The following is a 246,236-nucleotide window of genomic DNA, read 5'->3' on the forward strand; positions in this document are numbered from 1 at the left end:
TGCCCCGAGGGAGCTGCGAGCATGGCGTGGAAACGCGGCAGCTCCAGAGCAGCCTCTGTGAAAGAAGAGTGACCAGAAGTGACCTCCAGGAGTCACGGAGCAAGGGCCCCGGCCTGGGCCAGCCAGTGCAAGGGCCCGAATTCCAAACTGTCCTCTTCAGCAAGCCGCCTCGCCCCTCAGAGCAGAGCTCCGACCAGGAGGAGGGCACGGGGCTGGCAGCAGGAGGCCAGGTCGTCAGTGCGAAGACAGTGAGCTGAGGAGTCGCCCAGCCTCTCTGAGCATTAGTGTCCCCACTAGTGAGATGAGGGGCTGGCGGAGGTCTCCCTAAGGATGCTGGGAGTCGGGGCTGGCTCTCCTTCTGAAACCTTTAAAGGAGGCTGACCTCACTGACACTTGTGGGATAAGCAGGGTGGTCCTTCTGATCCCATGGGCACAGGTTTACCCACAGAAAAGGAGACACCACCCCAGCACTAGGGGAGAGAGGACTCGCCGGGAGGAGAGAAAGAGGCAGGTAGTCCTGCAAAAAATAATCATATGGAGTCCTGCACCAGTGCATCACACCTCTGTGACCTGGCAGTTCTTCCTGAGGTCTGACCCAACTCCCTCCTGCTGCAACAGATTCTTTCTTCCTGCTCTAGTCTGGCCTCCCAGGTAAGGGAAAACAACTTGCCCGGCCAGTCCCACCCAGTGTGTTGGCAACTCACACCTACCGAGCTGCATCTATGACTTCTCCATTTCAAAAGAATCCTAATAGGAGAGGGCAATTGTCTTTGAAGATCCTTAAGTTTAGAATTTGTTGAAATGTATCAAAGCGAGCTTGAAGGTGCAGGGCCCAGGGGAGAGCCTGGCAGGCCTGGAACAGCTGATAAATGGTCCCCACGTTGAGTTGACCCAGCCACTGCCTCAGCCTCGGTGTCTGATGGGTTTCAATTTTGGTTTCCCCTAAACCAGGCCATTAGATGGAGATGTTTCTGATGGAGGAGTGTGTTTAAACAATAACTGTCTCCCGGCAGGACATTTCGAGGATGAAGAGCTGACTACAAGGGCACGCAGTGGGCCTCAGGCTCTCCGGAGAGTCGTAAGTGACCCTGCGGGCACGGAGGAGCTGAGGAGGCCTGGGGTCAGAGGCCGAAGCCCCCAAGTTAAGAATCCTGGGGTAAGCTGTTCTTACTCTGCCCCCCGGGGGACCCCAGCCCCTCTCTTTTGCATGGACACACTGAGTCTCAAGGGCGCGGTGACTCTGAAATTCCCCCAGCTGGGCTCTGGGACAGGCTGGGACCAGGCGGGTGACCCTCCTGCCACCCCTGAGGGCTAGCAGACGAGGGACCCTGGAATCGGCTCTTCCCTTAAGCTGGTGTGGGAACAACCTCCAGGAATCCTCCCGCAGGAATCCTCCAGAACTTTCTCGAGCCTTCGGCTTGGAGTAACAAGCTGGCTAAAGCCACAAGCCGCTTTTCACTGTTCCAAAACCCAAAAAGTACACAAGCTTGTCCATAAGTTTTCAGCAAACTCATTTGGCAGCAAAAGCTAAGGTGAAAGCGAGTCCCTGTCACTATCCAGCTCCTGGGTGGGGACGCCACTTCGCGGCAAGACGGCCAGCCAGAGCCGTGCATGTGTTTTGGAGAAATGCCCCCGGCCTCCTGAGAGTGTTACATAATATATGATATTTGCACCATATTAGCTTTTTAAATTCCGAAAGGACCTGGCCCTGAGGTCTCTGATGAGGGTTTCCGCACCTGTAATCATCCCCTTTGGACCCAGGACCCTCCAGGGTACGCAGCACAGTCCTACCTACACCCTCCCACCCACGGGGGAAACAGAACGAGGAGAGAAACTGGACGGAGCAGAAAGAGCAGATGCTGAGCACCGCTCCCCCAAACCCAGTGCAGGGGACCAGAGGCGGGGGCCACACGGGGTCTGCAAGGGTTTAGGGGACATTCGGCACCAACCTGCTAGAGGGGCCCTAACACATGCTGCCGGAGCCCCCACAGGAATGGGGGTGTGGGACAGAGGGTGAAAGGCTAGGCTGGGGTCTCTGTCTCCTCCCACCGGCGAGGAGGGCCAAGCCCGGGGAAGGAGAGGACGTCCCCAGGTGGAGGGCCGGGTGGCAGGGCAGGAGCCGCGGGCGGGGCGGGGAAGGGAGAGAAGCGGTCCAAGATCAACCGTCTGCTCTGGAGCTCCCTGGCCTGAAAGATGATGCTCCCCTTCCCTTCCTCAGCCTCAGTTTCCCCACCTACAGGGCTGGATTGGGAGGGGATATGAGGAAGGAAAAGCACAAGAGACGCCAGTGCTGTCTCATGCTCAAGGGTGGCCCAAAAGGGAGGGGCGGCTGAGGGGGGCAGTCAGGGCAGGCCAGGGCCCCCAGAGAGATGTCACTCAGCCCAACAGAGAAGTTGGATTTAGAACAAGTGAGAGCCCAGGGGGCCTGGGGGCCAGGCAGCCAGACCGGGCGCCTGACCCTCCCCGGGCTGAGACTGTGCTAAGCATGCAGTAGGTGCCTAATAAATGTTTGATTGTTAAACAAATGACTGACCCGACCCCTCCGGCCCCCAATCTCCCAGAGAGAACACCTCCTCCGTCTCCTCCTAGATTTCCACTTTCTCCTCTCCTCCTCTACCTCTCTTTTTTCTTAAGACTCAGGATTTTCCAGCTTCTTTACCACGCTGCAATTTAAAACTACTTATCATCCCTCTCCCTCCGCATGTCCGGGGGCTGTCAGCTTTGAGCCAAATGTCATTAGGATGGATGTCACAAGCCGGGATGTCAAAATACAATTAACATTTAAAAGCCCCTCCGCCTGCCCGAGCCTCGTGGCCAGGCTGCTCCTTCCGCTGAGTGGCAGGACTCTGGGCACCAGAGGAACAGCTAGGTGACAGGTGCCAAGAGGGGATGCAGTCCAGCTCGCCATGAGAGGAGGCCTGCAGGAGGCTGAGGGAGGGGACAGGGTGGGGACCAACCTGCCTTGGCTTCGCTGAGCCCACCTGCAGCGCCCTCTCCTTTTCCACGCGCCCCACTGCGCTCCTCCCTGATCCCGACCACATACACTGTCCACCGCACCTGCTGCTCCAATGGGCATGTGTCCCGAGCAGCCCTCTACCCTGAGCCTCAGTGTCCTCAACCGGCAAACGTGGATCATGCTGCTGCCTCCCGCTGGGGGCTGCCCGGGGGATGAAAGGAAAGAACGGGTGAGAAACGCTTTTCATGTGGAAGGGTCCCTGCGACCGAAGCCTCAGATGTGTCTGGTGGCTCTTGTCCTCCAAATGCGTCCCAGACCCTTGGGTAGGGCAAAGGCCACACAGCCTGGCTGGCTGATTGACAGCTGAGCTGAGAATCCCTGCTGCGCGCCCCTGTCAATCCTCCCCCCACACACACTCCATCCCTGCTCCTCCTTAGGAACCTCTGGGACAGAATTGCAAGGAAGCCCCCCGTTTGCTCCCTCCTGAGGGGAACTCAGCCGACAGGACAGAAAGCTGGACAGGACCCCAGGACCTCCCACTAGTGGAACCTCGAGGAGCACAGATACTGCTCCTGCTATCTCCAAGGCTTTCTGGCTTCGCTGCTGAGGGATCAGCAGCACCCCCCACGGAGGGCCAGGGAGGGTGGGCTGACCCAGAAGAAAAGCCAATGGGGGCGGGTGATGGTCAGGTCACGGGGCTGAGGTCACAGTGGCACTGCCCTGCCGCGCCCCCACACCCTCAGTTATCCAGGAAACCTGAGCCCTACACGGGGACTCCGCTCCCTTCTAAGGCAGCAGCATTTATGCAAACACCCCACGCCCTCCTCTTCGCCTCAGCTTTCTCTTGCCTCCTGTACCCACAAAGACCAACCCATCACCCAGACCCCCCAAAGAGGACAAAGCAGTACTGGGGAACAAAAGCCCACACCTGCCAGCTCCCACCCTCGTGGGCTGCATCTTAATGGCATTTGATTGGCTAGGATGAGCTTTTAGTTCTCTCCTGGGACATCAGAAGGAAGAGGGTAGAAAGAATCTTTAATTCATCAAACTGAAATATTAATAGAACTCCAACCAGCTGGAGTGGGGTATGAGGCCCCCACAACTGAAGACACGGGGGAGAGAAAGGAGAAGGCGCGAGAGAGGCCGGGCAGGCAGATGGGGCCTCTCGGCAGGGCTGGGTGTGGTAATGGGTGGCCATACCCAGCCCAGAGGACCCAGGGCTTCCCATCCCACCCCACCCACCCCATGCACCCAGCCATACCTCCAAATCCGCACCTGGGCCTCTCCTCAGCCCTCCCTACCTCAGGAATCTGTACACCCCTTCAGGGTACACGTGAGCAACTGAGGCCCAGAAAGGGGCAGCCACTGGGCCAGGGCTGCACAGCAGTTTCACTGCAGAGCTGTCTGACCTCTATCCCCGGCCCCAACTCTGCATAGCCCCAGCCCTGAGCCCCTATCCCCTGGACCCACGGCTTCTCTAGCCCCAGCCCCCCAGAGGTGCAGGAGTAATGGGGACCTCCAAGGCATTGGCTTGACCCCACCAAGTGTCCCCTGCCTGCTGGCAGAGCCTGAATCACCTTCGCAGGCACAAAGGCCTTTCCCACACACTGCAGAGGTCGTGGCTGATGGCAGAGCCTCTCCCGAGAGCAGAGTGTGAGTGGGGAGAACAGAGACGGAACCTCAGGGACACACAGCAGAACCAGGGGCACGAAAGACCTCACATGCTCCTGGGAGGCCGGGGCAGGCTGTTCAGGACTGTGAGCTGACATGGGCGACCGTGGCCCCGCACTCCTGGTGAACGTGCTCCGTGGGGAAGGCTGGGTTCTTTCTCCAGCTGAGCCTACACCACCTGCATTCAGCCCCAGCTGTGGCACTCACCACTGTGGGGCCATGGAAGGCCACTGGACCTCGCCAGCCTGTTTCCTCACTGGTAAGGAGAGGACAGGACACCACCCAAGCTTGTTCCGATGTCCAGTGAGCTCGTGTATGCTGCTCCTGGCCCGGGTCCTCCATCCCCCCTCCCTCTCCTGCCCGCTCCAGCCCCAGACCGGGGACCCTCCCTCTCACCTCTGTGGCTGAATCACCTCTTGTCACCCAGAAACCCCCTCCCTGACCTCCAAGGCCCAGCTTAACCATCACCCCTGGTCCAGAATGCGGGGGCACCCAATTCACTGGTCTGTCCCCCGACTGGGAGGGCCCATCTTACCCACCACCACCATTTCTTCAGTCCAACTGGTTTACAGCCTGTGGGCAACGAATGTTGCGTGGGTAGGCGGGCGGATGGACACACAGATGGTTGGACGGTCCTGACACGCCGCCTACCGCAGTTCAGAACTCGGACGCGCTTAGGAAACGTGCGACAAAAGGAAGCATCCGGAGAGAAGGGATGAGGCCCCACTTCTCTCTCTCTGCGGCTCCCGCAGAAGGGTGGGGCACTGGCCTCTGCAGCCTCAGGATTAAGGGCCCCACTGCACCCCCGTAAGTCACGGAAACCACCTCTGGGGCGCCCCAGGCCGAGAAGGGGCGAGGAGCCTCCCTCCCCACCAGCCGGGCGGGGAGCCCATCGCGGACCAGCAGCGCCGCCCCGTGGCCGAGCGCCCTCACTACAGGGCGGGTCCGCGCGCATCGGAGTGGCACCCAGGCCCGGGCCCACGCGGCCCGCAGGGCGCGGCGCCTCCCCGCTCCGACGCCCGGAGAGACGCTCGCGGTGAGAAGGTTGTTTTTCACCTGAGCAGATTCCGGGAGGAGGCAGCGGGGGCGGCAGGGGGTCTATTTCAGGGCTGTTTCCCAGCTGGGCCGCCGCCCCCTCGGAGTCGTGCGCGGCGGGCTCACCTGCGCTGCCGGCAGGGAAGGGGTCTCTTTTGATACCGCCCGGATCCAGAGGGACCCGGCTGAACCCCGGACAAGAGGTGGCAGGTGAGGGATGTCCTGGGTCCCGCGGTGGGAGGAAGGCAGAGTAACGGGGTGCGGGGTGCAATGAGGAGGCCGCATGGGGAGCGAGGGGGCGCGCCAGCCCCAGGAAATTGCCCTCTCCAGCCTGCCAAACCAGCTCGGGCCTCTCTCTCCCAAAGTCAACATTTACTGTGCTCCCACTATGTGCCAGGGCCCTGGCTGGCAACCGTACTGCACATTAGAGTCACCTGGGGAGCTTTTAAAACTCCCGATGTCCAGGCGCGCTCCAAACCAATTAAATCAGCATCTGTGGGAGGGCCCAGGCTTCGTCATCCCTGGTGGTGCAACACGCAGCCGCGCCTGAGAGTGGGGTGCCAGGCGTCACAGGCACGGCGTGGACGGGCTCTGTCCTGGGGTGGCCCCTGTCATCCTCACCACAGCCGAGAGGCTGGTCCCAGTCTTAACAGAGAGCCGGGATCGAACCCCCCACCCCGTGCCATGTCTGTGCAAACTACAGCTCCGTACACCTGACGGAGGCTTTCAGTCACACGCATCCTCATTCAGGTCCTGTTTTTACTGACAGCACAGCCGCGACCTCCCAGGGGCCCGAGGACTGGGGACAGAGGGCACAGAGCCGAGAGCAGGGCCTGGCGGCCTCTCCAGGAAAAGAACTGTTTCCAAATTTGGAAGTGCAGATGGCAAGCCGTGTGTGGGTGAGAGAGGTGAGTGTGTGTCACCTCCGGGGGCCGGCCAAGCTCAGGTGCTCGCAGTCACAACGACACTTTTAGACCAAGCAGGGGAGAGGGCTCCCGGGGCCTCTGCCCTGTTCCTGGCCCTTTGAAGCTTAGTGTGGAAACTGCACTAACAGCCGGGTATTATCACGGCCAGTCCCACTTTACAGGTGGAGGGGTGGAGTTCAGAGAGGTGCAGCGGACTGCCCAAGGGCAGCAGAGGAATCTCCAAGTCCTCTCAGTCCCACCTCCAAAATATGTCCTAAATCCGTACAACATGGGCGAAACTCACAGGGTAAGACTGAGCGAAAGCCAGACCGAAGTACACACACAGTGAGATTCTGTGCAATCCCATTCGTGCGCAGCATAAAAGCAGGCAAAGCTAACCTGCAGTGAGGGAAGTCAGAACTCCAGTTACCATTGAGGGGGCGGTGACCAAAAGGGACATGAGGTGGCCTCCTGGGGCTTGAATGTTGTCCTTTATCCGGATGTTAGTGACAGGGGTGTGTTCGTTCTGTGAAAGTGTGTTTCACTCAGTAAAAGTTTCAATAAATACACAGAATTCTGAAGCCACCCAGTTCCCAGGCCTCAGGATGGCTCGAAACGAGGGGAGCAAAGCGCCTCCTCCTCTCTCTCCAGCTCCCATCTGTGACCCGGCTCCATTGGAAACCTGACGTTACAGCTGGGCTCCTTTGGTCACAAGCATCCAGACGAAGAAACAAAACAACAGGAACTGACTCCACAACTCCTGTGTCACTGCCGGTTCACTAAGGGGACCTGAGCTGGCTTCCAGGTTCCTCAGGATTATGGCAGCTGCCAAAATCCAACTCTCTCCACACACCCTCACGAAGCCGTGTGGGGCAGCCAGGAGGATAAAGCCACCCGGCACCCTGCCTTCAGTGTGACCGGGAAACAGAGCCCGGCAGACTTCAGTCTACGGCCACACCGGGACATAAACCTCTGAAAACCACAGAACACGTCTGGACCCCAGGGTACGGGGTCGGGTGGAGACTCTGTGCAAGAGAGGAAAGGACAGCAAGAGCCTGGATGGGGACAAGTAAGATTGCACCCAGAGCGAGAGCCCTGCTCTAGTGGGGAAATCTGAGAACAGGGCTGATGCCTGGGGGTCAGCGCACCGGCTTCTGTGGGAACTGAAAGGAAGGCGTTTGAGAATGTGCAGGGCCAGAGCGGCTGTCCCAAAAAGGCACCGCTTCCTGTTGGGAGGGGTTGACCTGGAAGGGGAAATTGTCTCTGGGAAGCTTGCTGGTGAAGGGAGAGAAGGCAGTAAGCTGTGGGAGCTAAGGATCTTACAGAGACAAGAAGAATCGCCGAGTCAAAAGACACATCAACCCCTCCCCCACAAAAAGCTTCATTTCACTCTACGAATAGACAAAGGTGGTCTCGAACTAAGAAAGCTAGTGAAGCCCCACACCCCTCCCCCATCTGCAAAGGTCTGTTACTGCTGCTCAAGGGAAAGAGAAGTTCTTTCAACACGAACAGGAAAAAGCAGACAGCATCCCTACAAATCTACCTGAAGAAAAAAAATGGAAAATGAGAATCAAAACATTTCAGCTGATAAACATTATCCTCCAGAAAAACACACTAAGCAGAGGAAAACTCGAACACAACACTCTGACCTGAACTAAATATTCTTAAGCAAGCATTTGCAGATATGAAAAACACTTTAAATCAAAAATGTTTTAAAATCAAACAGAAATGGACCAAAAAACAAAAAGCAGGAGACTAGAGTTAATAAAAATCAGGAAAGAGGGGCCAGCCCGATGGCTGAGTGGTTGGGTTCACGTGCTCTGGTTCAGCAGCCTGGGGTTTGCCAGTTTGGATCCTGGGTGCAGACCTGCACACTGCTCATCAGGCTGTGCTGTGGCGGTGTCCCACCTGCAGGAGCTGGAATGATTTCCTACTAGGATGTACATCTATGTACTGGGGCTTTGGGGCAAAAAATAAAAAAGAGGAAGATTGGCAACAGATGTGAGCTCAGGGCCAATCTTCCTCACCAAAAAAAATCAGGAAAGAAATTGAAGAAAAAGTCAAAATCATATCAGAAGTGAAGAGTAAATTGCAAGGTATGCAAGAGAAATTAAATTAAACTGAAAATATAATGAGGCATTCATATCATAAAAGGAATGGAAAAAGCCAAGAGCACAAAAATGAAATCTATAACAAAGGGAAAAAAATGTCAGAGAGGAAAAGATGGTTAAAGAAGATATGCAAAGATGATCCAACACACACATAATTGGAGCACCTGAAGAAGAAAAACAAAACAATAGAAAAGAATAAATATCAAACAAAAGTATAACTCCCCCCCAAAAGAAGAAACTTTCTGAAAATAAACATGATATACATATTGAAAGGGCCCATTAAGTACTTATGCAAGCTGACCTGGAATGGTCAACTCTGAGACAAATCTTAGTAAAACCTGGAGAAAGAAGACACGTACCTTTACCAGGGAGAAAATGGTGGACCCCACCTGAACCAGGTGGTCCAGCTCAGCATCCCCACTGAAGGTACAAATGGCATTATGTGCCCCAGATGTGCAAGTAGGCAACACCATCCAGGTAGTATTCTTACCAAAAATGATTTAACCTGAATCTAATCATGAGGAAACCATCGACAAACATAGATTGTAGGATATTCTGCGAGACAACTGGACTCTTCAAAAATGACGAGTCATGAAAGACAAAATATGTGGGGAGTGCCCTAGGATACTAAAGAATCATGACAACTAAAGGTAGTGTATAACCTTGGTTGGATCCTGGATTTTTAAAAAAGAGTTATAAAGGACATTATTGGGACAAATTTAAATATAGACTGTGTTTTACTTAATATTATTGTGTTGCCATTAAATTTATGGATTGTGGTAGTTTTAAAACATAGCCCCAAATTCTCTGACAGTCCTCCAATCAAGAGATGGGTCTCAGGGGCCAGCCTGTGGCTGAGTGGTTAAGTTCGCGTGCTCCACTTCAGCGGCCTGAGGTTTTGCCAGTTCAGATCCTGGGTGTGGACATGGCACCGCTCATCAGGCCATGTTGAGAAGACGTCCCACATGCCACAACCAGAAGGACCTGCAACTAGAATATACAACTATGTACTGTGGGGCTTTGGGGAGAAGAAGGAGGAAAAAAAAAAAAAAAAGAAGATTGGCAACAGATGTTAGCTCAGGTGCCAATCTTTAAAAAAAGAGATTGGTCTCGTTCCTGTCCCTGACCCTGGGCCCTGTGACTACCTGACCAATAGAATATGGTGGAAGTGATGCCAGCCAGTGTTTGGGACCAGCTGAAGCTGAAGAACCGGGCAGCTTCTGCTTCCTGCCTCTTGGGACCCTGACCCTTGGAACCCAGCCACCATGCTGTGAGGAGGTCCAGACTACCCACAGGTGTCCTGGCCAACAGCCCCAGCTGGAGTCCCAGCCAACAGGCAGTCTCAACCACCAGCCATGGGAATGAGGAAAACTTAGATGGCTCTAGCCCCAGGCACCATCTGATCACAACCATACGAGAGATCCTGACGACAGCCACCCAGCTGAGCCTACTGGACCGTCAGAACCAAGAGAGAGAATACAATAATCATTGCTGTTGCTGTTTTGAGATGGCTCATCGTACAATAGATGCCCAGACACTGTGCTGATAGTACTGTGGTCAAGGAGGAGCACGTCCTTACTCCCAGGAGAATTTGCTAAAGGACTTAGGGATGAAAGGTTACTTGAAAATGATTCAGAAAGAAAAAAATTTTTGAGTATGTCTATGGGACACAAATGTGGCAAAATATTACTAGGTGGTGAATCTAAGTGAAGGGAATAAGAGTGTCCTTGCGCTGTTCTTTCAACTTTGCAACTTTTGACATTTTTTTAAATAAAAAGTGCATGTGGTGGGACGGAGCATTGGAGAACAGAAAGACAACAGAATTTATTGGAAACTCCTGGCTTGTAAAATTGGGAAAGAAAGGGAAAAAACCACAGTTGACTCACCAGGTCTCAGGGAGTTCAGAAAGGAAGGAGGGTCCTCAGGGATCCCCATCTTCGGGGTTCTGCTGTGGGGGCGCTAGGCCCCCACCTGATCTCTTGTGTGTTTCTGCACAAGCGCTAAAGCCCCGGAGAGCATCTGATTGGTCCGGCCGGGTTGAGCGGCCCGCCCTTTGCCTGTCAGTCCTATCAGAGCACAGGGAGGGGGGCAAGTCCCAAAGAAAAGCGGGTGGATGTCACCTGAGGATGAGGGAAGACCCACAGGTGATCTTCCAGCCACATGACCTCCAAGAACTTCTGGGGTGAATTCCTGCCGCTTTCCACATGACCTCTGCTCCTTGGATCCCAGTTTCAAAACCTCTGCAAGGAAGAGATTTATTCTCTTATGCTGGATCCAGTTAGCTTCGGCCAGGGTCAGGGTAATATGATTGGCCCAATCCGGATCAGGCGCCTCCTCCAGAACCGTCAGCTGTGGCCAGGGGTTGGGGTCATATAAGAATGTCGCTGCATGGGCCGCCCCATGGCCGAGTGGTTAAGTTCGCACGTTCCGTTTCGGTGGCCCAGGGTTTTGCTGGTTCGTTCGGATCCTGGCCGCAGACATGGCACCACACGTCAGGCTATGTTGAGGCAGGGTCCTACATGCCACAACTAGAGGGACCCACAACTAGAATATGCAACTATGCACTGGGGGGGATTTGGGGAGAAAAAGCAGAAGGAAAAAAAAAACCAACGTAGCTGCTGTCTATGTCATGGGGGGAATTTCTAGAGAAGGGGGATTCTGAGCAGACATTGCCCACTGTGCAGGGTGAACCCAGGAGACCCCGGGAACTGGGAGGAGAAGCGCCAGGCTCAGAGCAGGGGGAGTGAGGGAAGCTGCCCAGACCTCGGAGAAGCCGGTTGTGGTGGGCACTTTGGGGCTGTCTCGCCTGCCCTGGCCCCACAGCCCTCAGCCCGATGTTTGCGTCCAGGAACGTGGACTACAGACAAAGAGAAACTGCCTCTGGCCGTGCGCCTGGACCTGTAAGTCAGGGGCTGGGATGTCGCTGCCCCGTGGCCTGAGTGGGAAGAAGAATCCGCCCGTCATGGAGGAGGAAGAAGAAATGAGGCCCCTTCCTGAGGCCCAGCTGTGTCTCCGCTCCTAACCACTGCTCCCCTTCGCACCAGCTGAAGGAGCTTCTGCTCCTTCCAGCCCATGGCCTCGAAGGGCAAACCGGGCAGCTGGGAGGAGCGACTCGGCAGGGCTGAAGTCCACGGTGGGCCGCGGGCCGCGGGCAGAGGGCATGCGCCCCATGGTGGCAACATGAAGAGCGTGGGCCTGGGAGCCAGGCCCAGGGACCTAACCGTGAAGCTCGGCCTCGGCCGTCACTTAACCTCTCTGAAAAGTATCCGTCAGGCGGCGATGACAGTCTCTCACTGGGCTGCCGTGAGGGTGGAGGGGAGGCTGAAGGTAACCGTAATCCAGAAGGACTATGGGGGCGGGCCATCTAGCCCACGGGGCGGGAAAGAACCTGAGAGAGGAAGTCGGCGGCCTGAGACCAGGTGACTTGGAGCTCCAGGCCTGCGTGGAGCCTCCTCCTCGTCCCCCGCACCCCTTCCTCCAGCCACACCTGCAAGTGCTGGCAGCCAGGAGACCCTCGCAGAGCAATGGTCAAGTTTGGGGGCTGGGTGTCCAGCTGCAGAAGTGCAGAGGCGTCCCCTACCCCTACGGGGACGGAAGCTGCTCCCACCTCCCCATGAGGGATCTGAGGACAGTGGACGGGACAGCTCTGTCCTCCGCTGGCCCCCCTCCTGGGCCCTGGAGGACTTTGATCCGGAGGTGGGTGCAGCCCCTCTGCCAGCCCTGGCATCGTTTCCACCTCGGCCTCTGACCACCGTTGGCCAGCAGAGGGCGCCCCAACACCCCTTTGGGTCATTTCAATCCCGTCATTTCTCCTTCCCACCCATTCCTTCTGTATAAAGGTGCCAGGACCTGGGGCAGGGCTGAAGGGACGGGGAAGAATAAACTGACCATTTATTGACCTCCTACTGTGTCCCAGGCACTGTGCTAGGCCATTTGCACATTTACACAAATTTCATTTATCCCTCACAACAACCCTTTCAGCTAAATACCCCCATTTACAGGTGGGGAAAACTGAGGCTCAGAAAGTTCTTCAGAAACATTTTCAGGAGGTGTACACAGCTCCTGAAAAGGATCCACCTTCATTCAGTCAACAAACTGGGGGCTTAAATGAAGAGCCTTACAAACGCAGTGGTAAGGGGACCACACGGCTGCTTCCTGACCTGGTGCTCCCAGCCAGGCTGGGCTCAGAGGTGCCAGGGGAGCCGCATCTGTCTCGCTGCCCTGGCCGGGGCTTCCTGCCTCCAGTCCAAGTCCGGGATTTGCTCCTCTGGGTATCCAAGGACCTTTCGCTGTCAGCGGAGGCTGGCCTGGGCCTGAGCCCTACAGAGGAAGAGGGGAAGGAGGTTGGCCTCTGGCCCTGTGCCCAGCTGGTTCAGTCTAGCCGCCCCTGGGATAGGACTTCCTGGGTGGGTCGTTGCCCAGGAGAGCTCCCTCTCTAGCATCAGCAGTTGCCACGCCATGCCCGGCAAGGACAGGGCTCAGCTTCACTCCAGGGGCCACTCACCGCCTGGTTCCTGTGCCGCCATCCACTGAGGGCCCCAAGCTGAGCCAGATGCTCGCGGCACAGACGGGTGCCCTCGGGGAGGCTGCGCTGGTCAGGCTCTCAGCTCAGCAGGGCTCTATCACAGTTTTCCCCGAAATCCAGCCTTCAGCCTCCCCTTCCCATCCCTTCCCATCATCTCGCATGTCCTATGGCTTGTCATGGGCCGGGGACAGGGGCAGGACTCCAGAGGAAGGGGCCTGGGTGTGAAGGAGGGGGAGCAGAGATGAGAGGCTCTGTTGCACTGACCCCTGGCACAATCACCTCCCTGGGGTGTCAGTGTGTCCCTTCTGTGTAGCTGGTGTCCAGGGCCAGGCCTCTCGGGTGCATGGTGGGCTGGCAGGGACCTCACTGGGTCCCTACCTGTTCAGTACCCTGTGCTGGCTTCACCCCTCCCACCACCCCTCAGGGCCCAGCTGGGGTCCACCCCACCACTCGTGTTCCTGAGGGTCCCTTGTTTAGTGGCCAGCCCTCCCAGGTGAGGAGACAAGCAAAATGGCCCTGACCCTCCTGTGAGGTCCACTTGGGATCAGGGGAGACTCTCTCATCCTGGCCCTGCCCGCTGCTGCCCCCACCCCACCCACCCTCTGTCCACTCTTCCCCCTGCTCAGGCGGGCCTGGGGAAGGTCAGCCCAGCCACTGAGGAAGCAGATGTCCAGCCAGGGAATGAAATGCTGGGGGCCCCTTCCCACAGGCACCCCCTCTCTAAGAGTTTAATGCCTAGCGATCCTCCCCATAACTGGCCCTCTCCCCCGGGCCCTTGACTCTAGTGATTTCTATAGATTTCCTAGCTCCTGCTCACACAGACTCAGGTAGGAGTTGGGGTAATAACACTAGCAGATGCGTGCATTGCTTCCTAGGTCCTGGTCACGACTCTCCTTCACCTGTATTGGCTCATTTAATCCTCACAGCAACCCTAGGAGGTGGGCACCTTTTCACGGGGTGGGGGACCTGAGGCTCAGGGAAGTTAGGTGACTTCCCCAGTTACTGGTTCGGTAATGCTCCATCCCTGCTGGCAACTGGCAGGACGGTCAGGAGAAGCGGGACTGGGTCAGCCGCTTGTCAACAGGCCGGAGGGGGTCTGCCGCCCAGGAGTGTCTGCTTTCTCTAGAATGTGAATCCAAACATTTCTTTGTCCCAACTTTGATTCCTAAGTGACAACAGGAAAAGTGTCTTTCAGCACCGTTTTCCACAGTCTGAGATGGCCGGCAGCGGCCGTTTAATCTTTCCTTCTCCGGCTGTCATAATAACATTGACTGTCGACTCTGCATGTTGTGTCTAATCCTTCCAACAGCCCTGCAGAAGACCAATCATTAAGCCCAATCTACAGAAGAGGAAGCTGAGACTCAGAGAAGCTGAATGATTTGTTCAAGACCACACAGCTTGTTGGTAGCAGAACCAGAGGAGAGTACGGGGTGCCTGACTCAGAATCGGAGGGCTGGCTTAAGCCACTGAACCAAAACATATCTTGCCAGTTCAGTGTTGGGCGAGGAGGACACCGGTTGACTGAGGCAGCCCCTCAAACATTAGTTACAGCCCAGTGAGACAGAGGCAGAGGCTGGCACCAGTGTGGGGAGCCCCAAAGCCACTGCCCCATGGTCAGGGCCAGCACAGGCCAGGCTGCGCTTCCTGAGTAGGGTATGTGCCTCACGCCATCAGCAGGATGGACGCTCAGTTCCTCACCCACTCCACGGGGCCCTGCTTCAGCCGAATCCAACACACAGAGATCTCATTTTACAAAAACCAATTCGAGTGAGGCTATTAGCTTCGCCAGAGAAATGAATGCAAGATGTTTTACTAATACATTTTTTATTTTTGAAAAGTATATAGATAATGAAGCATTTGAAAAATACAGAAAACAAAATAATTACCATCCATCACCTCACCATGTAAGAGACAAGAGGGCAAGAGACAGGGGTCCCGGGGAGGAGGCACTGGTTCCACGATCCCACAGACGATACAGGAATAATGAGATCCCCACCCTCTCTCATGCCTTCCGTCATCTCTCAGCACGTTAGCCTCATCCTCTGCAGGCTTTCTCGCCATGCGGGGGAGGCGTGACTGCAGCCTCCCTGAGCTCGCATCCTTACGATGTTGCTCAGAAGAGTTAGAAGCTTCTCTTCCCGCTGGAGTTCAGCCATTCCCAGGGAAGGACTCTGATTGGCCCTCTTGGGTCATGTGACTGTCCCCGTCGTCTGAGGGGACAAGTTCTATGATTGCCAGTCAGGTGATCTGGCTGGGAGATAGACAAGTAGTTCTCCCAAAGAAGGGGCTGCTCTTCTTACCAAGGGATAGATGACTGCTTTATACCACCAGGGGAAAACCGCTCTTAATATTTGGTCTTTGGCAAGCCGCTGAACCCATGCAGGATGGTTTAAGTAGGAAGGGAATTATTAGAGGATATAAGGGGTCTTCTTGCTTCCAGCATTATGGCATCATGGCCGAGGAGAACAACTAAACTCTGAAAAACATATTTATTTGAGATATAACTAACCTGACAAGAGATAAAGGATGTCTCCAAGGATACCCCCTCCTGGACAAGGGACCAGGGCCTGGCCAGCGCTGGGGCAGCAGGCAGCCGGATAAATTTTCCTCTGTTAATGGGAAACTGAGCCTGGAGCCAGTCCAAAATGGGGAAAGAGGGTCTTGGAGTCCCTCATTCAAGGTGAGATGAAGTAACCCCAGATCAGTGGGGCTTCCTGGCAGAAGTAGGGCAGCAAGCACTGTCTGTAGGACTGCCCCCTACATCCCCATCGAGGCCCACACGACTCCTACTGACTTTAAACAATGGACTCACAAAGATCACCAGCACGTGAGGAGGCAAGTTACTGTGTCTGTGAGTCTGCAGAAAAGATGACCTGCAGGTTTAGAGCCCCGAGGACTGGAGACTGGAGGATCTTCAGATACCAAATACAGAACATATATTTGTGAAATACTTAAATAAAAGATTCAGCCACAAAGAAACCACTCATCAAAAGGCAATTAGGGATGAACAGATGGATTTTAAAATGGAACTTAAAGAAATGAAAAATATAATGGTTGAAATTAAAAACCTTATTGAAAGCATATTAGACACAGCTGAAGAGAGAATTAGTGAGCTGAAGCTATAGCCAAAGAAATTACCTGGCAAAATTGCCTTTATAGAAAGGCAAGGAAATAAAGAGTTTGGAAGAGAGCTTAAGAGATGTGGAGGACAGAATAAGATCTAACAAGTATTTATCAAAATCTCAGCGAGGATAGAGAAAAAGGAGGAGATGAAATATGTAAAGAGAGAATGGTTATGAAATCTCCAGAAGTGATGAACAACATAAATCCATAAAGAAAGCACATATTCCAAGCAGCCAAAGATAGAGAAACCCACACCTCAATACCTTGTGGTAAATCACAGCACACCAAAGACAAAGGGATCTCAAACTCAGCCAGAGGAAAAGGACACATGCGCATAGACAGAGAAGTGACAACAGCTGTCAGAGACGGTGGAATAGCATCTTCAAAAGGGGGAAACAAATGTCGGGTTAGAGTTATGTGCCCAGCAAAACCATCTTTCAAGAGCCAGGATGAAATAAAACCATTTATGTATACACAAAAACAGAGTTTACAGTCTGACAGGACTAAGTGCTGCTGAGGATGTGGTGGGCGTGTAACTACAGCATTATCCAGGGAAACTGAAAACACAGCTAACCTATAACCCAGCAATTCCACTCCTGGGTATACACACTGGACTAGAGAAGTGCATGTGTGTACACACACACACACACAGCGGAAATGTGCTGACAGGCCTCCCAGCAGCCTTGCACAGGATCACCTCCCCAGAACCAGCCAGGCCCCCATCAGCAGGGACTAGATAACTAGACTATGGCAGATTCATGTGACAAAATAGAATACAGCAACAAAAATGAGCAACATGCGGCTACATGCAACAACTTAGATGAGCCGTACAAACACAAAGCTAAGAGACACACGAGAATCCGTGCAGTGTGATTCCAGCTGCATGAGTTCAGAAGCAGGCAAAACTAACCTCTGTTATATCGGACGTGTGCACAGGGGGAACCATAAAGAGAACAGGGTCTGATTAACATAAAAGGAGCGTCACTGAGGCACGATGAGAAGGAACCCGTGGGCGTGCTTCTAGTGTACATTTGATGATTATTCTGTCCATTTCTTTCAATATTTAATTTTTAACTGTAATGTACAAATAGAATGTCCATTTTTGTCTTATGCACTTTTCTATCTATGTATTATATTTTATAATTGTTTAAAAGTTCCAAACAAAACAAAGGTGGCAGTGCAGACCACTGTGAGACCTCCACCAAAGAATGTACTTCAGGGGGAAGAAAAATGATCCCAGAGGGGAGTCTGAAATGCAGGAGGAAACGGTGGGAAAATCAAATGGAGAACACGGAGGAACCCAAACAGCCCCTATCATCGAAAGTAACAGTAACAAGGCAGAACTGGAGGGTGCAGACCAAGAAGGACAGAGCACACATACAGAACAAACATCAGTCAGGCAGGAGAGGACAGCAGCGTCAAACGTCCTGAGGTCTCTCCTACATTATTCGAGAAGGAGGCTAACGTTTTGTTTAACTGTACATCCTGTTCAGCTGTGTATGCATTTTTTAATCCCGCTACATACTCTTTACAAAAGACACATCTAAGGCATAAGACACAGAAAGTTTGAAACTAAAAGGATGAAAAAAGATATAGCAGGCAAATTTTAACATTTCCCCTAAAACTTAGCACACCTTTATTAATATCAGACAAGATCAGTTTTAAGATGAAAAACGTTATCAGGGGCCGGCCGAGTGGTTAAGTTTGCATGCTCTGCTTCCATGGCCCAGGGTTTTGTCAGTTCAGATCCTGGGCTCGGACATGGCATCACTCAGCAGGCCATGCTGAGGTGGCGTCCCACATAGCACAACCAGAAGGACCTATAACTAGAATATACAACTATGTACTTTGGGGCTTTGGGGAGAAGAAGAAGAAGAAGAAATTACAAAAGATTGGCAACAGTTGTTAGCTCAGGTGCCAATCTTTAAAAAAAGAAATTATCAGGGATACAGGAAGTCACTACATAATGATAAAAGCCACATTGGTTCAAGACATAATAACTCAAAACACCTAATTAGATAGCTTCCAAAGATATGAAGCAAAAAATGCACAGATCTGCAGAGAGAAATTGAAGAGCCACCATCAGAGCAGAACATTTCGACAGACCTTTTCCAATTATTAACAAATCAAGAAGACAGAAAAGTCAGCAAAGGTACAGAAGATCTGAATAACAAAACTAACAAACTGGACCTGAGGGACGTGTGCAGCAGGAAGCCTGCACAGACAACTGGGGAACAGGCTCAGCCTCAAGCACGCGTGGTATAGTCACCAAAACTGAGCACATGCTAATCATGGAGCAAGTCTCAAGAAATATTAATAATTCACTGTCACGCAGCCAGAGTCTCTGACCACAATGTAATGACATCATTCGTCGTTAACAAAAAAAGGTAAAGACAAATTTTCCATATATTTGAGAATTTAAAACACACTCTTAGAACAAACCAGTTTTAGGAGTTGGGGAAGTGTGTGAGGATATGGACGAAAAAAGACTGGCCGTATGTTCACAGCTGCTGCTCGACCTGGCTGTTAGGACCCAGGGGTTTGTTATACAGTTCCTCTTCTTTTATATATTTAAATTGTTTCCGTAATAAAAAGTTCTTTTAAAAAATACTCCATGGGGCCAGCCCTGTGGCCAAGTGGTTAAGTTCACGTGCTCCGCTTTGGCAGCCCAGGGTCTCGAAGGTTCGAATCCTGGGCGCGGACATGGCACCGCTCGTCAAGCCATGCTGAGGCGGCGTCCCACATGCCACAACTGGAAGGACCCACAACTAAAAATACACAACTATGTACCAGGGGGCTTTGGGAGAAAAGGGAAAAATAAAATCTTTAAAAAAAAAAATACTCCAAAATAACTCACGTCAAATAATTAAAAGCACCAGTTAAACCAGCAAACCTCTGGTGAGACTGACCAAGAGAAAAAGAGAGAGGGAGAGAAGTCACAAACAAACAAGGAGGAATGTGACAATTAGGAAGCTTACTGCCCATGCGGTAGAGATGAACGGATCAGGGAAGTGCGGGCACCTATGGACCCTGGGCGGGGGGCTGGGGGGGGCCGAAGAGCTGAGCATGGAGGCTCAGGTGCCCATGGTCACTCTGCTGACCCTTGGCCTGAGCATCAAAACCTCAGCCACTGACAACCGCATCCCTGAGAGCCAGAGCCCAGCTGACCACTGTCCTCACAGGAAAAGGGGCAACCAGCGCCCTGGGCTCTGCTCCACCAGCAGCCTCTGTGAGTGTGTGACTGGTGGAGCCTGTGCTCTGATTGGCAGGGGGACTAGGAAAGCACATTTCTGCCTTCTTCCGTGGACAGTCAGGCCTCTCCAAACTTAGGGAGTGTGGTCAAAAGATGCTGGCAATGGTTAAGATGGCAATTTTTATGTTATACTTTTTTTACTACAATTTAAAAAGAAATTTTTTAAGATGCTGGAGCAGCCACAAGGCATGTCAAAAGTCTCCTACCGACAGTATTAGAAGGACCCTGGGAAAGGCTGCAAAGAGCCTGAGGTTTTGCCCTACTTGCGAATTAACAAGTTTACCTGCCGCAGTTTCATAGATGTTGGCAGAAGACACAAGACTCCTGGGTCAGAGACAAAGGACTTTGTTACTCAAAGCACAGCAGGGAGCGTGGGTTTTGTATTTGTGTCGTTCCTCTTGCCCCATAGGTCCCATGTGGGTGATGTGACACAGCCCAGGTGGATGCAGAGCACACAGTGGGTCTGCATCACAGCTCAAGAGCCCCAAGCTTAGGGAACGCAAACCCTTTGTACAAAACTACAAGCAAAACTGCCCAGCCTTTGCCCTAGAAGGAGATGGTATTGTAGTGGACAGAAAACAAACCTGCCCCCTGCTCTAGACAGAGACACTCTACTTCCAAGACTGCTTGATGTACAAACATCCCTGAAAGATAGTTCAGAACAAAGGCGTGTGTGTTGTGGAACTCAAGGGCAGGCCAGGCCAGGGCACTGTGAGCAGTGACCACAGGCTCTGTAGTCAAGCCCAGGTCCGCAAGGGACCTCTGAGAGGACCAGGCCCCACAGCATCGGGCCCCTCTCTCATTTTCCTGGAATCAGGGAAACCCCAGATTCTTCCATAAGCCAATGTAATGGGGAGAGAGACAGAGTAACAGCCGCTCTTGGTTTCCTGCCAGCCAGGTAGGTAGTGGCTCCAAGCCAATTTTAAGTTTATTTAGAAAAATACCGAAATGTGACAGTTCTCAGGCCCAGGTGTTTTGGAGACAGTCCTCTCCCTCTCTGAGGCCCCCTCAGTGGCCCACCCATCACCCCTCTCAGCTCCAGCCCCATCCCAAGTCCCTGGCCTAATTCTACCCAAGACAGTACTGGCAGAGTGAGGGGATATTACACATCTTTACCCCATCTCACCCTAAAAGGATTCTAAGTGACCCCCAAAATACAGACAACACAAGACTTTTTAAATCAAATAAGATGCAAAATTAGGGTAAAGTGAAAATAAAGGTAGGAAAGACAAAGAGAAACCAGGAATAAGTTTAGCAGCCACAACATGGCCTTCCTCGTGCAGCCTGTTACTCCAGGTGTCTCTGGATTGGGCTCTGAGTTGCCTGGTGGCCAGGACAAAAAGGGAAGTTACAGCATCAGAGGATCCAAAACATAAATGCAGACACTTGTTCAGAAGGAAGCTGGCTATTTCAGCACTAACATGGGAGAGAGATTTCTCCCCCTGGTCCTCTTCGAGAGCACACCCTGTCACGCAGTAAAAGCGTCCTCAACAGTATCCTTCCCCAGATACGGCCCTACGTCTGCCATGACGCCCCCCCACAGCATCCTTCCTGCAGGACACACACATCCCACACTTCAATTCAATTAGGGAAATTCTAGGGGCGAAAAGCCCCACGGGCTTCTCAGCAGTCTCTCAGAAAGATCAAAAGAGGTCAGATTTGGTGACCAGGGCCTCACCTGCTGACCTGACTTGCTGAGACCTGCGCTGGCCTCATTACTAGAAACTTGTGCCTATGCTGGAGTTCCCTCACTGGCCCCAGTCTAATGACTTGGCCCGCATCCTGTAGCCTCGGCCCAAGGCCTGTCTGGCTTCCCCTCCCACACCTGTGGCAGACATCATTAATCCATTTCAGCACTGGTCCTCAGGCCCGGTCCAGACTCAGATGGAAAGATCACTGTGACGATGTTTGCCATCCAGGTAATCCACAAAAGATATCCAGAACTCTTAGACATCAGAAGAAAAAGATAAACAACCTAAACTAAAACTAAAAAGAAAACTGGGCAAAGGACCTGCACAGGGCATGGCCAATATACAAGAAAAGCTGTCTTGTCTTACTAGTAATTTGGGAAATGCAAATTAAACCAAGAATGCACTACCATTTCACAGCCAACAGACTGGCAAAAATTAACACCTCATGGGAGCGTGTGAAGAGATGGGAGCTGCATAGGTTGCTCGTGGGAGTGTAAATTGGTGTTACCACTTTGGAGAACAATTTGACAATTCTTAGAAAAGCTGAAGATGCATAAACATTATGACCCAGAATTTCTATTTCCAGCTGACAACTGTAGAGAAACCCTTCTGTGTGTGTCCAGGGAGACGCGTTCAAGAAGGTTCTCTGTGGTGTTCATCATAGTCATGAAATATTACAAGCAGCTACTCTTAGCAGGAGGGTAGATAAACTGTTCATCAAAAAATAAAAGATACAAAGAGATTACAACGAGTGGATTCTATTTACATAGATCAGCACTGACAGAGCTCAAAAGCACGTTAACATGAAGCAATTTGCAAAATGATGTGTAACATTATGGTACCATTTGTGTAGAATTTTAGAACACAAAACAATATCATATATTGTTTATGGATATACCTATTTGGTAAAAGCTTTAAAATGTGTGACAATGAAAAAATACTTCAGGGGAGGGAGAAAGAGGGAGGCCAAGGGTGCGCTTTAATTCTTTGACTTTTTTTTTGGTAAATATATATATATATGATCTGAAAAAAAATGAGCCAAAATATTTAAAACGAAATAAACTTGTTGGAGGGTTATAGGTATTTGTTATAGCATTTTCTGTGCTTTTCTATATGCTTCAAGTATTTTAAAATTTGTAATTAAAAGTAAGACAACAAAGAGTGCTATGACCATGCAGTGATGCCAGGCGGGGCAGGGGAGAGGCGAGGAGACGTCACCATTTCCCATCCTGCCTGGAATCCCAGTTTCTCTGACCACTGCCCCTTGTAGCGTCCCAAGGACTCAGACGCCCCCACCCGACCATGGGCCTTGCTGGCACTGCCCGGATCCCTGGAGGTCCCCTGCCCCTGGTTTCCTGCTGGAACAGCTGCCTCCTCGCCCACCCCCCCCCATGTGTACACCTCCTGGATGCACAGCCCAGATGGCCGCCCATCACTCGTCACCCAGGGTCGAGCTGAGGACATGGGATGTAGAGCCAGAAGACCTGGGTTCACACAGTAGTTCTGCACATCTTGGCTGTGTGACCCTGGACAAGTCACTTTACTTCATGTTAAGGATACAGAACAATAGGAAAGAAGGAACCTGGGTCCCTCACGATTGTGGAGCTGACTTGCCAGCCCTGGCCTGCTCACCTCTAGTCTCATTGACACTTGAGAGAAAGAAATTGCATCTTGTCTAAGCCACTATTATCTTAGGGATTCACTGAGATAACATCTGCTCTTCCCAGAATGCCCTGTCCGCCCATCCACCCACCCCCCCCAACATTATCTAAAGCTTTGCTTCTCCAAGTGTGGACCATGGACCAGCAGCATTGACCTCAGCTGGGATCTTGTTAGAGCTGCAGCATCTCAGGCAAGCCTCCAGGGACGCGTGCGCACACTGGAATGGGAGAAGCCCTGCTCTAGGCCTAGGATACAAGAGGGACTTCTGTGTGGCCCTGGGATTGCCAAATCTATAAAACTGGGAAAATCAGTTACTGAGTACCCCTTTGTTCCAAAGTTGTTCCCCGGGCAAACAGGCCTGCTCCAGTCACTCCCACCAGCCCCCCGGAGCCTCCGTGAGAGGACCGTGGGCACAGGGGGAGCTCATGAGCAAAGGGACAGTGTTGTGGCTTCTCCCTTTCAGCACCCCCCACCCCGACTCCGGCCCCCGCGCCTCCCAGGCCAATCAAGGAGGGCTCCAAGGTGGTCTGGGAGGGATGCCTGCAAAAAGGGGAACCCAGCGAGTGTCTCATCCCCTGAATGGGCGGCTCCGTGGCCTCCAAGTGACCTTCCCCCGAACCACTGAACAGTCCATTCCTCCAGGAGGACGTCAGGGGACAAAAGTCTTCTCTCCTAAGGGTGCAGTTATGGTCCCAGACAAGAGAGCGTCACGTATGGAGGTATGTGGGGCAACTTCTGGTTCAAACTGACTCCACTTCAACTACAGAAGGCTGACGGATCGCCTATCAAACACACATCGTCCGTTGGCTTTAACCATTAAAGGGCGCTCTCTGGAGATAAGAACGCAGGCCTCCCCTCCTCGCCCTATTGCTGACGCCCTATCGCTGACACCCACATTAGACCTTTCCCAATGTCAGGGGCATGTCAACCTGCCAATCTGCAGGTGACGACCTCTTTGAAACTTTGATGACTATGTATCCTGGGCGTGTCTAATGTATGTCCTTTGTTCTAAAAAGGCACAAGACTACTGAAAACCATGCTGCTCCAGAACGGAGGTTTCCTGTCTTTGTGGAAACTGCCCTCTGGGGTTATAATCCTCACCCTGGCTCAAGTAAGACTCACCTTCTCTCTCTTATCTGGAGAATGGTTCTTGGTTATTCTGTGTCAACAGCCACCAAGACTGCAATGTCCCAGGGGGCACGACCCTGTCCTGGGGAACGTGCGAGCTTGCCCCAGGGGAGCTACTGGGCTCCCCACTGCCTGGCTCCTGACAGAGGGGTGCCTTCTCCTGTGGCTCCTCCCAACCCCGGCGCCTGTGCAGGGCTCTGCTGGGTTCCTGCATCCACTCATGGGAAACACCCATATCTGCCAAGTGGCAGCAGGCAGGCTGCCCCTTCTCTGCCTGCCCTCCCTCTCCAATTTTTTTCTCCTCCTGCTCAAACTGAGGACCCTTTCAGGAAAGTCCACATCCAAATTGTAGGAAGGAGAGAGCAGAAAAGCCAGATAACAGAAGGGAGGAAATTATTCAATCATAATAGCCAAAAAGTGGAAACAACTCAAATGTCCATCAACTGATGGATGGATAAATAAAATGTGATATAGCCATACAGTGGAATATTATTCAGCCATAAAAAGAAATGAAATATTGACACTGCTACAATATGGATGAACCTTTAAAGGGATTCTGAGCACAATTTCCATTGTGTTGGGGGGCTCCCCACACCACTGTCGAATGGAGTCACTCGTGCTAAGCCCACCGACACTTAATCCCTTTGATTTACTGCAGCGTCAGCCTCTCCCAAAGTGGAATTTTAAACCAATCGGTCTGGAATTTCCCTACCATCCCTCGTGGGGTGATCTGCATAAGACCCCCGCCCTTCACCCTAAGGGAAGGTGACCTGGCCTGAAGCAATCCTTTCTTTCTTTTGCTAATAACTTGCTTGGGCCGCCCAGCTTCTGGCTATAAAAACCTTCCCTTTTGTAGGACTCCCAGCACCCTTTGGATGCTGCCTGTTCATGAATCATTGAACAAAGCCAATTAGATCTTCAGATTTACTCAGCTGAATTTTGTTTCTTAACACCACAAGACAGCAATTCTCCAACACCAGCTGGGTGTCCTACAATTCAACTCAGTTCCGACGCCATCCACTTGGAGACACATCGGATCCCACAGGTCAAGGGCTCGGTCTGCAGACTCCCTCCCCCGCCCTCAGACGCCAGTTGCAAGTCCAGGCTTTTACCTGTGCTTCTGACTGACCAGCCACAGAGGGGAGGCTCCCACAGCCCCCTCCTTAGACTTCAGAGGCCAAAGGAGGTCCAGGTTGTCACCTGTGCTTCTGACCAACCAGCCGTAAATCAGAGGTTCCCACGACCCCCTCCTTGGGATGGATTAATTTGGTAGAGCAGCTCACAGAACTCAGGAAACCTGTTTACTCACTCGGTTACCGGTTTATTGCCAAGGATATTAAAGGATATGAATCAACAGCCAGATGAAGAGATACACAGAGCAGAGAGAGGCATGTGGGAAGGAGCAAGGAGCTTCCATGCCTTCCCCAAGCCGGCCACTCTTCCCACATCTCCACGTGTTCCCCAGCCCAGAAGCCCCCCAAACGCTGTCCTTTTGGGTTTTTATGGAGGCTTCATTACACAGGCATGACTGATTAAATGACGGGCCATTGCTGATGGAACTCAATCTCCAGCCCCTGTCCCCTCCCCAGGGGTTAGGGGGAGGTGGGACTGGAAGTTCCAACCCTCCAATCACAGAGTTGGCTCCACTGGCATCCAGCCCCCATCCTTATTCCAAGTCACCTCATTAACATAACAGAAGACACCCTTATCGCCCTCAACGCTGGGGAAACACCAAGGGTTTTAGGAACACTGGGCCAGAAATGGGGTGGATGAAGTATAAACGTGTATTTTTTATTATAAATCATAGTATCACAACCTTGCAAACACGATAAGTGAAAGAAGCCAGACACAGAAGCCCACATACTGCATGGTCACATTTACATGAAATGTCCAGAATAAACAAATCTATAGAAACAGAAAGTAGATTCATGGTTTCCGGGGCCGAGGGAAACGCAGGGATTGGGAGGGGTGATGACGGAGGTGTGGGGTTTCTTTTTCAGGTAATGAAAATGTCCTGAAATTGATCCTGGTGATGGTTGCACAACTCCATGAATGAACATCTAAAAGCCATTGAACTGTCCACTTTCCATGGGTGAAGTGTATGGTATGCGATTATATCTCAACAAAGCTGTTTGGTTTTGTTTAAAAGCGAGCATTCAACAACATCTCTCTGAGCGAAGGACAAGAGTCTCCAGATTAAAATGGCCCGTCAGGAGCCGACACAACGGATAAAAATAGACCCTCAGCAGAGCCCGTTATCATGAAATTTCCAACACAGGAATTCTACAGGCTTCCAAAGAAGAAAAAAATAGGTCACATTTTTCCTAAAAAGGGCCAGGAACTAGAATGGCTTCCGAATGCTCAACAGCAGCATTTAGAAACAAGACAACGCACCATCGCTTCAACATTCTGAGGGAGTGATTTCCCACCCGGAACTCGACAGCCAGCCAAGCAGCCGTCAAATGTGAGGGCGAGCTGAAGACACTGCGGACCTGCCCTGTCTTGACAGGTTCCCACCCCCACCCCCCCCACCCCCACCCCCACCCCCACCAGCCCTTCTCAGAAAACGAGAGAACGTGTCCCACCAACAGGAAGGAGTGAACCAAGTGTTACTGAACCAAAGCGGGTTCCATCAGTCTCCACCAGAAGTGGTCGTCTCACAAAGGAGGTGTATTTGCAGCAAATAGGAAACTGTGAGCAATCACTTCTACAGTCATGGCGTCCCTTAACAGAGGGAAGCAGGGGCCTTTTATTTCGGATGGGGATGAATATTCAAAAGGGAGAGGTGGGTATTCGCTTGTGCAGACTCTGTTGGAAACGTGCTTCCACATACACTGCAGGTGATGGTAATAAGGCCTCAGCTCCTCCTGGAGAGACCTTAGCGTTAAAAATAAGGCCGAGGGGGCCGGCTCCGTGGCCGAGTGGTTAAGTTCGCGAGCTCTGCTGCGGCAGCCCAGGGTTGGGATCCTGGGCGCGGACATGGCACCGCTCGTCAGGCCACATTGAGGCGGCATCCCACATCCCACAACTAGAAGGACCTGCAACTAAGATATACAACTATGTACTGGGAGGTTTGGGAAATAAAGCAGAAAAAAAAAAAATAAGGCCGAGGTCATATGCACAGCTCTCATGGCGAGGCTTGGTCTGGTTCAGGGTGGTTGGTGACTGCATCTCCTTAACATAACCAAAGGAAAAAAAAAATTTCAAAAAACAGTTATTTGCTTCCAAACCCACCCTTGAGCTCCTTAGAGCAATTATTCGGTGACACAAGGACCATGTGGGGTACAAGAAAGAGGGATCCTCGACAGCAGAGGGGAAAGGACTCTGGGGAGGGTGGAGAACCAAGAGCCTGGGGTTACAGCCAGGCATTGGGCAGAGAGGGCAGCCAGACACGAGAGACGCCTCTGCTGTCTTTTAAAATAAGTAAAATATATAGTCTATACGCCCCTAGATCAAATAGCAAGTGCTGATTGCAGAAAACACGATGTACAAAAAAGGGCGGCCTGGCCCCACTCCCACCTGCTCTCAGTCATTTGATGCTGAGGTTCCCTCGCCCTGCACGCTCGGCCGCCTGGGTCGGTGGGGGCCCTCACGCTTCCACCCTCTCCTGCAAGCCAGGGGTGACCACTGGGAACTGAGCAGCAGAAATCCAGAGGAGCCCGCTCTCCCATGCACGTTCCTGCTCGACACCCAGACGAAGGCCTCGCCACGGGCGCACAGGGGGCCCTGAGTTTTCAGGACTCATTTGCGACCTTACACACCGACTTCTCTAGAGGGGCTCCTGTCTCCTCTCCAAAAAGCTGACGGCAGACTGTGACCAGAGGCTCTGCTCAGTTGACCTCCCTGACAATACAAGACACTTCTCTACAGGTGGACTCGGACTTCTACCCAGTTTCTATACCGACCTCCTTTTTCATTCACTTATGATGCGGGCTTGGTGAACCAAGGAGTCGAGAGAAAAATTTCTTGGACTCTGAAGTTCTGGCAGTAGTGCTCTTTATTCAGAGAACAGCATGGAGTAGCATGGGGACAGGACCCACGGGCACTGAAGAGCTGCAACGGGTTGAGGGTAGGGCTAAATTTATAAGGCATAGGTGTTGATGCAAATGCTCCATAACCAATCTATAAATCACAATTGGGGTGAGTTCCTTATGAGCCAAAGTGAGGATTATAGCCTGGGAAGGCCTTAGAAGGTGTTCCAGACTTCTCTCCTGGGTTTCTTCTTTTGGGTTTCAGCACAGTCTTATATCTTTTTAGAACAAAGAAGATACATTAAACACATCCAGGACACATTTTCAAAGAAGTATTCAGTTGCAAATTAGCAGGTCAATGTGACCCTGATGCAAGGAAAGGGATTAATCCAGGTGTTACCCATAGGGTGTTGTTACCAACAGGGCATAGGAGGGGAGGATGCATGCTCTCTCTCAAGAGAGTCCTCACTTTAATGGAAACGCAGATGTACAATGTATGTTTGATAGGCCCTAAGTCAGGCTGTCTAGTTCAAGCCGAATCAGTTTTGAACTCGAATAGTTACCCCATATACCTCACTATGTGAAAATCTCTTCTTATAGGTATGTGAGTTATTTCTTTACAAGACAAAGGAAAGATCATGCAAAAAAGCTGCTAAAATGGTATCAGTGCAGGTGGGGTCTGGTTATCGGGTGGAATCAGTGCGGATCAGGTCAGGACGTCCTGTGCTTCCCGGAGGATGATCCAGATAGGTATGCAGACCAGGGGGCCTCGGGCTTCTCCCCCTGGGGCAGCCTTGATCCTCATCAATTTATATGTAAATCATTCTGATAAAATTTACCAATTTTTCTTTTGGTTGAGGAAGAAAAAAAAGAGTGGAGAGAAAAGTGTACCCCAAAGGCATGAAGTCACAGAAGCCCGTGTGCAAAGGAGTACCGGTGGTGCTCCTAAAACTGAAAGTTTGGGGCAGGAAGTCAAGCTAGTGAGGCGGCTAGAGGGCTGAGCTGTGGACCCAGCCAAGGGCTGGGACTTCAGCCTGCAGACCGACAGACGCCCACACCCTCTCCAAAAGTCATTCCCGACTGCCCTCTCCCTCTGGCGGGGACTGGAGCAGCCCTGGGCACTGCTGGTGAGGGTCCTGGGCATCCTGGGGAGTCCTGTGAAGCCCAACCTCCGTCGCTGCTGCCCGCCACCCCTGGCTGCCAGGCCTGGTGGTGTCTCAGGGCAATGGTTAGACACTGCATTGCTGACACCTAAGCTGCCTCGGAGCTGGACGCCCCAGAGATGAGCAGGCCTGGCCCAGGAAGCTTGTCTGTTCCACGGTCACACTCGGCGTTCCCGGTCCTGGACAGGAGTCCAGGCCTGGGCTATGTCCCCAGCTCTCTCCATCAGTCCTTAATGATCGGGAGAAAGTGGACAATGGCTCAAGCCATCACCACACCGGCTATCTCGCCTGAGCCATAGATGAACGTCTGAAAACGTTGTGGGATTCAACTCGCGGCAAATAAGAGCCATAATGTGGATACTGGGGTGTTTCTCCCAGAGTCCCACAAAGCGTCCTCACCCCCATCCCTGCCTCCCTGGGCTGAATGCCCCTTAGTCTTCCTTCCCCACTTTTCTGCTCGCCAAAGCCCTCTGGGGGCCCTCAGAGCCTTGGTTTCCCCTCGAAAGACAGGACCAGGCTTGAGGGTTCCTCGCAGCGTCACAGCCCAGGATCCAAATTGTCCCAAACCCAGGCCTCGCGCCCCGCGCCCCGCGCCTGCAGCCCCTTTCCGAGCAGGCGCGGCCACGCCGGCCATGACCAGGAGGTGGCGCCAGGAGACCGCCTGAGACGCCCAAACCCAGAGCCATCCGGGCTACACGTCCCCTCCTCGCTGCCAGTCGCCCCTGTCGCAGCGCAGTCCCGCCTCGGCCCCGCCCGCACCGGGGCCCGAGTTCACGGGGGGTAGGCTGGCGGGCAGCGGCCGGGAAGGGGTGGGGGCGGCGGGGCGGCCCCGGGACGTCCTCGTGGAAGGAGCCTAGGGACCACCTCGGGCCAGGGCGACCTGGAGACTGGACCGCACCAGCACGATCCGGGGCCTGGAGGCGCCCCCATCAGGTGTGCAGCCCACCCTCCCTGCAGGGCCCATGACGGCGAACCTCGCTCCTCCTGGGTTGCCGAAGGGAGGGGGAGGGAAGAACACCGAAGAGAAGGAGAAAGGACACGGCCTCCTGTGCCCAGCGCTGGGCCGGCCTTTGGCAGTATTCCTAACCTTCCCCGGACGCTCCCGTCCCCGGCCATCCTCCCCGGCTGCAGGGATTCCGGGCCTCGCCCAGGCTGCGCGGCTCTCCGTGGTGGGAGCTCACACCTCCCCCCGCCCGCCACCCCAGGCCTCCCCGTCCACACCTGGGCGCTCAGCCCCATGGACTGCAGAGGGCGGACCACGGTCTTCGCCCCCAGTCAGCCCAGGCGCGGCGAGTCTAACTGAAGCCTGAGGAGGCTGGGTCCCAGGACAGCACCCCCGCCAGTCCCACCCCGAACTGGAGTCACCTCCCCTGCACGCTGCACCCCCTGGGCAGAGAAGCAACAGGAGTGGATAGAATAAAGCTGGTTCTGCACTTACAGGCTGTGTCATCTTGAGCTGGTCATCCAACCTTTCTGGCTTTCAGGGTCCTGTCTGTGATTTTTTTTTCTTTTTTTTTGGAGGAAGATTAGCCCTGAGCCAACTGCCGCCAATCCTCCTCTTTTTGCTGAGGAAGACTGGCCCTGAGCTAACATGCGTGCCCATCTTCCTCTACTTTATATGTGGGACGCCTACCACAGCATGGCTTGACAAACGGTGCCATGTCTGCACCGGGGATCTGAACTGGTGAACCCCAGGCCGCCAAAGCGGAACGTGTGCACTTAACTGTTGGGCCACCGGGCTGGCCCTTTTTTCTCTTTTTTCAAGATTGGCACCTGAGCTAACAATTGTTGCCAATATTTTTTTTCTTTCTGCTTTTCCTCCCCACATCCCCTAGTACGTAGTTATATATATATTTTTAGCTGTGGGTCCTTCTAGTTGTGGCATGTGGGACGCCACCTCAGCGTGGCCTGACGAGTGGTGCCATGTCCGCGCCCAGGATCCCAACTGGTAAAACTCTAGGCCGCCTAAGCAAGCATGTGAACTTAAGCACTCGGCCCCGGGGTGGTCACCCTGTCTGTGAAATGAGCGTGCTCATACTGCCTCTGGAGAGTTGCCGTGACCATCAGAAACCACACACACGCAAGAAAATTCCTGCCGGTGTGGTAGGATGCTCAGGAATCCCTGGCTGTTGAATGAGTATTTATTGACTCCTGCTTTGTGCCAGGCCCTCCGGCGGGATGCCTGGGACCCCGGAGATGAATGAGATGTACCCGTGGTCCCATGTAAATGCCTGTCGGGGAAGATGAAATTCACGTTGTCTTCTCGAGATCCCACAGGAGAGGGAGATGTGGTTTGAGCCAAGAGAACCACTCAGGCTTCAAGTAGGGGCGGCGTTTTCCTGACATTGAATGTGGCGGCATTCAAAGATTTGTGACATTTCAGACGAAACGTGCTGCAGATAATGGTGACTTAGCTACCCTTTATTGAGTGCACACTCCACGCCAGGGTCTTCACCTGTATTCATTCAACAAATACATATTGAGGTCTAGTGGGTGACAGGTACTCTGCCGGGAGCTGGGGTACTGCCACGAACAGGACAGTGACCGTCCGCACGGAGCAGACAGGCTAGTGGGGAACTGACGACAAGGAAGTCATGACACAGACACCCTCTAACTGAGGAAAGTTCCTCAAAGGGAACTGTAGGGCGGGTGGGCGAGGGTGGGCTGGGAGCATCTGCCGGATGCAGGCCAACCAGAGGCGGCGGCGGCAGCAACAAATGCTAAAATACCAAGAACCCACTCAAAGTCAGTCTGCTTTTTATTATCACTACGTACCAGCAATTCTAAACAATGTCGTCCCGCTAAAATTCTTTTGTTGGTTTAAGGCCTCAACAATTGTTTCACTTACTGTTGACTTTTAGTAACATATATGTAAGTTTCAAATTAGCACATTTTTATTACTTATCCTTTAAGAAGCAATGTATTCTATTTGGAAATTAACTGAGAGAATTCCCAGTCATTTAGCCACTGCCGACCCTCGGGGACCCACTACCGGTGGTGATGTGGAGGCTCGCTTTGGGGGAAAGCTGGGTCTCAAATCCCTGTTGTACTGTCCTTGGTTTATTGTGGGTTTTTGTGGGGGTTTTTTTGAGGAAGATTAGCCCTGAGCTAACAGCTGCCGCCAATCCTCCTCTTTTTGCTGAGGAAGCCTGGTCCTGAGCTAACATCCGTGCCCATCTTCCTCTACTTTATATGTGGGACGCCTACCACAGCATGGCGTGCCAAGTGGTGCCATGTCTGTACCCGGGATCTGAACTGGCGAACCCCAGGCCGCCAAGAAGCCGAATGTGCAACCTTAACTGCTGTGCCACCGGGGCGGCCCCATGTCCTTGGTTTAAACACTGGGTTTGAAATAAACAGTGGTAGGATAGTTCTGTGTGACCATTTGGAGTTTTTATTTGTTTAAAAATTTTCAACTGGGAAGATATTTGACAGCTGCTAGAATCCATCCCAAAGAAACAGACACGGACTAGAACGGCAGTTTCTGAAACTGATTGTGAAAGGGATTTTTTCTGAATTTCTGCCAAACTTATCCTTATGTTTAAGGATTTCCTTAACAATTTCTCAGTCTATTGCTACATGTGGGGAAAAAACATTTCCAAATTAAAAATTAATAAAAAATATTCTTTGGCCAATTACGATTAAAGATAAATTGACAAATCCACCTAAGCTATTTCTTGAGCATAAATATGAGAAAATTATTTTGATGAAGGCATTGACAATTTGCAGAAGGTGGAAAACAGAAAGTGTAGTGTTATTACTCATTACTGCAATAGCTGTAGATGCACAGTTTTCCCATTTCTCAAAAAATGCATTAATGTAATTAAAAAGTATTAATCCATGACTTTTATTTCTTTTGTAATATTTGTTTTACTTTATTTTTTACTGTGATGATTAGATATCTGAAATTCAGTGAGAGAAGATTTTCGCTCCATTGTTTATTGGCCATCATTACTCTTCATGTCATGATGATTATTGAAAGCAATGTCCAGAGGAGGATATTTTAAAATAACTCTCTGCTCTCGGAATTGAATACTCTAGGTATGCCACTGCAGTCAGGGAAGGCTTCTTGGAGTAAGCAGCCTCGCAGCTGAGGCTTCAAGGGTGAGCAGGAGATGGCCAGGAAAAGAGGGTGGGAAGGGTGCTCCAGGTAGAGGAGAGCATGTGCAAAGGCCCTGAGTCAAGGCAGAGCTTGGTGTGTAGGAGAAACAACGTCAGCACTGTGGGTAGAGCAGAGTAAGCACAGGGAAGGGCCACAGGCTGAGACTCCAGAGGGCAGCAGAGGCCATGTGATTGGGGTGGGATTTGGTTGGACTGTGAGAAAACCAAAAATAAGTTTATTTCTGTTTCTCATAAGAAAGGCCCAAAAGTAGGGCCGGCCCCATGGCCGAGTGGTTAGGTTCGCGCGCTCTGCTTCGGCAGGCAGCCTAGGGTTTCACCAGTTCGAATCCTGGGCATGGACGTGACACCACTCATCAAGCCAGGCTGAGGCGGTGTCCCACATACCACAACTAGAAGGACCCACAACTGAAAAATACACAACTATGTACCAGGGGGCTTTGGGAGAAAAAGGAAAAATAAAATCTTAAAAAAAAAAAAAAAAAAAAGAAAGGCCCAAAAGTAAGCAGGTGATCTAGGGCAGGTGTGTGCATCACAGTGTCAGGGACCAGTCTCCTTCTGTCTTCTTGCTCTGCCAGCCTCAGCACTGGCTGGGCCTCATGGTCCAACATGGCTGCTTGAGTGTCAGCCATCACACCTGCATTCTTGTCAGCAGGAAAGAGGAAGGGACAAAGGAAGTCCCACCCCACCCCCATGTGAGAACACACCACTTCCGCCTGGATCCATCTGACCAGGATTTAGTCATGTGGCCCCACCTAGCTACAAAGAAGGCTGGGAAATGGAGTCCACTTAAGTGGCCTTGTGACCAGCTACAATAAAGGGGTTCTCTTTCTAAAGAAAAAAAAAAAGGATAATGGGGGAGGGGCAACTATCTCTGCCTTGAAAAGAATTTTGGTCTTTATCTGAAAAGCAACGGTGAGTCACTGAAGGTTTTAAGAACAAGAATACTGACGGGGCTGGCCCTGTGGCTGAATGGTTAAGTTCACACACTCTGCTTCCACGGCCCAGGGTTTGCTGGTTCAGATACTGGGTGCAGACCTACATACCCCTCATTGAGCCATGCTGTGGCAGCATCCTACATACAAAGTAGAGGAAGATGGGCACAGATGTCAGCTCAGGGCCCATCTTCCTCATGAAAAAAAAAAAGAATAAGAATAGTGTGATCATGCCTCCACGTTAAGATGGTAAGCAATGGCTGGGCAAGCTGGCGTGGCTTCAGAGAGGCAGGAGGAGGCTCCAGCAGTGATCTGGGCAGGGCGGTATGGAGGTGGAGTGGATGCGGAAGGAGAGATAGAGGCAGGTATCAAAGATGCCAAGACTGCTAGCTGGAGCGCAGACAGCTTCTGAGACTGGCCAGAGTGGAGGAGAAGCAAGTCTGCGGGTGACATCACGAGTTGTATAGGACTTGTGATGTCCGAGAGACCAGTGAAACACCCAGGCAGGGGTGTCAGCAGGCAGCTGGGTACACGCGTCCAGAGCACAGAGAGGGGAGGGGGGGTCACGGTGAGGAGGGATGTTCAGCACCATGGGTCAGCGGAACAGACATGATGCCAGTGAGAGGGCCGGGCTGGGGGCTCCCGCAGGGACGGGGGGGAGAGAAGGTGGGGAAGGAGACAGAAAGGGAGACCGAAGAGCGGAGGGACCGGGGCGAGGAGGACGCTCGGAAGCCCAGGGAACTGAGTGTTTTGAGGAGGAGGCGGCCTCCCCCGACGTGCGCTGACCCTGCGGTGGGAAGACGATGGGAAAACCTGAAGCCAGGAGTCACCCGCCCTGACACCTCCCTCTGTGCGCTCGATTCCTCAGCTGTCAAATGGGTTCAAGGCACCAAGCCTCTTATGCAGACACCGCTGTTGCCTCTCCAGCACCGTTCCTCCTGATCCCCTAACAGAAGCCCGGTGTCGTTGGAGTGACTATGGCAGAGACTGCCAATTGCCCCAATATCCATTCTCCTCCTTCCATAGAAATGGAACTTTCAGCTGAGCACCTGACTGTCTCACTAAAGACTACATTTCCCAGCCTCCTTTGCAGTGATGTGTGGTCATGTGACAACAGTGGTTGGCGTTAAAGGAGAGGAACCCTGAGCTTAGGGAAGCTGAGTCTTTCACAATGGGAACTAAGCAAAGCTGCCCTTTGATCTGGGGGAAAACACCATCGTCTAAGGCTGCTCACCATCCAAACCTCCTCGAGAGATGTGCAGAAGCATGAGAGACCCAAGGAGAATTAACTGTCGCCCAGCATTGCATTAATATTGGATTTCAAATGAGCAGTGGTGTAATTATGGCCGCTGAGACATGAGGATGGATTGTTGGCAGCTTCCAGGAGAGTTCTTCTCTTCTCCTTTCACTGTCCAATGTCATGTCTACACGTGATGCTTGGGGACAAGCAGCTATCTTGTGACCATGAGGAAAAACATGGCTGACCCCTTGGCAATGGCAGAGATGAAGGCTGAAAACAATCTCGGTCCTTGATGATGCCTCTCAATTAACCAGCACTGGAACCACTTCCCCTCTGGCCACCTTGTCACAGGAGAGCAGAATCTTCCTCCTGTCGAAGCCGTTCAAGTGAGGTGTCGGGTGGAGGCCGCCTGCCCCTTGCTCCCGTCCAGCACACCTCTCTCCCTCCTGGAAGTGCTGTGACACCATCTGGTGCAAAAGCCCCAGGCGGATGTGCTTCGCCGCAAGACGGAGCTGGCCTGATCAGGGGGATGGGGTGAAGTAGCTCAGTTAGGGGTTTTCCTCATCCCAAACCGCAGATAATAATAGCACCTTGCCTGCCTAACAGCACAGGGCTGAACAATTGGCTTATCGGGGTCTCTTCCAGCTCTGAGCTCACGCCACCCCAGCACAGCTGCTCCACATTCCATGGGAGCAGGCTCCAGGGAGGGCCCTGCCTTTCTCCTGGGGTAATACATGGGCGAGGGGGACCGGGGAGGCCATCGCCCCTCAGGCTCCATGGGAGCCTCACATTCGCCACTGTGGGAAGCCCCAGCAGGGCCCTGGGGACAGCCCTCAGAGGGGTAAGTTTAGACAAGGTGAGGCTGCACAGCTTCGGGGGCAGGTTACTCCCCAAAGTACCACCAGGGGGTGACTTGGGGGTTGGGGGGGACCTGAGGAGGAGCAAAGCCTGGTGACATGCTCGGTGGTTTCAAGATGGTTTGTCAGATCAGTTCTTCAGGACTAACCGGCTGCTCATCACCCACCCACGGGACACGCAGGTGCAGACGCGAACAGGAGCTTTCTGGAGACGCTGGCTCCTGAGCGGGACATGGTTCTAATGGGGAGGTTTCTGGCACCTTGAACGTGCTGGTGGGGGAGGGTATTTGGGGCAAAGTTCTCAGACCTCAAATCCTCAAATGACCCTCCTCCCAGTCGCATTCAAAAGCAACTATTGAGCAGATAGAGTGTGCGGATGAAAAACACACAACTGCCACCCACGGCTGGCTGGACACCCGGAGGGGCAGGGGTACCACGCGCCCCTCAGCTCAGGCTCACTTCCTCCGGGCAGCCTTCCCGGAGCAGCGCCCTCCTCTCCCCGCTGCCCCCTGCCCCCCCCCCCCCATGCCCTCCCACCTCAGCTGAGCTAGCCACCGCCAGGGCTGCGCCCAGCACGAGGCTGGGCACAAGTGCAAGGAACAAGCACTGAGGGGCACGCAGCGCCCTGGGGTTACAGGAGGGCGGGGCCCTCTGGGAGATCCCACGGGGAAAGAAACAAGCGGAAGGAAGGGCTGGGCGTGGGGATGCCTGTCAGGGGGCGGGAGGGGGTGCGGGAGGCCAGCAGCCAGGCTGGAGAGGGCGGCGGGATTCAGAGCAGGCTTTGAAGGGCCGGCGGTGGGGCTGCAGGCAAGGGGAAGCCCCTGGAGAGTTCTGAGCAGGAAATGAACCATCGTAAAGCTTTATTTGAGCAATTATGATGTGCCAGGCACCAGCTTAGGCGTTTTACATGTACTTCCTCTTTTCACCCTCAGATGACCCTAGAAGATGGATGTTAGCATCGTGTGATGGCTGAGGAGACTGAGGCACCACCACGACCCAGAGGCAAAGCTGGGGGCGACTTGACCCTCAGTGTCTGCTCCTCGCCCACCCAGGGCTAACATCTAAGGAGCGCTCACTGTGGGCCACATGCCTATAGGCAGCATTTCTCTTAGTCATCCCAACTGCCTTTGCTGAGACTTACCAGCATCGGCCACTATGCCACACTTTCTCTCCCCTCCACCCCAAGTAGTGGCATCAATATTACTCAGGTAAAACTTCCAGCACTGGCGGGCACAGGGCAGGCTGTCAGCGCGGGGCGCAGCCAGGGGCGTGAACCTTGCAAGCGGTTCCACCAGCCCCGTCAAGCCTTCTGTGACTGCAGCCTGGCCAGCGTCCTACCAGCTCCCTCATGACAGGCCCCAAGCTAGAACCCCCAGCTCAGCAGCTCCCAGACCCCTGACGCCCGCTCGCTCGAGGAGTTTGGGAGTAATTTCTTGCTTATCAGTAGATACCTAATACCCTCTCCAGTCGGGGTCCTGCCCCTGCTGGCTGTGTGACTGGGGGCATCTGTACCTCTCTGGGCACATCTGTTTTCTCCAACTCAGACCATCCTGCTGAACTCCGTATCGTTGCGATCAGCAGCCCCCATTAAGGTCCCTCGGGCCCGGGACCTTGGCGTGTCCCAGACAAATGTCTCTTAAATCCACTTCCCACTGCGGTTCGGCCCTCGTCTCTCCTTTCAGTTACTGAAACAGCCTCATCGATGATTCTCCCGCCTTGTGTAGCATAAGGCTGCAAATAACAAACCCCAAATACCAGTGGAGTACTCTAGACGGAGGTGTATTTCCCCGTCTTATTCAAGAAGTGCAGAGGCAGTCCCCGGGTGGCAGTGTTCCACGGTGCCGGGAGCCCAGGCGCTCTCGGTCTGCTTGCTCTGCAGCAGGCAGCTTTCATTCCTAAGGTTTCCTCATGGTCTGAAATACTGCTTGTGCACTATGGAAAACAGTGTGGAGATTTCTCAAAAAATTAAAAATAGAAATACCATATGATCCAGCAATCCTACCCCTGGGTATTTATCCAAAGAATGTGAAACCAACAATACACAGGGATCTATGCACCCGTATGTTCACTGCAGCGTTATTCACAATAGCCAGGATGTGGAAGCAACCCAAGTGCCCAGTCACTGCTGACTGGATAAGGAAGATGTGGTATATATATACAATGGAATACTACTCAGCCATAAAAAGACAAAATCATCCCATTTGGATGGATGGACCTGCAGGGTATTAGGTTAAGTGAAATAAGCCAGACAGAGAAAGACAAACACCATATGATTTCGCTCATATGTGGAAGATAAACAAACACATGGATAAAGAGAACAGATTAGTGGTTACCAGAAGGGAAGGGGGGTGGCAAAAATGGTAAAGAGGCACATATATATGGTGATGGATAAAAAACAGACTATTGGGGGGGCCGGCACTCCACTTTGGCAGCCCAGGTTCATGGGTTCAGATCCTGGGCACCAACCTACACCACTCGTCAGCCACACTGTGGCAGCAACCCACATGTAAAAAGTAGAAGATTGGCAAGAGATGTTAGCCCAGGGCTAATCTTCCCCAGCAAAACAAACAAACAAACAAAAAACCAAAACTAGACTATTAGGGGTAAGCACAATGCAGTCTATACAGAAACTGATATATAATAATGTACATCTGAAGTTACACAATGTTATAAACCAGTACGACCTCAATAAAGTAATTTTAAAAAATAGAATAAAATAGCTGCTTATGCTCCAGCCATCACATCCACATTCTAGCCATTAGAAAGGAGTAACCAGAGAAAAAGAAAACATCCCTTCCCTTTAAAAAACTTTTGCTTATTTTCCATTGACCACGTCTAACAAGGGAGACAAGGAAACAGTCTATGTTGAGGGTCACCACGTGCTCAGCTAAAAATACAGAAGTTTAGGAATCAGGAGGAAGGGGAGATCAGGCACGTGGGACAACAAGCATCCTTTGCAGCCCCCTCCATGCTGCTGCCCAGGAACAGGGTTTTATCGTTGCCTTTGTTGGTTTGTTCTCCAGTATAACATAGCAAAGAACGCTGAAGCTCGGAGACAGGTCACAGGGAGATGATGGCTGTGCCAGGAGCAGACCCTGAACCTCAGTCCCTCTCCACTCTGGCCTCCCTCCAAGCGGGTATTATTCCACACTCGGGGAAACGAAACAAACCAACATACAACACAAGAGCCTTCCAGTTGTGACCTAAGTTACAAAAGAAATTGAAAACAAATATCTATAGTTACAGCTTCTGAAATCACAAAGAAGGGTGACCTCATGTTTCAAGAAGGCAAACTCTTTCCTGGTTCAATTCTTGGAATCAGGAAAAATTATTACACTTTCTTTCCTCTTCAGGTTCTGTGCCTGGAACCTATAGGATAGAGGCCATTTTCTTCCCTGTAAATATACAGATTTTACTGTTAGGTGATTGCAGTGAGAAACAAAGATGGAATATGTTTGAGCTGCTTAGTTTTTTAAAGATGACATAACGTGAAAGAAATGGACCGAAATTTAAGGTTTGGCCTTTAGGACATATGCAGAATGTTAACAGTGCTGGGAGGGAGTAAGGGGTCTTCTCCTGCGGGGTTACGTATTTCTGTACCATTTGAACCTTACAATAAGCATGGATTGCACACGTAAGCGAATAAAAGACATTTAAAATAAATAAAATATAGCCTATACTCTCCCTAAATAAAATGATATGTGCTTACTATAGAAAATACAGAAATGTACAAAAAGACAATTTTAATTACTCACAATTTCACCCTTCAGAGAGATCCCCACCGTTAATATTTTGGTATGATGCCTTCGATCTTCTTCATACACATGTACATTTAGATAGACAGATAGATTTTAAAATCAAACTTAGGGTCATTCTGGATATCGTCTTTTCCAAAACTTTATTATGAACAACTTCAGACAGCAAAGCTGAATCCCTAAATCCCCCATCGACAGTATACGATACTTGCTTTATCATACAGCTACCCAACTGGAGACGGTTGTTTTCTTTTCATTATCATACAGTAATGGCGATCTCTTTTGGCATGCAGTTCCATGAATTTTACACGTATTGACGCACGATCAGGATTCAGAACAGGTCCACCATCCCCCTCAGCTCCATCGTGCCAGCACTGGAAGGCACACCTCCCCCGACCCCTACACCCTGGGAACACTGATCTGTTCTCATGGCCACTGGTTTTGTCTTTTCTAGAATGTCATATAAATTGGGCCACGCAGGAGGTAACCTTTGGAGGCTGGCTTCTTCCACCCACGTCGCTGTGCGCCTCCCGAGCGCGTGCCTTCTGACTACTGAGGAGTAAGGCGTCCGTGGTACAGCTGCCCCACAGCCCGCTTACCCGCTCACCCAGGTTTGGGGGATTGTGAACAGAGGCACCGTCAGCATTCCTGCACAGCTGTTTGTGGGGATGCAAGTTTTCCTTTCTCTGGGGTGAGCATCTAGGAGTGGGCTTGCTGCGTCCCTGTGACTTTAGTTTGCACCTGCCCCGAGGCTAACGATGGCTAGCGTCTCTGCTGGTGCTTATCTGCCACCTGTATATCCCCTTGGGTGGTGTCTGTTCAACTCCTGCCCGTTTTAAAATTGGTTGGTCGTTTTCTTACTGTTGAGTTTTAAGAGTTTTTTTTATGTATTCTGGGAACAGGTCTGTTGTCAAATATGTGATTTGTATGTAATGTCTCTCAGCCCATAACTTGTCTTTTCATTCTCTTAACATCGTCTTTCACAGAGCAAGAGGTTTTGATTTTGAAAAAGTCCAATGTATCAATTTTTTCTTTCATGGATCCTAGTTTTAGCGTCCTGTTTAATAACTCTTTGACTCACCCCAGGTCGTGAAGATTTTCTCCCATGCTCTCTTCTAGACCTTTTATAGTTTCAGGTTTTACACTTAGGTCTATGATTCATTTTGAGTTAATTTCAGTACAACGTGTGAGGTTTAGGACAAGGTTCATGTTTTTTGCACAGAGGTGCCAGCTGTTCCAGCACCATTGGCTCGAAAGACTATCCTTTCTCCGTTGAATCGCTTCTGCTCCTTTGTCAAAATCAATTGGCCACATTTGCGTGCGTCTATTTCTGGACTCCATTCTGTTCCTTGATCTGAGTCCCTTCCTCTGACAGTGCCACACTCTGATGACTGGTCCAAATCCTGTTGTTTTAGGTCCTAAACTCAGATCACATAATTCCTCCAACTTTATTCTTCTTTTTCAAAATTGTTTTAGCTGTTCTAGTTTCTTTGCCTTTCCATATAAATTCTAGATCAGCTTGTCTATAGCTACAAAAACTCCTGCTGGGATTTGATTGGAATTATGTTAAATCTATAGATCAGTTTTATGGGTTGAACTGTGTCCCCAAAAAGATATGTTTTAGTCCTAACCTGCGCCCAATACTAGACCTCAGAACGTGACTTTATTTGGAAATAGGCCCATCGTAGATGGACTTAGTTAGGATGAGGTCAGAGTGGAGTAGGGTGGGTCCTTAACCCAACATGACCCAGGTCCCTCTCACAGAAGAGACACAGACACTCAGGGAGAATGCCACGTGACGACGGCACCAAGGCAGACATGGAGGTGCTGCAGCACAAGCCAGGGGACACCAAGGACTGTCTGCTGGCCACCAGAAGCCAGAAGAGGCGGGAAGGAGCCTCCCCTAGAGGCTTCGGAGGGAGCGCGGCCCCGCTGACACCCTGATTTCCGACCTCTGGCCTCCAGAACCAGGAGACGACACGGTTTGAGGTACTTGGTTACCGCAGCCCCAGGTAACTAACACAGTGAGTTTGGGGAGAAATGACATCATTTCGATGCTGAGTCTTCCAACCCAGGAACATGGTAGGTTTGTCCATTTATTTAGATCTTTGATTTCATTCATCAACATTTTGTTTTCAGCATAGACATTCTGTGAATGTTTTGTTAGATTTATACCCAAGTATCTCTCTTCTTTCTTTCTGGAGCTATTATAAATAGTACTGTTTTTTTAATTTGTCTCCCACTGTTCATTGCTAGCATATAGACAGACGACTGATGTCTGTGTCTTAATCTCGTACCTCGTGGCCACAATGGACTCAGTCATTACGTCTCAGAGTGATAGGAGTCCTTAGCCTTTCTGATGCCATTTACTCTCTTTGAAAAAAACAAGTTAATCACTACAAAACATTCCATGATACTCCACTCTTAATTTATTTTACCCATTCCCTTCCATCGGACATTTACGTTTCGTTTTATTATTATCACTATTATTATTAAGGATGGAAATGAGTTTCAGATTCTGGGACGTAAATCTCTCACCCCTTTTCTCATTATGTCAGAGGAGCGATTCCTAGAAATGGGATTAGCAGGTCAAAGGGCTGAGCCCTCCTAAGGACTACACGTGGCTCAGCGGCTTTCCAGAAAGGTCAGTCCAGCTCATTCCTGAGAGCCGCAGGCGAGAGCACTCAGGGCGCTGAGACGGTGACAGCGCTGGGCACCATCATTTTAAAGCTCTTTACCATGTGATAGGAGAAAACCAGTGTCTCCCTTGCATTTTAAAGCAATCCTTTCTAAAATGCCCACCTGTCTCACCCCTGCTCCAAACCTCCCCTGGCTCCCTATCACCTTCAGAATAAAGTCCATGCCCCTGGCGGGCAGCCGGGCACCCCAATACCAGCTCCGGTTTACTCCCTTCACTCTCAAATTCCACTGCTTCCTTTCCCCTACCCCGTACCAGGCCCTACAGCATGGCCGGTTATTTCTGAAACCCACCACAAGAGCTCCTTCCTATCCAAGGCTCTGCCCATGCTGTCTACACTGCCTGGAATGCAGGATGCTCACCCTGCCTGCCCCTCCTCAAGGGACCCAAAGGGGTACCTAGGAAGGGGTGAGAGTGGCAGATCTGGAGCTAGACTGACGGTGTTCCAGCCCAGCTCTGCTGTGTGGCCGTGGGAAAGTTACTCAACCCCTCTGCGCCTCCGTTACCACAACTGTAAAATGGCAATAAGGATAGCAGCCACCTGATAGGGTTGTCGTGAGGATTAAATGAATTAAGAAGCATATGTTAAAGTATATATGAACTGTGTCTGGCAGTCGGGAAATATTAACACATTTTAGCTACTATTGTTATTATTGTCATTCACAGCTGCCCCTCTGACCTGGCCTGTCACACGGAGGAAACAGCCCCCTCACTGCTCTTATTCCATAGTGATGCTGCTTAAATGCCCAAGCCTCATGTTTCTCATCTCAGAGAGGCAAATAACCCCACACCTGCTTCACGTGAGGACTTAAAGAGCTAAGAGGTCCCCAAGTGCTCCTCAGTGTTGGCATCACTCCCTGAGGGTCACCATCTCCGCACCCCCACCCCGGAAGGCAGGAGCTGGACGGTGACCAGTGCTGTGCTGACCCGACAGGGCCCCGGGGAAAATGCACCCCAACCCGGAGCTTCAAGAGGCACTGATGTAAGGGTTCGCTACAGCCGGGCCGGCAGGTGAAGGGGATCAGAGGGGGGTGGTGTGGCACCAGCATGGGCCGGAAGTCATGGTGACCCCCGGGGCAGACAGGGCAAGGGGCAGATGCTGTGTTTGCGAAGCTGCAGTCATGGCGGGACAGGAGGGGCCAAAGCAGGGGAACGAGTACCCCGGCTCCTCTTCTTCCCCCAGAGCTCCTGTAAGTGGGTGCTGCCCAACGGCCACCCGCTGGCCACGGGGCCCAGGGACAAAGGCCAAGCGGTCAACCTCCCAGACACAGAGCCGGCCAGAGCAGGGAAGGGGGCAGGGGCGGATGAAGGGAGAAAAGCAAAGCCCCGGGGACAGGATTACTCTCCTCCACCTTCACCTCCTATTTTGCAGATGAGAAGATTGAGGCCCAGAGACATGAAGTAATTTGCCCGCTGTCACAGAGCTGGTAAGGTGGGGCTGGGAGAGGAGAGCGAGGCTCGGAGGCGGTGGTCCCTCAGCCCAGCCTCCCAGGACAGGCGGCCAGCGCCCAGGTGTTGGCAGGGCTCGGGCGGTGGCGCGCGCACACGCTCCTGTCTCCCTCCTCTCCCCTCCCTTCCTCTCACTTGTCACTCGTCCGATCCTCTCACCTTCCGTCTGCCTCCCGTGAAGGCTCTGGCTCCTCGTCTCTGTGTCCTTCTCCACTTGTTCTCCTCCCGTTTTCTCAGCCCTCCCGTCCCCCGCTCCCGGTCTCTCCGTTCCCGTTTCTCAGCCTTTCCTAAGGCCGGCGCCGACTTCTCCTTCCCCCTGGACTTGAGTGTCTCTGCAACTCTCCTCCAGACTCTACCCCGAGCCTCCCCTACTGTCCCTGCAGCCCTGCCCCGCCGGCTGCCCCGCGCTCTGGCCCTCGGCCCCCACCTCCGCCCCGGGCACCTCGTCCGTGCGCGCCCCGCCTCCTGTCGCCGGCCTGTCCCCCCGCCCCTGCGGCAGGCGCGGCGGCAGGGCAGGGGGCGGGGAGCGCGGGGCTGGCGCGGCGCCCGGCCTGAGTCACACGCATGAGGCAGCGTGAGTCAGGCGCGGAGGGAAGTCCCTACGGAAGGGGCTTTCGGAGCCGCAATCGAATCGCAGGGAAAGAGAAAGTGTTCGGGACGCTCCTTTGACACACTGACCTTGTGTGAGCCCAAGCCGGACACACACCCCTCACCCCACCCGCGGACAACAACACGCACACCCCCGGCCCCGGGGCGGAGGGCCCCCCGGGCCGGCTCCCAGGTGCGCTCCCGCAGGGTGGGCGCACAGGACTCCGGCTGCCGAGGGCGGGGCGGGGCGGGGCTGCGCCAGGGACCGGCTTCCAGGGTCCCAGCGGCTCAGACAGTCTGTTCCCTGCGCCTCCACAGGGCGGTCCCTCTCCCAGCTTCCAGGTGCCCCAGCCAGCATCGCTCACCTGCAGCCAGACCCCAGACCCATTTCCCAACACAAGGTGGGGGCAAGGTGCCAAAGACCCCTCGGGGGTCGACCAGGTCACCCTGTGGAGCCCTGTGGGGTGGTAGAAGGAGCTGGGCAACTTGCAGTCCTACAAGGATGAGAGATCCCCTCACTCGGGCTCTCCTCCTGACCCTCCGAGACTGGCCTGGAATCAGATTGGCTCCATTCAAACAAATATTTATCAAACACCTATAATAAAACCCAGCGCTGGGCCCTGACAACCGGGGACACCACCGAGGACAAAACAGGACAGTGAACAAAATATGTCGACTCCTGCCCTCCAAGAGGGGACGGGGGGGGGGGGGCGGGGGCAGGATGAACGATAAATAATAAATAAGCAAATTATCTAGATCAGCACCGTCCAATAGAAACAGAGCGGGAGGCGCACATGGTAATAGTGGATTTTCTGGTAGCCATGTTAAAATGGTAAGAAGCAGCACATGAAATTAAATTTAATAACATAGTTTATTTAATCCACTATACCCAAATATTATCAGTTCAACGTGTAACCAACATAGAAAAAATCAGTATTTCTACATTATTTTTTGGACTACGCCTTGGAAATCCAGCGAGGACTTTAGACTTCCAGCACATTTCAAGGCAGACCCGCCATATCTCAAGTGCGCCGTTGCCACCTGTGCCTAGTGGCAACGGTAATCGGTAATCGGCAGTAGAGTCTAGATGTCAGATAAGGGCTATGGAATAAAAAAAAGTGGAGCGGGTAGGGGGTGGGGAGGGCCAGGTGGGGGCGGGGCAGGATTCAGCGCAGACACACCTGCAGATGTGCTGCATCCAGGCTCTGCCGCTGGCCTTGGCAAGACACCTGACCTTGCTGAGCCCCAGTTTCCTCATCTATGAAATGGGGACATGATGCCTCCTGTGCGGACGGCAGACATGCCCACTCATTAAATGTTATTTTTGTCCCCTCCTCCTCCAGCTGTCTGCAGCAGCGGCCAGGGCACAGCCTCGCAATCTCAGACTCATGTCGCCTCCACCCCGGACACTTGGTGGCCCCCCAAGGGCAGCCTAGCCCCCACCCCACCCCCAGGCCCTCCATCTTTTGTCCAATTCCACCCCTTGCCACAGCAAGATACTTAATCTCTTTGGACCTCAGTTTCACCTACTGTGTGATGAATACTTCGAGCTCTTGGGAGCAAGGCATTGTAGACTTCTAGGGGATCAAGCCACCGTCTTAAGCGGGACCCGGGCCAATGACAGGGTGGGGGGGGGGGGGCACCAGGGACCAACCTCACCCTAACAGGGAAGGTGAATTCCCTCTTTGGGAACTAGAAGAAGGATTTCTGCCGTGGAAGCCATCCTGCCCTCAAAGCCCCCTCCCGACAAGGGCAAAAATGCCAGAAGAAGGGATGCGTAGGAACTGTGGAGCAGCCAGCCGAGGTGGAGCAGCCAGGGCCCCAGTCAAGGGGCGGCCGTGGGAGGGGTTCTGGGTCACCTTTACACACCCCACCTCCGGGGCAGGGAGGCCAGCAGGCCCACAAACCCAAGGGGAGTTCGCGGATCAACAATCAGCCCCTTCCTGGCGGCTCCACCCAGACCCCAGCGAGGCTGGAAGTGGGGGATGGGAGCAGGCCCCAAAGTGTCCACACAAAGGAAGCAGCAGGGTCTGGGATGAGATGAAGACCCGCCCTCACCCCACCCCACCCTCGCGGCCTGGGAACTGGCAGGGCACCCTGGATGGTGACCCAGAAACCTGGCTGTCGGCAGCTCCCGCCTGGCACTGCCCACATCGAGCTCCCTGGCTTCCCACGGGAGTCCATGGCAGCTGTCTGCAGGGTAAGCTGGGGTTTCCGCTGCTCACCGGCTCACCCCTCGACCCCTAGAGACCCACCTAGACTCTGCAAGGCTGCCCAGGTCCCAGGAGCTGTATTGCCCGCCATCCAGACCTCAGAGATAAGGCAGGGGTGGGAGAGGGAGGGGGTGTCCAAGCCGGGAGTTGCCGTCAGACTGACACGGCCAACCCCCGAGGGCCGCTCAGGTACTCCAGTCCCAAGGGCCACGGACCCCTAGTGGCTGGGTTCCTGGAAAGCAAGTGGGAAGACAAGCAGCCCCGCTCAACTCCCAGGGAGGACTGGCCTTGGAAGACACAGGCCCCCAGGATGGACGGGCTGGGGAAGGCCTGGAGGCTGGGTGCGCAGGGAGCGAGGAGGTCTGAGCCAGGCTGGTGGGGCCGAGCGCGCGGGCCCCTCCCGCCGCCGTCTCCTCCTAGCCGGATTCCAGCCCAGCAGGCTCGCCCTGCTCGCCGGCCTCCCTCCTCTGCTCTCCCGCCAGTGGCTACCTCCCCTCCCCCACTCCGCTCCTCTCCCCTCCCCCAGCCACCCACTCCCACCGCCCCTCCCCCAGCCCCTTTCGCTCTCATTCATCCATCCATTCACCAAACTTTCGCTGGGCGCCAAGGCCCCCTTAGGCCGCGGTGCGAGGCTCGCGGGGGTGGACAAGAACAAAACAAAGCCCTGGAGGATTCCGACAAATCCCCAGCCTGGTGCTGGCTCCTCCCCGCACCCAGCCCACCTCCCCCTCAGCCAGGCCCCCGCCCTCCGACCTCCACCCTGCTCTCTTTTCCGTCTCCACACTCCGGCCCAGGGCCGGTCGGGCTGTGAGTCTAGCCCCGCGTCCCACGTGCCTGGGGGATCAGGCAGGCAGCACCCCCTCCTGCCCACTCCCAGTCTGGAGACCCCAGGGCCACACCCTCAGCCCTAAGAAAAGTGCAGGGTGCGAGTTCAGGGTGGGCTGGAGGGGACAGCACTGTGACCCTGGACACATCTCAATCAGAGCAGCGGCCGTCCCCCTGCAGAGGCAGAAGGGACCAGCGGGGACTCACCCACCCCAGACTCCGGGTAGGAGGGAGCCCCCCGCAGCTAATTGTGGAGGACAGTCACTTTTGAAGGCTCCAAGGGTCACTGTTCCTCTGCCCAGCAGAGGACACAGTCCCACTTGGAAAGCAGTTAAGGAAGAGAGACGAGAGAAACAGAAGTCAAGGACTGCGAGAATCTCCTGCAGCCCCGGGGCCTGTTCCCAAACGAGTGTGACCTGGGCGGGCACAGGTGGCTGAAGCCACACGACTTGAGTCCCCAAGTCCTACAGCTGGTTAATGAACTGTCATGGACATCCAATCTCCATGGGCATGTGGCCTGGGGAGATCAAGCCAGCCCAGGGCCTCAAACCAGACTCCAGAGCACAGCCCAGCCCCCAGGGGACGGGGACACAGGCCCTAGCACTTGTTCCCCGGGCTCACATGATGGAACCTTCCTGGGCTTCACAGCTTCAAAGCGCGTGTATTTCCAGCCATTCCTGAGTGGGAGGAGGTGGCAGTTTGGGGGCTACCTGCAGAGCCTGTTACACTGGACATTGTTAGAGTTTCTTAGACCAAAGGGAAACTGTTTGGTCCCATGCAGAGCGTGAATCTTACCCTTGCCTAAAGCACTCTGCTGAGCTGCAGCCACTGACCAGTTACCAGCCAGGCCACCCCAGCCCCAGGACCATGATGGTGACTGTCAGGTGGCTGCCATCTCCTGATGACTGAATCTGAGACCAAGGGAAACACACTGTTGCCCTTGATTGGTGGCCAACTATAAAATCTAAAGGTCATGCCCACAGGAAATGAGTTCGTGTGCCGATTGCATGACGACGATGGCACAGTGATCGTAACCTAGTGAGACAGAAGACACGGGTCTCTGAGGTGCAGAAGCCCGGTCTCACTCTGGCTGGGCCACTCTGTCACTCCCGTGACGATCTGCTGGGTTCTTTGCCCTTTTCTCTGCCTCCAAGTTTGGGGACAGATCCCCAACCCAATCCCCTGTGGTGTGGCCTTTGCCAACAGAAATCCCTTTAGCTAATCATTCTTCATTCAACACATTTTTTTTTGAGCTTGAAAACTGCTCAGCCCCGGGGACACCCCAGTGAACATCACAGATGAAATCTGGCCTTCAAGTGGGGAGAACTGGACAGAACTCACAATACGTATCACTTTTATGGATAATAGTTCAAAGGAAAAGTTAATTATATAATATGTTAGAAATTGATAAGTTATAGGGAAAAAAAGCCTGGTAAAGTGGATGAGGGACTGCAGGGGGAGATGTGCAATTTTAAATAGTGTGGACGGATAATACTGAACACAGACCTGAGGGCAGTGAGAGGGCAAGCCCTGAGGATGTCTAGGGGAATGGCATGTCAGGCAATGGGAATGGCAAGTGCAAAGGCCCTGGGGTGAGCTTATGCCTGGCAGGTCTGGGGAACATCCAGGAGGCTGGTGGGGTTGAAGCAGAACAATAGGTAGGAGGTGAGGTGGGGGGGCAGATTGCAGGGCCTTGTGGACCTTTGTGGGGACTCAGTTTTTACTCTATGTGAGATGGGAGCTCCTGGAAGATTTTGAGCAGAGGAGGGACACGCCTTATGTTTTAGGTGGAGAGAGATTTAATGTCGGGAATTAGGTGCTTATAAAACCATTGGAAGAGCTGGAGGAGCTGGGCCTCCTGGAACAACACGGCTGAACTGCCTGCCTCTGCCCTGATTGGGGTGGGGGAGAATCAAGAGGCCCCACCTGAATGGCTGAGCGCTGATTCAGGGGCCGGAGGCCCCTCTGCCATCATCCCTGCCTCTTGACCTTCACAAACTCAGAAAGCTGGTGACTGGATGCTGGAGGTGCTATAGAAACCCCCCCGCGTCTCCACAGCCTGCAGCAATATTTCTCTCCCCTTGCTGCCTCCCTCCACATTTCACTCTTCTTTGGTGGGACCTAATTCACACCCGAAACTGCAGGTTCAAAGGAGCGTGGAGAATGGTGCTGAATGCCAGCCCACCAAGTCTGTTACACCCCCAGCCCAGCCCCACGTCCCATGCCCTGCTCCTCCCACCCCTGCTCCCAGGGCCTCCTGGATTGCCCTGCCCACAACCTGGGCACTGCCCTGTGCTCCCCGGGCCCCCATCCCAAGCAGGTACACACTGGCAAAATTCCCATGTACTTGTCTGTCCCCCCACCCTACCCAAAGTACGCCCCTTGAGGGCAGGGAATGTAGCTACCTAGTTGAAGGCCACATCCCCAGTCCTATGTGGGTGCCTGGAGGGATCCATACGGCCAGGCTGGGAGAAGGCAGCAAGCCCACCCACCCTGGGAACAGAAGCAGCAGAGAGAAAGAGGCCGACTGCCAAGCTACTTAACCTTCCTGAGCCTCAGTTTTAACACCCGTAAAATGGGAGCAATAGCACTACTGGCCTGGTAGGGCTGTAGAGGGATCTGCAAGCACGAGTGCATTTAGTACGTGCTCCTCGACTGCCCCTTTTTCTTAGGTTTCTCTGAAGTTGGAGAGGAGCTGCGCTTTCCTAGGTTCAAGCCCTGAAGGAGGAGACTGATAAAGTCCATGGCGTGCTGGGGCCCTGCAGGGCGGGGGGCTGGCTCAGGGCAGGGGGGCAGAGAGGCGCCTGCCTCTTGGGCCCTCCTAGTCATTGGAGAGTTTTTCCCTCGAAAGTTGGAAGCAGGAGAGGCCCTCCCACTCTAGGCCTGCCAGGCTTCCTGGCAGCAGAGCTTGTGGTCAGCAGGGCCTGGAGGCCTGATCCTGCCAGATGACCAGATGTACTAGTAGCTGGGTGACTCTCCAGGAGAGTGGTCAAACACTGTGCACCAGGGTGACCCCAGATCCGGCTTGCCTGGGCCGATCCAGGTTGATTTGGTCCTGGGTCAATCCCAGTTGGAATGGGCCAGGTCAGGTTTATGCCCATTGTCTGGTCATGACTACTAGCTCTTAAGTCTGCTTGTCTGTAATTGCTGGGCACACATATCCCGCGATCCCGGAATTCCTCTCCTAGGCGGGTCCCCAACAGAAATTTGCACATCTACTCACCAAGACGTATTCTATAACATTCACAGCAGCATTATTTGTAACAGCCCCAAACCAGAAATTACCCAAATGCCCTTTAACAGAATGGACATATAAACTGTGGTACATTCACACCATGTAACACGGTCTGCAGCCACACGCAGTAACGTGGATGAATCTCAGACAGAACGTTGAGCAAAGGAAACTGACCCAGGAGAGTACGTAAGGTATGATCCCATCCACACAGCGCACATGGAAGGTGAAGCCAACGGATGCTATTAGAGGTTGGGATGGGGGCTATCCTAGGGGGGCTGGAAATGTTCTATTTCTTGATCTCGGTGCTGGTGACACAAGGGGGGGTTCACTTTATGAAAACATATTGAGCTGAACACAGGATTTGTGCATTTTCTCTATGTACAGTTTTCATCAGTAAAAGGTTTACTTTAAAAGTATCCTGGTTTGGGCAATAGGGTAGACAATTCCCGTTCCTCTTCTCCCCGCCTCCTCTCATCTGTCTTCCACGTTGGGCTAGACAAACAGAACATCGTCACAGCTTATCACCGTGTCTTTACGAAAACCTCGACTAGCCCGGCCGCTACGCTAAACGGAACCACTCACACTGATCTTTCCCCCTACTCTTCTAAGAGCTGCGGCTGACTCAGGAGCAAGAGGTAAACTGATCAGCAAATACGCTGGCTGCAGAGACCCGGTGAGACGTGAATCCCCAGGGAATGCTAAGGGAGCCCCCCCCCCACAACATGTGCATTTCCGAGCCGCCACTGGAAGATCCAGGGGAAGATCGTCAGGCTCCTCTCCTCCACTTAGCCCAAGGCAGGGGACGAACTAACACACGTCAGGAAGCGTCTCAACAGCCCGGGTGAGAACGAGCTTAACCTTCAGCCGTCATGAAAAATAAAGTTGACCAGAACTCCCCATTTTCTGGACATTCCTGTTGGGTTCATTGAAGTTCACTGGGTTGTCCTGGTGGAAACTGTGTAACCTGATTCTGACGCTAAGAAAATGCTTCCCCTGGGGAAGACTGGTTCTGATATGACCAATTCCCCTGGGACCCCTCAGGCCTTGTCCAACCTGGTTGATGTCCCAGGCCTAATATGGCCCCCTCTCCCTGCCTGCTCCCCATGACCCCTCAACCAGCCATCCCAGACCCAAATCCCATCCAGGCTTGCTCAAGCCCGTCTCCCCCAGGACACCTCCCTGCCTACCCGGGGCTCCCATCCTTTCCTCCTATAGCACCTACTAAGTCTGTCTAAGCGCCTGGCCCCCTAGTCTGTTTCAAGAGGACAGGCAACTTTGCTTTGTTCAGATTGTACCGGAAAAACGTGGACCAGTTCTTGGTACATAGTAGGCCCTCAATAAACACTGGATGAATGAATGAGTGCTTCCTGCCTCCTGGCATCTCCAGGATTGTTACTCAGCTTGCTCTGGTGTGTTCCTGGTTCTCATTCCTCAAGACGTGAAATTCGCGGGGGCCAGGGCTCCGTCCTCATTCATCTTTTTTATCCCTACCACTCACTCTTCTGCTTAACAGATACTTATTGAAAGAGGGAAGAAAGGAGAGGAAGTAAATTCCGGGCATTTGCAATCCAGAAGGCTCGGAGCTTGGGGTCAGTGGCCAGGGTTATTTGGATTTCAAGGGTGTGGGTAATCCTGGAGAGGAACAAGCTACTATATTTGCCTACAAATTTATTTATACCTGCCTCCTTCCAGAGAGGGGTTGAGGTGGTTTACAAAAATACACATAATACAAGGTAAAAAACAAGTTGGTGAGGAAATCAGGACGAGGGGAAAATAAGTAGGAAAAACAAGATCAAGTCGGCTTGTTAGAAGTGGGCCAGAAAGTTGGCCAAGTTTTCCCACAGCCCACTCGAGGCGGAAGTCCCTCTCCCTTCTCTACCTCCGTCTCAGGGACCACCACATGCCACCCAAGGACAGGGAGCGCCGCCCCCAGGTTAGCTGCGTCCTTCTAGGCCCCTCCCCACGCCTCCCCAGAGCCCGGGCCTAGCAGCCTAGGCGGCCTTGGGGAGGGCTGTGTCTAGGGGCGCGCAGCTGGAGGACCATCCTTGGTCCAGACGTGGGGACCCCGGTTGCTGGCACAGGCCTGTGACCTGAGCCGGGTAGGTTAAGAGATGAAGGGTCGTTCTTCCACTCAACGCCGCAAAGGTTCTCCAGCCGGCAACTCAATGCCCTCCAGCCAACTCCACTCGAGGCCTACTAAGCGCGCGCTCGGGGCGCAGGGCGGGAAGATGGAGGGCGGCGCGCCAGCCCTCCCGCCCCACCCCCACCCCAGCCCTAGACAAAGGGGCACGCCGCCCCTCCCCCAGCCGCTCCCTCGCGTCCTCCCTGCGCCCTCCTCTCCCCTCGGGCCGCCCTTCGGTGACTTCCTCTCCCCTGCAGGGACAGCCTGGGGACTTCTCGGGAACTGTGCTTCACCTGGGCGCCGGGCGGGGAGCCAGCGCGCGGAGGGCGGCCTCCCGGCCCACCCCGAGCCCGGCCGGGCCCAGGCCCGCGCCCTCCTCTCGGAGCCCGCTCTCGGCCCCGGCGCCCTCCCGCCCGGCGCCCCGCCCCCACCCGGCCGAGCACGTGCTGCCCCCGGCCCGGAGCGCCAGCCCGCTGCCCCGGGTGGGGGCTGGGCCCACTCCCGGCTCTGCTCCCCACCCCCACCGGAAACATTCCTGAAACATTCCTGAAACTAGGAGGCCCGGCCCCGCTGGTTCCCCACCCCGCCTCCACTCTAGGCGCTGGGCTTTCCTGGCGGCCCCCCTCCACCGCCTGCTCGCCCCCCGAGGAGGGGGCTGGGCCGGGGCCTCGGCTGACCGGGAAGGAAGAAGGGGAGCAAAGAAAAACATGAGTCACAGCCGTGTGTCACTGGGCCGCATTGCAATTCCCTGCATCACGGGAGGTGTGGAAGGCCGCCTCAGGGACCTGGGGCGGGGAGGTGCGCCCGAGAAGGCCCCGGCCCGGCCTGCAGGGCGCGCCTCCGCCAGCGCCCTTTCCTCTCCCACCGCCCGCCCCGCCATCTTCCCACCGGGGCGTCCCACTCGGTCGTGCACTAAGTCGTCGTTGGGCCCGGCCGGGCGGGGACGGCGTGTGGAGACCCAGTCCCTGCCCTCAAAGTGCTTCCAGGCGACCACTGGCTCCCGCTTTCTTATTTGGAAAGTCACAGCAGAGGGGGCCAGGGCACAAAGTGGGACCGCGTGTCTCCAGAATCCCATCCAGGTCACCTGAATGAAGGAGGCCTCCCTCCGGTCTACCTGCAAGCGAAAACAGTCGTCTGTTCGCTTGAACTCTGCACCTTGATTATGGTTCACTCGCAGCCATTAATGAATCAAAACTCTGGGTTTCACAAGTTTCACAAGACCTGTATTTCACCAGTCAGCCACACGCAGGCTGGCACTGAAAGGCACATGCTGACACCTGTCCGCCCAGGGGACACCTACGAGCCGCGGATCTGGGCGCAGGGGGCGGCGGGTAGGCCGCGGGATTCTCCAACACGCGCCTCTCTCGGCACCCCTTCCCGGTCGCGCGGACCCCCGCGGGCCCGAGCGACCCCGCACATCCACGCGCCCGCGGGCGCCCGGCCCACACGCCCGGAAGGGCCCTCGAGGTGGTTCTCCCGGGGACCCCCCGTTCCAGGCAGGAAAGACGCCCTCCCTCCGCCGAAGGCTCCTTGGCGATCCCTCCGGGCACCCTCCCACTTCTCCCGGCCCGGGACGCTGAGGAGTGGGCCGCTGCCTCGGTTCCCAGCCCAGCCTCCCGCGCGCCCGCCCCCAGGCGCCGAGCACCGTGCGGCCCTCCGCGCAGTCAGCACCCACCCGCGCGGCGGCGGCGGCTGGCGGGCGGCCGCCCTTTTAAATCCCCGGGCTCATTTGCATGGCCCCGCCCCCCCTCGGTGACACGGCTGGCGCGGGCGGGCCCGTCCCCCCTGCCCCTGGGTCGCTCTTTTTAAGCTCCCCTGAGCCGGGGCTGCGCTCCTCTAATTGGGACTCCGAGCCCGGGCTATTTCTGGCGCTGGCGCGGCTCCAAGAAGGCGTGAGTTCGCGGCCCCTCCGGTGGCTCCTTTTTTTTTCATATCTATCATTTAATTAAATTATTTATTTATTGAGGCCGCGCACGGGCCGTGCCTAGCTTCCTGCCCCTCGCCATCCTTCGCGGGAGGGGGGATATTTTTGTCCCCCCCGCCTGGATGTGACATATAAATACCCCGCGGGGGCCTGGGCGGCGAGCACGCGGCGGCGGCGATCTCTGAGCGCCTCTGCTTTCTCTCCCGGTTTCAGATCCGCATTTGCTACCAGCGGCGGCGGCGGCGGAGCCAGGCCGGTCCTCAGCGCCCAGCACCGTCGCTCCCGGCAGCCCGGAGCGCGCACCGCAGGCCGGCGGCCGAGCTCGCGGTGAGTCGTCCCCGGGGCCCGCGGCGGCGGCGGCGGTGGGGGGCGCCCGCGCCCCCGCCTGCACGCCGCCCCTCCTGCAAGCCGCCCGGGGCTGCAGCGCGCGCCTCCGGCTTTATTCCCAGGCCGGGGCTGCGCGAGCCGCCGGCGGGGGAGGGCCGCGCGGCGCGGGGGCGGGCGGCGGGGCCCGGCGGCGCGGGGAGGGCGCCCGCACCCCTTCCCCCGCGCCGCGGGCGCCCTGCGGGGGGCGGGGACCCGGGCCGGGCGCGCGGTGGGGGAGGGGGCGCGCGGCTGCGGCGAGCGCGAGTTGTGCACCCGGCGGAGCCCGGTGCACCTCGCGCGGCCGCTGCTCCGTCCGAGCCCGAGCCCGGGCCCTGGGCGTGGGGGGCGGGGAGAGGAGCGGGCTGCGGCGCCGCGGGGGAGTGGGGGGCCGGGCGCCCCTCGCAGCCTGGGGAAGTTCGAGAAGTGAGGGGGATGGGCAGGAACCCCGCAATTCAGTTCCACTCCCGTTTGGCGGTTGTCCCGGTGGCCCCCCGCCCCTAAGGCCGAGTCGCCGGCCTGGGTTTGGGGCTTCACCCCGACCCCACCTCTGGCCCGGCCCGCGCCTCTCCAGCCCCCAGGGCCGGGCCTGCCCTCCGCCCCCACAAACTGGTTTCTCAGCTTTGCTGGGCTCTGTTGGTACTAGTCCCTTTGACTCCCCGTTTCAGTTTTTTTTTCTGGGGCTTTATTTTGCGGGGAGGGCGCGGAGGGAGGTGGCTTTCTTCCTCTCACCCGCGCCCGCGCGCGCCTGGTTTCCTGCCCCAAGGCGGGCTTGGGTGCCCCCTCTGGCAGGAAGTGGGGCCGGGTGCACCCGCGTGGCGGTGCATGCGGTCGGGGTGCACCGGTTTCCCGCGCCTGCAAGAGCGGCCTGCGCCCCTCCCCCCGCGCGCTCCGGCCCCTAGTCCCGCCGGCCAACCTGCAACGGCCGGGTGCAGACTCTTGCAGAGTCACCGTGAGGCCGGGTCTGTAGCGGGGGGTGACAAGGACTTTAACCAGCCTCCAGTCGGGTAAGGAAAGTGGCGGGCTAGAAGGGTCGCTAAGAACCCACTCCATCCTGCTCGCCAACTTGCTGTGTGACCTTGGGCAATTCAGCAGGCCTCTCTGGGCTACTTTTTTTTTGGAAAACAAGGGAACCTCGTGATAATTTCATAGGGTCATTCCTGAGATACCCTAAGCGTTCGTGGAGCACACGTTTCATCCACGGTATATGGAGGGGACAAGCTTGAGGCCCAAAAGGGCTTATTACAAACTGAAGGATTGAGATTGGGCCCTAAATGTGGCTTTGCCAAGCCAGGCCTCTGATGTTCGGAAACAGGTGGAAGGAGACACACATTTGTTGGTCTCACCAGAGAGGGCCTCGGGCCTTCATTCAGGCCATGGAGGCCTGGATCCCAGGGGTGGGTAAGTGGATTAAAGGGTCCCCAGCAGCAAGAAATGGGAGGAAGCAACAGATGAAGCAAGAGCTTCCAGGGAGACCCACCGGGATTCCCAGGCAGGCCAGGCCCAGGCTCTCTGGGATTAGGGGCTGGCATCCACCCACTGGAGCCCCTCCGTGAGGGCCCTCCGGCAGACCTCCTGAGGTTAGCACTCATTTGGCTGATGAATTTTGATGTTTAGTTTGAAGGGGGGCCTGTGGTGTAATGTAAGATTCTAATCACTGCCTGTAATTACAGAGCAGGCCAGGCCACTACTGACGAGCGAGATAAACCACCAACCACCCTGTTTAAAAGCGTCTGAAATATTATCAAACAGAATAATTACCAGACCAGGTCCTCCAGTCGGGAGCGTGCCATCCCAATGCTCCAGGACGGGGCCTCGGGCCCTCTGGACGTCACAAGTCGACAAAAATGTTTTCTCCTCTGGTTGAGTTAAAGTTGGGAATTGTCTGAAAATCTGAAAAGGGAAAGAAAAGTCGTTTTCAAATGCTGTAGTTCGCGTTTTGAGGGAAGATTTCCCGTCGCTTAGACATTCGTAGCTCTTCTCCGGTTTGGTCCCTGCGCCCCTCGGGAGAGGTCGTAGAGGCGGGTGCCTTACCGTTACCCCCGTTTTCCAGATTGAGGTGCTTTCGGAAGCAGGGCCACATGGGCCCACCCTTTGCCAAGGGCAGCCAGGAGTTGGGTCCCAGGGAGGTGTGGAGCCGGAGGTCTCCCAGGTCGTGTCTCTCTGTAACTTGGGGGTGATAACTGAGAGGACCCTCACTGTGGGATGGTGATGTGCGGGGACCCTCACTGCCCTTTTTAAGCCTCTAGAAGAAGCTCCCAGGTACAGGGTGCAGGTGCTCCTGCAGCAGGAGCTTTTTACGTATGTCCAAAGTTAACGGGGTTGATTAAACTCGAACAGGCGTCTAAGAAAAGGAAGGTGCTAGAAAAGGACCAAGAAGCTTTTAGGATCCGCACTGGCAGGGCACCAGGGGGCCAGGTGGCATGTGTCGGAAGGGTCCATCTCAGTTGGAGAAATCCTTGGCCCTCCTGTAAGCAGGCTTCAGAGAGAGAGATCTCATCTGACTTCAGGTGGGTGGGGTAGGGATGAGGGGAAAGGAGACCCACCTGTCGGCTTTGGGTCCCTTGTCCTCCCCCAACCTCACCCACTGTATTCAACCATCTTCCCCCCTCTCAAATTGTCCCCAGCTTGGAACCCCAGGCTTGACCCCAGGAGAGAGCAGGGGAGACCTGGTGGGGTGGGGACCAGCCCTGGCTGTGGGATAGGTTGGCCCTTGTAGCGTTTGGCCCCGAGGCCTGGATCTGGGCAGGTAGGTGGTACTGTTGGCGAGGTCCGCCTGGGGCTTGATGCCCATGGTGCCAGGTGTCTAGGGCTCATTCTCTACCTTTCCTCTCTTGTTCCCTGTGAGCTACTCGGGCTTGGTTTTCTCTTAAAGAGAAAGGGAAGCTGGTCAGAGGGAGAGGGCCCTGGCAGTGTGAGGACCCCCACCTTGTCCCCACCTTTGCCCAGGGCGGCCTCACCCACAGAGCCACATCTGAGCTGGCTGTGCTTCTTGGGCCTGGGCCCTGTGGAGGTGGCAGGACAACAAAGAGCCCTTCTGAACAGGAGATAAGGAGCTGATTAGGGCCAACGGCCCAGCCCCACCCTGTGGCAGCATGCTGGGGCTGGGCCGACCCTCCCCAATCCCAGGCAGGGTGGGATCCTGGCTAGCCCTGGGAATAGGCAGTTTCTTGCAGAGCAGGAGCGTGAGGGTGGAGGGTGGCCGAAAGCAAGACATTTTGTTTAAAACAGCTTTTCTTCCCTCGCAGCATCCCAGCCGTCGCTCCTCCACCTGCTCCGGAGAGAAGGGAAGATGAGCGAGTCGAGCTCGAAGTCCAGCCAGCCCTTGGCCTCCAAGCAGGAAAAGGACGGCACTGAGAAGCGAGGGCGGGGCAGGCCGCGCAAGCAGCCTCCGGTGAGTCCCGGGACAGCGCTGGTAGGGAGTCAGGTGGGTGTCCAAACCTTTGCCTCGGTTTACCCCTTTGCACTAGGGAGGTGCCAGCATCTCAGCAGGTGAAAATAGGAGTGGACGGATGCAGAATCTTTCCTATCTATATGTATGTGACTGCCCCCCCTCATCCCCCATCACATGCTCTGTGCACCCTACACATGCAACCCGGGTCAGAGCCTCTTGAGACCCCAGGAGAGAAGTGGGGGCATGCAGGAAGTCCAAGCCAGAAGTGACCCAATGGTCACGTAGGCCAGTGCTTACACTGTAAACCACCAACCCTTTATTTCCAGTCCATCAGGGACCAGTGTGTTTATAAAACACAGTAATGATGAGTTATAGGAACATGAAAATACATATACATGGAAGTCTGGGGTTTTTAGTCATTAGACTCGTTGCGCATATTATTGTTCTGTCAATTCATTATAAGCGGCTTTAAATACTCATTGTCAATTTCTGTACTTCCGCATCCCAGGCCAGTAACCTGTTCATGGGCTTCACATTGAGTGGCCCCAGACTGGGCTTTGCCCCTAGCTCTATAAAAGGAAACCAAGGGGCCAGCCCAGTGGTGCAGTGGTTAAGTGCGCATGTTCCGCTTCGGTGGCCCAGGGTTCACTGGTTCGGATCCCGGGTGCAGACATGGCACTGCTTGTCAAGCCATGCTGTGGTAGGCGTCCCACATAAAAAGTAGAGGAAAATGGACACAGATGTTAGCTCAGGGCCAGTCTTCCTCAGCAAAAAAGAGGAGGATTGGCGGCAGATGTTAGCTCAGAGCTAATCTTTCTCAAGAAAAAAGAAAAAGAGGAAACCAAAGCCCAAGAAGTCGAAAATGTTAGGGAGTTGGTGGCAGAGTGACCCTCAGAACCCTGGTACTGTCCGCCCCCCCAAGGTCCCATGGGGTTAGAAGGCCAGCTTGGCACTGAGGGGCACCCTAGGGAGCATGACCAGTCAGGCTGTGGGGGCCACCTGTCATGTGGTGGAGATCTTGGATTCTCAGAGAGGGGGCAGCTGTCCCCCGAGCAAGGGGCAGCTGTTGGTGAAGCCCAGTTACTTTCCTTTCCTGGGCAAGAAGAGGGGAGGAAAGGAACTGAGATGGATGCATCCGGCCTCGGGCTTCCCCATCTGGAAGGTGGAGACAGTGGGCTGCACTGACTCCTCAGGAGACGTGAGGCAGGAGTGTGGACGTGTGTAGTGGAACTCATCTGCCTCTTTCAGAGCCCACAGTGTGTGTGGGGCAAACTCATCCTCTTAGTCTGGTTCCCTTGTCATCATCCCTGGCCCCCACGCCTGCCGCCTGTTTGTTAGCTGGGGTCAGTGGGGGAGTCAGAGCAGGGGTGTTGGGTTACTGGACCATAGTCATAAACAGCCTGTGGGCAGCCATCCTGGGACACCATAGCTGACGCGCCTTTATGCGCAGCTTCTGTGTATTATGCAGCAGCTTTTTAGTCTGTCTCCTGCGTACTAACATTTCAGCAGCAACCACAGCAGGGATCTCTGGGGTTCCGAGATTCCCGGCGTAATTCCTTCTCCCTGGGAGGCAGTCTGGAGGGAGTCTGCGGGTAGAAGCTGGAGGCTCCCTCTGGTGGGGACGATCCGTGCCCCTCTTGTGCATCCCCTGCCGTCTCTGGCACGTGTCATCTGAGAGGGTGGGCAGTGATCATCAGTGATCACGTCCAAGTCCAGAGCCTGGCACTGGACTTGGACGTTCTTCATTTAGTTTTCATGACGCACTGCGCTAAGTCTTGTCACCATTTACAGATGAGGAAACTGAGGCCCAAGCATTGACTGTATTGCCCAGGATCTTAGAGCTAGTCAGTGGCAGAGCTGGGACATGGGCAGAGCTGTCCGTTTTTCTGCCCCGATGCTGCCTTTCCCAGGGGTCTTCTGGCCTCTTGTCATTTTGTCACAGGGAAGCGAGGGGGTGGGCATTGCAAACTACGGTCAAACCGAGAACTTGACTCCACAGGCTTGCCGCCGTGGTTCCTATGATGGCTTGATAGAACTGCTGGGGTGGGGCAGAGGGCTGTTTTCTGAACGGGGTGGGACAGGTGGCATGTGTCCCTGACTGCCCTATCTTTGCAGAAGGAGCCCAGCGAAGTGCCAACACCTAAGAGACCTCGGGGCCGACCGAAGGGGAGCAAAAACAAGGGCGCTGCTAAGACCCGGGTGAGGCTTGAGGTGGGGCCGCCCCTGGTGGGCGGAGAGGGAGGAGGACCCTCCCCACAGCCTCAGTGTGGGCAGGTCTGGGAAGGGCTGGCTCGTCCTGATTCTGCACCCCCTTCCCTGCCATAGTGGTGGTGATGGGTCTTTGCTAATTGGGGAAAGCAGGGTGATGAATGACGCCTCACTTGGGGGGCCTTGGTCCTGCCTGGGACAATGGGGAAATCAAGTCAGAAGTCCTGCAGCTTTCCTGGCCTGTAGAAGGGTGAGTTGGGAAGAGTGAAGAGGCAGCTCCACCAGCTCTTGGACTGAGAATGTTCCATCCCGGGGTCCCCTGGATCCCGAGAGTGGGGATAAGCAGGGAGGACCAGATTCACAGTGGCATCAGCCTTTCAGAGAAGTTGTTTTGTTTTTTATTTTATTTTTTTCTAAGACACGACTCATATCCTCTGAGTCATGGGTGGAGGAGGGAGTGGGGGGCGTGTGTGTATGTTGGGGGGGGCAGTGTGGCTGGCCAGTCATCACCAGCTGGACTCGGGTGGGCCTGCCTGGGTGAGAGTCCCGGGCCGCCCAGAGCGGAGGCAGGTGGTGCTGCCCCTCCCTGGTCTCCTCACCATCCGGGGCACTGGTCATGGGGTGAGCACTCTCGGGGACATTTTTGACTTAGTGGATCTTTTCTCTGACCATCTAGAAAACCACCACAACTCCAGGGAGGAAACCAAGGGGCAGACCCAAAAAACTGGTAGGTTGAAGGGGCGGGTGTTAAGAATGGGCGATGCCTGATCCTGCACGGCCGCCGTGGAAAGACCGCTCTCCCTGACCTGCAGGGCCAGGAAGGGAGGGCATCCCGCTTTACCCAGGCCAGAAGGGGAAGGGGTTGGCCCAGGGCTTTTCAAGGGCTGTGTCCATGAGAAGTGAGGGGTCCCAGATACAAACCAGACCAGACCCCCTGCCCTGCCCTAGTTGGGGGGGCAGTGTCCCTGCCTCTAATCCCTCTGCTTCTAGAACAGACTCAGAACTTTAGGGGGAGCTTGGAAGTCATCTAGTCTGCTCCCCGTTATAGCCATGAAAGGAGGCCACACGGGAAGGGGTGAGGTTTGTCCTGACCATGATGCAGGGGAGGGAGGAAGAGCAGTGACAGAGCTCAGCGCTCGGGGTCATCGCCGGGTGGGAGTTGAGGTGCGGCCCCCCGTGGAGGCCCCTCACAGGGAGGCACCATCCATCTCCCAGCCCCAGATAGCTGGTAGTGGAAGTGGGCAGGCTGAGTCAGGAGGCTGCCTCTAGGGGGTGCATGCTGCAGTGGGGCTCCCTGACCTCCCTGGGGTGCTCATTCCTCGAGCTGAGCCACCACAGGGGTGAGGGGGGTTAGGGGGTGCTGGCTGGGCCCCAGGAGTGAGTAACAGGAAACAAGTTGTTTTGGAGTTTGTGCCTGGCACGGGGGCCGCAGGCCCGTGTGGTGTCCCGACATTCCCGCCCAGTGAGTGAGCCCCGGCGGCACACACTTCCCCTTCCTCCCCACCCTGGCCTGGGGTCAGCCCGCGGCCGGGCCACTGCACAGCCCAAGAGCTGCCCCTGTGGGCAAGGCCACTCGGTTCCCTTGCACCCACGAGGCAGGGCTCATGCATCCTCCAGCCGCCCCTTCCCTTCCCATTTCCTCTCCTGGCCACCTCCTCCCCTCCCCGGAGAGCCAGTCACACCCTCACTTCCTCGAGCTCAGTGCTGCACGGGGTTCAGCCCCGGTCCCCCCCACCGTGGGACCAGGGGCCAAGGGGGCCTGGCTCTGTGTGAGCAGCATGTGTGTGGTTTTTTTCCCTCCCTTTAAATTCTTCCTTTTTTATGAATGAAACTGGGCCGCGGAGGCTGCTGAGTCACCCACACACTCAGCCCTGACTCATCCCCCTTCTGGAGAGCTGGGGAGTGCGGGGAGGGGTGGGGGCGAGCCTGGCCCATGCCCCCTCCCCCCGACTCTGGGGGTGGAGGGGGAGGGGGCCAGGCCTGGCACTCCTGCTGACAGCCCTGCCCACCTCTCAGGAGAAAGAGGAAGAGGAGGGCATCTCGCAGGAGTCCTCAGAGGAGGAGCAGTGACCGCGCCGAGGAGCAGTTTCCTTCTGGGACTGGACAGCTCCGCTCCGCTCCCACGGCCCCCACCCCTTTCCCCAGGCCCACGCGTCACCACCCACCTGCGCCCTCGCCATCACACTACACAGCACACCAGCCGCTGCGGGGCCCCCGTGGCCCGAGTGGGGAGCAGTTTTCCTTTGGTCTCAGTTCCCAACAACCCCATCTCCCACACGCACACACTTGCCCTCCTGGACAAAGCTGACTTCCCACTTAGCTGCACCCTGCACCTGCTGCGTCCCCACTCCCTAAGCAGGGGGACATTGCTGACTGGGCTCTTGGTTTGGGGGTTCCCTTCTGCTCCCCCACTCTTCCTCTGGCTTCCCATTAAGGGGCCTGGGAGGGCTCCCCTGGCCTTAAAAGGGGCCCAAGCCCCATCTCATTCTGACATGCTCCGCCCCGCTGTAGTGGCAGCAGCAGGTGCGGCCTATGGAGAGGGGTGCTTGGCCCCAAGATGTCCCCAGCCAACCTGTGTCTCATGGAGAGCAGCTCACACCCACTTTTCTTCCTTCCCATCTTGCCTAGTGCCTGCACTAGGTTGGGCAGCCCCCTCTAGGGCACAGGAAGGAAGGCAGGAGGGGTTTGAGCTCCCCGTCCCCTCTAAACAGGCTCCAGCCCCCTTGCCGTCACCCTGGAATCTATTGCAGTGATGGAGATGCAGTCCCCTGTTAGCCAGGTGAGGTCCACAAAGTCCAGGTTCCCTGGGGCAGCCACCTAAGGTAGGCTGGAGCCACTCCCCAACCCTATCTGCGTCCACTCTATGCCTGTTTCACCTTTCCTCACATGGGGCGCTAATAACAAGGAGCTAGCCTTGCCCACTCCCACCCTTCTGCTCCTCCCCACCCCCCAAGGTTCTGGTTCCATCTTTCCTCTGTTCACAAACTACCTCTGGACAGTTGTGTTGTTTTTTGTTCAATGTTGTATCTTAGACATCCGTCATTGCTGCTGCTACCAGCGCCAAATGTTCATCCTCATTGCCTCCTCCTGTTCTGCCCACGTTCCCCTCCTCCAAGATGCTCTGAGGGGAAGGGGCCTGGGCAAAGCAGGCTGGGTTACGACTACCCCAGTCCCAGGGAAGGTGGGGCCCTGCCCCAGGATGCTGTGGCAGCGTGCTGACTGTGAGGGTGTGGGGGCCAGCCACCTCCCCCCTGTTCTGTCGGGGGAGGAGGCAGCCATCATCTGTCCCAGCCTGGGGCCCCCCTCTGGTTTCCTATTTGCAGTTACTTGAATAAAAAAATATCCTTTTCTGGACTGGAGTCTTCTCTGTGGTGGGTGGCTGGGGTAGGTGAGGGTGGGAACCAGGGATCAAGTGGGTGGGGGCGGCTCTGGAGGCGGGTGGGAGAGAGCAATGGAGCCAGCTCCAGGGAGGGCAACTTCAGCCCCTCTCGAAGAAAGGAGCCACACCCCTAGCCACAAAACATTTTATTTACAAAATATATATACTGAATACTATACATCAGGCCCTGCCATCATGGGAACAATGCCAAAGCCAAGTCGGGGAGGGCTAGAGAAAGGTGCCCACGGAAAGGGCAAAGCTCTGTTTCCTGCCACCCTTCCACCCCAGAAGGAAAAAGTTCCCATTATCCCTGGGAGTGGGTGGGAGTCCACAAAGGACTGAAGGCCCAGTGGAGAGAGGTGATGGAGGCTGGTGCTCTGCAGGGGCTTAGGAAATAGGTGCTGCTGGGCACAGCCGGGAGGAGGAATGGAGACCCAGTACCCAACGGGGGAGCTGGGGGAGGGCAAGTGGGAGGGGGAAGCAGCATACCACAGGGCCCTGGACACTCCAGGACCCCACGGTTCTGAAGATCAGGGCAAGGGGGTCGGGTCATGTCTTGACATCCAGCAAGGGCATCCGCTTGTGCTGGTAGCCACTCTGCCAGCCGTGTACCACCTGTGTGGGAGGAGACCACAGGACTGGGCTCTGGGCCCTGGCAGCCTTGTAGGAGGCAGCCCACTAGCCATGGCCCAGGTTCCAGGGGTGAGGACAGAGCAGACCCCCCTCTGGTGATGCTCACCTTGGGGTCTCCCACATCAGAGAGCAGCTCCTGCTCAGCCTCATGTAGCTCCTCAGCAGGGTCATAGCTGTACATGGGGAGCAGGTGATGGCGAAGCCGGTCCACCCTGGGGAGCAGGGGAGGGGGCTCAGCCCAGGGGGCCCACTCCCTTCTTCAAACACCTGACTAACTGTCTCCACCCCCAGCAAGGGCACGTCCAGTGGGTGCCTTTCAAGACACAATAGGGCTCTAAGAATACATGCCCCATTCTACAAGGGGCCTCTCACCAGTGGGTAAGCTGAGTCGGGGCAGGAAAACCTAACAATGGGGTGTGGGGAATTTGGGGCTTGTATCAGGATGGCTGAGGGCATCTGACATGTACACAGAGAACTCAGATCCTATGGGAAGAAATCTAAGCAGGATGGAGGGGAGGTAGCAGTGGGGACAGGGACACTCACCGCTTTTTCTTCTGGACATACATTACCTGTAATAGAGACAGCACTGTGGAGGCTGCTGAGCCCAGCACGGCCCACAAGGGAGAGGGACCCACCTCCAAACCCTCCACTCCCGTTAACAGCAGGACAACTGTGATGCTGTGTGCAGGCTGGACCAGGCCCACCCCCCCAGCCCTGCCTTAGCAAAGGTGTGGGCGTATATGTGTGTAACATGGGGGCTCCTTACCACAGCCACCACCACCCCGACCAAGGTGATGAGGAAGAAAGGCCCCAGCACATAGCCCACCATGGAGTCACTGTTGGCCTGGGGGGCATTGGGAACTGTGGTGTTCCTCATGACATCGGCAGCATGGGCAGAGGTGCCTCGGGAGGGCGCCTCCACTGGGCTCCCTGGGGAGGAGGAAGGGAGGTTGTCAGTTTCACCCAGGGTGATGGCCAGGCTCTGGATCCCTCCCAAGAGCTGGCGATACATGAAAACTTAGGTCAGGTACTGGGACAAGGGGTCCTCCAGGTCAACCCTTGCTAGGCTTAACCCTCCAATGACTCTCAGCAAATACTGGTGTAAAGGGCACCAAGGGGAGGCCCAGACCCAGGGCCTGAGACCTGCCCAGCTCCTATCCCCAAACCAGGGTGGGGCCTGGCTCAGGTGCTGGCCAAACATTTGCAGATCTCAACTCCTGGGGAAAGGTTAGATGTAGGTTCCCAGCTCCTGCCAGCACCTATGCAGTGGAGCAAGATGGGGAGATAAGGTAAAAACACGAGGTCTTGCACTGTGGCGTAGGGAAGGCCTAGGAGCATTTGCAGGAGCCAGCCTCAGTCTGGTCCAATAGCCACACTTCAAGCTATAGGCCCCATGCCCTCCTTGTCCCTGGTGTCACTCCAGACCTATAGCCTAGACATCCTCTACTCCATTGGTCTCATGTGCCAGGGTGGGCACAAGTGGGCAGAGCTGGACTGCATCTGCGAGGTGATGTCACCTCCCTCTGGTCCCCACCCTGGGCTCGGCCCAGGTCCCTCCCCTCTTGGCCTGGGCTGATAGGCGGAGGTGGAGAGGATCAGCTCCCACCGACAGAGGCAAGGAGACTGTCCATGGCCGGCTGCACGAAGATGCCCCAAGAGCCCGGTTCGCCTGGGTCTCCATCGGAGGGCAAGGTATGAGCTACCTGTCCCGGTGTCCGTGGGGACACTGGGCTTGCCCAGTTGCATGCACATCGTCCCATGGTCGAGGGGACATGCCGAGGTGGGGAGGGTGTCAGGTCGCTCCTTGGATGAGGACCAGCAATAGGCGAGCGGGAGGTGGTTCCTGAGCGCTGGGAGGCTCAGGCCGAAGGAGAGGTATTTGTGGGGAGCGCAGAGGGGCCCGGGCATCCTGGAATCCCGGCACCCACAGGCGTGGACCCGCGCCGGCGCTCTGCAGCCCCTCCAACCCGGCCATGCCTTACCTCCCGCCGCTGCAGCTCGGACAGTAACGCCCTCGGTTGGCTCCCGGGCCCCGGAAGAGCCGGCAGGCGCGTGATCAAAGGACCCGGGGAAATGGGCGGGGCTTCAGCCGAGGGGCGCAGCCAATCCGGTGGCGGAAGGCAGCCGGCCCGGAGACTTCTGGAGCGGCCAATCCGGAGGCGGGGGATGGGCGGTGCGACGGCGGGCACGGCCGGGCTGCAGGGCCCACCCCGCGGCGGCAGGGGGCAGCCGAGGGCCACGCAGCGGGGGGAGGAGGCGCGAGCGGGGCGGGGCTTCCCGGCGGTCCCCGGGCGGCCCGGCGGAGCGCCGGCGCGGGGACTCGGCGTGCGGCTCGCTCGGCGCTCGGCCCTCGGCCGGGGCGGGGAGGGGCCGGGCCGCGCTCGAACGGGCAGAGCGGGCGGGCGGCGACTGCGGCGCGTCCCTTCGCGGCAGGCCCTGCCCGGGAGCCCAGCGCCCCGGCGGCGTCCGTGGAGCCCTCCCAGCGCCCAGCTCGGCCCCGGGCTGAGCTCGCCCCCGCGCAGCCCCGGACCGCGGCCCGCACTGCCCTCTCTGCGCCCGTCCTCGCGTCCGTACGGCAGGCTGTGGGGATCCGACGGGGACGCAGCAAGGGGCCTAGCGCACAGCGTGCCCCGCGGGCTCAGTTCCCCGCCAGCCTCTTCCCGGTTTTCGGGGGCACTGACGGAGCGGGGGTCAAGGCCCTCTGGGTCACGGGTAACTGGCTAAGTAGATACGCTTGGGTCGAAACCTCCGTGGATCGATAGTGTGTCACATTTACTGGAGAAATCTGAATAAGACTGGTGGACTTTACCAATGTCATTGTCCTGGCTGTGATATTATACTATAGAAGTATAGTATACTTCCAGAGAAGGCTGGATGCGGGCAATCTGGCGCAGTGATCCACCTGGGAGCCAGAAGGCAGGCGGGGACTCTGGCCTCTTGCCTCTAGACACCACCATCCGTGTGGTGGGGAATCAGAGAGCGGGAAAGGAAGGAGAGAAACGCCTGGGTCTGGAGGCTCCAAGGCAGATTTCCTGGTGTCCTAAGGCTTTTAAGTCTAGAGAGTAGGGAGCCCCCCCATCCCAGGCTTGTGTCAGTGCTGGGGCAGAGGGAGGAGGCCACCCCCCAGGCAGGGCCCTCCGCATCTCACAAGAAAGTGGGGGTCAAGGACAGGTTTTAGAACCCAGGCCTCCTTGGCTGCCCACACACCCAACCTTTGTCCCCATCCTCAGGGCTTCCAACCACATACCTTGAGGGCCCTCTAGAAGCAGGCCTAGTGGTCACAGCGGCCAGGCCAGTGTATGGAAAGGGCTGAGGTCTCAGGGTCGGAGACTCAGCATGGTTTTGCTTCCCATATTCCCAGGTCAGAACACCATTCTGAGCTAGGCAGGGCAGGTGTGGCAATCCCAATTTACAAACCAGTAAGCTGAGGCCCAGAGCAGTGTGATGACTTCCCAAGGCCCTTAGTGTGATCAGCAAGGGTAAGGCAGAATGGGATGACAGGTGGGCCTCGTCCTGGACAGCTCTGTGCTGGCAAGTGCTTCAGGGCTGCATTTGTGGCCTGGATTGTTCCTATGATGAGGCTTCAGATCCCATGAGGGTACCCTCAAGCCTAGCCAGGGAACACTCCAGCCCTCCCTGTCCTCTTCATGCAGCTGCCACGTCAGGAATGGGAGGGATAGGGTAGGGCTGAGGTTGCTCAGTGCCACCCTGACAACTTTTTAAAATTTTTGTTGAGGAAGCTTGGTCCTGAGCTAACATCTGTGCCCATCTTCCTCTACACATGAGATGCTGCCACAGCATGGCTTGATGAGCAGTGTGTAGGTCCCCACCTGGGATCCGAACTGTGAACCATGGGCTGCCAAAGCACAGCATGCAAACTTAACCACTACGCCACGAGACTGGCCCCTGATCAACTTTTGACTCTCCCCTTATCCAAACCACTATGGTTAGTGCCTGGGCTTATGTATCCACTCCCACTAATGCCTCAATGATCCTTGTGACCTCCCTGCTCCAGACTCACCGAACAAATCATAAAAGCAAGACCTGAAAAGATCAAATTGTTGATGAGTAATTTAAATGCATTCCACAACAAAGCTCAAGAAGGTTTATAGGAATGCAAAAATATCCAGCCCCCAACAAGGTAACATTCATAATGTGTAGCATCCATTAAAAAATGGATCCATAAGAAATACTCAGGCATGCAAAAAGGCAGGAAAACAATCTATAATGAGAATGTTCAATCAATAGAAACTGACCCAAAACTGACACAGATGTTAGACCTAAGGAGGACAGTGAAACAGTTATTAAACTGTATTCCATATGTTCAAAAAGTTAAGGAGAGACAAGGAAGATATAAAAAAGACCTGAGCTGAATTTCTAAAAATGAAAACTACTATAATGTCTGAGATGAAAAATACACTGGATGAGATTAATGGCAGATCAGTTATTGCAGAAGAAGAGATAGTGAACATGAAGACACAACAATAGAAACTGTCCAAAATGAAACACAGAAAAAAGAATCTAGAAAAATTAGAAAAAAAAAATTAAAAGAGCATCAGTGCGCTGTGGGCCAATTTCAAGCAGCCTAATATATGGGCAATTAGAGGCCCAGGAGCACAGGAGAGAAAGAGGGGACAAAGATATTGGAAGAAATAATGGCCAAAAGCTTTCCAAACTCAGTGAGGACTATCAACCCACAGATCGAGAAAGCACAACAAATTCTAAGCACAAGAAACATGAAGAAAACTGTACCAAGGCACGTCATATTCAAATTGCTCAAAATTAGTGCTAAAGAGAAAAATCTGTAAAAATGTTATATCCAGAGGAACAAAATTAAGAATGACATCAGATTTTCACCCAAAACAATCCAAGTGAGAACACAGTGAAGCAACATCTTTAAAGGACTGAAAGAAAAAAGCTTCCAATCTAGAATATCAGGCAAAAATATCTTTCAAAAACAAAGGTGAAATAAAGACAACTTCAGATAAACAAAAACTGGAAGAATTCATCACTAGCTGACCTTCACTCCAAGCAATGTTAAAGGAAGTTCTGCAGGCAAGAAGAAAATGGTACCAAGTAACAGTATAGACCTGCCCCAAGGAATGAAGACCTCTGGTTATGGTTAACTACAGGAGTAAACATATAAATTTTTTTATTACTTAAATCTTTTAAAAAGGTAACTGTTAAGAAAATGATAATGTATTGTAGAGTTTGTGCAGCCAGAACATTTACCAAGATAGACCATATTCTGGGTCATAAAACAAGTCTCAAGTTTCAAAGGATTCAAGTTAACATATATGAAAGTAAAATATATTACATCAATAGCATAAAAGCAGGACAAGAAATGGAAATACGTTATTGTAATGTTCAGACATGCATGAGGTTGTATAATATCACTTAAAGGTGGACTCTGGCAAGTTAAAGATGTATACTGTACACCCTAAAGCAACTAATAAAATAGCAGAGTTATACTTAATATGCCAACAAAAGAGATCAAATGGAATAAAACATACTCAAGTAATCCAGAAGGTGGCAGAAAAAGAGGAGACAAGAACAGATGAGACAACTAGAAAACAAATAGGATGATAAACTGAAACCTAACTATACCAGTAATCACATTAAAGGTAAATGGTCTAAACAACTCAATTGAAAAGCAGAGATTGTCAGAATGGATAAAAAAGCAAGACCCAATTATATGCTTCTCACAAGAAATGTACTTTTTTTTTTTGGATGAAGTTTAGCCCAGAGCTAACATCTGCTGCCAATCCTCCTCTTTTGCTGAGGAAGACTGGCCCTGAGCTAACATCATGCCCATCTTCCTCTACTTTATATGTGGGATGCCTACCACAGCATGGCTTGCCGAGCAGTGCTATGTCTGCACCCAGGATCCAAACTGGCGAACCCCGGGCTGCCAAAGCAGAACATGCACACTTCACTGCTGTGCCACTGGGCCGGCCCCCAAGAAATGTACTTTGTATATAGAGACTCAAATAGGGTAAAAGCAAAAAGGTAGAAAAAGATGCACCATGTTTATGCTAGCCAAAAGAAAGTTGGGAGGGCTATAATATCAGACAAAGTTGATTTCAGAGCAGAGAATATTACCAGGGATAAAAAAGGTCAGTTCATAATGACAAAGGGGTTAATTAATCAAGGACATAAAAATCCTAAATGGTCATATGTCCAATAAGAGAGCTTCAAAATATTTAAAACAAAAACTGATAGAACCGTAAGGAAAAACAATCGCAATTATAGTCAGAGATTTCACTACTACTCTCTCAGTAATTGATAAAACAAGTAGACAAATAATCAGTAGGATATAGTAGATTTGAACAACGCTATCAATCAACTTGACCTGATTGACATTTATAGAATACTCCCCCTAACAATAGTAGGATACATATTCTCAAGTGCACACAGGGGGGCCAGCCTGGTGGCGCAGCAGTTAAGTTTGCACGTTCCACTTTGGTGGCCTGGGGTTTGCTGGTTTTGATCTCTGGTGTGGACCTATGCACTGCTTGTCAAGCCATGCTGTGGCAGGCATCCCACATAGAAAGCAGAGGAAGGGGCCAGCCCAGAGGTGCAGTGGTTAAGTTCTCATGTTCCACTTCCGCAGCCCAGGGTTCGCTGATTCAGATCCCGGGTGTGGACATGGCAGTGCTTGGCAAGCCATGCTGTGGCAGGCGTCCCACATATAAAGTAGAGGAAGATGGGCATGGATGTTAGGTCAGGGCCAGTCTTCCTCAGCAGAAAGAGGAGGATTGGCAGCAGATGTTAGCTCAGGGCTAATCTTCCTCAAAAAAAAAGAAAGAAAGAAAGAAAGAAAAAGCAGAGGAAGATGGGCACAGATGTTACCTTAGGGCCAGTCTTCCTCCAAAAAAAAAAAAAAAACCCTAGTTTAAGTGCACACAGAACATTTATCAAAACAGAGCATATTCTGGGCCTTTAAACAAGTCTCAATAAATTAAAAATAATTCAAGTCATACAAAGTATGTTCTCTGATCACAATGGTTATATTAGAAATCAATAATAGAAAGACCCTTGGAAAATCCCCAAATATTTGGAAACTGAATAACAAACCTCTGGATCAAATAACTAGAAGATATTTTGAACTGAATAAAAATGAAAACACAACATATCAGAATTTGGGGACACCTCTAAAACAGAGAGAGAAATTTATAGCATTAAATGCTTATTTCAAAAAAAGAAAGATCTCAAGTCAATGACCTCAGCTGCCACCTGAAACCAAAGTATGCAGAAGAAAGGAAATAACAAAGATCAATGCAGAAATCCATGAAATACAAAACAGAAAAATCAATGAAACCAAAATCTGCTTCTTAAAACGATCAAGAAAATCGATAAACCTCTAGCCAGATTGATCAGGAAAAAAGAGAGAAAATACAAATCACCAATATCAGGAATGAGAGCGGTAAAATCACAACAGATTCTGCAGATTAAAAAAAATGAAGAAGAAAGAACTATTGGGAACAACTTTATGCCAATAAATTCAACAGCTTAGTTGAAATGGAGAATACATGGAAAGACCCAAATTCCCAAAGTGCACTTAAGAAGAAGTAGGTAAATTTATAACTATCTGGGTTGAATTGATACCATCTTAGCTTCAACAGCATTCAGTAATTCCTCCTATCCAATTTCATACCCCACTTATGTTACTGTTACATATTCATCTTTCTACAGTGTGTATATTTACATAGATTTATAATTAGTTTTATGCATCTGCCTTTTAAGTCATATAAGAAACAAAAAAGAGGAGTGACATACCACAATACAGTAATACTAGTTTTATATTTACCCTGTAGTTATCTGTACCAGTGATCTTTACGTCTTCATATGGCTTTGAGTTATTATCTAGTGCCTTTTTGTTTCAGTCTGAAGGACTCCTTTTAGCATTTCTTGCCGGGCATGTCTATTAGCAACAAATTCCATTAGGTTTTGTCTGTCTGGGAATGTCTTAACTTCTTCATTTTGAAGGACAGTTTTTCTGGATAAAGAATTCTTGATTGACAATTTTTTTCCCCCATCAGTACTTTAAAGATATCATCTGGGGCTGGCCCGGTGGCGCAGCGGTCAAGTTCACGTGTTCTGCTTCTCGGCTGCCTGGGGTTCGCCGGTTTGGATCTCGGATGCGGACATGGCACCGCTTGGCAAGCCATGCTGTGGTAGGCATCCCACATATAAAGTAGAGGAAGATGGGCACGGATGTTAGCTCAGGGCCAGCCTTCCTCAGCAAAAAGAGGAGGACTGGCAGCAGTTAGCTCAGGGCTAATCTTCCTCAAAAACAAAAAGATATCATCCTACTGATTTCTGATGGTAAATCAGCTGTACCTTAGGATGTTAACTATAATTCCCATGGTAACTACTAACAAAACAATTAGGAAATATACAGAAAAGGAAATGAAGAGGAAATCAAAATGGTACACTAGAAAAAAAAATCAAAAACAAAGGAAGGCAGTATTGGAAGGATTAAGGAACAAAAAAGACATGACATATAGAAAATAACACTATGGCAGAAATCCTTCAGTATCAGTAATCATTTTAAATGTAAATGGATTAAACTCACCAATTAAAAGACAGAGATTGATGATGGTGCACAACATTATGAATATACTTAAAGCCACTGAATTGTATATTTAAAAATAGTTAAAATGGTAAATTTTATGTATATTTTACCACACACAAAAAAAGACAGATTGGTAGAATGGATTTAAAAATGATCTCACAGGACTTAAATAGACATTTCTCCAAGAAGATATACAAATGGCCAGTAAGTACATGAAAAGATGTTCAACATCACTAATCATTAGGCTAATGCAAATCAAAACCATAATGAGATACCACTTCACACACATTAGGATGGCTATTATTTAAATAAAACAGAAAATAACAAATGTTGGTGAAGATATAGAGAAATTGGAATTCTCGTCTACTGCTGGTGGGAATATAAAATGGTACAGCCACTACAGAAAACAGTAGGCTGGTTCCCCCAAAAAATTAAGAATAGAATTACCATATGACCCAGCAATTCCAGTTCTGGGTATATGCCCCAAAGAACTGAAAGCAGGGGTTCAGACAGATATTTGTACACTCATGTTCACAGCAGCATTCTTCACAACAGCCAAAAAGTGGAAACAACCTGAGTGCCCATCAACAGATAAACGGATAAACAAAATATGCTATATACCTACAATGGAATATTATTCAGCCTTAAAAGGAATGAAATTTTGATACGTCTACGACATGGATGAGCCTTGAAGACATTATGCTAAGTGAAATACAGGCATGCCTTATCTTAGTGCACTTGGCAGATAACTGAGTTTTCTACAAGACCCTCCACCAGCACACAGATTATGACTTGCTGAAGGCTCAGGTGATGGTTAGTATTTTTTAGCAATGAAGTATTTTTTAATTAAGGTATGTGCATTGTTTTTTCAGACATAATGCTATTGTACACTTAATAGACTACAATATAATATCAACTTTTTTTGAGGTAACATTGGTTTATAACATTATATAAATTTTAGGTGTACATTATTACATTTCGATTTCTTTTTAGACTACATCATGTTCACTACCCAAAGACTAACTACCATCCGTCACTGTACACATAAACAGTTTTTACAGGCACTGGGAAACCAAAACATTTGTGTGACTTGCTTTATCGCACTATTTGCTTTATTGCGGTGGTCTGGAACTGAACCTGTAACATCTCCTCGGTATGCCTGTAAACCAGTCACAAAAGGACAAATGCGGTGTGATGTCACTTACATGAGGTGCCTAGAGTGGTGACATCCACAGAGACAGAAAGTTGGATGGTAGTTGCCAAGGCATGGGGAGAAGTGAGGGGTTACTGTTTAATGGGTATGGAGTTTCAGTTTGGGAAAATGAAAAAGGTTCTGGAGATGGATGGTGGTGATGGTTGGACAACAGTGTAGTTAATGCCATTGAACTGTACACTTAAAAATGGTTAAAAATGTGAGAAAAAATCCAAATATATGCTGCTTGCAATATACCCATTTTAGACCCAAAGACACAAGTAAGTTGAAAGTGAAAGGATGGAAAAAGATATTCCACACAAAAAGTAACTAAAAGAGAGCTTGCGTGGCTATACTAATATCAGACAAACTAGATTTTCAGTAAAAAACTGTTATAAGAGATAAAGAAGGACATTTTATATTGATAAAAGGGTCGATTCATGAAGAAGCTATAACAATTATATATGCACCAACAGGGTACCAAAACATGTGGAGCAGACGCTGACAGAACTGGAGGGAGAGACACACGGTTCTACAGGAATAGCTGCAGACTCCACACGCCACTGTCAGTAATGGACACAACACCCTATCCAGAAGACCGATAAGGAAAGAAGAGCGCTGGAAAACGCTACAAACGAACTAGACCCAGACACACACAACACTCCTCCCAACGACAGAATAGACATTGTTCCTAAGTACACAGGGAACATTCCCCAGGACAGACCATATGCTAGCCACAAAAGAAATCTTAATAAATTAAAAAACCTCTCAACAAAGAAAAGCCCAGGAACAGATGGCTTCACTGGTGAATTCTATGAAACATCTAAAGGAGAGTTAACACAAGTCCTCCTCAAACCATTCCAAAAAATTGAAGAGGAAGGAACACTTCCGAACTCATCCCAGCTCAGTATTGCCCTGATACCAAAGCCAGACAAAGACACAAAAGAAAAGAGAATTACAGGTCAATGTCTCTTATTAATATAGATGTTAGGTCATAAAAGAATTCTCCATAAATTTAAATTTAAAAAGGATTGAAATCATACAAAGTATCTTCTCTGACCACATGGAACAAAGCTAGAAATCAATAACAGAAAGAAAACTGGAAAATTAGCAAATATGCAGAAAGTAACACTCTAAAAAACCAATGGGTCAAAGAAGAAACCACTAGGGAAATTAGAAAATATATATATATATATTTTTTTTTTTTTTGAGGAAGATTAGCCCTGAGCTAACATCTGCTGCCAATCCTCCTCTTTCTGCTGAGGAAGACTGGCCCTGAGCTAACATCTGTGCCCATCATCCTCTACTTTATATGTGGGACGCCTGCCACAGCACGGCTTGCCAAGTGGTGACATGTCCGCGCCTGGGATCTGAACTGGGAACCCCAGGCTGCTGATGCAGAACATGTGCACTTAACCGCTGTGCCACCGGGCCAGCCCCAGAAAATACTGAGACAAAGGAACACATACCAAAATTTAAGGGATGTAGTAAAAGCAGTACTCAGAATGAAATTTATAACTGTAAATGCCTACATGAAAATAGAAGATCTCAAATCAACAACCTAACTTTACACCTTAAGGAACTAGAAGAAGAAGAGCAAACTATACCTAAAGCCAGCAGAAAGGCAGGACATAATAAAGATTAGGGCACAGGTAAATGAAATAGAGAATTAAAAAACAAAACAGAACAGTAAAAATCAACGAAACCAAAAGTTGGTTCTTTGAAAAGAACAAAATTGACAAAACTTTAGTTAGATTGACTAAAAAAATTAAAGAGGCAAATAACTAAAATCAGAAATGAAAGTGGAAACATTACTCCTGACTTAATGGAAATTAAAAAGATTATAAAAGAATGCTATGAACAATTGTATGCCAACAAGATAATCTGGATGAAACAGACAAATTCCTAAAAAAACACCAATTATCAAAATGGGCTTAAGAAGAAATAGAAACTCTCAACAGACCTATAATAAGTAAGGAGATTGAATCAGTAAACAAAAACCTCCCAAGAAAGCAAGTAAATGCCCATCAAATGATGATTGGATAAAGAAGATGTGGTGTATATATACAACGGAATACTACTCAGCCATAAAAAATGACAAAATCGTCCCATTCACAACAACATGGATGGACCTTGAGGATATTATGTTAAGCGAAATAAGCCAGACAGAGAAAGACAAACACTAGGATTTCACTCATATGTGGAAGATAAACTAACACATGGACAAAGAGAACTGTTCAGTGGTTACCAGAGGAAGGGGGGTGGGGGTGGGCACAAAGGGTGAAGGGGCACAGCTATATGGAGACTGACAAAAATAATGTACAACTGAAATTTCACAATGTTGTAAACTATCATAACCTCAATAAAAAGTAAATAAATCAAAAGTTTTTTTTAAAACCTCCCAACAAAGAAAACTCCAGGACTAGATGGCTTCACCAGCCAGTTCTACCAAATATTTGAAGAATTAACATCAATCCTATTCCAACTATTCCAAAAAACAAGAGGAAGGGAACACTTTCTAACATGCCAGAGAAAGATTCTGTAAGAAAACTAATATTCCTTATGAATACAGATACAAAAATCCTCAATAAAATACTAGGAAACCAAATCCAATCGCACATCAAAAAGGATTATGCACCAGGACCAAATGGGATTTATCCTAGGAATGCAAGGGCGTTCCAACATAGGAAAATCAATGTCATATACCACATCAATAGGACAAAGGAAAACAACCAGACAGTCATTTCAATAGATGCAGAAAAACACCTGACAAAAATTCAACACTCTTTCATGATAAAAACAACTCAGCAAACTAAAACTAGAAGGATAGGCTTTTCAGCAAATGGTGCTGGAACAACTGGACGTCTACATGCAAAAATTATCAACTTGAATCCATACCTTGCAACATATATAAAATTTATGATGTATGATTCTATTTATACAAAGCTCTAGAAAATGCAACAAACCTATAGTAACAGAAAGTAGACTGGTGTTTGCTTGGGGATGGAGGTGTGAGGGTCAGGAGAGAGCGATCCCAAAGAAGCACAAAAAACCTTTCGGGGGTGATGGATAGGTCCATTACCCAGGTTGTGACAGTTTCACATGAACACGTATGTCAAGGCTTGTCGAACTGTACACTTTAAATATGTGCAGCTTATTGTATGTCAATTATATCTCAATAAAGCTGTTTTAAAAAATGTGGTGAATAAAGAATGCCTTAAAAAAATAATGGAGCAAATTAAATTTTAAAAAAATAATAATGGAGCACCTAGGGAGTGCTTAGTGCATATTTATTTTATAAATGAGTTAATGGAGTTAATGACAGGTGAGTCAATGGGCCAATGCCCAGGGATTGGGAAGGGGTGACACACTAAGAAAGAGGATCCAAGACTGCAGCAGAATCTTCTTGGCCACCATCATGTTGCCCGGGCTCACCCTTGCCAGGCTGCCCCAAAGTGCCCTGACCCCACTACTCACTACTCTTGTGGCTTCAAGTAAGTCACCCAACATGGTGGCATCTCAGAGTCCCGAACTCCACAATGTAACTAATAATATCCACCTCATAAATAAGATGATTGTTGACTGAAAGAAACAACATATATGGGATAAATATTAGATCCATAATAAAGGGACTATTTCTGATTGCAAAAACACATTACTATCAAAAGTTGGAAAATATACAAAATGACAAAGAAGAAAATTAAATTACTCATAATCCCAGCTTCAGAGGGTGCTTCCTTCCAGGTTTTTCCTTCCACAGGCTCACGTGTTTTCTGAAGCTCCTTGGCATTCTGCACGCAGCCAGTCTTCCCGCCTCCAGCCTTGACTCCAGCCGTCCTTCTCACTCCCAGAAGCCCACTGTTCCCTTTCAGGAGAGCAGCGCAGGGGCCAGTCCAGGAGGGAGGAGTCCAGGGGAAGCTTTTAAGGAGATACTGGCCAGTGGAGCCGGGTCTGCCTTGGCCCCCACGCCAAACTGGGATAAAGGTCAGCCGGGTTGAGGCAGTGGGGGACCCCACAGTCCCCACCCCTGCTGTTGTGACATCACTGGCGGTCTGAAGAGGTGGGCCATGGAGCCCAGGGCCATCAAGGATTCCAGCAGCAGGGCCCCTCCCCGTCCCTGCCTCCGCCAGCCCTGCGCCTGCCGTGATGGTGCCCAGGTTCCTCTCTGGTGCTCCCACCCCAGGCCCCCTAACTGCAGGGGTCCCCCTCCACACAGGTGATTTCTCTATAACTAACAGGAGGTTCACCCTCCTTCCAAAGCCAGGCAGGGCCATGCTGGCAGGTGCGGGCGCCATGTTGGGCCTGCATATCCAGAGGGCATAAGTGAGGAGGGTCCTGAGGGAAGGGGTGGTCAGAGGGAACTCCTGACGGGCCAGCCCCCGACAGCACCAGAGGCCTGCCTGGCAAGGGATTTGCTTCCCTCTAGCTGTCCCTCACCCTCCGAACCTGTTCCACACCCAGCCCGTTTTTCTGTTGTCCTGCAGTCTCCTCCAGGCTTCAGCTCCCTCCACAACGAGGTGGGGATCAAAGTACCTGCCGCTCAGGGGAAATGTGAAGGTCAGGGGCCTGCCCTCTGGCCCTGTACAGGCAGTAGGTGTTCAAGGAATTGTCTCAACTGATGGGAGAGTACTTTGTAAAGTGGAAAGCACCAGTTAAATATGACCTGTTATCACTGGTCCGCTCCAATCTCTCACATCACGTACCCCCAGGTAGAACCAATTCCCCTCGACTCCACCCCGAAACTGCAAATCTCAGGACTGCCCCTTCCTTCTGCAGTCTCAGCCCCAATCTTCCCTTGCCCGCAGGAAGTGACCAGCCTGCCAGCAGCTCCTGCTCTAGGCCTGGGAAGGCTCACAGGATTCTGGGCCGAAAGATAAGGGGAGTAGCAGGAACTAGGGGTTTCCTCTTCCTGAAAAAACATCTTCCCCTCTAACCCCCAGACTCGAGGCAGGAAGAAAAGGCCAGGGCAGGGGCCTCAGAGGAGAGGCTTCTGTCGGGTTTCTTCTGATTGGTCACTGCCGTGCTGGCTGCACATTACCCTCACCCCAAAGGGAAGAGACTCTACTATGGCGCTCCCCTGTCCCTCCTACTCCAAGCTTCTCCCTCCCCAGATCCCTGAGGACGGCTCTGCATTTGTTTGCAGGTTTGGGGGAAAGTGAAGGGGTGTGTGTGGGGGGGGGGTGAAGAGGACAGGACACTGGGCATACATGTCTTGTGCTGTGGATATTCCCAAAATGCCATTTGGCTCTTTGTTTCCTCCAACCTCCATTTCCTAGGTAACTGCTCTGAACCACTTAGCTGGATACCAAGAACAGAGATACTGGGGCATGTACAGCAGTAACAGAGCCCTGCCTAGGGGAGAGGACCTCTCTCTTTCCCAAAAGGAGGGCGCAGCAGCACATGCGAATTGTGAAGCAGTGCGATGGCGTGTGACGCATCTGGAGAACTGCAAAAAGTTCTCTGGGGCGAGGGGAAAAGAAGGGCAAGGCAGGCGGCAAAAAATGAGTCTGCAGAAGTGCGCAGGGGCCAACTCACAAAAGATAATGGGTACTAATCTAAGGAGCTGGAACTTTACTCTGAAAGCTATGGGTAGGTGGAGAACCAGAAGTGTTGCCAGGGACACCGTGGGGGACGGGGGTCAGTGAAGTCAGATGAGAAGACAAGTGCCTTTGCACTTGTCAAGGTGGCAGTCCCCAGCCACTGATGGGAGCACTGGAGGCTCAGGGAAGGGAAGGCATGAACCTGTGGCAACCCCACGGTAAGTACATGGTGTTCTCTGGGCAGGCTCAGCTCTTGTATAGGAGAGGATAGGAATGGATGGGCGAATTCAGGGTTGGGATTCTGTAGAAAGACTGCAGGGCAAAGCTATCAGGTCAAGAAAGATTGAGTACATAATGGCGAACAAGTGTGTGATGAAGTGATGGGCACGAGGTTAGACCTGGCACTGGCTGGCTGAGTTTGGTGGCCAGAGCAGGATAAGCATTTTTAAAAAGATATTTTCATGTTAACATGGACAGAGGAGCTGGCTATTTACAGTACGGCTAGAGATCTGTATTCTTCGCTTAGGGTTCCAAACTAGAACACTGGTGAAAAGGAAGTCACTTCCTCTGCCTCCCCTGCAACCCTTCTTATGAGGTGTTTGGGGAGCAGATGCAAATCCAGCCTCCATTCACCACCTCCCTGTCTTCAGTTTCTGCTTTGTGGGGTCCATCTTACCCTCTAAAGTGACCAGGAGAGAGAAGTACCAAGCAGGTGAGAGGGCAGGTTCTGGCATCAGACCCCTCAGGTTTGCCTACAGTTCTTCCATTTATTACCCGTGTAACCTTGGAGATATTACTTATCTTCTGTATTTTCTTCTAAAAGTTTTGTGACTCATTTTGCACATTTGTGAATTTATTTTCATGTATGGTGTGAGGTAGGGATCTAATTTTATCCCTTTCCATTTGGCTAGTCAATTGTCCCAATGCTATTTACCCCACCCTTTCTCCATTCAGATGCACATTTCCTCTGGCTCTTACCGTATTCCCACATACCATAGGTCTACTTCTTGGTCCCCGTTCTATTCAATTTCCTAATTTATTTCTATCTATCTGTTCTCATTTATTACATTGTTTTAGTTACTACATCTTTATGGTAAGGCTTGATACTGATAGAACACAGGACTTCCCTCGTAGTCCTGTGTTTTTCAAAATAGCCTTAGACATCTTTGGCACTTTAGCCTATGATTTTTAGAATTAGTTTGTCCAGTTCCTTTAAAAAGTAGCTTGTTTCCTTAAGCCTCCAGTTCTTTCACCATACAATGGTGATGATCACAGGTCCTATGCATCACAGGACTGCAAAGACTAAATGTAAGCAATGAACACTCTGTCCGGAGTTAAGGCCTCGAACACGAGGGGCAGTCAGTAGATAGTAGTATCATCTTCCCCAAATGCCCAACCTGATGCAGTCATTGCTCTGTTTTAAAATCTTTGTCGGCTTCCCAGTCATGCAGAGTAAAGTTCGAACAGCCTGCCAAGCCACCTGACCCCAGCTGACCTTTCCCGTGGCACCTCCTGCTTCTCCCTCCTCCCTGCTCACCATCACTATCACGTTCCAGCCCCAGTAAACTCGCTGTTACCGGAGCACAGCGCCCTGCCTTGCACATGCTGTCCCCTTGGCCGAGAATTCCTTCCTCCTCATGAATCCTCTCAGATGATGGCTCCTCTGGGAAGGAGTTTGTCACTCCCTCGGCCTTCTTTTATTCCATTTGTCACTTTGCGTTGTGATTATTTGTATCTGCCGTGACTTATTTGTCTTATTTAGTGAATTTAGCACAGCTCTTGGCATTTCCCAAACAGGTGTCACTCACAGTCACCATTTAATGAGCACACACCAACTTTGGCATTGCATACACTCCTTCACCTATTTAACGCTCACAATCACTCCACAAAGTCGACTTCTTCCTCACTGAACAGGAGGGAACACGGATGGTAACTTCTCCTAGATCACGGAGCTCGCCAACAGCTGAGCTGAGACCTGAACACCGGTCTAATTCCAGCGCTCACACCTTCTCTTGTAGTAGGCAGCCTTGTGACGAATGACTGAATCCTTCACTCCATCCCACCTTTCCATGGTCCTCCTGCCCAAGGTGTCTCCAACATCGTCCCCTCTCATGCCACCCCCCAATGGCTTACCTCCCAAGCTGTCATCTCTCCCGTTTCATGCCATCTGTCACCCAAGCAGACGCCTTTGTGAGGACTGCATGTCCTGGGTTTAGCATGTTGCTGGTATTCAGGACACAGAACATGGAGCCTCATGGCTTCATCCTCAGATTCTGAGATGTTAGCTGGGTATCACAAGACCAAGGAGATAAAATAAACCTTCCACACCCCAAATGTGTCCAGACGTGAAACCAGAAAGCAAACAAGTCCATGGTTTATAACACCAGGTTTTCTGGGCATGATTATCAGGTCTCCGGAGAGGATGGAAGCCAGCCTGACTGGGGGATGAGCAGGAACTCTGCCAACTCAATCTGGCTTGGATGGTCAGAGCTGCCACCCAGTGTAACAAAGGGCAAAGGAAGTGCCATGCACATTGTCCCCGGTGCTGGTTTCAGCAATGTCAGAGCTACACTGACGTCCTTTGGGCTAATTTCCCCTCATCACCTGTGCTCAAAGGGTGGGGCGCCTCTTCAGATTTCTCTCTCTTGCCACAAATCCTGCAGGCTATTGGGACACTGGGCTGCAGCAAGATAATACCAGAGTTTGCATCTACCCTCTGAGAATAAAGATCAACACACAGTAAATGTGATGGTGACGGGCCCCCTGTGGAATGGCCCACCACAATCTGACATGGTGAGTGGGGAGTTCTGGAACCCCCGATCCCAATTAGAGGCAGCCATTTGGTGGTTTCCAGACTATATCATTTGCATCAGCATTCATAAGCTCATAGCCTCATTACGCACAGCACACTACATCTGACAAAAGGAAGGATCCTTTGATAGGGAAAGGAGGGGTGATCATCATAAAATGGACAAAGGAGGCCTGCAGAATCACAATTTTAGGGAGAAAGGTTGCTTTGATCAGCTGATAGGGCATGTGCCCTGTGGGAATGAAGTCATCAGGCTATTATTGTTCAGTAACCAACTTTCTGCCTATTTTTGGCTATCTACACTGACAGATGGTGCATTAACCAGGTAACTTGGTTTGACATTTATCATTATATAGACGAGCCAACTGTCATCCAGGCACTTGTGAGTTAGGTCTGTGCGAGTCTCATCCTGGTAGTGACTCCCTGGGTACACTGACCACAAAACTTGGCCAGTGGTGATGCCACCAGAGTCCCGGAGAGGCCGGACTGACTCAATGGAGGGACACGTTTATGTGATTGTGATATGCTGTTTATTCTCGCTTCTATATCCCTCTCTTCATCCCCAGATCCACTCCCTGGGTCTGTATGGCTTCACATACAGTATCACAAGCTTCCAGACCGCTTCTCTCCAACCTCCCTGCTGCCTCCTCGTCGAACACAGCTGATGTTACACAACTGCACTGTTCCAGAATGCTTCACAGGGATGAAGCCAAACTCCTTGGCCTGGCTTTTGTGGTCTTGCATAATTGGGCCTCTATATGCTTTATTTTTCATTACAGGTCAAATGCTCTTCATCTTCAGGCTTGGGGTACACAGCTCACTTAAGGTGGCTCTCTCACTGATGACACTCTGCCTCCGAGTCCTGCACCTACATGTCTTCAGAAAGTGGCTCCAGCCCTTTCTGACTCCTGCTGCCCTGCAGGAAAGCAACTTCTTGCTGTGCTTCCCTGCTGTCTTGATGCGGCTCAAGTGCTGGCAAGAGGGAAAAACACGCTCATTCTCGCTGCCTGCCACGGGCCTCCCCACTTCATTCCTCACTTGAATTCCCAGAACAGCAAATATTCCATGGGGCCACCTGTGACTTCTGGGGCAACTCCCAAGAACCCAGCAGAGTGGGGGTTAGGTCAAAAGAAGACTGATGTGAAAGACTCAAAGAAAACCTCTAGAAAGAAGAGACCAGACACTAAGCAGGGATGTGTGTGAAATACTGGTTTTTATTGGTTGGCACAAGATTACAACCTACAATTCCAATGCCTTTCCCTCCCACACAGCTCACATGGAAGGAAGCTGATTAACACAGAGAAAGGGACAGCACGCTCACAGGTTGAAGCATTTGTTCTTTCACAAAAAGGAGTGGGGTACGGGGGTGGGGAATTTTAGGGGTAGTACCAAAGCTCCATCTAGACTACAGGGAAGGAGTTTGTCTGTCCTCTGTTGCTGGCACCACATAAGGGGACACTTTAGTAAAGAAGGGGAATGATTATGTGTGGTTGGCCTGCTACGAAACAGGGGATGTGGGACTTACATCTGTTGTGCATGTGCCTCATACTCGAATCTGGGGCTGGACCTGGTTCCCCCTTCTTTTCAGCCCTCTTCCACAACTCGACTGTACCCGTGGGAAAGAGAAGCGTGAAGGAAGCCCAAGAACATCCTCCTTGAGAAAAAACAGGAAAACTCAGTTTCCTCCCGCCTTCTCTGGACCAAATTCCATTCCCCTCAGCTCCTAAGAGCACTTTGAAGTCTTCCTTATGAGAGCTATGAAGACAGTGGGGAAGAGGCCAGGCCTAGACGTGGGCAGGTGGCTCCAAGTGGGCAGGAAGGAAAACTTGATTTTCCATGCAATATCAAGCAAGGCTGCTTTGGAAACAAAAAATGGAAAACAAGACCATGCACGGATGGGTTGGAAGCTCCTAAGTCCTGGAGCACAGGATTGAGGGAAAGGGTGCTAGTACTCCAAACCCATTTCATAACCCAGCACCAGGTCCCAAGAAGTGAAAGGACATAAACAATCCCTTCTCCCATACAAGCGCCACTCCTTGGATCCCCCAGTTTTATTGAGCTCCTTCAGCTGGCCAAGCTCTCCAAGGATGTGAGTACTCAGCCCGTTGGTTGTTCTACTTTCTACCCTTCCTACAAATATGAAGCGCACTGCCTAAAGAGGTGACACATAAGCCCTCACTCTGTAGAACGGTCACCAAGGCACTAGGTGACCTAATGATGGGAAGACTAAGTTGTTTGTTTTTCTGAGTGGTCCTAATGGAAAGGGACAGCAGCAGAGTTCTGGGGGGGAACAGAACATCCTTTGAGCCTATGTGATCCCCAGGGGACTGGTCCTGGGCGCGTGGGTCCCTGGCTCCGTCTCAGTTCTGGAGACATTACTAGACTTGACCATTTCACCCTCAGCTAAAATGTATGAGCACTAGGGGGGAGGGATAAAGACTTCTGTCCTTTGGAAAAAGTTAAACTGAATGCATCTTGGCCACTTTGCCTCAATCCAGGGGGTTCCCTGGAATTCCCTGTTGAACTTGGCCAAAGGGAGACTGCATCTGGGCGACACACTTGGGATGGGGAGGAGGCACATCTAGTTTATCTGCTTCACAACTGGAATCGTAGCCGGGATTTTAACCTGCTGTTGATGATGGTGAATGAGTAGAGTGGAGGTGATCATATGAAGAAGCCCTGTAAATAAACCTTACGCTGTTTGGAGACCATATCTTGCAGGTGAGCAGACTGAGCTGGGGCCTCACTACCTCCTCAGAGCCCATCCCCTACCAAGGTCACTGGCTGGGAGAGGAGACAGGGTCCTTGAAATACAGGATGGCCTGGCCAGAGCACATATGAAGATGCTACGGATGGACTTCCACTTCCTTTCTCTGAAAGACTTGAGCAAGCCAGAGACACTTGCTTCACTTTCACAACAGCTCCCAACATCCTCAAATGCTCCTGACTTCCTTAAGCACATGGCAAACTGCTAGCTATCTTTTTCAGACAGACGCACTAACTGAAATTTTACTTATTCTAACTACCAACCTTTTCTTTGATTATAAACCAGTTTGAAGGTTTTCAGACCATGAAACAATAAAAACAGACCTGACATTTACAAAACTGCACCATATACTGTATTTCTTTTACAACAGAGAGGACCAATTATTTTTCTACTAAATGCAACACTATGCTGCGGGGCCCTGGACTCACTCATGCATCTGCGCCCTGAGCAACACAGCTCTGTCCACCCCCAGGTGGAAGTGAAAGGGTGAGGTTCTCAGAGGCCAAACAAAACACCTGAAGCATATTAGATTTTGGAGGGGAGAGTCCCCTTGGAATCTGAGCAAAAACGCTCAGAGTCATGTGGGAAGAGGCTACGGGGCAAGTCTGCGTCTGTGCGCTGTGGCTCAGATGCCTGCTGTTCCCTTCGGAAGCCCTTCATGTTCTCGGGAGAAACCAAGCTGCCTGCTCACTGAGCAAAAGCACTCTGAGTCCTCCCCTCATTTTAACACTTTGGAAGCTCTCCAAGACCCCACTTCAGATCCGCTCCCTGTGCAGGCTCTATGTGGAGCAGACCCATCCTTTCTGGCTCCCAGGTGTCTCAATAATCAGCTTCTACCTTCCCTGGCGTAAGTCCTATCTGTTATGCTGCCGGAATTGAGTAATCAAAACTAGACGTCTTCTTTAGTTCATTTATCAGTGACACATTTTCTCTACAACAAATAGAGGTTAAAGACCCAGGTTTAACCCTGAGCAGCTTCTTTTTCGAGGGGACAATAAAGAAGCGGAGCAGGCTCCAGGGATCTGCTGCTGCTTTAGGTTCACATTTGCATTTCGGCACAAACGCGCTCAGAAAGACAGGCTGTCGTCAGGACTGCTTCCCATAGGGATTTACGGGCAATCTTACCGGCAAAACGCCCTCCTGAAGGTGAGCCACAGCACCCACACTACAGAGAGGGGAGCACCCGCTCCAGGCCCAGCAGCAGGAGTAGGGCATCTTGCTTTTTTCCTAATGAGTTACAAAGACTTAAGGTTTGGATCCAAATGCCTCAAGCCCAGATGAGCAATTTACTGTACTCCTGAGACGTTCTCTGAAGGGACACCCACAGATAACATCCACAAATGGGAAGCAACATAGTAGGTAATTGTTCCAGAACCAGAATTTCTGTTCCCTGACCCAATGACTAATAGAATCTTCACACCTGGCCTGGTTGCGGTGGGGGTGGAAGGCTGGGTAGCACATCAAAATGGTGATGAGCCTGGAAAATGACAATGCTGCTGTTTCTGTCTACTTTAAAGCCTGCCTCCAGGGTTTAAATGCCTTTTTTGGTGTTCTAGTTGCCCCTGTTCGGGGCTAAGAACTAGGAATGTAAACCACAAGAAACCTAGAGTAATTAATTAAACAACTGATTACTAGGGGAACAGAAGCAATGACTCCACCTTTTAGATGTTAATCTTCTTAGTCCAAAAGCACTTTTTTCTTCAGCAGAGTCCCTCCTGGTATGCTGAATTCTGAGTTAACACGGCTCCCTTCGAGCTCCCCTGGCCAGGTGGATAGTCTCATTTTCTAAGACAAGCTCAAGCTTACCAAATCATCACTATAAACAACGCTTTAGGGGAGAGATATGCCTTTTTTCCTTAGAAAGCTGCATATTGCAGAGACGCACAAAATCATGTGACTGCTGGCCTCCGCTCAAGGAGCGTGTCCAAAGCAACACCAAATGGGATTCTTTCTCTTTTTATTTATTAATTTTTAGGGGGACTAGGAGGACAAACTACTTGATTAACCTGAAGATGAGAGGTATCAGTTTCTCAGTTGTCCTGATTAGGCTTCTCACACCCCTGAAACGTTAGCAGCTAATGCAAAAATGTGGTCAAAATGTGAAGCTGCCCTTTGAGAGGCAGGAGTGGAAGGCTGCTGGCCTCCAAAGGAGAGTCTGCCTAAAATCTCTCGGTTCCCAGGACCTGTGGTGACCTCAAGTCAACCTGATGCATGGACAATAGTATCTTTTATGGATTGTAGACAATGCCTCCCAATTTACAATTTACCTGGAAACGCCAATGGCTCACTGATTTAGGAGATACCTAAAGTGGCATGGAAAACACAGCTCTGCTGGACAGTGAGGTCCCCGGCTGCAAGGTTCAGCCCAGAGCGCAGAGGCTATAGCGTGCTTTCCCACCTCCTCCAAGTGAGGCAGGTGTCCTGATGGAGCAAGGTCGAAGCCACTATCGTCGACAGCTTCATGGGAAGCCTCCCACGACCTTGGGGAAAGCGGTTCCACCCCAGCAGGGCTCAGAAGAAATGACGGCCACCTCAACTGGGCAGTGCGGACTGCACAGCCTCCAGCCTGACCTCTTTTAGGGTCTCCAAGAATAAGAACTAGAAGAGCCACTTGCATTGTTTAATCACCATTAAAGAACCTCCTCTCCCCAGTGCTGCTTGAGTGAACTGTCCTGCATGTCTCCTATTTTTTGTAAAGATGTGGATTATTTTCTGAAATGCAGATGGGACCAGGAGGAAGCTATATTATCAATTATAGCTAATCCTCATTTTCTCAAAGCAAAACTTCATCCCCTGTGGAGATTTCTCCAGATATTTCTTCGAATTCTACATCTACTCTCAACTAGGAGAGGCTTAGAGAACACTTCAGAAATATTAAAAATCACACAGTTGTGGTAAAAATCACATTGTGGTTATTAAATCCTTTTCGTGAACTAAAAAAATGTGGCTCAGACTAAGCTGTTTTTTAAAAAGATCAAGTAAGGAGACCAACACAGGCATTAATACAGCACGTGGAAATGACAAACATGTAAAGTACAGCGTGTGAAACGCACAGCCAGGTCCAGCAGAAGACCGATGGCTCCTCTGATTACAGAGGCTGAGAAGGAGCCTCCAGCACACACCGCACCGGAGAAGAGACAGAGGGAGGAGGAGGAGAAGAACGGTTCTGAGGGGAACTTTTTTTCTTCTAAAAACAAAAGGTGACTTTTTTTCTTCTAAGCAATTCTAAGAGACTTTACATGGGCTGACTCCTAACATCAACACAGAAAACACTCCTTCACCATGAAGGAACTTGACTATGTGGCAACACGTTTACAAAAATGCTGCAAAACACTCCCAGAGGGCGGTGACCCGCCCTGCTCCCCAGAGGCTGCGAGAAGCAAGGCCTCAAGCGCCTCGCTGTTCCACACGCTGCACCACGCAATGCAGAGGGCGGAAATCCTGCAGCGAAGCCACCTCTAGGCCTTCCGAGACCTCAGAGGGAGTGACACTCCCACTCTCTGATCCCTCCAGATGGCCCCAGCTCAGACTCAGCAGCGAGGGAGCCCTCTCCATGCAGGGCAGATGGGGCAGCAGACACTTGTAAAAACAGCACAGTCAATTCACTGACTTTTCCATCCTGTTATGTTTGCTATGAGAAAAACCAAGACTCCTGTTCACGGGCTGCACTGTTCTGGAAGGATACAAAAAATCTAACACGGCTGACTCCTGGTAGCCCTTCTCTCTCTGTCTTACATACATACACGCACACACACACACACAGAAAAAGTTCTGGTCCAAAAAGATGGCATAACCTCACTGGTATTTGCCCAACGGCTGCATTTAAACAACCATTTAAAATTCAGTTTGCAAACTAAAAACAAATTTTAATTTAAAAAATCCATTGCCGTCTTTCTCTATCCTGAGTATGGCAGACTCCGATGGATGCTCCAGTAATAACCAGAATCTAGGATGTGCAAATTCACTGTGAGCACAAGACTTTCTATCTGCCCTGACCCCCAGGAAGCTGTTTCTGTGAAGCCTGAAAAAGGTGAGTACTTGCAGCATCCATGGCAAATCAGTGTCAATGCAATATGCTGCAAGTAGGGTGATTTTTGTGCTTTCTTTTGCTTCTCCTTGCTTTCTCTGAGGAGATATAAAGTAACTGCAACTAAGTAACCTATCACAGAAGGGCTGTGCCTACACATCAGTCAGGACGCCTGTGGTGCGTATGGTGCCAGGGAGGGAAAAACACCAGTCTTGCTCATCAGAATCCCAGTGCGACAGAAAGCAGCACCAGTCTCAACAATGCTGGTGCTGGACAAAGCCTCCTTTTATCAGTGAGGAAAGCATCAGCACGGGCTCTCCAGTTAACTACATTAATAGGATCCCTTCATGTCACTGAAAAAGACTTCTTGGCACAGTTCACTTTCCTGACCCAAAGACGCCAACAACAATCCCAACTGGACTTTGCAGGGTAGTGTACTGTTACACCAGCCCACTAAAAACATCTTCAGATCATTAAAAAAATGCACAAATTACCATTAACACTAAAGTTCCTTTTTTAGGAGTACTGATTGCTTTCCTGCAAAGCACTTTCAACCTGTATCATAAAAGTAGAATTTATTTGGAAGAATATGTTTTTAGGATTCCACTCAGTGCTTAGTTGAATTTATTTTATTTTCTCCTTTTTTTATTCCAACAGAACCTTAAAATGCTCTAAATCAGGCGACAAGCAGCAGTATGTTCATTGTTAAGTAGGACATATGAAGAGTGAGTTGGCATTTATGCTCAAGTCCCATGGTGCTGTCTCCATCCATCGGGACCCTTCCTTGGGGAAAGAATTCCTTTCCCAGAGGTAGGACGGTATCCTAAGGAAACTGCCAGCACTGCTTTTTGGTTCTGCATTTCAAGACTGGGAGAGAGGATGCAAACCAAGAGAAGCTAGCAAGACTTAAGGTTCACCAACTGACGTCCCTAAAGACGCAGAACACTGAATCCTACGGGCCCACTAGATACATACATTTCTTGTAGTGGGAGGGAAGAGCAAAAGCTTTCAAAGTTTGAATATTTATTAGAATTTTTAAATAAAGAGAACTACGAATCTAATTTCACATCTTGGCTAGGTTTGACAAAGGAGATGCCACTAAGAGCATAGCAACAAACTCCTGTCCCAAGCCAGGGATTGATCAGTGTCCCCCCTCCCAGTCCCATCCTTTGATCTCAAGACCCTTTGCTGCTTACTTCCAAACTGAACAACACAATTGGTAAATGAAGCCAGCATGAAACCTGTTATCAAAAACCAAAACACAGCTTGCAGGGAGCCAATGCATTATGTAGCTGTTCTGGGAAATATTACGCCTTCTCCCACACCACTTCTCAGCAGAAGATGGACCTTTCACATCCCAGTGGGAGACAAATTTAATATTTTCCGGCATGCTCCACGGTGCAATTACAAGTGCTGTAATGTTACAAAGACAAGCAAACACCTGAATCTTCCTCCTGTGTACTTTTCAGAAACTTACACATGGTTACCCATCATGGGGACAGGATTGTACAGCTGCACTTGCCAAGTACATTGGATGCTTCAGAGCACAAGGACAATATCCAGTTCAGCACGGTGTAAGGCATGTATGCACAAGGAGAGAGGCTGCTGTCGGCGTTAAGTATAGCATTATGGAAAAAAATCCAAACCAGCAGGATAGAAACAGTGCTCGATGCTCCAGTTTTTTAGACAGCAATCCCAAGAATCCAGTTCAACCTCCTATTGTCGACATGTAGGGAGGAATTCAATTTCTATCATTGTTTCTCCGGATCTGAGTTGCGGCCATTTGTTCCTGGCTTGGTAATAAAAAAGAACACAGGTATCTTTCTTGGCATGGAAACACAGCCATGACAAGGGAAGGCCATGAGTCCTGGGAGCACTGTGAAGGCAGCTAGACTCTTCCCGTACTCTACGGAACTACAGTTAATGACTCGGGAGAAGAGAGGGGACAGGGACACTTACCTAGCCACTAGCATCACAAACAAAAAGCAATTACAAGGCTCTCCATTTCAGAAACACCCCAAATTTAAACAACAAAACAAAACCTTGAAAAATTAAAAGTTAAATTCCTCTTCTAAAAGTCACTTATTTGCATATTATATGCCCAGTATATAATGTGTAGATAAATGCATCCTGCAGCGGAAGTGACCAACCTACTGAACTCAACAGCACATTGTAGGACAAATTCTTGAAAGGTTTCATCTCATATTGGTATCTTTTAATTAAAAAAAATTAAAAATCAAAGAAAAATGACTGGCCAGGGCTGGGATGAGACAAACAGGAACACTCCAGAATCCCAGGCAGAGGGAAGGCTCTTTGCATCTCTTTAGAGAACTGGAGGGATGTGAAAACGGAGGGACAGATCATGCACAGAAGGTCTTACAAATTACAGCCCAACCCCCACCCCCTTAATAAAAAGAAGAAAAAGCCCCATCACGTAACACCAAACAGCAACATTATCAGTAACCCTTTCTCTGCCACCCGCCATGCCTTGTCTGAAAGAGGAGGCCCGTGAGGAGAGGTGAGAAGAGCGAGGGGAGAGGGAGGGTCTCTGTTCAGTCAGTCTCCGACCTCCGTCTCTTACAGGACGTCCGCAGTCATCTGATGCCCGGCATGGAGCTCTGAGCAGACACCGCGTACGCGGGGGCCACGACCGGGGTGCCGTTGTTGGCCGAGTAGCCTTGCCTCAACGTTTCGAAATACGAGGCCTGCACGGGTTTGTGATACCGCAGCACCTGGATGGCGTCTTCTATCTTAAACCATTCCCTCTTCCTGCCTGTGGAGGCAGAGAGGAAAAGAAATTAGGACAAAGAGAAGCAACGAAAGGCTTCTCACCTTATAACTTTCAAGAAAACGTACAAGAAAACATGAAAGCAATGGTTATCAACATTTTAAAAACCTGTTATAAATATATTTTTCCTTATTTTCTTCTCTTACAAGAGTAATGCAAGCACACTTTATATGCTTAAATACTACACAAATGCCTAGTGCAGAAAATAGATAAGAAATCTGAAAACCGAAGAGCTTATCATAACTGTGTGAGACCTGCCTCTGTCAAGAGAGAACCATTGCTAGCAGCATCCCCTTGCACCCCGGGCTCCGGGCCTTCCTCGGCTTGAGCGAGCACCTGAAGCCCGGCCAGCACCCCCATCTCCTGCAGAAATCAACATGAGCTCCAGCTCCCAGAGTCACCAGGAGAGCTGACTTGTAATCATTTATTTATTTAAAAGAATTTTTATAAGAGTTGTATATCTACATAATAGAAAATATTTTTTTAAAAAGAGGAAGAAAAAATAATCTCAACACAATCATTATTATCTTTTCAGTCTATTTGCTTAATTTTTTTCAAATGCATGTTTTTAAATCCTGTGTTACTTCTTCTCTTATAAAAAATAAAAGATCACTGCTTAAAATTGGGAAAACAGAGGAAAGTATAAAGAATACAATAATTACCCATCATCTTATCAAACAGAAATGACCATCCTAAACATCTTGGCGCATTTGCTTTTCTTTCATCATATTTGAAAAAGACACTGTATTTGAACAACTATGAATGGGATCATGCTTTAAGGTGCTCCAAATCCTGAGAGGCTCTGACAGTGTTGTGGTTAGGAATATGGATGCTGAAGCTAATACGCTGGGCTCCAATTACATCACTAGTTTTAATGAGCTGTGCAGCTTTGGGTAGGTTACTGAACCTCTCTGTGCCCTACTTTCCTCATTTATAAAACAGAGAAAATAAATAGTGCCTACTCACAAGTCTGGTGTGAAGATTAATATGTATTAGAACAACACCTGGCACATAGTATGTGCTATAAAAGTTTGCTTTTTAAATTATTACTATTACAGTTATTGCTTCTTTTTTTACTTCACACTGTTAAGCATTCTTCTGTTATAAAAAATACGACATTTAATGGCTGCATTACATCATGACATCTAGCATGGAGGTAGTGTCATTCATTTAACCATTTCCCTGTCACTCAATACTCTGTGAAATTTTAGTTATTATAAATAATGCTACAATTTAAAAAACCCTTTATCTCTGTTTTTTTGTTTTTTGTTTTTTTAATCCCCAGGGAAAGATCCCTAGAACTGAGATTATAAGAATAAAACATTAGGGGCTGGCCCTGTGGCCGAGTGGTTAAGTTCGCGTGCTCTGCTGCAGGTGGCCCAGTGTTTCGTCGGTTCGAATCCTGGGCGCGGACATGGCACTGCTCATCAAACCACGCTGAGGCAGCATCCCACATGCCCCAACTAGAAGGACCCACAACAAAGAATATACAACTGTGTACCGGGGGGCTTTGGGGAGAAAAAGGAAAAAAACATAAAAATAAAAAAAAAAAGAATAAAACATTTGAATTCTAAAGGGCTCGTGGTATACGTTGCCACACTGCTTTCCAGAAAGGCCAGGCCAACCCCCAGTCCTGCCTGTGTCGCAGTGTCAGTGTCACCACACCCTGCCAGCACCGTGACTTTTATCACTGCCAATTCTTTAGGTGAGAACCAGTACCTCATTTTTGTTTTCATTTCAAACTCCTATTTTAATGTAGCTCTAATTAGAGTATATATAATTCTACACCCTGCTTTTTTCACTCACCAACACTGTATCATAAGCACTTTCCCATGACATAGAGTTTTCCTAAGTGTGTGTTTCAGAGCTGTCTAACATTCCATCAGACCAATGCACCTTACATCACTCAACATTCACGGAGTTGTACATTTAAGACCCAATTTTTTCATCTGAAAAGGGTACGTCTGAAAGATGGCTCATAGGCTGATTCTCCATATTTTAGACCATTTCATTCGGGTCAATTCTCAGAAGTGGGAGGACAAGATGAAAGGCTTGTTTGGACATTAGTAGAGCAAAGGTACCTTAAAAATTAACATCACAGTGTGTGACTCCCGCCCGATAGTGCTGAGGACAGGGCCACGCCACACTCATCTGTCTCCTCTTGAGGCCCCAGCACTGGCTGTCAAGGAGCCTATTTTTTTTTAAATTTTTTTCCTTCTTCTCCCCAAAGCCCCCTGGTACATAGTTGTATATTCTTAGTTGTGGGTCCTTCTAGTTGTGGCATGTGGGATGCCGCCTCAGCGTGGCCTGATGAGTGGTGCCATGTCCGCACCCAGGACTCGAACCGACGAAACCCTGGGCCGCCTGCAGCGGAGCGCGCGAACTTAACCTATCGGCCACGGGGCCAGCCCCCCTGCAGCCTATTTTTAATGAACCCCACTGAACCTATTTACTTAAGCATGTTGCATTCTCACCAGACACAAAGCCATTCAAAGTTGAAGGGCTATGGAAATACTCAGATCAGCAGTGTGAGGCGCATGGTGGTGAAGCACATACTAACAAAGGGAAAGGTTTTGGCAGGTCAACTTTATCCGTTTGCCAATTTATAACAAATTAAATGAATATTACACTTTTATAGAATATACCTTCCTTCAGAGGTAAAAAATTAAACCATGAACCAACCATTAAATTACCTCAGTCCTTAATTCAAAAGACATATACATAATAGCGATCTGAGAGGTTCCTGAGGAGAAAGCTGGGTGTGCATGAAGGGAAACAGGGATAAAACTGGAGACCACTCCCCCTCCCTCCATCTCCTCCCCCACCAAACCAACAGTTTTCTCCAACAATCTAAGTGTCCCAGGGAACAACCAAGGTCCTGTTCTCTCCCTGGGGTTCCCGGGGCCATCCGTTTGGACCCAGAGACCGAGTATACATCAAGGTCTTCAGAAGGAAAACACACGCTGTCACCTCGCTGGGCAGGACCTTATGAAGTCCTACTAACCAACTACACTGCCACCAAAATAAAGATCGGCGGGCCTGGCACTGTGGAGGCCTTGCTCAGTATCTGCTGAGAAGGACTCACTTTGATTGTAAAAACAACATTTTTGCAGGCCATGTTTCTATTTGTTGACCACAAACCCATCTTCAGCTCCTTTTTTGTTTTTTAAAGATTGGCACCTGAGCTAACAACCGTTGCCAATCTTCTTCCTCTTCTTTTTTTTCTCCTTTCTGCTTTTTCTCCCCAAATCCCCCAGTACATAGTTATATATTTTAGCTGAGGGTCCTTCTAGTTGTGGCATGTGGGATGCCACCTCAACGTGGCCTGACAAGCGGTGCCATGTCCACACCCAGGATCCAAACCAGTGAAACCCTGGGCCGCCACAGCAGAGCGCATGCACTTAACCACTTGGCCATGGGGCCGGCCCCTCAGCTCCCTTTTAAACATTTCAAAATACTAACTTTCACAAGTTCAAAAATGAACATGCTTGTTCTATTAAACATATCTTTCCATTATTTCTTCTCTTCCTCAGGCTCTTGCCTCTGGCTCTGGGTAATGACCTGTGGTGTGGCAAGAGCTGGCTGTGAGGAGCTCTGGGAGGCTATCTGGACACAACTTACCAATGTTAACCGAGTCTTCCCAGTCTTCCAGCACTTCCGTGACAATGAGCACGTAGACATACGTTCTGTGCTTCCTCTCCTGGTTCTGAAGGGCAAAGAGAGGACAGAGGAAGAGGTTTTCCTTAGAGAGCTGAGAGGACTTAAATGAAACACACTCTTCTGTGTATGTCCAGAGAGCTCAGACACAGGATTCCTTTTCTCTTATCATCCTAAAATCATACACAGAATAGGGCCAAATGGCCTATTTAAAACACGTCACACTTGAACTTGAGGGTGCACTCTTTGGCTAGGCTTCTAAAGCCAAGGCTTTCACTCTCTTTTTCCTTCCCCTTGCCCTAAGTGCAACTTCACAGGCATACTGAGAGGCAGGTTCGTGACCTCTCGAGAAAATGGAACCAAGTATTTAACTAGCTAGAACACCAGCAAGAGAAGAGACTGTGGATGGGTGGGAGCCCCATCAGCGCAAGCAGCTGACTACCTCACACACCTCCCCTTTTCCCTGACCCTGCTCATCTCTATGCCCCGATTCCTCACTTCCTTCCACCTTCCTCCAAATCTCTACCCCAGCCTATTTCCCTGTTTCTCCTTCCTTTGCTACAGCTACTCATCTTCTATTTTTCCTCTGTCTTCTCTACACTTATCTACACAACCCCCGCCCCACCTCTAGGGAGGAGAGGAAGAGCAGTAGGATGAGATAAACAATACTTACAAATAATTCTAGTTGTTTGGAGGAGACTATGGGATTAAAAAAGAAAGCATGCTATTCTCTGCTGGTGCTGCTTTGTTTTGGAAACTCAGTGAAACAAAGGTGGCATTTTCCCTAGATTAAGACTGCAATGGACTGAATGTTTATGGCCTGCCCCCAAACTCATATGTTGAAACTCTAACCCCAGTAATAACACCAGCAGGTGGGGCCTTTGGGAGGTGATTAGGTCATGAGGGCAGACCCTCATGAATGGGATTAGTGCCCTTCTAAAAGAGACCCTGGAGGGCAACCTTCCCTCTTCTGCCGCATGCGAACAGAGAGAGAACAGTTCTCTACAAACCAGGAAGCAGGTCTCCCCAGATACTGAATCTGCGGGCACCTTGCTCTTGGACCTCCTAGTCTCTAGAAGCGTGAGAAATCAGTTTCTATTGTTTATAAGCCACCCAGTATATGACATTTTGTTATATCGGCCTAAATAGACTAAGACGAATACATAAGAGGTTATAAACATGATATCAACTGCACCAAAGATTTTTTAAAGACTTACCTCAAAAATTCCAACTAATCTTCCCAATGTCCCTTTTACTCCAGCCTGAAAAGTGAAAAAGGAAAATTAACACATTGATATTGTTTATATTGCTGGTCTCATTCTGAATCTTCTTGAGCAGTTCGTAAAATAGAAATAAAACCAAGAGGACAGAGCTCAGGTGGACTCCTGGTCTGTGGCAGTCATGCCAGCGTTTCCTGTGTCGTCACAGACGGACAGCAGCAGGGTACGCTCTAGGGAGGGGCATCCCTCTCAGCCCCTCCCAGTCTCTCTCCCCACTGCAAAGCTGGCCAAACAGAGCAAGATAACCAAGACCACACGGAAGATGTTTTGAGGTATTAATTACTTCATTTATTCATTCATTCAACAAACACATCAAATGCCTAATATGAGCCAGATAACAGTGCAGATGACAGAGGTATAGTGACGAATAGGCTAGAACACAAGGTCCATGAGAGCCAGGCCAGACCCTCATCTGACTTGTTCTTGGCTGTCTGTACACAGTATGCCCAGCACAAAGCTCTGGACCCTGTAAGAGCTCAGGAATATATAAAGCAACAAAAACATAAACCTGGCAATTCTGCTGGTGACAAGAATTATGACAGAAATGCACAGAGCAATGAGATCGGCAGAGAGTGATGGGAAGGGGGGCAACTTCCTACAGTGGTTGGCCCCTTGGTATTTTTTTAGATCTATGACATTCTGATGCGTTATATGTGAATTTTTCAGTCTATTCCAATTTACTAATTTTCTTTTCAATTGTATCTGGGCTAGAGTTATCCCATCTCTGGTCCATTTTTTTATTTGATATTTTTCATTTCTTTACATGGCTAGCAGTTTCCATCATGTACACCTTTGTTTTCATGAAATTTTCTTCTCTTAAAATAGAAGTTATTCCTTTATTTAGTTGTGAACATCCTGAACATATTTCAGTTCTTTGTCAGGACATGCTATAAAATTCACTTCATCTGAAGTCAAGTCCTATTCCAGTCGGTGAAGGGCTCAGCTGTGAGGCTGCTTTCACCTGGCTCTACAGAGCCAGGTCTCACAGTGATAGCTCAGGGCTCCCGCTCCAAGGTAATGTGGGGAGCACTACAGGCAGAGCCATGGAATCAGAGGGTGGCTTGGCTCCATCCTCTCTTATGCTCTGCATCTGTGTCCTCTCCCTTCGTAGGCCCATATCTTTCTAAAGTCTCAGCTGCTGGTGTCCTTTCCACTGGTCACCTGGGCTCCCCCTTACTCCAAGGGATCCAGCCACCGGCCGCCCGACCAGGCAGGCTGCAGCTTTCCCACGCTCTTCTGCAATTCTGCTGCTTCTGATCTGTGGAGGCATCCACCTTGCTTTTAAGCCAGGCTATGTCTTTTTAGCTTTTGCTTTTTATATTTTATATCCGTCTCTGCTAGGAGCAAAGTGGGTGAGAGGTGAGGGAAAGATTTCCCTGGAAATGCCTAGGGAATGTAGTACCCTGTTTTCTATTACTACTGCTATGTTATTTGTATGATAAATTAAAAATTAAGGCAAAAATACTTTCTAAACACAGTGGGTGCCCAATAAGTTTGTACAAACAAAAATTTTAAATAAGCACTCTAAAAGTTCGTAACAGATATTTAATAATAGAAACAACAGAAGCCAATTTAAAGGCCTCGACTCCTGGGTGAGCTATATTTTGAAATTAATTTCTGCTAATTATCTGCCCAGGAATTCTTTTCCTTTCTCTTCCCAACATGCCTGTTTCTTTGCCCATCCATTCTTTTCCCCACGTGGCTTTTGGTCTACTTGAATGGAAATGTCTACCTTTTCTTCTTTAAATTGCTTTTCTACATTTTAGAAATAACTGTACTCCACAGCCAGCTAAGACTAGATCGACTGTACCTCATGAATTACGCAATGAAACTGCCTGAACAAGTGGGACGAGCTGGCAGGCCAGTCCGGGCTGGAAAGCCAACTCTGTACTCTGGATCCCAGACAGCCCCAAAAGGCTCAGATCAACTCCTGAGATGTGTCACCTGTGTTCCTGCCACAGGTCTCCACTGACAGGGCCTGGGAGTAAAGCTGTTGGGCTTAGGGGGAGCGGGGGCCCAGCGGGGAAGAAGGAAAGATTCCTAGAGGTTCACAGAGGCCATCATTCAGTCATATTTCTCTTCTGCAAAGTGGAGAAAGAGTTCTCTTTAGCAGTTACTGTCCAGTTTATTTAATTTTCTTAAAGAAATCAAATGTTAAGAAAAGGAAACGATCTCCAAATTTTAAAGGCATAAACCAACTTAATCTTATGACAACTCAATATATTTAAAACTTTTGTTTAATTATAATAATTTCTGCATTCAACAGCAACATATATATCTATGATCTACTCTGTATCAGAGGCAACTGGGAAAAATATAAAAGCATCTTCCTCTAAGAAACAGATGCATTCTTACAATGTCTCATGTAAATCAAACAATGCTGCCATCTGTACGCTGAAATTTCAGCGACGTTTATTTTCTCTTCTAATTAATCTTCAAGTTGTAAACACTAGTAAGTTTTATTTGTCCCTCAGTGCTTCTTTCAAGTTTTATACTAACACTTAGGGGATCTATTAGACCAACGACTCTACGGTACAAAGACAAAGAAGTACTCCTCTGTTTACCAGTTTTAACCGGGACTTGGCAGTCTTCTTGGAGCAGGCGCCGCTCTAGTGAGGACGGCGGCTGCAGCTCCTCCAGGCCGCAGATACAGAGAAAGATTCCTCCCAGGCAAGAGCCCTCCAAGACAGAGTGAACAGTTTACTTTTTCACAGTTTTCCACAGTCCAACTTTCATCTCCTTGCTCTCTCTCAAACGCTGCCACAGGCAACTGAAGAGTTATTTTTATCTCTCACATGATTCTGGCACACAGGTCAGGGTAGGTGTCAGGGTCACAGCTGACAGACACTTGGCTCAGACATTTGGGGATAAGATTTGATTCCAGATACATGTAAGTTTGGTCCAGTCAGGGTGCTGGTATGGATCTGTTTTTCTCAAAATCATTATGAAAGCAGCTACAATTTCAATCTACATGTCAAAAGCCCCAAATCCAGAGAGGGAGTCTTTATTTAAAAGCCTATCTTAGCTAGTAGTAAGAATTGCAAATAAAGTATCTGCTGCCCTTCATTATTCAACCATACGCAGGTGAACACTTCCTCGCACTTCAAAGTATGTAACACCAATTCTACTTAAGGTCTAGCTAACAAAAATAACCTCAGCCATTGCCTACTTTTTAAAAAGAAAGAGCACAAACGTCTTTTTTCCTTTTGGGGTATTGTACTGAGATTGGAACTATTTATCTGGAAAGGGCTGGCCCAATCAGGGAGACCGTGCTGATCGCATCTCTCCTCTGGCAGTTTCTCCGAGTGTGCATGCAAGGCTTAGGCAGAGGCACTAACGTGAAGGGGCCTTTGAGCCTGCCCCTAAAACGGTCTCCCATCACAAAGAACCCCGGCTTTACTGTCTAGTTCTGACACCAACTTTTCACTCTAAGGTAGACATTTTGGCAGACGTCGACGGCTGTCTAGCCTACAGGCTTTCCCCCTTCCTCCTTGCTGCCAGTAAGACTCAGATTCTGTCCAGGTGACAGCTATGGCACACGGAGTCCCACAGGGACTCTGCACCCCTCTGCAGGGATGGGTTCAGGGCTGCTGTGTGTGACCCAGTTCTGGGTCAATGGCTTCTGAGAGGATGTCTCTCACGGGCTTCTGGGGAAGATCTCCCACCATGATAAAAAGAGCTACACAAAAAGAAACCCCACACCTCCTTGCTTGGGACCTGAAACTTAGGGCTGCTACAGTCATCTTGTGATCCTAAGGGGAAGGCCAAGAAAACCAACGAGAAGCTGAATCAAAGTCTGACACTGCTGAGCTGCTGAAGCAACATGGTCGTGGCCAAGCTCTGGACTCGAGAAAAATCACAGGTGCCGTTGAAGCCACTTTTACTCAGGTATTCTGGTACTTGTATCTAAAAGCTCCCTGGTACTTCCCTTGATTTAAAAGGCAGCTCTCTGAGGAAGACTGAGTATCCCCAAACAAAACTTCTAAACAGTCAAGAGAGCTGTAGCACCAAAGCTTCCTCTACGAAGGCAGTAAGCCCAGACCCAAAGGAGCTCAGCAGAGCAACTCTGAGTGTCTGTACGAGGAACCCAAACAAACATCTGTGGTCTTCAATGCACGTGACTTCCTGGCACCCGCCAAACTCAGCAATTACAGAAGGAAAGAATCACAGTGAAAAGACAGACGGAAGTGGATGGGAAGCCAGCGTAAGTCCAGTGAAATCCCATCCCAGGGTTTTTTGTTTTGTTTTTTAAATGGAACATTTCAAACAACAAAAAAATAAAGAAATAATAAACATTTAGGTCGCCACTAGCCAGCTCTGTCAAATTGTAATGTACAATTTTGTCTTTTTTTAAAGAAGTAAAACTACTGGTGTAACTGAAGCCTCTTGTGTACTCCCCTCCCCTGCCAGAGGGAACTACCCACCTGAACTGGGGTTTATCATTCTCTTGCGTGTTTTTACACTTTTATTACTTAGGTATATATCCACCAGTAACAGCAGATAGTATTTTCTGCATGTTGCTCTACCCGATTAAAAAAAAGGATTACACCTTCTGCAATTTATTTTCCCTCAATACCATGTTTCTGAGTTTTGGCTATACTGATACATGGAGTTCTAGTTAATTTATCTTAATTTGTTGAACAATAATCTATTTTAGGAATTTACCACAATTAATTAATCCATTCACTATAGACATTTAGCTGAGCTACTATAAAAAATACTGCAAAAAAAACACACAAACCTCTCTTGCAGATATCCTTATTACGTACCAAGTGTAGGAGTTTCTCTAAGATCTATACTAAAAGTCAAATTTCTGAATCACAGGGTAAAAGTATCTCCAATTTTCCCACACATGTATTATCAAGCTGCTCTGTGCAGTAGATCAGCTGTAGAAATTGTGGCAATTCTCCTCCTTTCTCCCTATCCACGTCCTTTGAAATGTAATTTTACAGCTTTTCCTACCAAGAGATGGAATCTATTTACCCACCACTGTCGTAGGCCAGCCTTGTGATTTGTTTTCGCCAACAGAATGCAGATGGATGGTATGCCGGTTCCAAGCCTAGGCCTCAAGAGGCCTCAGTTTCCGCATGTCCTCTTGGAACTCTGCCACTGCCATGTGAGCTAGTCTCCTAAAGGGGGAAGACCAGTCTCGGTGGAGCCTATCACAAAGCCATCTACAGCCAGCTACCCTCCAAATGTGAGAAAGCCCAGCCCAGACCAGTGGAGCTGCCTACTCAACTCCGAGTAGGCTGCAGACCTCGGAGTACACCAGATGCTGACCCATGGGCTTGTGAGCAATAAGCATACCTACTATTTTAAGCCACTGAGTTTTGGGATAGTTTGTTATACGGTAATAACTAAGTGATATACTCTCCAAGTACACAAGCAGGGTATAAATTCCCCTCATTCTCGTTCCTCTTTAATATTTGGTGTTTGTTGTCAGTCTTTTTTATTTTGGGTCAATATAATAAATGTGAAATTATACTACGTAATTTTTAAATTGAAATTGTGCACTTTTTCCAATGTTTAATGGACATGCAGATTACTTCTTCTGGGAATTCATACTCTTTATCCATTTTTATTTGATCATTGCCCATCTTAACCGTCAGAAATTATTTATATCTTCTTAATACTCATCCTCTGTGGGTAAATATTTTCTCCCAATTTGGCATTTGTCTTTTATCTCTGTTTTTGACGTCCTCTGCTAAACATGTTTTATCAGACGTTGCTGATTTTACTCAACTTTTCCTTTTGTGTGTATAATATCTTTTTAAGAAACATATCCCTATCTCAATGGCGTAAAGTTAGTCACATATTTTTTCTAATAGTTCGAGAGTTTTATACTATGATCCACCAAAATAAATTTGGGAATTTGTTCCCAAATAGCCAATGGTCTAGAGACTACAGAACAGACTCATGGATATTACTCTGTTTTACTAATCTAGTTGTTAATTTACGTACTAATATCACGTGGTTGTAACTAGTACCGCTTTATCTTAATACCTGGAAAAGTAGTCCCCTTCTCTGTTCTCTTTCAAAAATTTTAAAGCCATTTTTGTACCTTTATTCTTTCACAAAAATTTCAAAAATCAGTTTTTCAGATCTCTTGAAAAATCCTTTTGGGATGTTTATTTTTATTATTGAATTTTTTGATTAATTTGAGAAAAACTCACATCTCTACAATATTTAGTCTTCTCATTCAAGAATACACTATTTTGGGGTCGGCCCAGCGGCATAGTGGTTAAGTTCGCATGCTCTGCTTCTGTGGCCTGGGGTTCACAGGTTTGGATCCCGGGCATGAACAGAAACACTGCTGGTCAAGCCACGCTGTGGCGGCGTCCCACATACACAAAAATAGAGGAAGACTAGCACAGGTGTTAGCTCAGAGACCTCAAGCTAAAACAGGAGGACTGGCAACAGATGTTATCTCAGGGTCAATTTTCCTCACCAAAAAAAGAAAACTATATCACTCTATTTACTCAGGTCTTTTTTGATTCCTTCAACAACGTTTCATTGTTTTTATTGTAAAGAGCCTACACTCTTAGTCCATAGCAAGGCATTTTACTTTCAGCATAGTTTTGCTGCTGTTGTGAATGGTATATATATATTTAAAAGTTACATATTTTCTCATTGATTACTGCTGGCTTAAAGAAACGTTGCTGGTTTCCGCATATGAATCTTATGTCTTGCATCCTTTCTAAATGCTCTTCCTACTTCTACTAGTTTCTGTTGTGTTCCTTTGTTTTTTAGGCTAATAATCATACTATTTGCAAATAACCACAATTTTGCTTCGTCCTTTTGAGTCTTTATAATTTGTATTTGTTTTTGTCTTACTGCAGTGGCCAGGATCCCAGTTCAATATTAAATGGCAGCATGATAGCAAACATAATTATTTTTTTCCTGTCTGCCTTGGGAATGCTTTGAAAATTTCAAAAATATGGTGTTTATAGGTTTTATTAGACATTCTATCAGGCTAAGGAATTTCCCTTTATTTTTAGTTTGCTAACAGTTTCTAAGATGAACAGGTATTGAAGTTTAATAAATAATTTTTCTTCATTTACTGAGATGAAAATGTTTTCTATTTTAATCTCTTAATGAAGTAAATCACATAAACGTATTTTCTAAGAGTGAATTATCCTTGTATTCTCAGGATAATCCAACTGTATGATATTTTGAAAAAGCATTACCTTCTATTTGCTCTTATTTTACTAGGATTTTTGTATCCATGCTCATAAGTGAGAATTTATTGTTCTTTTCTACTTTTAATTATCAACATCAGGGTCAGCAAACTACGGCCCACTAGCCAAATCTGTCCTGCCACTGGTTTTTGTAAATCAAGTTTTACTAGAACATAGCCACATTCATTTATTTAAGTATCGTCTATGGGCACATTCACGTTACAACAGCAGAGCTGAATATGGGTGAGAGGTGCCATATGGTTTCTAAAGTCTAAAATATTTATTATCTGGCCCTTTATAGAAAAGGTTTGTGGATCAAGATTATACCAGCCTTCCAAGAGGTGTGTAGTTAACCCTCTCTGGAACAGTTCTTTAAGATAACAATATACGTTTTGGGGTAAAATTCATCTAGTCTGATCTTAGCATTTTTTGTTGGAGAGAGGGGTGAGTACCACTTAGTTTCTATGAGGATTAATGATCCATGTATAGGTTTTCTAACTTTTTTTTTAAAGATTTTATTTTTTCCTTTTTCTCCCCAAAGTCCCCCGCTACATAGTTGTGTATTTTCAGTTGTGGGTCCTTCTAGTTGTGGCAGGTGGGATGCCACCTCAGCATGGCCTGATGAGCGGTGCCATGTCGGTGCCCAGGATCCGAACCGGCAAAACCCTGGGCCGCCGAAGCGGAGAGTGCAAACCTAACCACTGGGCCAGGGGGCCGGCCCCGCTAACTTTTTTTAAGTAAGTTGCAGTAGTTTTTTACTAGAAAACTTTTAGCAAAGTTCTCAGACTTTTTTGTCTGTAGTGTTTCATAGCATCCTCTTAATTTAAAAGTCTCTAGACAAATAAAAATAACCCACTTTTGGTTCTATTGATCATTTCTATTTTTCCCCATTAATTTCAGTCCTCTCGCCTTGTTATTTCCATCCTTTTACTTTCTTTGGGCACATCCTGTTATTTTTTCTAGCTTCTTGAATTGATCGCTCAGTTTATTGAATGTCTACTTTGCTTTCTAACAAAAGCACCTAAGGCTCAAAGAACTGAACGAGTGGCATCCCAAAGGTCAAGACATGGAGTGTTCCCTTTAATTGTTTAGGTATATTTGCTTAGTAATCTTGATTGTGATTTGTGCTTTAACTCAAGGATTATTTAGAACATTTTTTTCTGTTTCCAAATATATGTTTCTCTCTCTGGTCAAGCTGGCTCTATTGTTGATTTCTAATTTTACTGCATTGTGTCAGGGTATAAAGTCTATATTATTGATGCTCTGGGAATTTTGTGTGTGTGTGTGTGTGTGTGGGAGGAAGATTGGCCCTGACCTAACATCTGTTGCTAATCTTCCTCTTTTTATTTTCTTTTTTTCTCTCCCCAAAGCCCCAGCACACAGCTGTACATCCCAGTTCTAGGTCATTCCAGTTCCCCTATGTGGGCCGCCGCCACAGCATGGCCAGATGAATGGTGTGTATGTCCGTGCCCAGAATCCGAACCAGCCAACCCTAGGTTGCCGAAGCAGAGTGCATGAAATTAACCACGAGGCCACAGGGCCGGCCCGCTGGGATTTTTAATACTTCTTTTATGGCTTAATATATGGTTAGTTTTTATAATTCTTCCAAGTGTGCTTGAAAAACTTAGGTATTCTTTGTTTGGTGCAAGTTTATATCTCAATATACCTATTTGATCAACCTTGCTAATGGTGTTACTCAATCCTTCTATTTTTCTTACTGTTTACCACTTTTCTATCAGTTTCTAAATGAGACGTTTTGAAGTCTTCAATATGTCTGTAGCTTTGTCATGTTTTCCCCATAACCCTGTTAATTTCGCTTTATGTAGATGAAGAGTTTGCTGGGTGCACACGACTTCAAGACTGCTTATATGTCTCAGCAGACTGTTCTTTTTATCAATATTAAATCTCTCTTGTTCCTTTTAAATGTTTTTCACCTAAATTCTATTTTGTCTGATATTACAATTACTATCCCGGTTTTCTTTTGGTTAGTATTTGTCTGATAGATCTTTTTCCATCCCTTCATTCTTAGTCATTCAGTATCACTGTGTTTGAAAACAACATATGACAAGTTTTATTTCCTTTTTAATCCAAGTACGTGTCTATTAATTAGTAAGTTTAACTAAGTGTAATCAAATTACATTTACTGTGAGTTAGCCTGGAAACTTAGCTCTTTACAGAGCCCCATGGGGTCCCTTCAAGACGAGTTGGAATCAGAGCCCTTAAATTTACTCTCTGGTAGCAAGCTCTCTGCTAGACAGTCTGCATTTGTAAGTTCACTGAATGAAGAGGAGGCTGTTAAGTGGCACCTCAGCCAGATAAGTCAGACCTGCCCAGGTGCAGCGGCTGTGGGCAGATTAAAGCGTGTGGAGTCTCCAGAGTCCAGGGCCGCACTGAGCATTTACGGAAGCCACCGCGAACCGTACTGGAGTCAATGAAAGTAAGCTGTGGCCATACTTCCTAATGACTAAAAACCCTTTCCTGGAATGTGGAGCTGGACGGGAAAGCAAACACAACTGTTTTGGAAGAGTCATCTGGACTCAATTCCTTCAGCAGAAGGCGACTGGCGCCTGTCCCAGTAATTCAGTCTCTGTTCACGGTTCCAACACAAACCAGCTCAAATACAGTACTATATTCTCTAACAGGGCAGATCCTAATCTCTACACTAAGCCACTGAATTAACTATTCATCAATGGGTAGTATTCAGTTATGTGTGATAATGTAGACAGATAAACTGAGTAAAAAGATATCTTTTCTTTTATTTCAGTTTTTTTGAAAAAAAATGGTTGAAAGAAAATTTAGGAGTAGTTATTTGCAGTAAAAGAGTTAATCTTTCAATCTGGTTCTCTCAGTAACTAAAATAATTAATAAACAATAAATAAAAAAGCTGCTAGTGTTTAAGATAAATCATACATAAAGATGACTAAATTTGCAAAAACGTAACCTACCTGGAATGTTTTTGAGGGGGGATATATCTATCGAAAGCAAGATATCTCTGCTTAGTATCTTAGACAATTACCTTAGAGAAACAAAACTATTTATAGCAGTATTACTTCAGAGTCAAAGGAAAAGAGAGAAGATATAATTAAAAAAAAAAAATTTAACTAGGAGCCAGTCCGGTGGTGCAGCGGTTAGTTCGCACGTTCCTCTTCTTGGCGGCCCGGGGTTTGGCAGTTCGGATCCTGTATGCGGACACAGCACTGCTTGACAAAAAGCCATGCTGTGGTAGGCATCTCACATATAAAGTAGAGGAAGATGGGCATGGATGTTAACTCAGGGCCAGTCTTCCTCAGCAAAAAGAGGAGGATTGGCAGTAGTTAGCTCAGGGATAATCTTCCTCAAAAAAAAAAAAAAAATTAACTAAAAAAGTATAGTAGTCGACTAAACATATTATCTCTCCTTCTTCCTGAGACCAAATTAAAATGGAAGAAGAGCAGTAAGACTGGAAAGTGGCTATCGGAAGAAAGGAGATTTCAAATCAATTCCAAGAAGATGCAAAGTGATAAATGAAGGCTGAAAGATGCAGAAAAGCAAGAGGCCAGCTCTGCTCCAGACTCTGGAGATGCTGCAGGACAGGATACGGCAGGAACACAGAGAGTGCAAGTGAGATGGGTCCTGAAAGCCAAAGGGCTAACTAAATACCAACAGCTATCCCCACGTGTGGAGAACGGCCGGAGCCAGGCGCGTATCAGCCAGACAACCCTGAGGGCGCTAATCAAAATACAAAGACTGGGAAGAACTACTACAGCTGATACATCTAGGAGTACCCCCAGAATAAAGTCCTCCTATGGGGCACTCTTTGAGAAAGCCCCAGGCACAACAGCTCCACTTCCCTCCAGTCACTCCAGACACCTAGCCATTTACACAGAGCTCCCAGTCGGTGCCCCCACCACCTCAACCCTCACTGTGACAGCACAACCACAGACCACGAGACATCCAAGGAAAGTCACCAAAAGGAAAGAAAGGTCAAAATAAGCAAATGAAAACTGGTTCTAGTTGAAAGAAAAATTCAAGGAACAGAATAAAACTTGGAGAAATTAGTTATTATTCTTAAAAAAAATTTGAGAAGCTGTGGCATCCTAAACAAGAACAAAATGCATATAAAAGCAACCAAGAATGAAAAATGGTATCTTAGAACTTAAAAATATGATTGCTGAAATAAAACATTCATTAGGAGGGTTAGAAGTCAATGAAACTTCCCAAAATATATAACAGAAAACAAAAAGATAAAAAATATGACCAGAGATATACGGATGGCCAATAGGCACATGAAAAGATGCTCATCATCACTGATCATCAGGGAAATGCAAATCAAAACTCACTAAGATACCACCTCACACCCATTAGAATGGCAAAAATAACCCAAACAAAAAGTAACAAGTGTTGGAGAGGTTGTGGAGAAAAAGGAACCCTCATACACTGCTGGTGGGAATGCAAACTGGTGCAGCCACTATGGGAAACAGTATGGAGATTTCTCAAAAAAATAAAAATAGAAATACCATATGAGCCAGCTATACCACTACTGGGTATCTATCCAAAGAACTTGAAGTCGGCAACTCCAAAAGTCCCATGCACCCCTATGTTCATTGCAGCATCATTTACAATAGCCAAGACGTGGAAGCAACCCAAGAGCCCATCAACTGATGACTGGATAAAGAAGATAAGGTATATATGTGTGTGTGTCCACACACACACACACACACACACACACACACACACAGGAATACTATTCAGCCATAAAAAAGGATAAAATCCTCCCATTCACAACAACATGGATGGACCTTGAGGGTATCATGTTAAGTGAAATAAGCCAGACAGAGAAAGACAATCTCTGTATGAGTCCAGTCATAGGTGGAAGCTAAACAAATAGAGAAAGAGAACAGATTAGTGGCTACCAGGGGAAACGGGGGGTGGGGGGTGGGCGCAAAGGGTGAAGTGGTACACCTACAACATGACAGACAAACAATAATGTACAACTAAAATTTCACAAGATTGTAAACTATCATAATCTCAATGAAAAGTTAAAAAAACAAAAATGACCAGAAAAGATTAAGAGTAAAGGTTGAGGGGCTAGCTCAGTGGCGCAGCAGTTAAGTGCGTATATTCCACTTCCGTGGCCCGGGTTTTGCCCGTTCAGATCCTGGGTGCAGACATGGTACCGCTTGGCGAGCCATGCTGTAGTAGGCGTCCCACATATAAAGTAGAGGAAGATGGGCACGTACGTTAGCTCAGGGCCAGTCTTCCTCACAAAAAAAAGCATAAAAAAATAAAGAGAAAAGTTTTCATGTGTTTACACAGGGGTAAAAATATTTGATACCAGACTTTTCCTCTATAATACCAAATGCTTGAAGTCAAGAGTCCTGAGGAAAAGAATTATTGTTTAAGGAGTCTATAATTAAGCAAACCACTCACACATGAAGAAAAACATTTTTTCAAACATGTAATTACTCTCTGTACTTAAAAATAATTCTCAGTATACTACAGTCCACCAATAATGAATGAGAAAAAAAGGCACATAAGAAAAGGGAATACATGGCAGGGTAGGGGGGGAAGAAAGGAAAAATAGCTGTGATCAGTGAAAGCAGTAAAAATTACTGGCCTTAAATTTAAATAATTACTGTTGATATGGTTGTTATCAATATAACAAATGATACATTTTTGTATTTTCAAGAATAATATCTCAATAACTATAATCTATACCTAAAGTTACAAATTTAAACAAAATGAGAGTTGGGCAGTAAGGGGATACTAGTTTTTACGCAATCCCAATACAAAAACTCCAGCAAGTCTTTGCAGATATCAACAAACTGATTCTAAAGTTCATAAGGAGGGGCAAAACATCCAGAAGAGTCAACTCTATATTGAAGGAAAAGAACAAAGTCAGGGGACTGTCACTACCCAACTTCCAGACTTACAATAAAGCTACAGCAGAGCTGGCCCACTGGTGTAGTGGTTAAGATCACATGTTCCACCTTGATGATGCAGAGCTTGCCGGTTCAGATCCCAGGCGTGGACCTACACACTGCTCATCAAGCCATGCTGTGGCAGCTTCCCACATACAAAATAGAGGACAATTGGGACAGGTGTTAGCTCAGTGACAATCTTCCTCAAGCAAAAAGAGGAAGATTGGCAACAGATGTTAACTCAGGGCCAATCTTCCTCCTCCTCAAAAAAAAAAAAGGTACAGTAAACTAGATGGTATAATTTTGACAAAAGAGATAAATGTATCAAAGGAACAGAACAGAGAACCCAGAAATATACCTTCCTAAATAAAGTCAACTAATCTTTGACAAAGGAGAAAAGGCAATACAGTGAAGAAAATATAGTCTTTTCAACAAAACGGTGCTGCAACTGGACATCTACATGCAAAACAATAAATTTAGACACAGGTCTTAGACCCTTCACAAAAAATTAACTCAAAATGGATCACAGACCTAAACGTAAAAGATAAAACTACAAAAGTCCTAGAAGAAAACACAGGAGAAAACCTAGATGACCTTGGGTATACTGATGATTTCTTAAATAAAATACCAAAAGCACAGTCCCTGAAAGACAGAATTAATAAGCTAGACTTCACTAAAATTAAAAACTTCTGCTCTGAGAAAGACAGTATCAAGAGAATGAGAAGACAAGCTGTAGACTGGGAGGAAATATTTGTAAAACACATATCTGATAAAAGACTGTTACCCAAAATATACAAAGAACTCTCAAAAGTCAACAATAAGAAAATGACCAACCTGATGAACAAACACGTAAAACACCTGCACAGACATGTCCCCAAAGAAGACAAACAGGTGGCAAATAAGCAAACGTACAGCTGCTCAACCTCATACAACTGCAAATTAAAACAATGAGACACCACTACACACCTATTAGAACGGTCAAAATCCAGAACACTGACAACAACAAATGCTGACGAGGATGTGGAGCAGCAGGAACTCTCACTCATTGCTGGTGGGAATGCAAAATGGTCCAGCCACTCTGGAAGACAGTTTGGAGGTTTCCTACAAAACTAAACATACTCTTACCATAAAATCCAGCAATTGTGCTCCTTGGTATTTATCTCATGGAGTTGAAAACTTATGTCCACACAAAAACCTGCACACGAACATTTACAGCAGCTTTATTCATAACTGCCAAAATTTGGAAGCAACCAAGGTGTCCTTCAGTAGGTCAATGGATAAATAAACTGTGGTACATCCAGACAATGGAATATTATTCAGTGCTAAAAAGAAATGAGCTATCAAGCCATGAAAAGACATGGAAGAAACTTAAATGCATATTACTAAGTGAAAGAAGACCATCAGTAAAAAGATCAGTGGTTGCCAGGAGTTGGGGGGAGAGAGGGATGAACAGGCAGCTGGGAAACTATACTGCATGATATTGTAATGGTGGGTACATGTCATTACACATTTGTGAAAACCCATACAACACCACAAGTGAACTCCAATATGATCTATGGAGTTTGGGTGATAATGATGTGTCAATGTAGGATCATCAATTGTAACAAATGTACCACCAGGTGGGGTATGTCGACGGCAGGGATGTTGTACATGTGTGGAGTTGGGGGGTATATGGGACCTCTGTACTTTCCGCTCAAATCTGCTGTGAACCTAAAAGGGCTTTAAAAAAAAATCTATTAAAAAGAGAAGGTAAAGGTAACCACAAGTAGTAAAGAAAGAGTATACGTAACTTCCATGTTACTAGAGAAAATAAAGGAAGAACGATCAATTTAGTAAAATGTAGACTAGTCACAAGAAAAGCAAATAAGATAGAATAACACAGTATAATAAAAAATGGCAGGAATGAGTTTTCAGAAAGTTATAATAAATATTAATAAAGCTAGATTTCATTATTCTAAGTTCAAAGACTTTCAGACTGAGTGAAAAACAAAGTACAGTCACAAATGACACATCTAAAACAAGATGACACAGAAAGGCAGGAAAAGAAATGGCTGAGCAATTACACCCCAGGCAAACGGCCACCCCTCAGCACTCTTTAAAAAGCAGAGGAGGGGTCAGCCCTGGCGGCCTGGTGGTTACGTTAGGCATGCTCCACTTGGGCTGCCCAGCTTCAGTTTCCCAGCGCAGACCTACACCACTCATCTGCCAGTGGCCAGGCTGTGGCAGTGGCTCACATACAGAAAGAGGAAGATTGGCAACCAATGTGAGCTCACATGAATCTTCCCCAGCAAAAAACAAAGCAGGAGAGGCTAAAATTCAAAGTGAAAAGAATAAATAGGACAAAGAAAGTAATTCTATGCTGACAGAGTATGATCTATTTGGTATGATCCATAATGGAAGTAAAATAATCATAATTATTTACATGCTGAATTATATAAACAAAGAAAAATACAAAGCAAAATGTATTAGAAATATAAGGAGAAACAGACAAAAATCACAATTACAAAGAAAGGTAACATCTCAGAATTTGCTGAAATCAACAAAATAAGTTTATATACTATATAGGAAGGGAACAATAAAAAGTCTGTATGTACGAACAAGACTATATAATTTTTGAATGTTTATAAAATCTGATAATATACTTGGCAAGAAAGATTTTTTTAAAATAAATTCCCCAAGAGAATTTTATAAACCACGTTCCATCATTCTCATCATAATTAATTACTGAATCATCTGAGACTGCAGTTTTGATTTTTTTTCAGACCCAAGACTCATTTAAAGGTGTTTACCATTTCCCAAATTAAATCTGGCAATCAGAAGAACGAGATAGAATTTTCCATCTCTCAAACTGGCTAAGATCAAAAAGAAAAACGCCTTGCAAATATGTAGGAGATACTGGCATCTTCGTGAAGATGGGCTGTAAAAAGGTACTCTTCCTAAGAGAGCAACTGGATAATTAAACACAAAACTTAAACATGTTAGCCCAATAATTCTGCCTTAAAAAAGTAATCCTGGGGCTGGCCCCGTGGCCGAGTGGTTAAGTTCGCGCGCTCCGCTGCAGGCGGCCCAGTGTTTCGTCGGTTCGAATCCTGGGCGCGGACATGGCACTGCTCGTCAGACCACGCTGAGGCAGCGTCCCACATGCCACAACTAGAGGAACCCACAACGAAGAATACACAACTATGTACCGGGGGGCTTTGGGGAGAAAAAGGAAAAAATAAAATCTTTAAAAAAAAAAAAAAAAAGTAATCCTAAAGAAATAACTGAGCAAGTACAAAAGAAAAGAAAAAAATCAAGAGATCACAGACATCCTTTTCAATTTTGTCTACAATAATGAAAAATTAGGATCAAACCAAAATGTTCAACAAAAAATCAACAAACAAACTATAGCACATTCATATATAGAGTATTATGAAGTCTTTCAAAATAATCACTTGCACGTACGACTATTATCACAAAAGAATGTCCACAATATAATCAGCAGGTGAAATGGCTAAATACTAGTATTATTTTTAAATATATATACACATTTATGGATGTATGTATATGAAATAACCAAAATATTAACAAAGGTTATCTTTAGCTGATGGGAATATAAATGATTTTTTGTCGTTGTGTATTAGTTATTTCTTAAGGTTTCATTAATAGATACAGATTATGTGATAAAGCAAGTACAGAAAAGTGCTAATGGCGGTGGGGATATGCGTGTTTACAATAAAATTATTTCAATGTGGCAGTGAGTTTGAAAATTTTTATAATAAAATATTGGAAAAAATTTCAATCATGAAAATTAAAAAAATAATAATTTTAGAATCTAAAAATAAGGTACACTCCTTCCCCCTTCAATATTTCTGAGACTTCACAAAATATGCTACAGAAGACTCTGCAAGGTGGTAGTGGTAGTACTTTTTTTTTTATTTTTATTTTTTTGAGGAAGACTGGCCCTGAGCTAATGTCCGTGCCCATCTTCCTCTACTTTATAGTGGGATGCCTGCCACAGCATGGCTTGACAAGCGGTGCCATGTCCGCACCCAGGATCCAAACTGGCAAACCCCCGGGCTGCTGAAGCAGAACATGTGAACTTAAACGCTGTGCCACTGGGCCAGCCCCAGCATTTTTTTTTTTAATTATATGAGCATTAAAAAAAAGCAACAAAGAAAAATTAAATTAACCCAATGCCAAAACTATAAATCAAGTTTCTTTCCTAACTACATATTTAAAATAACCGAAAATGCTCATACAGTTTATTACCCTTATTAGAATCCTCCTGATGAGGCGGGGTGAGAGGGGGGCAGATTAGAGCCCAGGGCTTTTGGAGACACTCCTGAGTGGTCAAGTCATGCTCTGCTGTGTAAGGGCAAACTACTCATCTTTTCTAGTAATAATAATAATTTATTATTATTCATATTTTTTATTATATTTATTAGTATTTATTATACTTATTAATTATTAGTAAGTATTTGAGTTCTTACTAAATGTCTACCTATGAAGTAAGTATTATCACGGCTCCTACGTTCAAGACAAGAAAGCCAATGCTCAGAGATGCTAAATAATTTGCCAAGACCATGCAGTTAAGCAGCAGCACCAGGATCTGAACGTAGGTGTGTGATTCCAAAACCTGTGCAACTACCAAATGTATTTAACGCCGTCCTCATCTCTGCTGAGAGAATAAATCAGGACACCTTCCGGAGGGCAGGCAAGCTTATATAAATGGAAACAAATTATTTTTTGAATTTGCAATTACTGAAGGAGTATTACATAAATCTGCCTGCTAGACTATCTGAGAATCTGAAAACTCGGTAGGAAGGACCAGCTTTAAAAACGAGGACAGAGGGAGGGCAACAAGAGCTTAAGAAAAGCTGGTCTAGCAGTCTTAAGTGAGTCTCATGTTCTTTACCTGACAGGTCCCTCAATTTTCTTAACAATAATCTAGATTTCATTTTAAAGGCAGAACTGGCAATTTCAGTTTCAAATGATAAAAAAATTCAATTTTTCTAAATATTACTGTAAAGGTGATCTTGTTCTTTCTGAAACATTTAATACTGCACGTATTCAATTCACTCAACAGAGATGAACGGTTTATTTGAAAGCAGCAAGAAACTATAATTACATTTCTCACTTTCAATCTGCTGCTTAATGGCATCATGCGTTTTTTATTGTAGCCATTCTAATCGGTGTGTAGTGGTTATCTCATTGGATGACATGAAAGGTAATTCTTTTACAATTAAACATTATAGGGGCCAGCCTCGTGGTGCAGCGGTTAAGTTAGCACGTTTCACTTCAGCAGCCCAGGGTTCACCGGTTTGGATCCCGGCTACAGACCAACACACTGCTAATCAAGCTATGCTGTGGTAGGCATCCCAAATATAAAAAAAATAGAGGAAGATGGGCACGACGTTAGCTCAGGCCCAGTCTTCCTCAGCAAAAAGAGGAGGACTGGTGGCAGATATTAGCTCAGGACTAATCTTCCTCACAAAAAATAAAAATAAACATTTAATTACTCATTTAGATAACATATAAGAGTTAGTATCTTTTATAAATATGTATTCAAAAGAAAAAAAATGAAGGCTTGAATGGTATAAATGTTTAGCTCTGCTTAATCAAAAGTGCAGATTTAAAGCAGATAGCCTCTTGATGTCCCTTTCAACAATGTGATTCTATGACCCTATAAAAATAAATTCCACTTAACATCATAGTCCCTATATAGACAGGCACACTTCCCCAAGCTTCTCAAGTCAAAAGCTCTTCACAGTGATGTCCTCATTCAGTCCTGCACCCAGAACTTTGCTGGTCACACAGCCATAAACAGTCGATCGTCTTTCTTTCAGCTCTCATAAATCTCAGTGAAAGCATGACAAGGAGCAGCTCTTGGTTGTAAATGATACTCCTCCCTTCTTTACCTCACTCTCCATTCTAAAAACCCACTTCAAAAGCTTAGCTCTTTTGAGTGTTTTTAGGGCCTACTTTGAAACCAAAACCATATCTGTTCTAGGGCCTGACACGGAGCCCTACCACGACTCAACTGACAGAGCAGGCTGTTCAGACGGCGCCCAGGCTGCCCGCTTATGCCCTCAAGTCACTCCTCAACGCCAAAAGGGAGTAAGGAGGAACAAAATCAAGCCAAATGAAATGAACATTGTAGTGGCATTCAAGGAATCTTCTAACAAGTGCCACCTCATGTGAAGGACAGGACGGGTTAGTATGGAAACGATCCAAATGAGCAAAAATGGCAGGTGGATAGATGAAAAAAGGTATTTCATTTGGCACAGAAGTAAATGTGTGGACCTGCTACTTAGAGTATAAACACATTATAACTGTTTTTTGAGACTGTTAATTTCCCATCCTCAATACCACGGCATTTCTTTTTTTTTTTTTTTTTAAAGATTTTATTTTTTTCCTTTTTCTCCCCAAAGCCCCCTGGTACATAGTTGTATATTCTTTGTTGTGGATCCTTCTAGTTGTGGTATGTGGGACGCTGCCTCAGCGTGGTTTGGTGAGCAGTGCCATGTCCGCGCCCAGGATTCGAACCAACGAAACACTGGGCCGCTTGCAGCGGAACGCGCGAACTTAACCACTCGGCCACGGGGCCAGCCCCAATACCACGGCATTTCTTCAGCAATAAAAGGTAATTTTATATAAACTACTAGGAAAACCCAGCAGGACGGAGTCTCTCTCCTCCAGCTTCAATGTCTAAGACTGTGTCAAAACCATGGTGATTCAGGCAGAGGGAAGAGCAAATAGCAAGGCCCTGAGGGGTAAAGGCCTGGTGTTAGAGGAACAGCAAGGAGGCTACCAGTATGGGCGGAGCACAGGGAGCAAGAGAGAGGAGTACGAGATGAGGTCCCGGAGGGAGCCAGATGATAGGCCATTCTTAGGGCTTCAGGTTAGAAAGCCTTTGAGGGACATGATCTGACCTGGTTTCTTTTAGCAGGATCATTTTGCCTGCTGTGTTGAAAATAGACTGAAGGGGGTATGAGGGCAAAGGGGAGCAGAGGAATCAAGGTGAGAGGTGATGGTGGCTTGGACCAAGGTGGCAGTGACAGAGATGGCAAGCAGGGGCTGGATTCTGGACACATGTATTTTGAAGGTAGAGCCAACAAGATTGGCTGATCAACCAGATATTGGCTATGAGGAAAAAAAAGAAATCAAAGATAAGTCCTAGTTTTTTGGGTTAAGCAACTGAAAGGATGGAACTGCCATTTATTACGATGGGGAAGACTGCTGAAGGAGCAGGTTTGGGAGAAGACAGTGGAATCACAGGTTTAGTTTTATACATACTAAGTTTCAGATGCCTATTGACATCCAAATGGAAATATCAAGTAGGCAGGTTAAGTAAAGTTGCAGTTGGGGATAAATGGGTCATCCATACATCCATCCTTCTACCTACCCACCTACTAATCCAACCCAACCAACTACTGTATTTAAAGCCTGGAGACTGGATGAGATCACCAGGAGTAGATGACAGACAGACAAGGAAAGAAAAAACAAAGGACTGAACTCTACGACATTCAACCTTCAGGGAGGAATCAGCAAAGACAACTCAGGTGCAGAAGAAAAATCAGGAAAAGTGTGGAGTCATGGAAGCCTAGCAGAAAAAGTTACTCAAGCTTTTTCCCCAACAGTATTCTGCTCCTAGCCTTTGACTCTTCCAGCTGACGCCCCAGATATCATGGACAAGCCATCCCTGCTGTACCTTGTCTGAATTCATGTCTCACAGAAAACATGAGATAACAAGATTATTCTTATTCTAGGTTTTGTTAAGCAGCAATAAACAAATAACACAATTTCTAAATTCCTAATTCTCAGCATCACCAACAAAGAGTTCACATAAATATATCCAACAGCAATATGTTTTAGTTCTCAAGCTGATTAGCACATTCGATACTGCTTGATGGATTACTTCCACTCATACTCTTTTAAAGATTAATCTAGTCGTCTGGAACATAGTAAACTGTCTCAATGGTCTCCGTGTGAACATCTCTTTCCCAACTAACCTTACCTTCACCAATCATTTTCATTTAAAGAAAAAAAATTCTAGGAATAGCAAGGTCAGGTCTCAAAGCTAAAAGTAAACTTGCATCAAAAGCAAAAACAAACCCAAAAATCTTAACTGAAGCTTTGCCATCTGCCCCCAGAGAGGGCTTCGCTTTCATTTCCTTGGACCGAAGGAGAAGACAACACAGGACAGAATTTCAGCAATTCTAGTCTTAACCTTTCTGAGCTCAAATACATCCCTTTAGAATCCCTTGGGGGATTGTGGCTATCCAATTAAGTACTTTAAACACTAACTGTTACAACTGCTTCATCGCTCGGCATTTCTGCCCAGGCTCTGGAAAAAATGATGGGGTTGTAAAAAACTAAAAAAATTTAGATAAAGCAAAATTTCCCGTAAGCTTCCTTCTAGTCCCACTTCCCTCCCCAGAGGTAATCGCTCTACTCAGTTGAGTGTTTTCCTTTTCAGACTCCATTCTAACTATTTTTATATATACAAGAACACATACAAATACGTTGTAGGACATTTTACACAAATCAATCATACCCACCATTTCATTTAGCTAAATGTCATAGAGGACTCTCCACACTGGGATATATAGATCTCCTTTATCACTGTTAACCGCTAGATGATAAAACATAATAAAATGTGCCATAAATTATATAATTATTCTCCTATTGATAGACACTTCAATTGTTTCTAGTGTTTGCTATCACATATAAAGCTGTGATGAACCTCTTGTACATGCTTCTGTGTGCCCATGAATAAGCATTTCTCTACAGGTACTTAGAAGTGAAAATGGTGGGCTCAGATATAAACCAAGAGGCACAGGATGGTTATAAGATTTGGTCAAGGTCTCCAAGCCTGTGGTGAGAGAGGAGGGAGAAGGGCTGAGATAAGAGAAAATGGAGCAAAGAGAAAAGTTAGGAAACCCCTGCCTTCTCTTTTTTATTTTATATCTTTTACGAACTTTCCAGCTCACGTTCTTTTTTTTTTTTTTTAAAGGATTTACCCCTGGGCTAACAACTGTTGCCAATCTTTTTTTTTTTTAAAGGATTTACCCCTGGGCTAACAACTGTTGCCAATCTTTTTTTTCTTTTTTTCTGCTTTATCTCCCCAAACCAACCCGTACACAGTTGTATATCTTAGTTGCAGGTCCTTCTCGTTGTGGGACGTGGGACGCCACCTCAACGTGGCCTGACGAGCCGTGCCACGTCCACACCCAGGACCCGAACCCTGGGCCGCCGCAGCAGAGCGCGCAAACTTAACCGCTCGGCCACGGAGCCAGCCCTCCAGCTCACGTACACGTTTAACATTTCAGGAGACAGTTGAGAAGCCTACAGTCAAGTAGGAAGGCTGCCAGACAAAAACAGAGGAAATACACCAAAATACTACTAGTGGAGAGTATGAAAAACTTAAATTTGTTCTTTTTACTTTTCTGTTTTTCAAAATATCCACCTTAAATAAGAATACACAGGGAAAACATACTTGAAACTTACATTACAATGGGATGGTGGAAAAAGCACCTATATATCAGCCTGGAAAGTCACAGAAGCTTCCATAAAATGTAATGACTGAGCTGAAAACTCATAAAGTGTGCCCAGGTAGCAAGGGGACAGAGCAGGCTTTCTCACGGGAGGGAACCACAAGCATTATGTGGCATGTCCTGAAATGGAAAGCAGTTGGAATGACCAGTATACGGTGTCCAAGACAGCAAAGACATTTTTAAGGCCCTTAATACATGCTGCTTCCTTCATCATCATTGATAAAATTCATTTTTTAAATCTTAGCTAACTTGAAAGGAGCAATCAGCTTATTTTAATTGGCATTCATCTGATGACTATGTAAGATGGAATACAAATTTTTTTCACTGATCACTTCCTTTCCACTTAGAACTGGGCAAGTCCAGGGAAGAAAAACCATCACTATCTTTCCCTCTCTGTTCCATGAGTTGCAAGTCACAGGGCAGTACTACACTCTCACCAACGCTCCCAGGTCCTAGACCCTCCTCAGCTGTGAACTCCTCCAGCAGGCTGTGAACGCCCTCCACCACCATGCTGTACTCACGACCTATTCTTTCCCTCCACTCCACCTGCCATGTTCAGGACACCAGCTCCAACCCTAACTGAGCCTACAGCAGGAGCCGGACAAATAGTTACCAATTAAGCATGAGTAACTAGGCAACTAGGATCTGGGGGACAAAAGGAACTCTCAGAACATTCAAAATAGTCTCTCCACAAGCATGACTGCCCCCAGGGGCACCCTGAAAATGAGAGTGTTTTTGGTTGTCATGATAACTGGAGAGCACGTGGCACTTAGGAGAAGGAACTAAGAGTGCTAGATATTCTGCAAAAGGATGATCTTACCTACGAACTGTCTCGAGTAACTTTTTAAAATCCTGCTACACATTTGTGTGGGTGGGAAACCTGATTTTAACTATCTGAGCCTAGAATTCAACTCCTTTCTAATCTATGAACATTAATACAGGAGACTGTTTATACAAAAATAAAATACATAAATATATAAAAACATATGAATAAATCTATGTATTTATTACAGAAAGGAGATGTCGAGTCTGACAAGGTTGAGAATGACTCTGATCTAAGCAATCATTTGCAAATGTAGGCAGAGAGGTACAGAACGGTTAACTGTGCACACAAGAGTCTGCCATATAATGTCTACATCCTCACTGACCCACACAATAAAGGGCACCTACAGGCCAAAAACCCACACGGAAGCAATACAATCCTCCTGTCCAGATCTTAGGTTATATTTCCTAACCTGTTTTACTATTTCTCTGCCTGAAAGTGGCCCTCAAACAGGGTAAAGAAGAGGTGTATTAGGTATGCTGGACCTAATGTAAATCAAATTCTTATCCAGGTTTACAAACAAAAGTGATACCCTCTTGCTGATGCCAATTGCTTGCTCTTTAATATCGTCTTGTCATTTATCACCAATTCAAACCAATGCAGACCCAATCCTTAAATAATCCAAATTAGCACCAAGGGCCGTTCCATTCTATTCTTGCCATTACCCCTCCCTAAAATCAACAGGTTGGCTTAAAAAGTTTAGAATCCATTCTCAGGCTCTATAATGCTTCTCCTGATAATATCAATGATGCAAATATATTGATATTATTTATAATATGATAAAACAAATAATGTTATTAGAAACCAATAACAATATTATTAAAATAATGCTATTACAAACCAGTATGTTAAGAATAAAGGAAATGAGATACAAATGTAAAAGAAGTTAAAAAACCTTGTAATGCTAAATCTGAAATGGAAACATGAACATGAAATCATGATTTTTCTTTCTTAATATGCCTTCTATTGCTGTCCACTAAAAGGGCCTAGGAGTAACGACATCCTAGGAGAAGGGAGCACATTTACCACCCTAATCTTGGTTTCTAAATAATATTCTCCACTAAAAGGGAATTCTGATGAAGAAAGAGCTGACAAGAGATCTGGGACAGAAATATTCAAGGTGAACCAGTAATATCTTATTGCATTACAGATAAAGGAAGCACTCAAACAATGAAAAGGGTCAAGTGAAAAGAACACAGGAGGGTGCTTGAAAGGCTGCAACAGTGGCCAAATTTGGGACAATTAAAGCAAAGGGAATAAAGACTGTAACTGATTGTAATACAGTCATGCATCACTTAATGATGGGGATATGTTCTGAGAAATGCGTCACTAGGCAACTCTGTCGTTGTGCAAACACCATAGAGTGCCCTTACACAAACCTAGATGGTATAGCCTACAGCGCACCTAGGCTATACGGTACTAATCCCACAGGACCACCATCGCATATGCACTCTGCTGTCGGCCAAAATGTTGCTATGCTGAGCATGACTGTACACTGAAAAAAAAATCGAAATTCCTAAGTCCAGAGGAGTATTTAAAATAAGAAAAAGAGAGAGGGAAAGGGGGAAGGAGGAAGAGAGCTTTCCTTTACAGAAGAATTTCAGCTAATAAGAAGCAGCATTAGAGAATCACTGTTCTGCATCTCTACTGTAATATCTCACTTGGTAAGGACCATTAGTAGATGCTCAAACTGTTAACTGAAAGACTGTTGGGAGACAGGATATTCATACAGTGCAGAACAAGTGCTCAACAGATTACTTTCCAATTTTGCTGCACAGGGAGAAATGTACTTCTATCATGGAGACATCTGTCAGTTGTTACCTGACCAAATATTTTATCACTAATGGCAAGGCAATCTGACACTATGGGCCTCCTGACGTTAAGTATCAGGAAGCACACGGCATCACCTATGCAGTAACCTGTTGGAAACGTCCATCCTAAATCTAATCAAGCCTCTAGACCTGTGCTGTTCAATATGGTGGCCATTATCCACATGTAGCTAATGAGCACTTGAAATGTGGCTAGTGTGACTAAACAACTAAATTTTAAATTTTGCTTAATTTTAATTAATAGTCATATATGGCTAGTGGCTACCACGCTGGACGGTGCAGATATAGAACACTTCCACCACTTCAGAAAGTTCTCAAGGCCAGCACTGCTCTAGACTAAGTTGCTGGAAACACATGGGATAAGCAAACGAGGTAGAGGACACCAAGAAGAATCAATCAAACAAAACCCGAATGTGAGGCATTCTATTAGACCACTACCCTGCACTTTTAAAAAGTCAGCATCATGAGGAGTGGAGGTGTGGAATGGCTGGGATTATGGTTCTATGATAAAATAGCTGGAAAAGACATACAACCAACTATAACATAAGAACCTAGATTACGTCCTGATGAGGAAACAAACAGATGTAATAGATATTTCATGATAATTGGGAACATTTGAATATGGAGAGAATATTAAATGATACTATGGAAGTATGAATTTTCTCAGGTGTAACAATGGTACATGGTTATCTAGGGGACTGGCCTTATTCTAAAGAGCTACGTGCTAAAGAACAGAATTGAGAGGTCACGTGTTGTGAAATCTACAATTTATTTTCAAATGGCATAGCCAAAAACAAAAGCAAGGACAGAAATATACAGAGATAAAGAAAACATGCAAAAAGTCAACAGATATTATACCTAGAAGAAGGTATACAGTGCTTATTTTACTATTTTTAAATTTTTCTTATATGTTTGAAAATTTTCATGATTACAAAGTTGGGGAAAAAATAACCAGCTATGGAATTATGCTAATATACCATCGTCTTTCTGCTTTCTGGCTTTTCATTCTGCCAGGAACACATATCACCTTCATAATCAGAAAAATGGAGAGCTATAGTAGTCCCCAGCCTAATCAAGTAATCAAACTGGCTACAGTTACAGCATCACGAAGTGCTAAAAGGAGCACTTAAAAGCCCTCAGAGTAAGGGGCCGGCCCGGCAGCACAGTGGTTGGGGTCATGTGCTCGACGTCGGCGGTCCAGGGTTCACAGGTTTGGATCCTAGGCACAGACCTACAGACCACTCATCAAGCCATGCTGTGGTGGCATCCCACATAACATAGAGGAAGATGGGCACAGATGTAGCGCAGCCACAATCTTCCTTAAGCAAAAAGAGGAAGACTGGCAACAGATGTTAGGTCAGGGCCAATCTTCAAAAAGAAAAAAGCCCTCAGAATAAGAGCCCTGTTCAGATTATACTGTTTCTATTTTGTTAAAAATTTTTACAAACCAGTCTAATGGAAATTCCTAGTCAAAAGCACCATATATTAAAACTAAAATGGTCACTAACACAAATAGCTAATAACATTTTCAATACCACTGTTCATAAAGCCAAGAATATCTATTAAGTATTTCTGCAAAAGCCAAAATGACAGTCACAAAAAATTCTCAATCATTTTAAAGTTGACCCTAGAAGCAATCATGGAAGTAACCATTTACCATTTCGTAACAGCCTTGGAGCAGAGAGGCACCCTCCTCTGAAAGAAGAGAGAGGCCTCCCTGCTCTGGGGCCAGAGTTGAATTACACTCTCGGCCACGTGAGCACAGAGCAAAACTGAGCACAGGGATTATCACAACGCCCCTCAGCCAGGCCCTTTACTGGAGGCGCTGTCCGTGCCAAGGTCTCCTTTCATCCCTGAACTGTAACTGAGAGGAAGGGCCCTTTCTAAATTCTCAGCTGTCAGAAACCAGAGATTCAACACGGATTTACTGCAGGGCCTGTGCCAGAGACCTGCGGGCTTCACTCTGTCCTGTAACATAAAACAGCCTCACACCAGCTTCCGCACTAAAACATAAACATGGTGTATGTTTTCTCTGTTCATTCCATGTATTCAAAATTATTTTTTCTAAGGCAAAGCTCAAGTTCTTTTGCTATATTTTTGTGCAGATGCTTTTCTAGGAGGGCAGAATAAAGACGCTTCCACACTCAAAAATGTATGTCTGTGTTAGATGAACAAAGGCTTTCCTGAAAATTTTTATCACTGAGCACATTCCCCACTAAACTCTTTAAAAAGAATAAATTATCAGGATAAAATCATTACATATAATGTATTAAGAGACAAGATGATTCTTACATTTTATAATGCTATGACCAAAGGAGCTAAAAACATCTATCTTCTTACTAAGTAAAAATAAAGACATGGTACTACTAACGAAAGCACAACTTATCTTACGGAAAATGGTGTCCATCATATCGTTGTACTGCATAGTTCCTTCCTCAAGATCTTGAATACAGTTGACACATAATAAAGTATTTACGCCCATTTTCTGCACAACTTTTCATTTTGAAAAATTTCAAACATACAGAAAAATATTTGCTTACCTTTGTACCTATTTTTAAGATTAATATAATGTGTATACAGCCATACATCTATGTTATTACTAATAATTTATATTTGTGTGTTCTAAAATTCCTGAAGAATTAAGCAATGGAAATTCAGAGAATACTATCTAAATAAAACCTGCTTTTCAACAAACAAATGAGGTTGATTTGTGATCTCTCTCTTGATTTACAATAATTTACATCTGGATGTATTTTCTCATATTAACATTTCCATTACACAGTGAAATATTCCCAAGGTTAAAAAACCTTTATTTGCTTTCACTTATCATTTAGGAGACTAAAAAAATAAAACTATCTTCTCCTGAAAGGTTGGAGCTTATCAGTTTATAGTTCAAAACAAAGTAAAAGTCTGGAACGCAGCTCATTCACCTAATGAAGAACACATCTTTTGAGGGCCACTAGAGTGGCCTAGTGGTTAAGTCTGGCATGCTCCACTTTGGCAGTCTGGGTTTGGTTCCCGGGTGCAGACCTACACCACTCGTCAGTGGCCACACTGTGTCAGCGGCTCACATACAATAAGAGGAAGATTGACAACAGACGTTAGCTCAGGGTGAATCTGCCTCCGCAAAAAATTTTAAAAAAAGAACATATCTTGGGGCTGGCCCCATGGCTGAGTGGTTAAGTCTGTGCGCTCCGCTGCAGGTGGCCCAGTGTTTCATTGGTTTGAATCCTGGGCACGGACATGGCACTGCTCATCAAACCACGCTGAGGCAGCGTCCCACATGCTACACCTAGAAGGACCCACAACGAAGAATATACAACTATGTACTGGGGGGCTTTGGGGAGAAAAAGGAAAAAATAAAATCTTTAAAAAAAAAAGGAAAATAATGTTTTTCATTATGAGCCTTTTAGTACCACTATTGTTGTTTTTTCAATCTATATCCACGTATTATTTTAACATTTTGAAAACAACTTTTTTTTTTTAAGGGAAAGATTTGCCCTGAGCTAACGTCTGTTGCCAATCTCCTTCTTTTTTTTTCCCCCCTCCCTAAAGCCCCCAGTGCACGGTTGTTTATTCCAGTTGTAAGTCATTCTAGTTCTTCTACGTGGGCTGCTGCCACAGCATGGCAAGTGACACACGGGTGGCGTGGTTCCGTGATGGGGAAACAAACCCGGGCCACCAAAGCGGTGAGTACTGAATTTTAACCACTAGGCCACTGGGGCTGGCTCACAAAACAACTTTTTAAAATTAGTTGCTTACATTGAAAGATGAGATGATCTCACATGATAATCCAGCTTTCAAGCTTCTCTTGAAACATCAGAGCCACACTGGGTCTTAAGTGTCACATGACAACTACAGGCTGGGCCTGAGCAGGGGCCATCTTCCGACTGAGGCAGGCTCTCCCCACGCTGTCAGAGCTACACCCACTCTCAACTGCCTGCCTCCTTCCCTATGAGCTTATGAGCTGGAGACCATTACTTCTCCCTCTTTTACTTATCATGTTGAAATGACTGAAAATATTCTTAATATATTCTGATATATATTTTGTGATTAAAGTTATGGATTTTTAAGAAATCGTGTTATCTCCCTAATAAATCCTGTGATACCTCATCCCCACCATCCATCCACAACTGTTCAGGCCGGGCCAAAAAGTTAAAAAGAAAATACAACACAGTCATACAGAGCCTTCACTTTTTTCTCCATTCCAAATAGAGGCAAACACTTATGAGTTTAAAAAAAAAAAGCTGACAAAATAGTATCTCGAATTATTCCCAAGTAGTCACAGGCTTTTTAAATGTTCTATCTGTATATAATAACTGACATGAAAAATGGCTTCCCTGTTAGAGACAGTTCTGAGATACCCTATGGAGCCTTCTGGTTGCTGTGATACATACATAAGAAAGTACAACAATTTTTTTTGTAGAGACAGGGAAAATACTGAACAGGAATTGGGATAAGAAGATACAGATTTTAAAATAAAGTTCACTATGGCATTTTCCATGTTCTTATCTGAAATACAAATGAGTTCAAGAAGGGTTTATAATTGATAGGATGACAAAAGATTAGTAAGGCTAGAGATATCACGAAGCAGTTCTGAACCCTTGAGGCAACCATAATCTTTGATTCTGTATTAAGGCATCTAGAAGTTCAAAAAGTTTTCTTAAATGAAGGTGAATTAAGTCAAACATGCTATGAAATTTTTACTTTACGTATCAAACACTTGAGGAAGGGCAGCAAGGTCCAGAAAAGTCTGAGGAAACATCACTAAGCTGAGGAAATTTACAACATGGTCAGTTTATATGGCAAAGCAACAGGTGGTAAAAGCCAGAAGAGTAGCAGAGACGTGTGCTATTAGGACACAAGTGCAGAAGTCAGAGAAGAAACTACCCTTTTTTTAGGTAGGCCTATATCACAGGCTGACTACCAGGCTATCTTCAAATACTTTACAGTTTATAGGCCAAAACTGGTTCCATGGATATGGGCCTTGCCCAGAGGCGAAGCAGCAGATAAAAGGACCTGGCATTGGGCCACACATTCTCAATCATCATCACTGACTACATTTCTCTAATGGTATGTGAAATGACTAAAAGAAACCTCAACCAAATTGGAGTAGGGAAGGTCTGTGGGGGAGCCCTCATGCCCTATCATACATTGTTAACTACTCCAAACAGGAAGAGACACAAAGCCTGCATTTCTGACAGAAAGTACAACTACTTTACTACCGAAGGAAGATTTCTCTCTCAGCCTGGCAACAGCCCAGCCAATGAGAAATGCCACAGCTCAGCCAATGAGAAGCCACCGCCACCCTCAACTGTGACTTTCTTTCAATGGACTTATATTTAACATAGTCCCTCCTACTCCCCCACTTTCTCTCTATAAAAACAAGCCCCTTCCTATGTCTCTCTGGATCCGCCTCTGGTTTGCCACAGCATGCACATCCTGAATTGCTATTCTTTTGGATATTCCCAAATAAACTCATTTTACGGGTAAAATAACTGGTGAATTTGCTTTTTAAGTTGACATATATGGTGTCGGAAGTGGGATTTGGAGATCGTGACCCACGAGAGATGGTGACCCCCAGAACTGAGCAAGGTCCCACACTGAGGCCCTGTGTGGGAATTCCGGGCTCCGCTCCCTCTGCATTCCGAGCTCTCTGACTTTACTCAGGATCAGGAGAGGCTCTGCCCTCTCAGGGGAGGGACTGTCCTCCCGGGTCATGGCTCTGTCCTTGGGTTCGAGGCATCGTCCCTGGTGAGTACTCAGCTGTTTTCTGAAGGCAGCACAGTTCCTTTAGGGGGTCAGGCTTGCTGAGAATCCAGGAGTTTTTCTTTGCTTTTCAGATTCCTTTTGCAATCAAGCCTGGGAATCCAGCAAGTTTCTTTTGTTTTTAGATTCCTTTGGGGATCAGGGCTAGGACTCTAGCAACTTTCCTGGGTTTTCAGGAAATTTCAGAAATGGGATCCCAGTCATCTAAATGTTCTGAGGGAAACCCTCCTTCAGGGACCCTGGCTGGATTTATGTTTAAGAACTATGAGCCCCCTACACGCACGTTTTCAACTCAGTGGACCAAACTGACTTTCAATCTCCCTAAACTTGCTTCTCTTAAAACCAAATTGGAAGACCACGGCTATAAAATTAAGCAAAATGAATGGTATATCTCTGTTCCCTGGTACCTGGAGGCTTCTGAACACACACAAAACACTAAAATTGCCTCACAAGATACTGTGTCTAAATTAGCCAACACACCTAAAAAACCGAGGGAGAGCAAAACGGCCTCTGAAGCCTCATGTCCCCTTCTCCTTCCTTGTCTCAGGCACCATCTTGCTTGTCTTCTCAGACTCCGCTCCAGCAGCCATCTTGTGCTCAGGCTCTGCCCCACCACCATCTTCCTCTCTCCCCCTCTGCAAAAACCTGCCCCTTTAAAATCAGACCCTCTGAGGATTCAAATGCTAAACCCTTAATTACCAAGTTAATTGTAGCAAACAAACAACTAGAAGGAAAAAAAAATTTAAATAGCACCCTAGACTTTTGATACTAGACAAAACGACCCCAAAAACAGCTCTAAAAAGACCCTTACGGAATGCAAATTTTAAAATTTTTAGTAAAAGACTTTGGCCATCTGAACAAGTAACCATAAGTTAGTCTATCTGCCAGAAATACGACTTGGATCCAACCATTCTTTTGAGTTTTGTGCCTGAGACATGGTTAAAACTTTAAAACAAAATTATAAGGTCTTCGCTTGCATCTGTTTGTATGTTACATGAGTCTTTATATACGTGCATTGTAGATATGTGGTACATTTCTACCTCCAGATGGTACTGCTAAAATTGATTTATAAATAGTTCTATTTACTTGGCTTAAAAATAAACAAGCACTGGGGGCCGGCCCCATGGCCAAGTGGTTAAGTTTGCGAGCTCGGCTTTGGTGGCCCGGGGTTTCACCGGTTCAGATCCTGGGGGCAGACATGGTACCACTCATCAGGCCATGCTGTTTCCTAAAAATTCAAATTCTAAATGAAATCTTTTTGACCTGTATGTAACTTTGAGATTTTCTGAGGGACCTGGAACATCTCAAAAGATTTGTTCCTGGGGCCCGCCCGGTGGCCGAGTGGTTAAGTTTGCGTGCTCTGCTTCGGTGGCCTGGGGTTTCGCTGGTTCAGATCCTGGGTGCAGACATGGCACCACTCGTCAGACCATGCTGAGGCAGTGTCATGCCACATGCCACATACTACAACTAGAAGGACCCACAACTAAAATATACAACTATGTACTGGGGGTATTTGGGGAGAAAAAGCAGGAAAAACAGAAAAAAAAAAGATTGGCAACAGTTCTTAGCTCAGGTGCCAATCGTTAATTAAAAAAAAAAAAGATTTGTTCCTGGGCGTGGACCTACACCACTTATTGCAAGAGTAATGGGATTTGCAAATGGTGGAAATCTCTCAGATTGCAAGGGATTGGGAATCGTGGACATTTTCCCAATCCAGCAATCAGAGAGATTTCCACCATTTGTAATGTTTTGAGAGTAAAATAACTTGCAAATGGTGGAAATCTTTCTGATTGCTGGATTTGCCATCAGAAACCTCAATCTGTCCAAGATAGTGATGACCCCTCAGTTCACTCTATAAGTAATTTCCCTGGGATTCTAGATGCTGTTATTTGCCTAAATTGCTCTGCTGGCCCATTTTACTGAGTCAGAATGCCAAGCCTGCCTAAATTTGTCCCTTGCTTTAATTTAACCCAACTTTGGAATAGGGAAACAAAATCTTTTGAATATTTGTATGAAAAATTTTGTGGGACCATTAATGTAAGTCAAATCATCTGTATGATTCTTAACATGTTCGTGTATTTAGGCAACCTCTCGGTATGTAACAACACAGTATCTGAGCCTTGGTTATATAATGCTAACGTCTCTATGTTGATGAACGAGTCTGCAGATGATACAACTAATGCAGGAGCCTTATGTACACCCCCTGGTTACAGCTTCATGTGGGGAAGTTTTGGTAATAGCCTTTATGCCTGGGCAACTCATAGCCTTGAAGCTGGAGAATGCAAGGACAGTGTGTCCTTGCCATATTCACTGTCCGGCATAATCAGAGACCTCTTATTGGTCTCTCCCATTGAATCTCCATAGTTGCTCTAAATGAGAACTCCCAGGAGGTGTATGTGATGGAGGTGGGTTTGCCTCCATGGGAAGAGCTTTCTTCCCATCAATCAGACTGAGTGCCAATGAACAAATGATCAGGAATCTCTCCCTGCACTAGAAGAGTTGGCCAACTCCATATCCAAAGCAAGTTCAGCTCAGCAACAACAGCTTAACTCACTGGCCAAGATAGTTGTGGATAATTATATAGCCCTTGATTATCTATTCACTGGGCAAGGAGGTCTCTATGTGGTGGTAAACACCTCCTGTTGCACATGGATAAATGCCTCTGGGGAAGCAGAAACCCAAGTACATAGATTAGAGAGCAAACACACTGGCTGTAACAAATTTCACCTGACAATCCACTGCCTTTTGATTTGTTCAGCTGGCTACTTTCAAGTCTCGGCTCCTGGTTTAGAACCATCCTGCAAACTGGGATTATAGTATTGCTCTTAATCTTACTCTATAATTACTGTAAAGTTCTGTACCTATTGCCTGCTGAACCTCTGTAAAACTGACGTGCCCAATAAGGTGATGCTGGCCCAGCACTTTGAGATGATCTCTAACGCCTACAACCTTGGCAAAATATAGACTTTAGATGGGAAATGCCTGAGAGTTCTCCCTCTAACCTTCCTTGTTACTCAAATGCAGCCTAAATGGTTTCCAACCACTATGTACTTTCCCTCCAATGGGACACAATAACCAGGAAAGGTCCTTCCTGGCACCGAGGGACAAGACCACAACGTGCAGAGAACCTGACTGTTGATCAGCAATGCTTTTGGAGAAAGATCTTGATCAAAAGGGTAAATGTGAAATGAATAAAAAAAACTTCAATCAAATTGGAGTTGGGAAGGACTGTAGGGGGAGCTCTCAAGCCCTGTCATACATCTCAATTACTCCAAACAGGAAGAGACGCTTGCATCTCTCACAGGAAGTACAACTACTTTACTACTGAAGGAAGCTCCTCTCCTGACCTGGCAACAGCCCAGCCAATGAGAAACGCCACAGCTCAGCCAATGAGAAGCTGTCATTACCCTGAACTGTTCCTTTCCTCCAATGCACTTTGGTTTAGAACGGCCCCACCCTGCTCCCTCTAGGAGGCCCTTCCTACCCCCTACTCTATAAAAGCAAGCCCCTCCCTTGTCTCTCTGGATGGGCCCATGGCGCCATAGCAGGCAAATCCCAAATTGCAATTCTTTTGGCTATTCCCAAATAAACTCGTTTTGAGAGTAAAATAACTGGTAAATTTGCTTTTTAAGTTGACAGGCAGAATGAACGGCATCCTTGAAGAGAGCACAGTTGAAGGTATGCATATCATTTTCTCCTTCTGTTTCTGTTTTCAGATGTTCTGTATCTGTGTGATAACGCTCTTGGTTTGGCTGAGGTGAGAATGGGTAAAAGAAATGGAAAAGTAACAGATGAACAGAAAACAAAACAGTTTCAGATCTAGCTTCTCTCCCTTTTCCCTGTCAGCCAACAGTTTTACCTTTCCCATTGAATGAGCATGAAAGAATAGCTCTGAAAACTACACAAAAAGGTACTTTTCTTTTTTATTACAGAGAGTCACATGGTTGGCTCACACCAGCCTTTGCTGCCAGGGGTAGAGATGCACTGTTTCAAGGCCCCTGGGAGAAAGCCCCATCCCTCTAACTCTTTGAAGAGTCACTATAATAGGATTTTGACTATAAGCAGCTGAAAAATGGAGGCCAGTTTCCAAGAAGAAATATTTTAGCCCTTTAAATATGACTTCTAATATTTCAAGTACTACAGATTTCCGTTTCTGAAATTCAGTCAATATGCTGAAATTTTCAAGCTGGGTTGAACAAAGTTTCAGAACAGGCTGAGTTTAATGGTACCTAGCCCTGATAATGCCAAGATAAACTACTTAAAAATGTCATTCCATTCATGTTTATATAGAAAACTTTTCTTCTAACAAAATAAATACATGTTCAAGAAAGCGTCATAATCTATAAGCTAAACCAAAGACAGCCGCTGTGAACACTTGGTGGATAGTCTTTGAGGGAGCGCAGCATTAGCAGTGTGGATGCTGAGACCAAACATTCTGGGTTCAAATCTCACCTTGAGCGCTTGAGTACATTTAGCTGGGCACAATTTGTTTGCACAAATTACTTAATCTCACTGAACCTCAGTTTTTTCTCACCTGTAAAATGTAGATTATAACAGTTCCTATTATACTTATATATTACACTATATATAGTATATTACTATATATTACTATATATATTACTATATATAATATATTACTTATATTATACTATATATAGTAAGTAATAAACGAGGCAACATACACAAAACACTTAGAACAGAGCTCGGCAAATGTAAGCATACAAGCAGTCCTACACAAATAGACACATATTTCTTTCCCACTAAACGGTTTCATATCACAAATACTATTTCATAGCCTGCTTTGATCACTTAGGAACATGTTACAAACATTCTCCTGTGTTAGTAAATGTCTGTTTACAACATACACAGGACTCTGAGTAAAGCTGCTGCAGGCGGTACTTCAACACAGGATGCCTATGTGCTTTTTTACAGCACGTTGCTTCGCCACTCTGAGCACAGCTAGAGGAATAAGAAATCAGCAACTGATGCGAAGGTAAGGCAGGCATCTTCAAAACGGCCAGAAGCTAATAATGTGGCCTGGCAGCCCCGCCCAAAGGTCCTAACTAGGCAAAACCAAGCAGCTCCTCTCTCTTGGGAAGGCTGACTGTGTGATACACACAGAGAGCCAACAGACTGGTGAGTGGTACACAAGGGAGGAAAAACCTAAAACGAAAAGTGGTAAGTAGAAGCCAAGAGGCTGAGAAAAGACTAGAAAGGTGGCTCCTCCACGGTGGCAGAGGGGCTGGGCCACTGGTGCAGTGACTGGGCTCCTTGAGCTACACTGCATTTCCACTTGTGTTCCACCTACCGTCAGCAAGGCCTGCCTGTGTACTGTGACCCAGTTCTGCACAGCCTCGCTGGGCGACTGCTGCAACACTGTCATATTCTTCCTCATTTAACCGAGCGACCTATAGGTATATCTACTCCTAACAACCTGAAAGGGCCTACCTCAACTGCATTTACATGGCTGTTCTAGAGGTCACATCAGTAACTGCGGCACTTATTTTGTCAAGCAGTTGCTGTGTTAAGCACTGGGGATTCAACAGTGAGCAAGAAAGAATGGTACTTCACAGCGTGTAAAGTCTAGCACAGAAGACAAACAAGAAGTATTAATAAAGCATGATAAATACCATGATGCTAGAAGTACAGACTACATGGACACAAACAGGAAGAACGACGAATCCACAGGGCAAAATCACGAAGACTACATGGATAAAGTCACCTTCTGCTTTAAGCACAAAGTGAGCCAGGTGTGCCAGATAGTGCAGACTGCTCACCCAGTACTCATTCCCACCCATACGGACTCCACGACCACGAGCCTTGTAAAGTTACAGAGTCTTCACAGAGCAACAGGAGACTGATCAGTGTTTCCTATCAGGCCACCCAAGAGTCCTAGCCTCATTTAACAGGAAAGGCTGATTTCTTTGGTGGGTAAGCATCTTTCAAGCCTAGAAATATTTAGAATGAAAGACAAAAATGTTTAAGAGAATCAAAATCATAGTATAAGTATTTCTATGTTAAGAAGGAGACCAGGAGGGCCGGCCTGGTGGCGCAGTGGTTAAGTGTGCAACATTCCGTTTCGGCGGCCCGGGGTTCACCGGTTTGGACATGGCACCGCTTGGCACGCCATGCTGTGGTAGGCGTCCCACATATAAAGTAGAGGAAGATGGGCACAGAATGTTAGCTCAGGGCCAGTCTTCCTCAGCAAAAAGAGGATTGGTGGCAGATGTTGGCTCAGGGCTAATTTTCCTCAAAAAAAAAAAAAAAGAAGGAGACTAGACAGATTTTATGATTTTATAATGTTTAAAAGAATTTGGTCTATTAGACCGTAACCTCAATTTTGAAAGTATGATTGAAAAATTTATTTCTGACTTGTGATTTTAAGTTGAAAAATCTCAGTAAGTTTACATATACTATGGAAATATTTAAAGAATCTAAGACCCACCGTATTTGTAGGTTTAAACACTGAGATTCACAGGACTTTTTTGCTGAAGAGTTTCATAAGGTTTTATTTTGTTTATTCAGATGACTGAAATACTTTAAAAAGCAATCAAATATATTAAATGTATAAATGTAATTTGAAACATCTGAAAGTCTTCAATCAACTGGTCTAGGTATTATCCAAAAGCCCCTTAAAAGTGACTAGTAAAATCCTCTATGCTTATAAATAAGGTAATCAGATCTTTACGCATTATGAAAGAACTACGTTTTTAAATGTGTACTTTAAAAAAGTCGTAACATTTTGAAAACTAAATAAACCTCTGAATAGTGATTTCTGCTTACAAAAGCTACCCCTTCAAGGGCAACAAAAAATATCCACCTACATCCCCTCTGATTCCAAGTATCATTCTCTGTTGAATGGACGTGGAATTGGAAAAACCACCCCATCCATTTTATTTTCATGGAAGCCACTGAAATGTTTGTTTTTGTAACAACACATTTCTCTAATTTTTATTGTTTGTACAAATGTTTGATTTATTTTGTACCTTTCCTAAAGTTCCAAGCAGTTCAGACATTTCTCTATCCTCTCAATAATGCTGGAATAAAGTACAGGGTATGGTATGACTCTCCTTTGACTGGAGGGGGAAAAAATTTGCTGAAAGTCAGGCAGGATTCGTCAGGGCTAAGAACGGCAGGCAGGGTTTAATTTCAAGCTCGGAATTCCTCCCAAGACAAGAGGCAGGTAAGATACTGATCCTCTAAGGAATATGGTTTAATTATCCGTGCTGCAACCTTCACCTTCTTGTGTCACAAGCACCTTAATCCTATTTCATTCTATTCTCTGTTTCATCTACTGAAGGATGGTATGGAACTTCCGGGAAACAAAAGGGTAAGAAAGATCCCTATATCCTTTCCTACTCCTTGGCTGCATTTCCTACTGCAATCATCTAGTTTTCTACATGTTAGTTGCACTTGTATAACTCAGGGACAAATCAACCATAAGGCTCAAAAACAAAGCAACAATAGTAACAACAACTAATACAAGCTTTCCTGAGACAGAAGCCGAATGGAAATGTGCTCTACAAAGGCAGAGCTGGCAGATTCCCCTCACAACTCCTAAGACCAAGAAGCAAGTTTTGCACAAGGTCTCTGAACTTTTTCCTTTCTCCCTTCTAGAACCATCACTCTTATTTCAGGTCTTCCAACAACCTGCCTGAATCTACAACTGCCATGGTAACTCTGTCAAACGTCACTTTCGCCTTACGTGCCTTAGAACCTACAGGAGTCAACTGGATTTCAATCACAATTATGTAGCTGAGGTCCACCAACTGGCCGCACCACACTTACTTGAATAGTCAAACCTTGGGGATCCTCCTGAAAGAACTCTGATAATTTCCACGTAGTATTTCTTCAGGACTTTTACTGTTCTATCTGTCAGAGAAGCATGCAGCAATTACTTTCTGTTCACCTAGCTGTGCCCTAGGCACAGGAAGGGAGGGTTTAAAATAGGAACTGTAACCACTGTCCTCAGAGATTACAATCGAGTTATGGATACGAGATACATGATAAAATGAGAGTGACACGAGCCAATGTAAGTCTGTAGGAATTCAGAGCGAGGAAAGAGCTCCTTGAGTATTCCCAGGGTAAGATTAGTCTAAGAGGACTTCAGCCAGGGCGGACCCAAAAGAAATGTAGAATTTAGACTTGTTCTAAGTGCTATTTTGTATGTCCTTAGAACCAGTCCCCTCTGAAACAAGGAAATGGATCTAAAGAGCCCTCGGTAGCCAGGGCAGGTAAATAGGGGTGATAAAATGAGACAACCTAAGCAGAGCAGTGAATGATGTCGCCACAAAAGGCTATAGAGAAACACTAGCTCCTGCCTCCTCGTTTTGAACTGCAGTCTCTTTCTCAGCTTCCCCAAACAAACTAACCTCTCGCAGTAAGGAAACTAAGGGTCCAAGACTTTACTTCTTTTAAGTGTTTATTCTAGAGTATCTAGTTAGATATATTGTCATGTGTCACTTAATGATGGGGATGCGTTCTGAGAAAAGTGTTGTTGGGCAATGCTGTCGTGCAAACACGAGAGAGTGTACTTACACAAACCTAGGTGGTATAACCTACTAGACACCTAGGCTATATGATACTAATCTTAGGGGACCACCATTGTATATGTGGTCTGTTGTTGACCGAAATGTCATTATGTGGTGCATGACTGTACTGGGTATGACCAAGGAACTGAACACATATACGTTGAATATCATGTGACTGAATAAAAAAGAAGACACTATTATCTCTCAGGTTGCACCATTAACAGCTTCTGACTAAGAGAATTGTTGCTTTAGCCACTGTTCTACGGCCAGGACCCAGGAAGCACAGGAATACAAGGGCTGTCTCCTCCTCATCCACAGGTTAACGAGAACGGGCCATTTATACCAATACTGCCTGTTCCTCTTATTTCTTAGGGCCAATGAACTTTCTGATACTTGATCTTCTGCCACAGGTAACAGAGGCAATGTTGAAAGAGATCCATGGGAAGTCACAAAGGACTGTCCAGTATATTGAAATACAGTCACTACCATGATCCCTCTCTCTACAGAGAGAGTCTGATCAACATCACCACGTCACAATCTGATCACCCCTTTAATCAAGGAGACACATGGTAACTGTTAAATGCCTTCCTTCTCTGATCACGAGTGAGTACATTTATTCAGTGAGAGGTGATAAGTACTACACAGACATGACAGGTTCGTGGTTACGAGATACGTCCATGCCCTTTCTCTCAGTGCGTACCTCCTCGCAGACTTCACGGACTGCTGCCACACTCGGCTCCTCCTCGGGCTCCATGCCTCCTCCAGGGACAATCCATCGGTCTGGATGGCGACTACTGCTCACAAGTAGCACCTGAAAGTCACAGAGGTCACAGGGGCAGTTAAAAACTCAAAAAGACACCTTCATACAAATTCAGAGTTTAAACAAAGTAAAAGTGCCTATGACCCATTCTTTGTTTACATCTCTCCAAATCACTTCATGTAAGGTAGATGTTGTTTCCATTTGAAAAGCAGACAACCTGCCTAGTAAGAGCAGAAGGGCATCTGAACCAGTGGCCATGACCTCTACCCTCCCCTCAGACTCTCAGTCACTTGTCCTATCTACCTTCTCTTTCGTTCCTTTCTCTAAAGCCCTGTGAACACAGAGCTGACAGGGACTTAAAAAAAGATTGTCAACGGTGAGCCTGTGAGCGCTGTGAAGGCTGACCAGAAGGAAAGAAGTCCTTAGCCCTGGTTGGCACCATAGTCCCAGCACTTTCCCTCCGAGGTTCTCACTCCTGTTTGTCCCAGTTCCTGCTCCATCAGATGGCCACTGGCCAATATAACACACTACCCTACACTCAAAGTGTACAATGAGAACCTAACCCTCTCACCTACAGGAGAAGTAGAAAAACTTCTTTTCATCACGCTTTCAGCCAAGATAAAACTGGAATGTTTTTACTAGAAAGTTTGATTAATGAAAAAACCCCCACCACACACAAAATGATATAGAACACAGTTTACTAATTTGAATTTAATCAGTATTCTAGTCATGGTTGAAATAAAATTTAGACTTTTCCTAGTTCCTTTTCCTTATCCCTCTCTAGGACAGATGCTAAAAACAAAGTTAGCTGGACTCACTATTTGGAGGTAGAGTTGGGTTGGCATTATTTACAAAACTAAAGGAATCCTCAACTGTTCCCTGAACCATCACTTTCTGATGATGTCTTCCTATTCCAAACCGTGTTCCCCATCCCATCCAACCCCCACCCCCGCACTTAACTCCTACTCTGCAGTCATCCTTGTTGCTGAAAGAAAATGCTACTTCCTCTTGAGCCGTTACAGAAGCCACCAGTGACTCCCTGGCACCTACTTTCCAGTCACCTCCTCTCTCCCTTGAGGCCTCTGCAACTGGCTAGCTACAAGCCCTCGGAAATTCTACCTTCTTCTTCATCCTTAATCCCTTTTTTCTGTCATGAGAGATTCTCCTGATGCTCCTCTACAAACTCTGTGATCTGCAGACTCAGAGGGGACCACGGAGTTACATGAAGGAAATCCATGAATCCATATGCAGTCACCATTATACAGCCCATGGACCGAGAAAATAATGCCTTATGCTTACAAGCACTTTTTAAAAATGTATCTAAGTTCTGGTTTGATTAATACAATGCAGGGTAATTTAAAATAATATAAAATCCACAGTAGTTTTTGGTTGGTGTGTATACATGTTTAATCAAGGGACATTCAAAGTACAATGCGAAGGTTCCATAAAATTTTGCTTTTAAGTAAGAGTCTTCACTGGACACCTACTTCATATACAAAAATTAACTCAAAATGGGCCAACAACCTAAATGTAAGAGGTAAAACTATAAAATGGGGGTAAATCTTTATGACCTTGGATTTGGCAAGATATGCCAAATTCTTAGACATGACACCAAAAGCATGAGCAACAAAAGAAAAAATAGATAAATTGCACTTCATCAAAATGAAAAACTTCTGCATATCAAAGAACATTATCAGGAATGAGAGGGGCTGGCCCCGTGGCCGAGTGCTTAAGTTTGCACGCTCCGCTTTGACGGTCAGGGGGTTCGCTGGTTCGGATCCTGGGCGCTGACATGACACTGCTCATTAGGCCATGCTGAGGTGGTGTCCCACATGCCACAACTAGAAGGACCTACAACTAGAATATGCAACTATGTACTGGGGGGATTCACGGGGGCGGGAAATGAGAAAAGGTGACCTGTAGAGTGGGAGAAAATATTTGCAAAGCATATATCTGATAAGGGTCTGATATCCAAAACACATAAAGAACTCTTACAACTCAACAAAAAGACAAACAGACTTTCTTCAATTTCTTCAGAGAAGATATACAAATAACCAACGAGCACATGAAAAGATGCTCAACATCATTAGTCACTAGGGAAATGCAAAGTAAAACCACCATGAGATACCACTTTACACTCACTAGAATGGCTATAATTTAAAAAACAACAAGTACTGACAAGGATGTAGAGCAATTGGGACCCTCACACATTGTTAGTAGGAACGTAAAATAATTCCGGCACTGTGGAAAACAGGTTGGTGGTTTGAGACTTTTCCTCAAAAAGTTAAACATAAAATTACCCTAAGATCTAGCAATTCCACTCCCAGGCATATACCCCAAAGAACTGAAAACATGTACTCAAACACACATAAACGTTCATAGCAGCAGTATTCACAATGGCCAAAAAGCAGAAACAACTAAAACGTCCATAAATGGATGAATGGATAAACAAAATGTGGCACATCCATACACAATATTCACCCATGAAAAGAAATACATGCTACACAGTGGATGAACTTTGAAAACATTATATTAAGTGAAAGTCTCAAAAAGTCACAATCTGTATGATTCCATGTATATGAAATATGCAGAATAGGTAAATCCATAGAGACAGAAAGCAAACCGGTAGTTGCCAATAACTGAGGGAAGAGAAGGGAAGAAGGGGGAGTAACTGCTTAATGGATACAGGGTTTTATTTTGGAATGATGAAAGTGTTCTGAAACCAAATAGAAATGGTAGTCAGTTGCTAAATGCCACTGACTTGTTCACTTGAAAATGGTTAATGTTTTGTTATATGAACTTCACCTCAATAAAATAAAACTAGTTTTAGGATCACAGTGATTTTTTAAAAGCTAAAAGAGTCAGTGCCACTACTTTCTTCTTCAGAGTCTACACTCCAGGAAAGCCACCTTCCAGAAGGTTATCCTTAGTTTTATAATATTAAATTATAAAGCTAAAATAATATACTATTTCCATAAAAGAAAAAGGAGATCATTGCCATACCCATTCTCCTCGATAACTGTGGCCAATCTTACATTTTAAAAAATTCCTTATCAAAAGAAAAATAAACCCAAATATAATCATGTTTGTTAATTCAAGTTAAAAAGTTAAAAAAAAAAAAAACTCCTCCAAAGCCAAACACTCTAGATAATGGCATTTAAGTCATCTATCTAATCTTCAAGGAAGATTCAAGAAGAAAAAGTAGAAAAGGGGGTTAATCCTTCACTGATTTGTTATATAAATAACAACACGTAGTCTTTCTTCCTAGAGTTCTCCCACTTCCGGGCAGTGTTCACCAGCCATTCTAAACCTAAGCATTCACTTCAAAGGCTGACTAGGGCCATCTAATTAGTTATGGTCTACATGAAAGATCTTTACAGGGACATTTTAAAACTAAAGCAAAGCAAAGGAAATCTCTAACATAAAGTATAATTTAATGTCTAAATTTCAATCAGTGTGAAATATTATTTAGTAAATCTTGTGTTACTGCTTTGCACATTCAAAGCCTAACTATACGAGGTCAGACTATACGTAATACTGAGGCTGGAGAAAGCAAACCTCATTATTTGCAGTCACACGTCAAAGCAAACCCCATTACCAGTAAACAGTTCTTCTCGGTAAGTTTCCTTGACAACCCATCAAACATTTATTGAAAAAAAACAAAATAAACTATTCCTTACTTTAGCCAGAGGCTTCACTCCTTCCTACTTGATAAAACAGTAAGTGGTGTTCTGGTCAGCAAATTCTTATTCTGAAACTTGATTTTTAAATACAAAATTATCTAAAAAAATTAAATGGCAAAGCTCCTAAAAGATCCTGAAAACAACACACTAAGAAAAAAAATAGAATTTATCATTTATTCAACAAACATTAAGCATTATCATGAACCGGGAACAGGAGAGGCAGAGATGAAAACCTCTGCAATTTTGAGGCAGATCAGAGTGGGGGATTGGCCGGTCAGGAAACAGACCTGTTACGCAGCTCTTGTCATCGAGAGAGATGACATCAGTGCAGAGATGGAACACACCCACCCATATATGAGCTCTTGGATTCATGATACGAGTGGCCCTGCAAGGACAACTTGTTATCCACATGGACACAGAGGAAAATCATTATATTGATTAGGGACACGTTCATAGCAAAAGAATAAATAAATGTACAGAAATTATAAACTTCATGGGAGGAGATTTACATAAAGGGCTTCAGGGGACCAGTAACGTTTTATTTCTTAGGAGTTTTTTATTGCTTTAATATTGTTTAATACAAATTTTCCAAAGAATATAATAGAAAGCCACAGTCTCTGCCCTAAAGAAACTGAGTATCTACCTGGCGGAGTAATAACACAGGGTGAGGAGTGCTTTAGTTGAGGCATGCATGGGATACCACAATGACACTGAAAAGAGACACCTAACCCAGGCTGGGGGGAGGCGGTAGAGGGACGGCAAGGGAAGGTTTCTTAAAGGAAGAGACCTAGGTGAATCCAAGCTCAAGAAGGACTCTTTTCAACAAAGAATCATCAGAAGCCTACTGTGTGCTTTTGTGCTTGGGACACAAAAGCAAGGTAGACACAGCCTCAGCTCTTAAGAAATTTAAAGTCCAGTGAATGAGACCAACAACCAGACAGGTGACTGATTACATTTCAGTGACTGTGCCAGAGACCATAATGCTCGCTAGATGACCACGCCTACAGTATCAATCCCCTCTTCCTGTTAGGTGGGCCCACTTGACTAGGTGTGGCTAATGAAATGTGAGCAGAAGGGACACGTGTCACTTCTGGGCTGAGGCAGGGAGAAGTCTATCCAGTCCCTCTCTTCCTCTGTCATAGGGCCCAAGGACGTGCGGACTTCCAGCTGATAGAGCTACAAGCCTGGGCCCCTGAACGGAAGAGAGTTCCAGCATGGAACAGAGCCTCTGAAAACCCATGACTGATAGGCATCGTAACAGAGAATACAACTCTGCTGTGCTAAAACAACGAGACTTCAGGGTAAACTTGTAACTGCACATAACCTAGTCTATCCTGGTTAACGGTGTGAGAGGTCAGTGAAATGTCTAAGGATCTGTTCAGTTGACTGCCTCACCTCCAATCCCTAAGCAGAGTCTGACCCATATAAGTGGCCAATAAATGTCTGATGAGCAGATGAAAGAATGGACCAATGACCGACTGAACAAACAACTGCTTTAAAAAGGAATGCGGAGAGCACAGAGAAGGGGTTACTTAGCAAGGCTGAACAAAAAGGCAGGGGTCCAATTATAAACAGTTTGGATTGAAATGTGAAGGCAGGGGGTAAGTCACTGAAGTTATGTAAGCAAAGCAATGACATAACCCAATTTGGATTTTAGAAAGGTCACCTTGACTTGGGCTGGAGATAGACAAGCCTGGTAACAGAATAGGTTTCTGTAGTTAATTCAGGTGGAGAAAGAATGAGGACAGAAGTGGGAGTTGGAAGGAGATGACAGATTTCCAGATATACAGAAGGAAGAATCCACAGGACCAGCTGACTGACAGAATGTAGGCTGGGTCAATGGTAGAGCTGCCCTCCAAGGGGAATGTGGAAGGGTCAGTGGAAGAGGGAACCACAGGGAAGTTTCCTCTAAATATCTAAATTTGAAAGTTCAGTGAGAAGTCTAATGAATATTTCTAGTGGACAACCATATTAATGTGGGACAAAGAGCTGAGAAACAGTGGTCTCAGACTCTTCCAGCCAGGATGAGACTAACACAAGGGAAAATACGTGCATTTGTAAAGCTCTAGCTAGATGAGCTGTTCCCATTCCCCCTAACCACCCTGCACTCCCTTTCGCGTTGGGCAAATTTCCATTTGCACTGCCAAGAGTATAGTGGGGGTAGATATATTCCAGGTATCCCAGGTTAAAGTTTTGGAAATATTTTCCTTAAAAATTCGATTATCGGGGCCGGCCCTATGGCCAAGTGGTTAAGTTTGCGCACTCCGCTTGGGCAGCCCAGGGTTCAGATCCTGGGCACGGACATGGCACTGCTCATTAGGCCCTGTTGAGGCGGCGTCCCACATGCCACAATTAGAAGGACCCACAACTAAAATATACAACTATGTAATGGGGGCATTTGGGGAGAAAAAAGCAGGGGGAAAAAAATAGATTATCTATTAAAAATAGATAATCATGAAATTATCCTGAATAGCAAGCTATATTTCTTAGATACATTACTAATTTCCAGAAAATTGCATGCAGTAATACATCTAACATGATCTCATTTCCACCAATGCAATGTCCTCAGCATTCAACAGCCCCTCAGCACAGCCATTACTGCCAGAGAGTTCTGCTGGTACCCCAGATGGCACGAGGGCTGCACCCTATCAAATCTAAGATATGCCCTGCAAACTGCTTCTACAGACAAGCCCTTTCTAACCGTTTATGCGTCCTTTCTCAAAAATAAGGCTAATAGTGAATAATTATCTGCACTTGCTTGGATCTCAAATAAAAGAAGTTTACTGCATTTTACACAATGTTTTTGAAGAACAGCTGCCAGAAGTTTTTGTGCACAATGAGCCAATAAAATGTTTAAAAGATGAGTAAAGCTGAGTATGAGGTGAAATAACTTGTTCAAATTACATCAATAAACTATCACAAGGCCAAGCATTAGCAGTTTCCGTCTGTGGAGTTTTAAAACCATTCTACTCTTTAGATTTTTTTTTCCTACACAGGAGCTTGAAATACTACTAATAGGAGGCACAAGTAGACATAAACAGTCAGTTTACAAAATGCCTTATAAACATTCCTTCATTTATCTAGCTAATCAGGTTGTTTATTTAACAAAAGAGGAAATTCCCTGCCTGGTACAAAGAAATAAAATACTATGCTGTGAAGAGATATTCTGACAGTTTTTACTTTGGAAGCAACAAGGTATTTTAAGAAACGTAAGAAAAGGTAGTCACAGACACAAACTGCTATACACAGATATCATTCTTAAGTATGTGTAATACCAGACTTCTAAGTGAGAATGTCCTGTTCCGCCTTTTCCAAATTAACGTCTAAATGTTAAGAAAACCACACACAGAACTTTCTATTGCCTGGTATTCAATGATGTTTTTTATTTCTAAAAAGAAAACTAAAGAAATCAGTAAACCTGGCCATATTTCCAGGTTATATAAAAATAAAAACAAAGACTGAAAGTTGCTGAATTACACTGTTTGAACAGTTGTTTCTGTAAACCTCAACCCCCTCCCACAACTCTTGTAAATAAACACTGAAAGAAAACAGACTAATGCAGGGGGGGGGGATAAATAACAACAGCAGGTGACGTTTATTCAGTGCCCATTTTGTGCCAGGTGCTGGCATTTTACATATTCTATTTTTAATACACCGTCTCTAATTTTCAAATAACCACGCAAGCCAGGTATCATGGAATTCTCCTCATTATAGTGATGAGGAAACTGAGCCTTAGATGATTTGGTGATATGGCAAAGGGCACCAAAAGGGTCAGCACTGAGCCAGGATCCAAACCATGGTCTATACGCCACACTCTGACCACCAGGCCACTGAGAGCCTGTTATACCACGATATAGCTAATCTTCCATGAAAAACCCTCTGAAAACTTAACTGCCACTGGATAAAAGCCTCAACATGGTTTTCTCCAGGCCAATATAGGGAAAGGAAAAGATGGAGCAGGCATTTTAATCTAATCCTTGATTCCCATCACTTTTCAATATTCTCTTCCACGAGCAGAGGCTATTATTTATTACATCTTTCCCAGGCAGAGGTGTCTTCTACACGGAGGGGGACTATGCACTCCTCTATATTATACAACTTTTTTACACCTTCTTTTCTGAAAATGTTTCTTAATACACATAAAAAATGACTAATTCTCAATATGAAGCTCCATTATTTTTCACACTTGTTTAGAAACTACCACGTTTCAAGTAACTCCTTCTTAAGCATGTACTCCACAAACAGTTGCTGTCCAGTCATTATTCGCTTAGAAATGAACTAAGGCATGAGGGGGTAAAGGGCAGAGATGTACGAGTATACATAAAGCTTATCCTTGAACAGCCCACCCTCTAATGCAGGATGGGCAAACTGTGGCCCATGGGCCAAATCCAGCCTACCACTTGTTTCTGTGTGACCCATGACCTAAGAATGGTCTTTACATTTTCAAAAGGCTGAAAAAAATCAAAAGAAGAATATTTTGTGGTATGTAAATTTATATGAAATTCAAATTCCAGCGTCAAATAATAAAGTTTATTGGAACCCAGCTATGCTCATTCACCTACCTATAGTCTGTGGCTGCTTTCAAGCTACAATGGCAAAGTTGAGTAGTCCTGACAGAGACCACATGGCCCACACAGCCAAAAATATTTACTATCAGGTCCTTTACAGAAACATCTAATGAAGGGCCCAAGTCACAACATCATGTTGATAAACGGCTATTACGGAGGAAAAAAGATTGAGAGGGTCCCAGAACACTTCTCAAGAGGAAGCTTTGAGCAGCGCCTAGAGGAGGAATTTACTGAGCCCAGAAAGAAGAGGGGTTCCAGGCAAGAGGCAAACTGCAAAGGCACAGATACAGGAAACAGTATACATACAGTCATGCGCCGCATAACGTTTTGGTCAATGACAGACCACATATATGATGGTGGTCCCAAAAGATTAGTACTATACAGCCTAGGTGTGTAGTAGGCTACACCATCTAGTTTGTGTACGCACACTATATGATGTTTGCACAACGATGAAATGCCTAAAAAGATGCATTTCAGAACGTATCCCTATTGTTAAGCGATGCGTGACTGTATTAAACCAAGTGAACGCTGAGAAATTCAAGTAGTTTGATGTGGTGTAGGGTGCATGATGGGAAGGAGGAAGAGGGCAACAAAGGAGGGACCAGCATAAGAAGTTCACACACAAGTGCACCAAAGAGTTACGGCAACTGGGAATCCTCCTTGGGTTTTAAGGAGAAAAATGGCAACCTCACTTGTGTTTGAGAAGCCTGAATCTGGAGGCTGAGTGATGGGCTGGGAGGTGGGACTGAGAGGTCAGTCAGAGAGGATAAGGGAGATGGAAATAATTGGCATCCCAGGAAACAGGGAGCACCAAGTGGATTCAAGTCATATTTAGGAGACAGCAATGACAGGAACTGGCCATTAATCAGAAAGGAGGGTGCCGCAAGATGGATGTAGAGGCTAAGGCTTCCTACTGGGGTCAATAGGTGGACAGAGATACCCATTTCTCAAGAAAGAGAAATACAGGAGGGGAGCAGGTAAGAAAGAAAAAAAACAGTTTGGGGTACCTATAGGAAAAGTTAGGCTTCCAACAGTCTCTGTATATAATGGGAACTTCAAAACCTCAATTTAAATGTCCATTGGAAAGCATTCACCCAAGAAACAATGGTTTCCTCTGTACAGTACAATTGGCGGCACTGAGGAGGGGGAGGCATTTACTTTAAAACCTTGTGTACAGCTTGAATATTTCAGAACAAGCATTTAAGACTTTTATAATTGGTCAAGAAGAATACCAAGCATTATTGCCTAGGAAATTTCTGAAAGCCAAACGGAGTGAATGAAATATTTAGAACATTCAAGTTTCTTGAGGTCATTAAAACAAACAAAGCCACAGCAACAGCATTCCTGACATCTATAAACTGCATTATTTTCCCACACACACTCTTAGAACTATACGAACACATTGTTAAAAGACAGGTATTGCATCCCCAAAGCGGCATCAACCTATCAATCACATTTCACTCTAATTTCCGATGCCAGAGTTTAAACCCCAGTGTCTACTTGCTACAGGAGGACAATCGGGAGACGTGGGCCACGGGTCTGCCTCTTCTATCAACCCACCAAACGGGTGCAGAAAGAAATTCTCTTCTCTGGATTTCAGCTTTCTCAGTTTTAAAACGACGTGGTCCAAATAACCTCTAAAACCCTTCCAGCACTAACATTCTAGTGTTCTAAAATTACACAGGTGTATGTCTTTAGACCTGGGATCCCTAATACACTCTTTTTTCAGAATCTGTTTTCAGTAGCACTCACTGCACATGTTGAAAAGGCACAAAAGGTCACAAAGCGAAAGGCAGGCCTTCTCGCCTACCTCTGTCCCCACAGGCGAAGGATTCTTACGAAAACTTTTTGAGCTATTCCAGCACATACACTATAGTCATTTCTTCTTTTCTTTCCTGCTAACCCAAATAGTACTCTATCAGACACACTGTTCTACTTTACTTTTTCACTTAAATTGTGGAGGTCATTTCCTCACTACATACAAAAGAGCGTCTTCTTTTTTTGTTTTAAGTGACCACGTGGTATATTTAAAACTTTATTTTAAAAAATTCCAAACATACACAAAAGTAGACAGAAAATACAATGAATCTCCAAGTATTCATTGCTCAGCTTCAATAATTATTAACGTTTTGCCTATCATGTTTTATTTACTTTTACCCCACTCTCAGAGTATTTTAAAGCAAATCCCAGCCATCAATATGTTGTACCACTAAATACTTCAGTTATGAATCACTAAAAGATAAGGACCTAAAAAAAATATACCACAATGTCATGATTACACCTAGCAAAATTAACAATTTCTTATAATCATTTAATAAACAGGCCATATTGCAATTCCTCCAATTGCTTCAAAAATGTTACTTTACAATTGGTTTATTTAAATGAAGATCCACACCAGGTCCAAAACTGCATTTGGTCGATAAGCTTTAGTCCAGAACAGTTCCCTCTCCTGGCTCTTTGTTTTCAAGCTAGTTATTTAGCGAAGAAAACAGACCACTCATCCTGTAGGATTTCCCACAGTCCTGCATTTGCTAATGGCTTTCCTTATGGTAATATTCAACTTGCTCCTCTATCCCCCATATCCTCATGTCCCCAAGTCATCAGATTTGGAAACCTGCTCAGGTTTGGATTTGGTGTTCTGGCAAGAAAACTTTACTGAAGGTACTCCATACTGCCTATAGCATCGCACTGTGAGACACACAAGATCAGACAGCACCTTCAGTGATGAGAAGACGAAACTGTGGTGTCAAGTGCTGTCACACGATCTGTCATGGACACATTACAGAGCTCACCATCAGCCTTTCATTTAGTGGTTCTAGCATCTATTAATGAGAGCCATCTATAGCCATGATTTCCTTACGTCTCTTCTGTATTTATTAATTAGCTGGAATTCTACAAAGAAGAAACTTCCCTCATTGACAGTTTGATTATCCTAATATAGGAAAGGCAAGGTAAATGCTTAACTTTTTCCTCCTTATTTACTAATTTTCAGAATAATAAGAGTGTGCCCAAGCAACCTCCAAATATTTTTGTTATTGTTCTATCAGTAACTAGTAGATTTTTATATTTCATGTGTTTTAGTCAACTGCAGTCATTCATCTTTTGATGCTCCCATCTTTAACTAGTCAGAGCCACTTCAGGTTGGCTCCTGTCTCCCTTTTTCTCCAGCACTTCATTATAAAAATTTTCAAACATAAAGCTAAGTTGAAAGAATTGTACAGTAACCACCCATATGCTTACCACCTACATTCTACCAGTAACGTTTTACAAATCTTGTCTACTTCTCATATCTTTTTGGTATAAATCTTTAATCTTGGGTAGTTTTTTTGCTTTTTGTTTGTAAGACATCTCAGGCTCATCTTAAGCATTTCCTGCCCCAGACCTGAACTCAGCAGTCTCTCTAAGAGTCCTGGCCCCTTTACTGGGAAATGATATTTAGAGCCTCAATTTAGCTTCTGGATGCTATTGGGTTGCCATGGCTTCTAAGGCTTTCCAACGACAGATAAGAAATATATTATTAGAAAGAAGACAATAAAAATTAAAATGTAAATATCACAATAAAGTGAGGTACGTGAATCTTTGGATTTCCCAGTGCATATGAAAGTTATGTTGATACCAGACTGTGGTCTATTAAGTGTGTAATAGCATTGTGTCTACAACAACAATGCACATGCCTTAATTAAAAAGTACTTTATTGCCTAAAAATGCTAACCATCATCTGAGCGTTCAGTGAGTTGTAATCTCTTTGTTGGTGGAGGGTCTTGTAAAAAATGCAATATCTGCAATGCACAATAAAGCAAAACGCAATAAAACGAGGTATGCTTATAAGTATCTCTGAGTTGTCCTATAATTTAATAGTTTCAAATTAACAACACTATTAACCATAAAACTACAGTTTAAGATTTCTTTGTAGTTCTCCTTAGCCTAAGGATAGATCCCACTAGAGATGTTCAATCAAAATACTGTTTTGAAGTCACATGAAACATTTACTTTCTGTATGATTATGCCACTAGCTTGATATACAGTCAAATTCATTTTTTCCTATTTGTTTTTCATTTTTAGGAACTGTGTTTTGCTGTGACTGAAGTATAATTCATGTACATTGGAATGTATAGCTCATCAGGGTAGAGTTCAATGAGTCTGACTACTGCACATACCTGAACCCACACCCCTATAAAGATACATGTTTCCATCTCCAGAAAGTTCCCTGTGCCTCTTTCCCGTCAGTGCCCCCAACCCAGAGGCAATCACTGCTGTAATTTATACCATCGTAGATTAGTTTTTCTGGTTCTGGATCTCCATATAAATCAAATCATACAGTAACCACTGGGGATTTTACTGTACAGATGTTCCATAATTTATTTAACCAGCCCTCTTGATAGACATTTTGGGTAACTCCAATTTCTGCTATTAAAACAATGCTAGAGGGGCTGGCCTGGTAGCATAGTAGTTAAGTTCACATGCTCCACTTTGGTGGCCTGGGGTTTGCAAGTTCAGATCCCAGGTGCAGACCTACACACCACTCATCAAGTAATGCTGTGGCAGCGTCTCATATACAAAATAGAGGAAGATTGGCACAGATGTTAGCTAAGTGACAATCTTCCTCAAGCAAAAAGAGAAAGATTGGCAACAGATGTTAGCTGAGGGCCAATCTTCCTCACCAAAAAAATAAAATGCCATAATAAATAGCTGTATACATGAACCATTGCCCACATGTGAATATATCAAGAGTTCATACACTTATTCACTCACTCATTCATTCAACTAATATTCACTGAATACCTACTCCAAGTCAATCACTGTTCTAGGCACTGCAGATACAGCAATTAGCAAAACAAAAACCCTGCTGTTGTGGAATGCATAATCTAATGGGAGAAGACAAAGAATAAACAAAAATAATATTAGCTGGTCATAAGTCCTAATAAGAAAAACAAGGTGGAATAAGGAAGAAGAAATTAAGAGAGTACTCTTTCAGACAGGGAGGTCAGTGAAGGTCTCTTCTAAGAGGTGATACCTGAGCACAGACCTGATAGCAGTGAGGAAACAAGCTTTGGCTCTCTAGGGAAAGGGCACCTCAGGCAAAGGTACTCTCAGGAGCAAAGGTCCTGCCCTGAGGCAACAAGGTACTTAACGTCAAACTAAGGAGGTCAGAGTGGCTGAGCAGAATTAGCAAGGGAGAGAGTGGAAGGAGGGGAGCAGGTCATAGAGGGCTTCACAGAACAAGTTAGGGAGGTAAGGACTCAGGGTCTTAACCCAAGTGAAGAAGAACACCCTCTGAGAAGAACACCTAAAAACATTTTAATAGAGTCACTGGGTGCAGGGTAAAGAACAGGCTGCAAGGTGGTACAAGGATGGAAATAAGAGACCAATTAGGAGGATCTGTGTTAGTCCAAGGAGAGAAGTGAAGATGGTTTAGACTAAAGGGGTAACTGGGAGCAGTGAGAAGTAATAACATCTTGACTCTATTCCCAAAGGTAGAGCCAATATAATTCCTGACGTGGGTTATGAGAAAAAGAAGTCAAGGATGACTCCAGTTCCTTGGCTTGAGCAAATGAACGAGAAGGGGAGATGCAGGTTTGGAGGGTAATACCAGTTCAGGTTTACATGTGTTAAGTCTAAGATGCCTATCCAATACCAAATGGAGAGATGAGTCTGCAGTTCAGCAAAGAGGTCAGAGCTGGAGATCAACATTTGGCAGCATGTGGAATGTGGGGCCAGATGAGATTGCTTACAGAAGTCTGGAACACTCCTGGCCTGAGCCCTAGAACTCTTCAGTGTTTTGAAGGATCCAACAAAGGAGTCAGAGAAGGAACAAACAGTTAAGAGAAAAAGAAAACCAAACACAGGGGATGCAAGAAGCCAAGCAAAGTGTTTGAAAGAGGAGGAAATGATCAACTGAGTTAAAATGCTACTAAGAGGTCAGGTAAGATGAGGACTGAGAAATGACCACTGGATTTGGCAACATAAAGGTCATATGTATCATGATAAAGGTGGTTTCTTTATAAAACCTAAGATAAGAAGTGCCATGTCAAATACAGACATATTTGTAATTTTAATAAATATTGACAGTTTGCCTTCCATAGCGGTTGTACCAGTTTATATATCAGTAGTGTATGAGACTGTTCCCACACATCCTTGTCAACATGTGGTATTATCCAACTTTTTGATATTGGCCAATCTGACAGGTGAAATATGGCATCTCCTTTTAGTTTCAATTTGCATTTCTCTTATTACAAGAGAGCATCTTTCACATATTTAAGAACTACCTATATTTCCTTTTCATATCCTTTGCCCATTTTTCTATTGGGCTGTCTTTTTTTTTTTTTACTGATTCAGAGAAATTCTTTATACATTAAGTAAATTAGCCTGGTAATTGCTGATTTGACTTTATGATGATTTTGCTATTTTTATAAAATCAACTGTATAATCAAATGCTTTTTCTGAATCTAGTGATATGATGATACGGTTTTCTTTTTTAGTCTATTAATGTGGTGAATTACATTGACTGATTTTCAAAGGTTAATTCAGCCTTGCATTTCTGGAATAAACCCAGTCAATATATTATTCTTTTCATATATTGCTGGATTCAAGTTGTTAATATTTAGTTAAGGATTTGGGTGACTATGTTCAAGAACATAATGGTTCAGAGCTTTCTTTTCTTGTAATGTCTGGTCTTGGTATCAAGGTATTGCCAATCTCATAAAATAGGCTGGCAAGTGTTACCTCCTCTTATTTTCTAGAAGAGTTAGTGTGAACTCACAGTATTTCTTTCTTAAGTATGTGTCAGAATTTACCAGTGAAGCCATCTGGGCCTGGAGCTTTCTTTGTGGGAAAGTTTTTTTGGGTTTTTTAGATCCTTTTTTTTTTTTTGTGAAGAAGATTATCCCTGAGTTAACATCTGTGCCAATCTTCCTCCATTTTGTTTTTGGTTTTTAAAGGATGATGGTTTTTTATTTATGCATTTTTAAGGTTTTTTAAAAATTTTTTTCCTTCTTCTCCCAAAGTCCCCTAGTACATAGTTGTGTATTTTTTAGTTGTGGGTCCTTCTAGTTGTGGCATGTGGGACGCCGCCTCAGCGTGCTTTGATGAGTGGTGTCATGTCCGCGCCCAGGATTCAAAGTGGCGAAACCCTGGGCCGCCAAAGCAGAGTGTGCGAAGTCAATCACTCAGCCAGGGGGCCAGCCCCTCTTCCTCTATTTTGTATGTGGTATGCCGCCAAAGCATGGCTTAATGAGTGCCCAGGATCCGAACCTGCGAACCCCGGGCCACTGAAGCAGAGCACACGAACTTAACCACTGCACCACCAGGTCAGCCCCTGTTGGAAAGTTTTTAACTACAAATTCAATTTCTCTTACAGATACAGGTTTATCTATTTCTCCTTGAGCGAGCTTTGGTAGTAAGTAGCTTTCAAGAAATTTGTCCATTTCATTTAAAGTACTGATTTGATTGTCTTAAAATTGTTCATAATATTCCCTTATTACCCTTTTAATATCTCTAGAATCCATACTGAATCTTTCTGTGGAATACTGTACTTTCATTCCTGATATGGCCGATTTCATGACTAAGGAAGGAAATGTACAAGATAAATCTGAAACACCTTGTTATACCAGATATTGAGGAAGCTGTCAAAAACCTCTAGGGTTAGGGGCCAGCCCGGTGGGGCAGCGGTTAAGTTTGCACACTCTGCTTCAGCAGCCCGGGGTTTGCCAGTTCGGATCCTGGGCACGGACCTATGCACTGCTTATCAAGCCACACTGTGGCAGGTATCCCACATATAAAGTAGAGGAAGAGGGGGATGGATGTCAGCTCAGGGCCAATTTTCTTCAGCAAAAAGAGGAGGATTGGCAGCAGATGTTGGTTCTGAGCTAATCTTCCTCAAAAAAAAAAAAAAAAACACCCTCTAGGGCTATATCCAAAGGACTCAGGAGTCAACTTGAAGAGGCTCCTACTGGTCAAAAATAGGCCAATAAGGGGACCAGTCCCACGGCCGAGTGGTGCAGTTCACGCGCTCCGCTTTGGCAGCCCAGGGTTTCACCAGTTTGAATCCTGGGCACTGACATGGCACCACTGATCAAGCCATGCTGAGGTGGTGTCCCACATAACACAACCACAAGGACCTACAACTAGAATATACAACTATGTACTGGGGGGCTTTGGGGAGAAGAAGAAGAAGAAAAAAGAAGACTGGCAACAGATGTTTGCTCAGGTGCCAATCTTCGAAAAAATAAAAATAAAAATAAATTTTAAAAAACAGGCCAATAAGAATAACTGCAATGGACTGAAACATCAAGTATGAAACAACAAGTAAATGGCTGGTATTCTTCCCTCAATTTGCCATTATTCTCCAAATTAATGAGTTGGTTCAACAGCATCCTTCAGTGGTTACCAGTTTTGTTTTCTTTTAAATAATTAATATGAACTCATGAATTGAAACATTCTTGATATACATTAACATTAATTTGGAGAAGGATAAATTGAAAGGAAAATATCAGTCATTTATCTCGTCTTTCCTATACGAACTTTTTAAGGTATCATTATGATATTGTGGGTTTTTTTTTAAAAGAGATTGTTCTCTTTTAGAAATACTTACTAAAATTTACGGATGAGGGGCCAGCCCGGTGGCACAGCGGTTAAGTGTGCACGGTCTGCTTCTCAGCGGCCCAGGGTTCGCGGTTCGGATCCCAGGTACGGACATGGCACCACTTGGCAAAAGCCATGCTGTGGTAGGCGTCCCACGTATAAAATAGAAGAGGATGGGTATGGATGTTAGCTCAGGGCCAGTCTTCCTCAGCAAAAAGAGGAGGATTGGCAGTAGTTAGCTCAGGGCTAATTTTCCTCAAAAAAAAAAATTATGGATGAAATTATAGATCTCTAAGATTTGATCCAAGATAATACAGGAGGAGTGGGCAGGGATATACATGAAACAAAACTGGCCAGGAGTTGGTTAACAGTTGAGGCTTAGTGAGGGGTATATCTGAGTTGTTCATTATACTATCTAATCTACCTTTCTACAGGTTTGAACTTTTCCATAATAAAAAGTTTTCTTAATGTCTTGGTTATTCTTAGCCCTTTGTACTTCCATACATATTTTGGAATGAGTTTTCTTTTTTTTTTTAAATCTGCTTGGATTTTGATTAGTAATGCAAAACTAATAGATTAATTTGGGGAAAATGGTAATGTCTTCTAACCCATTAACAAGGTGTAGCTTTCCACTTATGAACGTCCTTCAAGTCTTTTCTTTCATGACTTGAATTAGATAGCATAATTAGAAGGTCCTGCCCCAGTCCAAGACTGTAACAAAATCATCTCATGCTTTCTTCTAGCAATTTATGGTTTTGTTTTTTAAATGTATATACTTCCTATGTACAATGGAAATTATCCTCGTATAAACATGAGGAAAGACACTAACTTAATCTTTTTCTAGATGATCTGCCAGTTGTTCCTATATGTACTGAGGTCTATTTCTGGACCATCTATTCTGTTCTACTGATTCACTTGCCTATTCGTGATCCAGTTTCCTGGCATTCTATTTTGAGTACCATAGCTTGGCAACATGGTTTTACTGGACTAGAAATAACCACTCCCATCCTTCATTCTTCTTTTTCAGAATTTTACTGGCTATTCCTCCATGTTTTCTTATCCATTTGAACTTCAGAAATTGCTTGAAACAACTTATAATTTCTATAAGGATCAGGTTAAATTTATAGATTACCAGTAAGAATCGGCATCCTATGATGTTGCACCTTCCTACCTAAGAACATAGTATGCTTTTCCATTTATTAAAGTCCTTTCAGTAACATTTTTAAAGATTTTATTTTTCCTTTTTCTCCCCAAAGCCCCCTGGTACATAGTTGTATATATATATATATTTTTTAGTTGTGGGTCCTTCTAGTTGTGGCATTCAGGATGCCGCCTCAGCATGGCTTGATGAGCGGTGCCATGTCCACGCCCAGGATCCGAACCCGCGAAACCCTGGGCCCCCGAAGCGGAGCCTGTCAACTTAACTACTCGGCCACCAGGTCAGCCCCTCAGTAACATTTTTAAAGATTTCTTTGCACAGATCTTGCCCATTTCTTCATTTTATTCTTTTTTGTTACTGTTATAATGGTCACCTAACTCTATTTTATTGCTTATTGTTTCAAAGAAGTCAGACTACATTTTTATAGGTTACCATTAAAATAATATTAATTCTACAAGTAAACGCAATCAAGTGATTAAGAGGAAATTATTTTTAAAAGTAAAGAAGAAACTTTTACCTTACACCAATGTACTGTAAACTCCGATGGTTTACATCACGGCTACAGCCACTCAGCTACAGACATAGCAGATGCACAGGAAGGCCAGAGGGCAGCAGGCAAGGGGGGCAGGTCACCGACAACTGTTCTTTTGCAATTCTGATTGCATATGTGTGAATTCCAGCATTTCATTCTTACAACACTGAGAACAGGGCCCGGCCCCATGGCTGAGTGGTTAAAATTCCGCCCCACTCTGCTGCAGTGGCTCGCGTTCGCGGGTTCGGATCCCCGGCATGGACCTACTCCACTCACCAGCCACGTTGAGGAGATGTCACACATACAGAGGAGGATTGGCACAGATGTTAGCTCAGGGCAAATCTTCCTCAAGCAAAAAAAGAGGAGGATTGGGAGTGGGTGTTAGCTCAGGGCGTAGCTTCCTCAGGGAAAAGAAAAAAGAACAAGAGAGCCAAACACAATGGTGCACCAGGAATAAACTAAATATTTAACTATAGAGGAGAAAATTAGGATGGAAGATAATTTTTATAGGGAAAATACTTTTATGTAATTTCAAGTACTATATTTCACAAATTTTTGTGTTGCTAACTGAATTACACTTAACTGTCAAACTGTTTTATTTTACTACAAATTACATTTTATTTACTCTATTTAGGAAGTATCACTACAAATCACAGAAAAAACTAGGTAGCAACTGCATTAAGTAAGACTGAGAATTCTCGGCTAAGAGTTCTTCACTTGAAGACAATCCATTGCTCTAAGGCTCTGAACAAAAAGAAGTAAACGTAGAAGGAGAGGGTTCATTACAGACCAAGACGTTTTAATTATTCCAACTCTATAGAAAATTACTATAAATAAATCTTACATAATCACACATCTATTACAGGGGTCACAGTAAACTGACACTGGTTATCCATGGGGAAGGAAGCTGGATAACTGCGGGGACAAGTATGGCAGAGAGAATTTTCACTGTATCCCACTGTGTCTTTTGAATTCTGAGCCACGTAAATGTACTGCCTATTCAAAATTAAATTTAATCTTAAGAGCCCATTAAACATCATAAAATGACCAAGTGAGAACAATTGTGAATCTTCTACAAACTACATTTTAAGACTTTGTCATTATACCACTCAAATTTCCTACATATGAGAATTTGCTCTATAAATTCATCTTAAATCGTAATGTAAGGAAAAGTCTATTTCTAGACTAACTTATACGTGTTCTTTTATCGGTCACTAAAATGTCATTAGTCCTATCACATTTTCTTCTCCCTTTTTAGTTAACCTGTAAGAGAGCTGGATTTAGTGAACAACCGCTCAATCTTGGAACATCTCTACTACCGATCTTTTTAAATTTTCAGCTGATCTATTTCATATATTTTTAATGCAAGCTCTCATAAATCCCTTTCTTAGGGTAAATAAAATCAAAATCATACATTATTCTTGACTTTCCTTTTTTCAACCATTAAGAGGCCAAAGCAAAAATTATTGTGCCCTACTCTGGAAAAGCGTCATTCCTGAAAATTAATTTGGCCACATTTTTGTAGTGCCTCTAAAACTTTTCCTTTAACAATTTGATCTTAAATTTGTCTCTCAATTGTACCTCGAAGCATTTAGAGAATGAAATAGCCTCATAACACCCACCCAATGAAATATGTAGAAAACAAGGCCTTTTTATCCATGAAATTATAATGAATTATAAGTTCCCGTTTAATAACAAACCACTCTAAAAGGAAAATTTTTAAGAAAATATTTTTTAAAAATTACTGTAATCTTAAGACTAGCTTTTTAAAAAAATTGATGGGGCCAGCCCCGTGGCCGAGAGATTAAGTTCACAGACTCCGCTTCAGTGGCCTGGGGTTTTGCTGGTTTGGATCCTGGGCGCAGACGTGGCACCGCTCGTCAGGCCATGCTGAGGCGGCGTCCCACAGAGCACAAGCAGTGGCACTCACAACTAGAACATACAGCTATGTACTGGGGGAGTTTTGGGGAGAAGAAGAAGAAAAAAGAAGACTGGCAACAGATGTTAGCTCAGTTGTGATCTTTAAGAAAAAAACTGAGGTGAAATATATATAAATTAACTATTCAGTGGCATTTAGTACATTCAACATGTTGTGAAACCAGCACCTCTAGTTCTAAAACACTTTTATCAGCCCAAAATAAAACCTCATACCCATTAAGCAGTTACTCCTCATGTCGGACCCCAGACCCTCAGCCCCTGGTAACTATCAACCCGCTTTCTACATGGACGGACTTCCCTATTTTGTATATTTCATATAAATGGAATCACACAACATGTGACCAAAAGGTCTGGCCTCTTTCCCTCGGCTGGTTTCTGAGGTTCATCTACATGGTAGCATGTACCAGCACTTCATTCCTTTATGGCTAATAACAGCCCTCTGTATGTATACACTACAATTTGTTTATTGATTCGCTGATAAGACATTTGGCTGTTTCTACCTTTGGCTATTGTGAATAGTGCTGGCCGTTTGTGTGCAAATATTTGTTTGAGTATCTGTTTTCACTTCTTTTGGGTAAATACCTACCAGGAAAATTGCCAGGTCAAACATAATTCTATGTTGAACTTTTTGAGGAACCAACAAACTTTTTCCCCAGCGACTGACCCATTTTACATTCTCACCAGCAATACACAAAATATCCAATTTCTCCACATCCTCAGAAACATTTGCTGTTTTCCATTTTTTTTTATTATAGCCATCTTAGCAGGTGTAGAGTGTTAAAACTAGTTTTAAGAATGTCCTAATAATTCCATAAATTCTGAAGGAAGGTAGAATGCCTGATGAGCAAGAACGGGAAATATTAAACTCCTATTTCCTCCTCCTCCTTCCCTACCCTCAACCCCCAGAAAAACACAAATAACTACACTTTTTCTCCCAGAAAGTAAGTAAAACTGTATTGGACATCAAGAGAATAAGAAGATAAGCCACAGACTGGGAGAAAACATTTGCAAAAGACATATCTGATAATCAGAGGACTGTTATCCAAAATACACAAAGAACTCTTAAAACTCACATAAAGGGGTCGGCCCCATGGCTGAGTGGTTAGATTCATGTGCTCTGCTTCGGCAGTCCAGGGTATCGCTGGTTTGGATCCTGGGCGCAGACATGGCACCACTCATCAAGCCATGCTGAGGTGGCGTCCCACATGCCACAACTAGAAGTACCCATGACTAAAATATGCAACTATTTACTGGGGGGCCTTTGGGGAGAAAGAAAAAAAAAAAAGATTGGCAACAGATGTTAGCTCAGGTGCCAATGTTTAAAGAAAAAAAAAACTCACAATAAGAAAATGGTCAATTTGATTTAAAAAATGGGTAAATGGGGCCAGCCCGGTGGCGCTGTGGTTAAGTTCACTGGCTCCTTTTTGGCAGCTGGGGTTTGCCAGTTAGGATCCCAGGCATGGACCTATACACCGCTCATCAAGCCATGCTGTGGCAGTGTCCCACATACGAAAATGGAGGAAAACTGGCACAGATGTTAGCTCAGGGACAATCTTTCTCAAGCAAAAAGAGGAAGACTGGCAACAGATGTTAGTTCAGGGCCAATCTTCCTCACCAAAGGAAAAAAAAAAGGTAAAAGACCTGAAGAGACATCTCATCAAGGAAGATATACAGATGGCAAATAAGCATATTAAAAGATGCTCAATCTCATGTCATTAGGAAATTAACTGCAAATTAAAACAACGAGATAGCAATACACATCTATTAGGATGGCCAAAATCTAGAACACTGACAATACCACAACAGGAACTCTCACTCATTGCTGGTGGGAATGCAAAATGGTACAGGTACCTTGGAAGACAGTTTGGCAGTTTTTTACAAACTAAACATACTCTTACCATACAATTCAGCAACCACGCTCCTTTATATTTACCCAAAAGAGCTGAAAAACTTATGTCCACACAAAAACCTGTACACAAACATTTACAGTAGCTTTATTCGCGACTACCAAAAACTTGAAGCAATGAAGGTGTGCTTCAGTAGGTCAATGGATAAACTGTAGTTTATCCAGACAACTGGAATATTATTCAGTGCTAGAAAGAACTGAGCTATCAAGCCATGAAAAGACATGCAGGACCCTCAAATGCATATTACTAAGTGAAAGAAGCCCATCTGAAAAGGCCACATACTGCATGCTTCCAACTAGATAACATTCTGGAAAGGGCAGAACTATGGCGACACTAAAAAGATCAGTGGTTGCCAGGGGTTGGGGGAGGGAGGGATGAACAGGCAGAGCAGACAATTCTTAGGGCAGTGAAATCATTCTGTATGATGCTATAATGGTGGATTACACGTTTGTCAAAATCCACGGAATATACAACAACAAGAGTGAACCCTAATAGAAACTATGGACTTTGGGTGACAATGACGTGTCAGTGTAGACTCACTGACTGTAACACACGTGCCACTCTGGTGGGGGAAGCTGACAGTGTGGAAGGTTGTAAACGTGGGGGGCAGAGGGTATACGGGCACTCTGTACTTTCCACTCAATTTTGCTTGAACCTAAAACTGCTCTAAAAAGAATAAAGTCTACTAAAAAAAGTATTAAAAATTGTTTTTAAAGTATGGGATATATTTTTAAATGCTATTGCTGGATTACTTTAAAGGATCAATTAAGGCTCAATGTAAGCTCAAAGACTTATTAGTAACAGTTGTAATTAATATTTCCATAACAACTTAGAATGTCCCAAGTCCTATGCACGTAAATACAATCTAACTTAATTCTCACAATAACCCTAGGAATTAGATGATGTTAGTGGACATATTTCTATTTTACACTTGAAGAAACTGGGAGTTTGGGCTGGCCCCATGGCCGAGTGGTTAATTTCACGCGCTCCGCTTCAGCAGTCCAGGGTTTCACGGGTTTGGATCCTGGGTGTGGACACAGCATCGCTCATCAGGCCATGCTGAGGCAGCATCCCACACACCACAGCTAGAAGGACCCACAACTAAAATATACAACTATGTACTGGGGGGATTTGGGGAGAAAAAACAGAAAAAAAAAAAAAGAGGAAAATTGGCAACAGTTGCTAGCTCAGGCGCCAATCTTTAAAAAAAAAAAAAAAGGAAAGAAAGAAACTGGGACTTAAAAAGGGTAACTCGGGCTGGCCAGTGGTGTAGTGGTTGAGTTTGCACGCTCCACTTCGGCCGCCCGAGGTTTGCTGGTTCAGATCCCAGGTGTGGCCCTAGCACCACTCATCAAGGCACGCTACGGCAGCATCCCACATAAAATAGAGGAAGACTGCGACAGATGTTAGCTCAGCAACAATCTTCTTCACCAAAAAAAAAAGGGGGGCAGAGGGGGGTTACTCAGACCTGACTCTAAAACCATGTTCTTCCCACCACACTCCTGACTCCATTCGCCTGCAGTAGCACTACCCACCACTAGCAACCATGAGATTCCTGGGAGTCCGCATCTGAATGAAGAGCAAACTACACTTGTCGTAGCCTTAGTTCTACAGCACGTGGCTTAAATTTGCAAAGTGTGCTCAATGTATACAGTAACGATTAATCACAACACTCAAACCAGCAAGAATATCATCTTCCTCTCCACTTTTTTGGAGAACCAAAAGCTGGCAGATGTTTATAGCCGGTTTATGAACTGTGAAGCTGTGTTACATGCTATGCATTCATACATGAACGCATTACATTCATTTGGTTCTAAGCCAGGAGAGCCTGGGGGTCCTCCAGATCCACATAACCGCCTCAAGAAGGATAATGGGTTACTTGGATCCCTTTGCAAGTGAACAAGTACTAGCATTTCGTCACTTCCACTAGAGGAAGGTAGTTATGCAAAACAGATTAGCAAAAGTGGTAAATAACCAAAGGGAAATAAAAACAGAAAGAGCAAAATTAACTCCTTATCCACCAGCAGCATTGAAAAATAACTAAATTTTTACACTGGTCCATTAAAAGGAGTGAGGGAAGCAGGCCTGTCATTTAAAGGTAAGAAGCAAACTCAGCAACTGTGAGAGATTAGGGAGTCTTGGCAATGGGAAAAGAGGGCCCAAAATAGAATTAACCACAGCTAGGTGAGAGTTCTGATCAGCACATATTTTTAGTAACTGCGCATTCATAACTTTCACATGTCCAGTTCAAAATTAGTCTATCAGTCTCTTCAAATGCCAGAAAACTTACCCTACCACCACAATCGTCCTCACAATGGAAATAATCACACAATGGAAGCCCAGCACTGAAAACCCACCTCGACAGGTATGGTTTTCACTCTCACCACTCACTCACCTTCGCTCACCCTGCCCCGCTGCCTCCAATGAAGAGGAACTTCCTCTGCGCCCCAAGTTTGACTTGTGGGTGAGCATGATGATGGGGCAGCCTAAGGGAAGGAAGAAGAGAGATGCGGCCGAGACTCCTGCTGGTTTCCCAGTATCGGCTACCTAACCAGACTGAGCCAAGCTCTCAAAGGAAGACTAAACTTGACCACAACTTGTTTCAGGTCACAAATTTCTCTACTGGTATTTTCCACTGCTGTCAAATTATCATATTACAAAGGCTGTTTTCATCTACCTCTGTTGGACATGAAGAATCGAGAAACACGTTTTAGATGATTTTAAGAAGTCAGAAAACAAGACTAGCTTAGGAAGTAGTAACAGTTCTTAAGTTATCCTTATTGTCAACTATTGCAAATATAACTGAATTTAAAAGAACTTACCAAGGTTTTGCTCTCATCTAGAAGCTCAGCCCCTTTGCACCCTAGCCCTGAAAAACTCCTGCAGCATTTCCCATATTTCCAACAGCTGTTCAATCTGTTGTTCCCCTTTTGTAGAAGCTTTTTAAAAAAATAAGTACTCATATTTTAAAATACTTTTACTAATAATAATTTCTAAATAAACTACTGACAGTTTCTAAAGCTAAACAACATGAAATCAATATGTAAATCCTACCCATTCTCTGAGGCTCAACACAAATGATTACTGTGTCACAACCTATAAAAGACCATTAGTTGAATACAGGATACAGAAGAAATCCTAGTATAAGATTATAAATTTACAAGCAACATAAATATAATTCTGCCTTTTTTCAAAATGATATCTACCAGATCTGCAAGTCACAATCAACTGATCAAAATCACTGTATATAACATGAATAAGTCCTCATACTTCACAAGCTAATGGCAAAAGAAAAAATATATCATACCTTCATCTTGACTTTTTATTAGTGGGAATTAAAGGTTACTCACACCTTCAGTGTTATTTACTGAAAGCATATTTGCAAAAAGCATTCTGAAATCTCATCTTTCATCATTTAGAAACAAAATTATTCTAAAAATATGAAATAAACCAGTAGTTTTAAAAAATTCACAGGTAATGCCAAACATCATATCAAGTAAGCAACTTTTGCCTATTTCGTAAACCGTAATGCATAGTTACATTTCAATATGTATTTTAATATGCATTAGGTACCAAACAATTTGTCGACAAATCACACTTTTCTTATGTATTTATTTTAAACTAAATTAAACAATGTGAATTATCTGGTAAATGAAGAAAAGGTAAGAAAACATTTATATATTGATATTCATTTACTCATTCAGAAAATATTTCTTGGGAATGTATACGTGTCAGATTCTTGTCTAGGCACTGGGGCTACACTGGTGAGCCAGACAGAGGAGACTGCTGCTCTCGTGGAGTCAGTGTTAAGGAGGGGGAGTCAGAGAACAGGTAAATAAGGTAATATCAGACAGTGTCAGGTACTAGGAAGAAACTAAAAGAGCTGACGCGACAGTGTGTGACTTGGAGAGCTACATCCAAGAGAGCCAGGAAAGGCCTCTCTGAGAAAAACCCACAGACTGATCTAAAGTGAGCCGTCTTCTACTTAAAATTGTCTATCATACGCCACCTCAGAATAGTGAAAAGATTTTTTAAAATTCCTACAGAAGATTACAGCTAGCCATGAGCTGAGCCGGTGTTTAGAGGGTCTTCTTAGGAACCCTACACAGTACCAAGCAGGTAGCTGGCAGAGATGCCAAGGATGGGAGACAGATGCTGACCTCTTCCTGGAGTGACTAACACACAGCCTGTGTTAAGATACAGAACACTCATAATCTTGGCGACAAATCCGAGATTATCTAGAGGCAGTTCATTATAAGTCTAGTACCTAAAAGATTAAAAAGAAAAGAAATAGTTAAACAAAGCCCTGAAATATATTATTTAGAAAGTGTTACATTTTTTTCTGGTTTATTCTTAAGAATTGGTGACTCCTCAAAGAATATGGCAAGTATTACGCAAAGTCCAAACAGATTATTCATAGACTCTTCTGACAACTTGCACCTGCCCTAATGGATAAGCTTGGTTTTGCTGCCTTCTTGGCACCATTCTACAACATATCTCCAGAATGTTCTTTAAACCCAAATATGACCATATCCTTTGCTCCAGAGAAGGGTTAAGAGAGCACAGTTCAAATTCAGCTTAGTTCTTTGGCTTCAGTACGAGAAGCCATGTTGTCATGTAATCTGGAGAAAGGCACAGAACTAGAAGTTAGAGGGGGAGATAAAATGGTGAAACTGATTCCCTTTTTTCTTTCTGTGCCCAGTCTTGACATTGCGGCACCACCAACATCCTTTAAGTTCAGGATCCTTTAACCATCCTAGGCTCAACTCAGAAACCTAGGGATCACCAGAGCCACGGTGCCCCTCTCCTTCACCCCTCATATCCAACCTGTCAGCAGGTCCGAGGGCTCTGTACATCCCTGAAATCTGCCCGCTTCTCTCTGCTCCACTGCCACTAAGCTGACTCACGGTACTTACTTGACAACACTACAATAAACTGACTAACTGCTCTGCCAATATACGATGTATGTGCTCACCCCCTCAATCTGTTCTCTATTCTGCAGCCCAAACTATCTTTCAAAACAAAAATCTGATCAAATTTCCTATCCAGCCTTGCTTTTATTAAAACTCTTCAAATGAGGCCTCCCATTACTTTCAAAATCACAACTATAATGATACGGGTGAAAACATAAATGGAGCAGGATTGATCCAGTACTGATTGAAGCTGGATTAGAAGTACATTGAGCTTAGTGCACTAGTCTTTCTTCTGGGTATGTTTGAAATTTTCCACAATAAAATGTTAAAAAATAAGTAGCAATCAAAACACAAAGACCCAATGCCAAAGACCATGGCTGCCAAGGACCTCCGTGGTCTGGCCCCATCGACCTCACCTCATGCTTGTGCTCTACACCTCCAATCCCACTGGCCTAATTTTGGTTCTTCAAATGCACTACACTCCTTGCTACAGAGTATTTGCACATGCTGTTCCCTCAATTTAGAATGCTCTTCCCAATGCCTAGTTAATTCCTACTCCTCCTTCAGAGACCAGGGCAGTCTTTCCTAAGACACCCCTGCCTATCATGCCTATCATGTCTATATCAAGGTTTTGTCAAATGCACTCACTGGTTGAAGTTCTCTTCCTGGACAATGTCACCTCAGTTAGTGATCAAACATTTCTGAGTGTGATTAACTGTAAACTTCATAAGAGCAGAGACCATAAATTTGCTTATCAGTGAATACCAAGCAGCTAGCATAGGACCTGGCAGAAAGCCTGTGCTTTAAGAGTAGTTGCTGAATGATCTACTACTATTTAAGACTATCAATGTAACTGCTTTCAAATTTTTATAACAAAACATACTCTAAACTTTTAAAAAATTATTTGCTATTTTGGTCTCAGTTTCCCTCAAGTTGCTACAGAGAAATCATTCTTATTTATTCCCTTTGGAGAGTCTCTCCTGAGAGATACTGGAGTCCTCAACATTCCTGTGATGGAAGTATCATGATTACCAACCAAAAATAACTACACAAATCCACACCCTGGTCTCTTTTCACTCTTCTTTATATTTGCTTCTCCTCCGCCCTCCCCCTAATCAACATGAAAGGACTAGAAGACACTTGGGGATAAATTCCTTGCCCGACCCCAGGAACCTTCCTTCAGCTCCTGCTCCAGATGGCTGGCACGCAGATTTCTATCAGGGCTGCTTCAGCAGAGGCCCCAGGACTTGGCTCCACTCTGCTTTCCTTGTGATCACTACTAACCTTCCTTCCGCAATATGGTCCAGGCATCAGCACAGTGCCATTTAATTTGTATCATGTGGTAAACTGACATTAAAAGGGCTTATCCTTTCATTTTATCAAAACTTCTGGGTGATACGCAGAAAGCAGAAGAGATCAGAAATTAAATCTGATTTAATTTTCGTTATTTTATCATGTTAACATTCAGTGTAACAATTCATGTAAATAGAGAGTGACATCTCGACATTAATCCGAATACTTCTTAGAACTACAGTGCTGTGAGACCCTAAGAAACAAACGGCCAGCCAGGAAACCAAATTTATCAGAATATCTTTTAAACAAAAACCTGCATGAAGCATCTGGCACAAGCTTCAATTAATTCAGACATCATTAATCCAAATTTATAATTGAGGAGCTGAGTAAAAATTTAACTTTTATTCTATCTATGACCTGCTAATAAGTAAATCAATAGTAGAGTCCAAAAAATTTAAATACCCTCAAGCACTTGTTCATATGAAAATAATCCATGTTAACTACAAATCATTCTAGTCGGTTAAAGCCAGATGGTTAGTATCTTCACTAGGAAATATTCTAATGCTAAGTATATATGTATCTATTAATCAAGAAAGCTCCATAACATGGAGTTCAGACTAACAACTGGCATTATTACTGGCAAATAACTTTGAATTAAGAAGGTCCTACTATACTTTTATATCATATTTTTAAACATAAAACTGACCTGTAACACCAGAGCAGGAGAGTAAGAAAACCTTAAAATTCCTTTTTAAGCATTTGGGGAAACCACTTTTCATAAATTTTAAGTAATTACTAAAATTATAAGAATAAGACTATCTATTCAAAAGCTGAATAAGGGCATTGCAAGATCTTTATGTATTTTTAGAAGCTTTTTTGCCAAGTTCAGTAAAAAGGTTTAACAGCAATGATCTTCTAATGAGAGTTCCTAAGACTGCTTTATCATTTGCTAATTATAAAACCAGGACTAAAGGGCAAATCTTCTGAAAACTAGATCATTCTCACCTGCAGGAAAGGCTGCATTTCAACAGCAGACACACGGAGCCTATCTTTAAGGAAGGACTTGACAGCCAATTACAGTGTTTATCTGCTGATTGTCACTAGTGTCAGATGTTGCCCTCATATTTAATTCCTCCTGGTGTCATCAGTCCCATTCTGGTCTTCACTGGAGGTTGAGCAAGCTGGTTATGTATACCAGACCACTTACTAAGTAATCCCTCTTCTGTTTTTCTCTTTAAGAAGTGTGTCTTATTCTTTACAGAATTAGAACAAAGAATCCTAAAATTCATATGGGGCAACAAAAGACCCCGAATTGCTAAAGCAATCCTGAGAAAAAAGAACAAAACGGGAGGCATCACAATCCCTGACTTCAAAACATACTACAAAGCTACAGTAATCAAAACAGCATGGTACTGGTACAAAAACAGGTGCACAGATCAATGGAACAGAATTGAAAGCCCAGAAATAAAACCACACATCTATGGACAGCTTATCTTTGACAAAGGAGCTGAGGGCATACAATGGAGAAAAGAAAGTCTTTTCAACAAATGGTGCTGGGAAAACTGGAAAGCCACATGTAGAAGAATGAAAATTGACCATTCTTTTTCACCATTCACCAAAATAAACTCAAAATGGATTAAAGACCTAAAGGTGAGACCTGAAACCATAAGGCTTCTGGAAAAAACGTAGGCAGTACACTCTTTGACATCAGTATTAAAAGGATCTTTTCGGACACCATGCCTTCTCAGAGAAGGGAAACAACAGAAAGAATAAACAAATGGGACTTCATCAGATTAAAGAGCTTTTTCAAGGCAAATGAAAACAGGATTGAAACAAAAAAACAACCCACTAACTGGGAAAAAATATTTGCAAGTCATATATCTGACAAAGGCTTAATATCCTTAATATATAAAGAACTCTCGCAACTCAACCACAAAACATCAAACAACCCAATCAAAAAATGGGCTGGAGACATGAACAGACATTTCTCCAAAGAAGATATACTGATGGCCAATAGGCTCATGAAAAGATGCTCATCATCGCTGATCATCAGGGAAATGCAAATCAAAACTACACTAAGATATCACCTTACACCCGTTAGAATGACAAAAATATCTAAAACTAATAGTAACAAATGTTGGAGAGGTTGCGGAGAAAAAGGAACCCTCATACACTGCTGGTGGGAATGCAAACTGGTGCAGCCACTATGGAAAACAGTATGGAGATTCCTCAAAAAACTAAAAATAGAACTACCATACGATCCAGCCATCCCACTACTGGGTATTTATCCAAAGAGCCTGAAGTCAGCAACCCCAAAAGTCCTGTGCACCCCAGTGTTTATTGCAGCACTGTTTACAATAGCCAAGACGTGGAAGCAATCTAAGTGCCCATCAACAGATGAATGGATAAAGAAGATGTGGTACATATATACAATGGAATACTACTCAGCTCAAAACAGAACAAAATCATTCCATTTGCAATAACATGGATGGACCTTGAGAGAATTATGTTAAGTGAAATAAGCCAGCGAGAGAAAGATAATCTCTGTATGACTCCACTCATATGAGGAATTTAAAACTATGGACCAAGAACAGTTTAGTGGATACCAGGGGAAAGGTGGGGTGGGGGGTGGGCACAAAGGGTGAAGTGGTGCACCTACAACATGACTGACAAACATTAATGTACAATTGAAATTTCACAAGATTGTAACCTATCAATAACTCAATAAAAAAAAAACCTGAGGGAAAAAAAAAAAAAAAGTGTGTCTTTATCTGGTTGCTACTAGGAGAAGACCTGAAGTATCAGCCTGTATTGCCAATTCATAGTACGCATGCCTCCTACACGGCACCGACCAAATGTTTAAGTGAGCCGTTCAGTGCGTCTACGCCAGCCTCAACTATCAGGGCCCTTGAGAAGGTTGTTCATGTCTATCTTCCACAGAACTAACTTTCATTCGGTCCAGAAGTTGATGTGTCACGTTCACTGCACAATGTGCCTGCCAATCTCTTAGAACGTGTACAGACTTTTTCATCAGTCTTTACTTCTTTATCGGTCAGCATATTGCCTCCAGATGGAATTAGGTAACCACTTCCAGTTGTTCCATACTCCCATAGAAAAGCTTTACCTGTACACATGATTTTTCTGGTAAAGTCTGAGCTTTAATCCCAGCCATCTTCAAGATTATCGTCAGTCCACAATACAACGCCAATTCTGCAGAATGGTCTGTAATCTTCCTGTGCACAACCAAGGCAATTATCATTATCAAGAAGCTCCTAGGTCATTGATCGAGGATGCAAAAGAAACATGGTAAGGGTACTAAAACTCAATTTACAGAAATGTAAGAGTTGTAACATGCAGGGAAACAAGTGCAACACTCCTGGCTGATGATCCTGATCACTTCAGCAGGAGCAGGCAGCTCTTTCCTAGCACAGTCACTGTGCTACCAATAAGAGGTGACCACCAACCAAGACAAGTTCCACAAATTCTGCACTTTGCCACACAGCAAGAAACTCTCTCCACGTAAGAGAGAGAAAAGGGCTGATAACTTACACGTAGTCTATTCAAACTCACACATGAAATAATACCCGTCTACAGCATCACTTACAAATACAAAAGTCACAATGATATATAAATATGACAAGCTAAGGATCAAGAGCAAACAAAGAACTATAAAAGCATGGATGATGCAGGGTTGGTTTTTGTTTGCTTGTTTTGTTTTGTTGCTTCTCCTAAAGTTAACTGTTTAAAGATAAAGTATAATGTGACTATTAAAACAAGGAAAATTCTAAGGTGAAACTTGACTGTGAAAACTAATCACTGAAGCACATATAAGACATCACACCCTAATCAGGCAGGACACTTAAAAATATTCCTTGATATGAAAGGTAAGAAGTAAGAAATTTAAATAAACTTAAAAGATAAATAAGTATATCTCATTTAGTGAGAACCTGGAACCAAAATGGAAGCTCTGTAATGGTTAATCCTAGAGTTCACTTGAGATAACCAGACATGAAACTCACAAGGAGGTGAACTTGTTGTTATATTCCATTACCCTAGACTGTCCCTTTTGCAGCTTCTTCACCATTTCATGGCTATATTTGATGTTGCATATTGCCCCACCCTCACTCTCTCGGTTTTTGTTTTGCTGAGAATATAGAAGCAATCTAAAAAGGATATGCACATGCTTCCATCTCCACATCCACCTACCTACCTGCATCCATGCCCCTATATCCTGCTTCTCCTCCTGGTACTATGGAGGCACTATCTGTGCTCCAAGTGAAAACCAACCCCTCCATTTGTGCATGAGATCATCTCTCTGCCCTACTCTCTTTTGCATCATAACATTTTACCTCTCCACCAGATCAGATCATTTCCATTAGCATAAAACATGCCGTAATTTCTCCCTTCTTAAGAAAAAATAAAACAAACAAAACTCTCTCTTGACTCCACATCACTGCCATCTATTGCTCCCCTTTATAGCAAGATTATTTAATAAAATTGTCTATATAATTACTGATTTATATTCTTCTTTTCCCATTCTCTCATGAACATACCTCAAATAGAATTTTTTCAGGTCACCTCTTATTCAGGTTGCCAATTACGTTCCTGCTTCTAAATCCAATGGTCAACCCTCAGTCTTCATCCCACTTGCCCCATCAGCAGCACCTGTCATGGTGACATTCACTCTGAGTTGAATCAATCTTCCTCTGGCTTCCAGAACACACACTCTTCTGGTTGTGTTGCTCCCTTGCTTACCGCTCTTATCTCCCCGGGCTATAATCATGCAGTGCTGCAGGGCTTGGTCCTCAAGCTGTCTTCTCTTCCACACCTACACTCACTCTCTTTGTGATTTTGTCCAGGCCTTTGGCTTAAAATACCACTGATAGGCTGACAACGTCCAAATTTATATCTCCAGCCCATACGTCTCCCCTGAATACCAATTTCTAATCTTCTCATCCCAAACCAGCTCCTTCAGTAGTTGTCTCCATCTCAGGAAACGACAGCTCCACCCTTCCAGTTACTCTGATCAAAAACTTTAGGGTCATCCTTGACCCACTCACATTTCACACCCAACCAACCAAAAAATCCCGCCTCTAAATATAAGCCAATTGTGACCTCATCCCACTGCCACTGGCACCCTCCTGATCTAAACAACCTTCAGTCCTCACTGCGACTGAAGCAGCAGCTCCCTCACTGGCCCCCTGTCCCGTCCGGGCCCTTCGCCCACCGTTTCTTCTCAACACAGAGGCAAGGGAGACCTCTTTTAACCTTAGTTGGACCACATGCCTCCCCTGTTCAAAACCCTCCAATGACTCCCCATTTCACTCCAGATCCAAGCCTCATGGTTTAAGCCAAAGTCTTCAAAAAGACCTTGACTAAATGAGATTACAGCTTGTAAAGCTCCTAACACAGAGCCTGGCACAAAAACTGACTAATGACAATGCCCTTCCTCCCACCAGTTTCACATCAGGCTGCAGTCAGAATCACTTAGAGCAGCAATTCTCTGAGACTCCCGGGGGCCACAGGCCACTGAGGAGTCAAAACTATTTTCATATTAACACTAAGATGTTATCTGCCTTTTCCACTCTTATTCTCTCATGTGTGTACAGTGGAGTTTTCCAGAAGTTACATGACAAGCAATGATGCTATCTATCTGACAATAAACAGAATGTGTTACCTAGAATTTTCTAAGATAACAGGTTTAGGATACAAGCATGTTTTTCAGCTATCACCATTTACATCTGCTATAATGCCTGTAACCTGAATACTGTCCAACATATAATTAATGTCAAATTCTGAAGCTTTGCTTATACCTACACAAAAACACAAACAGTACATTTTGGTGTCTTGTTTCGCAATAATATTTTTTAAATTTTTTAACTTTTCTAAATTTTTAAATTTTACCTACAATTTTTATTTTAATATTTTATGACTTTAACAACATTTTATTCTAAAATAAAAGAAAGAGTGTCTATAACTTTTTTATATTTAAGGATGGATCATTTCCTTATAAAAGGATGACTAGAAGACTTGATTTCTCAATCCACAACTACACCATCCATGTCTAAAGATGCTGAAAACGAAACTAACTATATCAGTGAGTCGTCCGATTCAGGAAAGAGAGGAGTTTACTCCAAGGAAACTAAATGAAACTATAAATAAACAAACGTATGATGGAAGCTCTTACCCTTATAGATGTTAATAATTTACTTCATTGTGTCTTATGCCACATTTTCTAACATTATTATTATTACTTTTTTTTTAGATTTTATTTTATTTTTTCCTTTTTCTCCCCAAAGCCCCCTGGTACACAGTTGTATATTCTTCGTTGTGGGTCCTTCTAGTTGTGGCATGTGGGACGCTGCCTCAGCGTGGTTTGATGAGCAGTGCCATGTCTGCGCCCAGGATTCGCAACAACGAAATACTGGGCTGCCTGCAGCAGAGCGTGCGAACTTAACCACTCGGCCACGGGGCCAGCCCCTCTAACATTATTGAGGTACCATTCTGAGACTAATCACTCAAAGTTTAAAAGGAAAAAAAAAAAACTAAGTATTTTATACACCAAGATCAAATGGGATTTATTCCAGGGATGCAAGGATAATTCAATACCCATGAATCAACCAATGTGATATACCACATTAACAAAATGAAGGATAAAAATCATATGATCATCTCAATAGATGCAGAAAAAAGCATCTGACAAAATTCAACATCCATTCACGAAAAAACTCTTAACAAAGTGAGTATAGAGGGAATGTACCTCAACATAATAAAGGCCATATATGAGAAGCCCACAGCTAACATCATACTCAAAGGTGCAAAACTGAAAGCTTTCCCTCTAAGATCAGGAACAAGACAAGGACACCCACTCTCACCACTTTTATTCAGCATAGCACTGGAAGTCCTAGCTAGAGCAATTAGGCAAGAAAAAGAAATAAAAGGCACCCAAATCAGAAAGGAAGAAGTAAAACTCAATATTTGTAGATGACATAATCTCATATACAGAAAACCCTAAAGACTCCACCAAAGTTAGAACTGATAAATAAATTTAGTAAAGCTGCAGGATACAAAATCAAAATAGAAAAATCAGTTGCATTTCTATACACTACCAATGAACTATCAGAAAGAGAAATTAAGAAAACAATCCCATTGGGGCTGGCCCCGTGGCCGAGTGGTTAAGTTCGTGCGCTCCGCTGCAGGCGGCCCAGTGTTTCGTTGGTTCAAATCCTGGGTGCGGACATGGCACTGCTCATCAAACCACGCTGAGGCAGCGTCCCACATGCCACAACTAGAAGGACCCACAACGAAGACTACACAACTATGTACTAGGGGGCTTTGGGGAGAAAAAGGAAAAAAATAAAATCTTTAAAAAAAAAAAAAGAAAACAATCCCATTTACAATTGCACCAAAAAGAATAAAATATCTAGGAATAATTTTAACTAAGGAGGTGAAATATGTGTACATTGAAAACTGTAAGACACTGATGAAAGAAACTGAAGAAGACACAACTAAATGGAAAGATATTCCATGCTCATGGACTGAAAGAATTAATACTGTTAAAATGTCCATACTATCCAAAGCAATCTATAGATTCAATGCAATCTCTACCAAAATTCCAAGGACATGTTTCACAGAAATTTTTTTAAAATCCTAAAATTTGTATGGAACCACAAAAGACCCCAAATAACCAAAGCAATCTTGAGAAAGAAGAACAAAGCTGGAGGCATCACGCTTCCCGATTTCAAACTATATTACAAAGCTACAGTAATCAAAACAGTATGATAGCGGCATCAAAAGAGACATACAGATCAACAGGACAGAAAGAGAGCCCAGAAATAAACCCAGGCATTTATGATCAATTAATTTACAACAAAGGAGCCAAGAATATACAATGGGGAAAGGACAGTCTCTTCAATAAACAGTGCTGTGAAAACTGGACACTCACATGCAAAAGAATGAAACTGGACCCCTACCATGCATAAAAATCAACTCAAAATGGATTAAAGACTTGACCATAAGACCTGAAACCAAAAAACTCCTAGAAGAAACCATAGGGGGTAAGCTCCTTGACATCAATCTTGGCAATGATTTTTCAGATTTGACACCAAAAGCAAAGGCAAGAAAAGCAAAAATAAACAAATAGGACTACATCAAACTAAAAAGCTCTGCCACAGCAAAGAAAACCATCAACAAAATGAAAAGGCAAGCTACTGAATGGGAGAAAATATTTGCAAATCGTGTATCTGATAAGGGGTACTATCTAAAATACATAAAGAACTCATACAACTCAAGAGCAAAAAGCAAACAACCTGATTATAAAATGGGCAGAGGAACTAGATAAACATTTTTTTCAAAGATGACATACAAATGGCCAACAAGTACATGAAAGGTGCTCAACGTTATTAATCATCAGGGAAATGCAAATCAAAACCACAATGAGATATCAGCTCAGACTTATTAGAATGGCTGTCATTAAAATGATAAGAGACTGCCTGGCCCCATGGCCGAGTGGTTAAAGTTCAGTGTGCTCTGATTCAGGGGCCCAGATTCATGGGTATGGATCCTGGGGTGGACCTACTCCACTCATCAGCAATGCTGTGGAGGTATCTCACATACAAAGTAGAGGAAGAATGGCACAGATGTTAGCTCAGAGCTAATTTTCCTCAAGACAAAAAAAAAAGAGGAAGCTTGGCAATGGATGTTAGCTCATGGTTAATCTTCCTCACCAAAACAAAACAAAACAAAACAAAAAGGCCAGAGATAAGAGTCAGATGTGGAGAAAAGGGAACCCTTATGCACTGCTGGTGGGAATGTAAATTGGTGCAGCCACTAAGGAAAAGAGTATGGAGGTTCACCAAAAAACTAAAAATAGGGCCATCCCTGATGGCCTCGTGGTTCAAGTTCAGCACTCACCACTTCGGCAGCTGGGGTTCACTTCCCAGTCACGGAACCAAACCACTTGTCTGTCAGCTGCTATGCTGTGGTGGCAGATTACACAGAAGAACTAGAACCACTTACAACTAGGATATACAACCACACACTGGGGCTTTGGGGAGGGAAAAACAAAAAGAAAACTAGAACCACCATATGATCCAGCAATCCCACTTCTGGGTATATATCCAAAGGAAACAAATTCACTATCCTTTTTTTTTTGCAGGGAAAGATTCACCCTGAGCTAACATCTGTTGCTCTTTTGTTTTTGTCTTCCCCAAAGCCCCAGTACACAGTTGTATATTCCAGTTGTGAGCCCTTATACTTCTGCTATGTGAGCCACTGCCATGGCATGGCTACTGACAGACATGTGGTGTGGTTCCACGCCCAGGAACCAAACCCAGGCCACCAAAGTGGGATATACTGAACTTTAACCACTAGGCCATCAGGGCTGGCTCCAAAATCACTATCTTGAAGAGATATCTGCACACCTATGTCCACTGCAGCATTATTTACAATATCCAAGACATGACAACAACCTAAGTGTCCACTGACTAATGAATAGATAAAGAAGACATGGTATATACTTACAACAGAATATTATTCAGCCATAAAAAAGGAAACTCTGCCATTTGCAACAACATGGATGGAGCTTGAGAACTGAGAGCATTATGCTACATGAAAAAAGTCAGATAGAGAAAGACAAATACTCTGTGATCTCACTTATATGTGGAGTCTAAAAAAACCGAACTCATAGAAACAGAACAGACTGGTGGTTGCCAGAGGGGGGCAGTGCAGTGGGAGATAGGGAGAGAACATGGTCAAAAGGTACAAACAACCAGTTATAAGACAAATAAGTTCTGGTAAGGTACAGCATGGTGGCTATAGTTAACAATACTGTACTGTGCTGTATATGTGAAAGTCGCTAAGAGAGTAAATCTTAAAAGTTCTCATCACAAGAAAAAAAACTGTAACTATGTTACAGTGGAGAAACCAGACAGAATCCATCTTAACCAAGCAATCAAGGTTAATATCACCAGTAATAAGACACACTGACATCATGTAACCTCTGATATGATGCACAAAGGTACACCACTTCTGTGATACTACTACTAAAAATGCATGACCTTGATCTAATCATGAAAAACCATCAGACCCAAATCTGTGTGAGGCTCCATTTCCTTCAGATACTTCAAAACAACATATCACAAAACAGTGAATGCAGAAGCAGAATGAAAACCCAGCTATCTTCAATTAATCCAGACAGATTTGTAAAACATGTAAAATACCAGCACTCTGTTCACTAAATCTCACACGTGCTTCTTATTAATGAGTACTGGGGGAAGGGGTGTAAATGGAGGGGGGTCATTCTTTAAGACGGGTGGTTGTTACACATTTTTTAAAAAGTGTACTTTGTGAGACTGGAGAAAGATAAACCACTAATTACTGTGATTGCTACCACTATCTTCCTTTGTGATTTAACAATGTCATTTACAACAAGAAAGGAACACTTCAGTGAATCCTTTCCTCGACTCAATAGGCGTGTAGCCATTAAAAATGCATATGCAGATATGACTACTTCACTCCTGGACTATGACTTTCAGTGGGACCTGGAAGTTTTTCAGAGAACTTCCATCAGCTCAGACTTAGATAAGTCTGAGAAACTGTGTGGGAAAATGACCTTTCCTTAACTTGAAGCTACATTTAAAAACTCAGGGTCTGGACCAAAAGAATATCAGGTTGGAGTCGAGATGATAGAGATGGTGAGAGTAACGACTGACTCCCAAAATGGCTTCACTGAAGAGAAGGCATTTTAAGATTAAAGAAAGATCTTGTCAGAAGATCCCAGAAAAGTTCCAATTTTCATTAGCAGTTAATAAAGTTATTCACGCAGATGTGTATACAACAGAACACTGCTCTTTTTTTAATTTTATTTGTACTTTCTGGCCTGGGATATGGGTTTTAAATGGACATTGTCTGTACCAGCTTCATTAAAATAAACAAAATATTCGTTAAAAAAATACATGCAGAGCTCAGATTAGGAAAAAAATGTTTATTATACATGAAAAGTCAGATTATAAAATTGCATATAAATCAATCACAATGTTGTAAAAACTAAAAACGATAATGATTACAGAATTTCCTCCACGTTCAGAGGATGAATGGTATTTATCCTCACAAGTGTCGGCCTATTATGTACAGACCACCATGCAGGCACCACAGAGGATAAACTATGCGCAGGAGAAACAGATTAGAATTCCAGTACTTTATAATCTAGTGGGCTTAAAAGAGGAGATGTCTTCCAAATTTGCTACAGCGAGCATGAAATATCTTTATAATGGAAGAAAGACTAATAAAACTGCCTTCCCAAATATTTGATTTTGGGGGCCGGCCCAGTAGCGCAGTGGTTAAGTTTGCACGTTCTGCTTCTCGGCGGCCTGGGGTTCACCAGATCAGATCCCGGGGATGGACGTGGCACCGCTTGGCAAAAGCCATGCTGTGGTAGGCATGCCACATATAAAGTAGAGGAAGATGGGCATGGATGTTAGCTCAGGGCCGGTCTTCCTCAGCAAAAAGAGGAGGATTGGCAGTAGTTAGCACAGGGCTAATCTTCCTCAAAAAAAAAAATTTTGACTTTGGCATTCAAAATTTGACAAAAATATCCATGTTTCTGACAAATTCAGCTTCTTCCCACAACGCACATGTGCTGGCTCTGGGAAGCGTGATCAGCTGCAGCTCACGGTGACAATACGCAATAAATACTGCTGAAGTTGGTATAGATTACGCTTCTATAATTGTATCATGGCCTTTCATTCCACCTGCTTTGTTTTGTTTTGTTTTAATGCTGCTGCTGGGAGTCAGTTTTAGCAATATATTTTTATTCAAATTTCTCCCATTCCACTTAACTCCTTTTTGGATCTGTCAGAAGAAATTCATGTTCTTTCGGCCTTTGTGCACATTTTTTTTACCAGAAATATCACAACAGATGGACATGAACACCCTTTTGGTTTCAGCTCCCTTATCTCACTGAAGCGCCTGGGTGGATCATGTCTAAGGTTACTTTCAGGTTTACAAACTTAAAGATTCTACAGCCTCGGGTATTCCTTCCTTCCACAAAGCGCTTTCACCGTGAACTCACACGGCTCCATTTACTGCACTAAATTCTTTCTTTCCCAGTTCCTATATTTTTGGCTCACATGCCATGCCGAAGTCTATCTTGGCGCAGCTGTGTTAGGCTGTTATGATCAGAATCTGATTTTTTTAATGCCTGCACAATCTGTATAAATGTAGCAGCAGCAAAGTTCCACTCAGGCTTCAACACTCAGATTTACTCCTTTCCCACTGTTTCCAACTTCCCAGTTCAGCATTAGTTACTCCTCTGTTCCTAAAGCATTCTGGACACAGTTCTCTCACAACACTTATCTCACTACATCATAATTATCTGTTGACCACCGTGACTTCTTCAGCAGTTCCTGTCTTAGTAACAATGGCTACAATTCCTGGCTGCTCAATATGTACCCAGGAGACACTTTATCTATCTTCCCTCATTCAAGTTTCATAGTAACTTCATGAATTAGGTACTATTTATTCCCATTTTACAGATGAAAAAACTGACTCTCAGCGGCCGGCCCCCTGGCCCAGCAGTAAAGTTCAGCGTGCTCTGCTTTGGCAGCCCAGTTCAGTTCCCAGGCACGGACCTAGACCACTCGTCAGCAGCCGTGGTGTGGCAGTGACCCACAAACAAAACAGAGGAAGATTGGCAACAGATGTTAGCTCAGGGTGAATCTTCCTCAGGAAAAAAACTGACTCTTAGCTTCCCATTCCCCTGACCTTATATTATGCTCCTGAATCTGCCCCCAACCTTGGAACCATCTCCACTGTTCCATTTCCCCTCTCCAGTTTCCACACGCAAAGGGATAAGGAAATATACAAACTTAAACATTATAAATTCTATCCTCTCTTTGAGCCGATTCTAAAACTGTCTCTCCTGCCCATAGTTTATCCTCCATGGTGCTGTATTTACACTAGGCCCACAATTGCTTGTGAGCATACATACCATTCACCTCCAACCTTACAAAACTATCATTTCAACTGCAACCATATCACAGCAACTCTGCCAGACTTTTCCTTGCTTCTCAAACTCCTATCACCAGCCCAGTTCCAGTAAACACACCTTACTTCTCCTTCTCAGAAGGATTTGAGTTTTCTCAAATTCACATCAATATAATTCAGGCTCCAGGTTTTCTTCTTTTATCCACCCTCCAATCTCAGAAGAAAATGCTCTTCTTTCCTGAAAGCTGTCCTAACTAACCCGAAGCCACAGGTCCATCTGACCATTCTATTGGGACTGCTTTCTAAAGTCATCATTCAGTCCATTGCTTCACCCCATCTTCATCACATTTGACTGCTCTAGGTCTGACGCTATCACCCACCACTCCTCTGTGAAATGTTCTTCTCCCTCAGCGTGTGTGAACTGCCTCTCAGACCACCACGGTGCCCCGAACTCAGGCCCTGCCCTCAGCTTCTCTCATTGTGTATTTTCTCTCATGCTGACTTTCCATTCTCCCTATCTAGGTCCCTGACACTCAACTCTCCACCTCTAGTCCCAAGTCATCAGTTCACTTCAGTTTATGACTTCAAATTCGAAAGGACAAAAACCAAAGTCTTATCTTCTCTCCAAAACCAAACTCACTTCTAAATTTCCATTTTTCCTGTCACCCAGGATCAAAATTTCAAATTTTGACCACAACCTTTTCATCCTTAACACACCATCTGTCACCAAATCTGTCCACTCTTTCGATTGCAACACCTCTTAATTCACTCCTTCACTCCATTCCCCTGCTGCCATGGCTCTCAATTCTAGGACAGAGTAACATTCTCCCAACCGTTCCTTCTGGTGAAAAGCCCATCAAGTTTATCCTGCATTCCACTCTCAAACAAGCCTTTCCACAACAACCGTTTGAGGACAATCATGGTTCCCCACTGTGGGATCAAACCCAAACTCCTCATCTTCTGAAGTCGGGTTCTATAGCCCCCTGCCCCTCCCTTCCAGCAACCCCCATCTCTTCCCCTGCCACACCACTAGCCCAACTCAGGCTCATGTGCTCCCAGAGTCTCTGGCATGCAACAAGCTCACTCCCAGCCTCAACCATGCTGGGTCCCCTTCTCCTGACACACTCTTTCCCCTCCTTCCTATCTATCTAAACTCTATCCATTTCTTAAATCCTAAGGTTGACTATTTCAGTATTTTGCCTCCAACATAAAGTCCTTCCAAAGCACAGTCTCTCTACAATTTTTCTAATTGCTCTTTAAAAATCATCAGAGTACTTAGAATAGTGCTTTGTATAAAGTAAGGACTAAATAAATGCTTGTTAACCAAGATATGACTTGGAGACTACAAGATGTATATTTTAAGAAGCATCCTACAGTTTTCATAAACTTGCATTTTCAAAATTCATTTTTTTATCTCATCCTTGACACCCACAAGTTTTAAAATATTAAAAATTCACACATTCTCAAATATTCTTTAGGACAATTCTAAAAAGAGAAACTATAAGCATCAAGGGTGGGGAGGGTATGACCATGCTGGTAAGCATTTCATAAAAATATCAGAGATCAGGTCAAGGTTAGTCACATTTGCTCTAATTTGACTGGATTATTTTTGGCCATTTAAAATCAATTTTAAAAACTTCAGCATGAAGAAATTTTTACCACAAAAAGAATGAAAAATGTTAAAGCCTGCTCCACAAATAAAATGAAAAGGCTCTTCCACAAAAATCAATAAGTAAACAAGGGGCTGGCCCCGTGGGTGAGTGGTTAAGTTCACGCGCTCTGCTGCAGGTGGCCCAGGGTTTCGTCAGTTAGAATCCTGGGCGTGGACATGGCACTGCTCATCTAGCCACGCTGAGGTGGCATCCCACATGCCACAACTAGAGGCACCCACAACTAAGAATATACAGCTATGTACCGGGGGGCTTTGAGGAGAAAAAGGAAAAAAAAATTTTTTTTAATCTTTAAAAAAATAAATAAATAAACAAAAATTCTAACTCAACACACGTACATTTTTTCTGGTGCAATGGATTAGCAAAGAGGTGACCTTAAAAACTACCCAGGGGGTTTACTAGACAGGGTTCTTGGGTTGCAAGCACGAGAAACATGTCTGGCCATCTGTAGCCAAAAGAAATGTACTGAAGAAATATCAAAGGCTCAGAAACTGGAGGGGCAGGGACCAGAGGGCCAGGCTTGGAAGACGGGCCTATACCACAGGCACTCCAGGGCTGGCAGCAAAAGCCAAAGCCTGGATCTACAATGTGAACATCTGGTCAGCCCACAGCCACTGCCCTCCCCTCCCCCTCCACCCAGCCTCCACAGGACCCAGACTCAAGCACTGAGCAGACAACCAGTGGAGCCTGAGTCCTGCATCCACACAGGCCCACCACAGAAGGGAGCAAGGAGCACACTGGCCCATTCAGTTTCTAGGGTGCTGGGTGGGCCCTTCCTCCTCTCTGACAGGCTTCCTCAAAAAGGAGAGAGGAATGATCTGAGGGAGGAGTTGGCGAGAGACCCTAGAAATAATAAACACTTACACCTTTCCCCACAGACACACCCACTTTCAAAGTTATTCATAGAATGACTCTAGAAATATTCTACGCTGATTTTCTGCCAGAAAAAAATCAGTCATTCAGTACACTCCAAATCCCTACACCACAGAAGTCTTCTCCAGAGGCTCCAGGGTGGAGGCTGCTGCCTCAGCTGCCCCGGCCTCCTCTGCCCAGTCTGACACAGCTTAGCCTCCCTCAAACCGCGTGACCAAGTTCTCCGCCAAGTCCTTCCCAGCCACACGCCTTATCAACCCAAGAAGAATGCATCTCCCCTCTTCTTTCCCCACAGCACTGCATTTCTAGTTTAAAAAAAAAAGTTGTATTATAAAAGCAATCCACAGGGATTATTTTAAAAATATAAAATACAAGTTGTTAAAATAAATCCGTTCTCTTTTATGCACTTAAAATAATTTCTTAGACATGTAATAAAGTACTAATTTTTAATTGTACATAGTATTAATATCAAGAGATAAAAAGTTCAGTTTTGAAGGATGTTCCTGGTTCCAGCGGCAGCTCCAAGGTTCGAAACTGAGAAGGTTCTCTGCTGAGCTTCTTGTGTTCAAGTCCTCGGGCATGGGGAGGGGAAGCATCTTTACTCCTCTCTCAGACACTGGCTGTGTTGGACCCTCTTAATTTCTTTCTCCCAGCACAGATGGAGAGGGCAGAGAGGGGAGGCAAACAGAGGACAGGAGCTTTTTTCATCCAGAGAAAGGCTTCTCTTTCCCTTTTTTCCTGCCAGAGTTGGGCACCTGCCTAATCAAAAGTAGGCACTCCATAAACAATGAGCTGAGGCAAGAAGGAAAGATGGTGGACCACTTAGAGTGCCATGCTCCTGTGAACAGGGCCCACCATCACCAAGCACTCTGCCCTGTCTGGTACCTCTCCTAACACTAAAACTGTCATAACAGATGAACCAGAGAACCACTGAACTACTTTATTTTAAGATCTCCTACTTTAAACATGGTATTACAATGGCTGCCTTAGTCCTCTATCTCCATTGCCAGACTGTACGCTACATGAAGGCAGGGGCTGTGTCTGCCTTGTTCACTGGAATGCAGCACGGTGACTACTGCTCAGGAGCACAAGTTGAATTCACTAACAAATGCAAACAACTTGGGCTCAGAAAGTCCTATAACCTGCTTCTTCCCACAATTTTCTGTAAGTCCAAGTTGCAATGAAGCTAGAAATGGCCTTGTCTTAGCTTTATATTTATATAGCTGACACTGAAAATTAACTTGTGCCAGGCACTGGATTAAGTGATTAAGTGATTTCACCTCATCCTCCAACAATACAATCAAATAGGAAGGTACTATTATTGTTCCAAGTGAGAAAATGAGGTATAGAGATGTAAGGTAATTTGCTCAAGATCACCAGACGAGTGAGTGTGGGAGCCAGGGCTCCCACCCAGGTCTGTCTGACTCCAGGGCCCCAGCTCTTAACCACTACAGACATCAAAACTCAAATGCCACACTTTCGGGCCTGGGCAGGGGGCATAAGTATATGAAGTCAGTCAGACTACTCTGACATAGACACATCATGTTTCCAAAGGAAAGAGGTAGGAATATTTTCATCTCCACAAAGAAATATGGGCTCTCCCATGTTTCTTGAAACATGCAGTCCTCTTTATCTTCCATCTTCCCACTTTTGACAGAAATTTACAAGGACACAAGAAATATTTGACCTTCCTCTTAACTCTCCCTTAAAAAAGAAGGAACACCTCAGCCGCCACAATAAACGGCAGCTGACACTGGGCCTCGGGATCCTGGAGACTGCAGGGACTGGTAGGGGCTGTGGCCACCTGAAGAGTGGCAGTGCAAAGAGCAGCCACCACTCAGCTCTGGTTACAGTCATCACATAGGAATGCTGGCCCAGCGCTGCCGCATCTTCTGATCTTTCAAGAAACCTAAAGACCAGACTTGTTACTTGAAAATTTTCAATATTAAAATGTTGGCAACTAATTTTCAAAAATCTGTAATCATCTTGCTGCCCAAATACACCCATGAGCCATCAGTCTGTGGTCCTCTCAACACGCTGGGACAAACGGGCTTCCAAAGGTTATAAAGCAGGCCTCTGACTTTCCATGGCCCATCTGGCCCAACGTCCTCCACCTGGAATATTCTTTGTCAACTACCCTAATGCAACCAACACCCCCAGGTGTGGCCCCGTGTGCTCCATAAACTTGTCCCTGACACTCCAGCTCCTCTTCAGAGACTCCAGATTCCTATAAACATCCTCACCATCACTTCTCTAATTATTTTACATTTACACTCTAAACTGCATCTTGCCAGCAGTTTAAAGCTCCTAAAGAGCTCAGAGTCTGTATTCAACACCTCTTAAATTCCTCGGTTTGAAGCATTCTTTATAGATATTACAATTAGTTTTGTAATTAAAAAAAAATCCTTTCTGAAAGAAAAATCTCTTGTAGTTCCTGGGCAGAAGGATGATCCCAAGCTAGCTCCTTATTAAATAGTTGATGAACCTATGAAAGTACCAGAGAAATACAACTGTCACATACAGAAACTCTCTGGATTATTTTTCTAATTCATTTTACCAATAAAATCTAAAAGTCTCATATTATTATTAAAGGCAGCCTACCCAAACTGCAAACCCTCCCGGAAAGAAATCAGCCCTGCAGAGATACGTGTAAAAGCCCTGAGTCGGGGTTCAGCACATTCAGCAAATGATGACTGAATATAAGTCTAGACACCAAGTCATTTCTGCAATAGGAACAAAATGAAAACATTAAATACTTGACAAATTCCAATTATCTAAAATATATCAGTTCAAGTTACTCACACAAAAAAAGCATTTTATAAAAACACACAACTTCTCTTAAAGCATATTTTATTAGGATTCCTAAATAGTCAAAGAAAAATGACTATCCTTTCTCCCTTTAATAGAAGCAGAAGCACTGTATGTCTGAGTTCACATCCTTTTCTGTTCATCACAGCTAAGCTGCTCTTATAAAGCACATGAGAAAAGTGTTAAATAACTGACTCAGAGAAAAGATTTTCCAGGCAGCTCTTTAAAAGGACTTTACTGTTTAATGAACAAAGAGATCGACTAACTGTAAACAAAGAAAGTCTATTTAAGGGATCATTTCTTTTTTTGTTTATAATACTCTTGTCTTCTCTTTACAATAGTCTGTTTCTACTTGCTTTAGATTTAAACTTTTATTCTTTCTATAATGCTTTTTTTTAACATGGAGTAGAAATTCATTCTCTTTATTTCCTTTTGGAAGTGCTCACAAAATACACCAACATAAGATAATGCTTTATGACACTCAAGTTATTAATTCCCCATTTTGAAAACGACTTAAAAAGCATCTTAAACTAAGAATTTTTTAAGTATATTTGGATAAAGCACACAAAAAAGCATGATCTTATCTTACCTATTTAGATACATAACCAGATTTGCAGAAACAGTCCACTTTTAGTTAAATGAACTAAGAAAGCAGCAGCAGCACACAAAATTTAAATGATGAAATGTCAAAAAAAAAAGGGCTGGCCCCGTGGGCGAGTGGTTGGGTTGGCGCACTCCGCTTCAGCGGCCCGGGATGTCGCCGGTTCAGATCCTGGAAAGAGACCTAGCACTGCTCATCAAGCCACACTGAGGCGGCATCCCACACAGCAGAACCAGCAGGACCACAACTACAGCTATGTACTGGTGGGCTTTGGGAGAAGAAGAAGACAAAAAAAGGTCACAAAAAGAAAAAAACCACTCATGTTTGCTTTGCAAATACTTTTGGTGCTCACATTTGAATATGAGTGAATCATGCTAGTAATTTTTTTCTATTTCCAATTAAACAAGGAGGTTGCCCTGTGGTGCTCTCTTCCTTTCATGTTTTCCCATACCCAGCTCTGAGCAGACATTTTGGGGGACTGGTGGGAAGGGAGAGAAAAGAACTTTAAGATATGGTCTATGAGAAAGAAAAATCTCAGATTTCTTCCTTTTTGACTAGGAAGAACCCAGTTCTTCCCTACTGTGCTTCTTTCCTGTGAGTCTCCTTTACTACCATCACAGAACACTTCTAACATTTCCAGTCATCCAATGTGTGGGAGCCTTTCCTACACCAAGCAAGTCTCTGAGACACCAGGTGAGTGTGCTATATTTTCAATCCAGGCAGACAGTGTCAGATCCCACAGGTTAAAGGCTCAGTCCCACAGGACTGCCAGCACCCACTTCAGATGCCAGTCGCAAGCCTAGGTTGTCACCTGTGCTGACCAATCGGCTACAGTTTGGAGGTTACAACAACCCCCTCCTTGGGTTCGATTAATTTGCTAGAGCAGCTCACGAACTCAGGGAAACACTTACTTATGTTTACCAGTTTATTAAAGGATATGATAAAGGAGAGAGATGAAGAGAGACACAGGGCAAGGTCTAGGAGGGCCCCAAGTACAGGAGCTTCTGTCCTCATGGAGCTGGGATGTGCCACCCTCCCGGTGTGGATGCGCTCGCCCATCTGGAAGCTCTCGAACCCTGTACTACTGGAATTTTTATGGAGGCCTCATCATGTAGGCACGATCAATCATTAACTCATTTTCAGCCTTTCTCCTTTCCCAAGAGAACGAGAGGTGGGGCTGAAAATTCCAAGCTTCTAACCACGGCTTGGTCTTTCCAGTGACCAGCGCTCATCTAAGAGCCATCCAGGAGCCCACCAGAGTCACCTCATTAGAACAAAAAACATTCCTATCACCCAGGAAGCTACAAAGGTTTCAGGAGTCCTGTGTCAGGAACAGAGGTCAAAGACTAATGTTAGAACAAGAGATGCTCCTAGTGTCCTAGTGTTCTTTTCACTTAGGAAATTACAAGGGTTAAAAGGAGCTCTGTGCCAGGAACCATGGACAGAGATCAATATATATTTTCTATTATCTCAGAGTCTGTCTCAGGAGGAGCTGAAAAGCCACAATTCCACTCAGAATTCCACCTGCTCCCCGCTCCACAGGTGGAGACGAAGGCATGTGGCTAAAGCGAACAGCTTCCTACCAGGTTTAGGCTCATACATAATCTTGAGGAGGAAGATAAAAGGTTGACTCTGAGTAGTCTAAACAATGAGAGTTTAGAAACCAGCAAAACCAGTGTGACCCAGGCAAGTGCGGAGCTGCTTTTCAGGGGCTTGGAGGCCAGTCAGGCAAGTATTTTCTATACCATAGCACTCTCCTGACACACACACAGCCACTGCCAACACATCTGCAGCCTCACAAGAACTCATCCTACACACCACCCCCCACTCCGTTCCCAGCAGTTCCCCAGTCTACAAGGATCCCGGGCACTTGAGGAACCAAATCTCAATAAAACTAGGTATTGTGAGTGGTGAAAAACCACAGGTACTCAAGTGGCCTGGGTTCAAACACATTTCTAGGAAAAACTGGCAAACCTTGGTGCTATTAAACAAAAAGTGTCCCCCAATCTTTCATTTGCAATATGCCACAGAACTAACTTTTATAAGCTCACTACCTGACTGACTGGTGTGCACCAGCCTGCTACAGACACGCACACAATCTCTGAAAGAAGAATCTAGGATGAGGAACTGGGTGGCTAGAGAAGACGTGTGGGAAGGAGATTTACCTTTCAGTCCATATCCCTTGCACTTTTTGAATTTTGTAGTGTACGCATATATTACCTATTCAAAGTCATCTTTCCGACTAAACTACCCTAAGAAGAGTGTAAAGAAACTTTACGGTTTTCTTTGGGTCCTTTCAGACTTCTCTCTTTAAAAGATACAGTACTTTTTTTATCTCCACTTGTACATTACTTAAACAAAGCTTTTTCTAGTAAACTCCCACTATCCTATTCACTTCTACTCCTCACATTCAAAGAAAAGAAGATGGTTTCATGGGATGTTACCAGTTTGTTTGCAGGTTTACTGTAAGTGGCAGAGGCAGGACAGAGTAAGGGAGAACCAGGGAAAGTGGAAGGGTAACAGGGCCCCACAGGATCTGTTCCCTCCCACCTCTCCTACATCTCCCACCACTCTGCCTGACACTGGCCTCCAGCCACACTGGCCTGCTTCCTGATTTTCCTCCTTGCCAAGCTCATTCCCCACCGGGGCCTCTAATTGCTCTTCCCTCTGCCTTGCCATTCAAGATGACCCAATCAAAATCTGCCAAACTCCCCCTATTCTGAGTCACATCACATACTTATTTCCTGCCCAGCACCCACGGCCACTTAAAATCATCAAGCTCACTGATATTTTGGTTCATTTACTGTCTTCCTGCATTTATGTCATGCGCTTCCAAGAGGGAGGGCTTCCACTCTGCCTAGTTCATCAGTGGGTCCCCAGAACAAGGCATGGTCTGAAAGTAGGCACTCAATAAAAGTTTGTACAACGAATGAGTAAATGAATGGACAAATAGAAGAGTAAACATTTTTCTCTATTCAAAGGGTTAGGAAGCAAAGGCTTCAGGAAGGCTGGGAGAAAGACTGTGGACATCCTTGAGCAGCTTCCATATTATTTTAGGGCAGAAATTCTCAAATTGGATTCAAGAAAGTTTCTTGGGTATTAAGAGGATTTTACTCAGAAAGCTGACTTCAGGTATGTATGTTCTATTACTAAATTTTAAGTTTGAGGACTTTATTTCCAAATTCAATTCCTTATTCTTCTTTTATCCACATATTATCTTTTTTGCCTAGGATGGTTCCTTTGTTCTGTTTCACATGTTAACCACCATATATCAAACACTTCAAGACTCGGCACCCACAAACTTGACATCAAGTTTCTTTCACTTTGACCTAGATAGAGAACAAAATGATGACAGGAAGATTTTATGACCATCTCTATCAACTTCATCTTCAACTTAACTATTCTAATATTAACTAAACTTTAACATCCAGAGTTGACATACATTGTTGGCTATGAACCTCTATCAACAAGCCATTAAAACAGTATCTACTACTTGACTGTAGCTTGTTGGTGTATTATTTACTTATTAAGAAAAGGTTCCAGGCTATCAGCAAAGTGAAACTCCTTCACTGGGGTTGGGGATCAGTACATTACAGCAACACCCAACACCAATCCTGCCAGATGGCACAGACTGTCTAGCTCAACATCTGAAAGAAATTCTAAGTCTCCTAGCATGGGATGATCCAATAAGATTCAGAAAAGATTTACAAGCAAATACACATACACTCCCATTGGGCTGATACTCACGGTTATCAGACACCCTGTCACTAAGACACTGGAAAAAAGGGAAGAGCTAGGAGACTTCTCTGAAACATATTTATCAACACATTATTGTAGACACTAAGATTCAGCATATTTTGGCCACTTTCAGTTCCTCCACTAGACTGCAAGCTTCTTGAAAGCAGGAACTACGTGTTCATTCATTCATTCACACAGGCAACAAGTTATATTGAGCATCTACTACATTCTAAGCACTGAAGGGATAAAAGAGACAAAAAACTCCTATCCTATTCCTATTCATCAGACAAATGAATACATAATGTCTGCTGGTGATTTGTGCTGCCAAGAAAAAAAGCGTAAGAGACCCACAGTGACAATGGACTGGTGTTATTTTACATAGGAAGATCATTACAGAACTGTCTGATGGGGTGAAAATTAAGCAGACCTGAAGTGAGAGAGCAAGCCACATAGATAATATGGGGAGAAACAGCACAGAGGCCAGTGTGGCTGGAAAAGAAGGATGAGTAAGAGGGAGGGTGGTAAGAGATGAGGTCAGAGCCATGGCAGGGGACCAGACCATCCAGAGCCTTGGAGATCCTGGTTAAGACTCCGGATTTACTGAGTGAGAACACTCACTGGAGCAGAGAGGTGACATGAGCTGACTTCCGTGTTTGAAGAACCACTCGAGTGGCTGTGGTAGAGAAGACGGGAGGAGTAAGGGCAGAAGCAGAGACCAGTCAGGAAGATACAGGAACAGTCCAGGCAAGAGGCAATAATGGGTTAGGCTAGAATAGCACAGCAGCGGTGGAAGAGATAAGGTTATTCAGGATTTGCTGTCAGATTAGATGTGGGCATGAGAAAGGGAGAAGTCAAGGATGACTCCAGGGTTTTTAACCTGAGCAACTGATAGTATGGAGACTTCATCTACTGAAAGAGGGATGACCGCAGGAGAAGCAGGTTCCTGTGGCTATGGTTTTTTGGTGGATGGAATCAAGAACTCAGTGTGGCCATTTTAAGTTTGAGATGCCTATCAGATATCCAAATGGAAATACTGAGTAGATTGCAGGATAGTCAAGTCTTGATTTCAGGAGGGAGGTCAGAGCTAAAAATAGACATTTGAGAATAATCAGTACAAATATGGTATTTAAAGATAGGACTGGAAGAGATCACCCACATATATGAGTGTGTGTTTGGGGATGAGGGAAGTGGGTTCAAAAACTGTGCCTTGTGCACTGCAATGAAAAGTAGTCAGGAAAATGAAGAGGAATACAACAATATCAAGAAGGAGCAACCAGAAATGGAGGGAAGAACCGGAGATGCCCTACAGCAAAGCGAAGAAAGTGTTTCAAGAAGAGAGGAAGAATCAGGTAACACAAGGACTGCGAACAAGCCACTGGATTTGGTAACTTGTAGGTTATCTTGAAAAGTGGCTTCAGCAGAATCATAGAAAAGAGTGCCTAACGGGAATGAATTCAAGAGAGAACAAGTGGAGACAGTGAGTACAGAAAAGTTTTGCTGTGAAAGGGAAGAGAAAAATGGGATGGTAGCCGGAGTGAATATGGGGTCAAAGGGAGCATTTTTTTCAAGATAGGAAATACTACAGCCTATCTGCCCTGGAAATGATAAAGTACAGAAGAAAAGGTGATGAAGCGGAAAAGATGGGAAAACTATAGGAGAGAAGATGCTGAGTAGGCAGGAGGCGATGGGCACAAGTGCACAGCAGGCAGAGGGGCTGGCTTTAGAAAGGACCACAGTTTTATGATCTGTGTATTCCCAGGGTCTTGCACAGAGACTACCCATAGTAGGGCTCTCAAAAAACATGTGCTGTAGGAATGAATTAACAAATGTATTGTTGAACAAGGGCCCTTCCTTTTTGTACTAGGCTATGAAGAAAAATACAGATTGCTTCACACACAGTGGATATGCAACATTATATTTATTAAGAAATGAGAATCACCCAAATGCAAACAAGATTGGGGCAAGGAATGGAAAAGAAGAATGGAGACTGCAGTAGGATTTCAGACCAGAATTCACACCTCGGCAAGTCGGTAGAAAAGGAGGTAATAAGAGAAATGTCTAAACAACTAAACCGTATTATCAGGCAGGCACAAGGGAAAGCACACAAAAAAGCCTCCAGGGAAGATTTAAAGAAATGAGGAGCAGAAACGTCCAGTCAGAAGACTGGATCAATGCACCATCATGATCCCACAGCAATCTAAGACTGGACAGTGACCAAGATATGCTACAAAAGGACTCCCAACCAGCCTGGGATCTACTGGAAGCCCTTCGTCAGTTATCACCTCTGGGACTGCCAGCTGTGCCTTACTCCCCTCTCTAGGGCCTGGGGAACAGTGTCATCTGCAGTGAGGTCCTTCTACCTGCTCCTCTGGGGAATTTTTACATGACAAACACTCAGGCCACCAGAGTCTCTGCCCACTGAGGATCTTCAGTGCCAATCATCTCCCCATCCAACCTAGTGAGCTCAAGGATCTGAGAAAAGGAGAAGCAGCAGCCCCTTGCCAAGACATGCAGGGCTTCTGACGGAAAAGCTCAACAAATAAACCTAACGCCCTGAAGACAGTTTGTCCTTTCTTTTTAAAAACAGTTGTAATGCACAAGGAAATCTAACTGAGATGATCCTATCAGTACTCATTTTTTTCCTGGAGTAAAAACAGACCCTTTAGGAGCAGCTTTAACTTTCCCAGGCACAGTGATGTCAGCTGGTGTATAGTCTGTAACACTGGCCTTTCTAAGAGAGTATTTCACTCTGCTAGATACTTCAACTGTCTAAAAATGCCTGTGTTACACTCCCCGACCCCACTCCAAGGAGGGTACACAGAGTACAAGCTGGCCCACTCCCAGTGTCTCTCACTTCCTGTCATCACCGAGGCTCCAAGAAAGGAAAGGAGGTGGGGAAGAGGGAAAAATCTCACTGGAAGTGCTTTAGGAGGACCAATGCAGAATAAAATAAAGAGGAATGTCATATTACCCAATCCAGTACAATAAAATCTTATTCAAGAAATAAGTTTCAATCTTCTATATTGTTTATAATAAAATATTATCAGAAGATATAGTAGATTAAAATATAAATGTATATTTATTGGCTAATCTTTGTTTATAGGTCCAAGATATCATCTTTTGTCTTTTTTTTTGGCTGAGGAAGACTGGCCCTGAGCTATCATCTGTGCCAATCTTGCTCTATGTTACATGTGGCCTGCCACCACAGCATGACCACTGATGAGTGGTGTAGGTCCATGCCTGGGAACTGAATCCAGGCCACCGAAGCAGAGCACACTGAACTTAACTACTAGGCCAGGAGCCAGCCCCTAAGATCTTGTCTTGAGTGTGGATCTATTGTTGAACTGCAAGTTATCCTTCTTTCATATACCACATCCATGCATGACCTATGTTTTCCAATTCTAGTTTCTATAAAGAAAAACAAAAACCTAAACACATTCATGAAGTAATCTATATGTAAAGTCCTTCTAGACTTCTAAGACTCCCTCCCATTTTTTTCAGTTTGCTTATCCATATAATTGAGCATTCATTTCTTTTAGTGATTTGAAATTATCGAGTTATTCCAAAGCATTTGAAGTACTTCTCACAAAACCATTCATTTTGAACTCAAATTTCACTGGCTTATGTCATATTTAATTACACTGCATAATTACAATCACAAGTCCAATGAACATAAACAGATACAGGAATAAATACAACTGACTCTTTGTAAGCACACGATTGGCTGGGAAGCCACATGGTCTGGGGTATATCAGACCCAGTGGCTCACAGAGTAACAGCAAGCACTCAGTGCTCCAAGTTGGTCAAAGCGGAGGTTGGGTAAGAGACTGTCCATGTACATCAGGGTCAAAGCACAGTAATAAATATGTTAGTTACCACGAACGCCCAAACCTAAAGATTTTAATTTATCAAACTGTCAGGAACAACTAGAAAAACTTGTAAGTGGGGGGATTTTCCTACTGTCAGTTCTTATTTATCAACAGGAAAAGCAGTCAGAGGTTTGAAGGAAAGGGGACTCATTTTCATCCTGCTGTTGTGTCTGTTTGTTCTTCCAACTCTCCCACTAGACTCTAAGCTCCTGCACGTCTGTCTCCTTCGTAACTGTACCACAGAACCTGACACTCCGTGAGCGCTCAACAAACGCTCTCAGTAAACTTGCTGAATGTGTTCACACATCCTAACCTGGATCGGTATTTCAGCTGGTATCACTGCTGGCCTATAAATAAAATTCTCTGGAGCTGAAAAAATGGAATGTTAGAAGGTCTGCTTCATGGTCTATTATCTGCTAATATTTTCCATCTCTTTTTCTTTACACTGTATGCATGTTTCTTGACACTGGTTAATTAAATTCATAAATCAGGGCCCTACTTATACCTACATTACTATTGTTTTAATGCTAATAATATTATGTTAACTATTCTATCTTGATTAAAGCTATTAGTGTCCATTAAAAAATAAAATTGGGTTGACTGTCCTATTGTGTTTGAATTTCACATTCCCACAATGTTTTGTAGTTAATACTTCCAGTTTCTGGCACTTCTATTGAGAACGTAAAAGTTCTGCTGGAACTAACAAATTACTTCCCTTCCAACCCAATTATATAATCTGAAACTTGAACAGCACCCTAGAGATTATTTTGTGGTCCAAAATCCCTTCCAATTAAGGGAGCCCATCGAAAACTACTCAACTTTTTTGGACTGGGAGGGACGCTTATCTTTAAATCCCACATTACAGAGTGCTGCTGAACTGCGCAAGTCTAAAATGAGTCCACCTCATTCATTTTCTTGTTCTTCCTAGGCTTTGGCTGTAACATCCACTGAATCTGTAATTAAAGATTTGCATGAATCTTCTGCTCATTAACCAATGTTCAAAGAGAAACTCAGTAGAGGAAACTCCATGATCAGTCAAAGGTTTTAACATCAATGCTTTAACATCAGGACATAAAGCTTTAACAGAAAACGGAAAATCAAGTCTTGGTTAGTTTGCTTATGATCTATAAAGGGTTTCCAATTGATCCAAAATACTCACATGTTCTCAATTTCTGGCATGATATTTTTTAACAAATAAAGTCTTGCATCATTAATACAACTAAATTATACATCCTTCTACTTATAATTGGGGTGCTCACAGACTTAACCATAGTACTGTGCAAGACATGTTATTATGCTAATTAGCTTTCCCTCCAGTTAACAGCCTGTGATCCCATCTGATTTCCCATAGTATGATACGATAATGACGAGAACAAAGCCTCCGGAGCAGAAAACACTACCAATAATTTTACTTTACCCAAAAATGTATTCCAAAACAGTACATAATTTACAGCATGATCCTGCTTAGTACCCCCATTACAATGCATCTGCTTTGGGGATTTTCACAATATATGCTACGACACAAAGCATACACTCCCAGATCCCATTTCCTTCTGTCTTGCTGAAAGGGAACACACACGATCCCTCAACAGCACAATTAGTGCTTTATTAACTAATTTTTTTCAGGCAATAATTTAAATTCCCACTTCCTCCTAAACATCTCTGGACAGCAACTCCTGGCAATCCATCTGTCTCTTTCATCACAGCTTCTTTTCACAACTAACGGGTCAAGTTCCTTTCCCCCATTTCAACACGATGCACTGTACTTGCAGCCCTGCCACCACAGCCCAGTGCTGAATGCCGGCACAGAACATATTGAATTTCACTGCCCTTCATTGTTTTCAGTTTAACTGCCATTTTACCATCATGCACACGAGAAAAACGCGTTCCCACAGGCATCTTACGAATTCCCAAAGCAGCTATTCTTTGTGGATTTACAAAACATGTGCCTTCTCTGAATTCCTTTTATCACCACAGAAACGGCTTTGGGAAGCCGAGATTTTTTTTTTTTTTTTTTTTTTGAAGTACCCTATGCAAAGAGAAACTGATTCTAAGCATTCCTATTCCGCTAGCAAATTTAATCCTAAGGGCCTTCCTATAGGGCAGTGGGGGAATGTCAGGGCAAAAATCTTCAACACTGCTTTCAGCCTTCCCAATTAAAACGAACATTTTTCAGCCCACAAAGATTATCTTATCAAACGTCCTTCCTTCTCAGGCTACACTTAAGTGCTATCCAGCAGCCTGTGAAATAAACAGCCGGCTTTGGTTTTTGCACGACGCCCTAAATCTCCCGAAGACACCCCCCCGCTCGGGCTCACGGACACACAGAAGCCGGCGGCAGACCCCAAAACTGCCAATGAAGCGGACGGTTTTCGGCCACAAAAGGCCGCCCCGCGCCTCGTGCACCGCGGCCTCTGCACACATGTGCGGAGCTGCCCTTCCCGGGCCAAGGCTGCAGGCCCGGACCGAAGCCACACACTCGTCCCCACCCACCGCCTTCCACCCGCGGCCACCCTCCCCGTGACAGGCGGCCGCCTCGGAAGCGCCCCGGCCGCAGGCGGGCGTCCCCTCGGCCCGGCGGGCGCGCACGGCCACGCTCACCCCACTTCCCCTCCACCCGCCGTCCCTCTCCTCTTCCCCTTGTTCGCCCCAAGGAATTCCGTCGGAACTCCACTCGGGCCGAGCGGGCGGCCCTGCCCGCCGCCCGGGCACACCCTCCGCCGGCGGCCGCGCCCCCCGCGCCTCGGGGCGGCCGCGGCGACCCCCGGTCCGGCTGGCCCGCCACCTCACCTCCTCCTCGCTCTCGCTGCGGAAACACAGGCACGCGGCCCGCTTCTTGTAGCCGTCGCCGTCATAGGTGCGGGTCTGGTTCGACTTGAGCTTCATCATCCTCCGCGCCCGGGTGGGGGTGCGGTGCGGGTCGCGGGAGGCGAGGGTGGGGAGCCCGCTCCAGACGGCCGCGCGCGCGCGCGCCCCCGGCTCGGCCAAGGGAAGCAGGGAGGAGGAGCCGCTTCTCCGCTACACGGCCCCGCCGCTGGCCCGCCACGGCCGCCTCATTCCCCCCGGCCCAGGCCCCGCGCCGCCGCCGCCGTCACGGCCGCCGTCGCCGCCGCCGCCACGGCCGCCGCCCCCTCTGCCGCCGCCACCCCCGACGACGACCGCGCCGCCATCTTGGGCGCGCTGCGTCAGCGGCGTAAGGCCGCGCCGGCCTGCGGGGCGACGGCCCGCTCGCAGCGCAGCCCGCGTCTGGGAATCGCGCCCTCCCAGTCCGCGCGGCGTAAACGAGCGTCTGGAAGGGAGAGGGCTGCGCGGCTCGAGGCGGCCGCTACGCCGGCAGCGTAGGGGTGGGGACCCTGGGGGCTCGCGCGGAGGAAGCCGGGGAGAAAGGGGCGCGGGCGCTGGGTCGCCCTGCTCGGGTGAGGAGCAACCCGGGCGGAGACTCGGCTATCCAGCCCCGCAACTCGGTGCTGGGGGAAGCGAGGACTTGCCCAAGGTCACGCCGCGAGTCCGCGGCCGAAGATGACCCAAGGTCAGGCCGCCCGGGCCTTGGTCCTGCCTGTCTATCGCGGAGAGGGGCAGGAGTAGAGTCTGGAAGAAGAAGTGGGATGCAATTAAACGCAACGGGGAGTGCAACCTGAGATGCCTGGGACTAGGCAGTGCACGGGAACGGGGCGGGGGAGGAGAAGGTGCGCATTGCATTGACATCCAGAAACTCGAAGTCTTAGGGGCTTGTAGTCCATTAGAAAGAGCAGATGTTTATCCTGCAATCTTTTATTGGTGCAAAAAAGCAAATGCTTCCTCTTAAGGTAAACAAGAGGGCCAGAAAGGAAGATGTATACTGTACGTATGTACACACATAAAGCAAATCGTAAAGCATCGTCGTTTCCGGCAATAAACGAGGATTATATATTGTGGATGTCAAACAGATTCTCCAGGGAAAGATATACAGCCAGATGCCCCGGAGCAACGAAGAATAGAGTATGACCTGTGAATGTTCTCGGAATCCCAGACCAAACCTAGTACCATGCCGATGCCCTGAACATGCTGGAAATCCTGTGCAGGATTTGCCTGTGAATTGATGATTACCCTTTTTGAATTTGCTTGTATTTAGCGTAGTCAAAGAGCTCAGGATTTGAAACCAAACAAACCTAGGTTGGAATCTCAATTACATCATTGCTTTACCATTGTAAAATAGAGATGATAAACCAATTTGGCGCCTGGCACATAGTAGTCACTCCATACATTGCAGCTAATATTATTGACATGTCGCTCAACCCTTGCCACATAAGGTGTGGAATTTCAGTTAATTCTGGTCAGTTTTCATGCAACAGAATTGCCAAAATCTTTGTCATTTTGGTTGTCTTTCTAGCTTTCTCCTTTGCTGTTAGGTCTCTAATTTAAAAGAAAGGAAGAAAAAAACAAAAGTTCTCATTGTAGAAATACGGTAACATGCGCAGTCAAAAATTTGAAAAATACAGAGGGCGTTAAAAACCTAAACCATGGATATTTTTGAGCACATTCCGTAGAGATCTGTAACTTGCTTTTTTCCTGATCTTTACCCCATGTTGCTTTTTTTTAAATACCATTTCTAGTTACTACCTAATAGTCCATCATAGGGATGTACCATCAATCATTTTACCGTTTCCCCATTGTTTCATTAGAACAGCAGGGAACGTCCCTTTACAGAAATCCTTGTCCCTATCTCAGAGAGTTCCTCACGATAAATTCCCAGAGGCAGATCGAGGAGGTAGCAACATGTTTATGGCTCTTGCTGTCTGTTGCCAAAGCCTTCCCAGAAAAGTTGTATGAGCACAATCATACCAGCAGCTGGGCAGCTACACTGTACTATGCGCCACTTAAGGTTGAGAGCAGAATTGCAAATGGAATTCCAGGTTTCAGTACACCAGAGTAAAGATGATAAGCAAGTTAGATTGTAAACTCCTGGAGGGCAGGCATTGTCTTTACCTTCCTATCTCCGCCTCCTGGCACAAGGCCTTGTCCAGATAAGAGCTCAGTAAATGTTGATTGAATAGAGGAATGGGGGTTTTTCTGTTGGTTTCTAATTCCTTCCCCAGCTTTTTCTTTTTTTAAAGATTTTATTTTTCCTTTTTCTCCCCAAAGCCTCCCAGTACATAGTTGTGTATTTTTAGTTGTGGCATGTGGGATGCCGCCTCAACATGGCCTGACGAGCGGTGCCATGTCCGCACCCAGGATCTGAACCAGGGAAACCCTGGGCCGCCGAAGCAGAGCGCTGGAACTTAACCACTCGGCCACAGGGCTGGCCCTCTCCTTCCCTGTCTTTAATGGGCCTGTTTAGCTGCAAGAGCCCACAAGATCACTTCCAGATCCCTTGCCTTGGTAGTAATAATTACTTTTTCTTTGTTCAGAAAACATTAACCGAGGGATCCATCTACTTCTGGAAGACAATGGGTAATACTAGGTTTAAATTCATTAAAAAATTCTACTTATTAACATATTATTCCAGTTAAATACTTCTCTGAAAGTCCTATAAGAAAAAACTAATATGTAAAATGTTGCCTGTTACCTTATGAGCACATTAAAAACTAAGGTATCTCTTCAGTTGCCTAGAAACCCAGGAGTCATTGTTGATATAGCTCTTACTTTGCGTCCAATTAATAATAAACGTCATTGCTAATGCCTTCTTGACATCCTCAACCGCAGCCCCTTCCCTCCTTGCTCTCTGCCATTACCTCATTAGGATTCTCCCTCTTGCCTGAACCGTGGTCTTCTTGGCTCCCATCCAGTCCCCTTCAGCTCCGTCCACCCACTGCAGCAAGAGGATCCTTCCCAGGTGTAGATCTGAATGAGTCATGGCCTTGATTGGAGCCCTACAGTTGCTCCTCAGTGCTTTAAAGATAGAATCCAAATTGTACCAGGAGATACAAGACCCTGCAGGAGATGGCCCAGGCTGACCTTCCCCTGTAATGCAGTCGTTCTGAACTACCTATAGTTTCTTGAACCTCTAGAAACCTTCCAAGTCTTTGAACATGCTTCCCTACTGTCTGGAGGGCTCTTCTTCCAAGACCTTCACACACTACCGTTGTCCCTCCCCTCCCAGCCAGAGAGAAGCCAAATTCTATTTATCCTCCAAAACTCAGATTAAAAGTCACTTCCTCCTGGCAGCCCTCCCTAACTGCCTCCATGCCTCCAACTGGCCTGGGTTTGTCCTGCCTTATCACATTATTTGTCACATAGTGGCATTGTTTTCTTGCCAATCTCACATTTCAGACTTCTTGAAAGCAGCATCTGTGTTTCACTTCTCCTTGCTTATTTCACTCAGCAGTTATCCCAGAGCCTGGCATAGAACACATCTCACGAACACATTTGTTAATGCAAGAACAGCTGTTGCCCTTTCAGAACCTGATCTTTAGTATAGAGCTCAAGCACTTGCTCAGTATGGAATGAGAGTCACTTATCTATAGGAACACCCCATGTGACACACCCAAAATCTGTCTTCTGAATGTAGATCACACAGCATTCTCCTGATCCCACATTTTAGACATCATCTATAGTAACTTTTTAAGGCCAATCCTGGATGAAATGACAAATAAAATAGAGGAAATTGGTTTTCACAAGTCCCTTACTCCACCCTGTTCCGTTAAGATGCCCCTCACTCCTCCCGCCTCCCCAGGACTGCCTTGTCCATCCTGTCAAGTCTCCCAGGAGCACCTTCTTTTCCTGATCTTTGCTTTTGCATTAGTTACCTATTGCTGCATAACAAATCTTCCCCAAGCTCAGTGGCTTAAAACATGAATCATTCGTTATTTCTCATGGCTTCTGTCCGGTAAGCATCCTGGAGTGGCTTCGCTGAGCAGCGCTGGCCTGGTCTCTCATAAGGCTGCAGTCGGGTGTTGGCCGGGGCTGCAGCCAGTGGAAAGCTCGACCAGAGCCAAAGATCCACCTCGAAGGCAGCTCCCTTGCATGGCTGAGAGGTGGAAAGGGTCTCCATGCCTTTCCATGTGGACTTCTCCATGGGGCTACTTGAGCATCCTTACGACATGGTGGCTGGATTCCTCCTGGGGTGAGTGATACAAAGTTCCAAGACTGAGCTGCGATGGCTTTTGTGACCTAGCCTCAAAAGTCACACTTTGTCACTTCCACAGCTTTCTGTTGATCATATAGATTAGCCTGACTCAACACGGGAGGGGGTTACACAAAGGCATGAATACGTGGAGGCAAGGATCATTGGGGGCCATATTCAAAGCTGCCTACCACACCTCTCATAAAAGTTACCTGGTCCATAGTTCATTCATTTATTGGCCATATATCCCAGGCAGTGTACTTAACAGAGGGGAAGGAGATAATTCTTGAGAAGGGGCTACCCTTCCATAGGTGATAGTGGGTGTTAATAGATTTAAGTCAAATAAATTAATCCCAACAAATATGTCATTCTGCTAAAAGTGTCCAATTTTCCAAAAGCCCTGTGGGGTAAAGCACTTACAAATATATTTCAAGTCCCAGGCAGGCAAGAGGGGAAATTTATTAATAGGGCTGGGAAATTGAACAAGCTTACTCATCCGTTTTCTGGGGGTCGGTCACAAGTTTTTGCCCATGCCTCCCATCTATTTTGATGCCACTATATGGTTGTTTGCTACTATATAGCCCTTCTCACCTGACCAAGTTTTTTTTTCCTTTCTGCTTCAAAAATGGAATACCATCAGAGATAAAGACATTTAAAGAAAACCCAACAATTATAAATAGATAAGCACCTAGTAACAGCCTCAAAATACATGAAGTAAAAACAGAACTAAAGGGAGAAACGCACACTCCATAGTCTTAGATGAAGATTACATGACTGCTCTCTCAGTAAATGATAGAATGACTCAATAAAAAGGCAGGAGGTATGTCAAAGATCAGAACAACATTATCAACCGTTTCGACCTCATTGCTATTTATAGAGCACTACAGCCAAGGAGTGTAGAATACACATTTGTTTAAAGTATACTTGGAACATTCACCAAGATGGATCATATGCTTGGTCATAAAACCAGCCTCAATAAATTTTAAAAGATTGAAATCTTACAGAATATGTTCTTGGAAAAAAGGACTTAAATTGGAACAGAAAAATAAGATATCAAGAAAAGCCCTAAATATTTGTAAATTAAACAGTCTATTTCTAAATAACCTGTGAAACAAAGAGGAAATCACAAAGGAAATTATAAAATATTTCTAACTGAACAATACCAAAATTTGTGGGGTTCACAGGGCCAGACCTGTGGCTGAGTGCGTAAGTTCACGCGCTCTGCTTCGTTGGCCTGGGGTTCTCCGGTTCAGATCCTGGGCGTGGACCTACGCTGCTTGTTAGGCCATGCTGTGGCAGCATCCCAAATAGAGAAGCTAGAATGACTTACAACTAGGATATGCAACTATATTCTGGGGCTTTGGAGAGGGAAAAAAAAAAGGAAGATTGACAACAGATGTTAGCTCAGGTCCAATCTTCCTGAAAAAAAAAATTCACGGGATTCAACTAAAGCAGTGCTTAGAAGGAAATATATACCTTTAAATGCTTATATTAGGAAGGCAAAAAACTTAAAATCAATTATCTAAGTTTCCACTTTAAGAAGCTAAGCAAGCAAATTAAACCCAAATTAAGTAGAAGAAAGAAAGTAATAAAGAAAAGAAATCAGTGAAATAGAAAACAAACAATAGAGAAAGTTAACAAAGGCCAAAAGTTGGTTCTTTGAAAAGATGAATAAAATTCATAAATCATGAGCAAGACAGATTAAGGATAAAAGAGAGGAAAAAACAAATTACCAGCATCAGCAATGAAAAAGGGAATCTCACTACAGATCCCACAGACATCAAAAGAGTAATAAGGGAATATTATGAAAAACTTTATGCCAATAAATTCAACAACTTTAAGTGAAATTAACAAATTACTAGAAAAATAATTTACAAAAAACAACAAAATAGGGGCCAGCCCAGTCGCGCAGTGGTTAAGTTAGTGCACTCTGCTTTGGCAAGCCAGGGTTCGCTGGTTTGAACCCCTCGGGTGTGGACCTATGCACTGCTTATCAAGCCATGGTGTGGGAGGCATCCCACATATAAAATAGAGGAAGACGGGCATAGATGCTAGCTCGGGGCCTATCCTCCTCAAAAAGGGGAGGATTGGCAGCAAATGTCAGCTCAGGGCTAATCTTCCTAAAAAAAAAAATTAAAATTCTTGGGGCCAGCCCCAGTGGCGCAGCAGTTAAGTTCACTCATTCCACTTTGGCGGCCCAGGGTTCACCGATTCAGATCCCAGGTGTGGACCTACGCACTGCTTGTCAAGCCATGCTGTGGTAGGCGTCCCACATATAAAGGAGAGGAAGATGGGCACAGATGTTAGCTCAGGGCCAGTCTTCCTCAGCAAAAAAGAGGAGGATTGGCAGTAGTTAGCTCAGGGCTAATCTTCCTCAAAATAAATAAATAAATAAATAAAATAGAAAATTGGACTAGCCTTATCTATTCAACAAACTGAATTTGTTAAAAACCCTTTTGCAACTTTTGTTAATAATAATGTATTGATATTGGTTGTGACAAATGTCCCATATCAATGTAAGATGTTAACAATAAGGGAAACTGGATGTGAGGTATCTAGGAACTCTGTAATCTTCATAACTTTTCTGTAAACCTAAAACTATTCTAAAATAAAAAGTCTAGGGCCAGCCCAGTGGTGCAGCGGTTAAGTGCACACGTTCCGCTTCGGCGGCCCAGGGTTTGCCGGTTCAGATCCTGGGTGCAGACATGGCACCGCTTGGCAAGCCATGCTGTGGTAGGCATCCCACATATAAAGTAGAGGAAGATGGGCACGGATGTTAGCTCAGGGCCAGGCTTCCTCAGAAAAAGGAGGAGGATTGGCGGCAGATGTTAGCTCAGGACTAGTCTTCCTCAAAAAAAAATGAAAAGATAAAAAGTCTATTTAAAAAAAATAGCCTTCTTACAAAGAAAACCCTAGTGCCAGGTGGTATCATTGGTGAAATATATCAAATATCCAAGGAAGAAGTAATACAAATCCTATGCAACCTTTCAGAAAATAAAGGGGGAACTAATACTTCCCAACTTGTATTATGAGGCCAGTATAACCCTGATTCCAAAATCCAGTAGAGACATTACAAGAAAAAAGAGTTCTAGAGCTATATTGCTCATGAATATAGACACACACACGCACGAAAATCCTAGACAAAATATCAGTAACTAGAATCTAGCTATATAGACAGTGAAACATATCATGAGCAGAGAAGTTTAGTACAAGGCTGCAAGGTTAGCTTAACTTTACAAAAATCAATCAATGACATAAACCTCATGAACAGAGTAAAGGAGAACAACTATATGATCATCTTGATCTGGGAAAAATATTTCATAAAAAATGTTTAATAGAGGCTGGCCCCGTGGCCAAGTGGTTAAGTTCGTGCGCTCCGCTGCAGGTGGCCCAGGGTTTCTCTGGTTCGGATCCTGGGTGCGGACATGGCACCTCTCGTCAAGCCACGTTGAGGCAGCGTCCCACATACCACAACTAGAAGGACCCACAGCTGTAATATACAACTATGTACTGGGGGGATTTGGGGAGAAAAAGCAGAAAAGAAAAGAAGAAGATTGGCAACAGTTGTTAGCTCAGGTGCCAATCTTTAAAGAAAAAAAAATGTTTAATAAAATCATTCTTTCCTAATAAAAACTATCAGCAAACCAGAAACAGAAGTGAACTTTTTCAACCTGATAAAGGACATCTATGAACAACAGCTAACATCATACTTAATGGTAAAAGATTAAATACTTCCCCACTAAGATCAGGAACAACACAAGAACATCTGCTCCCACCGCTACTAGTGAATATTGTATTAGAGACCTTAGCTAGTGAATGAGGCATGAAAAATAAATACAAGGCAGAAGACTGGAAAAGAAGTAAAATCATCACTATTCATAGACAACATGATTGCGTATGTAGAAAAATCCAAAGGTAGCCACCCCAATATACTAGCATTAATAAGTGAAATGATCAGGGTAGGCCCTGTGCCTAGTGGTTAAGTTCAGCATGTTCTGCTTCAGTGGCCTGGGTTCGGCACTCGGCAGCAGCCCTGCCGTGGTAGTGACCCACATACAAAATAGAGAAAGATTGGCACACATGTTAGCTCAGGGCAAATCTTCCTCAGCAAAAAATAATAATAATAATAGGTGAAATTATCAAGATAAAAGGAATCAAGGTCCATACATAAAAATCAGGTATATTTGTATAACAAGCAACAAACAGTTGGAAAATGAAGTTTAAAACAAAATAGCATTTATAATAGTATCAAAAAATGTCAAATATCTACAAATAAACCTAACGAAAATTGTGTAAGATCTGTATACTGAAAACTACAAAATATTGCTGAGAGAAATTAAAGAAGACCTAAATAAAATGGAGAGAGATACCATGTCATGGATTAGGAAACTCAGTATTGAAAAGAATCTATTCTACCTAAGTTGATATATAGTTTCAATGTAATTCCTATAAAATGTCATCAGGTTATTTGAAAGTAGGCATAGCGATTCTAAAATATAAATGGAAATGAAAAGGGTATAGAATAACCAAAAATATCTTGAAAAAAATAGAATTAGAGGATTTACATTACCTAATTTCAATACTTACTGTAAATGACAGTTATCAGGACAGTGGAATAATGGTGTAAAGACAGACTAACAAATCAATGGGAGAGAATAGAGAACTGAGAAATAGACCAACACTTATATGATTACTTGATTTTCAACAAAGACGCAGAGCAGGGGCTGACCCCGTGGCCTAGTGGTTAAGTTCCCACATTCTGCTTCAGCAGCCAGGGTTCGCCAGTTCAGATCCCGGGTGCAGAAAGGCACCGCTTGGCAAGCCATGCTGTGGTAGGCGTCCCACGTATAAAGTGGAGGAAGATGGGCATGGGTGTGAGCTCAGGGCCAGTCTTCCTCAGCAGAAAGAGGAGGATTGGCAGTAGTTAGCTCAGGGCTAATCATCCTCAAAAAATAAATAAATAAATAAAAACAAAACAAAACAAAATAATAATAATAAAAAAGACAAACAACTCAATTTAAAAATGGGCTAAGTAGTTGAAAAGATTCTCACAAAGAAAAATACACAAATGGCCAATGATCACAAGAAAAAGTGCTGAACATCACTGGTAACCAGTGAAGTGCAAATGAAAACCACAGTGAGGTGCCGCTACGTCTATTTTAAATTTGCATGAGTATGCTTTGCGTCTTCATAACTTCTCATTTTATACATCTCTATAGGAATGGCTAAAATTAAAAAGAGGGACAGCATCAAGTGTTGGTGAGGATGTTGAGTAACTGGAACTCTCACACATCACCGTTGAGAGTACAAAATAGCACACACACTTTGGAGAACTGCTTAGCAATGTCTCACAAAGTCAAACATATGTCTACCTAATAAGAGTCAAACATATGTCTACCTTTTTCCCCTGTGTGGTAGGGAGAATAGTGGCCCCCAAAGATGGCCACATCCTCCTCACCAGAACCTGTGAATTCATGACCTTCCATGGGCCAAGGGACTTGGCAGATGTAACTTAAGGATCTCAGGGGATATTATCCTGTGTTATCTGGGTGGGCCCAATGTAATCATAAGGGTCCTTAGAAGGAAAGAGGGTGACAGGGGAGTCAGAGACAGAGATGTGACGACAGAAGTAGAGGTCAGAGCGAAAGATTTAAAGATGCTACCCTGCTGGCTTTAAGAAAGAGGAAGGGGACATGGAATGCAGGTGGCTTCTAGAAGCCGGAAAAGGCAAGAAAAGAGCTTCTCCCCAAAGCTGCCAGAGGAACGCAGCCCTGCTGACCCATTTTGGACTTCTGGCCACCAGAACTGTGAGATAACTAATTTGTGTTGTTTTAGGCCACTAAGTGTGTGATAATTTCTTACAGCAGCCGTAGGACACTAACACACCTGGCAAGAATGAAAATATACATCCACAAAAAGACTCGTCCCAAACACTCACAGAAGCTTTGACCACAATAGCCGAACAACGCCGACGTCCACAGATGTCCGTGCCGTGTCCAAACAGCACAGGGTGACATGTCCTGTATCTTGTTAGGGGTGTCAACGCCCTCCAGCCCAAGACCAAGAGCATATCTTTGGTTGAACAAAGTTGAGTTTTTTGCTCGTTGCAATGAGGGGAACACAGACCATGGAGAAACATAGGGGGGTCTCAGGAAGAAGGTGTTAAGAATGGCTTGTGGGCCGGCCCCATGGTGTAGTAGGTAAACTTGGCACGCTCTGCTTCGGTGGCCTGGGGTCGCGGGTTCGGATTCCAAGCGCAGACATATACCTCTTGTCAAGCCATGCTGTGGCAGTGACCCACGTACAAGATAGAGGAAGACTGGCAATAGATGTTAGAGCAGGGCGAATCTTCCTCACCAAAAAAAAAAAAAAAAAAAAAAAAAAACCAAAAGAGTGACTTGTTACAGGATTGGAGCTTGTGTGAGGTGATGCTGGGGAGGTTTTAAGGAAGCAGGGCTTTGCTCTGGACTGGATGCTGTCAGGAAGCTGGGTAATTCTGTGATTGGGTATCTCAAAAATCTTCCCCAGCAGGAGGTTGGAATGAGCACGGCTGAAGTTCAAACTGGTAGAGAAGCGCAGCCACTCATTTTAGCTAGGAAAGGGGGATATTTTACATTCTAGGGGTTTGCACAGTTAACTTGTTTTTGTCTGTGCTTAGACAGGATTATTCAATGGTCTTGATTTTGTGTCTACTTTATGAGAGTCACAAAGTGACCTTGTCTGATATTGATGTTTGATGACATTACTTATGTCCAAGAGGAGAATGATATGGCCTCACTGTGAGCACCAGGCCAACTTCAAACACACCAACGCCTACCTATAAGGGTCAGGCCAGTTCCTGGATGTCAGGGGCTGCTTTTCTCTTTCTCAGGGGTGTGAGTTACATGATTGTATCCCTTTGTCAAAAGGGTGGAGTTAAGATTTGTATATTTCAATGTCAATTTTACCTAAAAATGCCTGTTAAAAAAAAATAAAAATGTATAAACAAACTGTGGTACGTCCACTCAATGGAATACTACTCAGCAATAAAAAGGAACAAACTACTGATACACACATGGATGAATCTTGAAACATTATGCTGAGCAAAAGAAGCCTTGTAGGGGCTGGCCCCATGGCCAAATGGTTAAGTTCACACACTCTGCTTTGGCAGCCCTGGGTTTGCCAGTTCGGATCCTGGGCGTGGACATACACACTGCTCATCAGGCCAGCTGTGGCAGCATCCCACGTAGAAGAACTAGAATGACCTACAACTAAGAAATACAACTATGTACCGGGGCTTTGGGGAGGGAAAAAAAAGGAAGATTGGCAACAGATGTTAGCTCAGGGCCAATCTTCCTCACCAAAAAGCATACTTTAAAAGAAAAAAAAGAAGGGGGCTGGCCCCGTGGCCGAGTGGTTAAGTTCGCGTGCTCCGCTGCAGGTGACCCAGTGTTCCGTTGGTTCGAATCCTGGGTGCGGACATGGCACTGCTCATCAAACCACGCTGAGGCAGCGTCCCACATGCCACAACTAGAAGGACTGACAACAAAGAATATACAACTATGTTCCGGCGGGGCTTTGGGGAGAAAAAGGAAAAAATAAAATCTTTAAAAAAAAAAAAAGAAAAAAAAGAAGCCTGCATGAGGCTTCATACAAGAGGACATATGTATGGTTCTGTTTATTTAATATTCCAGAAAAGGATAAATTATAGAGACCAAGAGTAGTGGTTGCCAGGGTGTTGACCACAAAGGGCCAGCACAGGGGACCTATTTAGGATGATGGAAATGTTCCATAGCTTCGCTGTGGCAGTGTGGTCACTGTGCAGACCCAAATTCAGTCTACTATTTCTGCAGTGGGGTTCAAGTATTTGCCAGACAGCCAGTACTTCTGGCCACTTCTCTCTCTCTCTTTGACCTCTACCTCCCTCGTCACGTGTCTTTCTCTGACTCTCCTGTCTCCCTTTTCACTTATAAGGACCCCTGTGGTTACATTGGACCCACGCAGATAACATGACTATACAGGATACATGACTATATCTGTATATCAAAACTCAGAACTGTACCCCTAAAAAGGGTGAATTTTACTGCATGTAAATTATACCTCAATAAACCTGACTTTAAAAAAATAATTGAGTTGGGGTGAGAGGGGAGTGGGTGTACAGATTGGTGTAACAAGAGAGGCAGAATAGACCTGTAGGTCAGGGTGGGCATGTGGTGGTTTACTATACTCATGTTTATTTTATATACATTTGAAATTTTTCATAATAAAAAGCTTTTTTTAAACTTGAATGGAAGGGGAGGGAAATCTCTGTGTGATGGAGGCAGATGCCACAGAGCCTGTTGACCGTTCGTCCCCCGGGTACACTTATTGCACATTAATGAACTGATGCCCCCAGATTCTCAAACTGACCTCCTGTTTTTCACGCACTTAAATAAATTAGAACTATTGGCTTTGACATTTCTTGCTGGTACTCTTTGGAATTTTTTAATGCCATTCAATTCTTACCTTTTGCAAATTCTGCTCTGTTTTAAAGTCTCCTTATTCCCTCAGCTTGGGTATCCTCTCCCATTTAATATTTATTTATTTTTAAAGATGCCCTTTTCCTCACAATGGTCTCTTTGATATGTCAGTAAACCATGCAGGGCTTATTTTTCAAGTGGCTGTTCTTTTGGACTTGCGCCATGCATTTATCACGGGCTTCCAATAAAGCACTTTTAAATAGAAATGGGCTCCAGGCTTTCTATGGGCTGTAACTTTTTAAACAATTCCTTTCATTTCTCCCCCTTAATGCCCTCATTCTGTCCTAGTTTCCTTTTCTAAAACTGAGCAATCAAATGATGGATTACCCCCCTCCCTTTCCCGTTAGCAGGCTGAATGTGTATTGTGGTCACTGTTGACTGAGCGGTTTACCCATGACCACTCAGTGCCCCAGGGTGGTCACTCTGCAGACCCAAACTGAGTCTACTGTTTCCTGCAGTGGGGCTTCAAATCTCTGTTTAGCACCAGCACTCCTGGTTGTGTCAATCTTCACCTTTCTATTGTGAATCGGCTCCCAATCACCTACAGGATAAAATCCAAACTCTTCACACCTATTGGAATGACTAACTAAAAAGACTGAGCAGACCAAGCATAGGTGAAGATGAGAAGCGACTGAAATCCATACACCGCTGGTGGGAAATGTAAAATGGTATAGCCACCGGAAAACAACTCCTCAAAATGTTACCCATAGAGTGAACCGATGACCCACCAACTCCATTCCTAAGTAGGTACCCAAACTTGTACCTCAATGTTCATAGCAGCATTCGTCACAACAGCGCAAAGCTGGAAACAACCCAGATACCTACCAACAGGTAAATGGATTAAAAAACTGTAGTATATCCATACAATGGGATACTACCTAGCAATAAAAGGATTGATTATTATTGATACATGCAACAACACTGATGAATCTCAAAACAATGACGTGAAGTAAAAGAAGCCAGTTCGAACGTTTGCTTCTCAGCAGCCCAGGGTTCTCCGGTTCGGATCCCGGGTGCGGACATGGCAAGCCATGCTGTGGTAGGCATCCCACATATAAAGTAGAGGAAGATGGATATGGAGGTTAGCTCAGGGCCAGTCTTCCTTAGCAAAACGGCAAAACGAGGAGGATGGGCAGTAGTTAGCTTGGGGCTAATCTTCCTCAAAAAAAAAAAAAAAAAGAAGCCAGACTGTAAAAGAGTGCATACTGTATAATTTTATAAAACTTTAGAAAATGCAAAGTAATCTATATGACAAAAAGCAGACGAGTGTTTGCCTGGAGATGGGGGTCAGGGATTATGAACTAACAGAAGGAAACTTTTGGAGTGATGGATATGTTCATTATCTTGATTTCATGGGCATATACATATGTAAAACAAAATTATCAGATTGTACACTTTAAATATATGCACTTTATTATATGTCAATTATACATCAATAAAGCTGAAAAAATACATAAAAGAATGAAAATAATACAAACTCCTAGACTTGGCCAAGGAAACCCAGCCTTCTCCAATTACTCCACGGGCACCACCTGGGCCAGCCACCATTATTGTCTCATGCTATTTTAGTCCAAACTATAAGAGTTTGGTCCATACTGTTGCTCTTTAGTCCATACTGTAAGACTCAGAGAAGACCCAGTGGCCTTCCCCTGGATAATACGTGCTCTCCTCCTCCCCACAAGCCACCAATAAAACTCCAGCCACAGCCACTAGGCCACTTAGTGTATGTTTCTAGGTCTGCCTTCCCTAAGTCGGGCAGAACCTCCGTGGTAAGGATGTGTCTGGGTCACTTTTGCATTCCCAGCTTAGGCCTGCAGAGATTTTTTTTTTCACAAGTGTTCTTTCCCATAAGGAGACAGCATCTCAGAGACAACTCCTTAGGGACATCATTCTTGCAGCTAACAATGACAAAGGAGCTGCTGCATGTGAAGCACTGAACTAGGCCCCCAGAGTGAGGCTGAGTGTCAGGGAGGAAACGGACAATGGTCCAAGGACGCAGCCTGCTGGAGCTGAGAGATGCTGCGGGCACTGAAGGAGGCACACCTAACCTGACTTTGACATAGGGTGGGTTCTGTCAGGACAGGCTTCTCAGGGGTGACATGTAATATGAATAATGAAGAATGAGTAAGAGCCCCGAGTGGGTGGGGGTGGGAGAGTTTCACAGAATGCTGCATGCAAAAAAGCCTGAAGCTGAGAACGAGTGTGAGCTAGTTCAGCTGGATTCTGGAACTTGGAGCCTCGTTTTGGTAGGCAGATGTGAAGCTGTGATGGATCTGTTAGGCCACGCAAGGTGTCTGGCACTCGTGTAGATTCTAGAAGACTCTAGAAGGCAACACAGAGCTTTTGAAGGATTTCAAGCTGGGGAATACCTTGTTCACATTTGTGATTCAGAGAAATAACCTTGGCTGGGCCTGGGGAGTGTTTGAAAGCAGGGCGAAGCTAGAGGCAGGGAATCTGCTAGGAGGGGATTGCATTGGTTCTGGGGAAGTCAAGCGCTGCCTGAGGCAAGGTGGAGGAGGCAGGGCTGAGGCCCATCCTGAGAAGGATCTGTTATACTTCCGCCCCAACCCCTACCCCAGTCACCTCCTTGCCAGCAGACCACCAGATTCTTTCCATAGCATCCTAAGATCGAGTTCTTATCCTGAAAGCCTAACCAAAGAAGGCCGTCTCTTGCCCGGGTCCCTGATCCCTCCTGAGAGCCCAAAGTGCTTTACACTCCTTGGAAACGTAGGCAAACCTTGTCCCAGGACAGAGAGTGATTAAACCAGGGTCACCCTCCTCTGTAGGCTTTGAAACAATTGTCCCAATTAATGCTATCAGCCAGACGCCTGTCTCCCATCTCATTCCTCCCAGGTCTAAGAAGTGAAAGGACTGCTGAATCCATTCTCAGGGCTCAGCATTAAAGCAGAAGTGGTAGGAGCCCACCTCCCCTCATTGCTGTGGGGCTGCTACTGGCTGCCTCCCCCAACCATGGAGAACGGCCTGCGCACAGGTGGGCCTCCGTCCTTTGGTTCTCCCTTAGCAGGCCTGGCTTCTGGACACAGGGGGAGGGATGGGGAATTCCTAGCCATGACGGACCCACACCGCCCTCCTGGAGGCCCATGCCAGGCACTGGTGTAAGGATGTTCTAGTCCTCACGTCTTCAGGGCTAGAGGATGTATCCTCAAAAATGACTTTGTCTCCCACAGTCTAACATAGGCATATGGTAGCTGCTTCCTAAAGGTCTGTTGACTAAATGAATCAAAGAAGTAGGGCTTCAAAAGAGTCAGAGACTTAAAGCTGCTATTGGCACTGCCTTTAAGGGGACTATATTTTTCAGGGAAAGGGGATTTGGGTCCATATTGAAAAGTTTGTGTTAAATCAAGAAAATCTATCTTCCGCTGTCAACTTCCAAAACCCCTTTAAAAATCCTTTGGAGCCTTTTTCGGTGATAGTAGTGGTGGTGGGGATTAGCTGGTGAGCCATGCATCTCTGGAAACCAACCCTGGAACATGGGCCAAAACTTCTCCACAGCTTTTGCCCAGTGACGGATGTGCCCATGCAGATGCCCAGGTGGGCCTCTGCTTGCCCCTTGCAACTCACCCTCCCCAAGTGACCTTCTCTTGTAATAGCATTCATTTTTCCTAGCTTTACTCAAAAAACCCTTAATTTTGGACATCAGTTTCACAACCTCACACCATCTGACATACAAAACCTCTTCAAGAGGCCCTGACTGGTCTCACCCCTCCCCTGCTCCACAAACCCACCTCTGGGTCACTTCAGCCTTCACCCACCTCCCCACCCTGCACTTCCTTAGACTTCAGCCTAGACATAACAACCTACTGGTGACACAGCATTGGCATTAGAGTCCTCAATCTACAGCTTTGGTTTTATTTTCCTAACTAGACAGGAGGTCCTTGAATGCAAATTCCAAGCCTTTTGTTTCCCAAAGCATTTAGCAATGATCCCTGAGCAGCTAATCAATGATTATTGATTGGCAGGGGCCAATCTACCAAGGTGGGTGCAGGGGGTTGCCAGCTAGCAAGAGCCACCTCCATCTGCATGTTTTTATCCACAGGCCCCGACTCTACATTGTAGATTGCTCAGATTTTCCCAGAGACCACGGGTGATCTGGAAGAATACATTCTGGAAGTAATTTAAATCACGAGGGAAAGGGTTGGCAGAGCTCTAGCTGAAAAGCGATGTTTTCGGGCCAGAAAATCACCAAGGCTGTAGAGGAAACCCATCCGCTCCCTCGCTGGCCTTGGTAGGAAACAGAAAGGCCGGGAGCTCCTAACATTTCACAGTGGAATCCAGGTTAAACAATCACAAGGCGTGTGAACACGGGCAAACCACTTGACATCACTCGAGCCAGCAGAAAAATTGGAAACAAAGCAACCTTTGGCAAGGCAGCCAAGACTGCACTGAAACAGCTTCCCCAAACACTGCCTCTTTCTGCCAAAGCAAGCTTCTACTTATTCGTGGTTCAGAATGCAGCTCACCTCCCAGAACGAAGCTTCAGCGCACACTCGGAGCTGCTGTCGGCTGCCACCCTGTGGTCTAAATGACAACTGCCTGTTGGGACTGGAATAGGTGGTTCCCAGCATAAAACCACCTGTATAGTTTTGGATTTTGACCAGTTAGCAACCTCACTTGGCTAAAATTATTATCCATCTCCATACAATGCTTGGCCCATAGTACCCCACAAATATGACTCCCAAGTCCCTGTAGCCTGTAAGATCCACTTCTATTAATTACCATTTGGGTGCTGAAAAACCTTAGCTTGATGTGCCCGCCGAGTTGCTGGTTGGTGCAAAGCTGTACCTCAAAAGCTTTGACCCTGCTTACAAGTGCGTATTTGCTGCGGCCGAGAGTCATGGTTTCACCTGCAAGCCAAAGTCGGTGTCTCAGCTGGCAAACCCGCCTGCAGGCTTGTGCCCGAGCTCTCACCGGGCTGCACCTTCAAGGGCCCCTGGGCCAGGTGAGTGGTGACTGCAGTGCAAGACCACAGAAATGGTCCCACCAAACCCCGCTGGAACCTATACCATGGTGGCACTTGGCCCCACCAAGGGCAAACTCTCCACACTGCTCTTGTCCATTTACTCCTGTCATATGCTGGGTCATCACTTAGGCTCCAGGAAAACTAGACAATGTGTTTTCCCTTTTCAAGGCTCCAGTTGTCCAGTATTTATTCCGATTATGGAAAGACAAAAACCCCAGCGGTCATCAGATGGCTGGGCAGTCCCTTTTAGACGTTTTTGAGAATTTTTAACTGCTTATTTTCTCCCTTGATTCTTGTAAGCCCTGAGCCTTGAAGGTTGAGCATAGTATTCCAGGACCAGCAAAACAGCAACTTTCCCTCCGTCCAGTGCTGAGCCAACATGGTTGGTCTGAGGAAGACGCCCAGCTTTCCGACCACCTCCCAGAAGGGTAACCACACAGGACATGATGCTGCCGGGAGGCGTCTGCTGGAGCAAAGAGCACCCAGTACTGCAGCTCTAACAAATGATGTCACCCTGGATAAGGACAACTCTCAAAACCAATCCAGTCTTGCCCCACTTACATTCTGATCCTTATACCACTCCTGTTCAGGACACAAATGCAAACAAAACAGGGCGCACAAGATTAATTTCTTCTAGCTACAAGTTTATTCAACACAAAGCAATCTCCAACTTTACTGAGGTGGCTGACCACGTCCACGACCAAATCCGCCTCTCTGCAAGAGAAAGCACAGGACGTCAGTATTAGTGGGACATAGACTGCAGGCCTCATTATCACTAAAGATGTCCCCAAATGTATGGGCTCGGAGAATCCAGGCCATAAATCCCAGCCCTGCCTCTGATTGGCTGTGGGCCACATTCACCGCCTAGGCCGTTTCCTCATTTGTAGAATGGGAATCTGGATACCCACTCAAGACTGTGTTCCTATATACACACACGATAGCGCCTAGCACATGACAGGATCTTGTGCCCGCCACACACACCTCCTTTTCACAAATGAGGCCTTACACAACTGTGTGCTGTGAAGATCTGCCAGTGGCCAGCTGTTGCCCCGATAGTGATGTGCCAGCCCCTGTGCCGGGCACTTAACCAAGTAACTAATCTCACGATTACCTAGAGGTGACCACAATCATCCTCGGTATTTACAGATGAGACTGCGGCACAGACGGGAACCTGCCCGAGACCACGCCATCTGGAGGATTGGATTCCGCACCATCTTGGCTCTAGAGCACTCAATCTCCAGTGTTCGATTCCCAACCTCAAGTTTAGGTTCATGAAACTAATCATGCGGGTTATGACCATCATTAATAAAATGCAAAGCAGCACTACTCCACAGTACTGATCTGAGACTCATTTCAGTAATTTATACATTTATGTTTGCATACTGTGCCTTAATGTAAAAACTTATTCGGAACCTGTGGTTTGGGGGGGGGGGAGGAGGATGAAGAGCAGGGCCCACCACACTACACTGCATGCCTAGACCTTGCAGAGTCACACGGCTGAGGCCAGAACAATGACTACTTATGGAGAGCGAAGGGGGGGGAGGGTGCAGGCAGGCAATACTCACAAACTGGAATTCAGTTGCTGACCCAGCCCCGGCCTCAGCTTTCTTGTCAGCACCAGCTAGAAGGAGAAACACCAATTTAGATTCATCATATGATCGGATCTACGGCAGGACAAGGGAAAACAAGTCACCTGCCTCAATCTTGCAGGAAAAGCCACATCAGCAAATGTACCCCATGAAGTACAAGTAAATTACACTCAGCAGTGGGAAACACCTTCTGAGCCACCTTCGCTGTGCCCCCCACCCCGCTTGGGCAGCGTTCCTTAAGTCATCCCTCAAAACCCACAACCCAAACTATCACCTCCTTCAGGAAGGCTGCCCTGACCACAAAGCCTGGATTACATGCCCTTCCTATATGGCTCCAGAGGACACTCACATCCCACCACGTGCTTCAGATTGGCACCTAGCTTCAGAGGGAGCTCAATAAAGGAAAAACTGAAAGGTCAAAGAATTGAGGACCCACAGAAGCAAACAAGATGAAGGATCTAGTACAGCCCTGTCTTGTTTGGCAGCCACTAGCCCAGACTGAGATGTGTGCAAAATACTTATCACATTTGAAGAATCAAGAAAATGCAAAATATCTCATTAACATTCACACAGATATGTTAAAATAACATTTTTAAGTACATTAGGTTAAAAGATTAATATCCACATAAACTATTTCCATTTGCTTTAAGTGTGGCCACTAGAAAATTTTACGGTTCACGTGGCGGCAGGACCAACAGTGAGTATGGTTTCAGTAAACCTTGTTCAAATTGGGGCCTCCCCTCGGCCCACTGCAGATCACACCCACCAGAGGCTTCCACCTGCTCACGCCCTGCCCTTCTGACTACCAAGCCACCGTGGCTTCCCCACCTCTGTACCTTTATTCATGACCATCTCTCGTCTGAAATGCTCACCTCCCCTCAATTTGGGGACCCCTGGAGCAGAGGGGAGGACCTCCTCTGGAGGACCATTCCCTGACTGATGCCCCACGTGGTATGACTTCTCATAAGAACAGCCACTAACTTTCTCTGAACCGAGAGCCTGTTTGCTGGAGGAATTCATTCTTACTACTATCTGGTAAGGTATTCAGGTCAAGTGCCCACTTCTATCTCATCTATGAATAATCAGGAACCAGAAGAGGGAGGCAAGAGAGCTAGAAGGTGGTAAAAATTCTGTTTTAACCTTGTTTTTGCATGACAATTAACTTCTTCTGCACCAAAGACAGAGTGACTCTTTAAAAACAAGTTGAATCCTATCACTCGTCAGCAAAAACACTACCAACGGCCCCCTGTCATACTCAAGAGTAAACCCCAGGTCCTACCACGGCCCACAGAGCTACGAGAGCTGCACACCCTTCTGACAGTCCTGCTGTCTTCCATTTAGACAAACCAGGTACCTTCCCAGCAGAACCTCTGCCTGGAATGCTCTCCCCCAACACAGCCACTGGCTGGAGCCCCCTCCCCTCCTTCAGGTGTTCGCTTCAATCTCACTTCCGCCAAGAATTTCCCTGAAAACTGCAACACCTCCCACCCCGCCCTTTATTCTCCCCTATAGATCCACACCGTTGTATACTTGTTTCTGCTTAGCCTCTCTCCTCCCACTAAAATGGAAGTTCAATGAAAGGGCCTCTTGTCTGTGACACACGCTACTGGCTACCCGGCTTCTAGAACAGTGCCTGGCACACCACAGGCACTCAATATATATTTGTTGAATGAAGAAACATCTACTGTTCCAAATCAATGCAAACACCTGCTATTTAAGAACAAGATTTTGCACTATTTCTTGCAATGAGCAAGCACAAATTAATCTGAGTGGCCCTGCCCTTAAGAAGCTTACAACACAGGAACAAAACCAGGAAAAAAGAAACGCATGCTGCTTTCCTGAAAGTTTTCGGTTTTGCTCTAGTTAAAGGTCTTCAACTAGTCTTCTGTGCCCCGGCTCAGAGAGCTTTCCTCCTAACCCCATCCACCAAACGCCTGCATGAGGCAAGAAGCACAAAGGACTCCAGCTGGAGATGATCTCGAGCGAAAGCCAGGTTCTTTCCTGGTCACCTCGGCACCTTCAAGGGCTGAGGCCCGGCAAGGGGGGATGGAAATCCTGAGATTCCACCCCAACACCCCAATACAGGTGGCGCGTTACTCACGGGGCACAGCGCTTCGTCTGTAGGTGTCTCTGTCGGCTTCCCCTCGTGTGAGTCTTGCGGGTCGCTCTCCCTCCAGACCTACAGGAATTAAACCACACTGTGAACACAGGGCAATGCAGGAACTCTGTTCCCTACAGGCAGAGAAAACTGGGATCACTCTTATTCTCACTGGGCAACAACTCAGTTATGCTGGGTTAATGGGGACAGGAACTCTTACACCCAGAACTGTCAGCTATAAACTTGTCACCATTGACTTCTTGGCTTCTCAAATGCCTAGGAAAACTTTTATTTTAATTAAAGTGCTATATATCTGCAAAAGGATTGCTTTCTTCTATTTCCTAAAAATGCCTATTTTCCAATTACTTGGCAAATTAAGAAATCCAGCCATTCCTACAAACATCTGAATAGCCCAAATTGTGAAGGTGACTCATCTCTGAAGTGGAAAACTTCCTGTGCAAATGGGAAAGGAGGCATCATAAGCTGAAAGTCCCGCCTCCAATAGTAAGTATATAAACACAGGCCACCAAGCATCCTTTAGCTCCCACTGGGCTTCTCCACATACCTCACTAAGCTGTGGTATATATATTAAGACACAGATTTTTAAAATTTGCCTTAAAAACGTTCTCATAAACACTGGACATTTAATCTAGTATTCTCTCTACAGTTACCCTGAAACTTACCTACAGTCCATAGGATTAGACTACAGACTTACTTTTTTTCTTTTTGAGAAAGATTAGCCCCGAACTAACATCGTGCCCATCTTCCTCTACTTTATATGTGGGACGCCTGCCACAGCACGGCTTGACAAGCGGTGTCATAGTCCGCACCTGGGATCTGAACCAGCGAACCCTGGGCTGCCGAAGTGGAACGTGCGCACTTAACCAGTGCGCCACTGGGCTAACCCCAGACTTTTTTTTCTTTAAAGTAGGAGGAGTAAGACTTAACCTGTAGTGAGAGGCTAAAACAGATGTCAGTCCCTACCTAGGCCAACTAAATCAGCACCCCTGGGGGCACAGACAGACAACGGTATTTCCCCCAAGTCATCCCAAGACAGGGTGGGGAACATCAGCTCTAAAGATCCGCAATCCTACCTGACCGCCAGAACCCACTGGGGAGCTTTCATAAAAACTAGATTCCTGAGCTCCCCAAAGTCTCTGCCCAGGGCAACTTGGACAGTCTGACGATCCTGCTTTTAGGAATGTCTGCACCTCATCACCAAGCCCACAAGCCGCTCCCCCTACAGAGTTCCTGTGACAAGCGTTTTCAGAACCCAAGGCAAGGGAACCACAACCTTGACAAAACGCAACTGGAGCCAGAAACCACCACCAGTCGGAAGATAACTCCCCACCCGCAGAAGCGTATCCTTTCAGACCACGGTCACTCATACACGCGTTCTCCCCTATTTGACTTCTGATTGTTTTTGCTCCCGTCACCCAGAAACTGTAAAACCCTTCATTTCCTTTACACGTGGTAAACAGCTTTGCTCTGGACTTCTTGGGGACAAGCACCTCCTCACTCTCCTGGAAAACAGTTACTCAGTGCTCCACCACAGGCATCTGGCCACAGACTAATACTCTGTGTTTAACACCATCTCCCAGGATGGCCTGAAGACCTGAGTCCAGACCCATGCCAGGGGACAAACGTTCCAGGACTTGACTCAAGGTCCCACATGCCAAGAGTCCCTCGGAAGCTGACATCGATGGTGTACTATAAGACCACCTCTGGCCCACACACAAACAAAAACCCACCCTTTCACGTATGCCCCTCCCCGCCGAAGAGCAGCTTTGGGGCAGGCCCTCGGAGGCATTTATCCCGGCCCCCTACCTTTGGGCCGTGGCCTGCCGGTCTCAGGACGGCTCCGGCGCAGGGTGGCAGGCACGATCTCAGGGGGCAGGTGGAGGTAATCCCGGAGATACTGGATACCCTCGTTGGTAAGGTACCAGTAGAAATGTCTCCAAGCAAACTGTTCCTTCACGTAGCCTCGGGATTTGAGAGACTGCAAGACAGATAACCAGCGTTAAGATGAAACCAGAGGCTTGAAGCTGGAAACGCAGTGCAGAGAGAAGCTGAACTGTGGAGGAGACACGTTCCACAGTGTGTCTACCTCACGGCCCTTCCAGGCAGCACGCAGCTCTGGCTGTCCTGAACTCTCCTCGGCCTCTGCCTTGACCATCAGGGGCAAACCCCTGCAACCGCACCCCATGCCAGTAGGCCCCCGGCTACCTGCATGGCCTTCATGACGTGAAGATTGGGCACGTTCTTGTCTGCCAGCTCGGGGTGTTTGGGCATGTGGACATCCTTCTTGGCCACCATCACTCCCTCCTTGAAAAGGAGTTCATAAATGGCAATCCGGTTCTTCTTGGGCATCAACATCTGCAAGGAGGAAGCGAGCACCAAGAGCACATCTGAGTAATGTGGCCAGGGTCCCCAACCAAATGCACGACCCCAAAGCCACTGCACGGAATCACTGTCCAACGGGTTAAAATCTCAAACACACCGCAGGCAGCGTGCAGGAAGGAGGAATCCAGACTCGTGCCAAACTGAAGCCCTCCAGCGACCAGCTCCCTCCTCCACCCCCCCGGACAGACAACACTTAGGACGAGAAAAAAGTGGCCAGGACACAAACACAACGCGGGTGGGGGTACATGTCGCTCCGGACTTTCGCCCCCACCACCACCAAGGTGTCATGGGACGCAGACACCGCATTCTCGGAGCATTTGGGGGCCAGCGACAACTGCACCCACCGCGGACGGCGCAGCTCTACTTCCAGGCGCGCAGGCAGGGCCCGGAGGCGGGAAGTCTTCGATGCACGACGGGCCGCTGACCCCAAACCAAAGGGCCGAGGCGAGGAGGCGGCCCGGGGGGAGGCGTGCTGCCCCGAAGGGCGAGCGTGCAAGCGGGGCGCAGCCTTCCCGCCGCGACGCAAGAGCTTCATGCTCCCTCCTCCGCCCTCCGGGCGCCGATCTTTGCCTACCAGCGCCCCACGACGCCCCGAAGCGCGCCCCCGGCCCCCCTCACTGCTCAGAAATGGGCGCACGGGGAGCGAGGGGGCGGCCCCCCGACCCTAACCCCGGGAGGTGCGCTGAGTACGGCCGCGGCACGGCCAGGATGGGGCCCGATGGCACCCGGGCACCCGAGGAACTCACCTCGGCAGCTGCTGCGTCCGGAGCCGGAGCTGGAAAGGAAGGGGCATGCGCGGCGCCGCGTCTCTTCCGGGCTGGCGTGCCCCGCCCCCCGCCAGGACCCGCGCCGCCGGGGGTGGCCTCGGCGGTGCCTGCAGGACGGCCGGCTGCGGGCGGCCGCGGGCCTGGACTGGCTTGTGGACGCGCGCGTGTGGAAACCGCCGCTGGAGGCTCGGAGGCCGCGTGCTCTGTTAACAGATGGTCACTTTTGTGCTTGCGTGTCCTTTTAGAAACACGCTACTTCTTTATTTTCTTTTTTTCCTGCTGATACTTAATAAAACAATAAAGACAGCATCCTGTCAACCGAAGATAATTACTATTAAGATTTTGCCATGTATTCTTCCGAACTCATATTAGGCAAGCAAATACATTTTTTAACAAAAATGAGACGGTTTGTCTATATGTTATGTATGCTGTGTTTGGTCACCTGTTTTTTCTGCTTACCAATAGTCATTAATCTCTTTTCGTGTTAATACCTTCAGCTGTAATGACTACGTAGTCGTCCACTGGTGGATAGTTTAACAGTCCATGATTGGGTATGCATTTTAAAAATCCTTCACTATTATAAGTAACAATGCCACACACACCTCTGCACCCTTACCCAATATTTTCCTTAGGATAAATTCCTGCTAGTGTAATTGTTGAGTAACAAAGCACACATTTTTCGGTTTTTGACACATGCTGCGTGGACCTCTAGGAAGGCGTTATCAATTACATTCTTCTTCTTCTTCTTCTTCTTCTTCTTTTTTTTTTTTTTTTGCTGAGGAAGATTAGCCCGAAGCTAACATCTGTGCCAATATTTCTGTATTTTATTTTTGGCTGACAATTGGTGTATGTCCACACCCAGGATCCAAACCCAAGAACCCAGGCCACAGAAGTGGAACATGTGAACTTAGCAACTGAGCCACAGCCGGGCCCCCTCCATTACGTCCTAGTCAGCAGTTATTAATGAGGTTCACTTCTCAATGAACCCTGCTGCTATTGGATAATATCATTCTTATTAATTTTTGTCAGTCTGATATGAAATATTAATCTCATTGCTCTTTTAATATGCTTTTCTTGATTACTTCTTTGGTTAAATAGTTTTCTTTTGAGGCATTTGTGTTCCTTCTTTCATAAGTTGTTCATTTCTATTACCTATTTTCCTATTGAGTTTTTTCTTTTGATTTCAGATCACTCTTTACATATTAAAGCTGTTAAATCTTTGTTGCATATTTTTCAAGAATTTCCTCCAGTTTTTCATTTGTGTTGATTTTCATGGTATTTTAAAGTAGAAGTTTCATGTTCCTTTAAATTCAAATCTTTATGGTTTCAAATGTCGGTACAACGCTTAAAAAGTCACTCCACTCAAGAGAACATACAGACAAAATAATAATGACTACAATAATAAAAGAATAAAAACAGAATCCCATCAACCAAAGATGATTACTATTAAGATTTTGGCATAAATTCTTCCAAACTCAAGATTATAAAATCTCAAGATTATAAAAATATTCACCTACAGTTTCTTCAAGTATTTTTGTGATTTCATTGTTTAAGTATTCATCAGTTTTGCAGGATGGAAAGAGTTTGGAGATTGGTTTCACAACAATGTGCTTTACTTAACACTGCTGAACTGTGCACTTAAAAAAATGGTTAAGAGAGTAAATTTTATGTTGTGTATATTACCACAATTAAAAAAAATAAGTATTCATAGCATGTTTACAGAAATTTTTTTTAACAAGAAGCTTGAGCATATGGACAAGGAACAATATAATGCAAGGACTGGTCAAGCAGATTTGAAAAAATGCAATAAAACTTTTAGAAAGGAAAGCTAAAATGATTGAAATTTAAAACAGAAAAAGAATGAGCAATAGATTTGACACACTTGAAGAGAAAAATCAGTGAAATGGAACAAAGAAGTGAAAACAATTTTTTCCGATGCAGTCCAGAGATTAAAAGGAATGGAATATTTGAAAGCGAGGATGAGAGGTATGTGGGATAGAGTGAAAGGGTCTAATGTATGTCTAGGTGAAGGCTCATAAGGAAATAAGAGAACGCGGGAAAGAGAGAGTGTCAGAATATTTTCCAGAATTATTGGAAGACGGAGCACTTCAGATTCATTGAGCTCATCAGATCCCAGGTTGGATAAATAAAAACAGATCCATACCTAAACGTTTCGTAACGAAGTTGCAGAACATCAGAGAAAGAGAAGATCTTAAAAGCAGCCAGCAGGAACAGAGGGGTGTGGCTGCTCGCTTCCCAGCAGCGACCCTGGAATGCAGTCTGCTGAAATGTGGTCTCCCAGGTCTCTCCTCTTACAAGAGCTAGAGAGATTCTGCGGCAACATCAGACCATGTCACTCCCTGCTTAAAACCCTCCAATGACTCCCCAGGTCACTTACTAAAATATTCAGTCTTTATGTGATTTAATTTTTTATGTTTAAATCTTTCATCCTCTTGGAATGTTTTCTGATGTAAAATGTTTCCCTCCAAAGCGTTAGCTGGTATCTTAACGTCATTTCCTCAATAAGCTATGCTTCTGTTTATCTAAAATACCACTGTGTTGTTTATGAGAGATGAATTCAATTTTAGATTTTGTTGCATTTGTGCCTGTGAGACACACCGGTGAAGATACCCAGGATAATTTTAAAGAGCTCAGAATCTGTCCTGTAGGAGAAAGCGGGGTTAGACTGGTAGGGGAATCATCTAAGACCCTGTGAGGATCTGAGATCACCTAGAGAGAGTGTGGAGTGGGGAGAGGATGAGGAGGGCGTCACGGCACTTCCCAGCTCTCCCCTGGGTAGTATTCCCCTGGGTGTGCCATCCCTGGACAGAGCCTTCTTATGGGCAGGGACCAAGCCTCTCTCCTCTCTCAGTGTCCTCTCCCGCAGTTAGTGCAACGTCTCACGAGTGTTAGGTACACTTCATAAATGTTTCAGGAATAGACAGCAACCTGAGGGAGAGCAGAGGAGATTAGAGGTTATTGTGTAAGGAACGAGGGCGAATAGTAATACCCTCTGACACTGCAGAAGACTTCTCAGATGACAGTGCATCCTTGAGTTCACTGAATTCCATTCAGCAGCTAGGCACTGAGCACCGGGCGCTGGGCCAGGCGGTTGGGCAAGAGCCGGGGCAGGAACACACAGGGATCCCGTGCCAAGCAACAAATACCTCTATTATGTGTTGGGAGCTATGGAGAAAATGATCAGGGTGCGGTGACAGAGAGTAATGCAGAGCGAGGAGGTGACATTTCAGCTCAGACCTTCGGAGGAGTCAGGCTTGGGTTGAGAACAGGCTGAGGAACAATGCCTATGAAAGACCCCATTGCAGAGGAGCGCCTGAACTGAACGGCAGTCCCGTGGCCAGAACGCGGTGAACAAGGCAGACAGGAGCAGGCACCCGGCCTCGGGGAGGAGCGAGGGTTTATTCAGAGTGCAGGGAAAAGCCTCAGAAAGGTTTCCTGCAGCGGTGACAGGATCAGGTGTGTGTTTCAAAGAGATTACCTCTATAAAGACCAACCCCGTTTTTACTGCTCCCACCTTGGATCACACACGTGATATAGGTGTATCACCTGCCACGTAACAAGGACACAAAAAAACTTCAAAAAAAAAACAAACAACAAAGACCGAGGCTTAGGGAAATAGGTGTTTCTTGCCCAAGGTTACAGGTGTAAGAAGTGGTGGGCCTGGACTCTGCAGAGCCGAAGGCTTCCCGCTGCGATGGGGTCTTCCTGCTGGGGCCAAGGGCAGGGGCAGGGGGCCAGAACCCGGAATCCAGAGCCGTGAGAGGAGGGGCTCTGCTCTCCCCAGTTTGGACTCATCCCTGCTGCTCCTTAGAATCTCTTGGGAGGCTTTTAAAAACCCATTGGCCCAGGCCACACCCAGATGGATTAAGTCAGACCGTGGGGGTGGGACCCAGGCGTTAGCATCTTACTTTTCAATTTTTCTTGATGTGTAATATACATACAGTAAAGTGCACAAATCTGAAGGTTGCAACTCAGTGTATTCTTACGGGTGGGTGTGTAAATCATGTTAACAACCATCCAGATCAAAAGAGAGAGTGTGACCATTACCCCTGAAGCGTCCCTTTCCAGTCAACGCCCCCACCCCCACCCCCAAGTACACACTATTCTGACTAATGTCCCTACAGTGTGTATTTGTTTGTGTCTGCCTACCCGCCCCCTCCGTCATTAGGTCTGTGAGAATCCATGTCCTAGGCATCGGTGGTTGGTTATTTTCTGTTGCTGAGTGGCACTCCATTGTAGAGACGTATCACAATTTATCCATTTACCAGTTGATGGACATCTAAGCTGTTTCCAGTGTCTGGCCATCATAGATAAAGCTGCTAAGAATGTTCTTTTGCATTCTGGTGCGCACAGCACCACACGGGCAGCCGCAGTTTCTAAAGCAGCCAAGGTTGAGAATCGCTCGCTCAGGAATCTGTAAACTCCTGAGGGCTACTGCTAAAGATGGAAGTTGGGGGGCAGGTCCCAGGGACCCCGGGAGTCCCCTCAGGTTGGAAATGAGTAAACTATGGCTTGTAAAGATCTTCTAGTGGCAACTCCTTTCCGTTTGAAGTTCCAGAACCTTTAGTAAAATTTCTGGGTCGCAGCAAGAATGGAGGGAGACGTGGGGAGCAGCGCCCCCATGCCCAGCACGGTGGCCTCTGTTTCTGAGGCTCTGGGGACAGGGTGGAGGGCACCATTTCACGGCCCGGGTATGGTGATGCACTGGTGGTCCCAACAGTAAAGCAGACGTCCTCACCTTTTCCCGCATCTGCTTTGCCACACCTAGAATAGCTTTCTAATCCGGCAGCGTGTTACCTCCTCCCACTCCTGAAGAATCCTCCTCGAAACAGCCATCTGTGCTGCGAATTTTCATTTATAGCCCCCATGGCATTTATGAGTTTGTGCTATGTAGGTAGATGGCTGCTGATACGTTCCTGGACACACACACACACTCACGCACACACGAGTCACCCACATCTGGCGCCGTGGGGCTGACGGTGTGATTTCTCCTCTAAATGGAGCCTGACTGTCCCTCTACCGGGGCAAACCACCCCGTGGACAACCTCTCCCTCAGTGACTGCCACCTCTTTCTCTATCGTTATTTGGGGCGGCTCCTCTGAACTCACCTGCCTGGAGCTGCCGTAATTATTTTCCTGAATTATTTGATAATGACCAATGTTGAGGCAAAAACAGCAGACAAAGTTCACGGAATGCCACATGTGTGTACCTGTTGGATCTGTTGCCTCGTGCCCCTGCTCTTGGTGATGCTGCAGCCATGATCCACGTCGCTGTCAAGGTCTGGTTCATCCATGGTCACTGTAAACCTCTGAGTGTTTCTCATACTCCCTTGTTTTCTTTTTAACTGCCTCACTACGTGTTTGAGTACCCATTTTATGGTTGGAAAAACTGAGGCATGGGAAGGTTTGGAATGTCATCTCCACGAGGGCAGGGATTTCTGCCTGTAATGCTTGCGGCCAGGGCCCCAGCAGCCTGGGACAGTGCCTGGCACACGGGAGGGGCTCAGTAAAGATTTCTTAAGGAATGAATGCAGTGTGTGGTGTGTTTTGGTTTTGAAACTCCTACCTCAGTATCCTCTTCCTCAGCACAGACCACCAGGATGAGCAAGGTAGCCATACCCTCTTCGGGGAGTTTCTGCCCGCACCCCCCGTGGGAGCCTCCCTTTACCCCTGCAGTTGAGAGCACAGATGCGGGAGGTACCCAGCCTGCTGCGAACCTCTGCTCTGCCACTTTGTAGCTGTGCGGCCAGGGGCCAATCTCTTAGCTTATTGCTTCGGTTCTTTTTAAGACTTGGTTTCCTCATCTCTTTACTGGAAATAACAACAATACCAACCTTGTGGCGTTGTGAAGAAAAGATCAAAAGAGTTCATACAAGTGACGCATTTGGAGCTGTGCCTTGCACGTGGCAAGTGCTTGAGAACTGTTAGTTATTAGCATTAGTTAAAAAATTTTTTTTCTTGAGGAAGATTGTCCCTGAGCTAACATCTGTGCCAATCTTCCTCTGTTTCGTATGTGGGATGCCACCGCAGAATGGCCAGTGGTGTAAGTCCACACCTGGGATCGAAAGTTGTGAACCTGGGCCGTTGAAGGGGAGCACACTGAACTTAACTCCTAGGCCATGAGGCTGGCCCCTACTTTAAATTTTTTTAGTTTATTTTTTACCATTTCATTATAAAGTAGAATCAGACACAGGAAACTACAGAAAATAAAGGTATGGCTTAGTAAATTTTTATAAGGCAAATGCCCTTGTAACCACACCTGTGTCAAGAACTAGAACTTCTAGGTGCCTCGTCTGCCCCTACCAGAAGCCCCTCCTTGCCCCATCCCGGGTGTGGCTCCCTGGTCCCTCCAGCAGTGCCCACCAGCCTGACTCATAGTATTCACTTCCATGAAATGCTCTCACCCACATGTGTATCTCTAGATGCTGTACTTCAGCCTTGCCCATTTTAAAAATTAACTTGAAAATTCACCAATTTTAAGTGTATAAGTCCATGAGTTTTGACAAATGTATACAGTCATGCAACCACCAATCATGATATAAGAACATTTCCATCACCTAAAAAAATTCTTTTGTTCTCCTCTACATTCCACCCCTGCCCAACACCAGGGCCCAGGCAACCACTGATCTGCTTTTTATCACTATAGACTAGATTTCTCTTTTATAAAATTTCATATAAATGAAATTATGGTATATTCTTTTTTATGAATAGCTTCTTTCAGACAGCGTAACGGTGTTGAAATTTATCCATGTTGTAGCCTGTATCAGTGTTTCTTTCCTTTTCATTGCTGTGTAGTATTCCATTGAGTGAATATATCAAATTTGCGTATGCATTCTTCTTTTGATGGACATTTGGGTTGTTACCAGTCTTCAGCTATCATGGATAAAGCTGCTGTGAACATTGGTATGCAAGTTTTTGTATGGTCGTATGCTTTCATTCTCTTGGGTAAACACTCAGGAGTGAGATTGCTAGGTATAGCAGGTGTGTGTGAAAATTTATACGGAACTGTCAAACTGTTTTCCAAAGTGTGTGCACCATTTTACATTCTCATCAACAATAAATGAGAGTTCCAGTTATTCTGCATCCTCGCTAGCATTTAGAATTGTCAGGGTTTTTTAATTGTTTTTTTTTCATTCTAATAGGTATGTAGTGGTATCTCATTATAATTTTAATTTGCATTTCCCTAACGACAAATGATGTTAAGCATCTTTTCATGAGCTTATTGGCCATTCATACATCTTCTTTTCTTCTCCCCCCAGCTTTATTGAGATGTGATTGACAAATAAACATTGTTTATATTTAAGGTGTTTGAACTAATGTTTTGATATCTTCTTTTCTGAAAAGTCTTTTCAAACATTTTGCCATTTAAAAAAATTTTTAATGTGGTAAAATATACATACCATAAAATTTATCATCTGAACATTTTTAAGTGTACACTCGATCTTTTGCCCGTTTTTAAAACTGGATCATTTTCTTCTTAGTAAGTCATAGGAGTTATTTACATAATTTAGATACCAGTCCTTTCTTCAGATATGTGTATTATGAATATTTTCTCCTGTCCTGTGGCTTGTCTTTTCATTTTCTTAACAATGTCTTTTGAAGACCAGAAGTTTTAAATTAATTAATGTATTTATTAATAGTCCAATTTATCATTTTTTTAATGACCCATCCTTTGTGTGTCCTATCTAAGAAGTCTTTGCCTGTCCCAAGGTCACAAAGATATCCTCCTATGTTTTTCTTTGGAAGTTTTTGACTTTTAACTTTTACGCTTACATCTATGATCCATTTTAAATTAAATTTTGTGTATGGTATAAAGATTGAGATTCTTTTAGTCTCAGCTGGATAACTAGTTCTTCCAGCATCATTTGTTGAAAAGAGTATTCTTTCCACATTGAATTACCTGGCACGTTTGTTCAATATCAATAGATCATAAATTTGTGGGTCTTCTTCTGGACTCTCTTTTCTCTTCCCTTCATCTGTGGGTCTGTCCTTAGACCAGCGCTGCACTCTCCTGATACTGTTGCTTTATAGGAAGTCTTGAAAAGGAGTAGTATAAGCTTTCCAACTTTTTTCTTCTTTTAAAAAAAATTGTTGTGGCTTGCTCATTAAATCATTTTTTGATAAGTGTCATAAAAGACAAGGAAAGACTTACAGGTTAAAGAAGGCTAAGGAGATAGCCGGCCCAGTGATGCAGCGGTTAACCGCCCATGTTCCGCTTCTGGCGGCCCAGGGTTCGCCGGTTCGGATCCTGGGTGTGGACTTGGCACCGCTTGGCAAGCCATGCTGTGGCAGGCGTCCCACATATAAAGTAGAGGAAGATGGGCATGGATGTTAGCTCAGGGCCCGTCTTCCTCAGCAAAAAGAAAAGGATTGGCAGCAGTTGGCTCAGGGCTAATCTTCCTCAAATAAAATAAATAAATAAAGAAGACTAAGGAGAAATAACAACTAAAAGTTATGTGGGATCCTGGATCAGATCCTAGAACCAAAAAGGGACACTAGTGAAACATTCAAAAAAATTAAAGTCAAGTCTGCAGTTCAATTAATAATATTGTATCCATGTTAACATCCTGGTCTAGGTTGTTTAGGCAGTAACATTAAGAGAAGAAAAGTGAAGGATAGAAGAAAACTCTGTACTATTCTCGCGATTGTGCTATAAGTCCAAAATTAGTTCAAAATAAAAAGTTTTTAAAAATGTGCAAATGTTGATTGAATGTACGGCTCTGGTGTGCGATGCTGTTGGGGGAGGGGCAGGGGTACGGGAACTTTCTGTACATTCTGCTTAATTTTGCTATGAGTCTAAAACTGCTCTAAAAAACAAGGTCTGTTAAAAAAGGAAAATGCAGTTTGTTTTTTTTTTTAAGGATTGCCTCCTGGGCTAACAAGTTTCCAATCTTTTTTTTTTTCTTTTCTGCTTTATCTCCTCAAACCCCCCTGTACACAGTTGTATATCTTAGTTGCAGGTCCTTCTAGTTGTGGCATATGGGACGCCACCTCAACGTGGCCTGACAAGCAGTGCCATGTCCGCGCCCAGGATCCGAACCCTGGGCCGCCGCAGCAGAGCGCGCGAACTTAACCACTCGGCCACGGAGCCGGCCCTGCAGGTTTTTTTTACTGTGGTAAAATACATATAAAATTTACTTCTTGATCATTTTTACACGTATAGTTCAATGGTGTTAAGTATATTCACGTTGTTGTGCGACCATCACCGTTTCCAGAACTCTGTTCATTTTACAAAACTGAAATTCTGTACCCACTAAACAATAACTCCTCATTCCCCCCTCCACCCAGGCCCTGGCAAGAGCCATTTACTTTCTGTCTCTATGTTTTTTACTACACGAAGTACCTCATACAAGTGGAATCAAATGAGATTCGTCTTCCGTGGCTGATTCATTTCACTTAGCATGATGTCCTCAAGGTTCATCCATGTTGTAGCACACACACACACACACAAAAAGCACAAATAAAAAGAATGAGAGGAAAAAAACTTGATATATCTTTTAAATCTGTTTTTTTTTTTTTTTTTGAGGAAGATTAGCCCTGAGCTAACATCTGCCGCCAATCCTCCTCTTTTTGCTGAGGAAGACTGGCTCTGAGCTGACATCAATGCCCATCTTCCTTTATTTTAAGTGGGATGCCTGCCGCCACAGCATGGCTTGACAAGCAATGCGTAGGTCTGCACCTGGGATCGGAACTGGCAACCCAGGCCGCGGAAGCAGAACGTGCGAACTTAACTGCTGTGCCACCGGGCCAACCCCTTAAATCTGTTTTAATCTACACATTCTCCTTCTGTATTAGTTTTTCTATTCTGCTAACAAATTATCATAAATTTAGTGGGTCAAACGCTGGGCATGGCTTAACTGGGTCCTCTTGCTCAGGGTCTCACAGGCTGAAATGAAGATGTTGTCCTGGCTGCATTCTCATCTGACGGCTCAACTGGAGAAGAATCCATTTCCAGGCTCATTGGGTTGCTGGCAGAATTCATTTCCTTATGGTTGCGTGACTGAGGGCCCCACATGTTCGCCAGCTATTGGTTGGAGGCAACCCTAGATTCTAGAGGCTGCTTGCAATTTCCTGCGCCCTAGTCCTCTCCATAGGCCTCTCATAGCATGGCTGTTTTCTTATTCAGGACGAGTAGGAGAGTCTCTCCCTCCAATCTGCTAAGATGGAATCTTATATAACAAAACATAGTCATGAGAGTGACAGCTCATCACCTTTGCCATATTCTGTTGGCTAGGGGCAAGTCACAGGTCCCACCTGCACTCAAGAGGAAGGGATACAAGGTACACTCATTGGGGGTCACTTATGGTGAGTTGGTCAGACTCTCTATCGCTTCATCTTTCCTTTACAATTAATTTGTTGAAGCACCCAGGCCATCTGACCCGTAGAGTTTCCCACAGTCTGGATTTTGCTGATTGCACACATGATGCAGGCAGTTCAAGTTCCTCCTCTGTCCCCCGCATATGTAGCAAGTTGGCAGCTGGACCCAAGCCAGAGGATTGACCAGACTCAGATCGAATCCCTTTGGCACCATGTCAGGTGGTGGTATGGTCTTCCCTCAGGGGGCACACAGTGTCTGGCTGTCTCTCTTTCGTGATGTCAGCAGCCATTGACACTCCGTGCCTACGTCAGTTAATTCACTGGGGGGAGCAAAATGATGATGCTATAATTCTGTTATTTCTTTTTCATTTATTGGTTGTAATACTTTTATAAAGAGATGCTTCCTGGGGTCACCTGGTGGCATAGTGGTTAAGTGTATGCACTCCGCTTTGGTGCCCTGGGTTCACAGATTCAGATCCTGGGCACAGGCCTAGCACCACTCCTCAAGCCACACTGGGGCAGCGTCCCACATAAAACAGAGGAGGCTTGGCAACAGATGTTAGCTCAGAGCCAATCTCCCTCACAAAAAGAAAAAAAGAGAGAGAGAGAAAGATGCTTCCCTTTATCTATTATTTGGTTATCCAGTGGCATAGTTCATATAGGGAAGGCAGGATAATGCTTGATTCATTTCTATTATTTACCAGTTTCCAAGATAATAAATTGGTTCCCTATCAAGGTGACCAATTATTTTTTAACAGCATTATGAACCTATGGCTTCAAACATATTTTTAAATTTTTTTTTTTTTTTGAGCAAGATTAGCCCTGAGCTAACATCTGCTGCCAATTCTCCTCTTTTTGCTGAGGAAGACTGGCCCTGAGCTAACATCCATGCCCATCTTCCTCTACTTTATATGTGGGACGCCTGCCACAGCATGGCTTGCCAAGCGGTGCCGTGTCCACACCCAGGATCTGAACCAGTGAACCCCGGGCCGCTGAAGTGAAACATGCGCATTTAACCACTGCACCACCGGGCCAACCCTAAACATATTTGATTGATTTGAATCCGTTGCAATTCTTATGCTTATCAAAGCTCACATGGTCCAGTGGGAGCTCCTGAGTCCTTTTGACGTGATCCTATTGGTCTCAGAGAGCTTCCTGCTGGCTCTTCTGTCAGGCGGTCCAGTCTCATCTTGTACCTTGTACCTTCCTGCTCCAGACTTGCAACCAGGCATTTCCCTAAGAAGGATGATTTTTTTCATAGGAAATGATACTTCAAGAACACAGTCCAGGCTCTCGGGATGCTCCTTGCTGTTGGTGTGGTCACCGTGTCCAGCCTTTTTGGTGGACAGAACTAGGAAATATATACAATTCCTTGTGAGCTCATCTGATATGAGGGAGAAAGGGCTTGTTGGAGCTGAGAGGCAATAAATTAATAACTGGAGCATCCACTTTTTTCTGGCCCTTCTCTTAACTTCATTTCTGTTGTCCCTATTCTGTGGCTCAATTTTATTCCGAGACCAGCAGTTTCTGCCCACTGTGGGGTCCTGTCCCCACAGGGCAGGGAACCTTGGAGGGTCTCCTTCAGGGGTTTAGAGGAGCTCAACTGCTCGAGCGCCTCACCTTTAACCACACTCCAGGGTCAGATGCTTTTCTCAGATTGGCCACCGTGCTTCCCCACCAATTTCTGTTGCTTGTTTGAGGGTTCTCTTGTTTTCAGTCACCAGATGCTGCCCCATTCCCTTCTCTCTGCTTCTTCCCCCATTGATGCAAGTCTTGCCGTCCGAGGTTTGTCCTCACCCACTTGCATTTTAGGCTTCAAGGAGATAGCTTGTCACTGGTTGTGCTGTAAACCTTGTCTGTGGTTTTTGGTGATGGTGAGGGTTGCTCACTCAGCTGCTGGCTGGGCTAGGCTGGCAGGTCTAGAAGGCCTCACTGGGCATTCCACCTCATGGCCTCTCTGTCCCCACATGGTGGCTCCGCATTCAGTCATCAAAGCTTCTTTAAAGGAGGGTGGTGGCTTCCCAGAGAGCACAAAAGCAGAAGCTGCCAGGTCTCCTAAAGGTCATTCCCGCCACATTCTATTGGTTAAAGCAAGTCACAAGCCCTGCCCCGATTCAAGGGGAGGAAACAGACCCACGACCTGATGGGAGCAGCAGGTGCATGCAGGGAGGGGGTGGATGGTGCCATCTTTGGAGAACCCAACTCACGCGTGTCGGACCCAGAGACCAGGCAGGTGCCATCCCCCACCCTTTGGTTGGAGGCAATCGAGGCTTGTACCAATCATTGTCACTCAGGGGTGGGGAGGGAGGGACGGGTGGCTCCTGCCTCCAGTTCCAGAAAAGAATCCTGGTTTTCTGACTCCGTGGTACTCCACCCAGGTACGGGGTTTCCACCTGGGGCTCTGGGGAGCACAGGGACGGGTGGGGCCCTCCTCTCCCTGGGCCAGCACTGTGGAAAGGAAAGAAATTAGCTCTCATCTTTCCTCCCCGCCCCTGTCACTGGCAGGCCCTCTGACGGCTGGCAGGACATATGGCCCTGCCCGTGCTAAGTCAAGCCGGGAGCCCTGCCAGGGAGGGCCAGATGGAGCAGGAGGAAGGCACAGATCAGCCCCCATGGCCGGCGCCATAAATAACGCTCCTGGGCGGGCGCGGCAGCTCAGTGGGCCCATTTCACCAGCCTTGGAGTATTCTGCTTATGCCCCCTCCCTTGCCTCCAGCCTGAAAGTCTTAATCGAGCTGCTGGGCATACAAGCTCCTTGCAGCCTGCAGGGTGAGGACAGCTGAAGGGGAAGGCAGATAATTCGACATGTCAGGGCCACTCCAGAAGTCATTATCTTGTTCCTATCTTGCTGCTTGTCTGGCACAGGGCTGAGCTTCCCGGCTGAGTGTGGGAACAAGTCACCGCCTGGAGCCCTGACATTCTGATGGACGAAAGGGCAGGGCATTTTCCTCTCTGATGCCTCAGCTGTTTTTCTGGGGCTGGCTGGGAGCACCGGCAAGGCTGACGCCATATGGCAGTTCCACTTCCTCAGCAAAAGGAGTGGATTTTTGCAAATCGGAGAGCGGGCCCTGAGCCGATCCAGCTGTCTTCTGTGCCCGGCTTTCTCCCTTCAAGGTGAAGATTTAACTTTCTGCCTCCAGCTAAATTCCACAGGCTGAAGCTTTCATCCCTAAGAATCAGAAACAGGGAGTTCCACCTGCCCGAACTACCCAGATATCTTTGCTGTGAGGCTTACGGTGTCAGGAGGACGAGAGGGTGCAAAGAAGAGCGAGGCTGAGTATGGAGTCCCTATGAGCTGTGGGGGACCAAGTTCCCCGCTACTGACATTAGGGGTGGTTGTTCCCCTCACACTCAGTGTCACTGAGTTTTTTTGAACTAGGAAACATCTTAGAGCCCTGACTCCCAAAGTGCGGCCAGGGTCCTCTCTGGGAATCGCCAAGGAGCTTTAAACAATGTCAGGTTCCATATCAAAGCCACAGTGAGATATCTCCTCACAGGCATTAGGATGGCTATTAGCAAACAAACAGGAAACAAGTGCAGGTGAGGATGTGGGGCAACTGGAAGCCTTGTGCGCTGTTGGTGGGAATGTAAAATGGTGCAACCACTGTGGAAAACAGTATGTAGGTTCCTCGAAAAATTAAAAGTAGAATTGCCATGCGGTCTAGTGATCCCACTTCTGGGTATGTACCCCCCAAAACTGAAAACAGTCTCCAAGAGATATTTGCTCCCCCATGTTCATTGCAGCATTATTCACAGTAGCCAAGAGGCAGAAGCAACCCAAATGTCCACTGTCAGATGAATGGAAAGAGGAAATGCAGCACACACATACAATGGAATGTTATGCGGCCTTAAAAAAGAAGGAAATTCTGTCCCATGCTACAACAAAGATGAACCTCAAGGACATTACGTAAGCAAAATAAGCCAGGCACAAAAGGACAAATATTTTATGAATCAATACATATGATTCCATACAAAGTACCTGAAGTCATCAAAATTATAGAAACAGAAAATGGGTGGATGGCAAGGGCTGGGGAAGGGAGGAGGGGAAATTAGTATTTGATGGGTACAGAGTTTAAGTTTTGCAAGATGAAAAAGTTCCAGACATCTACCGCACATTAATGTAAATATACCTGACACTGCTGAACCGTACACTCAAAAACAGTGAAGATGGGAAATTCAATGTTATGTATTTTTTTACCACAATTTTTAAAAAAGGGGAGCTCATTTCCATTTGGAAATACAAACAATTAAAAAAGAGAGAGAGAGAGAGAGAGGCAGGCTCCTGGGCTTGGCCAGACCTCTAGAATCAAATCCCCACAGAAAAGCCTCGGGCAGCTGCCTTTTTCTTCTTCGTTTTTTTTGTGGGAAGCTTCCTTTTAAACCAGCCCTCATACAATTCTTAAGCCCAATAACGTTTCTTGTCTTAGATAATAAGATGAAGAAAACAGGCTCTGGGGGCAACCCACTGGCGTACTAGTTAAGTTCACGTGCTCCGCTTCAGTGCCCTGGGGTTCGCAGGTTGGGATCCCGGGCATGGACCTAGCGCCGCTCATCAGTCCATGCTGTGGCGGCATCCCACACAAAATAGAGGAAGATTGGCATAGATGTTAGCTCAGGGCCAATCTTCCTCATACACAAAAAAACAAACAGAAAAGAAAACAGGCTCTGAACCCACACCACCGGGCAACCAAGGCCACCCTAGAAAAACAGCTTGTCCTCTGTGTGTCTCTGTGCCTTGGTTTTCTCATCTGCATAATGGGGATGATAATAACACCTACTCATAGATGGGAGTGCTGTAAGGGCCAAATTAGTTAACAGTCACAAATGGTCCATGTATATATTATGATTATCAAAATCCAAGTGCCTCCTTTTGCCCAAGGGGAACGAGGCCCAGAGAGGAGAGAAGTCTTGTCTAAGGTCACTCCTCACTGTGGTGCCAGAGCCAGGGGAGGACCCAGCTCCCAGGCACGGCTCACAGCCACAGGTGCTGTCCTTTCCTCAGTCCTGAGGGCCTGACCAGGACACTGGGTCACCACACTGTCGGACTGGAGAGGAACCTTTCCCTGAACACACATGCCTCTTCCCAGGACACCCCCAAGGGAACCTGCGCTATTCCATCTCCCTGGCAGAGAGCGAGGGCTTGCTTTAGGCAAGGCACGGACACCGGGCGTGGGGTCAGGGGTGCTGTGGGTGGGTTGACCGGGAGCTGTTGGACCCTGTTATCAACCCCAGGCCTCGGCGGGCCTGACCTCCCTGGCCTCTGGGGATGAGACGGTGCGAGTCCAGAAGCATGTGCAGCACAGCCTTCTGGAAGGGGCCGTGGTCCTGGGGAACAAACGCAGCCTGATGGCAGTTTGGTATAACACTAAGAGCAATAACGGATACAGTGGGTTGCCTGCTTACTGTGTGCCCAGCTCTGTGATGGTTTTGATCCCATTTTACAGATGATGAAACAGAGACACAAGGGGTTTAACTAACTCACCCCAAGCCACACAGCTAGCGAAGTGGAAGAATCCTGGGTGGCACCCAGAGCCCTGGGATTGGGTTCCATCTGTGCCCTGTGCAGAGGGGCGTGGGGTCTGTTGAAATGGCCCGTGTCCAGATGCCAGCCATGTTACTGACCGGCTGCACGGCCTTAGGAATGCCACTTTGTTTCTCTGAGCATCAGTTTCTCCATCTGTCAGATGGAAATAATGATCTCTACCTGGTAAGGCTGATGCAAGAGTTAGGGCCCAGGGGACAGGCCCCGTGGCTGAGTGGTTGAGTTCGTGCACTCTGCTGCAGCGGCCCAGGGTTTCACCAGTTTGGATCCTGGGTGCAGACATGGCACTGCTCATCAGGCCATGCTGAGGCAGTGTCCCACGTGCCACAACTAGAAGGACCCACAACTAAAACATACAACTATGTACTGGGGGGCTTTGGGAGAAAAAGGAAAAATAAAATCTTTAAAAAAAAAAAAGGAGTTAGGGCCCAGCAGGACCAGACCTGGTGGTCTAGCGGTTGAGATTTGGCACTCTCACCACTGTGGCCTGGGTTCATCTCTCGATCGTGGAACCACACCACCCATCTGTCAGTTGTCATACTATGGCAGCGGCTCACATAGAGAATTACATCAACAACTAGGACACGCAGCCATGCACTGAAGCTTTAAAGAAAAAAAAGAAAGACTTAGGGCCCTGCAGAGTGTATTCATTTTCTATTGCTGCTGTAATGAATTCCCACAACCTTAGCGCTCAAAACAACACACATTTATTTTCTTACAGTTCTGGAGGCCAGAAATCTGAAATGAGTCTTACGGGCTAAAATCAAGGTGTCAGCAGTGCTGAGGCTCAAGGGGAGAATATATTCTTCACCACTTCTAGGTTCCAGGGCCTACCTGCATCCCTTGGCCACAGGCCCCATCACTCCAACCTCTGCTTCTCCCACCACACGGCCTTATTCTCTTCTACAGTCAATCTCCTGATGCCTCCCTCTTCTGAGGACGCTTGTGACTACATTGGGTCCACCCAGATCATCTAGGATAATCTCTCCATCTCAAGATCCTTAATTTCATAGCTTCTGGAAAGTCCTATTTACTATGTAAGATAACATATTCACAGATTCTGGTGTTGTGGGTGTAGACATCTTTAGGGGGGCCATTATTTGGCCTACCACACAGGGACTAGCAAAAAGGAGGGGTGAGATGGGCGGTCATTGTTATCATCTGGCCTCAGGTCATTACCAACGAGCTGTGTGGTCCTGCAGGAGGCGTTTTCTTTTCCCGAGTCTCAGTGTCCTCATTTGTAAAACGGGACTAATGATAGAGGCTGTGAGACGAGGGGCTGCATTCAGAGTGGAAACGGCTGGGCAATATTTGCTGCATCAGTTTGCTGGATGATGAACAGACCCTGAGGTCCCGGTGCTCCTTTCCAGGCAGCTCAGCACAGGGTGGAGAGTGGCGAGGCCTTGGCAGAGAGGCCCACCTCTGGGATGGAGGAATGAACAGGGAGGGCACAGAGGCACACTTGGCCCCTCCGAGTCTGGTGGGTCCCGGGCTCAGTCTGCAGGTGAGTCTTCTCCGGGGCCACGCGCCAGCCAGGCTCGGCGGCAGGGCCCAGGGGTCTCCGTGTGTTGGGATGCATTGTAATTTGAATGAAGGCTGTAACTTTGGGGTGAGGGGACAGGGAATCTGCCCGTTCTTGAGCATTTCGCTGTCACCACTGTTGCTTTTCTTCCTCATTTGTGCCCGGCACCGTGGGCAGGGGCAGGGTGTGATCAGAGGTGGGCCGGGGGTCCCGCCTTGGCCCGCTCTGTTACAGGTGGGGTGAGGGGACAGATGGGGCTCAGCACCTTCTTGGCCTGCCCCAGCTGCCCTCCCCTTGGGGCTCCCGCAGGTTCAGCCGGAGAGGAGCGACAGAAGGGCGAGGGACCCTCTTTTCTGCAGAGTGCCGAACTCTCCTTCCCAGGAAAGATCTCGATTCTCCAAAAGAAAAATCCTTCCCTTCAGGAGGTGGACATGCCTACACCAACAGCAGAGTCACCTCCCCCGCTGTCTGTGGAGCGCCTACTGTGTCCTCACGTTATCGATAGTCCTTCTGACAACACAGCAAAGTGATCACCGTTTGCTCCATTTTGCAGATGAGAAAGCTGAGCCCAAGGGGTTCAGCCGGGGCCTCGGCTTACTCATGCAGCCAGCAAGTGGCAGAGCCAGGGGGAGGGCTCCGCACCACCCAGGCCCAGGCCTGCACAGGCCAGGCTGCCTCGGGGGGCACGAAAAGGGCTTCCTGATAAACAGATTCAATGCAACTGGGTATTAATTAAGATTATTATTAAGAGCCCAACAGTACTCTTGACAGAAATGGAAGAACTCATCAGAAAATTCACATGGAATCTCAAGTGACCTCGAACAGACAAAACAGTCTGGAAAAAGGACAAAGTTGGAGAGCTCACACTTCCTGATTTCAAAACACACTACAAAGCAATAGTAATCAAGATGGTGTGGGACTGGCATAAAGGCAGACATACCAACCAATGGAACAGAAGAGAGAGCCCAGAAATTAACCCCTGTGTGTATGGCCAAGTGATTTTCCACAAGGACACCAAGACCACACAACTGGGAAAGGACAGCCTCTCCAGCAAATGGCCCTGGGAAAACTGGGTATCCACATGCAGAAGAAGGAAGCTGGACCCTTACCTCACGCTATGTACAGAAATTAACTCAAAATGGATCAAAGACCTAAATACAAGGGCTAAAACTAGAAAACTCTTAGAAGGAAATATAGGGGGAAATCTTCATGATATTGGATATGGCAACAATTTCTTGGATATGACACCAAAAGCACAGGCAGCAAAAGAAAAAAATAGATAAATTGGACTTCATCAAAATTAAAAACTTTTATAGATCAAAGAACACTGTCAAGAGGGTAGGGGAAAACCTTGACCTCCTTTTTTGCAAATTTTTTAACTGTTATATAATTCATATAACATAATAAATTATGTGAGATAATTCACATAACATAAAATTCACCATTTTACAGCATACAATTCAGTAGCATTTAGTATATTCAGAACGTTGTGCAACCATCACCATGATCTAATTCTAGAACATTCCCATGATCCCAAAAGAAATCCCATACCCTTTAGCAGGTACTCCCCCTTCTCCCCTCTCCTCATGCCATTTGTGGCAACCAGAAATCTACTTTCCGACTCTATGGATTTGCTTATTGATCCCATTTTTTAATATAAAATTTTAATCAGATTTATTTCCATTATCAATTTTCATCGAGAAAACATTTTCTGGAGTGAATTGTATTAAGACAGGAGAATTTATTTTTCTATTTTCCAATTTTCTTTAGCACGCAGTATCATTTTTTCCATTTTGATTATCACCTTGCTGAGATTATTGTCGCTGGGATCAACTATTTTCTAAAAATTTTTTTAAATCCCATATGATTTATTCACTATTTTGAGGGGAGAGCACATATTAAGTCTCACTGTTTAGAGCTCCTACAATTGTGAGTTTTCTTTGTGGCCATATTTCTACCAAGTGTAATTTCCCAGATCAAATTTGGCAGACGTGCATTTTCGTCAAGATGTTACAAGAATTCTGTCAATTTGTTAACTCGAATTCTCCGTTATTCTTCGTAGCACTATCACTACCTGACATTATTTTATATTTGTTTGTTTATCTGCTCATCATCTGTCTTCCCACCAGGCTGTGAGTTCCAGCAGGGCAGGCGTTCTGCCTGTCTTGTTCGTGGCTTTATTCCCAGCACCCAGCACAGTACCTGGAACACAGCAGGCCCTCAATAAACGGAGGGAAGGAAGGAATGAAGTATGGCTTGGATGGAACACTGCTGTTCTGTATCTGTCTCTCTTAGTCCATGAGTAAAATTATGAGGGATTGTATTAGACAGAGAAATGATGCAGGACTGAGAAGGGTCCAGGGCTCAAATCACAGGGCCAAACCATCCCACTCCACACTGAGGATGAACCAAGTTCCAAGGAGCTCCCAGTATCGCCAGGGGGACAGACAGTCAACGGAGGAGCCCCCGCCCCACTGTTTGATCTACTGATGCTATAAGGTGGTGACTTATAGCTTAGGGCAGCAAGGCACATTGTCAGCATGTCCGGAAATGGTGCTGATGGTGCTACCCAGACCCTCAGGGCACAAGGAGAGACCAGGAGAGAGAAGAAGCTGGAGCTTTAACTACATTTGAGCCCACACCTCATGATGGCTGCAGTTGCTGGAGGCCGTCACCAAAGAGCCTGGCCGAGGCACCTACCCTCTGTCCTGTTCTGCCCGGAACACCACTGAGCAACAGAACCACAGCCAAGAGTAACCTCACTCTGAGGTCCCCATTCTGAGTGTCCATTGCTGCAGAACAAACCGCCCCAAAGCTTAAAGCCTAGTGGCTCCAAACGACAATGTGTTACTCTCTCCTGATTCTGTGGGTTGACTCGGCGCAGCTGGGTGGTTTTCTCGCTCAAGGTCTCTCGTGTGTTCGTAGTTTGTAGATTGCTGCCCGGCCGGAGTCATCCAACGGCCTGACTGGCCTGGAGGTCTAGGCCGGATCTCTCTCACCGCGGCCGGATGGTGCTGGCTCCCAGCTGGGGCTGTCAACCAGAGCACCTACGTGTAGCAGGAAGCAGAAGATGAACATTGCTAAGGTCTACACTGGGAACTAGCACAGCATCGCTTCTGCCACATTCTATTGGCCAGTGTAGTCCCTGGGCACCCAGACTGAAGGCAGGTGGAGAAATTCTTCCCGCCTTTTGTTGGGGAGACATGCAGAAGAGCAGGTGGATGGAAGCTATTGTTGGGGCCATCTTTGGAAAATGCACTCTGTCACAGCCTCAAAATGCTTTGAGCTGGGGTTCTGGCAAGAGGAGCAAAGATTCCCCAGTTTTGCAGGGGACTCTTGACTCTTCAAAGAGCTTTCATGCCCACGCTCACCCCGATACCTGTGAGGGACGCGGACTGGCTGTGCGTGTGAGGCAGCACGGCAGTGCGGGCCCAGACCACCTGGGTCTGCATCCAAGGCCCACCGCTCCTTCCTGCAGGACTTGGGCAGGCTGGTTCCCCTCTCTGTGCCTCAGTCTCCTCCTCTGTAAAATGGGGGAATAATAGCAATGTCTGCCTCACAGCTCCATTGTGAGAACTAAGTGAGGTATTGGCTGTGGGGCACCTGAAATACTGTTGAGGATAGAGCAAGCCCACGTGAATGGTGCTTATCATTATTACTCCCCCACTGCATTAATTAATTCATTCATTTTAATTTTTGTTATAGAGTTCATAATACTTTACATTATTGCAAAATTTCAGTTGTATATTATTTCTTGTCTGTCACCACATAGGTGCTCCCCTTCACCCCCTGTGCCCACCCTCCCACTCTCCTTCCCCTGGTAACCACTGAACCGTTTTCTTTGTCCATGTGTTTGTTTATATTCCACACATGAGTGAAATCATCTGGTGTTTGTCTTTCTCTGTCTGGCTTATTTCACTTAGCATAATTCCTTCCAGGTCCTTCCATGTTATTGCGAATGGGATGAATTTGTCTTTTTTCTGGCTGAGTAGTATTCCGTTGTACACAAATACCACATCTTCTTTATCCAATCATCAGTCGATGGGCACCTGGATAGTTTCCATGTCTTTGTTATTGTGAATAGTGCTGTGATGAACATAGGGGTGCATTTGTTACTTTGGATTGTTGATTTCAAGTTGTTTGGGTAGATACCCAGTAGTGGGATGGCTGGGTCATAGGGTAGTTCTATTTTCAGTTTTTTGAGGAATCTCCATACTGTTTTCCATAGTGGCTGCACCAGCTTGCATTCCCACCAGCAGTGTATGAGGGTTCCCTTCTCTCCACACCCTCTCCAACGTTTGTTATTTTCAGTCTTAGTGATTATAGCCATTTTACCAGGTGTAAGATAGTATCTTAGTGTGCATTTATCTTTATCTTTAAAATTCATAATTTAATTTTTTGAGTAGGTGATACATTTACATGGTTCAAACATCAAGAAGGGATACGAATGTCCATACAGCGGAGTCTCCACGCCCCATATCCAGCCACCTGCGTCTCCTCCTGCGAGACGACACTCTTTCCAGGTCCTGTGCCCTGCCGGAAGTGCCCTCTGCATTTACAGGCAAACAGGGTTACATATTCTCCCACCACCACTTTTTAAAAATATATACGTGTGGTAGTGATGATACTGACAGCTTTGCACCCTGCTTTTTTCCCTTAAAGTAGATATTTGGTGATTGTTTTATCTCAGAACATTAGGAGTGGCCTCATTCTTGTTTATCAGCTGCGCGATATCCCACTGCAGGGCTGTGCTGTGACGTGTGTAGTAACTGCCCTGTGGGGGACACTTAGGTGGTTTGCGGTCTTCGGCTCCAACACACTAGGTTGTGACCCATTCCCTTTGTGTTGATGAGGAAACCGAGGTCTGAGAGGCAACGTGTCCCACCCTGGGCCACACGATGAGCTGGTGGCAGCACCAGGATCAGATGGCAGTCTCCTGGCCTTATACCCCATGACGTCTTCCCATCTCATCTTGGCGTGGCCTCTTGCCTCTGGGGCGGGGGAGCTGGCGTGAAGGGGCCTGGCGGCCGGAGGGTGAGGGTGGGAAGCAGGTGAAGCTGCCAGTGCCGTTGGTTGCCCCTCGTCGGCCTAACACTTGGCTGCACCATGAAGAAGAACCAGTTGGAAGCAAGACCTCAGGCTCCCAGGCTGAAAAGCAGCAAAGCAGAGCCCGGGGGCTGGAGGGGGCCCCGTGCAGAGCGGGCCACATAGCAGCGCCTTTGCATGAAGCTTGCTGTCTCCCTTGGGTGCTGAAAGTAGATGCTGAATCCGAGCTCAGGATCAGAGAGGAACTCAGCCTACAATTCAGGAGACTCAGGATCCAGACCCAGGGCTGCGCTGACTCCCAGGATCCTTGGGCTGGCTGTTGAACTCGACACCCAGCATCTGCTTGGGTTTCTGCCTGCACTTAAGGTACAACGCCACCAGGTGGCGATGGTGTCCAGGCCACTGAGGCCTTTCCAGAGCAGACACCCTAAGGACAGTCTCAAATGTCCTCTTTTTGTATTTTGAGAGGACTCAGCAAAGGACCCACTGAGCCTCGGTTTCCTCATCTGTAAAATGGGGGTAATAATACTAAATGAGATGATGTAGAATCCTCCTGTGCACAGTAAGACTTTATAAATATTTGCTTCTTTCCTAGCTGAATGATTAAGAGCATGGTTTTTTGGACCCAGACTGCTTGGGTCTGAATTCCAGTGCCACTGCTTACCAGCTGTGTGACCTTGAGCAAGTCACTTAACCTCTCTGGGCCTGTCTGAAGTACAGGTAGTAATTGCACCTATCCCCATAGCTTATATGAGTAAAGTGCTTAGAAAGTGCTGGGTCCAGGAAGAGTGCTCTGAGTTTGCCATGGTCTGTGTGTGTCCTGGGGTGAACCGCCTCTCAAGCATAGTCTGGGTCCTAACTCTGGGCACCTCCCAAGACTGAGGGCCTTGTCAGGATGGTATGTCCTCAGGGCGTGTTTAACCCCCTTGGCACAAGTCATGGACAGAGAAAGCTTCCCAACACCCTGGTCCCTGGATTCAGGCCATGGCCTCTGTCCGCCATGCTGGTGTCGGAAACCAACTTGCAAGTGTGAAGCCAGCTGGTGGGAAGCGAAGGGGGAAAGGGTAGAAGGGGCTGCGAGGCTGTTTTTAAAGTCCTTCTGTCCCTTGGGGGTGTCCTGTTTACCTCCGTGCATGCTGCTGGGAGGCAGCTCGGAAAATAAAACACCACCGGGCCACTGGGCCAATCGCTTTCCCGCTCCTCCTTCTCCACCTCCGTGCAGGTTTGCGGGGGAGGCAGAGGCGTCTGGTGACCACAGCACCTGACCAGAAGTCGGGAGATCTGTTTTTAGCCCAGCTCTGTCACTGATGGGCTGTGTGACCTTGAACAAGCCGCTTTTCCTCTCTGGGCTTCAGAGTCCTGCTCTGCCAAAATCGGCACACACTCCCTGCCCTTCCTTTCCAACCAGAGATGTGGTGAGAATAGAGAAACGCTTCCTAACCTCCTCCTTGAAGCCTTCCATGTTGATGGAGCGAAAGGGAATCCAAAGCGTCCCCACCTCCCTCCCTCTTCCAGGCTAACCAGGCGAGATTGATCACCAATCTGCTTTCCGATCATTGACGGATTGATTTCACACGCTTGTTCAGTGCTGGTTCGTCCTCTGTCTACACGTCCATTCCGTCCTGCCTGCATCTGAAACTCCCCCGGCAAGGGCTGGGCCTGCCTCATTGCTCTGTGTGGCACAGAGAGTTCAGCAGAGGAGTCTTCCCATAGAAGGAGGGCCTGGGACTCTCGGTGGGAAGGAAAGTCCCGTGGAATCCCAGAGGGGTCAGAGTTCAATGGGACTGAGAAAAGAGAATTGTGGGGAGATGAGAGATGCGAAAAGCGAAAAGTGCTGTACAAATGGGAGAAGGTCTTATTCTCTGGACAGGGGCACAAACCATAAGGGGGCAATTTAGCTTTGATGGACATGAGTTTTGCAATCAGAAAATCTGGAAGGAAGCTAGTTCAATTTTAGGAAGCATGGAAGTTCTGTGTCAATTTCCAAAATAAGTTTTCTGGATTGCACGTGGCCAGGGATATGAGGGTGTGTGTGTGTGTGTGTGTGTGTGCGTGTGTGTGTGTGTTTTCCACTCTCATTTTTTCCAGGGCTTGGGGCTGCTAAGGTCTTAATTCAATGCCAGGCAGACCTCAACTTCAAATGGAGCAAGCCCAGCTTGTCTGCTCCCTCGCCCGATCTCCCCTCCACCCTACCCCCTCCCCAGCATCTGCCTCGGCAGGTCTGCCCCTCCATTACCCTCCCCACAACTGCCCCAAACGGCGCCAACTTCTCTGAACCTCCAGCCTCTCTCAGCCCTCCTCATTATGACCCCATCCCCTGTGAACGCCTGTACCCTTCCCACTCCAGCCATCCTTCTCCACCAATGCCTGGCTGCCAGGGGACCCTGAGCGTCCTCTGTCAGTCAGCGTCCTGTGCTCTGGACGTCACTGCCTTTTCAAAACTTACCAGTCCTGGGCTCCAATCCACCTGCATCAAAGCCCCTGATGACACACGGAGCCGGGCGAATGTACTGTGGGCGGCGGGGGCAGACATTTGAGTCTATCCACCCTAGATTGCACTTCAAGATCCTCTTGGGGAATTCGCCTCCTTACATGATGAAAATTCTGTCTAACGGGAATTTCACAGCACTGTGGTAGACCAGAAGGGGAGCGATTAGGGGGTGCATGTAGTTAATGATCATAATAGATACTATTTATTGCATACCTATTGGGTTCCAGGCACTATGCTAGGGGCCTCACATCCTTTGTCTAATTCCAAGAACCCTAAGAGGCAAGTGTAATTATCATCACAATAAATACAACAAAATGAACTGGGCACTTAGGTGCCAAGCAGCTCGCCTGGGTTGTCTGTGTAACACTCACACAGCCTGAGAAGTGGGTGCTGTTGCTGTTCCTTTTCCAGAGGGAACCAAGGCGTGGATCAATTAAGTAACTAGTCACACAATTATTAAGATGAGCAGGCTGAACCTCAGAGGGGTTAAGTAACATGCCTATTCTTACCCAGCAAACAAGCAACTGGGTGAAGTCCACGTTTTTCCTCCCACATGCCCATCACAGCTCCTTGTGGGGTAACGCGAAATTCCAGGTTGAGGTGAGGGCAGCTGGTACCAGGAACTTCTAGGGGGTGGGGTGGGGGACTTTGTCAGCTCCAGACACCAGCATATGCCTTACAAGAAGGGTGTCCAGAAATGCTCCAG

At 46.3% G+C, this 246,236-nt stretch overlaps 4 protein-coding genes and 2 long non-coding RNA genes across 13 annotated transcripts; 3 read left to right on the top strand and 3 right to left on the bottom strand.

The window, feature by feature from the left end:
• The first annotated feature begins 29,960 nt into the window (after positions 1-29,960).
• Positions 29,961-30,631, top strand: LOC138919478 (uncharacterized). The gene is made up of 2 exons (XR_011429682.1): positions 29,961-30,127; positions 30,400-30,631. It is a non-coding gene; the product is annotated as an uncharacterized lncRNA (long non-coding RNA).
• Positions 30,632-54,890: 24,259 nt separating this feature from the next.
• Positions 54,891-64,473, top strand: HMGA1 (high mobility group AT-hook 1). 6 transcript variants are annotated; one of them, XM_023624748.2, is made up of 6 exons: positions 54,891-55,122; positions 55,368-55,481; positions 58,766-58,944; positions 61,027-61,110; positions 61,796-61,846; positions 63,136-64,473. In XM_023624748.2, exons 3-6 carry the CDS (start codon positions 58,810-58,812, stop codon positions 63,187-63,189), a joined length of 324 nt encoding a protein of 107 aa, XP_023480516.1. In that variant the 5' UTR covers positions 54,891-55,122; positions 55,368-55,481; positions 58,766-58,809; the 3' UTR covers positions 63,190-64,473. The 6 variants fall into 6 exon arrangements, with proteins under 6 accessions (XP_023480516.1, XP_023480518.1, XP_070101518.1 ...); XM_023624750.2 differs by having other exon boundaries at positions 54,900-55,122; positions 58,766-58,911; XM_070245417.1 differs by having other exon boundaries at positions 54,985-55,142.
• A 156-nt stretch (positions 64,474-64,629) lies between these two features.
• Positions 64,630-67,242, bottom strand: SMIM29 (small integral membrane protein 29). 3 transcript variants are annotated; one of them, XM_023624754.2, is made up of 5 exons: positions 67,114-67,242; positions 65,958-66,061; positions 65,675-65,700; positions 65,238-65,343; positions 64,630-65,113 (listed from the first exon to the last, which is right to left on the bottom strand). In XM_023624754.2, exons 2-5 carry the CDS (start codon positions 66,006-66,008, stop codon positions 65,048-65,050), a joined length of 249 nt encoding a protein of 82 aa, XP_023480522.1. In that variant the 5' UTR covers positions 66,009-66,061; positions 67,114-67,242; the 3' UTR covers positions 64,630-65,047. The 3 variants fall into 3 exon arrangements, with proteins under 3 accessions (XP_023480522.1, XP_023480521.1, XP_023480520.1); XM_023624753.2 differs by having other exon boundaries at positions 65,238-65,304; positions 65,898-66,061; XM_023624752.2 differs by having other exon boundaries at positions 65,898-66,061.
• On the top strand, positions 66,701-78,586 carry LOC138919640 (uncharacterized). The gene is made up of 2 exons (XR_011430011.1): positions 66,701-66,823; positions 75,378-78,586. It is a non-coding gene; the product is annotated as an uncharacterized lncRNA (long non-coding RNA).
• Positions 78,587-84,444: 5,858 nt separating this feature from the next.
• NUDT3 (nudix hydrolase 3) lies at positions 84,445-196,504 on the bottom strand. The gene is made up of 5 exons (XM_023624755.2): positions 196,005-196,504; positions 138,039-138,149; positions 97,707-97,751; positions 96,454-96,538; positions 84,445-92,817 (listed from the first exon to the last, which is right to left on the bottom strand). The coding sequence occupies exons 1-5, from the start codon at positions 196,101-196,103 to the stop codon at positions 92,639-92,641; spliced, it is 519 nt and encodes a 172-aa protein (XP_023480523.1). The 5' UTR covers positions 196,104-196,504; the 3' UTR covers positions 84,445-92,638.
• Positions 196,505-214,358: 17,854 nt separating this feature from the next.
• Positions 214,359-220,790, bottom strand: RPS10 (ribosomal protein S10). Its single transcript, XM_023624756.2, has 6 exons — positions 220,572-220,790; positions 219,649-219,798; positions 219,250-219,421; positions 217,426-217,503; positions 215,301-215,356; positions 214,359-214,449 (listed from the first exon to the last, which is right to left on the bottom strand). The coding sequence occupies exons 2-6, from the start codon at positions 219,796-219,798 to the stop codon at positions 214,408-214,410; spliced, it is 498 nt and encodes a 165-aa protein (XP_023480524.1). The 5' UTR covers positions 220,572-220,790; the 3' UTR covers positions 214,359-214,407.
• Positions 220,791-246,236: the final 25,446 nt, after the last annotated feature.

Source organism: Equus caballus, chromosome 20 (genome assembly GCF_041296265.1).
Source record: "Equus caballus isolate H_3958 breed thoroughbred chromosome 20, TB-T2T, whole genome shotgun sequence".
Classification (NCBI taxonomy): domain Eukaryota; kingdom Metazoa; phylum Chordata; class Mammalia; order Perissodactyla; family Equidae; genus Equus; species Equus caballus.

What these genes read in the sequence shown, in the direction of transcription:
- NUDT3 (XM_023624755.2), bottom strand. Translation starts at nt 196,103, where the DNA reads ATGATGAAGCTCAAGTCGAACCAGACCCGCACCTATGACGGCGACGGC. An exon ending in GCAGCGAGAGCGAGGAGGAG is followed by an intron (nt 138,150 to 196,004) that starts GTGAGGTGGCGG and finishes TGTGACTTTCAG; the next exon opens with GTGCTACTTGTGAGCAGTAG. An exon ending in GATTAGTTGGAATTTTTGAG is followed by an intron (nt 96,539 to 97,706) that starts GTAAGTCTTTAA and finishes TTTGCCCTTCAG; the next exon opens with AACCAGGAGAGGAAGCACAG.
- SMIM29 (XM_023624752.2), bottom strand. Translation starts at nt 66,008, where the DNA reads ATGAGGAACACCACAGTTCCCAATGCCCCCCAGGCCAACAGTGACTCC. An exon ending in TATGTCCAGAAGAAAAAGCG is followed by an intron (nt 65,344 to 65,674) that starts GTGAGTGTCCCT and finishes CCTGCTCCCCAG; the next exon opens with GGTGGACCGGCTTCGCCATC. An exon ending in CTGATGTGGGAGACCCCAAG is followed by an intron (nt 65,114 to 65,237) that starts GTGAGCATCACC and finishes CCTCCCACACAG; the next exon opens with GTGGTACACGGCTGGCAGAG.
- HMGA1 (XM_023624748.2), top strand. Translation starts at nt 58,810, where the DNA reads ATGAGCGAGTCGAGCTCGAAGTCCAGCCAGCCCTTGGCCTCCAAGCAG. An exon ending in CAGCGCTGGTAGGGAGTCAG is followed by an intron (nt 58,945 to 61,026) that starts GTGGGTGTCCAA and finishes CTATCTTTGCAG; the next exon opens with AAGGAGCCCAGCGAAGTGCC. An exon ending in GGGGCAGACCCAAAAAACTG is followed by an intron (nt 61,847 to 63,135) that starts GTAGGTTGAAGG and finishes CCCACCTCTCAG; the next exon opens with GAGAAAGAGGAAGAGGAGGG.
- RPS10 (XM_023624756.2), bottom strand. Translation starts at nt 219,798, where the DNA reads ATGTTGATGCCCAAGAAGAACCGGATTGCCATTTATGAACTCCTTTTC. An exon ending in CGGCAGGCCACGGCCCAAAG is followed by an intron (nt 217,504 to 219,249) that starts GTAGGGGGCCGG and finishes TAATTCCTGTAG; the next exon opens with GTCTGGAGGGAGAGCGACCC. An exon ending in CAGACGAAGCGCTGTGCCCC is followed by an intron (nt 215,357 to 217,425) that starts GTGAGTAACGCG and finishes TTCTCCTTCTAG; the next exon opens with CTGGTGCTGACAAGAAAGCT.